The following is a 288,358-nucleotide window of genomic DNA, read 5'->3' on the forward strand; positions in this document are numbered from 1 at the left end:
GCCCTAAGACAGCAGTGCCAGGAGAGCCTATGAAGCATCACTGGATTGATGTACAAGTTACCAAGCTCCCCACAATCCCAGATCCCCATCATAGCAGTCGTCTCTTGCTCGAAGCTCCCCAGCTCCCATCTCTCCTCCCACACAGGTTTGTTCAGTTCCCAGTCCTCATCACTCCTTATATCTTCTTTCATGTCTGTTGATGTAACCCACACACCTGCAGGCTGTGGTTTACTGTTCCATGTAGTGGCAACGAGGCTCCTCTGCCTCCCTTTGCTTCCAACAGGGCTGATGTATGAGACACTGAGGAAGCTGTAAGTTGGCTTGTGGGTGGGAAGTAGGACTGAAGGGAGCAGGAATGTGGGAGCACAGAACGCCCACTTTGCTTACTTGGATGCTCAGATTCTGTGTGACGCACAGAGCAGGGGAACCAGGGAAGTGGGCTAGTAATGACAGAGACTGGAGGTAGAATCATGGAATTATAAAAATGGAAGGAACCTCAAGAGGTTATCTAGTACTGTCCCTGGTACTTATGGCAGAACCAGGCACCATCTAGACCAGTGGTTCGCAAACTTTTTGGCACCACGCCTCCCTTTTGATTTTTGAGAGCCCCTATTCCCCCCCGCCTCTTCTTTACCATCATCCAACCCCCTTTTAACAAAAAATTAAATTTGTAATTTAAAATAAACACAAAACTTGATATAAAATTTTATTTAAAATTAAGAATATGCACAAATAGTTTTTCCTGGCCCAAAAATTTAATAAAAATGTAATTTAAGATCAGGAACATCAGAAACAAAAGAAACTTAATGTGAAGGATTACGCTACATTTTCTTCACAAGTTGGGAAATCCTAGGTTTGAAAGATACAAGTGCGCAACGCAAATTGTTTGTGACATCCGATCGATTTGTTTCATTTTTAATGTGACTAAACTTTAAAAGCTTTTTTCACAGAGGTATGGTGATAAAAATGGAAGAATAATACGTAGCGCTTCTTCTCTGACTTTCAAGTACATTGGGAAATATTTTATCCAAAATTAAGCTTGAGTTTACTTCAAGTGCTTGTTCTTGCAATACTTCTGGCAATATATCGACATCATCATCGAATGGATTGCGTACTAATTTATGAATGGGTTACCAGAAAAGCTGTCTGGAAAATAGTGGATAGCAGACTCAATGGAGCCGTGCCACCCCACCCTGACCTATGTGCCAACCGCCGGAGCCTTAGTGCCCACCCCCAGCTCCAGGGCCCCCTTACCTCCGCTGGACCTTGACCCCCTGCTGGGCCGAAACCAGCCCAACTACAGGCTGCGAAGGCTGGTTCCAGCCCCATGCTGGACATGGCCCTGGACCCATGGGCACCAGCACTACCCTGAATGGGCTGCTGGTATGACCCCAGAGCTGTGGGCATGGGCATGGGCGTGGGCCTGGCCCTGGACCTGCAGAGACCAGCTGCAGCCCTGTCTGGGGTGCAGGACACTCTGCCAGCCCCATCCCAACCTGGAGGCTGACTATGGACTGGCTAGGCTAACGGTTCAGGCCCCCACTTTGTGGATGCCTGGTGCAACCCCAGCTGGCCAGCTGCCTGAGCCCCATGCTAGCCACCAGATCTGCCTGTGCCAGCCATCCACTCATCCAAGTCCTGAGATGCCAGAGTCACCCAACTGCCCATCAGCCGCTGGGGCCAGCTGCCCACTTGCCTGCCAGCCACTGGGGTCAGCTGCCTGAGCCACCCACTCAAGCTGTGGGTAAGCCGCCCGAGCCCCACACTGCTGGGCCCAGCTGCCTGCCCACCACCCCAGTCCGGGGCCGGCCACCTGAGTCCCATGCTGCTAAGGCCAGATGCCCATCTGCCAGCCCAAGCAGCCCAAGCCTGGGCCAGCCACCCAAGCCCCACTCTGCTGCGGCCAGCCACCCAAGCCCTGTGAGTTGCCCGCCCGAGCCCCTCCCATCCCCCAAAGCCAGGCACCACCAGCCCCACATCTAACCCCATCCTCCTCCTCCTCCTCCAACCCACACTCCTTTGTAGGAGGCAGCTAGCTCCATGTGGGTCTTCACCAGCTGTCTGCTTTTTATAGCAGCTGTTCTGGATTGCCCATGTAAAATGGCAGGGGCTGAAAGCTGGAAGCAAAGGCTCTTTCTTGGAGTGGGGGAAAAATGAGGGGGGGGCTGGGTCGCCTCACATGCCCACCAGTTTGGGAAACCATGATCTAGACCATTTCTGACAGGTGTTTGCCTAACATTCACTTCAGAAATCTCCAGTGATAGAAATACCATAACCTCCCTAGGCAATTTATTCCAGTGCTTAACTACCCTAACAGTTTTTCCTAATGTCCAACCTAAACCTCCCTTGCTGCAGTTTAAGCCCATTGCTTCTTGTCCTCTTGTCCAGAGGTTAAGGAGAATAATTTTTCTGTCTCCTCCTGTAACAGTGTTTTTGGGTACTTGAAAACTGTTATGTCCCCACTCAGTCATCTCTTTTCCAGATTAAGCAAATCCAGTTCTTCCAATCTGCCTTCTCATGTCATGTTTTTTGTTTTGATAGTGGATAGACTCGCATGGCTTTCTCTCTGTTACTTCTTATGTCATGTTTTCTAAACCTTTAATAATTTTTGTTCCCCTTCTCTGGACTTTTTCCACCCAGAACTGGACACAAAACTCCAGTTAGGCCAAATCAGCACAGAGTGGAAGAACAACTTCTGGTGTATTTCTCACAACATTGCTGTTAGTGCATCCCAGAATCATGTTTGCTTTTTTTTGCAACAGTGATACATTGTTGACCCATATTTAGCTCATAGTCTATTATGACTCCTATATCCCTGTCTGCAGTACTCCTTCCTAGAAAGTCATTTTCCAGTCGTGTGCAGTTGATTGTTCCTTCCTAAGTGCAGTATTTTGCATTTGTCCTTACTCAATTTCATCCTATGAAAGCTGGCATAAACTGACAACTATAGTTGTTTTTTCCTTGCAGAGATAAAATAGGCTGTGTTGAACAAGGGTAACAGCTTTCTTTATGCTCTGCTAAGTTTGAAAGCTGTCCCATACTCTGAGCTGCTATGAAAGTATGTGTGTATTTGAGAGAGATGGGCTGGGGGAGGGGAATAGAGAAAGGGGGAGAGAAGTCTGTAGGAACTGTGATTGTTACCTTGAAGAGTCAGGGTGAGGGGAAGACAATTGGAGTCTTTTTAAGAGTTCATTTGCAATTGTCTCATCTTCCACCTTGTTAAATATCTTCCTGCATCTGATTTGAATGAGAAGGGCTTTTCTGAAGGTTATTTTCATTTTACTTTCTGTTGGCTGGGGTAAATTATTACCTTCACTTGGTTATCGAAGGCTGCTGATTGGTGGCTTTTATCTATTTGTGCTTATGCTGCTGAGTTGGTTTGTAAGTTTAATTATTGTCAGGGCACTCAGAGTTTTGTATGGGCTTTCTTATTTAATGACAAACCTAAAGAAAAATATTTAATCAAGAAAATATGGTAGAGAATTCAGTTGTCCCAGGAAGACTGAATGTATTACATTTGGAAATTAAATTCAAATACTGATGTATGAAACAGAGGGATTTTAGTCCTGCTTTAAGTGCAACCGCAAATATAACTTTAACTAGGGACATACCATAATATTACCTTTTCATGTGATCATCAGTTTGGTTGCAGCAGGACAGCTGAGGGATTGAATGGTAGAATTCATTGTTCTCCATAAAAGTATTTCTAATTTAAGAAGTCATCCACAAGCAAAAATCATCAGAGAATAACTGGTCTGGCTAGAGAAAAGACATTTTACTCTGTTAAGGTGGCATATAACCAGAGGTGGGAAACGTACCCAAAAAGTTACTTGAGTACAAGTGCAGTCGCTTGCACTTCTGAATACTTGAATACAATTGTGATGTGTGGGTGGGTGTGTGTCGGTGTGGGTGTGTGTATGTACTTTTTCTCAAGTAGTTTTCGTGAGGGACACTGGTGACTTGTATTTAAGTTCTCCACCCCACTGCCAGGCCGAAAGCAGCTGTACTTTTACTCAAGTAACTGTTTGGATACTTTTTCCACTTCTGCATATAACAACCCAGAGGTTTGGACTTTTAAAAACTTAATTATTATTTGTGCCTTTTTTGTTTAAAAAAAAAAAAAGAAAGGGGAGCTGGTACTCAGATGGCTCCCTGCTCCCCACCCCCAGCCAATCCTATGGCTGGGGCCGCCAAGGTGCTGGTACTCAGTGTCAGCAAGTACCGGCACAAAAAAGCACTGATTATTTTTAACTTTTCTTACTTTTTTAAACAAAAGCATCAAAGACTATTACCTGGAAATGGCAGAGTTTACAAGATTTGTTATCACCTATTTGTATAGATATAACTAGGATTCAGCTCTTGCAAATAGTAAAAAGCTTCAAAAGGGAAGTGAAAAAGCAAATTCTGTGCTTGCAACCCTGTTCGAGTTCATAGAGGCTGCACACATGTAATCAAAGAGCAGAATCTGGCTACAAAGCTCTTCTGTTTTGCCAGCAATAGGAAATAATAAAGTGTTACATTTAGTGCACAAAAATCTAAGGGGTGCAAGGGAGTGACAAAAGGTGAGAACTCTGTTAGAGTGGAAAGCATAGTGATTCATTCTGTATTGAACAAGGACAGCAGGAAAAGATGTGAACAGTTAACATTGAGTTTAGGTTTAAATTTACCTTGTATGACACAGCAAAGAGCAATGCTGAAGTTAAGTTAGGTGACACTGATTAAAACTGTCCTAGAGGAGAATTGCAGGCTATCGCACTGCTGGAATGATACTGATTTACAGGGTTGCCAATGTTTTTTTTATTTAGAAATTCTTGAAAACAAGGATTTATGTGTTGGAAAAGATAACGTAACCCCCCTAATATTTGATAGAGAAAATCTGAGCCCTCGAGGAGCACGTTTACAGAGTAGTTTTAAAAAAGATGGAAAAGTAACTGAGATTATTTTAAGTTTGGAGGGACTAGCATGCATGTAATGTCCATAGTGTGTGTGTGTGTGTGTTTGTTTTTGCTTTTTTGGTAAATGGTGGTTGGTTGGTATGGTTTTGAAGTACAAGACACAAAGGGGAGAAAGCTGTGGGTTTTGGGCTTGCTTTTTTTAAAAGTAAGTCTGTGGTTGAAATGGTAATTAGTGTGACAGTTTAGTCTACCAGATAAATATATATTGCAAAAAACTGCAGGACTTCTCACCTGTGTAAAACTATCATGTGCCTAAGCCAGTGGTTGGCAACCAAAGTAGCAAGAAGAAATTTTTTTTCAAATTCAGTAAAAAACTCAGTAATTCAAGAGCCACAATGCGTGTGAATACAAGACAGTCCATCATAAATAATGCCAAACCATACTTTTCGTAGCCCCTATTTTAAGAACATCACGCACACAATGATTTGTAATGTGATACATGTTTAGTGCAGGATGTTCACAAACTTTTTACATATTCTGTTTCCTCACACTTTACAGATGCGTGTTTGTACCCCTATCTTCCTGACTTTTACTCCTGAACTTACTCTCTCTGGCTGTGTCTACACTACGAGAGAAATTTGAATGTATTAATATTGATTTTTTAATTCTGGAATTTATAAGTTTGAATTTGACCATCCTTACGTTCCCACATGCTCCTCACAAAGTCGACTTATTACTGTCACACTCAACTGGCAAACATCGACTGACGCAGTAGTGCATTGTGGGGAGCTATCCCACAGTTCTCTCATCCCCACAGCATTCTGGGTATGCTCACTGGTCTTTGAGATCATCTTCTCACATTGCTTTTTCCCCAGTCCCCTCCCATGGTAAGCAAATGTCCATTTTTCCCATTGGAGGGAAGGAAGAATAGGGCATCCAAAGAGATGGCAAGAAAGTTTACAGAAATGTCTGTCTTCTGTAGCTGAATTCTCAACTGGCCCACCCACCAAGTGCCCCTCCTCCTATGACTGCATCCAATCCCAGAAAATAATACAGGGACCCTGACTGTGTTCTCAGCGTTAGAAGAAAGAGGATAGAAAAGTCTAGGCACAAAATTTTGATGTCCCTCTTCATTACACGGTCATTGCCAATACGGGTGATGGCAGTGAAATATCCCTGAAAAGAATGAGAAGATAGGAAAGATTTTCAAGAAAGAGAGTTGCTGAGGGGAGAGTCTTTGGTTTTCCAGTGCACGATAAGGCTCCTGTGCAGTGACTGTGTTCTCAGCTGGCCATCCACTGAGAGTCCCACCTCCCATCATTGCATCCAATCCCTGAACATAATACAGGGGCCCAGACTGTATTCTCAAAGTTAGAAGAAAGAGGACAGAAAAGTCTAGGAAAAAAGATTTTTGACTTTCCCCTTTGCTACGCAGATATTGCCAACATGGGCGATGGCAGTGAAACATCATGCACTGAACTTACAACGGAACAGTAGTCAAAACCAGTCCCCACTGTGTTTCTGAGGAGGTCCAAGCTTGAAGACAGAGAGGAGATGTTAGCAAAAAGATTTTATATCCGAAATATAAAGCCAGCAGATGCCTGCAATGGACAGCAAGCTTCTGAAAATATTTTTGGTGGGGTGTGTGAGGGTGCTGTGGTCTGTGGCTGCAAAGCCGCTTGGCATGTTTAAGTAGCTGAAGTAGTCACCCCCCCGAGTATCTTAGCTGCTGGGGGAGACTTCCCCCCAGTGGCTGCAAGCCCCACTGGTCCCATGCTATGAGCATGGGGGAAATCAGTGGGGGACCAGTTGAATTGGTCCTCCTTGAGTATCTTAGCTACCAGGAAGACTTCCCCCCAGTGGTTGCAAGTCCCTGAATATCTTAGTCACCAGGGGAAGACTTCCCCCAGAGGCCGCAAGCCCCCGAATAGCTTTTCCACCCTTGGAGCCCTAAACATGTGCAAGCTAGGACATGGTGCTGCCTGGCCGCATGGTCAGCCCTGAACGCCGGGCACGTCCTTTCATTGCGTCAGGGGCAATCCATGTGATGTGTCTGAGTGCAGGAAAGACCCCGACAGCGTGGCGCCTGTGGGGGAGGATGGGGGGTTTTGCACACAAAGGTAAACCACTGAGAAGAAGTTTCTCAGCATCTGATACAAGCACGACCCTTACAACAGCCTTGTTGCCATGTGGTGCGGCGGGGCAGCAGCTGGTGCCAGGAAGCACGGAAAAAAATAACAAGTGTAGAGACAGAACCATGAACTCCCGGCAGGGGATATTTGTAATGGGTAGATGCGCTCACAGCACTAATTGCAAAGAAAGAAAGACATTTCTCAGGCTCTCATGCAACCATGACCCCACAGCCACAGGCTTACTGGTCCCGCTATGAAATTCATGGTCTTCCTATTACCTTATTCCAGCGTACCTGGAGAGCAGCGGCCAGAGTGGAGCACTGAGGGGCATTGTGGGTTATATATGGGACACCTCTGGAGGCTAATTAATTTGATTTTAAGACTTGGCACTTCCACACTGGCCTTCTGAATTCAAGCTTGGTGCTGTACCGTCAGGTAACAGTAATATTGTAATCTTGACATTAGTGCTCCCAAAATTGAGCTAATGGTATTTCCAGTGAAGATAGTCACGTGGTAATACTGAGCTAACTGCCTTAAATTTGAATGTATCTTGTAGTGTAGATGCAGCCTCTCTCTGGAGGATGCTAGATTCTGAAAAATTTAGATTTTGTTTTTAAAATCAGCTGCTCTGATAGTTTAATAAAGCAGTCTTTTATATATTCACCATCTGTGAATGGCTTTCCTCATTTCACAATCTCTTGTGTTGCCAGAAGACTAGCCACAGTTACGCTACTTGGTGATTTCGCCCATTTAGCGAACATGTTCTTACTTTGCTCTGCTTTACATAGAAGCTCTTCCACAGCCTTTTTCCCTGGCATCTCCAACTGGATACTGTTCAGCAAAACTAGTGTCCATTCAATTTGAAATTCTCTGTTTTTATCTTCAATTTCTTCTTTTTTTAATCCATTCCAACCCCACTTTAATGATGCCAATTTTACTTCACGTTTACTTTGTTTTCTTTCTTAAAATGTACGTTGCCCTTCACAGCAGGAATGCCACAAGTTTCCTTTTCCTTTTCAAAATCAAGACTTTATTAGCAACACAATCAAAACACAAATATGGTATCATATCCCATAATGCACTGCACATACTAAAGGGGAGTTATCCAACATTTTGAGATCACATAGGCTGTGTCTACACTACCTCCCTCCTTCTAAGGGAGGATAGGAAGTAAGGTGCTGGGAGTTACTAATGAAGTGCTGCGGTGCATATGCAGCACTTCAGTAAGCAAACTCCGCGCCGCGGCAACTTCAAAGTTGTAAACTTTGAAGTACCGGCTCGTGTCTAGCCGTGGCTCACCCGCCAGTACTTGGAAGTGCTTGGGCAACTTTGAAGTCCCTTTACTCCTCAAAAGGGAGGAGTAAAGGGGCTTTGAAGTACCCTGGGCACTTCGAAGTACCGGTGAGTGAGCTGCGGCTAGACGTGAGCCAGTACTTCAAAGTTTAAAACTTTGAAGTTGCCGCAGGGCACAGTTTGCTTAATGAAGTGCTGCATATGCACCGCAGCACTTCATTAGTAAACTCCCAACACCCTACTTACCATCCTCCCTTTGAAGGAGGGAGGTAGTGTAGACAAGCCCATGTCGTTTGCTATTTAGATCTGAATTGCTCATTATTGGGCTTTTAGATGTTCACCGTTTATTTCAAATAATGATGATTTTTTTTCTTTCTTTTTTTTTTTGTACTTTGCAGTTATAGTGTTGGGAGCCACAAAGATGTCCTTAAAGAGCCTCTTGCAGCTCTGGAGCTGCAGGTTGCAGACCCCTAGCCTAATGCTTTAGAAAATTGGGGTGACTATTGATAAGACAATAAGTCCAGGAAGGTTCAGCCCTGCATTCATACACCATGCAAACCTCCTTCTTAAGTCAGAAAAAGTCTCAATCTGGTAACACTTTTAGAATCTGGCCTTAAAAGTCCATATATGTGTTAACTGTAAACTTAAAAGGTTCTCAGAGAGGCCTGGCCACTGGCTAAGTGATGGAGCTCTTACATGACTGATGGAAAGCCAAGGCAAGAGTTCCAGTCTCTTGCTTGAGAAGCTGGCAAGAGATAGCAAGATTGCTAGGAAGTAGCCTACTCAGCCCTTGGGCATGGGAGTGTGGTCCATCACTTTACAGTGATTTCCCTAGCCAGTGAAGGATCAGCAGAAGAGGGAGCCCTGTTTAGTTTGCCTCCTCCAAAAGTGTGGTGGCTGCAAACTAATCTCTACACCGAAAACTGTTAAATGAAAACCCTTGTTCAACCCAGTTTGCAACAACAGCTTGTTAACTGCTCGTTTTTGACATTTTGTTTCCAAGTCACAGGAGGGATAGAGTACTATGTAGAGTAGAATCAGTTATTCACAGTACAATGGTGCATGCTGTCATGCTGGGCGTTCACTCTCCAGAAACACCTAAAAGAAGAAACATTACACACAAATGGTAGAAGAATGAAACATGGTGTTTGGAAAGCAGAGGCTCAGATAACCTGCGGTGACACTGCTAAATATGTATGTGTCTTAGTGAGACAGCTACATAAATATAAAACACAGGAGTGATCCAAGACCTCCAGACTTATGGGTAGTCATATTCGTAGCAGAGAGCTATAACCTTTGAGACTTCAGAGGTCCAAGGGTTAAAGGACTTCAAGGCAAGGAGCCTGAAACACTCCTTTTTTAAATTAAAGAGCAGGTTACCCTCCTGGCTATCTAGTGGCTCAACACTTTGGTTGCAAGAGCAAGGTTTTGTTTTATGTAGATTCCATGTTTAGACAGAGTTTTTAAGATGAAAGCCCAGGTCTTGGAGCAATGGAAGAGAAACACAAAAAATGTACGTCTTCTATTACACCAAGTTACACTAAGGACTCTGTGCCATGAATACCTAACGTATGCCTACTAACTCATCACCTGTGAATAGCTGTAGTTTGAGATTTGGTGTCTAAAAACTTCTGTCTCTTTAATTTAAAGTTAAAATAGTAGAGAGATTTGAGTTGTAACTGTGAGAGGCTTATACTGCTACCGGGTGAGTTCTAACGAGATTTACAGAGTGTGATATTCATCCCTTCAGCTGCTCTTTTGACAGGGAGCTGAACAGACTGTTCTGTGCAATGGCCACCCATTTGGGAGGAAGAGTTGACTGCTGGAATCAGACATTTCTATGAGAGTTAGTGCTGATGTCTGGAGGAAGAGAGCAGCAGGACACCCAGAGGAGCAGAGGAGATAGTGTGGCTGATGGAAGTCAGTAGGAATTGCAGCTAAGTATCATGGGTGAGGAGAACAGCATAGGGGGCAAGGAAGTGCAAGAGAGAAGAGTGAGGGAGGGAACCAGCATGACCAGGGAGAAAATGAGAGAAGAGGAAACAAGCTGGTTTGTTCTCCTACAATGGTGGGTGTGACCTCACCACAGTGAAATGCCCTTTGGTTGTATATTCAATTCTCTTTTCTCAGGAGGGCACATCTTTTCCTAAAATGAAAGCTGAGGTCAAAGCTCATATAGCTCTGGTTCAGGGCTGACACAGCTAATAAGTTCTCTGGGGCAGAGACTTTCTTATTTGGTGTTTGCACAGCACTTAGCACGGAGGGCCATGGCTCATGACTCGCCCTCCTAGACATTACAATACAAATAATAAATAGTACCAAGGCATGCATGGAATGTGATATGTGGGATGCCAGTCAGGATCCAAAAATGTTGCCTCTTATCTCATCCATCCAGGTGCAGATTTTTTCCATCCATGTGCAGAGTAAATTTTATGTGCACCAAGGCATGTGTTTATGTGCACCACCAGAAGAAAAAAAACATAGCTGAGTACACTCTGCTAATCAGCTGGGCGGCATTTGAATCTCTCCTGAGTGACTGCACAAGTGCACAGCTTACAGGGAACACTGCTGCAGGCCTATGAGTTTATAAAATATTTATCGTGATCCCCACCCTAACCCACTGTCTTATTACCAGAGCCAGTTACAATATATATTTGATTAGGTTAAAAACAATTTGCTTTTCTATAGCTTTTTCCTTTGACCATCTGTCATGAACAAATGCCTATAAAAGGTTAAACCCAGAGATGGTGAGTTCTCTGTTGGCAAGGACCAGATGAGCCAAGGGAAAAAGAGAGGAAGATTTCTGAAATATAGCAGGTAGCGGCTGAGAGAGTCTTTTGTGTGGCCAGAGGGGAGAGACAGAAATAGATTGTCTGAAGCCAGCTTTGGAAGATTTCAAAAATATCTAGGCCTCAAGAACAATCTTGGAATAACAGATATATGAGTAGAAAGGAAATGTTCAGTCAGAGGCAGTCAGGTTACTTTTTTACTTTGGGTTTAGTATGGGACTTCTCAGGCTGGCTTAGGTAACCCCTGTACACTGTAACTTTCTGAATCCCAGGGAAGTGATTCTGTGTTTTAATCTACCTTTTTTTTTTAATTTGTTGTTCTTTAACACCTAGCAACCAAAACAAAAAAGCAGTCATGTAGCACTTTAAAGACTACCCAAATAATTTATTAGGCGATGAGCTTTCGTGGGGCAAACCCACTTCTTCAGCTCATAGCCATACCAGAACAGACTCAATATATTAAGGACAGAGGTCCAAAAATTGTTATATTTTTCAATTCATTGCTTTATATATTGAGTCTGTTCTGGTAAGGCTATGAGCTGAAGAAGTGGGTCAGTCCCACGAAAGTTCATCACCTAGTAAGTTATTTTGTTGGTCTTTAAAGTGCTACATGACTGCTTCTTTGTTTTGATAGAATACAGACTAACAGAGCTACCTCTCTGTCACCTAGCAACTAAGTATACTTTATCAATTACATTTTTTGTTTTGTTAATAAATCACTTTTTTAAGGCAATGATTTGATTCCTGTGTCCTAGAGAAGGCTCTGCGTATGCATGCCAAAGACTGAAAGGTCAGCTGTCAGAGATTGCAGTTTATTTTTTCTCTCTCTTTGTTTTCAAGCTGTCTCCGAAGGGAGGGTTAAGAGCTTACAGTTACCCCTCCAGGAGACATCCCAAGAGTGTCTTCCTGGGTTTTAAAGTTCCCTCCCAGAGTCAGGGAATCTGTGCCCTTGGAAAGCTTTTAAGTAGAAGCCTATAGACACACGGTATTTGTGAGGTCTCTTGCAGGCCCCTGCCTTCTGCACTTGGAATGTCAGAATACGGAACAGGCTTGGCACCACCTCAAAGCTTTATAAGCATTAGGCCTCCTCACAATGCCTCTGTGTCTCTTCTCAAATCTATGCAAAAAATATCTGATAAGATCATCTTGCTTCCCTTTCACTCTCAACATGTCACCTGCCTCCACACTTCTGCTACACTATTTTTTATAGTAGATCAGGTTCAAATTGTCTTTAGGGCCCCATATAACTCTTCCTCTCCTTGCTTTACCTTAGTCCCTGTCTGTTAATTATGTCAGCTTCCTTCCTCTGTTTAACTGCTTCTCCCACAGCCTGTCTTACATGATAACCCACAAGTGGAACACAGACCCTGAACTGGTTCCAGTAAGGCACAATCCTTGCATCATTTAAATTTTTCCGGGTGACCTGTTTCTTCTACAGGGCTTCAAGAAACTGCTTCCTCTTTATCTTTATTTATCTAGTAACGTAAAAATAAATGAATGGAGAAAAACAGTTTTTTTATCCTGTGAATTAGTCTTTGCTGAGTTTCCACGTTATCCTATTGATGTTGGCTGGGTCTTTTTCTACTGTCCTCCTCTGCTGCCTACTTACACCTACCCATTTTGTCATGTCTTACAAGCTGTTTAGGGCAGGCTTCATGTCTTTTTTCTCTGTTGGGAGGTGCCCAATACAATGTTGTTAAAATGATAAATAACTTTCTGCAGATGGGGAAACTGAGGCATAGAGGCTGTATAAAGAATCTGAGGTCATACGGCAAGTCTATGGCAATCATGGCTAGAACTCAGATTGTTTGACTCCTACTAGACTTGTGTTCTAACCACTAATTCTCTCAGCTGTTTTCATCTAGTACTAAGAATGTTCTTTTTCCAAAATAATCTAATTTTCATCCAACAGAGACCTTTTGCAACAAATGCTTATGGGATATATCACAGTTCCATTGAACTGTGGTTTTTATGGTGGGCATATTTCTTGCAACCATAGTGATGATGCAATATATTTACTGTTGGAGTCAGGGAATTCTGACATTGCTTGTTGTCATGGTATTGGAGAATTTGGGATATTCATCCCTCAATTAATTCATGCAACCGTTTTCTGATATCAGACTAGGAATCTTTCAATTTGAGAACCTCCCAGGATGTATCAGACAAAACCTACCCTCACCACTTGCCTCCAGGGTTTTGGTATGAGTTTTGTGTGGCTCTATATCTTGTTTTGTGGGACTGATATACTAAAATAATTAGATATTTTCATATGGCCTCTGGCTGCAGTTCTTCCTAGTGCAATAGGTTCATATGGGGGACTGAAGAGGTGCAGCTCTAGAGGACCTTACCTGGGCATGCACCACCAATCTCCAGAGCTGATATATGAGTCTCAGCAGCTTGTGCTAAAGAGCTAAGCTCTTTGTCGAGGACCTGGATAGGTGGCACTGCATTATAGTTGGAGCAAGCCTCCTAGCCAGGTAGAAAGACTTTCACTAGCAGGACTTAAATTCATGCAGTAAAAATAGCAGAGTGATATGGCTGAGGCTGGAGTGCTGAGGCTTCCTAGTTTAGAGTTTCTGGTGGCCTTTGGAACCTGAGCTTCCTCCCAAGCTGGAACGTCTGTGTTACTATTGCTATTTTTAACGAGTTGGTCTTCCAATCCAGGTAGAACAAGCTCTCAGCTGCAGTGTAGACATACCCAAATAAATCCACATCCTCTGTGAATCAGATACAGAAGGGGATGTGTAACACGTGGACAAACAGGTTACATTGGCTTTCACCTCTAGAGTGAATTTCAAACTCCATGAAGGAGCATTTATACTGTATTCACAGAGCTTGTATACAGCACAGCATTGCTCACAACATAATCTGATCGATTTAGGGTAGGCCTGGCCTTTGCTCATGCCTTTCCAGTTCCTAGTACAATGGCGCCCTGACCTAGCTGAGGCTGCCAAGCACGGTGATATAAATATTGAATAATAAGGATGATGTCACTCTGTTTTGAATTTTGGAGCTCTGGTTATGGGAAATGTCTTTTCCAATTCTAGACAGCAGAGCTCTGTAGACTGTAAGCTTCTTTCCTAGTTTCAGGAATACATTAGGGTGCTAATGTACTACTGGTTGTATCTCCCACTCAAGAGATAAAGAGATGTAGCTTTTCTCAGCATAGGATATACTGAGTCATCTCGTACATTGTAGCTTGAATAATGTCACCAAAAATGACTGCAAATTCAGTTGATTTAAGTGGTAGGTTTCCAGTAGTTCATGCTCCTACTATGCCCTTTGTCCAAGTTCCTAAAGCCCATTGAGTCTGATTCTCAAGTCTGGTTGCGTTGAGGGACCACAGAGGAGGAAGTCAAGGTGGCTTCACACAATTCTGAATGTGGCTGGGAGTGAGTTTATACTATAATGTGTGCCTTGCCAATGCTTTTTGAGGTTCCTAAGTGCCATTCCAACAGACAAAAATAGTTGGAACATACACACACTGGCTGTGCTCCTTGTTCTGAGAGTTGCAAGGAAGGTGGCACAGGTCTGCTACACCGATCAGGATTGTTTTGTACACAGAATGAATTCCCAGGTGTCCAGATCTGCTGTCTTTGCAGCCCCTTTGTCAAAGGCTAAGCCAGTTGTGTGTTGATAAAGTGGTATAAAAGGACCACAGTAGACCTAAGAATTGGGTCCATTGTTTCCCAGTGTCCCTGAGAAAGGAGTTACATCCCCATTTTTACACCAGGACACTGAGGCTACATCTACACTAGCCCCAAACTTCAAAATGGCCATGCAAATGGCCATTTCGAAGTTTACTAATGAAGCGCTGAAATGCATATTCAGCGCTTCATTAGCATGCGGGTGGACACGGTGCTTTGAAATTGACACAGCTCACCACCGCGCGGTTCGTCCCGACGGGGCTCCTTTTTGAAAGGACCCCGCCTACTTCGAAGTCCCCTTATTCCCATCTGCTCATGGGAATAAGGGGACTTCGACGTAGGTGGGGTCCTTTTGAAAAGGAGCCCCGTCGGGACGAGCCACGCCAATTTCGAAGCACCGTGTTCGCCCGCATGCTAATGAAGTGCTGAATATGCATTTCAGCGCTTCATTAGTAAAGTTCGAAATGGCCATTTGCATGGCCATTTCGAAGTTTGGGGCTAGACACGGTCTGAGAGAGACATAAGGCTGGTCTATACTAAGTGGAAGGGTCGATCGTCTGGAGTTCGATTTTGTGTCTGGTGAATATGCGGCAAAATCGATCTCTCTGGGCTCCACAGTCAACTCTTGTACTCCATGCTATCATGTGGAGTAACGGAGGTCGATATGAGAATATAGAGGCTAGGTCTTCACAAGGGAAGTGAGTTGATTCTGATATGTCAATTCTAGCTATGCAAATGCCATAGCTAGAACTGCATATCTGAAATTGACTTATTTCCCTAGTATAGTCTTAGCCATAGAGTCTAAGTGGAAGTAGAAGTGACACATTATTCTGACATCATGTGCAATTAGATAATGGAGCACAATGGGAACAACCACAACTGGAACAAACACTTTTGGATTTTAACAGAGAGTAAGCCGTGCTAGTCTATACACTATCAAAACAAAAAGCAGTCAAGTAGCACTTTAAAGACTAGCAAAATAGTTTATTAGGTGAGCTTTTGTGGGACAGACCCACTTCTTCAGACCATATCCAGACCAGAACAGACTCAATATTTAAGACACAGAGAACCAAAACCAGTAAGCAAGGAGGACAAATCAGAAAAAGATAATCAAGGTGAGCAAATCAGAGAGTGGAGGGGTGGGGGGGGAAGATCAAGAATTAGATTGAGTCAAGTATGCAGACGAGCCCCTATAGTGACTCTGAAAGTTCCCATCACGATTTAAACCGTGTGTTAATGTTCCGAATTTGAATATAAATGTCAGTTCGTCCACTTCTCTTTCTAAAACGGAGCGATAATTTCTCTTCAGTAACACACATACCTTGAGGTCATTGGCTTTGTTGCCAGCTTTGTCCACGTATCTTCTCTGGAAATACCATCACTGGACCTAACCAGGTTACTCACAGAATCACGGGCACTTTCTCATGCTCCTCTACTAACATCATATATGCCATCATGTGCCAACAATGCCCAGATGCTTTGTATATTGGACAGACTTCTAACTCCCTTAGACAAAGGGTCAACGGGCACAAAACAGACATCAAAACACTCCAGATCCACAAACCAGTTAGTCAACATTTTAATGGAATGGGGCATTCTGTCAATGACCTCAAGGTATGTGTGTTACTGAAGAGAAATTATCGCTCCGTTTTAGAAAGAGAAGTGGACGAACTGACATTTATATTCAAATTCGGAACATTAACACACGGTTTAAATCGTGATGGGAACTTTCAGAGTCACTATAGGGGCTCGTCTGCATACTTGACTCAATCTAATTCTTGATCTTCCCCCCCCACCCCTCCACTCTCTGATTTGCTCACCTTGATTATCTTTTTCTGATTTGTCCTCCTTGCTTACTGGTTTTGGTTCTCTGTGTCTTAAATATTGAGTCTGTTCTGGTCTGGATATGGTCTGAAGAAGTGGGTCTGTCCCACAAAAGCTCACCTAATAAACTATTTTGCTAGTCTTTAAAGTGCTACTTGACTGCTTTTTGTTTTGACTTTTGGATTTTGTTTTTGTATGTTCCTGTGTCTTTGTTGTCTCACGTCTGGCATCCTAGTTATATGGAATTACCAAGGAGGGTTTCAATTTCTTTTTGTCAAGAAACCACTGAACTTTTTCAGTTGTTCGATTCTCCTCAACTCCCAGCAATTTTTTAAATGCTATATTTCCTTCTGAAGGGATGTTCTCTTGGACTTCTGATGCTAACAGTTCACACAAAGTTTTCCGTGTCTGGGCAGCTGTTGCTTGTTTTGAAATCCTGATTTTTGGATTAATTTTTTCTCTCTTCTGAGGTATTTGGTTGAGACTTTGCTTGTCTGCCATTACAGCACAACGATCTCAGCATATGGGCTGCCAATCTCTTTCCCCATCCCCTTGTTACAGATCTTTAAATCTATCTGAAAGTTTGACCATTTGGTTTTATGCAGGCTGCAGTGATCTGACTTTTGCCTTTGAGCCAGAGGCAGTGTCAGCCCCTTTCATTCAAAAAAATACATGGGAATGGGCCATAGACAAATTCTCTTCTGCAGTATCCTGTGTAGAAGGAGTTGGCAGCCATATTACAAGGTCGGTCATGGCTCCTCTGCTAACTCTGTAGAATCCAGGAAACTGAGAGCAAATTTTTTCTAAACCATGTGGATCTCTATGGCCACGTCTACACTAGTAAGTTCTTTTGGAATATCAGGCCCTTTTTCAAAAGAATACGTGGAGCGTCCATGCACAAAATGCACTCTTTCGATCTGAAACTGAAAGAATGCAGCTCTTCCGGAAGACCTCTTGCCTTCCTGGATAAGGAAGAGCACCTCCTTTTGAAAGCTTCGTTAGAAAAAAAGCATTTGTAGATACTCCATGGGCCCTTTTTTCAAAAAAGCAGTCATGATGCTGGATTTTTTGATCCCTGGCCCAGTCTTTCGAAAGAGCGGGGGTTGCGTGGATGCTCTCTATCAAAAGAGTGGATTGACCTTTCAACCCACTTTTTTGTGTGTGGGTGCACTCTTTCGAAAGAAGGTCTTCTCGAAGATCATCTTCTGAAAGATTGCTGCAGTGCAGACATGGCCTGTTTGTTCTGTGTCAGTCAGTCCATATTCCCCTGGTAGCTCTTCATAGTTTGCCTGAGCAGCTGAACATGTACCTGATATCATACCAAGTAAGTGGCTTCTAGTATGTCTGTGACAGTAGGGAGGGGATAATGCTGTGTGCATTGATACCCCTGTATTTATGATGGTTCTAGGCTTCATTTTTATTAGTCTGTGGAAGGGACGGTACTCTGTAAAAATCTGAGTCTTTCTTTGAATTATTTGCCTTGTTATATATTGCTTCCATTATTTATAGATAAATATGACAGTAATCAACTTCAGGCAGTAAATTTGTGGACAGCCATACATCAGTGTGAAATGTGCTGAATTGAAGGTAGAAACGTGGTAGAATCTCCATCAAAATTCAGATCTGAAAATGGAATTTACACACACTTATGAGAGCAAACTCAACAATGGATACATATCTCCTATGGGAGACTTCTAAGTGAAAGATCTTCAGGATAAAGTTAATTTGGGATTTGCCTCCACCCTTTAGTTACTGCCATGCAAGGCATCTAAAACCTATTGAAATCAGTGGAAAAGACTCCCATTCACTGTGATGGGGTTTTGGATCAGGTCCTGAGTTCATAATCACTGTACAGATTGTGGTGAGGCTAAGATGTGAAGCAAGTAAAGGGGAAATCTTTTAAAGGATAAGCATATTTCCAAATTAGGAGCAGAACAATAATTGTTTGAAGGTCTGTAGTGCAATTACAAAGCCAGTACAAATGAGTGCAGGTGGCATGACCTGGGCCACAGTCTGGGAAAACCCAGCAAAACTAAGGGCCTGGTTTTCAGTAGGACCTGCATAACACGTTGGCATAAAATTTCCCATTCAACTGCTTGATTTACAAGTAGTATCTGCCTAACACCGTGACCAGATAATAGGACACAGTGCTTGCTATCAGCCAATCTCAAAGGAGGTCAGTATTCATTGTCTCCATTTTGCAGATATGGAAACTGAAGCCCAGAAAGGTGAAGTGACTCACCCAAGATCATCCAGCACCCCAGTGCAGAACTGAAAATACAACATAGGTTCCCTGAGTCCCAGACCAGGGCTGTGTCCACTCAGCAACACTATTGGAGTTCAACTGGAAAGGCCCTGTGATTTTGATGCTACTGGTTCAGGAGTCTAGGCCTACTGGTGGCACACACAAAATCATTAGGTAAGTGTAAAGTTTTTGCAAGGTCCTATTGTGTTTGGTGCTGTTCATTCAGAGTTCATGCCCCTGAGAGTTGACCCCCGAGAGTTGATGGTTCAACTACACAAGACAAAGAATAAGAAAACATTTTCCCGATTTTATACATAGAGAAAACTGAAGCACAGAGAAATTGACTTTCCCAAGTCACACAGGAAGTCTGTGGCAGTGCAAATAATTTCATGTTAATGTTCTGAGACACAGTCCAGTATCATAACAAGAGCATCCTTCCTCTCAGGTTTGCTTAATGTTACCCGGTGCTTCCTTGTTGCCTCCAGAATCTGCTGCTGCCATGTTGGTTTCCCTGGTTGCTGGAACTGAGGGAAGAGGCACTAGCTTTTTCTTGCCCCTCAAATGTGAGAAACTTGTTCAGTGACAAATATTTTAGTTTACTGTAAATAAATGTATGATTTCATCCTCCCAGACAGGAGACAGACAGGAACAGAGGCAAGTCTCTTATAATAGGACTGGGAGCAAGAGACTTATGAAATGTACTTCTAGCACTGACATGAGTGTCTTGAGCAAGTCACTTATTCCTTTCATGTAGATGGGGAAACCAATGGAAAGGCTAACATCTATTTCCATAGAGGCATTGTGAGGATTAATTTTCATTTTTAATGTGATATAAAAAGTTCTACATAAATGGTCTAAGGGCTTGTCTACACTAGCTCCCTATGTAAAAGGGAGCATGGTAAATCAAGTGTTGGGAGTTTATTAGCTCGGGTGCCTGGGGTACTCTGAAGTCCCTTTACTCCTCAAAATCCTAAGTTGCCATGGGGGTGGGAATTTGCCTAATGAAGTGCTGCATATGCACGATAGCACTTCATTAATAAACTCCCAACACCCTACTTACCATCCTCCCTTCAAAGTAGGGAGCTAGTGTAGACACAGCCTAAGTGTTGTTTAGGACTGCTGGACAAGTGCTCAGGATGACTTGATTGCAAGGGTAAGACCTGGAGCAGTGATCCCTGCAAGCTGAGTACTTGGGTGGCCACCCAGGACATATTCAGGTCCTGCCTAGCTGTTTAGTAGCGCGCCCACAGCTGGCATCATGTGTTTCCACATCCACACATAGCTCATTGTGCAAAACAAAATTTATTCTGGCAATAGTTGGAAAAAAAATAGAGGAAACACTCATCAGGAGCACAGAGTGGGGACTAAAGGATTTAGCTGTCCAGTAGTCGGGAGCAAAAGGAGATTTAAATTAGAATATTTCTTCCTGAGTGATCCATCAAATGCTTTTCAAACTCTAATTGCTCATCAGATGACAAAGTTGGGCTCCTTTAATACTCAAGGGTGCGGGGTTGGTGTCTTTCAGAACTTTTGATCTTGGTGTCCTTGTCAGATAGCAACTAGCTAAGAACAAAGTATTTTATGAACCAATACAAATGTTGAGATGCAAGAAAGGTTGTTAAGAGGTAACATCTTGTTAAAAGTTAGGACAAGGGAAAGAAAAATAAGAGCTTGTCTGCATGGTGAAATGGACAAGAAAGCAAACTAAATTATTCTGGGGTAGAATATCCACATACTGCAGTTGTCATTGTGCACATGAGCTTTAAAATAGTCCATCCTCTTCAGTGGTTTCATAATTGCTAAAATTCAGAAGCCCTAATGATACTTGTACTTCTGCTGCACTGCACACATGTGACTATTGCATAAGGCTCTTGAAAATGGGGCAGCCAAGTCAGGATTTTGAATGTAACCTTGTTTGTGTGTGGGCATCATAAAAGCTTTTGAAAATGGTTCTCTTCCCTTATGATCACGACCATTAAATAATTTGCTAAACTAGGTGTAAGATATAAATACTGATGCTAAGCTAATTATGAAGAAAGTGTGTGTGAGAACTTTTATAAAACCAGTATATAGACAGGAGTAATATTTGCCAGTATTTGTCAATCAAAGCAACTTGGATTTTAAGTCCTGTGCTCCCTGCCATTAGTGTTGAACTAAATATTATCATTCAAACACATCAGACACTCAACTGAATCAAGCTAGAAACAGGGAAACTGACTGCTCTATTTAAATAATTCCAAATGTATATTTTGACATGAACATTTGACTCTATACATTATTTCTATTCAATGGAAGTGTTAATTATTTCTTTAAAGTTTGCTGACAGTACCTCTTCAGTAGTTTTTGCAAGCACTTGTTAGAAGGCAGAGTGCTAGGTAGCTTCTTTGGCTTCATTGTGGTGGCTATTCATGCTAATTAGCATTACACTGGTAATAGGTGTATGGCAGCATCAGGTTTAAACTACTGATAAGGTCAAATTTGGTGTGGGGGGGAATGCATTCACAAGGGTCCATCAGTGCAGGGCTTAATGCAGAATTGAGGCCTCAGTAACATTTTTCCCTCTCTTTGATCTAAAGCATCTAAAACTCCACAGACAAGAGGTTTTTTTGCTCCCTCTCAATTGCATTTCCTGGCCTTCCAGTATCATTAGTTGCCACTTTCATGAATAAATTCAGTACTTGCAGTAAGTTACATCTCACAGCTTTTGGTAACCTAGCTGAACACTATTATACAAATAACTACTGGAAGCAGTAAGGACTTTTTAAAGCTTTTAGAATACAAAAAATCTCCTGGCCCTGAAATACAGTATTTAGTTCAACTGCTGTGGTCATGTTAATAGGCCAGTGCACAGCTCATACCCTTCGCTTGGAGCCATGGTCTGGCTTCTTTACTACTCCAACAATGAGTGTTGAAACCAAAATGAATTCTACCATGGCAGAAAAGTTCAGTGTATTATTGGAAAAATCGGTACAATAGTCTTCTATCACCATCATCATGGTGGGCACAGCATTCTGCATCCGTGTTTTTCTGGACACTCTGGTGGCTCACATGGAAGCAGTTTGTATATATTACAAATAACATTAGTGGACAGGTCCAGAATCAGAGAGGTGTAAAGGCTGTTTAAAGATCATTGGCCCAGAATTGGGGTCAGGGTTTTATGATGTATTTTTAAAAGAGTTTGAGATGATGCTAACTTTATTATTATTAGTAGTATCTTACAAGCAAATTGAACAATTTTCCAAATTAATGCAAGTTTCCATTTTTGTGGTGGACTTTAAATGGAATGAAGTTAATTGTAAGATGTTGGGAAGTTGTATTTTTCCTTGTAAGTGCTCTAATCAATCTGCCATATCACGTCTCAGCAATTCTATTCAATATCTGGTCCCCCCAGCAGCAGCAGATCTAGAGCTGAGAGGTGGTTTTGCTGCTATAGGACACAGGTGAAATCAGTGCTGGAACAGTTTGTTCAGTTCTGGTGTCCGTATTGTAAAAGGATATTGTGAAGTTGGAAAAAGGTGCAGAAAGTCACAAATGATTTGAGGGCAAGGGAAAATGCCTTCCACTAAAGAGCATTAGAGTGGGATTTGGCTATTGAAAAGAAGATTGACAGGAGACTGAGTTTCTAAATAGCCTCAAGATGGGAAAATACCAGTTATTAGAAACTTTTTACTCTACTAGAAAGAGACATAAGCAGAGGCTGAAAGCTGAAGCCCAACATTTAAATCAAAAACTGGATGTAATATTTTTAAAATTGAGGCTAATGAACCATTGAGACAAACTATCAAGGGAAGTGATGTTTGCTATCTCTTGAGGTCTTCATTTCAAGACTGAGGCCCTTCTGGAAGGCATGCTTTAGTCAAACAACCACACAAGTTACTAGGTTCAAGACCAGGCTAATTAATGAAATGTAATGGCATCACAGAATACGTGAACTAAAAGGGACCTTGCCAGCTCATCAAGTACAGATCCCTGTACTCAGCAGCACCAAACACTAGAGAGGATAAGAAAAAACGTCTCAGAGCTTATGCACTGCCTACGGAGGTTTTAGAATGTCCAACCTAAACCTACCATGCTGTAGCTTAAGCCCATCACTTGTCTCAGAGATTAAGGAGAATAGTGTTCTCCCTCCTCCTCCTCCTCACACCTTCATGGCCCTGCCTCTTCTCTTTTCTAGAGCAAACAAACCCCATTGTTTCAGTTCTCCCTCACAGGCTACGTTTTCTAGACCTTTGATCATTCTTGGTGATCTCCTCTGGCCATCTCCAATTTCTCCACATCTCCCCTGCAATGTGGTGCCCAGAAGTGGACACAAGGCTCCAGCTGAGGCCTGATCAGCGTAAAGCAAAGAGCAAATCTTACTTCTGCGCCTTGCTCGCAACACTCCTGTCCGTGTACCCTTGCGTGCTGCTGGCCCAGAGGAACACTAAGGCCGTGAACGCGGTGAGCTGAAGGCCACCTGGAAAAGCACGTAATTCTGCAGGGACAGACAAAGCTGAGGGCCGGTCTGTATGCAGTCCCCTCAGGGGTCTGAGAGGCCACGCAGGTGGCGGCCTGAGCAAGGCGCTGGCTTTGCCACGGACACCGGGCAGAGGAGATGCCTCCTGCCTGCACCAGCGCCGTGCTGCCGGGCCAGCGCGCGGCACCGCTCTGCAGCGCGACGAGACTGTTCCAGCGTTTCCCCGCGCGCAGGCGCTGCCCCTTCCGCGGCCCAGCATCGCCCGCCCTGCCACCAAGCCCGGCCCTCACCCCGGCCACCCCCCTCCCCGCTGCGATATGCAAATGACGGTAGAATGGCCAGCCAATGGCATACGAGCTGGTCACATGGTGCCGCCGGAGGCTGAGGGGAGAGAAGTTGGGTCTCAGTGAAGCCAGGCAGCTCAAGCGGCGGCCACGGGCGGCGAGCGCTCGGGCGGCAGGGGAGGCTGAGCCGCTCCCCCCGCGGGGCGCCGCCAGGACCATGCCGATCCTCCTGTTTCTCATAGACACGTCGGCCTCCATGAACCAGCGGGCGCACCTGGGCACCAGCTACCTGGACATCGCCAAGGGCGCCGTGGAGCTCTTCATGAAGGTGAGTGCGGGCCGCCCCGCCCGCCCTGCCACGCGCCCGGCCGCTGCCGCCGCCGCCGCCTCACGCCGCTTCTCTGCTTTCTCCGCAGCTGCGGGCCCGGGACCCGGCCAGCCGCGGGGACAGGTACATGCTGGTCACCTTCGACGAGCCGCCTTACTGCATCAAGGTAAGCGCCGCCCCCGCGCGCCCGGCCCGCGGGGCGCAGCCACTGGCGGCAGCGGCAGCAGCCCGTGAAGATGGCGGACATTTTGCTTTTGTATGGAGGAGCGAGGCTGGCGGAGGGCGCTGCTGAGATGGAGGAGGGGGCGGGGCCTGATTCGCCGCCCCGGCGTGGGCGGGGCCGGCCCGCAGCCCCCGCCGCAGGGAGCCCGGCCCGCGCTGCGCGGCTCCGCCCCCGCCTCCGCCTCGCCACCGCCCTGCGCCTCGGCCCGCCCCTCGCCCGGGGCGGTGGGGCTCCACCCCTCCCCCTCCGCACTCAGGGCGGGTCCTTCACTCCCTCTTCCCCGCGGTGTCTGGGCCCTATAGGCCGGCAGGGCAGTGTGGGTCCTGCCTGTCCCTTGCCTACTGGGATCCTGTAGACCGGGGCTCCAGGACCCTGCTTCAGCCTGTGCACCACAATTCGTGGAACGGGACAGTGTGGGTCGTGCCTGTCCCGCTCCTTATTGAGGCTATAAAAGGAGACACTAGGACTAATGGAAAAAGACAGTGTGGTTCCTGCTTATCTCTCCCCCTATTGGAGATACAGGAAACAGGGCAGTCTGGGGTCTTATACACACAAACCTGACAGCATATGCCCTGCGACTACATCCACTTGGTTGTGTCACTACCCCTCTTCCAGTACTGGGCCCTGGTAGTCCAGCTCGGTATGGGTCATTGTCCCTCTCATTCTGATCACTGGGTTTCCAAGCAGTTGCGCGTTCTCTCACCGTGCCTTGTCTGCTTCTGTACAAGGATTGGAGGACGGGGTTTCTGAAGCTTCTTCCTCCTCTTTTCTCATGTTCCCCATCTCTTTCCTTTGCTGCCTCTGATTTCCATGTCCTTTAGCTGAGTTTGCTTTTGCTATCAATTCCACTGCTTATCTTTCTGTCCCATAATGGTGCCTAGTACTCAAGCATGAGGGCAAAAGGTGGCATGTCTTCCCTCTCTGTGCAGCAGCAGGAATCATGAGTATTGGAGCAGCAGCCTCAAGGCAGTTCTTTTCTCAATGCACGTGCAGTTTCTATTGTGGTGCAAAGACTGGGGCAACTGATTCTCTTCCCCACACTTGCTGCTGTTTTTCCATGCCTCAGCTTGGGATGTCTCCTTTCTTAGTGACTGAGGCCACAGACTGGGCCTGTTTCTTCCTCCTCTGCCACATCTGCTGCTACAGGTGCATCTCAGGGATCGAAGAGAGACACAACATGGTGCTGTATTACCATGTGTTGTAACTTACAGCTGTTCATGTGGGTATGAAATACAACTGTTTTGATTTGACAGTGTTACTCTGCACAGGGGCACATAATGACACAGACCAGTGCTGAATTTGGCCCAGTGTCTGTGTGCATGCATCTTTCTTTTGCCCCATTTTTGTTGTTTCTCAAGATTGAGACAAGAAGGACAGTGTCTTTGTCTTTGCATGGCTGTCGCATCTGACTACCACTTTAAAGATATTTCTGTTTGCTTCTCTGACCATGACTTCCAAGGAGTTGAGATGTCTTAATGAACATAAGTGTTTCATTAAATGCACCACAGAACTCTTCACTGAGGTTTTGGACACCCATAAAATGGATCCCCTGAAAGACACTGGACACAGGTATATTGATTTAACATGGCAGTAATTATCAGTAGTTTACCATCTGATTGGCATCGGTCCAGCATAAAGTGGGCAGATGTCCACATAATAAAGCCCCTCAGTGTTGGCAGTCCCAGCAAAGAAGCTAAGAACTTAGGGTCTCTTTAGGTTGTAGCCAGAGCATGTAGGTGGGATGTGGGTATGCTTGTGCTGCTACTGTCTGCTTTGCACAGGTTCTGTGAGACTATAAATCCATTATTTGGGACCATAAATCTTCCTCCTTTAACTAGCTCTAAATTCACACATGTGAAATTCAGTCTGCTCACTGAAGTGCAGATAACACTTGTATTAGTCCATATTTATTTTGTTTACTACCCCACGCCTTTCCTCCCCCTTCTCAGAAGCAATCATTTTGTTAGTTCTGCATTCCTGAAGATCTGTCTTGGGCTCTGGGTTAAATTCCCCCTCATGTCTGTCACAGAAATTGTAGCTGGCATGTTAGTCTGAGAGCACTGAAACATTTTCTGCAGCACATACGTATTTCCTTCCTCTTTTCCACTCAAGTCAGGTCTAAAGCAGCAATCCTAGTCCTTGTCATGGCGGATTTAGCTGTGAGAACACATCTTTGTATTTTTGTTATATTGCACATCACATGATATAGTGATAACATCTATGCAATGAGACTAGAAAAACAAAACTTGTAATTCTACAATAAAAATACTTTATAGGCTATTACCACAACATGCCAAGTCTTGTTGAAGAATATCCATTTATTTGGGGTATTGTACCAATGAGTAGTGCTTTACATACTTGTGACAATGGTACATAGCGTTTGAAATATGTGGGAGCTGGTGTGTTTTGTCCGTATTGATGTGTGGCACACAGAGCCTAATCTAAAATAAAAATAACATGAATTAAGTACTTCATGTTCAATAGTTATTTTTGGAGGCTTGGTAAGATACGTCTTTTCTTCCCTCTTAAGAGTAAAATAGGCTTAAAGTTTAAGGGCCACCTTCAGATATTTCTCACATGGTATGCATGTCCTCAAAAACGTGGAACATGATCATATCCTGTGTTTATAAATATGATCATAGCAATTAAGTGGAAAAATCTAAGGACTTAGGGGAAAATAGATTTAATCTCTCTCTGATTCAAAAGTAGCCAAGCAGATTTTTATGTGTTACAGAAACTATTTGCAAAGGAAATATTAATATCAAACTATGATGGTGGATGTACTAAGTTATCTTTTTTCTGGGTTGGGGAAGGAGAAGATAACCTTATGAACAAAAAGTAAACTTACAAAATATATTTTGATTTTTGGGCAGCAGCAGATGTAGTCCCATGGCAGCTGCTTTGCCCTCTTGTTTGTATCCTTCATTGAGTGTGAATCATGATCTTGTTTCATTGGTAACTTTAGGGAGTAATTGTATAGCTGTTTCCTTCAACTCCAGCTGATTTGACCCCACCAAGAGAGAGGGAAGATGATTGTGGAAACAGATCTTTAGATTGCGGGGGACTTTCACTTGAGTGTAACTTACAGCCCTATAATTTTACTTAAAAGTACTTTTAAAATCATCTACCTTGCTAAAAATGGGTGCCCTATATAAAAATACTTCAATGGTATGTAGTAGTTGTCCTAGCGTAGGCTTCCTGATAGGCAGAAAAGGTCTACTGATTTCAGCAGGTGAACTTATTCTGTGCCATACTCTAGGTATTGTATGGAAAGCAGTGCATAGTCAAATGATTAAAAATCATCTAAAATAGATGTAGCCATCTGTAGGGTTAAAGACCACATGTTAAATTTTATACCAAGTTTTTTGGTCTCCAGAGATGCATAGAACTCCTAAAATTTTGTCAATGGACTTTGTCCTAAGCTTACTGGAGTCTGTGGAAAAGTGCTGCTAACTACCTTTTGGATCGGGTCTTTTGTTAGGTTTTCTCTTGGCGAGGGGCAGGTTATTTATTTTAAGAACAAACTAGCAAGTTTTATTTTTAGTACTTCAAAATGTGTAATATATATTGAGAAAAGCACTCATTTCCTAGTTAAAAACCTTTAATGAGATGCTGGTGTGTTTGTGGTTTGCTAATATGCTACTAGACAAAGGCACTAGTGCAAGTTACGTTAATTCTGATTTACTTTGTCATGTCTAGTATTTGCTTACACTTAACGTGAGGTATTGCAGGACTCTCACACACCCCACACGTGCTTAATTCCTGTTCAAGAGAATGTCATGTTTGGTTGCAGCTCCCACCTGTCGATCTCCCCATTGTCCAAACCAGGCCAAACTGAGTGAAAGTCATTTTAATTATTTTTGCCTGATGGTTACTGATCTGGCAGAGCTACATGTAGAAGTAGAAATCTCTTCTGGAAGAGGATGTGGAGAGAAATTTCTTCTACACCTTCTGCAACTGTTACTCTTGCCATTTTCTATGATGGCATAGAGAAGTAAGCTGAATGTTGATCAAAAGCTAGCCAGAAGGGCCACAGATGTAGGTTCTTGAAATCACTGAGCATAAATATAGACTTGTTTCCTTTTTTAGGAAGATAGGTCAACTCTTATCTGCTGCTTTTTCACTAATAATGTAAAATCTCGTTTTGTCAATCACTCATCCTACACTTTGGGAAACAATCCTGAATTACTTCTGTGGCTTGTGCTGTGGGTAGCTATTCAGTCTCATATTCAAATACTGATAGTCTTATCCAGACTTACTGGTTTCAGATGACAATAAGCTGACCTTCCCTGGTTTCTTGGCGGTATATGATATGACTTTCCCAGAAATGGTGATTTTTGGTTTAGGTCACATGACTTCGTTTTAATATTAAACTTATCCATAAATGAACTTCTCGTGAGTCTGAATATTGGGATGACTTACAGTTGATTAATTTACTTTAAGGACTAAGGTTAGGAGCTCCATATTCCTGTTAGTATTGTCATGTATTATATTGATTTCAGAGGATAAGCCAACTGTTTGAGCTAGTAGTTGGTGTCCCAGTGCAGTAATATGTACATTTAATTTCAGAGCTGCAGGTAAACTATCTCAATTTTAACTGCAGTACATATTAATTAAGTTTACTGCCCTATAACTCTTCTACACAGTTTGTTCAATTAATATTTCTATATCAACTCCTACTGTAGAAACACATGAAATATGGGGAAGTTATGGAAGTAAGCCAAAGTTTGTGGGAGAAACAGGAAGTGGGGGTCAAGATGAGAATTGTTGGGAAGGCATGGGAACATACAGAACAGTGATAAATAGTGGGGTAAGCTGTGAAAGGCCACATAGAAGATGGAGTACATGAAGCCTGAATACGATGTTCTAAAATACAGATGTTTATGTGTGGGGAGATGAAAGGTAGGGAACAGACTGAGAGGCAAGGAAGATGACTTCTGTGTTGTGAATGGCCTGTTTGTGGCAGCGTGGAGCTACTAGGCACTAGAAAGGAGTAGTGTGCATGCAGTTGTCATGGCTGGAGATCAGTGAATAGATGTGAGTTTCAGCCACCTTGGTAGACAGAAAAAGAAGGATCTTGTGTGTGTTAGAGCTCTGGGCTATACATTTGTTGGTCACTGTCCTTGCCCTCTCTGCCTGCATTATTGCCTTTAGATGAGCTCTCCGGCCTTGGAGTCAGTGACCTCTATGATTAGACTTCCTGGGCCTGTCACTGGGTAACCTCTTCTGACTCTTTTAAAACATTGCATGAGGGTCTCTGACCTTTGTCAAGGTTGGCTGTATTTGGTGGCTGGAGCTGGTAGAAGTTTCTGGAAGGCTGCTGTGTAAGAAAAGGAAAGGAACTAAAATCTACTGAAAGGAGCTAAAATCTCTAGCGGGTTGGTTACTTTTTAGAGATGCTGTTGACACTTGATTAGTTTCACTTTTGTCAGTAAGACTTTTGGTACAAAGTCTATGTATGTAATGGCATCAGACTAATTAATAACTTTCTCTTTGTTTGCCATGAAATCAGTTATTGCATGAAGGCCGTGAGCCTACCATTATGGAAAGTAACTGAGTGTGCTCTGGTGCTTACAAAGACCTTTGTATAATTTCAGAGGCAGAGAGTTCCAGCCTTTGGGTCAGGGAACTTGCTGTGCCTCTGTTGTGAAAAGGGTTGGACCTAAAGCTGGAGAGCAGCAGAGTAGGTGTTCAGATGGCCAGTGCTGCATTGTATAAAGGCTCTTCTGTTGGCAACGGCCAGCTCATGCAGATTCAAAGGAGGCTTGCGTGGAGTGGAACAGAGATATGTAATCCATTAGGACAGGCTGTAGAAGATCCTTGGAAGTCTTTTAATTTGAGCTAATTTGAACAGGATCTTGTACAGAAAGGCGCTGTCTGAGGCTGAAAGTGAAATAGTTATACTTCTCTCTACATCTTTCTCCCTGAGCTGTGTGCTTTAAGCCCCACAGGGCTGCGCCTGGGCAAGAGATTTTTGTCAGAGCCAGCAGGGAGCTGCCCGGGTAAGCCTGAGCACCCTCCTAAACCCCAAACCCCTCATCCCAGCCCCACCCAGAGCCTGCACCCCAAGCCATATTTCTTACACCCCAATCCTCTGCCCCAGCCCCTGAGCCCCCTTCCACACTCAGAACTCCTTGCTCCCATTCCTGCCATGTAAAATTTGTTTTGTGTACAAATTTGAAGGTGATGCATCGAACACCTCCACCAATCTGGTGCACATAAGAAATGTTATTCTGTTGAGGAGGTGGAAAAACATAGAGGGAACACTGCTGTACATGTAAGAAGCCTGGCAGAAGCCTTCTGCTTACATGGGGACCTAGACCTTTGATTTAGAACCATGGAGAATGGCTAAGCAGTAGTCTAAAAAAAGAGGAGATGAAAGATGGTGATTTCAGTGGTTGAATTTGGGACAGTGGTGTGAATGGGCAGGATTGGAAAGTGATCCTAGGCAGATCAGATTAGCGAACAGAGGGAATCATGTGCATACAGTAAACTCTTTCATAGCTGTCATTCTGTTAGCCAGAACTCTCAAATAACTGGCATTTCAACCATAAGTGAATTTTAGTTATGTTTTCCTTAAGTACAGTATAGTGAACGTAAATATAGCAAATACAGTATAATTTTACAGTGCACAATACTACTGTTTGTAAATAAAGTACTTGGCATAGTTTTTTTGTTTTTCTTAATATCTAATCTTGTTTTTCTTTAGCGTTAGCCATTGCTAGGTATACATCTCTATTATCCAGAATATTTGAATATCCAGCAACCTCCCTGTCCCAGGGCTGCTGGATATGATAGAGTTTGCTGTATATCTTCAGTTTTTGCTATACAGTTGTATAAAAGGGAGAATTTAGAGACATGACTTCTGATTTGTTCCAGAAGTGAGAAGATGTCTTGTGGACATTACTGAAGCTCATTAAAAATTATCTTCCATTATGTGTAAAGCCTTCAGCCCACTCCTAAAAAACAAATCTTAAGTTCAGTGAAGAATCTTGTTCTTCCTATTTATTATGGCTTCCATTTCCCTGATATTATTTTACATAGTCTTTTTTTCCTTCATTGGTGACTTTGCGCACAAACAAATAAATAACAGTAGGTAGCTCTTACTCTGGTCCCCGAGACGCAAGACTGCAGAAGATTGCTGAGAGGGTGTATCCCAAATCACAGTGCAGATTCCACGCAGAGAGATCTACCGTTGACACGGTCTTCTCTCTGAGACAGCTGCAGAAGTGCAGGGATCAGAGGAAGCCACTCTATATTGCCTTCATCGACCTGACCAAGGCCCTCGACTTGGTCAGCAGGGATGGACTGTTCAAACTGCTCCACAAGATAGGCTGTCCACCACGGTTACTCAAGATGATCCAATCTTTCCGTGAAGACATGAGAGGAACCACCCAATATGACAGCACATTATTGGATGTTTTCAGCATCAGGAGTGGCGTCAAATAAGGATGCGTCCTTGCTCCGACATTGTTCGGGATCTTCTTCGCACTCCTCCTGAAGCACGCCTTTGGATCTTCGACAGAGGGCATCTTTTTGCACACAAGATCTGATGGGAAACTGTTTAATCTTGCAAGGCTGAAAGCTAAATCTAAGGTGCGGGAAGTCCTCGTCAGAGATATGCTGTTCTCATATGACACTGCTGCAGTGTCACACACAGAAGACCAGCTTCAGAAACTGCTGGATCAGTTTTCCAAAGCATGCTAGGACTTCGGGCTTTCCATCAGCCTCAAGAAGACAAATGTACTTGCTCAGGACGTTGCTGACCCTCCATCAATCAGCATTGACAACTATTTGTTAGAGGTCGTCCACGAGTCTGTTTACCTTGGGTCCACCATCACTGACACCCTGTCATTAGAGTCTGAGCTAAATAGGAGAATCAGAAAAGCAGCCACAACTCTGTCCAGACTCAGCGAGAGAGTGTGGAATAACATCAATTTGTACACCCACACCAAAATGCAAGTCTACAGAGCCTGCATCCGCAGCACCCTCCTTTACGGCAGTGAGTCTTGGACCCTGTACACCGCCAGGAAAAGAGGCTGAAAGTCTTCCACTTGTGCTGCCTCAGGCGCATCCTTGGAATATTGTGGAAGGACAGAGTGTCCAACACCGCCGTCCTTGAGCAATCTGGAATCCTAACCATGCACACCCTCCTCAGGCAGCGGTGGCTCCGCTGGCTTGGCCACATCCACAGGATGAATGATGGAAGGATCCCAAAAGACATCCTGTATGGCGAGCTAGCCTCTGGCAAAAGACCTCCTGGACGCCCCCAGTTGTGCTACAAGATGTTTTCAAGAGGGACCTCAGGGAGGTAGACATCGAGTCGGACAGCTGGGAGGAGTTGGCAAACGATTGCAGCAGATGGAGGCAGGGGTTACACAAGGGTCTTCAGAAGGGTGAGATGAGGATCAGACAGCTTGCAGAGGAGAAGCAAGCCCACAGAAAGCACAGTAAGGACCTGCCAGACACCCATTACACATGCAACAGGTGCAGCAAGAACTGTCACTCTTGTGTGGGCCTTCACAGTCACAGTCGACGCTGCAAATGATGATTCCAAATGGAACTACGAAGGGCGCAATCCATAGTCTACGTAGACTGTAGGATGCCTACTACTAGGTCCCCTAAATTCGTTTAACAGAAGTAATTTAGTTTGAAGGGAGATGGGGCAAATCCCTAATGACTGTTACCTTTGAGAATAAAATAGGTTTGGAATCCACTTGCTGTTACTCTTTGGAACTAATTTGTCTGCTGAAATAGTTCCCCCACAGTTAGGTGGTCCATCTCCAAGTATAACATTGAATGTATAAGAGAGGTGACCAAGAAGATACACTGTTTGATTTTTACTTTTAGTTGGATGGTCTTGGAATTGGGCAAGTAAGATCAAAGCAAAATAAGTTTGTGGTGTGTGTGGTGGGGCAAGACAGATTTGTACATTTTTTTTTTTCCCCCTGGGAGAGCACTCTTTTAAAAAGTATATACTTGTTGCTGGGTGAGCTTTTGGTCAATATTAAATCTGCTCAGGGTCTTTTTCCTTGCTGTTTTCAATGCATAGTTTTCCTTGCTACCTGCTGTCTCCACTTTCAGCAATGATTTCTAGTAAACTTCTTACGGAACCTGGAAGGTGTGCAGCTGTCAACAGTGGCAAATTAATGATATATACAGTGCTGACAATCACAAAAATTGAAAGATTTTTTTTCTTTAGTTTACAATAAGAGTAAGGGATACTCCTAGCAATATTAGATTAATTTCAGATGGAAATCTGAAAGATTTTTTTTTTCTAAATTGATGGTGCTTTCTAAATTCCAGTTCCTTTAGAAAATATGGAGTACTGCGTTTGGCAAGTAATTGAATTCTGAATGGAGAAAGCAGTGTAGAAGTGACACTGATTCCATGATGTACTTATGTCCACTCATATCCAGTCATCTGTCAAGAATGTCATTGTTCATGTATAACTGGAGAACTGTTAGTGAATACGTTTTCACAGGCTGCTTATAGGCAATGAGAAGAAGAGGCAGTGTGGATTTCTGCACTACTGTTATTTAAAGCATCTATGCAGCTCAGTGTATTTACTGAATTTACAAATTAAGGCCCTGATCCTGCATATACTTTATATGAGTTGCTGATAGTATAAAATGGCAGAATTCCTTGGAGAAGTCAGATTGACACTACTTGGTGCAGAAACTCTCTCTGTTTAACCTATATGATGTACATTATGTTGATTTGTAAATTATGGCTGTGTGTATGTATTAGCTTCCGGAATAAGTAATACTAGAAGATAGCATATACTCTTCCTTTATTCTTAATTGCTTATAATGTGATCATTCTCATTTTGGATTTTGGAAACATTTCTCCTTTAAGGGAATAGTACTATCTTTGAGCAAGAATACAAAAATGATGCTCTGAACTGTACTGTAACAAGAATATGCACAGCCTAAGGCTGCCTGTGTTTTCTTGGCATGAAAATACCCTTGGTGTGGAAAAGCTCTGTCTTTGATAAATTTGTTTCATGATTTTAGCAGATCTGTGTTCTTGAGTGAAATTAGTGCACGTCTAGTGACTTAATTGTCTAGAATTCTCTGGTTTCAGCTTTTAACTATGGAGCCATAATACATATGCATAAATGGCGATTTAGTTTGAAGAGTCTGATATGTAGATTAGTTAGAAAGAACTTGATTATATGCTGAGTCAGTGTCTTGTTATGATACTGTACAACTAGATCAACTTCTTGAGTAACTTACATTAGGAAAAGAATGGATGGGGAGGAGCAATGCCACCGTTTAAAATCAACTTTATTTTAACAGCGCTTAAAATTAACCATTTGTTTACTAGTGTGGACTGTGAGTTTGGGAACTTGCTACATTTCTCTCTTCTGACTCCCTAATATTACTGCCTTATTACTTTGTTCTCTACTCAAATATTGTGATATGTCCACCACAGAATATAGCCATTTCCAGAATCTGTAACATCACCTTATAGTGGTATGTACAGAACAGTTATTAATACTGCCACCTCTGTATCAACTGTCATTTGAATGATATAATCTGTGTTATATTGAACACCTGGAATAGAATTCGAATACTTAACTGAATTTAATATAGTTTTTCATGCATTTGGCTTAACATTTGCTGGAGACTCAACATAAAAAGTAAGGATTGTGTGGGGAGCTCTTCTAAACATAAGCAAGTTAGAGACAAGGTTTTAATGAAGCGGTTAGTTCGTGTCTAGAATATGCTTTCTAAGTGCTGCCCTTGTAACCTCATTTTGTGTGAAATTTAGCATCTGTATTTGCCCTGATACTTGTATTGATCTATCATTTTCTCCTAATTCCTTGTGGAGGTTAAGGTGCTTGCATTTTTCTGTTTAAGACATAGATATTAAAAAGACGACTGTGGGATCAGTAGTTTCAGTTTAGTTTCACACTGAGTATCTGCATTTTTCTGTCCAAGGTATTAAATGAGTTTTTAAGCTAAACAGTAATGTACAACATTTTAATACTTTGTGTTGCAGCTAATTAAAAACCAAACTACAGAGTAATAAGGTAGGCGGATTCTTATTCAGTTGCCTTGTGCTGCTCTGCTTTTAATGCTGTTTATAGGTATAGCTCTCTAATGTACGCTTTTTACAAGAAGTGATATCTGTGTTATTCATTTATAGGGTGTAAAGCAAATATCTATCTTATGCTTACTGTGAAATGTAAAGGGACTTGAAGTTAATTTTAGCAACTTTTTCAGAGGTGCTGTTAAGCTTCTAGCAATACTATGTACAGTATAAAGATTATAAGTGGCTTTATTTGTGTTCTTGTGTTTTTGTATAAGCAAAGGGCTACAGTTTAACAATATTATTATTGATTGTCAATGAAACTGACCAAAATTCATCTTGGTAATAGGGTAGAATAGTAACACCTGTGTAGTTAAGGTGAGATAGTTACTGTTTAATAGCTGACTTTTCTAAGAGCAGTGAAGTCCATATGCTTGCCCAGATTAACCTTAACATTTCTATGCTACATGAGGATCTGGGGTAGGTTTAGTGCTCAATATTTGAGGTTATTTGGGCAATGTGTTCCTGAAATACAGCCGTCTCACCCTCACCCTCCCAAATCTCCAAAATTTTCTAATAACGTGGTTTTGCACAGGAGTAAAGTTAGCAATGCAAATTAGGGTCGTTTGGGCAAGATTTTCACAATTATGGTCCCTCAGGTTCTGAACTGCTTTTAATTTTCACCGTTCTGTAAAAGTCCACATACAGAGGGACGTTGTTTTGAAAACTGGTTTCCACATAGGGGGATGAGATGACCTTTGGGAAGAGAAGTGGAGGAGGACACTTGTTCTGTGAGTGGTCATGCAGCACTCTAAAGACTAATGAAATAATTTTATTAGATGATGAGCTTTCATGGGACAGACCCACTTCTTCAGATCTGGAGATAGTGCTGTACTGGAAATGACATGACAGTTTTATCACACAGAGATGCAAAAAAATTGAAATATGAGTGGGTCACATGTCTGCAGTCTTATTCTACAAAGCAGTGTTCTGTTCTGCAGCTATGCAGGTGTGCTGCAAGTATTAGGAAAAAACACACTAGTATACATTTTCTGTTACTAAAACCAGATACAGTGTTACTTCTTCATTGCTATTATATCTGATTAAATTACTTCATTTTGGTTTTCGTGTGTATGTTGCTGTAACACTGCTATAAAGGGTTATTCAGAGCACTTTCCTCCTGCAGGAGATGCTGAAGTGGAGTATGGGTAAGGTAACCATCTGTCTGGGTTTTGGGATGCCATCGTCCCGATTTTATTTTGTCAAAGGGGCTAATTGCCCTGTATTTTCAGGCATCTTCCCCCCCCCCAAAGCTTTTCTCAGCTGGGGGAGCTGGGCCTGGCTGTGGCTACCCAACTCCCAGCTTCCCCCGGCTGAGGGAGCCAGGAGCTGGACCCGTGCAGCAGTGCATCTGCTTCCCAGGTTCCCCTGGCTCCCATGGTGCAGCTGCCCCCCAGCTTCATCCCGTTGTGGGAGCTGGGAGCAGGACCTGCGCAGCAGCGTGAATGTTACCTAGCTTCCCCCACAGCAGTGCGGCTTCCCCCCGGCTCCCCTGCTATGGCGCAGCTGCCCCACAGCTTTTCCCCACTAGGGGAGCCAGACCCAACCGCGGCTGCCCCACCCCCCAGTTAACCCCAGCTGGGATAGCCAGGAGCTCCACAGCTTCCCCCGGTTCCCCTGCCACAGAATGGCTACCCCTTCCCCAGCTTTCCTCAGCTGGGGGAGCAGGGAAGCAGACCTGCACAGCAGAGGGGCTGCCCCCCAACATCCCCCCACTGGGAGAGCTGGGAGCCAGACCTGTGCTGTGGCTGCCCCCCAAGCTTCCCTCAGCAGGGAGAGCTGGACCCTCACAGCAGCGTGGCTGCCCCCTGCTGGTGGAAGCTGAGAGCTTCACTGGGAGGGTGATAGCCTCCACAGGGCAGCCACGTCCTGACTCCCAGGTAGGGTGACCATCTGTCCCCTTTTGGCCAGGATGGCATCATTCCACTTGTCCCATATTTGGGCGGGGGGAGGTATGGTCACCCTAAGTATGGGGCTCTCCTCCATTTTCTCTTGATTCCTCACAATGAATTGGTCCCAGAAAGATTTCTCATGTGTCTGTCATGTAATCCTTACTGACACTGCTTTCTTATTTATAACCATAATTTTATAGCTAGGAAACTGACTCAGTCTTTCCATAGACAGCACAGTTTTTAGAAAACTGAGATTATTTAAAGAGTTTCCATCTCCATTTCTGAACGAGTGAGAGATGGTGAGGCAAGATGGTGAGGTGGAGTTTTTCCACTTTGGGAAAATTCAAGCTAAGTTTTTGGGTTCTTTGTCACACAAGTCAGAGTATATAAAGATGGTAGGGGAGGAGTATGAAAATGAAGAGGGGTGTTGCTGAAAGGAAGGACAGCTACCTGGGATTCTTCTAGGTGTGTGGAACTGGATGGCTGCCTCAATCTCTATTAATTGGTTACATTTTCTTGTCTGTTTTTTGGAACAGAGGGGAGAAGGAATCTTACAATTCTTAATATTAAGAGAAATATTTTCTATTAAATGAAATTGCTTTTAGCTGATAAAAAGTATCATAGGAGCGCAACAGTTATTAAAATATTTTTGTTCAAATCCTCTAATATGTTGGAATTAAAGGCAGTAACATTATGCTCTTGGGTAGGAACTCAGCTGAAAATGATCTGATTTCACTATCCCCAGCTGAGCGTCTTACGAAAAACAAGACTTGAACAGTGAAAAGCAGAATGTTAAAACTGAAGTCTTTCCCTTATCTACAAAGCTATAAAAGTAGCATACACAAACTATTTGATCTAGATGGCCCTTGGTCCTGCTATGAGGATCGACGTCTGGACTTTATGACCTCTCAAGGTTCCTTTCAGTTCTGATTCTGTTTGTTTATCTTGACTTTCTCTAAGGCAAATCTTAGAGCAAATGACTCTTCTGTAGAGGTTGTGTGTGTGTGTGTGTGTGTGTGTGTGTGTGTGTGACAGAGAGAGAGAGAGACTACTTTGTGTCATTTAAAGTAAATTATTTCAGTCTGTGAATTTACTACACTTGATGCATTAAAATTTAAACATGCAATGCTTCTAGATGGAATCTGGTGGTGGAGGAGGAGTCCTGGAAAATACCCCCTCATACTGGTTTGGTAATGGAGGTCACTACAAGTCTGCCAGAATTTTTGGAACCCACATAGCCATTTCTCTTTGGCCAGGTGTATAACTTAAAAATTTATCTAATGTGCTGAAACTGAAAAGGAGCTCTTATCTCTTGCTGCTCTTGAAGATCATTTTTAAGGCGGTGGAAGGCAACCAGTGCTAGTGAGTGGGCCACATGAGTAGCCCTCTGTCATCTCTGGGCCTCAAGATTGAAGATGCTCATTTGTACTAACCATGACCCTCAAAATAAGATTAAATACAATGGACTTGATTCTCTTGTTTATCATGACTTTTCAATGCAAAGTGATTCATTATTAGGGGCAAAGTACATTTAATGGAAAAGTAACATAAAGAAACAGGGAGCACATGGCTCTCACAGTGTTGTAATTAACATACACCTCACGTGTACCTGTGCTTTAAATGTGTGTCATTTCCCATTGTGCAAGGGGTTGCTCAACTTTTCCCTGCCTCCTCCCCTGACCATACCCTGTGCCGCTGTCTCTGCCTCCCCCTTCCCCCGAGAGAAGGGACGGGGCACAAATCATCTGACTCACTGAACTCCAGAAGTTCTGGGAGGTAGAGGGAGGTGTAGGGAAGTGCAGGGCCCCCAGCATGTGAGAAGTATTTTGCACAGGAATGGGTTTGATTTAGGTTGCAGTATTTAGGGCTGAAAATGGCTTGTTCACCATTAGCATACCAGCTTGGTGAGTGCAGCTCTTCTTAGCAGTTGAGTGTTCCAAATGCTGGCCTGTTTGAAGCACACTGTCACAATAAGAAAGTTGACAGGATGCTCAGCATCCCAAAATTAAATTATCTTAAAGAAGGTCTTTTGTGTAGAGTCAAAGAACTGATTTTGGAAATAGTCTCTGATTTGAGAGAGGACGACTGGATCCTCTAAGCAGTCCCAGTTGAAGGAAGAATATACAGTGTAGTTCTATCATGCAATTCTGTAATCTAGTGCTAATGCCTTCTTGGGTAATGTTACTTAAATGCCTAACTTTTATTTTTAGGAAGCCCCATATCTTTGGGTTGTCTAGACCAGTGTTTCCCCAAGGTGTGGTACACGTACCACTGGTGGTACACGAAAGACTTTCAAGGGGTACGCGGCAGAAAATAAATTAGGAGGTGAGCAGTAGGAGATGGAGGGATTACACCGATAAGGTTGAAGTCCCGAAAGAGGTACGCAAATTTGTTAAGTTTGGGAAATGCTGGTCTAGACCTAAAACTTAAGGTACCCAGGCTACTTTGCTCAGGGCTCTGGAAGGAGATGGAGCTGAATGCTTAAGAGTGTTTTTGTTGTATAAAAATAAATGCCTATGCTGTTTTCATGTTTTCAAATACCAGTTACCATCCTTAATACGGCTTGGCACAAATCATGAGCCGGAATTTGGTAATGTACTGAAAAGCATGTCGTTCACCATTATCTAACATACCAAATGTACAATAAACAAGACTGAAAGTACGAAATTATACAATTGTTTAAATGAACATACAGTGTGGGTACAGTGTACCCTGCTAAGTAGCAAAAAGATGTACAAAGTCTAAAATAAAGTCTCAATTTATTTGAAAATCAACATGTTTTAATGGTTATATCAACTACTAAAAGTGTGCCTTTTTGTTAGAAAATAACTGAAGTATACAAGTGGAAAAAATGATTAAAATGGGTTATTTAAATAGAGGTTTTCCACCTGATGATTTCTGTCACTTCACATCAATCTGCCCTGCTCTGTACTTAACTAAAATCCCTGGACCTTTGTTATGCTTATAAAGAGCATGGGATCTCTTTAAAGGCAATCTGCAACGTTTATTGAGAATACAGTAGAGATGCAGCTAGTATATGCTTTATAAAGACAAACATGCGTGCGGGCACGCACGCACATACACATCTTGCAGATGGTGCATACTTACCAGTCCGTGGTGGCTCAGGTCAAATCAGTGTGAAATTGGGTTTCCTGTGAGACTCGAAGGCTTGGCTTGTGGGACTGAACCCAGAGTCTCATGGCAACAGCTCCCCTTCGTTTACATTTAAGTTCCCATTTGAGTTTATGGGTTTTGCAGTGTCATGCTGCAATCATCCATCCTTCGGAGGTGTTAATCTGTGTTTTTCAGAGTTATTCTTTGACAGTGATTGTCAGGCTGTCCATTCTTGTCTCTGCCTGTTTCAAGGGTTCATCAGTGCAGCTAGTTCAATTCAGTCTTAAGACACAAGGCATGTTTTCTGTTATCTTCAAAGTTTCCACTTCTTGATCACCTGGACATCTGTGATAGCTTTCACTCACACACATCCTCCACTCACACCAAACAATTGTATAGCTTTTCAGACAAAATCGATAATTACTAGGAGACAACTTAGTTTGTGATGTAGACAAGACATACAACTTCATTGTAATGCTAACAGGGAGTAATACAGTAAGCATTAGCTAAACATGACAGACAGAGAAATAGAAGCTACAGAACTTATAAGAAAATTATTATATACCATACTTAGTCTTATAATAAATACTAACATATATATTTTTGCTACACTTTGTCTGCCTGTTATTCTGATACTGTTTCAAGAGGAGAGTGCTTTTGTCCAGACTTAAAGTGAAGACCTAGGAAAACCTGCTTTTTTTCTTTTTTGAAGTCAAACATTTCTTTGAAGCTCCCCAAGCCTCTCAACTGAACCCAGTGCAAATTACCTTTCCCAGCTACTAAAACTATTTAAACAGACTCTTAATTTCTTATCTTTGTTGTACTGCTTATTTCTGCTCCTTTACTTCTGGGCACTTACCTGGTGTGATCAAAAAGACGCTCTTTCCTTGGCAGGTCTCTCCAGCTTTTGCCTGGGAAGAGACAGGAGAGTTTGTGCAGTGTGTCCATGTCTTTGACTGAAGAATTGAATTGCACAAGAAAGATTTCGTATTTCTAGAGGATATTTGAAACCTGTGTTTATTACCACATAGAGCTGCATCCCTTTTACCTAATTATAGCTTGGGGCAGCAAGTGCATGATTTTTTTCAAATGCCCAGAAAAGCAGGTACTAGCGTAAACGTGTCATTAAACCTTCATATTCACCAGAAGGAACAGTGCCATTAAAATTGTTTTTCTAAATGGCAAAGTGACACTTCAGTTTATTTGTTAAGATTTTTAGTCCATTGTTTCTTAAACTTTTTTTTTTTAAGTACACCCAGACTTCTTTCATACCCAGGTGTACCACTGGTTGAGAATCATGGTTCTACCGTAATCTGAGGTCTTGAAACAAGTGCCATTCAACCTTTCCAGATTACTGTACCCTTTTCAAGAGTCAGTTTGTTTTGCATGCCACCAAGTTACAATTCATTTAAAAAACTACTTACTTACAAAATCGTGCAAAACTATCACAGAAGACTACTACTGAAAACTTGCTTACTTTTTACCATCTTATTCTCAAGTGAATAAATTGGCATAGAAGTACTGCAAGTGCATTTGAGTGTAAAGCATATGAAGCAGTAGAAGCAAGACATTGTCTGAATGAACTTTTAGACTGTACTAACTTTACTAGTGTTTTTATGTAGCCTGTTGTAAAACTAGGCAGATGGGTTGATGTACCCCCGGAAGACCTCGGTGTACTGCCAATGGTACGTGTACCCCTGGTGGAGAAACACTGGTATAGTCTACTCAATGTTAACAAATCCTTTGCATAAAAATGGTACAGGAGGAATTTGGTACCCCAACAGCTGGAAAATCTGAAGTTTCAGAACTAGAATGTATGTAGAAGGAGTCCAAAATATAACCTTTCTATGGCTTTGGCTTTATTCTTGTCCATTGGCATATGTTGCCTCTTTATCTCTCCTTGTTTCTATACTTGCATCTCCAAATCCCTTTCATTTTGTGGTGTTCTTACCAGTGGCTGAAAATAACTTTGCACAGGTGCAACTATTTTCCCTCACAATAGCCTCTTCCAAGGCAGCAATTTATAATCCAGATCACTTTGAAAGGCTGCTGTTGACACAAGCACAGAGATGATTACGCTGAATAATTCTGCAGGATTCTTTTAACGGTGTAGAACTCTTGTAGGGGGGAAGAGCAAGAATACAGAAATCCTTAAACCCAGGCTGAACTTTAATAACTTCTGGAGTACTTTGAATACCACTGTCATTTTTCAGTGTTACACTCTGAGGGCAAAGTCGCTGAGAGAACCTTATTCCAGAAGTGATTATTTTTTTTAATGTCCTCTAAGCAAGCTTTGCACTAACAGAAAACATGAGACATTTACTTCCACAGGAATTTATCTAAACAATACAGAGTTCAGGGGAATCCCATGTTCCCTGCCCTTACATGAAATAGTCCTGTGGAATCCCTTATTACAAAAGAAAATATGCTAGATACAAATTTAATAAAATGGAGGGAATTCAGGTGGGTTCTCAGTATCATATCTCCTGTGCGAGCATAGGATGAAACAACAAAGGAAAAGTAGGCTGCTTGGAAGACAAACAATGGAGATCCACTATTTTTCACCTACATTTGCTAAGTTATGTTGCTGAGAAGTAGCAGTGTGCAATAGAAGTAAAATCATTAAGAACCCGTGATTTCACTGGTTTCGTAGGGTAGCTTGTGAAGGTTCTCGGTGACTAAGCAATTAAACTAATATATCTCCCATTATGTACATCACTCTCTCTTGCAAACACAAAGCCTTTTCTAAAAATAAAAGCATAAAAATCATAGCCTCTATAAGTGCCATGACAAAAAAAGCAACCTTAGCTTGTTGAAATATCTTTAGAGTCCTGGATTGTGCCATTCAGCATTGTAATTAGAAAAATGCCATTTTTTATACACACTTTTCAACTGGCCACCCCATTTTGGGAAGAGAAGTCTAAGACAGTGATTTTCAACTAGGGATCTGGTGCCTTGGGGGAGGTCATGAGGTCAGGAAGTCCACCAAGCAAGGCCTGCACTAGACTTGATAGGGCGCCAGGCAGAAAGCTGAAGCCGGTCTGCAGCATGGGGCTAAAGTCAGGGCCTGGAGCCCCGTACATGTGGATGAAGCTAAGACCTGAGTAATATGCTTTGTAGGGGCCCATATTTTTTAATCAGAATTTTCCAGATCTGAAGAAATGGGTCTGTCCCACAAAAGCTTATCACCTATTAAATCATTTTGTTAGCCTTCAAAGTTCTACAGGACTGCTTTTTTGTTAAATGATGTTTACTTACCATCCAATTCAGTGGATTTAGAGACGTTTGTCATCAGATTTCATTTGGAAGTTACAATGCGAAAGAATTTTAAGTGTGTATTTTGTCACTTTCCAAATTTCTCTGTTAAAGGAATCATAGAATACCAGAACTGGAAGAAACCTCGAAAGGGCATCAGGTCCATTTCCCTGCACTTGCAGCAGGACCAAGCACCTTCTAGATTATCCTGTACAGGTGTTTGTCTACTACTACTACTTTACCCTTGTATTCTCCGTGGCGTGTAGGTCATCTGCAAGTCTCCTCCACTTCACTCTGTCATGGTTGTTTGTCTGAGCTGTTCCAAATATCTCCTGTGATGGGGATTCCACAGCATCCCTAGACAGTTTATTTCAGTGTTTAACCAATTTGACTGTTAGGTAGCTTTTCCTAATGTCCAATCAAAACCTCCCTTGCTGCAATTTAAGTCGTTTGCTTCTTGCCCTGTTGTCAGAGGTTAAGGAGAATAATTTTTCTCTCTCTTCCTTTAAAAAATCTTCAGGATCCCCTTCCATGTATAACAGCATTCTACAGAAAACACCTCTTGAACTTGGACATGATATACACCAAGAAATTTAACACATTTGGTAGACAGTCCCACCAACTGACATTTAGCAGTTGTTCTGAAGAGTTAGGAGGATGCAGAGGTCCTTTATATTTATTCAGTTAAGTCAGAAGAACATAAGAATGGCCATACTGGGTCAGACCAAAGGTCCATCCAGCCCAGTATCCCGTCTGCCGACAGTGGCCAATGCCAGGTGCCCCAGAGAAGGAGAACAGAAGACAATGATCAAGTGATTTATCTCCTGCCATCCATCTCCTGCCCTTGTACTGAAGGCTAGGGCACCATACTTTACCCCTGGCTAATAGCCATTTATGGACCTAACCTGCAAAAATTTATCGAGCTCTTTTTTAAACCCTAATAGAATCCTGGCCTTCACAGCCTCCTCCGGTAAGGAGTTCCACAGGTTGGCTGTGCGCTGTGTGAAGAAAAATTTCCTTTTATTAGTTTTGAACCTAGTACCCATCCATTTCATTTGGTGTCCCCTAATTCTTGTATTATGGGAAAAGGTAAATAATTTTTCTATATTCACTTTCTCCACACCATTCATAATTTTATATACCTCTATCATATCGCCCCTCAATCGCCTCTTTTCCAGACTGAAAGGTCCCAGTCTCTCTAGCCTCTCCCCATATGGGACCCATTCCAAACCCCTAATCATCTTAGTCGCCCTTTTCTGAACCTTTTCTCATGGCAATATATCTTTTTTTGAGGTGAAGAGACCACATCTGCACACAGTACTCAAGATGTGGGCGTACCATAGTTTTATATAGGGGAAGTATGATATCTTTTGTCTTATTATCTATCCCTTTTTTAATGATTCCTAACATCCTATTTGCTTTACTAACTGCTGCTGCACACTGCGTGGATGTCTTCAGAGAACTATCCACTATAACTCCAAGATCCCTTTCCTGATCTGTCGTAGCTAAATTTGACCCCATCATGTTGTACGTGTAATTTGGGTTATTTTTTCCAATGTGCATTACCTTACACTTACCCACATTAAATTTCATTTGCCATTTTGCTGCCCAATCACTCAGTTTGCTGAGATCTTTTTGTAGTTCTTCACAATCCCTTTTGGTTTTGACTGTCCTGAACAACTTGGTGTCATCTGCAAACTTTGCCACCTCACTGCTTACCTCATTTTCTAGATCATTGATGAGCAAGTTGAACAGGATCGGTCCCAGGACTGACCCCTGGGGAACACCACTAGTTACCCTCCTCCATTGTGAAAATTTACCAAAAAGAACTGGCACTGACCCCAAAAAACCTTTGCCAATATTCAGAGTAAAAATATATTGGACAAATAAATTGTTTAGAAGCAATAAAACAAGGGATTTTGAAACATAGTTTAACAAGCCAGCTAGGAGAATCCCCATCTTGAAATACCTGTGGGTTGGATCTTGGAATGCAGAAGGGCTGGTTGCATTGCTGAGGTTGGAAACCTGCATCGAGTCCATATTCTCCCTCCAGTTGTGATGCGCTGAATGATGTCTCTAAAGATACCAAGAAATTCAGAAGAGGTCTGAAAGCGTTTAGCCTTGATCTTTCTCTGAGTTTATTGTTGTCCTACAACTCAAAACAAATGTACTTTGAGGAGATTAGAGAACATGTATAGACCACGCTCCTACACATAAGGTTTCTAATCTAGTGCTTTAAAGCACACAATCTGGCATCCTGCCGTTGGAGATTTCTGCTTCAAAGAACAGCAGATGGGGTAATAGCATCTCTTGGGGAGTTGCCTGGCTCTTTAAGATAATTTGCAATACTTACCCTGCATCAGAACACAAACACCTTTGGGGGTCTCTGAAGTGTGGCAATGAGCCTGAAAGGATGCAATCTTCAGTTGCAGTCAGCGCTCTAAAAGGTATGGTAGCAAACCTGCTTTTTAAGACCCCTCATAATCTACACGTTTGTCTATGCATCTGGCCAGTAATAGGTCACCGATGATGTAATTTGTAGGCTTGCTAGGTAGAGTTTGGGGTGTGAAAGCTTGTCACCAAAATCAGTTATGCAAATTTGAGACACTCCACTAAGCTTCAGTGTGGTGTATTATGTGTGTTTGTGAGAATCTGCATTGTAATTTGGTTTTGGAGATTGTAGAAGTCCCAAACTTCATTTAAAAATATTGTATGGGTAGAACAAGTGAGTTTTTGGGGTTCCACACCCTGGTTTTTTTTAAAGACCAAATTAATCACTAATCCTTCAACTTCAACATTGCTTCTGTTTATTTTAGAAAAGAAGCTAGGTGAATGCGAAACAAAACACCAACTAGTATGTGTGGTTTTCAAATTTGGTTTTAAAACAAAAGCTGGCACAATATGAGATGGACTCCTGTGGATAACTTTTCTCTGCAGAGCAGGTCCATCGTGGACTGGCAGGCTTCCCTGTTTTGGCCTGTGAATGTGCTGCAGTTACTGTTCTGGGAAAGTGCTGTTAACCATTCCACAGTAGCTAAGGCTCTTTTTATGTTCAGTTCTAACCCTTTTGAGACTGAAGGCTGCAGCCATGGGGCGGACAACTGAATAGAAGTCTTAACTCATTTCATGTAGGCCTGGGGTTCTCAATCTTTTTTCTTTCTGAGTCTCCAACCCCCATGCATTATAAAAGCTCCACAGTCCACTTATGCCACAATAATTGTTTTTCTGCATATGAAAGCCAGGGCTGGTGTTGGGGTAGCAAGCAGGACAGTTGCCTGGGGCCCTGTGCTACATAGCCCACCCCCCACAAAGCTACATTGCTCAAGGTTCAGATGCAGCCTTTTGAGGTGGTGCTTTGACTTTCTGTCTTGGGCCCCAATGAGTCTAATGCTGGCCCTGCTTGGTGGACTCCTAAATCCTGCTCATGTCTCCCAGGGTCCCCCCAAACCCACTGGTTGACAGCCACTGATATACTGAGAAGCTACAGACTTAACATGGCTACCCCCCCTGAAACCACTGATACAGGCCAACCAATCGCCCTTTTATGGTATCAATTCTTGAATACTACAAAGCTGATCTGGAGTCAAATTACTGACAGAGTAAAAATAAACAATTGCCCTCAGTATAATTTGGGCTTTCTGCTCCCCTTTTCCCAATAGGGGTTTTGAATAATATTTGGATTTTGAGTTATTCAGGCCATGGAGAATTTTATGCTCATTTATTTAGGGTCATGTACACTGTCACCTCTCTTAGAAATAGTGTTTTACAAACTGTGTCCTGCATGTTGTGTAATCACTCACTTTGGTGCTATACAGGATTATTCTAAAGCAATCAGGAGGCTGGTTTTTCTTGCATTCCACAAGTTTCACCTCACTTCAAAATTTTCTTACAAAATTAAACAAATACAAAGGTGTTGCAAGACACTATTACTGAAAAATTATTAATTTTTAATTCTCATAATTGTAAAATGAATCACAATCAATCAAGACTCTCAGACTGAGAAGCTAATATAATATGTAGAGCAGCATAAACAAGCCTTTGTTTGAAATTTTAGTTTGTACCAACTTCACTAATGCTTTTCGTGTTGCCTATTGTAAAACTAGGCTAATATCTAGAGGAGCTGATGTACCCCCTAGAAGATTTCTGTACCCCACTGATATGCATATCCCTGCTCTAAATGATGTGTTAATTCACATGCAGCAGCTTAATAGACCTTGCATTTAAAGTTAAGGGCAAAACTGAATTCTTTATTCTTCCTGTTGTGGCTGTAGATATAGCAGATAAAGATCTAAGAACATGGTTACTGCTTTTAAAATACTAGCTCTAAACAGATATGGAAAATAGCCATCACTTCATTGAAAGTAGACGGAAGCAAAGAATATGTCATTGAACCCCCACAGTGAGGACTTGCTTAACACAGAATGTAAATGCCCTGGTCAGAGTTTGGCACCTACTTGGGAAGAGGAAAGATGACCAGGACTTCAGTGCTAAGTTTAATTTAAGACGATAGCTGTTTCTAAAAACTCAGTGCCTCAGCAGCATGCAGATTCGATCTGCCCGTATTAAGTTGCCAATACCTTTCCTGCAGTGTGTAGATGTTGCACCAAGATTTTCATGTATGAACTGTCCTGTCTGGACCCTGTGTTAGTGAACTGGAGCTGGTATGACTGCAGGCGTACTTGTCTTTCCTGTATTAATTGATTGCCATGATATTTCTACTCATGGGTTGATGTTAGTTTCTTTTTGGAGCATTTACATGAAAGTTAGAGGTAACTCTCTGACACAAAGAGATGGCTGTGTTAGTCTGTATCCTAGCAAAACAAAATAGCAGTCTTGTAGCACTTTAAAGACTAACAAAATGTATTAGGTGATGCACTTTCGTGGGACAGATGCACTTCTTCAGTTCTGGAGATAGAACTTTACTGGAAATGACATCATGGTTTTATAATACTCAGGGTTCTGCTAGGAATGACCTACTCTGGAATGTCCCTTCTCCCTTCCAGCTGTTGGGGAAGGAATGGGAACTTGCAACAACTTTCAGTCTTCAACTAGCAAGCGTCTGTCTGCTGAAGAGACCCATAGGTTCAGCATAATAACCTGGTAGGCACCTGTTGCTCTTTTTAGCAACGAAGACAACATGTCAGTAGAAAGCAAAGTTAGAAATTACAGGGTCAGGTGCAGAGCAACCAGGATAGGAGAAGAGTGTGTTTTTTACAATATAGAAAGTGGAGTGTGGAGGAAGAGAGTAGAGGAAAACACAAAAGAGGCATGATCTTTGTATGGGTGTGAATGGAGTGAAGGGAGAAGAGGTATAAGAAAAGAGAAATATAGTGAGTCACATTCTGCATCTCAGTTGTCTGATTATGGGGTTTATTTTGTTTTTTTAAAGTCCCCAATTTAATGGTACACAACTGACTAACCAACGTCTCTCTAGTTCTGGGACGAGCAAGCGAGCTGGGAGCAAGGATGCGGTGGCACTGGTATCTTTCATGGGTTACTAAGCTTAGTCCCTACGCATGTGTTGCATGTGCTTTTTGTAGTCCGGGATACGACTGGTTGTAGGAGGAGCTGCAGGGCACCACAAGCACAGCTCCTTCGTTCAGCACCACACCTGAAGTATTCATTTCTGATTTCTAAAAACCATTCTTTTGACAAATGTTCTGCTCCTGGAAGTACCCAAATGGTTCCGTTAGTCCAGGGGTGAGAAAAATATGGCCTGCTAAGCCTCCATGGCCGGGCTCCTTGCTTGCCTCACCCCAGTAGGCTGCTGAGTGAAGCCAGCTGTAATGGCCAGGTGCTTCTGTGAGCCCAGAAGTGGGTGCGGAGGGCAGCTTTTCTCACTGCCCCTGCCATCAGCACAATGTTGCAATAACAGCCAATGAGAGCTGCCTGTTTGCAGGATAGGCAGCACACAAAATACCCCACACTCCCACTTTGGGCTTTCAGTGTTCCGAGCAGCACAGGGTCCCTACTGGCTATTCTGAGCAGCCTGCAGGGGACATGAAAGGCAGAGGAATCTGCTTGGCAGGGTTGCTGATGGCAGATGCGTAGGTAAGCGGCTCTGGCATCCCAGCCCCACCTTCCCCCCAACCCTGTATTTCCCCCCTTGCATCCCTACTCTCTCCCAGACTCTTCTCCCCTTGACCAGATCAGAATCTGCTCCTGCACCCATACCTCCTCCCAGACCTTCCTCCCCAGGATGCTGCCCCAGGTCACAAGCCAAACCCTTGCATCCCTGCTCGAGGCCACAGCCTCCTCCTTCACCCAAACTCTCTTCCAGATCCCATTCGCCTTTCTGCATCTCAGTCCTTTACCTCAAAATTCAATCCGCACCCAGCCTCCATCCCAGGCACTGTACGTCCTCATTAATATCATGGAAGCATGTGGCCCTTGACCCTTTTGAAAATTCTTGGCGCAGTCCCCCATCAACCATTATTTACCCATCCCTGCATTAGTCACTTCTGCTGTGCTGCATCTTTCACAAAAAGAACTAAATAGACATAGTCATTGGTTCAAAAACTTCAAACTGTGTGTAGTTCATCTGTCTTATGATATGCACTTTGTATAGTGAGAGAGAGGGCCTTGTTAGTCTATATTCTAGCAAAACAAAAAAACAGTCGTGTAGCACTTTAAAGACTCACAAAATAATTTATTAGGTGATGCGCTTTCGTGAGGCAGACCCACTTCTTCAGATCATAGCCATACCAGAACAGACTCAATATGTAAAGATAACCACCCCACACCTCCCTCCTGCAGCCCCTCTGCTCTTCTGATTTGCCAGCCTTGCTAATTTTTGGACCTCTGTGCTTTATATATTGAGTCTGTTCTGGTACAGCTGTGATCGGAAGAAGTGGGTTTGTCCCACAAAAGCTCATCACGTAATAAATTATTTTGTGAGTTTTTAAAGTGGTACATGACTGCCTCTTTTTTTTTTTTAAATGTACTTTTTACTCTTTGCACATTGCAGTTGTATGGGAAGATATTTTTGTGGCTCCTCTGGATTATTTTTTTAAATGTATGCATCATACAAGCACAACATTTACCTGCTGATGAAAAATGTAATCTGCCTTTGAGAGTAAAGATAAACCCTACAGTTGATGTTTGCTGAATCCGTACTAAAATGACCAATAAATTGTTATTTGTCTCTCTGACTGCATAACAGGCTGGCTGGAAGGAAAATCATGCAACATTCATGAATGAACTGAAAAACCTGCAAGCTTCAGGATTGACTACCCTTGGGCAGGCTCTCAGATCCTCGTTTGACTTGTTAAATCTTAATAGATTAGTATCTGGAATAGACAATTATGGACAGGTAACAAACATTTGTTCTTCCTTCACATAGTATCAAATGCGCTTTGTGGATATTGTTAAATATCCAGAGGAGGAAGGGGGTGGAAAGAGTATGAGGGGGTGGCACTGAATTGGGGATAGTAAAATGGTCAGTTTATTTTAATAATAACCTAATGACTGTACTGGGTCAGAACAATAGTTCATCTGGCCCAGTATCCTGTCTGTCAAGAGTTGTCTGTGCCAGGTGCTTCACGAGGAATGGACAGAACAGATAATTATTGAGTGTTGTTCACTCCTAGCTTTTGGCAAAGTGAAGCTAGGGCCACTCGGAGCATGGGATTTCTTCCTAGAAATGGCTAATAGCCATTGATTGCCCTATCCTCCAGGAACATATTTATTTAGGTTTGGGTTTTGTTTGTTGAACTCTGTGCTATAGTTTTGCGCTTCACAACTTCCCTTGCTAATAAGTTCCACAGGTTGACAGTGCACTGGGTGATCCTTTTGTTTGTTTTAAACTTGCTGCCTGTTAATTTCATTGAGTGAGCCTTAGTTCTTGTACTTCCAGTTTCAAAAACTACAAATAGATTCTATAAGTATAGATTTAATTTTTAAAATTCTAGTTCTTATGTCTAAATAAGCATATGCAAACATCTTATGCATAGTGACAGAGAGAGAGCCATGTTAGGCTGTATTCTGTCAAAACAAAAAAGCAGTCTGTTCTGGTGTGGCAATGATCTGAAGAAGTGGGTCTGTCCCACGAAAGCTCATCACCTAATAAATTATTTAGTTAGTCTGAAAGTGATACATGACTGCTTTTTTGTTTTCTTTTTTAACCTTGTGCATATGTGTGTTTAGATTGTATGTGCTTGAACAGACACCTGGAATCTTAAAATTGTAGGCATTTGCGAAATAACTACTTTAAATTCTGCGGCTACGTCTATACTGTCCCAAAACTTCGAAATGGCCATGCAAATGGCCATTTCTAAATTTACTAATGCAGTGCTGAAATACATATTCAGCGCCTCATTAGAATGCCGGTGGCCGCAGCTCTTCAAAATTGCTGCAGCTTGCCGCCACACGGCTCATCCAGACGGGGGTCCTTTTCGAAAGGACTCCAGGAACTTCAAAATCTCCTTATTCCTAAGGGGATTTTGAAGTTGGTGGGGTCCTTTCGAAAAGGATCCCCATCTGGATGAGCCGCGTGGCAGTGAGCTGCGGCAATTTTGAAGTGCCGCAGCCACTGGCATTCTAATGAGGCACTGAATATGTGTTTCCATGCTTCATTAGTAAACTTCGAAATGGCCATTTGCATGGCCATTTCGAAGTTTTGGGATAGCGTAGACATGGCCTGCTATGTTTTTATATTTGCCTTCTTGGTATGGTATTTAAATGAACTGTGTTACCATCTGTGTTTTCCAAAAAAAAAAAGGCGGTGGGAACAAGCCACCACCAACCAGTTTGGAAGTTGATTAATTTTCCCACTGTGAAGTCTCCTGAATCTATCTTATGGTATACTGGTCTTTTTATTTTTTCCTGCAAGGAGAAATAGGTTTATTGCTGCTGTGTAGTATCAGAGGATCTATTCCCAGCACTCACCTGTTGTTTGTGATAGGAACACGTGACTTTGTGGGTGGAGATCTGGGTTCTGTCCTTTTGATCAGTCTGAAGTCTGAGTGGCTTTCATGTACAGTATCCTCAGCTCTGAGGTACTACATATCCACAGAGAAGAGGTGCTGTTGACAAGCTTTTGTAAGGACTGTTTGGCATCTTAAGTTTTCAGGGGCAGTTATTGTGTTTTATGTGTTGTAAATTGACAAGTACACTTACAGACTAACACAAGTTCAACTAAAGTATGCAATTAAATACTGTTGGTTACTGTTTTACATGTTCTTACCTTTCTCTAGGGGAGGAATCCATTCTTTTTAGAGCCATCTATTTTAATTACCATTACAGATGGAAACAAATTGACAAATACTGCTGGTGTTCAGGAAGAGGTAAGTCTGTATTTGTTTTACTTTTTAAAAGGACAATGGGGGAATATTAACTTTTGTCTTTTTAACAGTTAAAAGTATTTCAGTTTTAAAATCTTTGAACTTGCGTCTTGGCAGTGTGCTAAAAGAATTATGACTTAGATGTATATTTGTTGTTATTCAGCTTCACTCTCCAGACAGCTTCTTAAGAAAGCTTCCCCAGCTTCTCTCCCAGTGCCCCACTACCTAACTCCATGGGCCTGGAAATCCACAGACCACAGCTTGAGAACAGTGATTAATGGAGAAGAAAAATGGTCCTTCAGTTTATCCCTAATTTTGATGATGATTAGTTTGGATACATATGTTCAAGGGAGCATCTGATTCCTTAAAGCTTTCTTCTAATCTTTCTTTATCAGCTTCATCTTCCTTTGAATTCTCCTCTACCTGGAAGTGAACTGACCAAAGAACCATTTCGTTGGGATCAAAGGCTGTTTGCTCTAGTGCTGCGTTTACCTGGAGCTTCTTCTGTTGAACCAGAGCAACTAGGGAGTGTGCCCACTGATGAATCTGCAATCACACAGATGTGTGAGGTGACAGGAGGTAGCTGGATGTTGTTTTGCTTTGGTTTTAAAGTGGAATTTGCCTTCCTTTCTGAGTTGTCTTACTGGGGTGCTCTTGGGGGGATGGAGGGAGAGAAGTAATTTTGCATCTAATTTTTCTTACCTGACTCATTGACTTTCCACTGGCCATTTGAACATGACAATGTAGCACTGCTGCATTTGGATTTCTACTTTGCAAGAGAATCTGTAAATTAAATGCTATGGTATCTTTTAAATCTCGTGCAGCTTTTCATTTTTTTCACATTAAGCTTTGTAGTCCCTTCCACTTTTTTATAAAAGGCTGGTCTGCTTCGAGAAGTGACTAAAAGTGAAACTGCCCCAGTCATCAGATCTGTTCCTTATGTATTCAGTAAAATGTGCATCCTTTAATAAGTGTTTATGCTATTAATCCTCTGGTACTAACACAGCTAAAATGGGTGAATTACATGAGAATGAACAGAAGCATCATCAAAAGTATTGACCTGTGCAAACCTGTTGCCTCTGAGTCTCCACCATTGTCACTGAAGGCTTTTTGGGCTTGCAGAGCCTGCATTATTTGTGCTAATTTAGAGCCATGTTAAATTCACAGCTATGAAAAATGCATCACAGACTGTGTTCCCTATAAGCTGAGCATTTAGGTGGCTGCCCAGGAGAGATTCAGGTGCTGCCTACTGATTAGCAGAGCACCCGCAGCTGGCAGTGTGGTCTTCTATCGGTGGTGCACGTCTGCACATGCCTTGGTGCACATAACAACATTTATTCTGTCCACAGATGGAAAGAATTAGAGGGAATGTTAATCACAGACCAAAATGAAGTCTGGTCGTTTGGGTGTTTTTACCCTATATTATAGAGCAGTGGTCCCCAAACTCTTCGGCATCACACCCCTCTTGATTTTTGAGACATCCTCGTGCGCTCCCCTTCTTTACCATCATCCAACCCCCCCTTTAACAAAAAATTTGATTTGTAATTTAAAATAAACACAAAAACTTGATATAAAATGTTATTTTAAATTAAAAATAAGTACAAATAGTTTTTCTTGGCCCTTGTGGGTGCCTGGTACAACGCCAGCTGCCTGAGCCCCATGCCAGTCACCAGAGCTGCCCGCCCACCTGCCTGAGTCCTATGCTGCCAGAGCCACCTGTTCAAGCTGACCAACCCTGCACTGCTGGGGCCAGCCACCTGCCCGCCAGCCCAAACTGCCCAAGCCCTGCAGTACTGGGTCCAGCCACCCAAGCTCCCCTGCCCAAACTCCTCCCCTCCTCCAAAGTCAGGCACCCACAGTTCCCCACTCACTCTATCCCCCTCCCACAAGCCAGGCACCATCAGCCCCCATCTAACCCCATCTTTCTCCTCCCCACCCCAAACCCATACTCATACCCCTTTGCAAGAGACAGCTAGCTCCCCGTGGGTCTTTGCTGGCAGCCTGCTTTTTATAATGGCTGTACCAGGTTGCCCATGTAAAATGGCAGGAACTGAGAGCTGGAAGCAAAAGCTGGCTTTTTCTTTGGCTGGGGGGAACGGGGGGCTGGGTCACCTCGTGCCCCCCTGGAATTTCTTCACCCCCCCCCCCCCGCCTCATGCCCCCAGTTTGGGAAACCATGTTATAGAGAATTCATAGGGGGATACTAATTTTTGTTTTGTTTTTGTTTTGTTTTTTAAATTGGTGTTCTGACCAAATGGTGTTGTAGGGTTATTTTAAGATGTTGGCTGTATCGCCACCTGTACTTCTGCACCGCCTTCGGAACTGGTGGCTGCACAGCAGCAGCTATTAGATGGACAGCTGTGCTTCACGAGCAGCAGCATAAAAGTAAATGTGGCAATACAATACCATTCCACCCTTACTTTTTGCTGCTTCCTTCAGAGTTGGGTAATTGGAGAGGGGAGTTTCCGACTAGGTCCAGTTCTATAGGAGGCAGCCTAGAACTAAAATTGACAATACCATGTTGTGCCTTCTGTGCTGCTGCTGGCAGTGGCTCTGCCTTCAGATCTGGGATCCCAAAAGAGCAGCTACCACTCTCCAGCTGCCCAGCTCTGATGGCAGCACCAGCAACAGTAGAAGTAAGAATAGTAGTACTGCAACCCCTCAACACCTCCTTTTTGGGACAGGACTCCTCCAGTTACAGCACAATTAAATTTCAGATTTAAATAGATGAAATCATGAAATTTATGATTTTTTAAATGCCATGACTGTGAAATTGACTAAAATGGGCCATGAATTTGGTAGGGCCTTGATGATGCACAGGATGGAAAGAACCAACTTGGCTTTCAAAGTCTGCATTGTTTGCACTGTGGATGGATTGTGCCACTTCTGTTGATGATTTGACTTTATCACTAAAGCAACTCTGCAGTGGTGATACTGTGTAAAGTTGAAAGAACCTTGACATGGTGTGTAACTTATTTTTACAGTAAACAGTGCCCTTTACTTACACAATTAAGGCTTGCTCAGACTTTATTTTCATGTATTCACTACATTGTTCTTTGTTTACTTATAGGTCGCTCCTATTGTGTGCGGACACAAAGAATGCTGAACCAATGTTTAGAATCTCTAGTTCAAAAAGTTCAGAGTGGTGTTGTTATTAACTTTGAAAAATCAGGACCAGACCCTGCTCCCATTGGAGAAGGTGCAGTAAATATTCACTTTGATTGTTGTAGCTGTAGTCTACCTGTAAGTGTTTTTTCTTGCACTGCAAGCTCATTGTAGATCTTTATTGTGTATTGTATCTGAGATTTTTCCTTAAACTGTCTCGTCTTAGTAATGAAATGCCTGTGATGTTTGTTCTTTCGTTGAACCAGAGCTCGAAAGACAAAATGTCCAACATTATTTATTTCTTTTGTAAATAGTGGATGCAGTGTAGTTGTAACTGTGTTAGTCCCAGGATATTAGTGAGACAAAGTGAGTGAAGTAATATATTTTACTTGATAGCATCTGTTGGTGAGAGAGACAAGGTTTTGGGGCACACAGCTGAAGACGAGCTTGGTACCATATACAACAAGCTTGAAAGCCTGTCTCTCATCAACAGAAGTAAGTAGTAGAGGTATTATATTATGTTGAAATAATTGGAAAGCATCCAGGATGCATTATGCACACTAGTCTTTTGAATGCTGTGTATATTTTCACAGGAGCGTAGGGCTGAAAATATGTAAAGCTGTTTTAAATACTGCAGTCTATCTTCAGAACTTCTTTTTTTAGAATAAATTTAAGGTGTGTGTGAATTTTATTTTGGCTTTTCTTCAGTAGACTTGACCAGTCTTACCTTCAAGTGACTTGAGGTCTTCAGCATATTTGTAAAGGCTAATGTGATTTATTCTTCCCCCACCCCCATTTTTTTCTTTACCCTTGGGGTCAGGCTAGGGTAAAGAGCAAAGGATGTATCCTGAAGCAAACACTAGGGTTATGACTACACTGTAGTTGCTATTTCAGCATACACATGTATCCTGCATTCTATTTCAAGTACATGGTATTCCAGTTCCGGTACCCCTCATCATATGAGGAGTGGTGGAAACTTTGAACTAGCTGGTGGACAGCACCAAGTTCGAGACAAGTTAACTAGAAATGAGTTACGCAATTTGTGTTGTGAAAATTGCATAAGTTATTTCGAGCCATAGCTTAGAACTGTGTACACGCTACTCTTTTGAAACACATGAATTATTTAGTTAATTACCAGTCACGGAACTTATTTCAAAATGTCTTGTGTTGACAAACCCTTAACAATCTCAGGCTCCGTATGCTAGAAAGAAGGTGCATTTTAACACATGTTGCATATGTGAAAAATATGCCTTTGTTTTTTGCCTACTGTAGATAAGGCTTTTGAAAGCAAATACAAGACACTCCTGCTTTATTGATCAGCATTCAGGATTCTTCAGTGTGTTACAGGAACAGAATTTAATCAGCCTTAGCAATACTGCTTGTTTAAAATCTAGTCAATTGGGGGAGGTGTGGGAGGGGGTAGATAGAGGGCTTTAAGGCAGTGCATCTGACAACTTTTGTGGCTTTCCCATTCACATTTTCTCTCTTAATTGCTTCCTTTTCCCCACATACAGTGGGGAAAGCCACACAAACAGGAACAACTGACTATACATGTGCTCTCAAATGCACAAATTGAACAGGGAAAAGAGAAAGTTTTAATTCTATTGATTATTAGGTACTGTAGTGTGTTTTTTCTTTAAATAAATACTTCAAACATGGTTTTAAATTGATATACTGTAAGGGCGTTTTATTTTTAGCATTTTTGGCTTTGTGCTGCTTGAAGCTGATCACTCGCTGATCAGTCAAAACTTTTCTATCTGCACATGAAAAAATTACATTCAAGGACAGGAGAGTGAGAGAGCATGGGAAAAATATATTTGTTGATGATGGGGCAATTTGTTCAGAGTTGCAGAACTCCTAAAAAATTAAATACATAAAATTAAGGAGAGAAAACTGGTCTTTTGGTGTGCTTACAAAGATCCTCTTTTCCAGTAACTTAGACAGAAAATCATACACTTAAAAGGAAAGTTGAAGACTTACAATGAAACAAAAAATAACATGCTTGTATTGCTTTGGGGTACCCTCTAAGCATTCGACTGTGATCATCTTATCACCCTTACTTTCATTCTAAGATGCCTTTTCTTCCCTCCTGCCTTTCTCTCCTGCTTGCCTGCCTGCTTTCCTCATGACACCTTTTCATCTACTTGGAAGAATGTTTTAGACTTGCCTCTGGCATCCCATGCTGTCCAGATTGGCACTGAGCAAAGTCCCCAATGTCTGCTGGTCTGCACACTGGAGTCCCAAGGTTGCTTTTGTATAGAGAGGAAAGCAACTGGATGAACCTGACTTAAGTTTTTTGGGTTTTTTTGTTTTTGTGTTTAATCTGAAGCTATAGACAAGCAGAGTGTGTGCATCGGCATAGCACAGAAGTGTTCAGAGAGCTCAGACTTGGCAAGCATCAAGAAAACAAGTTAAATCTAAATCAAGAGCACAGAAGCTTTTGGTGTGGGGAAAGGGAGCAGTGTTAGTGCTCTTGAAATTGATGTGCTGCATGGCACAAAAATGGAGAAATAATTTGTAATAGAAGACCATGTTTTGTGATACCAGTCAGCCATTTCTGAAGCATAGGAAATCAGTAGTATATACCTGTGACAAACACTGGAAACTAGCCAGGCAAGCTTAGCTATATACCTGTACCTGGTAGAGCTGTGTTCCAAAACCACATCTTGGTGTTGTGATATCATCTAAGTTTAGCTTAAGTGTTGAAGTTTTAATAAATAGTGGAGGAATATATATGATGTAATATGACATAATATGCTGATAACACTTAGGAGTGAAGTAATTTACTAATAAGGCATTAGGAATTCAACAGACTGCTGAAAATTAAGACTAAATATGTTGTTACAGTGCACATTTTACACCTGTGAAAATGATGTCTTTGCTGGAAGTTTTCCCATGTAATTCCAACTAGTATGAACATTATTTTATTTACTGTAAACTGCATCACTTTCAGTAAGACTGTAAAATATCAGTGATATATTTTTCATTGCCAGGGCAGTGTTGGAGGTTCCAGAGTTGTATATTGTTTTAAAACCAGTACATAATAAATACTGAGTCTAAACAAACTTCTTCTTTTTTGTGTAGTAAGTGCTGCACTTAGTTTAATTGCTATGTAGCTGGAGTAGGATTGTAGAATGTTGGTAAACGTGTTCTTCAAGTGACTTTAAATCATGCTGTTTTACAGGCTGATATAGATGTTCAGCCTATATCTTAGGAACATATAGGTGTCTATGTAGCAAATGGAATGGGGCATTGATTATTAATAAGAACACTTCCTGGGAAACAAATGCGTGCCATGTAGCTTTTTATTTTTCATTTTATTTTATTTTATTTATTTTTGCTTTGTTTAAATTTTAGATGGACTTGTTGATTCATCCAGGCCCATCAATTCATTTGCTTCTCAACCGTGGCATAGTTGTCATAAACTCATTTATGTACGACCTAACCCTAAAACTGGTGTTCCTGTTGGGCATTGGCCAATCCCAGAGTCATTTTGGCCTGATCAGAATTCACCAACTCTGGTAAGTACAACAAGCTAAAGAAAAGGATTCCACATCTGATCTGATACAGAGCTCTTAACTGAACAGTAAATTAGGCTGTTACCCCATGCTTGCTTATGATCTGGCTTTCTCTACAAAATTAATTGACTATCCTTGATGGCGATTGGTGAAGACAAGTCTAGAAGTTGCATCCCACATCACTCTTGGATCTGGAAAATGTATTGCAGTAAATTTTTCATTCAGTTCAAATATTACATCAATCAAGTTTGAATTCAGTATTTTTACATTTTGCGACTGTGCAATGAATTTTCAAAATGTTGAGTCAATATTATACCTCAAACTAAATTATTTAAAACATTGGCCTAGAAAATAGAACCACAGAGTCTTAAACTATCTCAGCAAGGGAAGTTAGAAGATATAGTGCATTTTGATCATCCTTTTTGTGCAGTCACTCTTCCTGATACCTAGCAGCACACTAGGTATACAGTTCTTCTCTTTCTGGCAGGGAAAGGTATGTTTGGGAAGGGACCAAATACTTGCATTCTCTAGATCAGTGTTTCTTAGACTATATTCTGCAGAACACGGGTGTTGCATGAACAGCTTGCAGGTGTGCTGCAACGCGTTTTTGATATCATACACTGATGGTATATATTTTCTGTTATTAAAACCAGATACAGTGTTACTACTTCATTGCTATGATACTTGATTAAATTACTTCATTTTGTTTTTGCTATATATGGTGCTGGTTTTTTGACAATTTTTTTTTTACCTTTTAAAAAAATCTTCATAGGTGCTCCGCATTAAAAATGTTATTGTTGGTGTTTTGTGGTCTCGAAGTTTAGGAAACACAGCTCTAGATAATCATGGGAACATGCAGCGTGTGTTTGCTTTTTCTGAAACAGTTATTCATTTTATTGGTTACAGGCTTATCCTATCAGCCTTTTTTCATAGAGATATTTTAAGTGGGCATGTTATATGTTCACATTTGTGCTGTTTGCTCAAGGTGCATTTTTTCCAGGAGTTGAGGGTGAGGATAAATTAGTTTCACTAGAGAACATTTTGAGCAGTCATATTGGCCAAGTGGATACGTTTTCAAACATGGGTTTCTGTGAACAGTCGTCTGAGAGGAAAAGTTCACATTTTCTTCAAATTGTGTATTTTTACACTTTTTTGGATTGATTGGGACTTCAGATATTTTTCCCCCTTGTAGTCTACGAGGCAATTATTTGCCAGTGTTGTTTAGTGACTTTGTGTATGATTTACTTAACAGTTCGTTATCTTGATTCATCTGGATCACATCATAGGACCATAACCCTCTGCTGTTTTTAAAACTTGATGGTTAACTTGTTTGTTTTTTAAGTGTTGAAGGCTGGTGAAGAATAAAGGGTGTGTGTGGGAGGAGTTGCATTACTGCATACCTACTGCTTATTAACTAAATTATTTTATTCATCTGTGTTTAATAATGCAGCTTTATTGTTTTTCTTTAGAAAGAATGTAGTATTAAAAGTGGAACACTCTTAAAATATTACCATAGACTGGAGCTGTATTAAAGATAAGAAAAGCAAAGTTCTGGTTGGCAGTTACTAACATTAAAGAATTAACCTGATTATTTTTAATACCAGGCAGTTGATGGACTCTAAACCATGAATCTTTTCTTCTTCTTCTTAGCCGCCACGCACAGCTCATCCTGTTGTGAGGTTCTCCTGTGTAGATTGTGAGCCAATGGTAATAGACAAGCTTCCTTTTGACAAATATGAACTTGAACCTTCACCCCTAACACAGTACATCTTGGAACGAAAGTCTCCCCATGCCTGCTGGCAGGTATTTGACTTTATTTGATGATGATAAAGTTAATAGGATTCCCCAGGCAATGCTACGTTTAATCTGAGCAAATGTGCCGTTTGTCCGATACACTGTTCTGCTGAGTTGAAGAAATACGTAAAGATGTCAATTGCCTCATTTCCGACCAGATAGTTCAAGCCTTTGAAAAGATGATGCCACTACAGCTTTTATCAGTTCAATTAAGCTCTGTTTCAAAGTCATAGCATTTCACTAGCAGATGTGTCTCCAGGTTCTACTGTCAGATGAAATGTGGCTTGCCATATGTGTGTTGGAGAAGAGAGATGCTAATTTATATTAGAACTCTTAGACGTTATTTAAAGATTGTACATTCTAATGTACTGTGGTAAGTAGTGGATTTAACTTCCGGTCCAATTCATACTTCATGCTTAATGCACCAGATTGGTGCTATTCCTGGCTTTATCACAGGCTTTTTTGTGTGGTCTGGGACAAGATATGTAGGCCTAGTTTACATTTAGGGCTTGTCTACACTTATAGTGCTATACTGGGGCATCTGCATGGGTGCAGCTGTACCACTAAGTGAAGAGGCTGCCTACGCTGATGGGGAAGGCCTGTCCTATCCATGTAGCACTTTAAAGACTAACAAAATGATTTATTCGGTGATGAGCTTTCATGGGACAGACCAGCTTCATCAGATCTGATGAGCTGAGGATCTGAGGAAGTGGGTCTGTCCCTCAAAAGCTCATGACCGAATAAATCATTTTGTTAGTCTTCAAAGTGCTACATGTCTGCTGTTTTGTTGGAGTGCAGACTAACACAGCTACCTCTCTACTACTGTTTTCCATCCATGTAGGTGCTCTATCTCCCTGAAGCCCTTCAGTCAACCTAGCACAGTCTAAATTAGGAACTTATGTTGATATAACTGTCATTGAGGAGTGTGGAAAATCCATATTTCTGGGCAAAGTAGTCACATAGTTCTTAGTGCAGACCAGTCAGTGGCCAGTAAGAGAAGCAGCAAGTTGGTCTCAGGTATCTGAAAGGTTAAGAACCACTGCTAAGCCTCAGAACCCAGGCTGATGTAGCTGTGGCGCTCAGGCTCATGGAAAGGCCACACCTTGAGGGTGTAGCTATGCTGACTTTGCCTTCAGGGTAGATGCGGCTAGATCCATGGATTTATGCCTTTTGTTCACCTCTCTGCTGTTGCCCAGGAAACAACATTTATGTTAATGTAGGCTGCATCTATACTGCAGGGTTATGACACTGCAGCCCAGCGGTTCCCAGCCTTTCCACATGGGGACCCATTTTGACAATTTAGGAAGACTTTGTGACCCACGGCAATTCAAAACTGGGGGGACGAGGTTTTCCCTTGGGAAAAATGCCCCACCCCTCAGCTTAAATTACTTGCAGCCCCAAACCGTCCCCAGTTTAAATGCCTCTCAGCCCCACAGGATCCTCAGTCGGAGGGTGGGGTGGACCACCGTAGTCCCACGACTGGGAGCTGGCTAGAGCATGGCGCCCTGACCAGCTCTCAGCCCTCCTGCCCCCAATCCCCATGCTTAAACCTCTCTCAGCCACCCGTGCCACCTACCTCAAAGGGAGCTCCACACTGCCGCTGCTGACCCCCACTGCCGCCTCCTCTGCCCAGCTTCCTCCAGCCCACCTGCAGCAGAGAGCTTAAATGGGACTGAATTGGTTTCAGAGTGGGTTCCTTCCTGCCGGCTGTTAAACCCATTAAATGGAGGTCCATTTCAGCGCCGCAGGGCAAGGACCGGATGTCGGAGGAGTTAGGCAGCCGCAGCTCAGGAGCAGCAAATGGCTTCCTAAGAGCCACATGCAGCTGGGAGCTGCCCAGCCAGGCAACCCTTAGAAAATCTAATTGCAACCCATATTTGGGTCCCAACCAGTAGGTTGGGAATCCCTGCTATAGCCCCTGTACTGTAGAGAATGCCTTAATTTCTCTGTGCCTCAATTCCCCATCTGTAAATGGGGTTCTCCTCCCTTACAGGGATATGCTGCAACAATTAATTCATTTAATATATGCAAGATACTGTGGTAATTTGGAATAATTTAATTACCCAGATAGAACCTAGAAAGAATTAGGAAAAAGAATGGAAGTGCAGAAAGATGTTAAAGATTCTCACTTCTAAATTACTTTCACCATTTATTTGTAAGTGTAAACAACAAAAAAATATATAGCGTAGCTTAGGAAAAAAATGAGGGAATGCAGTCAGTTTGCAATTTGGTGAATTGCAAATAATGGCTTTAAAGAATACTTGGATATGTCACCTTTCCCTCTGTTGTTGTTATCCTCTCCCTACTCCTCCCCCACGCAAACTCCCTTCCCCACAACCTGGATAGGTTTTGTGACTGTACCTCTCTTTTATGTTAATTGCTTTTTCTTGTTCCAGTGTGTGAAAGACCTATGCACGTGAAGGAAGTTAACTCATTACAGTGGAAAATAACAAACTCTGTTCCCTAGTGCTGTCAGATGCCCAAAAGTTTAAAAAAAAAAAAAAAAAGATAAACCTGGAACAATAGTGGAGTAGTTTTTCTTTCATTTACAACAGCAGTTCCCAACCTTTGCCAGACTGGGACCTATTTTGACAATTCAGGAAGATTTGGTGATCCAAGGCAATTCAAAACCCAGCTGGGGGGAGGGCAAGGAGGAGCAGTGCCATAACTAGGTAATTTGCACCTGAGGCAAGAATATAAAATTGCACTCCCTCATGTTTCTATATTCATAGTAGTTATTTCATAGAAAAAGGGAAAATTCATTAATAATAATAATAGAATAACAACACTAAGTGTGTTGTAGTTTATTATTTTATTATTATAGTTGATCTGAATTGTGGTGGGGTAAAGACCCTCATCCCCAAACTGCTGTCCCCCCACCTCCCTGCTCCCACAGCTTAAACCCCATGCTTAGGGCCTGGGAAGAGTCACACTCAGGGACTGGGAGAGATACAAACAAAAAAATGAAAACTGACAAATCAGCTACATAGAACGTAAGAGGGTAAAGGAGGAGCTGGGATGAAAATTACTTGCAACAGTCTATTAAGTGGCTTGCCTGGGATGGCTATGAATATCAAAGGTGGAGAAGCTGTCCTTGTAATGCATAATTGCTTCTCTGTTGATAAAGAGAGCTGCTGGATGCAGCCTGACCCATAGGTTGGGAATCCCTGATTTACAACAATATTTTTTTAGTAACATTGGTAGACCAGTAATCTGCAGATAAAAGTAATTTTTGTTGACTGTGTGACAGTCATTTCTAAATGGAGCTTGCTTATACTGCTGTGTATTGTCACTAATACTTTAGCTGCCAAATACAGAACACTTGATTCTCAAACTTAGTAGAGACTGAACCTCTCTAATCTGGAATGCTCTCGTTCAGTAACATCCATAATCTGGCATGATGTCAGTTAGCTGAATGACCATTTTTCAGGGGTCTGGCCAAGTTTCCTGAGGTCCCAGAAAGTTTCTTTTCAGCCATCAGTCCTGGCTGTCAGTGTTCTGTGCTGTTATTTAGCTGTAATTTACCCCTAAATGTCTTCTAAGAGCCCAGCAAGCAGTGGAAGTGTTGGTAATGTGCTAGACAATATCGACCGCCTGTGGTCCAGGAAATTCTCTCATCCGGCACCAGTCAGATCCTGAGAGTAGTGTGTGAGAGAGGTTCAACTTGTATTCCACTTCATCATTGTAAGTTTAACCTATTGGCATTTCCCAAATTTAAGAGAAGTATGACTCTCAATAATCAGTCTTCTGAGGATTTCTGCTGTGTTTAACTTGCATATTTACAAATAGGCAGGATCTCCTTAATTTGGGAGTTTGAGTGAGTGTATTGAAGAATGAAAAATCAGGCTTGTTATCAAATGTACATGTTTTTAGGGAGATAATTTGACTTAAGAAGTTATTAGAAAAATCTGCCTGCAACACACATCAGGTATAGCCTGTTAAACTGTGTCAAGCAATGGAGCTTCCATCACTTCCCTTGAGAGCCGTTAAATATAGTGTCTATAAAACACTAGAAAATATGCTCTGGAGAGCAATCCCACCCTGGCGGGGGCTGGACTAAATCACTAAGTATCTTTGCATCTCTGATACATATAATTTACAAGTCTAAGTGCATGTCCACTTGTATGTATACCTTTTAAAGTGAAACTCAGCAGTTTTTTCATAATTCTCCTTTTCTGCCCCTTTAAAGAGTCAAAAATCATATTGCAGTTACTCTGATAAATGTGCAACTTTTAAAACATTTTTTTAAATATAACAGTGTCTCTTGTGGTTTTTTTTTTAGGTATTTGTGAGTAGCAGTGGAAAATACAGTGAACTTGGACATCCATTTGGTTATTTAAAAGCAAGCACTACTTTAACGTGTGTAAACCTCTTTGTGATGCCTTACAACTATCCTGTTTTACTTCCTCTGCTAGGTAGGTAATACAGTACATTGTAATACTTACCAGCATAAAAATAAGGATAGCTAATGTGCTGCCTAAATTTATCAGTTAAAGTAATGGAGATCAGAGAGTAAAGAATGTTGCAAACTCTTAAATATAATTTGGGAGGAGAGGATTTTCATACCCCCTCTCCCTTTTTTTTCTCTCCAGCAGAGGAGGAGAGCTACCTGCTTCCAGTGCATGTTTGATGCTGTTCACCTCCTAGACACGTAGCCTCTTCCTTAACCTGGAGTAAGCTTCAACCTCCATTCTTTTCCCTCATGTAGGATGTGGTATCTCCATTTTTTGCAGTTGCTGTTGTGGCATCCTACTTTTAGCTGGAAGGTCAGGTGCAGGACTTCTTAGAGGTGTTGGGGAGAGAAAAGGCAACTACTACAATTTAGAGTAGCAACCAACAAGCAGGTGTAGAGCAACAAAGTAGCCAGGCTTTTCCTTTGAGGACCAAATGTTTCATTTTCATGAGGAACTTGCTTTCCAGAGGTGAGATGATATGAGAGAAGTGGTGCCAGAATAGGTAAAGACTTTGGTTCCCATGGCAAAATGCAAATGGCAGAGGGAATTGCTTCCCAGGTGCTATTGTTTTTGATTTATAGAGCCGGCGTGTTTTAAAAATTACACAAAATAACAATGAAAATTTAAGATAAGGAAATACTGAACTTTTAAAACGTTTCTCATACTCTGTGGAACAGTTGCATACACTCTTCTGGCAAGAAAAAAGGTGCAAGAATGTTTATATTTCTAATACATCTTATCACCTCATCATAAACTGTCAGGAGTCAGCACTTCTCTTAGCTGAAAACATTAACTCATGACTTATATGTCAGCCTGATAATTATTGCAGCATCTTCTGGGACTGGGAGTTCAGTCTAAAAGCGCCTTTTTTCTGAGAGCTGGTGGCTAACAATTCAGATGAACCGTCACTTCTGTTGCAGATCTGCTAGTCCAGCCTAGGCCATCACTGGATACAAATAAATTTGATGTAGTACTTTTTATCTGCCTTCCATCTATGCAGTTGCTGCTCTGCCACTTCTTCCTCCATCCTATTTTGAGAAGTGAGAACTCTTTCTATATGGAGAAAACAGGAATGTGAGAGAGGTGCCTCTGCAACATGTGCAGTGCTGTTCTGCTGTTCGCTTCTCAAGCACACACTGCGCCGTGTCTTAAACTACACAGTGCTGGTTAAATAGCAGGGTGGAGCTGTTCAGTGGCATGAATTGTGGAGAGGATGTTTTCCATGACAGTGTATCCTAAGCAGTTTCTTATCAATGTTTTGAACACTTCCATTGGCGGAATGGGAGGCCTGGTGAAATTAAGTTCAGAGGCTATTCTGGATGAATCTAAAAATCAAGGCTGCTTTGCTGAATTTGTATCTTTGGATCAGTAGGAGAAATTGACAGGTACTTAGCAACTGACAGTACACGCTTCAGTCTTTCCAAAGACACTTGTAACAATACTTGATAATCTTCGATATTGGGACTTTTCATATTTAAAAAAGGCAAGAAGGCTTGTTTGATTTGCACAAATCAGTCTTTCCTTGTTCTGATCAACAACGGTTTGATATTCTGCAGGGGAGAAGGAAGAGTAACTTGCTCTGTTCGCAAAATCTGTCTTGTTCCTCTATGAGCTGTGTTAATGTTTCCGGTGTCCACCATTCTATTGGAAAGGCTCTGCATATGGGGAGTGAGACAAAGACTGGTGCTCAGGGTGGAATGCAGATTAACACCCTTCCTGCCCGCCGTCCCCCCCCCCCCCCCGCTTTGTTTTCCCATGATGTGGAAGAAAAAAATGTACTGTACAGGAAGATATATTTTATTTGAACCTCTCATCTAATGTGTTGATCCCTCACTATCTGTCAAGGCATTTTCAGAAGCATGTTTTTAAATGTTGCAAGCTGATGACGAGACTTTTCTCCTGCATTCACGTATTCCCACTGTTCCATTGGTCAGTAAGGGAAGGTATTAATTTGACAGCCTGGAACATAGTGGACAGGCCTGGAAATGAGGTAGAGCAGGCGTGGCAGAGGAAGCACCAGGACACCAGTGTTGAGACTGCCAAAGAAGATGAAAGATTTTGTCAAGTTGGTGAAGTCAGTTGCTGGGACCAATGAGTAGAACAAGTAAAGTCAAACCACAGAGACTTGACCACTTACTGTTTCTGCTTTTCAAGGAACAGAAATGTGGATGCTATATCAGGCCCCCAGTTTAGAGAGTGTGCTTGCTTCAGGTGCACCTGACGATGGCCAGTATAGGGGCTTCTTCATGGCAAGGGTAAATTTAAGACAAACTCAGCCATCTGAAGCTTTGCAGGAAAATCAGTGAGTGCAGTTGACAGGTGCAGCCCTTCATGCAGTAGTAGAGCCAGTGTGATGGTCTAATCTAAGCAAGTTTACAGGTGTCTGGCTGACAGAATTCTGGTCTGCGGTTCAGAAAGGAATACCTTTGCTTTTACAAAGCCAAAGACTGATAATGAGGATGTACTAGTGCATCTAGCACATGCATACTTCACCTCCTGCTGCTTGTACTGAATGCCAGAGAACCATAGTGTTGTAACTTATCAGGCAGTCCACTCTGAAGACCGGAAGAACACCAGAATCGTAAGCACAATCCTTTCTGTTGCTTTTCCAAGTTCCTCTGAACAATGAAATACAAAGATTTGTCTCTGAGGGTACTTCAGCACCTGGATAGGTCTCTGGCGTACCATGGTATTAAACGTATTGGGACCAGGAATGGAATTCTCATGTTTTCTAATAGAACTTGAATCTTACAACTGACCTGTGCTTAGCAACTATTTCTATAGGTAATTGCAGTTTCCAGTGTCTTCTAACAAAGAAACAACACCACTGAAATGGAGTCATCAAGGCCATTGCCAATGCATCTCAATAAAACTAAAATGCACCAAAGGTCAAGGATATTGCTGAAATCTAGGGTTTTATCTTGGCTGAGGAATTTACATAAGTCTTTCCTGACTGATCCAGGTCGCTGAGGCATTAATGTGGAATGCTAGCTTTGATGAGAGACTGGAGTATGGGATATTCTTTGGAAGAGTCACTGGAAGTGATGGAGGAATAGATGATAGGAAAATGTCAGAAGGAAATCAATTCAGTCGCCACATTGGTACTGGCCTGCACTTGAAACTAGGTGTTTTGGAATGTGTACATTTTCTGCAAAGAGCCAGTGACTTTGGACAGTACAACTGTGGTGCTCTCACAGATTTCTTGAGGTGATCTTTTTTTTTTTTTTTTTAAAATACCTGAAAATCCAAAAGTTGCCTTTTACTACCCCTGTGGAGTAAATGAACTTTTTTTGCACAGTATCAGACAGCCAAATGCTGCTTTTACACTATAGGAATAGGAAGTACCTCTAAGGTGGATTATTCCATACTTGCGTAACAGTGCCCTTGACTGGTCTATTTATGGTGATAGTCGTGCTGCGATCTTTGACTTTAAAATCATGACCTTGGCTGCTTAACCTGAAGGAACATTTCCATTAGCTCAAAAGCAGTAGAAAGCTCATACATGTCTACATGTAGACTATCCACTAGAGGGGGACAAAGTCACGCTTGCAGATGTATGATGGAACAGAACCAAACACAGTAATAATTGATGCACTCTTCTTCCTTTTACCATTATCTGTTGAAGCATTTTTATATTTACTTTACATTATGCAAACTTGTTATCATTACAAATTTGCTGTTATACAGGCTGCCCAGATAATTGAGGTCCTATTGTATAATTAAAACAGTGTTGACCTTTTTTTTGGCCATGTTCTTGAGTTAAAAGTAAGCCAGAATGTTTAAAAGCTCTGATTTTGCCATTCACTGGTTTTGGTGGGGGAGGGAGGGAGGGTGGTTCTGTGCCTAAAACAAGGAAACAGATTGGTCAGTTTTATCTATGTTAGCACTCAGGCCCGAGTCACACTTGGATCTCTTGAATTTTTACAGTATTAGTTTGTAAACATGTGAACCCAGCCTGAGGGTTATAAGCCTGTCTTGTAGAATACTAAGTGCTCTCAGCTCCCATTAATTTTAGTGAAAACAGAGGGCATTTAACACTCTGCAGGTTCTGGCCCATTGTCTGCAGCACTATAGCTGAAGACAAATGTGACATCTTTAAAGCAAATACCATGAACGGGGTTGTCTTAAAACCTTTTGATTGATAATAAATCTTAAACTGTGGCCCTTACATGCTTGACAGTACCCTTTGATGGGAGGAATGGTGAAACTGTATTGAGAAGTTTCTTTATAAGGAGACTGGCATACTGTCCTTCCTGAGCACTGTGGCAAAGTACATTTCAGTGGTTTAAAAGCTGTAACTACTGGCTTCAAACATGAGCATATAGAAATTCAGATAATTTCATGCCCCTCTTACAAAATTATCATGAATTTTGAGCAGCCTAGGGCTTACTGCTTCCCATATCACAGTTAGGAACAAATAAATTATATAGAAACACTTCTTGCTTTAAATTTATCTGAGATAAGGACCCAAACTATTAATTTCACCCAGTTTTTGGAAATTTCTCTTGTAACCCATTTACCCTGCTCTCTTTGTCTTTGAAGTGTGAGAGTGGCAGGGATAGAGACCAATTCTTATGTCCTGCCTGAAACATGTAGCCATTTATTTCTCATTTGGAGGACAGGAATTATTACTCTGGGTGTCCACTCTACACTGTTGGCAACCCCAAATGCAACAGCATGAAGGTTCTGCCATGACTCGTGCCTGTCTGTGTCAAAACTCTGTTTTTCACATAATCTTGTTGAAACACCATTTTACAACTTTAATATCCAAACATCCAAATTCTCAGATGGCAAACATTCTGCAGTATGGATTCTGTTCAATAGCTGAGCCAGAGCATATTGTAAATATTAATTGTACTATTTATGAATGGTACATTATCAAACTATATGTACTTTATATTCTAGAATAGCCTTCTTAGAGATGACAAGATTCTTCACAGGGCCCTGGGGAGGAAGGTGACTATGGAACCTCTGGAAGTGACTGGGCCTTGGGCAGAAGAGGCTCTTTAAAGGGCCTGGGGCTGCAGCTGCTGTCGCTGCCCTTTTAAATTGCTTGGCCCCAGGGGGGGTGTGTGCATGCACACACCCACCCCCAGAGATCCCGGTCCCTCTCAATGGGAAGGAACGAAACCATTATCATTGGTGCTTTGTGGCTGATGGCTCACGCTACAGCATGAATGTTGTGATACTGAACGTTTTTCAGTTGTTTGTCTCTGAATTGATTTAACTAGGTATGTGCATATGCAGTGAAATATTTAGTGATGTCTGTGTCTATACTGCAGATAGCAACTTCCTAAAGAGTCTCTTGTTTTCATAGCTTGCAGACCACCAGGACATTGGGTTCACAAATATGGATGATACGGTTAAGTTTATTCGAAATGCCACCATACCGCCATGAAATAATTTAAGTACATATAAACATATTAACAGGCTTCTTTATAATATATTGTATTTTCAATAAACCAGGAGTATCCAGACATAGGAAGTTCTCACAGATCTAATTAAGAAATATTTCCAATTATGAAACATATTCAGATTAAAAGGGAGCTTTAACTCCTTGGAAACATTTGTGCTATTTCCTTCAGGCTAGAACACAGCGTAATTGGAGCAACTGTAGTGGTGTATTTTTGTTTGCTTGATAGAGAATTCATTTAGATTGGAAAATACTTATAGTAAAGATGGACTTGCATGTGAGAAGATAGAAGATATGTGCAACATCTGCTTCATTTATGCAGATCAATGAGCAAGTAAAATCTGCCTCTTCAGGTAGATCCTTCAGCAAGGTGAAAACACTTTCTCTGCAGTGTCTTTTCTACAACTTCCTGCTGTGTCTCTGTCCCCTGTAGCCCTGCCCAACCTTCTACTGGATGTCAGTTCCCTGTGTTCTCCAACACTCTTCAGAACTGCTAGGTAGAGATTATGAAATTTTTAGTGAAGAAAGTGGCAGAGCAGGGAATGATAGTGGAGCATATGGACTAATCCAGCACAGCACAAAGATTTTGAAAACACTATATATCTTCAGTAGTAAACGTTTGGAGATTGTGATTACAAATTATAGCCTGTGCAGCAGTACAGCAAATAAATGTGGTATGGCGCTTGCTCCTGCTTTGATATGCAGCCACAATTCCATATCTTTCAGTTTATCTCCAACCAGGATTGAACTTTAGTATAGGTCAGACACACGCATTCTGATAAAGGGCGTAAGGAAGGTAAAACTGCTCTGATACATATATTCTCTCTCTTTCTCCAGATGATAGGTATGTGCACTATTTAGGCAGTCCTGTGTACTTTGCTTGCGAGATCATGTAGGCAACATCTGCCGTAAGGTTGCTGTAATAAAATCAGGCATGGTTTCTGGTGTCAAAACAGTAGCTACTATGGGGGATGCAAACCCTTTGAATCTAAGATTAAGAACAGTTGTTGTGAGGAAGCCCCCTGGAAAAATAACAGACTCAGGAAAATAACTTACTGCAGTATTGTTCAAAAGTTAGCTTTGGGGCTATGTAATCAAATCTTATTTTCTCTGTTGCAGATGACTTATTTAAGGTTCACAAGCTTAAGCCAAATCTGAAGTGGCGGCAGGCTTTTGACAGCTACTTAAAAACAATGCCTCCTTACTACTTACTGGTATGTACTTTTCCATATTTTACTGGAGAAATAATGATGGCTGGTAACAAGATTCTTATGTCCCTTTTTTCTGAAATTTTGTGTTAACTATGACGTTGTAGCTGGTAAGCCTTTTGTGTTTGTTTTATGTGTGGCAAGGGTAGTAATTTAAAATATTGTTCCTATACAGCAGTAAACATTTTAAGATTAATTTTAAATCTCTAATATAAAAGTTTTGCCCATCTGAAAATGTACTTTTGATTGAATTGCTTTCTCAAAATGAATTTTAGACTTTACCTTTGTCATTTGGTAAAGAGTGTTAAGATTACTGCTCACAGTTTCTAATGTGCGTGAGTTCCTAGTCCGCAGGAAACTGATTCTAACAGAACTGGCTCAACCAGGCAGATGAGGGTGGGCATAATATAAGCTTTTGTACGTAGCTTGGGCAATGCACCTCTGTGTGGACTTGCATCATCCCGGCTATTCTAGTACTGAGCCTTTGAGTGAAAATTGCCAGTGGTGCCAGATTGCCTCGTATGCTGGTAATGTGGCCTAAAGCCCACTGCAAGCTAGCTAGACTGCCAAACTCATTATACATGTTACCTAATAGACTTGAACTCTAGTTTCCAAAAGCAAAAAGCTAGAGCACTAAACCATGTGCTCTAGTTTCCTATAATTGATCTTTTAAAACTTTTTTAAAGATTTATTCTCTTACTGTTGTGTATTTTGTTTTCCTTATAGCCATTAAAGAAAGCCCTAAGGATGATGGGAGCTCCAAATCTGATATCAGATAATTTAGATTGTGGACTTAGTTACAGTGTTATCTCTTACCTTAAAAAACTCAGCCAACAGGTAGTATTGATACAATCTTTGCAATTAGAAGTGCACTGATGATTATTTAGTTTGTGTTCAGATTATAAGTACATTAATCCCTGTGGGGTTTTCCACTATGGTATCATACTTTCCTCATAGCTGTATGGATGAACCTCCAGAACCATTTTGGAGACCATCACTGTGACTTCTGTCTTTGGTAGAGGGGGATGGGAAAGAGAGTTTTTTTATTTTGTTTTCTGGCCACCCTTTTAAGCATCTGTTGGAGTTTTACTATAAAGACTGTTGCCAACTAGATTTGGTTTTTTTACCACAGTACTAGTATTCATTCTAGCTTAAATCTGTTGCTTGCTTTGAGCCACTTTAAGCTGTGTCTCCATTAGTTACTGAGGCAAAAGGTTCTATTCCGGATGTGCAGTACTAAAATGTCTGTAGCTTGGCCATAAAGAATAGAACTCTTGTCTGTAAATTTGACATTAAAAGAAAAAGTTTACATGAGGCGGGGTCATCTAGCTTCTCCACATTCAGATCTGTTACCTTCCCATTGTGTGGGCAGGGTGTTTGAGCAAGAGAGTGAGAACCTGACAGAACACTAACCAAATCCAGATCTGTATCTTCAGTTCTTTCCTGAAAGTTCAGCATGAAGAAGTAATTTTCACTGTGATGTGTAGACCCTCTAGCCCCCTTATCTGTGAGGCTCTTTAGCTTCCCATATTGCCAAAAGAGTGAGCTGTTTTGCAACATCTTTTGATATTATTTTAATAGCATCAGGTTGTTGTAGAAATAAGTAATTTTAAAAACCTGTGGCCCACGTTGGGGAAGAAAAAGGGTTTTAAATGTAACAAAAAACACTTCACCTCAAAAAAAAAAAATCATGTTTTGAAGCAGGCTTCTGACATGATTGAACATCCACTAGATGTAAATCACCTGTGGATTTTTGATGACCGTATGTATTCTCATTGGCTATGTCTGAACTAGCATTCCTCTTTCAAAAGATACATGCAAATGAGGGAAATTGAATATGTGAATGAAGCACAGATTCACATATCGGGCACCATTTGCATATTCTTCTTTCAAAAGAAGAAAAGCAGTATAGATGCGGCTCTTTTGAAAATAAAGCCCATCTTTGAAACAACCATTCTTCCTAGAAAAAATAGGAAGAGGGGTTCTTTCGAAGATGGGGATTACTTTTGAAAGAGCCGCATCTACACTGCTTTTCTTCTTTCGAAAGAAGAATATGCAAATATTGTGAGATGTAAATATGTGCCTCATTTGCATTTTGATTTCTCATTTGCATTCCTCTTTCAAAAGAGGAATGCTTGTGTAGACTTAGCCATTATGTTCGGTACATAGGATCAGCGTGGCTTGTGGTCACTATTGTGAAGTTCACAGAAATCTACACCAGATGACTCAGATGAAAGTGTCTCTATTACATAGATACCTGCATAAGGAAGTGTCCGAAATTCTGCGTACTTGCTTTGCTCTTTAAAATTAAGAAAGAATGCTTAATATATTATTAGGGAACCATCCTGTTAAAAAAAAAAAAAAAAAAAAAAAAAGAAGTTTCTTTGGGAGAACAAATTGTTACGTCCACTTTCATGAGATTTATAAAGTATTTGTACTCTTGGAAAAAGGAAAAAAAATGCTTAATGTAGACATCAAAGTCAGACCACACATAATTCAGTAAAATCACTTCGTAAATTTCTGAGTAAATAGCAGAAGTAATTTGCTTTTCTTTACTGACTAGCTTTCAGTAAGGAAGCAACTTGAATGCCGATTTTTACCTTTTTTTTTTTTTTTTTAAGCGTTGTCACTGAATTTTACCTACACTAACTTGTCAAGCAACTCCAAAATCTGAAACCATGTAGGTTTTTGTGGTGGGATAACTCTCCTGTCTTAAATATGGTCTGACTTCAACTCAGATGTTTTCCTTAAGAAAAAATACCTCTGACTTCTTTTTTATTGCTGCTGGACTTTCAGCAAGACTAGTAGTGTTCTAACGCCTCTAACACTGTATCAGAAATGCAGAAACTTTGTGTGTTTGGCATAGGGTAGGCGTAATTCCTTGGAAACTGACTCTCTCTTGACCTTTAATTCTGAATTTCTTGAACAGTTGGGAGTCAAACTGTAGCGCTGTTGACCTCTGAAAGTAATTGAGTTTCATACTTATTGATTCTCTCTCTAACACCATGCAATTCTGTTTTAGACAAAAATTGAGTCGGAGCGAATAATAGGTTCAGTGGGTAAGAAAGTTCCACAAGAAACTGGAATTAAAGTGAAAAATCACTCCAGTGGCCTCTCCCTGGTTCATAGCAGGGATTTTAAGCAGCTCCTGCATGGGATCACTGGTGACTCTCCATTGAGACTGGCTGAAATGAATGTTAAAGAATTTGGTGGCTTCCACATAGGGCTCTTAAACAAGGTATGCATTATATTGTCGTTGTGCATGACTGTTGTATCCTCGTGTTTGTCTCTCACATAGTGTAATTGTTCTTAAAAATTTTTTTGCGTAGTAAAAGAAATTAAAGTTACTGGTATCACAGTTGAGGCATACATATGGATAAAAAGAGAGACATTTTTCTGTAGATGCTTTGAGGATCTGTTGGAAAGCATAAACAAAGACAAATTTTAGAATGCTAGTCTTCTCAGAAAGATACCTTTTTGGAGGTTGTTCAGAGGAGCTGAATATAATAGTCTGAAATCTGTAGAAATTGCTGAAGTGAATAGTGTATGAGGGAGTACATTCTGTCACCAAATGGAGAACTCATGGTTCATATAATATTTAAACATGTTAAGATCCTCTGATGTAGGTTATCTCTGTAGATGAAAATGGTTGGCTTAATTGAAATGTCTATGTTTTGTTTAAAACTAGGATTTGAAGCCACAGGCATTCAGAAATGCTTATGATATTCCTCGTCGCAGCCTTCTAGATCAGCTAACTAGAATGAGAACCAATCTGCTGAAAACACACAAGCATGTCCTTGGACAGGATGAAGGTAAATAGCCACCTTTCCCTAGCTGTTAACAGTGAACAGCTATACTGGGGTTATACTGGAGTGAGATGTTATCCTCCAGGGTTTTTTTGCGTAGTGGTCTGGGTTACTCAGATGCTGTTTGGAATACCCATTTTCTTTCTGGGGATTGGATTCAGCTTCTGTTTTGGAGAACTTAATGTTTACTTCAAAATTTTAAACACAGGCTTCAGGGAAAGCTGTACTGTCCAATCACCTGTAGCAGAAAAGTGTTTGGTGTTTTTGCTTCTTCTTCGAGTGTCCCCGTGGGTGCTCCACAATAGGTGTCGGGCTTGCCTGGCGCCGCAGATCGGATCTTCCAAGCAGTTTCTGCCGGACCGCGCATGCGCCGGCGCGCGCCGCTCCCTTGTGCGCTCCTGGCCATGTGCGCGATCCGGTCCCCGCCAGTTCCTCTTAACCGCCGTCGGCTGCAGACGGAATCCGAACTAGGCTAAGGCCAAGTAGCGTATTCAATGACTTTAACTGTTTTTCTTTAAAGTTTTTCAAGTACTTAGGCTACTGCAAGTTAGCCGGTTGTTATTTTTGCAAAAAAAAAAAAAAACAAAAAAACAAAAGCAACAAACAAACTACAAGTGGGACAGCTTCAATCCAGTCCCAGTAACAAGCGCCGGAGGCCAGAAGCATAGGGCCATCAGCCCTCCTGCTGCGGCAGGCCATCGGAAGGGGAAAACAGCACAGAGAAGGTGCTAAGTACCCGTTTAACAACCGAAAGACTCACCAACAATGTCCTCTTCAGGATTTAAAATATGTGAGTCCTGCCGAGAGGCGATGCCAGCGTCCGATGGGCACAGTCTATGCATAAGGTGCCTTGGGGAGTCCCATGTTGCACAGAAATGCTCCTTCTGTGCTAAATTAACAGCCAGAGCAAGGAGAGACAGGGAGATGCGGCTTAAAATGCTGCTTTTTGATAAGGCCCTCCAGCCAGACGTGTCGGAGCGGCTGCAGCAGGAGGGACCCTCCGGGGCCCATAAAAGGAAAGCTGCCTCCCTCACCCCATCAGCGCAAAAACGGAGGAAAGCCTCCCCAGCCCGATCCCTGCCGGCAGCAACAGCGAGCGGGACGGGAGGAGCGAGCAGCCCCCAGCCGCAGCAACAGCTGATCAGCGGCAGCACGGAGAGCCACGTGGAAGCGGCTCAGCCTCCGATAATCAGCCAGTCGCCCCGCCCCGCAGGCAGGGCGGCGGCTAAACAAGCGCCGGTACCGGCGGCACCGCAGGCAGCGGCACCGACCCCCGGGGAACCGGCGGTGCAGAGCGCGCAGGCACGCAGCCTGCAGGCACTGAAGGACACCACACGTGTGGCACCGCCTTCGAGCGTGCCTAGCACGGTGCGGACGGGGCCGGGATCCCCTGTGCGTCAGGGGGCGGAGTTACCTCCTCCAGGGAGGGGGAAGGCTGCACACAAGAGGAGGCATTGCAGCCCCTCTCCGGACAGGGCTGTGGAGTTGCTTCTCACAGCCCTCCGCTTATGTTGCAGACTCCAACCAGAAGGCAGGGGTCCCCCCTAGCCTACCCGGAGCCCCCTTCTCCGTTTTTGCAACCAGCCTCACCCTGGCTGGGACCACCTTCACCCTTCCTGGGGTTTGAACCGCTGGACTATTATGCAAAATCGCTCTCTCCAGTGTCTCGACGATCTCCCTCCCCCAGACGCAGAGTGTATGCACCAATGGAGTGGTCTAGGTCACCTTCCCAAGAACAGTGCCTATACTGCCATGGTCGCCCCTACCACGCGGGGCATAGACACCATCGGCAATCTACTAGGGAAAGATCCCCACAGACGATCTCGTACCCCCGAGGGCAATTGCGACCGGGGACAGAGACTCAAGCATCTCAGGGGGGACTGGTTATGGAACCCTGAGATTTTCCCTCGCAAACCTCTAGCGAGAGGGTGTACCATCACCAGCAGGAACCGGAAGGGTCCAGAGAGACGTACCCCAGCGGTTCCTCGCTCTCCTCCCTGGACGAGGCTACGGCCCCGGGGGACGTCCATCCTCCGGACGATCTCAAACAGTTTCAAGAGCTGTTTAAGAGGGTGGCCTTCACGCAAGGCATCCAGACAGCAGAGGTGCAAGAGAAACACCATAAGCTCCTCAAAAATTTGAGACCTCCGGCCTCCTCCAGAGTAGCAATACCGCTTGATGAAGCGATCTTAGAGTCCGCCACTACGATACGGCAGACCCCTGCGACTATTCCGCCTGTCCAAAAGAGAGCGGATAAGAAATACTTCGTGCCGGCGAAGGGCATGGAGTTCCTGTTCAGCCACCCACAGCCAAATTCCTTGGTGGTGGAGTCCTCGCAACAAAGATCAAAGACATCTCAATTCAGGACAGGGGGAACAGACAAAGATGCCAAGAAGCTAGAGCTGTTCGGCAGAAAGGTCTACTCCTCCTCCACTTTAACGTTGCGAATGGCAAATTACGCAGCGCACGTAGCGAACCATAATTTCGACAACTCTTCCAGGTTAACCTCCCTCATGGACTCGCTTCCAGAGGACAAAAAGCCGGTGCTCAAGGCCATAGTGCAAGAAGGCTACGCGGCCTCGAGGATGGGATTTCAGATCGCCCTGGACGTTGTGGACACAGCAGCACATTCCACAGCAACGGCAGTGGTGATGCGAAGGGAGTCCTGGCTCCAGACTTCGGGTATACCGAGGGATCTGCAGGCGAAGATAGTTGACCTTCCCTTCGACTCGCAGAAGCTGTTTGCTGAATCAACTGACTCGGTCCTTCATTCCAGTAAAGATTCAAGAGCCACACTCAGGACCCTGGGGATTTACACCCCTCCATACACAAAGAAAAGGTACTACCCTCAACAAAGACGGTACCAGTACCAGCAACCGCGCCCCCAGTACCACAGGGGTTACGAGCAAGGGCGACATCAACAGCACCAGCAGTACAGAACTCCCAGGCGACGTTCACAACAGAGCCGTGCGTCCTCGGGGCGGGGCCAAAGGCCACAAGTTTGACATACAGATCCAGGGCTGCGCCATCACTACCATCGCACAAGGTCATCCGAAGCGGCTATTTCACCATCGCCTCCGACCATTCTACGACCAGTGGCAAAGGATCACCACAGACAAATGGGTGCTGGAGATCATAGCCACGGGGTACGCCATCCCCTTCCAGTTGCTCCCACCGTCTCGACCTCCACCCAAGCCCCACCTCCAGGAGGCCTCCCATGTAGCGAGGCTCAGGCAGGAGGTGGACCATCTCATGCTCATAGGGGCAGTGGAAAGAGTGCCGGAGCAACTGCAAGGGAAAGGGTTCTACTTCAGGTACTTCCTCACGGAGAAAAAGACAGGAGGCTGGAGGCCCATCTTAGACCTTTGCGGCCTCAACAGGTACCTGCGCAAGCAACGTTTTCAGATGACCACAATCGCCTCCATCCTTACAGCACTGGACGATGGAGACTGGTTCGCAGCCCTCGATTTACAAGACGCGTACTTCCACATAACTATCCATCCGGCTCACCGGCGATTCCTCCGGTTCATGGTAGGCAACGAACACTTCCAATACAAGGTCCTACCGTTTGGCCTCTCCTCGGCCCCCAGAGTCTTCACCAAGACCTTGGCAGTGGTGTCAGCCTACCTGCACAGACAGGGGGTATTTATTTTCCCGTATCTGGACGACTGCCTGCTCAAAGGGGCCTCGAAGGGGGAGGTTCTGCGCATGATACGCGTCACAGCAAACACGTTCTCTTCACTCGGCCTGGTTATCAATCTGGCAAAATCAAAAATAGACCCCACACAGGACATAGAGTTCACAGGGGCTCGCATAAACTCGGTTACAGCGAGAGTATATCTACCAGAGGCTCGCTTTCGGGCCATCGGTTCCCTCGTGCAGGTCATCACGTTCAGCCCTACGGTGCTGGTCTTGACGTGCTTGCAGCTGCTGGGCCACATGGCAGCGGCGACGTTCGTAGTACAGAACGCCAGGTTACACATGCGCAGCATGCAGCACTGGCTGGTGAGTGTATACAAACCGGCAGTACACACCGTTCACAGGGTGGTGTCGCCCACAGCCAGGGTGCACAAATCCCTACAATGGTGGGTAAACCCCAGGAACCTGCTAACAGGGGTACCCTTCCACCAGCCGCAAATATCGGTTTTTCTCACTACAGATGCCTCCCTCATAGGGTGGGGAGCGCACATGGGCGAAGAGGTGACTCAAGGACTGTGGTCACCCACGGAACAGTCACTACACATAAATATACTGGAGCTCAGAGCAGTGTTCAACGCCTGCAGACACTTTCGAGACCACATACAAGGCAAAGTCGTCGGGATCAGTACAGACAATACCTCCACCATGTTTTATATAAACAGGCAAGGAGGAGCTCGATCCCATGCCTTATGCGCGGAAGCAATCCGCTTATGGAACTGGTGCATCGCCAACAATATAATCTTGAAAGCCTCATACTTGCCGGGTGCGCACAATGTGAAGGCAGACCAGCTGAGCAGGCGTTTTGCACTCACACACGAGTGGCAGATCCGTCCCGATCTGCTACGGCCGATTTTCCACGCATGGGGTTTTCCCCAAATAGACCTGTTTGCCACTCAGCACAACAAGAAGTGCCCACGATTCTGCTCCAGGGCAGGACTGGGATGGGGGTCCCTGGGGGACGCGTTCGTGATCCCGTGGAGGGGCCCCCTGCTTTATGCGTTTCCTCCCACAGTGCTGATCCACAAAGTCTTGCAGAAAGCCAGGAGGGAAAAGGCCCGGATGATCCTGATAGTCCCAACGTGGGATCGACAACAATGGTTCCCCCTACTCCTGCGCATGTCGGACCGTCCACCGATGCCTCTTCCGGTGGCGCCGGATCTGCTCACGCAAGCCCAGGGGTCCATAGTGCACCCGCACCCCCAAAGCCTGCGACTGCAAGCGTGGTTAATCCATGGCTCAGCTCCCTAGAGAGCACATGCACAGTGGAAGTACAGCAAGTCCTAGAAAGTAGCAGGAGGACTTCCACCAGGAAGACCTACAAGCAAAAATGGACTCGCTTCACGGCTTGGTGTTCTACCAAACAGCTGGCCCCCCTTTTGGTGCCTATACCTACAATACTAGAGTATTTACTGGACCTCAAGAGAGGAGGACTCTCGCTATCCTCGTTGAAGGTCCACCTTGCCGCCATCTCGGCATTCAGACATGAGGAGGAAGGGCACACGGTGTTCGCCCACCCTATGGTTACCAGGTTCCTCAAAGGGTTGGTAAACCTATACCCGCCTCGGAAACCGATTCCACCTTCGTGGAACTTGGACCTGGTGCTTACCACGCTAATGGGACCACCGTTCGAGCCCTTGGCCACGGTTCCCCTCCGCCTCCTTACAATAAAGACGACCTTTCTTCTTGCAATTACGTCAGCTCGTAGGGTGAGCGAGCTCGCGGCAGTCATGGCAACGCCACCCTGCACTGTTTTTTTCCAAGGAGGCGGTAACCATACGGCTGGATCCAGCCTTTGTTCCCAAAGTTTCTTCCGAGTTTCACATTAACGAACCTATTGTTCTACCCTCGTTTTATCCAAAGCCTCATAACTCCAACGAAGAGGCGCGCCTACACCTCCTGGATGTGAGGAGGGCGCTAGCCTTCTACGTAGACAGGACCAAGTCCTTCCGGAAAACGGATAGACTCCTAGTCTCCCTCGCTCCCAAATCGAAAGGAGAAGGTCTCTCCTCGCAGAGAATCTCAAAGCACATTGTATCCTGCATAAAAATGTGCTACGAGCTCAAAAAGACTCCTTTATCGGCCACTCCCAGGGCTCATTCCACTAGGGCGGTGGCGGCATCAACAGCCTTTTTCAAGGGCGTTGCGTTAAAAGACATTTGCAGAGCGGCGACCTGGTCATCCTACGACACCTTCGCCAAACATGACGCCCTTCACAGGGTATTCCAAGAGGATACCCGTCTCTCTGCAGCGGTCCTCTTGGGGACAAGCTGCACATAATCCGATAACCCACCTCCTATCTTGGGTTACTGCTGGGTAGTCACCTATTGTGGAGCACCCACGGGGACACTCGAAGAAGAAAGAAAAGTTACTCACCGTAGTAACGGTGGTTCTTCGAGATGTGTCCCCGTGGGTGCTCCACTACCCGCCCATCCTCCCCGCTTCGGATCTCTGTTAGTGTTTTGCAGGGGCACCCGAGGCGGTTGGTCGAGGAACTGGCGGGGACCGGAGCGCGCACATGGCCAGGAGCGCGCAAGGGAGCGGCGCGCGCCGGCGCATGCGCGGTCCGGCAGAAACTGCTTGGAAGATCCGATCTGCGGCGCCGGGCAAGCCCGACACCTATTGTGGAGCACCCACGGGGACACATCTCGAAGAACCACCGTTACTACGGTGAGTAACTTTTCTTTTTTTGGTGATGCTGCCTGAGGCTGGCCTGGGAACACTATTTCCAGTTTGTCTAAAGCTGCCTTACTTAACACTGGTGCTCGTGGGCACTTCATAAATAAGGTTTGAAGATAGGCTGAAAGTTATTTGAATGATTTCTCTGGCCCCTCTTTGTCCAAGTCCAGTAATGAATGTAACTCTTTGACGGCTTTCTCACCCTCAGTGCGACAGATCAGTCATCAGTGGCATGCAGGAATAGTTAAGAACTTAAGGTTTAACCAGCTAACAATTTAAAAAGTGTATGTTCTTTACATCTCCTGGGTTTTAAAATAGACTGAGTAAAGGTATCCTGTTCCCCTGCAGACTGCCTCCACAGTGTTCCTGTTGCGCAGATGGGAAATTACCAGGAATACCTGAAGATGATGCCTTCGCCCCTTCGGGAGATTGATCCAGACCAACCAAAAAGGCTTCATACATTTGGCAACCCTTTCAAGCAGGATAAGAAGGTAGGAGGAATGACATTCCTGCTGTACTCCTATTTTTTCATGAGTACTTTATATAGCAGGCTCCACAACATTTTCAGACAGGTCAGTGGAGAGTGGAGTTATTTCTCCAACCTCCGAAAGTTCTTCATTCTCATATTCTAAGTGTGTTGTCTAAGATGCAACATACTTAGAGAATGCAAGGTTTTGTTTTGCTTTTAAGTCCTTTTCCTTCTAAGCTGGTCTGTGTTTGAAATATTGCACCTTATATCAGGCACACCTGCACTGTAGTTTCAGATAGCTATAAGAAGTAGTAAAAGCCCGCTGAGTTGAGGAGGCTTACTCTAGTTAAATCAGTGGAAGATCTGTTTCAAATCAAGCTTGCTGTTCTGTTTTCAGGGTATGATGATTGATGAAGCAGATGAATTTGTTGCTGGGCCTCAGAACAAAATTAAGCGACCAGGAGAACCCAACACTCCAGCATCACTAAAGAGAAGACGTAGTATGTCACCACTGTTGAGACGACCACAGTCACCACCAGTTATATCTAATCATGTTGGTGGGAAAGGACCACCCAATACTTCAGGATCACTGTCTTACCCTAACCTCAAAGCAATCCCAGCTCACAAAGGTATGCTAAACTGTAGCTCAGAAAGCTGCCTGGATTACCAATGATGGTAGCAGTGCAAGAAACCATTGCCTACTTGGAATGAGTTTGTCAAAGGGTCATGTAACTGTTTTTATAAGAGTTTTAATTTCAGTGAGGAGATTGTAGTTTCTTCTTATTGATTCCAGTTAAGCATATGCGCTTTGTGTGCTCTCCTTCCGCTCCCCCTTATGAGGACTGACCCAGGCTGTGCTGCACCTACCTTCTCCCCACGAAAATTCTTCCGCCCTGTGCACAGTTGCGGGGGAGAGGGGACCACTGCTTTAGAGTGAAGATTTGTGTGCATCTACAGGGGTGAATCAAAGTGCAGTGTATAACTAAAGTGTTTAAATTGCAGGGTTCATGCAGCTATCCAGTGTGTTCATACATTCGTACTGCTTTCCTCACCATAACTGGCGATATAGACAAACTACAAGTCTTTTAGAAGTAGTCTTGGGACAGTGCTGCACTGTGAAGGAAATCGGTCTAGGTGACCAAAGACGTCGTTTCCATTTCTTGTTTTTTTGTGCTCTCTCCTGTAGATGCTTTTAATACTAGACTTGTAGATTGATTATGATGTATAATTTAACTTACAGATGCCAACAACAGTGTTGTTCAAGATGGTAACGGAGAGAAGAAGGCTGAAAATTATCAGTCCCTAGACAAACAAATTGATGGATTGTCTACACAAATGGTTCCATTAGTCCCTGCTGCTTTGGTAGATGATGATCTGCTACCAAATGACTTGGACTCTTTGCCTGATGAATTCAATTGCTTAAGTGAAGATGGATTGGATCATAAAGCTGCTACCCATGCACTTGTTAGAGGACCTCTAAATTACAGTGTGCCTATTGATGACCAAAAAATAGTGGTGGAATCCACTTCTGGGGCTGTGCCAAACTCATTACAAATAACATCTACTATGTTAGAAGGAAACAATGCTGATATCAAAATAAAAGTGATGAAAGAGGTTCGCAAACCTGGAAGGAGTAAGTATCAAATGTGGCATAGCAGGAAAATAGAATTCATTACTTTAGAGTACTTACAGTTTTTTAGACTTGGACTTGCTTCCAGTTGCTACATTTAGGGTGATATCTTGGGGCTTTCTTGGATTGTTGGGTAAATGAATTGGGGTATAAGGGAGGTAGTAGTGCAGAGAAAACTTCCTAACAGTGGTGGACATTGATTGTAATTTAATGGGAGCAGAACACTTAAGGTGAAGTACCTTTTAAACCCAACTATTTGAGACTGGGAAATTCCAGAAGACTGGAAAAGGGCAAATACAGTACCCATCTATAAAAAGGAGAGTAAGAGCAAGCCAGGGAATTAGAGACAAGTCATTTTAACTTCTGTGCCTGGAAATATAATGGAGCAAGTAATTAAGGAATTCATCTGCAAACATCTGGAAGAAAATAAGGGGATAGGTAACAGCCAGTATGGATTTGTAAAGAACAAATCATGCCAAACCAAAAGGACAACTTTCTTTGATAGGATAACAAGTCTTGAGATAAGGGGAGAAGCGGTGGATGTGGTATATCTAGACTTTAGTAAGGCATTTGATATGGTCTTGCATAATCTTCCTGTCAGTAAACTGGGCAAATACAATGTAGATGGGGCGACTATAAGTTGGGGGCATAACTGGCTGGATGACCATTCTCATGGGGTAGTCATTAACAGTTTGCAATGATGCTGGAAGGGCATAACAAGTAGGGTTCTGCAGAGGGTCTATTTTGGGACCAGTTCTGTTCAATACAGTAGACCCCTGATGTGTGCAGCAGTTGCGTTCTCGCAACCCACTCGTAAGTCAAATTTCCCTGCGCAAGCCGGGGAGCCAGGAAACTGACCAGGGCTCCAGGGAATGGAGGGGAGCTGAGGACCAGGTGCAGCCTGGCTCCTGGTTCTCCTCCGCTTATAGAGACAGGAAACTGAGCAGGACAGTTGCTCTCATCAGTTTCCCTGCTCCTGGGTGGCAGCTGAGAGCCTGACTAGGCTGCTGCCCCTGACAGGAGCTGGGATACTGACCGACGCTACTGTGCTGGTCAGTTTTCTCGCCACTCAGAGTCATGTTAACCCAAGATATGTGCAACTCACGTGCATGTACCTAATGTGCCTACTGTACTTTCCTTAACTATTTAGATATTGGCATAGAGAGTATGCTTAATAAATTTGCAGATGATATCAAGGTGGGAGGGTTGCAACTGCTTTGGAGGATAGGGTCATAATTTTAAAATGATCTAGACAAACTGGAGAAATTGTCTGAGGTAATTAGGATGAAGTTTAATAAGGACAAATGCAAAGTACTCCGCTTAGGAAGGAATAATCAGTTTCACACAGACAGAATAGGAAGGGAGTGTCTAGCAAGGAGACGGTCGAGATCCCCTACAAAGGGATCTAGGAGTCATAGTGGACCACAAGCAAAATACGAGTCAACAGTGTGATGCTGTTGTGAAAAAAGCAAACGTGATTCTGGGATGAATTATCAGGAGTGTCGCGAGCAAGACGCACAAAGTAATTCTTCCTCTTTACTCTGTGCTGATTAGGCCTCAATTGGAGTATTGTATTCAGTTCTGGGCACCACATTTCAAGAGGGATGTGGAGAAATTGGAGAAGGTCCAGAGAAGAGCAGCAAGGTCTAGAGAACATGAACAATGGGGAAAGATTGAAAGAACTGGGCTTGTTTAGTTTAGAAAAGAGATGACTGAGAGGGGACATGACAGCAGCATACAAGTACCTAAAAGGTTGGTACAAGGAGGGGGGGAAAATTTTTTTCTTAGCCTCTGAGGATAGGACAAGAAGCAGTGGGCTCAAACTGCAGCAAGGAAGGTTTAGATTGGATATTAGGAAAAATGTACTAACTTTCAGGGTGGCTAAACATTGGAATAAATTGCCTAGGGAGGTTGTGGAATCCCCATCCCTGGAGATATTTAAGAGCATTTTAGACAGACATCTATCGGGGATGATCTAGAAGGCAGGGGACTGGACTCGATGACCTCTTGAGGTCCCTTCCAGTTCTAATGTTCTGTGATTCTATGTTATCTAGCACTGATTGTTTTTGAAACTACATAATTCCAAATCTGAAGCATGCTTGAAAAAAGGACAGTTGATTTGTTTGATTTGTTTGACTATATGAATTCAGATATTTCACAGTGCTGTTCTATGCTGTGTGTATGTACGATGCACTTTTGCTGTAATACATCCTATATCCTTCAAGCCCCTGTCCTGAAGGGAAAGGCACACGTAACCAGCGTATGTTTTGGAATGTTGCATAATTGTTAATGATGAAGTGAAAGCTTTTTTTATTAAACGTGAAAAGACTGTAAGACTGAGCACACGGATAGATTTAAAAAGTAGTAATTTGAGTTTTACAAGTTCACAGTTTGGTTTCCATGTAAAATTTAATATTCCCAGCACCAAAACTCTGTGAGGAAAAGCAGTGCTAGTCTGTGCTTTTGATGTTTGTAGTTATGCCATCTTTGCTGAACAAAACTGCTCCAGCTTAAACGCTGGAGGTAAGAACACTGGAACAGTATATTTAAAGTTAACAGTAGACTGATCTGCATCTGTTATTAGTGTGTGTGACTCATACTTTTCCCATTTCTCAAAGATTGAATAGCAGCATGCTGCTGTAATTGTCTAAGAGTTAATTATGGTACTTCTCCAAATTATGCTAGCGAACCTTTTACTCAGATGTTGTGAATTATGATATTTAAAATATCAAAGTGAATTTAAAATAACAAAGTATTCTTGGGTTCTGGCGATTTGTTCACTTACTGATTCCCTTATTTTTCAGTGGTTGGGTCTTGTGACATATGCGGATTAATGAGGTGTCTGAAACACAAAAAGTTGCTCTTATTCTGTTAATGATGTCAGATCTTAACCAACCTATTTTTTTTAAAAAACATTTAAGTCCATCTTTAACGTATTCAGTTGTACTTGAGTAGCTGAGTCAGGCACTTTCTTTTCTACCTGTTTTGTAGAGTGTACCAGTCTAATCGTATTGTTATCAAATCTGCATACAGTAAGTGTTGACATAAATTAAAACCTAACGTTAATATATGATGAGAGCTTCTTTTGGTGCTTCTTAATTTGAACATTTGTAGTCTTCATGGAAGTGAAAAGACTAGTAGAAATAGTTTAAACCAATCATGGTTCAGGTTGGTAGGCTGTAGAAGTCTGTTTACTTGTGACTTTGTCAATGGTCCCAGTTTGTTAATCCTCTGCTGGACTACTAGTACTGTATCTGTTAATCATGTAATATGGCTAAATAGCAGGGAAGATAAGAGCATTGCCTTTGGTTTCACTTCTCATTTAATTCAACTTTTGCACATTTCTGCCATGTGATCTTCATGCAACAGCTAAGTGGCAAATGCTTCATAAATAGAGAACCTCCTGAAGGAAGACCCTTAACTAGCCATCACAAATCTAATCTTAAACATACTCCCAGAGCTCTCCATGCCAGCTCAGAATTGAGTTTCATTGGCTGTTTGGCATATATACAAAATTTGTGGTGGATAAACTTGAGACTAGCCTAGTTTACCAGGGAATCCTATTTTTTTTAGTAGCAGCTAATAGAATTCAGCTTTTTACATGCAACACTTGAAGTCACTGAGTACTTTAGAAACTTTGAAATTCTTGCTGTCAGACACTTTCTACACATAAAATAGTGTTCTTCAAGTGCTTGATCAGACCTTTTGAAGTAAGATGTGCTGATGCTGCATGCACAACTATCAGAAAGTTTTACCCTAGCTGCTACCCATTGGGTCAGCTTTGGAGCCCCCTCGAGTGGTGCCAGTGTGGAGCCCTATATTTGACCGTGTCAACTCAACCACCCCTTAGTTCCTTCTTACTCCCAGAGCAGATGTTAGTTCTGTGGTTGGACACTTGCAGCTGCGCAATGGCTTTCTAGCTGTTTACCATGTAAATAGCTGTGTATAGTTCTTTTAGCATAGTCCATTGTACTTTAGTTAGTGTTAGTCAGCAGGTAGAGAAGGGTTTCCCTTCTCTCCCTGTTGCTGAGGATTGGAGCATGAAAAAGCCCAAGGGCTTTAAGTAGTATCTCTCCTGCTTGAAGTCTATGCCAATGCGCAACCCTCATGACTCCTGCCTTCATTGTTTGGGAGGTCATCAGGCTGATAAGTGCTGAGTTTGCAAGACTTTTAAGCCCTGGGCTTGCAAGTGGAATGATTTTCATCTCCACCAGCTCCTCATTGAGTCAGCACATCAACCACTGAGGCAGGAGCCCACAGCAGGTTCTTTGGTGTGCATTGCGCTGTCTTTGATCCTGGGCTCAATGCTGAAGAAAGACTTCTCAACAGCATTGGTCCCTGTAGCCTCCAGCGGGAGTCTTTGAAGGCTTCCAGGTCATTGGCACCGGCTCAGTCAGTCTCGAGGCTCTCAATGCAGGTGGCACCTGAGAGTTCCATGACCCGTGATTCTGCTCTCTCAGCTTCCCGTCCATCAAGCTTAACTCTCCTTGATTCACCTAGAGGACAACTGGTGCCAGTCGGCCCTGTTGTGTGTCCATTTGTTCTTTGTCAACCTGGACCTAACCACGTTAATTACAGAATCATGGCACATTCTCCTGTTCCTCAACTAAAATCACATATGCCATCATGTGTCAGCAGTGCCCACACACCATGTATATAGGACAGACTCTTTGACACAGAATGAATGTACATCAAAAATCTCCAAATATACAAACCTGTCAGCCAACACTTTAATGGAGTGGGCCATTCTGTTAAAGACCTGAAAGTTTGTGTTCTACAGAAAAGGGACTTTAACAGCCATCTACAGAGGCAGTGCTCAGAACTAAAATTCATATTCAAATTTAACACATGGCTTGAACAGGGACAGCAATTACCTGACCCATAATAAGGACTCTCTTACGTACTTTGATGTTTTATCTAACTCAGCTTCCCCCCCATCTCACCCCACCCCACCTCAGTGTCCCTCTGCTTTTCTGATTTGCCAACCTCGATAACAATTTTTCTGATTTGTCAACCTTGATGACAATTTTGGACCTCTGTGCTTTATATATTGAGTCTGTTCTGGTATGGTTATCATCTGAAGAAGTGGGTCTCTCCCATGAAAGCTCATCACCTATTAAATTAGTTTGTTAGTCTTTAAAGTGCTGCATGACTGCTTTTTTGTTTTGATCTAATTTTGGATATGAGTAAGCACTCAAAGAAAAAAGGGTTACCTTTGTAAGTGTTGTTCTTCGAGATTTGTGTTGTGTATATCTATTTGATACCCACCCTCCTTCCCCACTGTTGAAGTAGCCGGCAAGAAGGAACTTTAGGGGTGTTCTGGTTGGTGGGGTCATATATGTAGCTCTGCACCAGTGCCAATCAAGAGGGCTCCACAGCTGACCCAATGGGTAGCAACTAGGGTGAAACTTTCCAATAGTTGTGCACGTAGCGTGCGCACAGTTAACTTGAATAGATATGAGCAAGCATACGTTCTCAGACACAGCAGAAGTGTGAAGTTCTGAGCTTCATTTCTTTTATCGGCTCTTCGGTGAAGCCACCCTTGAAAGATTGGGGTGGGGGGGTTGTTGTTTTTTTAATCTCCACTATTGACTGACACAATTGTTTGGATTTTTTAGATTATGAAAAAATCTTCTCTCTTCTTGAAGAAGTACAAGGACCTATGGCAATTCAGAAATATTTCATTGAATTTGCTATCAAGGAAGCAGCAAGGTTTGTAGAGGCTGAAAATGATTAATTTTATATGGCAATTTTGAAAACAGGAGTAAAATCAACTTTTCCAGGAGTATTTGCTTTTTTTAGTCTATTGCAAAATATTAGACATTTTGTGAACTCTAATTTAAAATATTGTAATAAAGTTAGAAGTATACAATAAATTGCTGACTGAAGATGGAGATGTGATTTATATGTTGAATGGGTGACTAATGTGAAAGTTGCTATATTTTTGGAAGGAAAAATATTAATGAGCTAAACCAACATTAAATTACTTCCCTCTCTTCTTTAGGTTTAAAAAACGGGTCTTAATACAACACTTAGAGAGAATACTAGAGGAAATAGAGTTCAGCAGTCTACCCAACAGAGTTAATCATGTCAACAGTAGATAACAGTGTACCAACAAGACAGACGCGGATCAGGGATGTTGCTGTGCCACAGAAGAACGAAGGAAGACATGGCTGATGCCCTCACCATCTTGGCAGTCAAGTGGTTTTACTGTCAGAGTCTGAGAAGAAGCAGTGGAGCTTTAACTTTAAGAACATCTGTTGGCAGAAGATGGGCTATAACCTTTAGGATTTGTTATGAAAGGTGTGGCTTTTTTCCTGTGGAGGGTGCTATTCGCTCAACAGGCTGAAGAAAATAACCATTGCTGCCCCTCCTGCAGGTGATGAGAATTTACTCATTTGAACATTGTCCTTATAGACATTTACGTGATGTAGGCAGCAGGTTGCATTGAAAATGGGGCCTGTCAAACACGCACACTGTCTGCACTCTTTGGAATGATCCTGTGTGTTCAAAAAACCTCCCAAAAACACCCATGTGGTAATGTTGCATGTTGCCACCAGAGAGACAAGGGCCATGTTCCCAGGAACTCATAGCCATGCCTATAAACTTGAGTTTCAGTGTAGATTGAATCAGAGTAAACAAACTGCTATTCTGTTTTAATGAAAGCTAAAGACAGCCCTGTGACTGTTACCACCTGATGGTCACTAAACAATCTACCTCAGACTCTCTTCTGTTTTGTCTACAGACATTATGAAAGTGCACCTGAGGCTTCCCAGGTCCCCGACTTCAGTTCTCTTTCATCCTGTGAGGAGGACGGAGACTCTTCAGGTGGCCTTGGCACACGCTGTGCTTTGGAAGCACTAAAAGGAAACGCTTTTAAAATGTGTATTTTAATGTTCATACTAAAGAGATTATTTTGAACAGTATTGTTACCAGATCGCTAATTTGATATTTTAACTGTATAAAAAGAATTTTTGGAACACGTGTATATATTATCAAATAAACAATTTATTAATTTTTAATTGCACAATCTGAATGAGGAGTCTTTAGCGAGAAGTGGTTGTTTCTCTGATTGACTGGTACGAACAGAAACACAGTAATGCGTCAACAGATTGTTGTGATTGAGCGAATAAGAATTGAATCAGATAGCACAGCAACACTAACCATAGACTTTTTCTCCCCCAAGTCACAGATCAGGGAAATAGCTGCAGCATTTGTGTATACCTCATAAGAGTTTCAAGGAATTTTCCGTACAATCCAATTAGAATCAGCAAAATCTGTGTATGAAAAAATTGCTTATCCAGTGAAAGGTTGTTTCCTTTGAGTGTACTAAATGCATTAAGAAGTCAGCTGTTTATCCAAAATCTCACTTACCAAAATTAGTATCTTCCCATTTGTAAATGGCTGTGCTGTAAATTGACTATCAAGCTTTAAAGAATGGATTTAGATGAAAGAACATCACTTGTTCATGAGCACAAAAATGGACCAAGGTGACTGCAACTCCTGCAATCAAGTAGGCTTACAAAAAAGAGCGTGCCAATTATGACAATAGTAGGTGGCTTTTAAAACAAAGAACATAAAAAATGTGTGATTATATTGTAAAGTAGGAACCCACTAACTTCCAGCAATCCCACCTACAAATCGTTTTGAAAAAGGGACTGAAGAAGATGAGGTCCTCTTAAGTATCCACAGACTTTTATCTTGCAATAGAAGTATACTTGGGAATCTGGCCATCCAGGCCAATTGTGAAGGAAAATGGATTTCAGCTGGCAAGGTGATACTTGACAACAAGCAACTCTTCCTTTGACTCTCCATCTCCACCCCTTTACCAGAGCTAGTCTTCCCTCATCTTTCTCTCCACTCTGAAACATGAAAGTTTGTCGTCAGACCCAGCCACTTAAATTATCAACAATGAAACAGTTCCACCAGCAGCAAGTTCCACAACAGTATAAGATATTAAAGGACTTATCCTCACACAGACCCCATGATAACAGTAACCTAACGTATGCGTAAATGCTGCTTCATGTCTCTCACAGTAGTGCATCTTTTAAGGATTTGTTACGGAAGGTTGTCAGTTTTTCTGTTAGGATTTCAGTTCTCAGTATCTTGCTCTGCTCAAAAATACGATGAAGTTCCTGGATTAAAATACTTGTTTAAAGAAAATACCCATCGGGTTAGTTGTTAAGAGCACGTCTTCCTCTGTGGACCTTTTAGTCAGACAAAGGGAAAGGCATCCAGAATATTGATATATGTTGCTCTAATTACTGTCCAGAATTTTATGTTTATCATGACAAGGGGTGGCCACATTAAGCTGGTCTTTTTGCTTTTTAACTTGTTTAGACTGTTTTGGAATCTCCCTCCTGAGCAAGTGCACAATATTTTTTTTTCCTTTCCAACTAGATTAGTAAGTGGTAAATGCAGGCAGAGGAGAACACTTTTTACATGTCAGGTTGATATGGATGAAAGGTTAAAGAGAAGAGCTCATGTCTGATTTTAACAAGAACTTTCCAAGACACAAGTGGGACACAGAAGTTTCAAAAATAAACCCAGCTAATGGGACTTGTAGCCTACTGTTAAAGGAACCATGCATCCAGAATACACATGGCCTCAATTATGGTGTGAACTAAGTGTAACTCTAGGACAACCAACTGGATGAATGTCAGAGTGTTTAAGAGAAATAAAATGTAGTGCTTACCAAGAAGCCCAGTCTGCCCGATGTCAGCCATGAAGATGTTGCAACGTGTGGGGAAAATACTAGCGGAACAACTAAGGGAGAAGAAATAACATTGCAGGGTACTGAAAGTAGATTGACAAGACAAATAGGACCACATTAAGGTGATTCTAGTCTCATCCCATTCATTCTGAGTACACATCCCCAAAAGCAGCAACTGCATCCTAGAGAAAGCAATAATTTGCTTGCCTATGTAGACATGAATTTCCATGCAACACTGAGATTCTCCAAAGAAGGAATTGTGATGCTGCTCTGGACTGCTAACTTTTAATGAAATACTAAGATTGCATTGCTAAAGTAAAATGTACTGGAGAAATGAAGTTCTGCTAACTTTGCCACATTGTTAAAAACACACATCTTGAAACATGAGAGCCAAATTTTGCCTGTGTAGCTTACTGTTTCTAAATGTATAGCAATGGGCTGTTCTGTGTTTGAGCTTTCTTTTCTGCATGTACCTTCTTTGTATTCCCTGACTCTCTTTGCTTTAACGTGCACTTTTAGTGGCATAGTAACTTTTTAAAATCCTTTAGCGCCTATGATTTTTTTTCCTCTGACAGAGCTGAGCAAAAAAGTCTTCAGTTCTGATTACAGGGACACACTCACCCATCACCGCTGTTCATAATCTGGACACTTACAGACAAGCCTCATTAGCACACTATGCATTTGTGAAATTAGAATTTGTCTGTGTCCAGATGGCATTTGCAAATGTCCAGAACCATGTATTAAAAGAGAAGAGTATTATGCCTAGCAAAGGTCTTGCGTCTCATCTGTGGGACTCTACCTACATGTTGAGATTGATCTCTCAAAAATCCAGCATCAGTGAGCTTCTTTGCATTTTGGGGCAGTGAGGTGGAAATAGCATGTTCCTCCCTTCCCCAACCCTAGTCTGGATTGCAGAACAGCTGATGGGAACGGCTCCTGTATTTAATAAATAATTCCTTGGAAAGCTTCAGTTCAGAAGAGGACTCTGCCAAATTATGAACATGTGAAACAGAATGGAAACCAAATGGTAAATTTAACTATCATTTACTAGCAGCAAACAGAATGGCAGCACCTTAGGGAAAAATGTTTGGCAAATAGAAAATCCTTATTATGAAGAGCCTCCTCGTCCAGCTCTGCTAATGACAACACACCACCACACCAAAGGAAGGCTTACAGATGGAAATAGGAAAGAGGCATATAGGCAGGCTTTGTAAAAGGAGGGAGTGGATGGAAATGTTCATCCCACCAATCTAGAACAATTCTAATTCAGTGCCTGTAAGAAAGGACTTCATTCTAACTGAAATGGAGAAAGGCAGCATTCTCATCCTACATCCATTGTCCGTAGGACCAAAGCAGAGGGAGTTTTGAGCCTGGGTCCACTCTACTGTCTTGTACAATTTCATTACACCTGTCCTCCATTGCAGGAAAAGAAGGAAGGATGTGATGTTTCGAACATGTTCAGACTAACAATGAAGCCTTGATAAAGAACAGCAAAGGGCACGTGCAGTTTTCTCATTTAGTGGAAGAAAAAAATTGTTTCATTTTTACCACAAAACCTTCCACTTATAGTCTTTGTACTGATATTTCTGCCACTTCTTAGTAGGTACAACAGTGCTGCTACTCTTGTTGGGTCCTTGGGTAAAACCCTTAAGAGAAGCAGCTGTTCTAAAACTTTTTCCAGCTTACAGTGCTCTGGCATTTTTAGAATGTTTAAAAATAAAACATGTTAGCTAATTCTTGGATCTCAGTGTATGAATGTGATGCCTGCAGCAGCAAGTAGTTAAGAAAAGGAATGTGTTCAGAACAGAGTTCTCATGGACCTGTTACTGCTTCCTAGTTATAATCTTGTTTTGAGACAACTTTCCTACATGGCTAAGTTGTGGTTATGGTTGGAGTATTGTGTGCTTAGCAGCAAGTTGGCACCATACAGCAGACTTAGAAGGAGTGGTGACCTAGAGCACAGTTTAAAAAACAAATCTGTCTAAGATGGATTAGGAAACCATACAAACAGACTGTTGGGAATTGGTTGCAAGGCACAGCTCTGTCCAAATCATGCTAGTTGTTAACGTTGCTGCAGGTGCCAATTTATCTGTAAACTTACAGCTGAGCTTAATCAAGAGCGGCTTGATCTAGGGCAAATCTGCGCATGAAGTGGGGAGAGCACAAATAATTTAGCAATCGTGTGTGACTCTTTCTGAATGCTACTTTGTGTTGTCTTGGACAAGTCACTTCACCTCTTGTTCTGTCAGTGCTAGGAAATACTTATGAAGTTCTTCCTATAGTTACTACTGATTCCGCTCCAATAGGGATGGTCATGACAAGGCGCCATGTAGCAGGCTGGCATTTTAATTGTCATGTTAGCCTATGCTCGTCCTCCCATTAGTAGAGCCAAAAGTGGGAAGGGATTGCAAAATCAAAGAATGTCGAAAGATCAGCCAGTGCAGACCCTTGAACTGAGGCAGGACCAAGTAAACCAGAACCACCACTGACGGGTGTTTGTCCGAGCTGTTCTTATAAACCTCCAATGACAGAGATTTCACAACTTCCCTAGCTAACCTATCCCAGTGTTTAACTATCAACAGAGGTAGACTTTTTTCCCCAATATCTGACCTCAATCTTGTACTGCAAATGGAGCCAATTGCTATTTGTTTTACACCGAACAGAGATAAATAACTGATTACAGTTCTCTTTGTAACAGTCTTTTACATATTTGAAGACGTATAATTCCTCCTTCAGTCCTCTGTAGACTAAACTTTCAACTTTTCTTCATAAATAATGTTTTCCAAACCTCTTGTTGCTGCCCTCTAGAGCAGTGGCTCCCAATCTTTTCAGTTACACGACACACCCACTTTTTTCAGCTGAACTGAATGCACACAAACATCGCATCTACTTAAATTTACAATGGTAATGGTCTCACTGGAGAGGTTTTGCAATGGAGTAGTGCATACAACAACCTAAAAAACATCAAAAGGGATGTTGAATAATTGTGTAACTGCTGAAAGTTTCAGTGGTCACTCAGTTACTCGTGGCAGATGGAGGGAAGACAGCTCCAGAGAGCAGCCCTCCCCGTCCCCAGCACCAGGCCATTGCAGCTGGATGTGGTATTTAAACTATGTCCCAGCTTCAACAGGCTTCCCTCCACCTTGCCACAGAAGGGAGGATGGCGTGCTCCTGTACAGCTCATTCGGGCGGGGAAGAGCAGCCTCCCAGTGTGAACAGGCTCCTGTGGGGTTGGTATTTTCCCTGCAGTGGGTCTGCAAAGAGCTGCAGTGAAGGGAAACTGACAACAGTTCAGGGCACACCAGGGTGAGGGCACACTGGATAAAAACCCACTGCTCTGGAGTCCCTCTCTCCACCTTGCTCTTCTGCAGTATTGCTGTCTGGATAGTTGTGTTGTTGGGCTTTGGAGTTTTCCTTGGGAAGTGAATTATTTCGCATTTGTCATTTGGATTTCGTCTTGCTGATTTCAACCCAATGCTCGAGTTTATCGGGATCACTGAATTCTAATCCTCTGCTCTGAGGTGCTTGCGGTGGGGCTGGCTGCAGATTTTGTGTGTATACTCTCCATTCCATCATTCCCCGCTGTTAATTAACTTGAGTAGTATCAGATTCCACACAGATGCTTGTGAGACCGCACTTGCTATATTCTCCCAGTTAAAGAGTGAAGCATTGATAACTACTTTTCAATCATTTGTGCAACCACCCTCCAGTAGTTTTATCTAAGGCAGGGGGTCGGCAACCTTTTGGAGGCGGAGTGCTGAAATTTGACCTTTTGACCGCTCTGTAGAGTCCGAGTGCCGGTGGTACTTTTTAAAGTCACTAATAGTCCTGCTTACAACAGTTCCATTAACAAATGAATTCAGATGCAGAGTTTTACCATGTAGATGGTGGTTGTAGCATTAGCGGCTCTTTTGTTAATCTACAGGCGGCATAGCTTTGAGCAAGCTCCTGGCTACATGGGGGAGGCAGGGCAGGGCTCAGCTCCTGCCTTGCAGGCTGGTGAAAATCTCCTCGTGTTCCACTCTTGGTCCCCGTGCAGGGGGTTGCTGATCCATGATCTAGACTGTTTTCACAGGTCATTTACAATGTAAAACTATAAATAACCCACAATACTCCATGTATCCCCTGTGGGCAAGATAAGTTCAGGGACAGCACCTTAACTTTGATACTAAGTAGTCAGATGAATATGCTGGCCTAGTACATGCAATCATGTCTCCTCCAGCAGCCGGTCCCAGTGACTATACAACATATCTCAGGTCTTGTGGTTAGCAAGGGTTTATTTCTTTCCATGAATGCAAATAACAAGCCAGTGGCTTTAGTGCTGAAGGTCCCAAGTTTGACTGACTGCCTGTCTTCTCCAAGCTTTCTTGGAAATAAGTGCACTTACTGAGTCTGAGTTCGACAAGCTTCCCCCAGCGGTGACTCATTTGTTTCATTGGTGCCTCGGCGAGCATTAGACATGCAGAGAGATCTGGTCGTGGAGCTGTCTGATTTTATGCTGAGAGGGTGTGTCACAGCAGGGAAGTGCTTGTCAGGCTGGAGCTAGCTTTCGGTAAGACTTGGGAAAGACCTTTTCATCTCAGTAGTTAAGTGGTTTCTAATGTCTGAGGGTAATGGTAAAGTTTGGGGTGGTTGGTTGTTTTTACATTTGGTTTCAGACTGTGTTGTGTGTGGTTATGTTGATCACCATTTACGATGTTGTCTAACTCTGCCTGACACGTGCCAGACTGTTAGTCTGTCCAGTGGAGCGCCTTAGGATAAGGAGATGCATTCAGAAATGGTGGCATAGGTTTATTTAAGACCCAGGATTAAAAGGGATGAAAATATTCTGCTGCCTGGGAGTATTACAGTGCAGCTGCACGACAGCGCGATCCCTGCTATGGATCAAAAATGTTCTTCACAGGATATTTTCCTCCATATACAGCTAATTGTTTTAAAGTGACTTATCTAACGGCAGTGTGGCTCTTGAGCTGTTTGTGGAATAAATGGGGGGGTGGGGAGGCCCCATTTCTCTCCTGTCAGTTCTTTTTTGATAGCCTCATGGCACCCTATGAGATGGACAGGGACTTGCCCAGGGCCGTGCAACATTCCATCATCTTCTATAGCCACTGTTATCTCCGCTCTTGTGTAATGATGTCATCCAGGAGACAGTGACAGCTGTGTCCTGTAATGGACTTTGACAAGAGTGTATCTCTAACTAGCCATGTGTGTTTTCCCTTGAGTGCACTGCTGAGCCCCCTCAGCTGAGTAAGGTGCAACCAAGAAAATAAAAGCGCAATATGGAGATCTGGGCAAACACATTGTCCAGTTCTGCTGATGCATGACTCCTCCAGAAGGGAATGGCAGGTCTGCCATGGCCTCCCAGCAGACCTGCTGCTTGGCTGATGCACCCAGGAAACGTACGCTGAAGTTAGGCTTGTCTGGTGAGCAGTAATGAAAATCTGTCAGGACTGGCTTGGTTTTTGCTTCGTGCTCGGTAGGATTATTCCTAGCCTTGGAGCTGGTTTTTCCTATCTGGTGTTAGGAAGAAGGGCTTTCGAAAACTGGGGGGGTCCTTTTGGAAGGTCCCGTCTCCATGGGCGGCGCGCGATGTGAAAAGCCGCAGTATCGAATCACCGTGGCCGCCATTATGCTAATGAGGTGCTGCATATTCATTAGCATCTTTCAAACCTGCTCATTAACATGCCCCTTTCGAAAGGAAGGGACACGTGTAGACCCAGCCTAACATTTTTGTTTATTAGATATACTTTAAAGTGCTACAGGACTGCTTGTTCCGAACTTTTGCACAGGTGGTAACTTACACCAGTAGCCAGAGGTTTGTAGTAATGTAGTTACATCTAGCATATACCAGGTCTGGGATGCAGAACAGCACCGATTAGCAAGGGAAAGGTGGGGAGGGTTCAGAGCACTGTTCCCTGTAAACTGCGTACTTGTGCAGCCTCTCAGGAAAAATTCAAACGCAGCTCAGTTGATTAGCAGAGGGCCCATTGATTGGTTTGGTGTTTCTGTTTGTGCACATAGAAGTATTTATTCTGCACAGGGGTGGAAAAGAGCAGAAGCAGCATTCTTTCAGAGATGGGCAGGAAGCCCAAATGAACTTTGAGCCTTTGGGGCACCAGCCAGTCACTGCCCAAAAACACATGACAATCCTCAGCCGTGGCAAATTGGTATGAAGAGTCGTGTGAATAAACTGTTAGCCTGGTGGCTTTTGGTTTTGCATTAAAAGCATTTGCTGTCAAAAGCAAGTGTTTGCCTGCAAGCTGCTGTCTGAAACATAAACTCCAAACTAGTGCTGCTGGCACTGTTCAAACAGATGGAACGTGTAAACAGGTTCTACCCAAACAGTACAAGAGCACCCTAACCTAGCACACAATGAAATAGTTTCACAAGTGAGACGAATAGTATTTTGTCTGAAACATCAGTTGTGAAAAGCACAAGTGGTAAATAAAAATGCTTTGAAAAGAAGTGCTTCATTTACAGCAAACCTAGCTTGGGTGCCTTCCTACCTAATCTGATTCTGTGGCCCCTGGGGGTTCTCTAGCTGTCTACTGTATGGGCTGTTTGCACAGAGGTAGTACAGTAGACGGGAAGCACAGGCACACAGCCAATGGGTCATCACTGGACAGAGTACGATATAGGTCAGGATCCCACTCAGTAATCTCTTGTTTCAATTCTAAATGCTCTGGGAGAGGGGTTTAAACTGACTGGGATGTAGAAAAGGGGGAAAAACACCCATTCTATTTCCGGTTTGTTTGCTGCCATAGTGATGGCAGTACCTGTGCCCTCAGACTAAACGCGCAGTGGGTTCTCTCTACCCAGTCTACAGCCCTAAAAGCAGCAGTCCAGGTACCGACCCACCATGCTACAAACAATATTTGCAAGGTATATTGTTTTGATATCCTGGGTGGCAGCCCATGGGAAGTGCCTGAGCTATTGCCAAGGAGGAAGGGCAGGTTACTTGTGACCCACAAACACTTCATCAGCTGGGTGTGCCTGCTGAGCGGCACGCTTACCCATTACTGCCAACTCTCCAACCTTCCTGCAGGAGAATTCTGTCCTAAGGCAGGCGTGGGGAACCTTTTCTGGGTTGGGGGTCCAAACACAAGTGAGAAGCAACCAAAAAAAGCCCTCACAGATGTGCCCCCCTGCCCCCCGAGAAGCAGGAAGAAAAGATTCACCTCACTACCATCAAGTTCCACCCCAGAACCTATGGGAACCAGGGCTGTTGGAGCTCTGGGATGGAACCAAAAATGGGTTCAGAGCATGGGTGGGAGCTGCTGGGGTGGGGATGTGGGTGGATGCAGGAGCAGCCACACAGGGAGGCGCAGGGCACCTACCTTGTGCAGCTTGGGGTGGAAGCCCACACCTGGCTCTACAGGTTCAACGGAAGTGCCTGCTGGAGGCACCATCCCATCCCCTAGCTGCTCCCGTTGGCCACCATTTGACCAAAGGAGGCAATGCCTGTGCAGAGTGTTTTCCGCATAGAGCAGCTTCTCCCTCCCACCACCAGTTCGTGACATCTACTGAACAATGGAGAGGAGTTCATGCCAATGTCACTTGATCTTCCAGTAAATGGCCAGGCGCTTTCCTGGCCTTGTGGAACCTGGGCAGGAACCAGGAGGCAGTGACTGATGGACCCTTCCCCTCCGAGCAGTGGCCAAAGAGCAGGCTCCAGCTCATGCGCTCTTGTTTAGCAGGTCTGGGCTGGGCTGAAAGAGGTGGTTTGATGATGGGATGCTCTGCAGGCATGAAGGGGAATTCCGGTGAGTTCAGAAAACTAAAGTTCAGGGTGTATGGGTACATGCCCTTCCGTTTTACTTCAGGGTTCAGAAAAGATCGGGGCAGGTTCATGGAGGAGGGGTCTGTCCGTGGCTGTTACCCAGGGGGCAGGGAGGGTGTCTCTAGCCTCTGTTTGCCACAAACTGGCAATGGGCAACATGCTGGATTATTGGATGATACCTGTTCTGTTCATTCTCTCTGGGGCTCCTGGCATTGGCTACCGTGGGAAGACACAATATTGGGCTAGATGGACCCTTGGTCTCACCCTGTCTGGCTGTTCTTATGTACCCCATTTGACTCATCTTTCTCCTGCCTGGACATGGTGACAGAACTGCCAAGCAATGTAATCTGTGAATTGAGCCCCCTTCAGAGAGCGGAGCGCTGCCAGGCTTAGCTTGCCGGAGAGGAGCTGAGACCGTTGTAGTGATGTGCTGATTAACACTCAGTACCCTGCTGCTCTTTCTACAGACGAGACTGACTGAAGGCAGCAGAGGGCCTGAAGCATTGCAACTCCAGTGGTTTTAATCTCTGGCACAGACACTTGAGCATGCTCACTAACCCTTCTCCAACTCTCTCCTCCAGCTGTATCAGGGGACTGATCTTTGCAATTGCCCTGGTAGGGCCCTGGCTCTGCGCTCGCTCCTGAGGTTCAGATCAATTGAAAAAGGCATCTGGGAAACTCCAGGCCATCAGCCCAGGAGTAGACTTGCTGTGGAGGTAAAACTTGTGGTGTTCTCTCTGGGGCGGGGGGCTCGAGTCATTTCTGTGCCTTGCCAGGGATGGCTGCTATGATGGAGGTGGTTGGCTAGTGGCCTGTGGTGTGCCTGCTGCCTGTGTGCGCTCCCACAGTGCTTGCTGCATTTTCACCAGCAGGAGAGCTTGAGTAACGCATTGCTCATTCAGAGGTGAGTCCTACTGGGAGTGGGGGGAGTCTCCACAATGCACACCAGCCCTTACAAAAAGGTGACCCTAGGAGGGGGTCCAGCTGAATCAATAACCTACTTTAAGATACTTGTGTTGCAATTACCCCTTCTCTTATGTCACCATTTCAGTCAGCAGACCAGGATGGGGACCCTTTTTTGGGTCAGTGTCACTGACCCCCAGAAAATCGGTCAGGGGCCACACAAGTGAGAAGCAAACTCCACCCCCAAGGAACAAACCCCCCAACTCACTGAGGCAGTCAGTGTGGGAAGTGTTGCCAGGAAGGGGGCTTAGAGCACAGGGGCTGAGTGAGGTGGGGGTACAGGAGTGGGCGGGTGCTTCTTGGAGGGAGGTAGGGTGCAAGGAACAAGCTGGGGGTGAAGGGTGTGGGTGACAGGGAGGCATTTATCTACTTCCCCCCGACTGCTGCCAGGCACTACTCACCAGCATTGCCCCCTCACTGCTCTGATTGGCTGGAGTTGCAGCCAATCAGAGGAGCAGGGGAAAAGCCTGTCTGGGTAGTGCTGCCGGAGGGGGGGGAGCTGGAGGAGGAATAACAAGGGTGTGTGGCGCTCCCCCCCCACAGCAAGCCCCAACCCGGCAGAGCCAATGGGCCTGACTCCAGCCCATGAGGTGCCGGGCTCCACCCCAACCTACAGCGAGCCAGATGCTGGGTGGGGAGAGCCCCAGGCCTCGGAGCTGGAGCTGGATCACCCACTCCCCACCCCTGCACTAGACAATTCCCAATTTACAGCACATGTGAAGCTGGCCGTAGGGACCTCTAGAAAACTCCACGCAGTAAGTCAGGGCTGAGCAAACAGCTGATTTCTGCCTAACTTGTTCTGCATCTTACCACGCCGAGTTCCACGGTGACAGCACAAACCCCAAGCTGCGAGCACAAGCCAAACCAACTCAGTTTGGAGGTAGGATGAGCAGGTGCCTTGGGACAATCCCCTTTAGCTTTCTGATCAGCATAGCCAGAACCACCCGAGCAAAGCATCTCCTTACAGGATCCAGCCCAGATCCACTGCAAGCCAGCCCGAAGCTCTGGGGGCTGGATTTTCCTCGTGTGGTGGTGTGTACACCAGCAGGAAGTGAAGGAACGATTACTAGGCTGAGCTGTACCGCCCACATTGTACTGTAACCAAACAGCCTAAACAGCCAGGGCCAATCCGGCCACAGATTGTTAGTGCCCATAGGACCAGTGTGCAGAGCTTAGGAGCAGCAAAGCTCTTATCCAATGGTCACTCACATTTTTTCCATCCATGTGCAGAATGAGTTTTGTGATGAAACACGTGACCAGCTGTGGGCACTCTGGTAGTCAGCTGGGTGGCACCTGACACTTGCCTGGGTGTCCACCCAAGTGTTCAGCTTACAGGGAAGTGTCTTTGTCTGTTTTTGGTACTAAGCCTCTTTGAGTTAAGGAACTCCCAATAAATCCAGCACCCACCTCAGCAGAGACTCACCCCTACACACAGCTCTGTCATATGAGCTGAAAGGGCGCTGCTTTTGGCAGAGGCACAGAGTTGTGCGTGGCTGGAATGGGCTCTTTGCATTGCTTCACTGGTTGTTGTGTAAGCCTGGGAGTTACCCAACTTTCTGTGGCTATTTCAAAATTCCAGTTAACACCCCTTTCATTGTGTCTGTCTGTGCAGATCACAAAGGGTGGCTCTGGGGCGTGGGGTCAGCTGGTAAACACCAGAAGTTGGATCTATGGGGCCAGTTCTGATATAGTAAGGCACAGTGCTTCTTCAGTGCCGGTACTGAGTACCAGCACCTCAGCAGCCCCAGCCATACTATTGGCTGGGGGCCAGGGCAGGGAGCCAGCTGAGTACCACCTCCTCCTTTTTTTTTCCCCCCTTTTCTTTAAATAAAAAGACACTGGTAAGGCAAAAAGCCTGGCTAGGACTAATGAATTTCAACCTGGCCCAATGGAAAATTTCCAAGCACTGCGCCTTCCCGATGGGGATTGCTAGAGAACACTTCCAAGTCCTTTTCAAATCCCGCTTTGAATCAGAGAGGTGGAGCAGGTGGGCTATATGAAGATTGCTGGCACTGTAGCATGATCTGCTATGATCAGGCTGCTGTTGAAGTGAGTCATATAAGCTAAACTCTCTTGTGCTGTTAAGGTCAGGGATGGACATCTCAGACTACATTGAGATGTGGAGAATTCTTCTTTCCCTATGGTTTTAACACAGTCCTCATAGTCCTTTGATAAGCAATTGTGCCGCACCCAACCTGCGACCATGCTGCTGCCATGCTTAAGAGAAGACAGGTGGACTTTAGCCCTTCTACTCCCCTGGATAGTTAATTTGAAAATTTTCATTTTTCTTTGTCTTTCTTTCCAAGGCAGGAAAATGAATTAACTTACTGTGACTTTAGGGATTTCATGTTTGTTTCCTTCCAGCTTTTTAAAACTGACACATCCACAAATAAAACAATGTAGAAGTGAACCAGCCTCGAGCCATGTTTAATGATTCAGGACTAGACTTTTTTTTTTTTTTTTTAAATCCCCTTCTCCTCTCGTTCTCCTGGGTGATTTGAGGCTTCAGTGTGAACTGCAAGGTAAAGTGACTCCTGCCCTCAGGGTGCATGGTCTTGCAGGGAGCAGGTACAGGTTTTCTGCTTGTTTTAACAGTCAAAATCTCACCGCCACCTTCCCTACACCTCCTCTGGGATTTCTAGAGGTGCTGACTATTGATGAGTAGGCAGCTGTAACCTGAGTGGCAGCTCTCCCTGCCTCTTTGGAACAGGAGGAAGCTGACTCTCGGGGCACATTTATAGTACAAAAACATGTGCCTGTATTCCAGCAATGGTGGAGCTGTACTAGGTTGGCAGGACTCAGGCATTCTTAGCTGCTGGTGTCTGGGGCTCAAGTGCCCTGAATGGATTGATGCCAAAAAGGGCAAAGAAATTTCCTGCAGGGTAAAAGCCCAGTGAGACTAAACTCCTGCAGAAGTTTGGAGTTGCTGCGTCACAGCTGCAGATGGTTGACAGATTCCTGCTTAAAGTACTAGTTCAGAGTCATGGATGATAGGATCTCCTTCTCTCATGGCTATGGAGAAGAGGCAGTAAAATCAGTGCTGGGATGGGCTGAATTTGAATGGCCCTTCCACGAGGCACAAGGAAGTAAAAATTAAAACAGTACAGGAGCACTTCAGATAGTTGTTTCTTTGCCGGTTTGCAGGTCAGCAGTCACTTACTCTGCATCCGATCTTGGCTGTAAAATTGGTGGTAGATTCTTACAGATCAAAAGTGTGGCTTTAGGAAAGCAGAATGCAGCTGAAGGGAGGAAGAAGCATGTACCAAGTACTATAAATAAAGTTACACTAATTAATCTCAACTTGTCTTTTGTTTTCCTCTACTAAAGAGATGTTTCCAGCTCTGTTACACTACAAATTTCTCCAGAGACTATAACTGGAGTCTGTTATGACTATCAGAGGGGGAACCCAAAGTAGTATAATTAGTGGCTATTTTAGAGACACATAAGAGTTCAGGCCTATTTGACCTATCTTTGAGAAAAGAAGTTTAACAGCTGCAGTCCCAGGAAGAACATACCCCCAACAGATTAACGGGGGTATGAACCCCAGAGTGTTTTTTCCCCACAGTATTTGATGGAACAGCTGATTAACAGCAGCACATTTTTATCCAAAATCACCTGTGGACTTACATTAAATAGTGAGAAGGAAAGATGATGTAGCAGCACAAATGCTAATATGCTAATCTGTATGCAAAATGCAACCAGCAGAAAAGAAATTCTGATTAGTAGCACATTTGTAAGGGATTCAGCCTTTGTGGTATTTAACAGAACATGCTGCTTGAGCAGAAACATGGCATGTACGTTAGCCAAGGAGATACAAAGACTAAAGGCACAGAAAGTACTTGGGGGAACTGAGGAACTATTTCCATTTGGCCCACGCCAAGCTGTCAATTGTGCATGAGATTTTTGCTTCCTTGCTACTTTGAGAACACTAAATGGTCTACAGCAGCTTACATGTGTGCATGTCTTAGCAAGAAGTCCAGCAGGGCTGCTTTTCAGAGCAAGTCTGCAGAAATGCAGTGCTCCTTCTTAGGGATTAAGGACTGTGTTTGTACCTAAAGTGCTGAACATAGAAGTGGAAAGGAGTCCAGTAAACAAAAATGATCTGTGATCTCTTGCAACAGTGTTTAAAGCTGCAGTTAAACAAACTGGAATTTATTTTGGTTAATTTCATAGCCTCCCGCTAGCTATTGAACATGACGAGTTAGATGTCATTACTCAGTTCTGACCAGTGTTTATCTCTGAGCTTAGGCAGCAAGCGTGGGACTTACCCAACTACTCAAACACCAAGAAGACAAGATCTTGCGTACATGCCTACCAATGAGCCTCCTCATTTAAAGAGAGCATTACTTCACATGGGAAGAGACTTTACTCCATAATAAATACCTACGACTCAGGCTATTGAGATACAGACAAGGAATGTTTAAGGCAGCCAGACAATGCAGGCCAAGGATTTAGCCATCCTAAAAGCCTGTTTGACCACTTGGTCATTTTGTTGGTCTGATTCCCCTTTTATGTATCTGACACAGTAATAGACAAGTGGATGCAAGAACCTCACTGCAGAGATGCTACAGGCAAAGTAAGGTTGTTAATTGATTTACAATTACCAGCTGGACGATTTCCATGCAGCCCTCAATGATGTTGCTATGAGAGGGTACAAGAAAATTAGCAGAAAAACCCCACCACCGAAAGTTTTGTAAGGATATCCGTTCTTTATTGGACATTGCAAGTTAGGAAAAATAATTTGTACAGCTCTGTGATATAACCATTGTTGCTAGAGGAAGGCTGCTCCTTGTGATGAACAACCCAGATGCAGCCAGCGAAGTGCTCTGCAGCTCTCAAACTGTGCAACATCGAGGGGTTGAGAAACAAACATTTTGCTCCGACCAGGACTCCAGACATCCTGCTGCACCGCCTTTTGCACCGTGTGGGTCTATACAGCCTTCCAGTAATATGACCGCCACCCCTGTGCTACGAAAGGGGAGCAGCCCCACTCTAAAAGGCATTTTCCAAATGGTACACTGCCAAACAAATGAAACACCAGCCTGCGAGGCTGGTTACATACAGACATGCCTTCTTGCTTCACTTCTTCTACCATTTAATCCAATGGAAAGAACTTCAGTCCATCTCCCATGTTGCTTTTGCTCCTCCATAGCTAGCAAGAGTCTCAATGGTACAGGCAAAAGTTTACATCTCTTTCCTCCGTGTCCTTTGCCTGAACGAAAAACAATCCTTTCTCTGTACACCAGCTGTGTACTGGAAAATGAAGTTTACGTTAAAAGGGACAAGGTGAGGCTTTAATGGCATCAGTTATCTGAGCTTGTCTGACTCTCAGAAAAGGAGACCAATGCACTTTGGGAAACAGCTCAGTGGATTAGAGATTAGCATTTGAATCATCAAAATATTTAACCACCCCAAAGAACCTTCTATTGAAATTCTTCAACTACTCTCCACAACTGTCCCTCTCAGAGAGGCCTGGGCCCTAGGATGGACCAGCGGAAGGTGCTTAGTTTTCCTGCACTTTTTACCTTTGAACTTTGATTGCTGGGTTGAATAAAGTAAGTTTTTAAAAAATATATTGTAGACTAAAAAAGCTGACTTCTTCACGCTGAGGTGAGAGATCTTCATGGGGAAATACATGGCAATTTAGGTGGACCTGTAAAGCAATGCAAAGGGTCTTACCTATGTCATAGAAGCAGAAGAGAAACTTTCAGTTACCAGTTGGAAATGCCACAGCGGGACAAAGTTTAACAGTAAAACCAGCCTCTAAACGAATTAGATAGTAAAGGTTAAAGGCGGTGCAATGTTTTAAGAACAGGTGCCCTCAGAAAAGTCCTCAGGTCAGCTAATGGCTCAGGGGTAACAGCTTCATTTGCTTAATTTGATGCTCCAGGGCTAACGACACCATGCACATTTAGCACTCTTTCCTGTGCTAATCTCTATAGCATCTTATTATTGGAAAACATGCACAAGGTGGTAGAATGTATATTTGTCTTAATACTTATGTCAACTGCGTCTTAGAATGTATAAAAGATGATGAACTTATTTCTGGTGTAATTTATGGCGCTGAACACTACTCAGCCCTTTCATGAATGTTCCCACCTACCCACACAGAGCTCAACACAAATAAACAAGATGAATGTATTAGATTACCCAAAAAGAAGCCAACCAGTCTCCCCTGTACATACAGCAGCTGCAGAGTCCTGGACAAATTTGGGAGAAATAGGAAAGAATCTGTTTTTAAACAGGAGGATAAATAAAGAAAAATAACTACAGAGTGCGGCTAGACTTAACCGCTTTTTTTCTAGCATTGTGAGAATGAAAGGATTCTTTTGGGTTTCACAAACATACCTTTCTAGAAACAGGAGACAGCTTCCTTTCCTCTATCTTTTAATGTTGCTAAGTGTTGCAATGAATCAACTGTTTCTGAAGGAGTTCCACAAAGGGCAATGCAAGCAAACCAAGAAAATAAATAGCACTAAAGCATTCCCTCTTTTCAAAGAATATTCATTGCAATAAAAACGTATTTGCCTTAAGGACAGGAATGATTTTAACTGAAAATAAGCCAACCGCAACATTGTTTAGTATATGAAAGTTCAAAGATGTGTTTCACAGCATAATTGTAGCAATAACTTACACTCCACTGCCAACTCACAATTCAGTCATTTTCATAAATGGTGTACAAAGAAGGTCCTTAGTTTTTTATATATATATATATATATATATAGATATATATATATATATAGATATATATATATCTATTTTATAAAGTCTGGAAGATCAATATAAATACTGCTCCAGAAATTAAAAAAGTGTTTACATCCCCAACTCCAATATTACATCGCAGTGTCCTGTTCTATTATAATCTGTAAAAACCTTAACGGCGCAGAGGTTCAAGTTTTCGTAACTTCAGTGACGCGTTGGATGATAAAGCATCTTGGTTTGAAGAAGAATTCGCTATATCTGGAGACTGGAACAATACTCTACCACGATGGTTAAATACGTAAAAAGATGGATGGTTCCTTAATGTGTCAAATGTCCTTTAAATAAATATGAAAAATGAAATTAATGTGGCTTTAGACTCATCATTTGACAAAAGTCACTCCTGGTAATACCAGATTTTTTACAAACAAAAATAAGGACGCGCTATTATGGAAGGACAGGAGTGCCAAGCCGCTGGCTCTTACCCACGTTTTCTGTGCCATAACTAACGTTAAGAATGTTCAAGTCAAGATGCTACTGTGACAGAGATATAAATGATGCTGATTGCTCAGGAAACAGAAAACATCCACATTAATAAATTTTACTCTCCCTTCTATGGCTTCCTTATGTAGAAGTATTGTGGGTGTATATTCACCCTCCCTTTGACCTTGCGTCTGCTCTAATAATGCTGAGCACCTTCATTCTCTCTCACTTCTTCACATTCAGGCCCCCTGTACCACCATCCTTCACAGATTTACTTATGTTCTGTATTATTCCTACTGCTCACTAGGGCTGTGTCTACACGTGCCCCAAACTTCGAAATGGCCATGCAAATGGCCATTTCGAAGTTTACTAATGAAGCGCTGAAATGCATATTCAGCGCTTCATTAGCATGCGGGCGGCAGCCGCGCTTCGAAATTGACGCTCCTTGCCGCCGCGCGGCGCGTCCAGATGGGGCTCCTTTTCGAAAGGATGCCGCCTACTTCGAAGTCCCCTTATTCCCTTGAGCTCATGCTCAATATGCATTTCAGCGCTTCATTAGTAAACTTCGAAATGGCCATTTGCATGGCCATTTCGAAGTTTGGGGCACGTGTAGACGTAGCCTAGAGGAGCAGGCTTTTTGTCCATCTTGCTTCTTATTAAACTCAAAATTCAATTCAACAGCTTTCTGATTTACACAATTCTAGCTATAACAACTCAATAATAGCATGTAACTAATTTGTCATCACCACTCTTATGAGGGGGTAGGTATTACCCCTGTTCACTGATATGCAAATTGAAGCAAAGATGGCTGGAGGTAAAAGCTGTTGCCTCTCAGCGCCCTGTTGAGACCACTGCATGGAAGCAATCCTTTAACCATCTTATTCCTCACCTGTTCACTCCACCACTTCTAACTCCACAAGGTGGGTTTTTAGAAGGGCTAAGGGGAGGGCAGCAAGGAAAGGCAGAAAGTGCCGCAGACATGCCTATAGCCTCATCACACCTTACAGCCACATATGTGGTGGTTTCCTGGCTCTGCCTGTCCTCCCCCAGCATCACATCTACAGCATGTAGTCAAGCAGGAGTGAGCTACAAAGCAGAACATTTCTGGTGCTGCTGTTGCACAGGATGTGCAGGTTTATTTAAAGAGCAACAGGAAAATGTGTATTAACGAACAGAAAAAGATCCCAACATACTTATTTTTTAGTTCTGAAGTGGCATCCATGTCTTTAAATTCTCCTGCAATATGTACTATTCCATAACACGTAACTGCAAAGGCCAACAGTGTTTGAAGAACTATCTGCAACAGAGAGAGATACAATACACCACACAGAGGTTGCTAAACAATGACAAATTGTACAAAATTCTCATCTCTTATTCTGTTTTGCTCTAAGTTGTTTTACACAAGCCCCCACATTTTTCTGCCAGTAACAAATGACACTGGGCAAATAACTTTTCCCCCATTTTAGTGGGGGAAGAGAAGACTTGGGCACTAGGATTAAGTAGCTTGCTAAGGGCAGCACTGCAAGTCAATATCAGAAGCAGGAACGGAATGGGAATTTTTTGCACCTACCCTGCACCCCAGAACTAGATCACTGCCATGCACAATTCTTCAGGCAGATTCTGTATTCCCCAGAGCAGTTACGATCACTACTCTGTGCACTCAGATTACTGATTTAAAAGACTCTAGTACTGAGACAAATTATGGAACCTCCATAACTCTGTCAACAAGAATGACATTTGGTCACCACCTTTCAACTCCACTGCAAGTCATTTTTGTATTTGTCAAGAAGAAAGAAAATCAGAAGTAAGAAAATTGAAGTACATGAAGCAAGTTTATGCTGGGTTAACAGCAGGGCACAATAGTACTGAATAAACAAATGTCGCTCAACAAAAGCCAGTGGGAGGCAGATGTTTATATTGCGGAGTACCGGGGACTTACGTGAGAACTTTCCAAGTTCTACCAACAGAAGCCAGGAAATTCCCATTTCACCCTCAGTTTTAAAGGAGAAGGAAATCAAACTCAGGTCTCAATCATCTGCAAACGCCTTTCTAAGTACTGTAATGCGTTACAGGGCATTAGGGCCTGTAGTTGAAATGTTCTCAGACAGAGTAAGAACTCGAAGGACTGTATGATTATTATTCAAACAAAAACAGGAACAAAAGCAAGACACCAAGCTATAGTAATTAGTCTTAAATCTTCAAACACAATACAAATATATAACTTACATCTATTGGTAATGTTTCATCTTCCTTTTCTGTTAATCTCATATAGGAACGGTCTATAAAGTAAAGATATATGGGTAAGTTAGTTTTCAAAATTAAGGCAAACCAATATAAATTCCAGGAGTGTTTGTGTTTCTGTGTGTTAGAGCATTAACTCCCAGTCACTCTGCCATGTTCAATATTGTTTCCACATTTGCTTCCTCAGGCACCATATTTGATCTTTCAAACCTGCTTTAATAAATAATTACAGGGATAATTATATCTCCTTTCTGCATAATAGAAGAATGTGGAAAAGGACTGTTGATAGGGTGCACACTTGTGCTACAATTCTCTATGAATCCCAGGTATAGCGAGTCAAATAGTATAGCTAGCACTGGAGGTTTCTTCCTCCACCACAAAGCAATTTCAGCAGAAGTCACTATATGATTATTTTATTACAACATATATAGCCACTGTTCCCTGTTGAACTTGTCTAAATTGGTCCTCACTACTAGTAAACCAAAGAGCATGTTTCTGCAGAAGACAATCTACACTTGCTTTTACCTTCAGTAGCAGACTATTAAACTTAATAAATTGATTGCTTCTTGTACACTCTTAGGGCACTGTATATAATGCTTACAGGAATATTGCCCACAAAGCACAAATTTCTTACAGAGTTCTTCAAGGTTTTGGCTACCCTTTGTGGATGGGTTGGCTAGAATCCATTAAAGTACTGGGACTGTATGTAAAGAAGAATCACAGAGAAACTATTTGTAAGTGCTATGCTTGCCAAGGTAATCCCACTGCAATCCACTAAATCACAACGGGCAGAAATTTAGCTCATTACTCAACCTTTAAATCATGTTATATAATAAATGACATATTCCCTTACTGCCCCACCTCAGTCCTAACATAATTTTAGTATTTGGTTCTCAAAAACTCTCTAGCATGGAAACACGGTATTTAAAACAAGTGAAAGCTTCTAACGTCAGTGAGGATGACTAGTAATCACAAACATGTAATATTTAGGTTTGACATCTGCCACAACTGGAAACATTTTGATGGATCTGTGTAAATGTTTTCAGGAATTAGCACAGGTAACCAGATCATTGAACGAATAAGCAAGCATTTTTGGAGAAACTATACGATTTTGCTTTAAAACATATTTATGACATTTATTAAACAACCACATATCTAAGATTTGTAAATTAATTTGTGCTAAAAAGAGACTAGCTACATTTCACAAATCCTTTTCTTACACCAAATACATTAAAAATGGACTCTGACCTGTTAGCACAGTTTCGTGCTGTATCCCCTCTCCCACCCTTCTTCCCTTGCCCAAACCCACAGCTCGCTGCTGGAAATGCCTCTCCAAATCACCCACTAAGCAAACGACCTGTGATTTAGGAGTTTCTCAAGAATAACCAGGCCCACTATTGCCCTCCAGAACATCTCTCCTGCCTTGATCTAACTCTGCCCCATCCCAGCATTTAAAACAAAAAAAGTCACGTAGCACTTTAAAGACTAACAAAAAACGTATTCGGCGACGCGCTTTCGTGGGGCAGACCCCCTTTTTCAGGCCAGGAAATAGTGCTGCACTGGAAACGCTGCTGGAAGCGAACTGGCATGACGGCTTTGCCACAGAGAGACAAAAAAAAATCGTACCCCCGCATGTCACTGTGACTCCCGCTATCGCCCAAGCCCAGCTCCTGCGCGCCCCATATCGCCCCACCTGCTCGATCCCGGACACACTTGTGCACCCAGATTTCCCCCTGCCGCCCCCAAGGCCCCCTGCTCCGCCCGTCCCCGAGCCGCCTCCTCTCGCTGCGGCCCGTGCACGGGGAGGGGACACGGAGACCAAGGGCGGCTATGACGGATACGTCCCCGCTCCCCGGCTCGGGCCTCAGCCCCTCACCACCCCAGGGCCCCTTCCGGCCGCCCCCGGCCCCGCTCACTCACGCTGCGCGGCGGAGAAGGCGGCGTGGGCCAAGGCGAAGAGTCCGATCCCCACCAACCCCTTCCAGAGCGAGGCCGCCGCCATCGTCCCCGGCCGGCCACGGGCGCCCTCCCTCAGTCGGGCCGGCCTGCGCCAGGGGGGCGCCTGCAACACGACCGGCGCACGGAGATGACGTCACTACCGCGCAGGGCCCAAAGGAAGACGAGCGGGCGGGGCACGCAAGAGCACAGCGATGGGAGCGATAGGTCGACGGGCGCGGCCTAAGGGGATGCGCGTTTGGCTGCGCCTTCGGGGTTCAGTGTCCCCTTAACTCGGCCTCTCGGCGTCACGTGCGTGGCCTCCCTCTCCTGCTTGCGGCGAGACGGGGAGGGTTAGTGCAGTCGGCTCGTGCTGTGGCACCCCTGGGTCTGCATTGCCCCCTCAGCCTCTAGCCGCTTCTCTTCTGCCTGGCAGCGGGCTGGGCCCGCGGGCCTCCCCGGGCGCTCTCAGTACGCCCAGCAGCCCCACCTGAGGAAAAATGGAGGCTCGGGGAAACATGTATTTTGGCCCACGCACACCTGCCCCCCGCCCCATTGCTTTTGGCCCTCTTGGGCGCCGCAGCTCTGCAGCCTGCGCTGTGCCCCTTTCCTTAATCTGCGTTCCTGCCTCCACCTGGGGAAACCGACCTGACTGCATGGATTTGCTGGTCAAGGGACTCACTTCTTCCTCTGCCTTGCACACATCGCCAGGAGGCTGGGGAGCAAAGAGCAACGTTTCAGCTCCATGCACCATCTTCCCCCTGTGGACTGCCGAGGGAGTGGGCAGGACAGTAGCATCTTCTGTTGCTCACCTCACAGTACGGCCAACCCAGCTGGGGAAAGGGGGCTGGAGGCACAGAGCAGCGGGTTTGCTCTTCCCTTCCTCTACAGCCCTGTAGAGGGGCCCAGAGCAAGGTTTTGGGAAGGGGAAGAGCAGTATCCCAATTGCCCTCCCACCATGTTCTTCCTCTGCGAGGAATCTAAGTAGCCCCCTCTCAGGAGCAGTTTCTGACTCTACATATCAAAACAAAAAGCAGTCAAGTAGCACTTTAAAGACTAGCAAAATAGTTTATTAGGTGAGCTTTCGTGGGACAGACCCACTTCTTCAGACCATAGCCAGACCAGAACAGACCCGATATTTAAGACACAGAGAACCAAAAACAGTAAGCAAGGAGGACAAATCAGAAAAAGATAATCAAGGTGAGCAAATCAGAGAGTGGAGGGGTGGGGGGGAAGATCAAGAATTAGATTGAGTCAAGTATGCAGACGAGCCCCTATAGCGACTCAGAAAGTTCCCATCACGATTTAAACCATGTGTTAATGTGCCGAATTTGAATATAAAGGTCAGTTCAGATGTTTCTCTTTGTTGCCAGCTTTGTCCACATATCTTCTCTGGAAATACCATCACTGGACCTAACCAGGTTACTCACAGAATCACGGGCACTTTCTCATGCTCGTCTACTAACGTCATATATGCCATCATGTGCCAACAAGGCCCAGAGGCTTTGTATATTGGACAGACTTCTGACTCCCTTAGACCAAAGGGTCAACAGGCACAAAACAGACATCAAAACACTCCGGATCCACAAACCAGTTAGTCAACATTTTAATGGAATGGGGCATTCTGTCAATGACCTCCAGGTAGGTGTGTTACTGAAGAGAAATTATCGCTCCGTTTTAGAAAGAGAAGTGGACGAACTGACATTTATATTCAAATTCGGCACATTAACACATGGTTTAAATCATGATGGGAACTTTCTGAGTCGCTATAGGGGCTCGTCTGCATACTTGACTCAATCTAATTCTTGATCTTCCCCCCCACCCCTCCACTCTCTGATTTGCTCACCTTGATTATCTTTTTCTGATTTGTTCTCCTTGCTTACTGTTTTTGGTTCTCTGTGTCTTAAATATCGGGTCTGTTCTGGTCTGGCTATGGTCTGAAGAAGTGGGTCTGTCCCACGAAAGCTCACCTAATAAACTATTTTGCTAGTCTTTAAAGTGCTACTTGACTGCTTTTTGTTTTGATAGTGTATAGACTAGCAGAGTTTACTCTCTGACTCTACATATGTTGCATTTTGAAGCTGTGCAAAGTATGTAAAAGAGCCCTTATAATGAGCTTGAAAATTGCCATCCCGGTTCAAACCACTTGTTAATGTATCGAATTTCAATATAAAAGAGTTCAGCAGCCTCTCTTTTCAAACGGCTGTGAAAGTTCCTTTTCATTAAAACAGACTTTCACAGCCATTTGGAATGAGAGGTTACTGACCTCTTTTATATTCAAATTCGACACATTAACAAGTGGTTTGAACAGGGATGGCAATTTTCCAGCTCATTATAGGGGTTCTTTTACATACTTTGCTTTATCTAATTCTTGACTCCCCCGCCCTTCTGCCCCTGTGCTCGCTGATTTGCTCACCTTGATAATAATTTTTCTGATTTGTCAACCTTAATTACCATTTTTGGTTCTCGGTGCCTTAAATATTGGGTCTGTTCTGGTATGGCGACGGTCTGAAGAAGTGGGTCTGTCCCACAAAAGTTCATCACCTAATAAATTATTTTGTTAGCCTTTAAAGTGCTACACGACTATTTTTTGGTTTAGAGACCAAGGTACACGAGGCCATTCGTGGTACAAGACTCCTCGTTTGTTTAAACGTTTTATAGTAAAGAACCACGTCTATTTGTAACTCCGCGGCCTACGGGGCTCTCCAGTGGGAGGCCCGGGTCCGGGTTCTCAGGCAAGCCTAGAAAGGTGCTAGGAGAATGTGCTTTCCTCCTGGCACTTAGCTAGACACCCTCACAATCCGGCGGCCTCCAGCTCGCGCCGGGTGATGATTCCGGTGTGATTGGGCGAGCGAGGCTGGGCGATTACCAACGCGCTTTGCACAGCACACAGGGAACTTGCCCGGCCGGTGACACCCCTCGGGGCCTGCCTGTTCCCCCTCCCCGCAGTACTAAGGGCAGGGTGCAGGTACCCCGCCTCTCTCGGGCCGGGGCTTTGCGCCTCGCCGCACCCTGCGCCCCTACGCACCACCCCATACGGGCCGCGGCCCCGCCCTACGTCCCGCTCCGGCGCCTGCGCCGAGCTCTGTCGCCGCTCCGCTGCCAGCCGGGCCCTGCGGACGGACCCGGAGCCAGAGCCATGGCCATGGCGCTGCCCGCGCGGGCGCTGCTGCTCCTTCTGGCGGCGAGGGCCGAGGCGGCGCGCGGGGAGGTGGCGGCCCGGCCCGTGGCCCTGGAAGAGGAGATCGTGTCCGAGAAGGCGGCGGAGGAGAGTCACCGGCAGGACAGCGCCAACCTCCTCATCTTCATCCTGCTGCTCACCCTCACCATCCTCACCATCTGGCTCTTCAAGCACCGCCGGGCGCGCTTCCTGCACGAGACCGGCCTGGCCATGATCTACGGTGAGGGGCGCCCGCCGCCGGCCCCGCCCCCGGCTGCTGCCTAGCGACCGGCCCGCACCTCCCGAGCTGCCCCCAGACGCCACCCCCGGCTGCTGCCTAGCGACCGCCCCGCACCTCCCGAGCTGCCCCCAGACGCCACCCCCGGCTGCTGCCTAGCGACCGGCCCGCACCACCCGAGCTGCCCCCAGACGCCACCCCCGGCTGCTGCCTAGCGACCGGCCCGCACCACCCGAGCTGCCCCCAGACGCCACCCCCGGCTGCTGCCTAGCGACCGGCCCGCACCACCCGAGCTGCCCCCAGACGCCACCCCCGGCTGCTGCCTAGCGACCGGCCCGCACCACCCGAGCTGCCCCCAGACGCCACCCCCGGCTGCTGCCTAGCGACCGGCCCGCACCACCCGAGCTGCCCCCAGACGCCACCCCCGGCTGCTGCCTAGCGACGCCCCCCCCCCCGGCAACTTGCCTCCTAGACTTTGCCCCTGGCTGTTGCCTAGCGACCGCCCCCCACAAGTTGCCCCCTAGACTCCGCCCCCGGCTGGTGCCCAGCAACAGCCCCCCTCCCTGAGTTGCCCCCACACTCTGCCCCCGGCTGCTGCCTAGCGACTGGCCCCCAACCCCCCACCCCAGATTGCCCCCAGACCTTGGCCCCAGCTGCTGCCTACCGATGGACTCCCACTCCCACCCGAGTTGCTCCCATACCCTGCTCCCTGGCTGCTGCCTAGTGACCTGCCAACACCCCCCCGCAGCTGCCCCTCCCACCCCGGGTGCTACCTAATGACTGGCCCCCACTTCTGAACTGCTCCCCCCACATCCTCAACCCCCTGCCCCAGCTGTTGCCTAGTGTCTGTCTCCTGCCTCTGAGCTGCACCCCCAAACCTGGCTGTTAGTCTCTGAGCCCCCACACCCAAGTGCTGCCGAGCAACTGACTCTCAGTCCCTGAGCTGCCCCCCAGCCCTTGGCACTCTCGTCTATCACCCATTCAGTAGCCAACCATCAGCCCCACCCACTGAACTGTCACAGGAGTTTCTCACTTGCTACCCAGCAGCCAGTTGATAGCAGCCACCCTCCAGGTACATTTCCTGCATCAAGCCATCTTGGCCATGGCCACAGTGCCCTCTGCCCCACCTCCCTCTGCAGCCACTGGGCTGCCACATAACACCCAGCCAGTCAGGCCCAGGCGTGGAGCTGGCATGCAACACCCAACACTTACACCACCCATCTGGCACCTACTCCTGGGCTTGTTTACCATACAAGGTCTGCCTGGCTAGAGACTCACTCAGGACCCAGCTATGTTTTGAGCCACCCAGCAAACCACCCTTTCTCCCACTCATTGAGTCAGACCCATTCCAAGGCACACAACCTGTGTGAAATCAGCCAGGACACAAGTCCCTCTATGTGTCCTGCGCCCAACATCCAGCACTCATCATCTAGCACCCACCCTGCAACCCTATCACACCAGGTGCTGCACTGGTCAGGCCGCTAGCTACAAGTGATGTACTTTCTGTGTGAGACGGGACCGCATCTATGGAGAGATCTACCAGGAAGATGCCGATCTGGGGTCTCCCTCAGTGAGCCACCAGCTTGGTATCCATTGGTGCTGAGCCTAATTCCTGCATAATAAAGGTCTGGTCCTGAGGGATTGACCTAACCATAACCCAGGGAATCTTGAAAGGCTTATATAGATGCAGAGGTGTATGACTTTAAAGGTTGCAAGAAATTGTTTTTTGTCTAAGCGGTCTTGGGAATATTAAAAGTGGTCTTTCGAGGTGGGGCAACCTGTTAAAAATGTTCCTGAGTGCAAAGACAACTGATTTCTTATGGTTCTGACAACTGAGGAAGGAAAGTGTAGCAGGCTTAAAAATATATTGCATCATATCAAGTCTAGAGATCTTGTGTCTAATGTGCAGAAGGGAGCATGCTAAAATGTTTATATAATTCCCAATCACCTGGCAGTTGTGGCCAAGAGGTTACATATATACATCCTAACCCTGCAGTTTGTCTGGTGGATGTGCAAAGCTCTGCCTGCATGAATCTCAGAGGTCATAGAGCTTCTCATCAATAAAAGTGAGCGGCTGTGGACCCAAGATTTAACAAAGTGATTAGTGACTTTGGGTGTCCAACTTGGGGCACCAGAGTAGGTTCTCAGTGTCAGCACTGGGCACCCTCCTGCTTGAAAATTAGCTTCCATAGTCTATCTCAATTTGGGCACCCAAAATGCTAGTCAGATTTTAAAATTTTAGCTTGGAGTGTTAGTCGTGTTCTACTAGAAAACTAAGCTGTACAAAGCGCAGGAGGATTGGAGTTTTTTACCTTCACTAAGCCCAGGTCTATACTATGGGGAAGAATTGATTTTATGATATGCAACTCCAGCTACATGAATTATGTAGCTGGAGCTGACATATCCTAAATCCATTTTTTCCTGCCATCCCTAGACTCTTTTTTTTTTTTTTTTTTGGTCCTTTATACTTCACTATAATATACTATGTCAGCCATTGTCAAATACAATATGTGCCTCTTGGTTGGCTGCTCCATCTCTTGCTCTGGGATGGCCAAAGGAAAGCTTGTTTAGGTAGACTATTACCGGGCCTTCTTAAAATATGACTTGCTTTTTTTTTGTCCTCCTTTTGTTGTTGTAGGTGGTTTTGCTGTGCGAAGATCTCCTCATTACTTTTTTTGTCAGTCCATTTTATTTCAATATTCTGTGCAGACACCTGCACTGAAAGCTGTTTGGTTTGTTGTTACAGTTGCCATTGAAAGGAAACTTGTGAACAAGTAGTCTTGTGGAATGGATTGTCAAGAAGATTCAGTCCATCCCTTTTAAATAGCTGGAACATAATAGAAAAGAGGTTGTGGTCTGTGCGTGAGCTGATGTAGAAATTGCTCTCAGGGCTTGTCTTGTGTTGCAGTTCTATAAAGTGAGGCTACATTGGGGGTTGCGGAAATCGCAGATGGGGGCAGACATTTGAACTGGTGCTTTAAAAAGCACACAAGGAATTCAGGAGTGCAGATCACATTGGTTTAAGGATGGGTGATTGGGAGTTTGAGGGCCATGGTTTCCTAAATCTCTTGGTCGTTTCTGAAAATTCCTGAATAGTGTTTGTCTTCAAGCAGATGAAACTGTTCTAGCTCACTTGTTACGAGCGCTTGCCATCCAGGTTGTAGTTCCACCAGTAAATAATTCTCTACAATGAAGCGATCAAGTAGGAAATAGGCATAATTACTTGGTGTAAGATGGCCTTTATAGAAGCAGCTCTGTGCAGGAAAATATCCTTTACAGCTTCTAATAACATAGTTGTATGGGTTGCAAAAAGTGTGATTTCTACAAGGGTATATCACATGCTTTCATCATGTGTTTTGGTTTTTTTTTAAGTGGAGTGCCATTTGGAACTGAACATTTCTAATCCATAATTGACTCAACTGTATTTGTGATCTCTGCAAAGTATGAACTGTTTATTTGGCTTCTAGTGGATAGGTAAGGTAAAGACAATGGATTACAGGGCTTAGCTGAGTGATTTAAACTGTGCCATTCCAGGCCTCGTTTAGATTAGAGTTAACTCATTTGTTCTTGAGGTCTTTATTAAAGCTAATCTGATGGACTGCACCCATCCACTATTGGTATGCCTTTGTGTAGGATTTGTGCACTGTCCTAGTGTCTATATTGTCATAGCATTCAACCAGGTTAAACACAATGTTTTCTAGCAAACATCCCTGAATTCCTGGATCCAACTAATTTTGCACAGCTTTGTGGAATAGCTTGTCTTTCAGATGGGGATTCTGAATGGGAAGTCACTTGAACGAAGATTCTCACAGTCCCTCTCTCTGTCGGCATCTTGTTTCTCGACTTGTTAATTTCATTCCGCCTGTGTTGGTTGGCTGTTTTTGAGCCTGGAGTCCTGGGCTGACCTGCGGCAAGAGGTGGTATCACACTTCCTGCAGCTAATGAGTGTTACCAGAGTAAGATGCACACTGTGGATGTAGGTATTTCAGGAACCAGAAGCTGACTGATGCAGTGGAGAGAGGAGAGAGGGCTGATAGGTGACCTTGTGTACTGAGTAGTAACGTTGGCAGGTTGCTTTCAATCAGCACTGGAATCTTGCCTTACTGTGGAGTTTCATGGGTATTAACATAATTGAGATGACATGATTGAAACCAATGCATTGAGGTGCTTAGGAGTACAGACAAAGACTTAAAGGTGAGGTAGAAGGAACAGTCAAGTTATAACTTAACCACAAATTTTAGTCTACACAAGCCCTTACTAAATATATATTTAAGATCAAAAAGTAGCCTCCAGCACTGAATATTATAACTAGCATTCAATGTCTCTTATTTCGGTTGTTATTTCTAATTGGCATTGCTTAATTAGGTGCTTGGAACTGAGCTCTTCAAGCTGATAGCTATGGTATTGCAAATGTCCTCAACAAAAACAAGTGGAAAACCCTGTCCAAAGTTTGTGATATTTGCCTTCCATTTCTTAAGCGTTGGTGTTCTGTTTCCTCAGTAATTTTGAAACAAAATGAATAAGGTTGTTTTCATCAATATGCAAAATATACTGTAATCCACTGATGTGTATGTTATGGGGCTCCTTGATTCACAGAGGACAGGAGTTGATTCTCTAACCCTACATAAAGACTCGGGCTACATCTACAGTACCAAATAAATTCAAATTTAAGTCAGCTAGCTCGGTTGCACCATGTGACCGTCTTCACTGAAAATATCATTGGCTCAATTTAGGGGTACTAATATCGATATAATATTGTTGAATCCAGCTGGGTGTAGTGTCAAGTTTGAATTTAAAAGTTCGAGTGAAGGCTGGTGTGGAAGCACCATGTCTTTCAATCAAATTCATTAGCCTCCAGAGGCTGACTGGCACTGCTGCGACTGACTCCCAGCTCCGGTGAGCCAGGCACAGCAGTGCCGGTCAGTTTCCTGGCTCCCTCAAGCAGTGGGGACCCAGGAACCAGGCAGCAGGGTGAACGCTGCTGGCGGGAGGCGTGCAGCAGGGCCAGGGGTGGAGGCACAGAATGTGGGGCTGTGGGATAGGTTCCCACAATGCACTTCTGCAACAGTCAAAGTTTGGCCATTCATTGCGGCTGCACTAACTTGATTTAGTGTGGAATTTGTGGGGATACTCAAAAACAAATTTATAAAACCCAGTGTTATAAAATCAAATGTAGCTGGTAGTGTATACGTAGCTTTACTTACTGTAGTAGACTTGTGCTTCTGTTTCTGGAGATCCATGGTGTGTCAGTGAAGATGGCAATTACACCATTTTTTTCAAAACTTCTTGACACCACTTCTGTCTTGAGGTTGTCATCTTTGTCCGACCATTACCCTTACCCCATCCTAGTGTTGTTCTCCCTTCATTGCCGGGGGTGAGTCAAGTAATTTGTATCAAAGACTAATTTGTAATGTGCTTTTTTCCGTCAGTGCTTTCCTAAATGGAATTTAGAGAATCCATAGGAGTATGAATAACACCAAATATATAGTATCAGAGGGGTAGCCGTGTTAGTCTGGATCTGTAACAGCAATGAAGGGTCCTGTGGCACCTTACAGACGAACAGAAAAGTTTTGAGCGTCAGCTTTCGTGAGCAAAGACGCACTTCATCTGACCAGCATCTGATGAAGTGAGTCTTTGCTCATGAAAGCTCATGCTCAAAACTTTTCTGTTCGTCTATAAGGTGCCACAGGACCCTTCGTTACCAAATATATACTTGTTCAGTGGCCAGAAATCCTAGGCCATTCTCTGCCTGTTTGGCTTTGGGGAAAATGTAGGAAATTTGCCTCCTTTCAGATTGAGCACAAGTGTGAGTTTAGGAAGAATGAAATCTAATCTCCTGAGGTTTTGTAGAGATTGTTTGGAGTATGGTTGCTCAATGGCGGCTAGCTAAAAACTTCCCAGAGTAGATTACTGAAGATTCATCTTTGCCTGGAAATCCTCAGACCCCCCAAGTATCTTGGACTCAGTATTTCTGATCCATCAGAATTTGAATTTGAGTACTGTAAAGCTACTAAATAAGTTCAGAAAATGACCACACAGGTGGAGCATATGTTGAGGTTTGCTCAGAATTAGCTAATTCTTCTTTGAGTAGCGTCCTCATGGATGCTCCACTCTGGGTGTCAGTGCGCCCTCGTGCCCATGCTTGGAGATTCTTCCATAGCTGTGGTTTCCTGCGCATGTGCAGAAGCTCCACCTCATGCTCTCTGGCGTGTGCACGGTGTGGTCTCCTCAGTTCCTTCTCTACTGTCCTCGGCTGCAGACAGAGCCTTGCTACTCTGTGCAAAAGAGTTTGAAGATTAGTTAATTATTTGTTCGTTGGTTAGCCATTTCACTAGTCCAAGTTTTTCACCCTGCTCTACTTGTTGCATTAAAAATATATATTTAAAAGTTTGTAGTTAGGTAAGTTGAATTACTGCTGTGTCACCACTACGCTGGGCTCCCCAGTATTTAAGAGGTGCACCACCTGCAAAGATGCCATGCCTGCCTTGGATGCCCATGCGTCTTGCATCAAGTGCCTCAAGGAAGGCCACCAAATGCAGCTTTGCATGCACCAGTCAAGACTGACTGCAAGAGCCCACAAGGATCGGGCTGATAGTCTCAAGATTTTCTTGTACAAGAAGTCTTTACAGCCACTGACCCCGGATGTGCCAGTGGCTAAACCTGTGCTCACGGATGAGGGCTCCAGGCATTCCCTGGCCCCTAGAGGGTCTCCTGTTGCTGATCCAGGTCCCTGTTCTGCTCATTCCTGGCCTCTGGCACCATCTGTCTGGGATGCGCCAAAAGAGGGCACCGTGTTTGCCGGCAGCATCGAAAAAGGCGCATTCAGTGCCAAAATGTAAACATGCAGCATTGACTTCGTTGGCACCAGTGACACCCTCGTCCACTGCTGGCGTCTGCTCCTCCTACCCACACCTGCCAGAAAACGACACCACTGGTGGTCTCCACATCCAAGTACTTCATGCAAGTCTAGGGCAGACATCCCTCCCTATTCTCGATCACCAGGGGAGGTGGCATGGCACCACCACAGGCACAGGGTGTTGTACCCTTCTGCACTGCAAAGATGGTCACCAATGGACTTAGCGCTGGTGTCAGTACCAACTAGCCAGCTACCCGATACGGCACCATCTGACTGGCACCACTCATCACCTTGGCTGTTGGCTTCCCCGTGCCAATCCCACAACTTGGCATCATCATTGACCTCTCAGGCTCGATCCCTGACACCCAGCACCAGATCTGATGGTGCCAGCATGTTCTCTTTGCAACACTTGAGCCCTGTGCATCCCTGGCAGGATCCCCCACTGGTTCTGGCCACTGTGCAGTATCATCCTCCACCTCCGCCATGGTTTGCTCACCATCATTCCCAGCTGGAACAACAGTGGTCATTATGGCCTGAACCAACATGGCACCGGCACACTCAGGTGGCACTGTCCTTGGTGTCAGAACCACACCACCTTGACCACACCTATCTACAGCACAGTTTCCTCCATCTGTGTGTCCCAGCATGGAGGGGTCCTTCTTGAAAGGTGAAGGGCCCTCCCCTCTGCACCCATTCTCCTCATTGCTGAATGTTATGGTGCTCTCTCTGTCAGCTGCTTCCACTGATGACGCCCAGTCTTCCCAGGACTTCTTCCACCACATGGTGCAGTCCTTGTACAAGGACACTCAGGAGGTCCTGGTAAAGCAGTACAGAGTACTTCGTACAGTGCAACCTCTGCCATCTTCCTTGGTGCCATTACCTATGGATGAGGCCATCATGGACTCAGCCACAACACTGTGGTACCTTCCACTGTCCACTGCCCCCACCGGCAAATGTGCAGACAAGAAATACTTCGTAGCACCCAAGGACGCCAAGTTCTTCTTCACTCACCCGTCCCCTAATTACTTAATAAGACAAAATCGTTCAGATCCATACCCCAAGATAAAAACAGCAAAAAATGGGACATTATGGGCCGGAAAGTATATTTCTCCAGCACCCTTCTCCTCTGTACCACCAATTATATGACCATGCTGGCAGATTATGATTTCCAGAACCATTCCAAATTACAGGAACTTGTCCCGGCGCTACCAGAACATCAGTGCCACACGCTGTCCAGTATCACCAAGGAGGGCCACACCATCGCCAGCATGGCTGTGCAATCGGCCATGGATATAGCCGACATGGTGGCACACATCACCACCTCAGTGGTAGTCATATGCCCTACCTCCTGGCTTATCCCCTTGGAGGTGCTGAAGGAACTCCAGCATAAGGTCAAAGATCTTCCATTTGACCACCAACATCTGTTTGCTGACAAAACTGATGAGCTCCCTCATTCTATGAAGTGTTCTGAGACAACACTGTGTACCTTAGGGATGTACATGGCCCTGGCCAAACATGCCTGGTACTCTCCATTCCAACGTCCTTGGGACCAATACCAACAGCCCCAGTAACAACCCCAGTTCCAGCAGCAACATCCCAGGCACAGGCCACAGTGCTGTCTTTCAGGCAGTCAACATCAAAGCCAACAGCCCTCAGTGTCCCACACTCAGCCCTTGAAAGAGCAGTTTTGAGAATTTGGTCCAGGGTCTGATCCATCACTTCCAATGGCACCGTTCAACTGTTCCACCACCATCTTGGCCCGTTCCTGTGTCAATGGTCTACCATCACCACAGACAAATGGGTTTTGGGAGTGGTGGAAAAAGGATACTCCACCCCCTTCACCTCTGCCTCCCCAACCTGTCTCCCAACGCTGTCCTTCTTCAGGGACCCTTCTCACGAAAATCTCAACAAGGAGGTCCAACACCACCTCATTTTGGGGACGGTCGAGCCTGTTCCTGAGGAATTCTGGGGCAGAGGGTTTTATTCCTCTTACTTCCTCACTCAGAAGAAGAGCTGGGGATGGAGACTGATTTTGGATCTCAGATGATCAACAAGTATGTCCTTTACAAACGTTTCAGGATGGTGACTTTTGCTACCATTATTCCGGCCCTGGTCAAGAACAGTTGACTCTCAGCCCTCGACCTACAGGAGTCCATTAGAAAGCACTGGTATTTGATCTCTTTCAAGTGCATCTCTTGTCAATAAAACACAGAGCTAGGGGTCAGCTTGTTCATACTTTCACCATAAGATATAATCTCTCTCTCCCAGTGGATTTGTATCTCTTACAAACTGTGCTGTAGGCCAAAGTCTGCCTGCAATAAGAGACCTAGGTACAGCAGCAAATTTTCATCAGGTTGTAAGGTAGCATTTTGATGGTCTTTGTACTTCACGCAGATATTTAAAAGTAAGTTGTCACAACCAGGCATGATAAAATTTAAGAGTATTAAAGCTGTTGTGTTCGTAGAAAATACACAATCTTAATTTTAAACCCTATCTCAGAAATATTCAGGAACACCTAAAAAGCATACAGGCCTCTCCACTGTTAGTTGGAAAGGTAAATGTGAAAAAACAGTTAGCTTTAGCATCTTGTTTCAACATACTCTAGCATCCACACCTTTAAACTTTCCATGCCCTTGCTTCTCTGCATCAGCAGGCTCCTCACCATCAATCTCCAGGTCTGATTCAGAGTGAGGTTTTTATAGTTTTTATTGAACTAAAACATTAAGCCTGTTCAATTTTTGGCATCACCAGAGTAATTCACCAGTCACCAGAAGAATGGAGCGCTAAGACACCAGTCTGTGCCTGAGATTTGATACTATTCTCTGCGATGATAAGAACTAGTAACACATATACGAGGTATGGAAAGTGAGAGCTCTAGGTGTCTCAAAAGCTTGTCTCTCTTATATAAAATGATGGGATCTGAATTTGTCTGTGACCAATCAAGAAAGAGATCTTGGTATCATTGTATGTATTTCTCTGAAAACATCCAATCAGTGTGCAGCAGCAGTCAAAAAAGTGAGCAGGGTGTTGGAAATTATTTGGAAAGGAGTAGAAAATATCATAGTGCCTCTGTTTAAATCTGTGGTGTGTCCTCATTTTGAATACTGTGTACAGATATGGTTGCGGCCACTCAAAAGAGAGATTTTGGAATTGGGAAGCATTCAGGAAGGTCAACAAAAATGAGTAGGGGTATGGAATAGCTTCTGTATGAGGAGAGAGATTAAGACTGAGATTTTTCATCTTGGAAGAGAGAGAACTAAGGGGGAGAGGGATATGACAGAGGTCTATAAAATCATGATGGTGAGAAAAAAAATGAGTGAGTATTTACTCCTTCACATAACACAAGAACTATGGGGTTACCAAATGAAAGTAAAGGACATCAGGCTTGAAACAAAAGGAAGCCTTTTTGTCACCCAATGCACAGTCAACCTGTGGAACTCCTTGCCAGAGGATGTTGCGAAGGTCAAGATCATAACAGGGTTCAAAAAAGAACTAGATAAGTTTGTGGAGGATAGTTTCCATTAATGACTGTTTACCAGCCCTGCCCATCTTGACTGTGGTCCTAGCCTCTCCTTTTTCGAGAAGTTGGGGCTGGGTGACAGTTGATGATTGCTTGTTTTGTTCATTTCCTCTGGTACACCTGGCAAGTTGATGGTTATTCCTACAGTTTCAAAAATTCATGACAGTCTTCAAATTATCTCTTTCCAAGAAAATACATCAATTGTGCTAACTTACCAAGACAGGTTAACATTCCATACATCAATGCTATCTGATTTTTCTTTGGTTACTAGCTCTTGAGTACATTTTAAAAATCTGGGCCAGGGCAAAAACTTAACAAGAACTTCTTTAGGCTGGGGACCCTTCTCCTTAAATCTCAATCCCTTTGCTTCTTTGGCTTAAGCTAGACATTTCAGTGTAACTTCAACACTGGTGAGTTTGTGCAAGAAGCAGCTCTTTAAGATCACCCTTACACAAAGGGAAAAAGTTGAAGACTCTTGAGTTCTTTGGGTGTTACATAAAAGGTGAGTGTCCTCCGTATGAAAGGAAGCAGGGCACACTGCTTATTCTTTGGGAGATGTGCCCCATCTGCCTCTGTGGACCTGCTGAGTGAGTAAGAGCTTGGGAGCTGGTAACAGCAGTGTGCTACGTGTTTTCTGATCAGCTAGTCTGCCGTTCTGTGGTTCTAGTGTGTGGGAATGCCCTTTTTTTGCAATACAGTAGACTGGCCAAGCAAAGGGAGTCTTAAACTCAACTCAGAAGCATTCCAGTTCCACATTTCCAGGTGTTATTTGGCACTAAACACCTTCCTAAGCCCTTTGCAGGACTGGTTTCCACCTAGAATTCTAGTCATGATACTGCCCTTTTTGATCAACCTGAAAGAGAGCTTTTATCCTGATGAGAAATCTTGCAATTCTTTGAAGTTTTTATACTGCCCTAACACTATTGTAGGTATGTGTTCCTCATATTGTAAAAGGAATTCACAATGATTTCTGTGTATTTTCCCTCACTAGTGTATTTTATTCTCTTTTTATATAAATGTTTGTAGTTTGTGAATGCACCATGGGAAACAGTATATACATGGGAGCTTCTGTGTATGATCTGCTATTTATACATGAAAGTTTCCAGTCATTGAGAGAGGGATGGTTTTTCTGCCCATACCTCAAGTGTGTTTCCTGAACAGAATCATAGAACACTAGAACTGGAAGGCACCTCAAGAGGTTATTGAGTTCAGGCCCCAACCTTTACGGCAGGATCAAGCTCCCTCTAGACAATCCCTGATAGATGTCTACCTGACCTGCTCTTAAGCATCTCCAGTGGTTCCACAACCTCCCTAGGCAATTTATTCTAGCGTTTAACCACTCTGTCAATTAGGAAGTTTTCCTAATGTCCAACCTAAACATCCCTTGCTGCAGTTAAACCTATTGCTTCTTGTCCTATACTGAGAGTCCAAAGAGGACAATTTTTCTCCCTCCTCCTTGTGACTCTCTTTTAGGTATTGAAAACTGCTGTCTTGTCCACTCTGTCTTCTCTTTTCTGAGCTAAGCAATGTATGTATGTAGCTGCATCCTCAGAAATGCTAATTCGAGCCACCCCCAAGAAGCAATATGCTACCAATATGGACATTCTGTGGGTCAGTACTTCAGGAAGCCTTTCTGATGTATTTTTTTTCTCTTAAAAGAGGTTGGGGTTTCACAACTCTGAGATGCTAGCAAGGCACAAGCATAAATTTAGAGTGTATCTTCCACATACCCAGGTGGAATTTAAATGGTTAATATTTACAGATGCTGCATGACTAATGGTGTGTCCTTATTTCCAGGTGTTCTGATGGGTGTCCTCCTTCGATATGGAATTCACGTTCCCAGTGACGTTAATAATGTGACCCTAAGTTGTCAAGTGCAAACCAGTCCAGCTACTTTGTTAGTAAATGTCAGTGGGAAATATTATGAATATACCCTGAAGGGGGAAATCAGTCCTCATGAGCTTAATAATGTTCAAGATAATGAAATGCTGAGAAAGGTGAGCTCCTTAATGTTTGGAAACTTTGTATGGCATAGTTCCTGGCAGTGGTCCAATAGAGGATTTGCTAAACAGGGCCAGTACTGTTCCCTTTGCAATTTGTAGTTTTCTCAGCTGCAGTGGGGGAAGGATTGTGCCCAAACTGTAAACCAGTATATTTATTATATAGTTACTGCAGTAGTTCATTTTATCATAAAAGGTACAAATTGATTGCACTTCATTTTATTCTTCTTAGTCATGTAGTTTTCATGCCCAACTGTCTCGTCTGGCTATATATAAAATATGCAACATATTCTGATGACTGTAATCTTTTTTGTCTCATAAAGTCTTAACTTCAACAGATTTTATTCTTTTTAAATAGGTGACTTTTGATCCTGAAGTGTTTTTCAATATTCTTCTCCCTCCGATTATTTTTTATGCAGGATACAGCTTAAAAAGGGTATGTCTCATTGCATTTCATTGTGTTTGAAGGTTGTTAGTATTTAAAATGCTTGCAGCTCGGGAAGTACAGTAATACAGAACAAAGGTCAGCAGGCCTCATTTGTAGCGCACAGTCCTACATGCTGTTTTAATTATTTCTAGAGTGTTCATTGCCATAATGACTAAGTAGAAGGATTGTCATGCTGCCCTATACATTGGTGTATATACACAAAAAAAGAGAATATAATATAAAATATTTATATTAAAAATATAAATGTGGCTTATATAATCTTTGTCTGAAGTCTCCACTTCTTCAGATTTGCACTCATGTGTGAGAGTGTTTCAATGCCTGATCGACTGTAAAATTTTTGTCCCTATCCCATCCTGAAAGTCACAAGCCTAAAGGGTCAGTTATGTGAATTTCTGCTTTTAAAAAAAAAAAAAAAATCTGGGAAAATGGAAATTCTAGCCATGTCAGTGTCTTGTATTCAGTGCATGTTGTCATATTGTGTATGGGTCAGAGCTTCGTCTTGGGCATCACTCAGCAAAGTAACTTTTATCAAGGTTTACAAAAAGCAGAGGTAGGGGAACTTGTTTTTTTTGGCATGGGTCACCAAGGAGAACATAAACTTCCTCTGGAGTTCCCCAGGAAGCAGCTGTTACAAACCATTTTTAAGCACTTAAATCATATTAGGTTGTGCAAAGCCTTTTGCAGGTTTGAAATGAACAACAGTTCACTCCTTGTCCTAGCCAGATCTCCAAAGTACTAAAGTATAAGGAAGGAAACATGAGCCCTATTTGGCTCCTGTAAAAGGAAACAATCATTTCAGGCTTGGAAATCCCCCAGGCCCTGCAGTCTACTAAGTAAGCTTCTAAAAGAAAACAATTTATTAGTAGTAGTAGTATTAGTATTGCGGTAGCATGTAGGGGCCACGGATCAAGGCCCTACTGTGGACGGTGCTGTATAAACACAGTTTTATTGCTGAGGAGAACATACAATCAAAGTTTGAGAAGAAATGTTGATAACACTATCTTAATATATGTTGTAAGAGAAACATAAAACCGGTCTGAAAACAAAGTATTAGTAAGGCTGTAATGCAGCGTGTTTCGTTTCTTGTCTAGAGGCATTTCTTCCGAAACCTGGGCTCAATCCTAGCGTACGCTTTTCTTGGAACAGCTATCTCCTGTTTTGTGATAGGGTGAGTATTTGAAGTCCATCCACAGGTTTTGGTAATATGGATAGAGCCCTGTGCCAATACCAAATTGGTATCCGCATCTGCAAAAATTATCCACAGATATCCACCTCCATAGATATAAAGCAAATAGCTGAAAATGTGCAGGGTTCTAGATGCAAAGTTCATATCCCCTTCAATGAGCCACAGATATCCACATCCACAACCCTATACCTGTGGGTATAAAGTGGATATTGGAGGATTCGCCGAGCTGTAAATATGGATGGCTTGTACTGTGTTTGCTCATTTATGCCAACATTGGCTAGATTAAAAGTAGCATGGAGATACTTACCCATTCTGTGATCACATATTCACTTGCATTGTAGACATGTCCTCAGTGTGGAGTAAGATGGCTCTGTGCACAGAGCTTAGAGCTAGGATTCCTGAGTTCTAACCTCCCAGTCTCAGTTACTTTAAAGGAGGCATTAATATTACAGGTTGCACCTTCCTCATCTGGCACCCTCAGGACTTGACTGGTCCCAAATGAGAGAGGTCCCCTGCCTCCAGCCCCCCAGACTTCTGCCCTGTGCTGCTACCAGCTCCACTTCCTCCCTGCTGGCCTCCATGCCTCTGCGCCCTCCACCCCCCAACTCCACCCCAAGCAGCCCCCTTAACTTTGACCAGGCTCCTGGACATGGCCTCAGCTGCTGGCCCCCATGGAGACTGGTGCCAGCTCCAGCCCCAGCTGGAATGCCGAATGCCTGGCTTCAGCCATGGCTGGACATCTGGCCATGGCCCAGCATTGCTGGCTCTGACCATGACGAGGCTGACAGACTCTGCAGGAGCTCAGAGGATACTTGCTCCAGCTGTGGGTGGAAGTGGTCCTGACCCTGGCCCTGGGGGCATTGGCTTCAGTGCTTCCTGGGCTGCCAAAACAGGCCCAACTGGGCTCCTGGTGCAGCCCCAGCTCCGGGGACAAAGGCCCCATGGGGCTTCCCTGCACAGGCCCACCACCTCCCTGTAGCTGGGCTTCTGCCCAGCATGGCTCCCAGTCACCAGCCAAACAGCCTTCCAGCCTGGGGCTCTCTGGTCAAGTAACATCCATGGTCCTCCTGGACCATATATGTTGCCAGACCAGAGAACCCCAGTTTTGGGGTGTCCAACGTGTGGTTTCCTACCTTTCAGAAGAATTAAAGATCAGTAAGGGTCTGACAAATATTATACTGGTTTTTTTTGGTTTCTAGTTATTACTGTACTGCAATAAATAGAATGTAGTATTTTATATCAATATTGGCTTTAAAAGATTTCCAGACATTTTCACAGGTCTTTAAATAGCAGGTGTTACTTATGAAACTGAATTGGTGAAAGAATTGTTAGATCTAAGTAACTAATGATGGACTAGTATGAAATATGGAGTGCCACGCAAACTGCATGGTGGTTTTTAAAAAAAGCCCAAACATCTGAACTATAACAGCGTCTAACCTGAAAACTTGGCCTAAGAATAGGCATTTCAATAAGCGTCGATTTAGAGTTGACCTTATCAAAAACTCCCAAAGAGATTAATGGCTTTGGAAGTTGCTTCAGGAGCAGAACATAAACTCTGCTGTACTTTCTCATTCGTGGTAAGGCACGATGCTAAGTAAGAGCCCAGAGAAAGGCAACACAAACCTACAAGGTGATGTTCAATTTTAAAAATATAATTATCAGTTTTAATTTTTTTTTTTTGTTGCCAGAGAGATACAAAAGTTCCTCGGGGGTAGAAGGTGTTACTCTAAATAACAGGAAAAGGTATTAAAATCATCAGTAGATTTTTCTCATCTTTCCGGGAAAACAACTATTTCATGCCTTTTCGTTCCCCCACACATGCTGTGTTTGATCTAACCAGTGATTAGAGATGCCCTTTAACTACTAGGACACAATATGTGCATATGTAGCAGTAGCTGAAACAAATTCATCTTTGAAAATGTCTCAGCATATTGCAGGAAAATTACTGCTATGTGTTAAACTGGCAAGTTGGCGGGGCTTTGGTTTCCTCCTGGATGCTGCTGGTCATGCCCCGCTGTGATTTTATGTAGTATTCTTGATTTGTACAGCCAGAGGGAACTGATTCTGATTCTAAGTAGTAAAATGTGAGAGTTGCATAGGGTGCTTTTGAGAAAAGATTGTGGAAGATAAAAGCAAGTTCAGCCTACATATAGATTTGTCTTTAAAAAAAAAAAAAAAAAGAGGTTTGTTCCAAAGTCAGTGAAAGATCGTTACACTGACGCCTCATATAAAACTTTGTAGAAATTAAACTGTTTCCGAGATGGTGGAGGAGAGACGGTGTGTGTTGTGCGTTCCACAAGCTGCTGACACATTTATCCCGTTAACCTGCAGGTATTAAGTAGCTTTATGCACACAGTAATTCAAATATTAAATCCATTTGCTGCTAACCACACACAGCAACATGTGGGGATTAAATCGGAGTTTAGGGCTCTTAACAGTTTGCAGACTTGCCACTATCTATAATCACAGCCAACCCTGTCAAACTCCGTGGTTCTTGTTTAACATAAATATTAAAAACAGTATTGCATATTGAGGCCACTTTACCTGTTAAACTTGACAATTCAAGGGAATCACTTTGTTAAAACCATATGCACCCGCATTTCAAATATCCAGTCATGTCTCTGCTTATTCAACAGGTCAATCATGTACGGCTGCGTAGCGTTGATGAAAGTAACCGGGCAACTTGGTGGAGATTTTTACTTTACAGACTGTCTGTTGTTTGGTGCCATAGTATCAGCTACTGACCCAGGTACATTGTGATCATTATTTTCCCTCACATATTACCAAATTACTGCTCTGTATTAGATTGGGGGAAGAGAGAGATGTGGCTTATGTCACCTTTCCCTGAGTTTTGGAGTTTAAACACATTATGACTCATTTTTAGGGGTAAAATTGGTCTCCGTCAAGAAGAAGAATAATACTTCAATTATGTATGAAAGCTGCCCGCTTCCAAAGCTTTGTCCTCAACTGACATGGGGAAGCTTGCTGTTGATTTTACTGGGGTTTACCTCAGGCCCATAGTAAGCATGGCAAATGGAAGCCTCTAGCACCATTTGCACATAGTCAGTCCTGCTCAAAGTGTGTGAATTCACGGTGTTTGCTAGACAATCTCTAGCCTCAAAGTTTTGGGGAGATAGATGTTTTTCCCTCTGAATCTAAAACATGAACTCATGCTCAGCATAACAAAAACAATGGTGGTTAATTAAAAAAGATCATATTCAAGTTTGCTGAGCCCTTTAGCTTTGCAAAGTGCCAAACAAATGCTAAGGGTTGGTATGCTTGATTTCAACAAGATATTTTTAATTGTTAATGGTCTTCATCACATTTGTACTGATCAGAGTAATCTAATCTAAGAACACTGAGCAAAAAATTAGCCCTTTTTTAATGAAAGAACAGAACTCAAATTTCTTCCATTGGTGCCTTACGCCTTCAGAGATCTGAGATGCTGCAGCCTAGCACTGCTTCCAAAGTTATAGCAGCCCTTATGGTGTGTCTACATAGCAGCTGCGAGAGCACTTCTCTGTGGGTAGACAGACATGCATTGGCTCTGCTCTAGTTTGCATGCTAAAAATAACCATATGGGCCACAGCAGCACAGGGGGGCTTGTTTGGACCAGCCACCTGAGAATGTAAGTCGGGGAGCAGATGTGATTGCATTTAGGTGTGTAATAATGTTCCCTGTAATTTGCATCCAGGAGCAGAATATTTTTTCCTTATTCACCGAGGCACGTGCGAACATGCACCACCTAGAAACAAAATTCTGCTGATCGCTTGGGAGGCACATGTTATAGGAAGCGCTTTTGTAGCCTGTGCTGTTATGGCCATGCAGCTGTTTTTAGCAAGCTTAGCTGGAGCTCATCCTACCAGTGCTTAGAAGTGCCCTCCCAGACATCCGACCCGTTGACTTGTTTAAAAGCTGAGATTTGCATCACATACTGCACACACGGGACATATTTTGTGCATGTGCAATGCCTGTGTTCTTTTTCTAAACTTGGGCAATAAAATGAATGCCCATGGTTATTCTTGCTAGTTGGAGTTTGATTCCTTTCACGTGATCTCACCCATCAATTCGTTTGTGTCATTTTAAAAAATACAGATAACCTTGATTTCCTACGACGATAGTCCAAAACGTAACCCCTTAGCACAGAGTAAGAGCATTGTTTTGGATTATTACTGTAAAAGTTATGCACGTCCAGTTAATACAGTCAAATGACACTGACAGTTGCCCTTAATAGAACACGTTAACATATGAACTTACATCCCTTTCGTAGCTTCTCCCGTTGTGTGTTGTGTTGTCCATTTGTTGAGACTGTTAAGTCTTCTGGGCAGGGATGTTTTGTTCTGTCTGTCCTGCAGTGCCAAGCATGCAGTTAGTGCTTAATAAATGATTCTTTTTAAGGCCACCTTTGCAGAATGCAGTTAACAATTGACTTCAGTGGGAGTTACTTCTTTTTAAGCATGTTTAGCTTAATTTTAATGACTTTCTGGAATGGGCGTGTTTTCTTGAACTGACTTGTTTCTGATCATAGTGTCCTCTGCAGCTTCAGCCTGAATAAAGTATTACATTGATATTAATCTGTCAATCAGCAAATGCCCTTTTTGTGTCTAAGTGGGTTAAAGCCCCTTAGATATGCATATCTGAGCTTTTTGCCTCTCATATGGTAATTATTTTAAAAGGGCTTTTAGGGCAGTCACATTACATTAGTTCAAGCCTGTATGAGAGATGCTTCCACGTGACATTGCATGATACAAGAGCAAGGGTTACAGTGTGTAGATCTTGCTTACTGTAGACATTCTTACAGTGCCCATGAGACTGATCTTAAACTTGTGAGTCAAACAGTTGCAGAAAGAATAGATCAAATTCTGATCTCTGTTGCACTTCTGTAAAACCTATGCAACTGAAGACAGACTTTGGCCCATTCTTTTGTTGTTTCCAGATAACCTCAAAATTCAAGGAAGGCGCCAGCATGCATTAGATGTTGGTCCATATCAATGTTCATCAGCACTTCTGGGATCTTACAATAAAATCAGGGCTCTTCCGAGGTTAAGGGAGAATTTAAAAAGGCCTCCAAAGGGCAATAACTCTGTGTTATATAGGGGGGAAGCGCATCCTCATTCTGTATGTAAAACAGACATAAAATATAGAAAACGCAATATTGAGGAGGCATAGGAAACAGCAGCAAAGATTTTCACATGAATTCCTACACAGCCTAGTAAAATACAAAGGAAGGCAGAATTCTAAAAAGGACAAGTTTTTGCTTTAATGGATATATAAAAAAGTAATGACACCTTTCCAATGTCTCTCTATTTTTCTGTTTGTCAGTGACTGTTCTTGCCATATTCCATGAGCTTCAGGTTGATGTTGAGCTGTATGCCCTTCTCTTTGGCGAAAGCGTCCTCAATGATGCCGTTGCCATAGTGCTGTCTTCGTAAGTCTGTTCTGTTTTTTTTTTTAATTGTTATGTATGTCATGTGTTGGACATTAAAAACCACCTGGTGTTAGCATCAGTGAAAATAGCAATATCAGTATTTATTATAATCAGAACTCGTACTAATCCTCCCAATACAATCTTCCGTATTAATCACCCTTAAATTAGCCTCTCAAGGAGAGACTGCTGCTGGAATTGAAAGCAACACTGAGACCCCAGTTATAGCCATTACAATGCATGATTTTGTTTTGTTTTGTTTTTTGGGGTTTTTTGCCTATTGACTCAGTCAAGAGGGAATCTTAACACCTGCCTGTAATGTCAAAAAGGAACAATGTCTGCTCTTTTGCTGCGGGATCTTGCTAATGCTACTCATGGATGAGATCATTCTCAAATAATTCTCCACCCACACACTTGCTTTTCCTCTCATGGAAATACTAGAGAAAGCAGAAAGCTTCTTATGCCTTCCACTGCATTGAAAAGACCGTTGCTGCTACTGTAGTAAATACCCTGGGCTGAGAGCACCAGTGCCGGAAATTCAGCATCTCCCTTAATCAAGTGGATGCTTTCAAACTTTTCTGAATCTGTAACACATTTACCAGTGTGTTTGTTATCATGGAAGTATTGTTTTCATATATATGATATTTGTGATCACAGCAGATTCATTTATGGTTAAAATGGACACAGAAACTAATTTAGATATTCTGAAGTATTTGAGAACCCAGACGGATGATTGTCTACATTTTAATTGCAATGTGTGGACCAATCCTGCATCTCATGTCTGAGAAGTACTTACTAAATAGAATACCCCATTGAAGTCTCTGCAACTATTTGTATTAATTAATCTCTTTGTCTTTATACTGGGGCTGTCACCAGAGTATTTAAGATGTGTCCCAGCATAGAACCTGCTATGAAGTGTGTGTGTTGCAAGGGGTTACGTGTGTTGCATATCGCAGCAATGAAATTCAGAGCTTCTCTACCTACCCACTTGCCTGTGTGAACCTAACTAACAAAATCCATTGTAATTCAGCCTTTTGTTGCTTTGGTGCAAGTTCTACATGTGGAAACTCAAGTTTCAGATTCTGAAGATCCTCTTCTGAGTAAGTTAAATCAAAATAGAACACTCTAGTTTGATCTGAAGAAGTGGGTCTGTCCCACGAAAGCTCATCACCTAATAAATGATTTTGTTTTGTCTTTAAAGTGCTGCTGGACTGCTTTTTTTGTTTTGATAGTATATAGACTAGCACAGCTCCCTCCCTGTTACTACTCTAATTTGGGAATAAGAGCACCCACCGTGTAACTTGCACCATAAAAAATGGCGTGAGCTACAACCTATTGAGTTATTTTGATACAAGTTTGTCTGTAGTCCTCTCCTCAAAATGGAGAGGGGGTACAAAGGTAGAAGTGCTCTCAGTGACCTGCTCACATCCCTTTGTAATGGTCCTGTGATTGTCCCTAGCATACGGGCACACTTTAAAAAATGTACCCAACGTTTGTAAGTGTACATTATGTTACTGTAATTAGCTGATGACCTCGAAGACCTAAAGATATAATCCATCTTTATATGGATTCGATGCGTATCAGAGCCTATTAACCAGGGTTACCCTCTGAGGTAAGTTAGTAACAGTAATTTCTTCCTTGACACAGAAAAACAAATTAATGTTTAAGTGTGATATGGGCCTGCAGTTGGATGTATTTACTGTGATAGGAGGTTGGTGCTCTGATTTGTCTCACTTTTACTAGAGTAGTTCTTGAATATTTAACAAATAAAAGTCAAGACTTCAGAGACTGGTTAGATAAAATTCTGGGATTGCATGGCATTGTTAGCGTCTCCCTGACCCAGTGTCTCCAGGACAGGGCCACCCCGCCTCCTCAGATTTGTCTGTACAGATTGAACCTCTCTGGTCTGACACCCCCTGGACTGGATTGGTGCTGGGAAAGAGAACTTGCTGGCCCACAGGAGGTCAATATTGTCTAGCAGCATTACCACCACTTCCACTGCTTACTAGGCTCTTAGGAGACAGCTAGGGGTAATTTAAAGCTAAATGACAGCACAGAACATGGAGAGCCAGGCTAGTGGGTGTAAACAAATTTTATGGGACCACAGGGAACTTGGTCATGCCCATGGTAAGTGGTAATCTGGCTAATTAAAATCGTGCCAGATTACTGATGTTGCTGGATGAGTGATTTCCTGATTAGAGAGGTTCAGTTGTACTACAAGCAGCACAGTGGCATAGTTACAATGCTGCAGTTGTGTTCCTATAGTATAGCATGGGCGCTTCCTACAGCAATGTTAAGGGCTTTCCCGTTGGGGTAATAAATCCAGCTGTTCGTGAGGCAGTAGCTTTATTGATGAAAGAATTCTTCAGTTGGCTTAGTAGCTTCTCTCCGGGGGTTTAGTTGGTTTAAGTTTGTTACTCAGGTATGTGAATTTTCGAGCCCCCTGAGTGATGGCACTAGGTTGACCTGAATTTTAAGTGTAGTAAAATAATTTCCAATCTTCCTTCAGTGTTAAGGTGGGGAATGAGTTGAACAGCTAGCAATGTGTTCCCATTACCTACCTCAGTTTCAGTCATTTCTTGCTCGAGAAGTGCTTTGTAAAGCAAATTCCATTCTGCTTTCACCATCGTACTATAAAAAGGGGGGAAACTGCATGTGTAGTTGTTGGGTTTTTTAAACACAGAAGTATTTTGCTATTGTGGCTTGGGTAAGAAATAGTGAAAAATTAACAGTAGACTAAGGTGCTGCAGCATGTATTTTAAAAGCCTTTGATTCCTGATAAGAGTCGATCGAGTAATAACACAGATCAGTTGAAGGGGTGAGTCAGGAGAAAACCACAAACTGCAGTATAGCTAAAGTTTTAACCTGGACAGAAAGGTAGGGCATTTACATTGCTAAACCACTGTTGTTATACTTGTTGCTGTCAGACTGAAGCTGTCTATCACTTAGCTACCTGAGCACCTTCCATAGAAAATCAGTGGTGGGCTCATGGAGTCTCTGGTACATCTCCCTTTACGGGGGCAGGTTTTGAATTCTGGTGGTTTTTTGGGGGGTGGGTTGGGATTGGGAAGGCTTTAGTAATAAAAATTGTGTCGCTTTTGGTGGAAGGGCTTTCTGAAAGAGAGGCTTTGTGAAGTTTCCTAAAGATGGTCAGTTTCTGCAATCACTTTGGGTTGCCACAATAGTCCTTAAAGAGACACCATAGCGGGTCTTTGCCCATGACAGCTTATGCTCCAAAATATCTGTTAGTCTATAAGGCGCCACAGGACGACTTCTTGTTTTTGAAGATACAGACTAACTCATCTACCTCTTTGATACATAGACAAAGGGTGGCAGTGAACTACTGGATTGTGATGGGAAAGGAGGCATTTCCTCCTTTCCCATTTTACCCTCTTTGTGTCGTCACCTCTTCCCTTTCCTGGACAGGCTGTGATTGTGGGTAGTTTGTGGAGCTGAGAGGGGTTGGTGCCAGGAGGGGGACTGCATAGCCAACAAGGTGGAGTGAGTCCTTTTGGTTCTCTAGGTCTGGGGAAGTTGGAGAGCGAGACACAGAAGCAGAAAACAAAACAAAAAATGGTAGTAAAGTTGTGAAGATGCTTGTAAGGGCTGCCTGCTGGGCTTGTGGCTGTGCCAAAGCCCCCATTATGCTATAGCTCTAACTCTGTATCAGACTTAATCTTGGCAGATGGGGAAACGACCACAAAAGTAAAATTAGTAGTTGTTTAGGTGCATGACTTGATTACATTTATGTGGAAACAGAATAACATCTAAACCAGTAATATATGTAGCCAGTCCTTTAAAAGGACACATCCAAAAAGCTGAAAGCAATTTTGAGACAAATCATCAGGGAAAAGGAATTTTTAAGCAGAAAAGTATGAATGCTAATTGGAAGTTGTTAAAGAACATTTTACGAGGTGCTACAAGAGAGGCAGAAAGCTGTGCTGACTTTTTTTTAAAAACAGTCTGCCTTACAGGGGAAGTGGAAGTGTCTATAAATAAAACAAATGGGAAAAAAGGGGAAGTTGATTTAATTAATATAAATTAAAAGTTAAAAATTGTAGGAAATTGATAAGAGAAGCAAGAAAACACAAGGAGAAAGCAATGGCTTGCAGGGTCAAAGACGACAAGGTGTTAAATATATCTAGAAGGAGAAGAATCCTAATAATGTTATTGGTTCATTACTGGCTGGAAATTGTAGAACGGTCAGTAATAATGCAGGCAAAAATATATTCTGTATTTGGGAAAAACTACAGGATTAGTCATATCCTGTTACACTGATGAAATACTTCCTATTCCAACAGTAACTCAGGAGCAGCAGTCACTCAAGTTAGACATTTTTAAATCATCCAGTCTGGGTAGCTTGTAGACAAGAATTTTGGAATAGCTGATGGAGATGCTCTCAGATGCTTAATGCTCATTTTTAATATGTTGTAGAATATTGCGTAAGTTCCAAAGGACTGGAAGAAAGCTGATGTTTTGTCAATATTTAAAAAGGGTAAATGGGCTGATCTCAGTAGCTACGGGCCTGTCAGCCTGCTATTGATCCCAGGCAAATCAATGGAATTGATTAATAGAGCATTAAAGGTGGGTACTATAATGAATAGCAGTCAATATAGGTTTATGGGAACTATATCTTGTCAAACTCACTTGCCCTGTTTAAATGAAATTATAGGTTTGGTTGCTAAAGATAATAGCATTGATGAAATATACCTAGATTTCTCTAAGGTATTTGACTTGGTACTGCACAGCATTTTGATTCAGGAACTGGTACTCTGCAAAAGCAGCACAGCATTCAGTAATGGATTAAAGGCTGGCTAAAAGATGGGCCTCAAAACATAATTGTAAAAGGAAAATGAATGTGTGCTGTTGTGTCTGCAGTGGGAACCCCTGGGGATCCAGTCCTTAGCTATACTCTATTCAGCATTTTTATCAATGACCTGGAAGAAGACATAAAATCACTACAGGTAGAGTCTGCTAATAACATGAAGATTGGGTAGTAGTAAGTAATACATAGTGATCTAGACCACTTGGTAATCTGGATGCAAGCAAGCAATACATGTAGCCAAATATAAGATCATACATGTAGGAGCAAAGAATGTAGAGACACTATGATGGGAAGCAGTGACTCTGGGGAAAAAAATGTGGGTGTCATGGGACATAATCAGATGAACATGGGCTCCCAGTGTGATGCCGTAACCAAAAGGGACAGAGCAGTCCTCAGATGCATAAACAGGGAACACTGAGCAGGAGGTGAGAAGTTATATTATCTCTATGTTTGGCACTGGTAGATTCACTGCTGGGATACTGTGCCAGTTTTGGTGTTACCAATTCAAAGGGATCTGAAAAGTTGGAGAGGGCTGAGCAGGGGTCGGCAACCAAAATAGGAAGAAGAGCCATTTTTTCCAATTTGGTAAAACACTCAGTAATTCAAGAGCTGCAATGCATGTGAATGAGACGGTCCTTAAATAACAAACCATACGTTTTGTAAACCCTAGTTTAAGAACAGCGCACACAAGGATTTGTAATGCGACACGTTTACTTCAGGATGTTCACAAACTTTTTACATATTACGTTTCCTTACATTTTACATGTGTGTTTGTACCACTGCCTTCCTGAATTTCACTCCCAAACCTTCTCTGTCTCTGGAGGACACTAGGGTGAGTTACCCATAGTTTTGAGATCACACATAATTTGCTATTTAGATACGAGCTGTTCATTTTTGGGCTTTTAGATGTTCACCGTTTATCAAAAATAATTAGGAGGGGTTTGGTTTGGTTTGGTTTTTTGTTTTTTAACTGTGCAATTTTAGTGTCAGGAGCCACAAAGAAGTCCTTACATTGCTGCATGCGGCTCCGGAGCTGCAGGTTGCACACCCCTCGGGCTGAGAGAAAATCCATGAGAATGATGAAAGGATTGAAAAACATGCCTTGTAGTGAGTGAGAGGGGTGATTTGATCAGTCAATAAGAAACTACCAGGGGAACAAAACTTTGATAATAAAGGGCTCCTCAGTCTAACAGACAAATAAGATCCAGTGGCTAGAAGTTGAAACTAGACACATTCAGATTAGAAATAAGGAGCAAATTTTAATAGTGAAAGTAGTTAGGCACTGACATAACTTAGCAAGAATGGTAGTGAATTCTCCATCCCTGGACATGTTAAAATCCAGGATGGATGCTTAAGAAAAGCTCTGTGGTAGTCTAGCCTTAGCTACTGGACTGGAAGCAAGAATCAGTTCAGGGACGTCCTATGGCCAGTGTTATGTACAAGGTTAGATTTGGTAAACTGACCTTAAAATCCTTCCGGGACAGTAAATGACTGGAGGGGTGGCATGTTTGACTTGTATGTGCCCATGTTATCTGAGCGTCTTTGGTAGGTGGAAGATCCTGCTAAGTTACAATTCACACAGGGGCATCACAAGCAGCCCTTCTCCGTGTACCTCCCCCCCCATCCCACCAAATAGCTGTAAACGAACTAGCAAATATCCACAGCTTAATGTCCAAAAAGGTGCCTTGTGCCAGCTGGGGTTGGAGGTAAGGGTGAGTGGTAATTTCATATCATCGGGAGGAGCAAGTTTCACAGTTGAGGAGTCTCCCTGGAAATGCCTCACCACCAGTCCCTAAAAGTGAACCTCTGGGCTTGTTGTTAAATGTGCCTCGGCTGTTCCCAGTCATCATGGTGCTCTTTGTGGGCCAAGTGAGGGTGGTTCAAATGGGGCATTATAGTTCAGAATTAGTACCTTGAATTGCAGCCAAAACAGATGGGGAACTAGCATAGTACACAGGTTTAATATGCTCTTGCTACCGACTCTGGGAAGCAGGTGGGATGTTATGTTCTGGGTTGTGCTGAATTACCAGCATGGTTTTTAAGGGTGGCCCCAAGCAGAGCATATTTGAGCCGTGCAACATGGACATGTCAAAAGCATTGTGGCTGAGGGGTCAGTCTCTTCCTGGAATAGCTCCTGCCTCTTGGCTACCTGCAGGCAACAACCCATAGAATAAACCTCCTCAAAACCCAGTAGTAAGGAGGGGGCAGGGAAGTGTCCAAAAATACCTGTTACAATAGGAGCTTGATTTGATTTCTCAAGCTGGGGTGATGTGTGCTGAGAATTCAGGTGCAGTCCCAGCATGGCATCAGCACACTGATGTCTCCTTTTCTGCCCTGCATCCAATGTGTCTATCTTTTCAAGATTGTGATCAGCAGAAGTTGTGGCAACAACCATCATCTTGACATTGTATCCCCAAGGCTTGCTTTCGTTCCAGACTAAGGAGTGTTCATTTCTTGCAGTTCAATCGTAGCGTACCAGCCAGCAGGTGACAACAGCCACACGTTTGATGTCACAGCAATGTTTAAGTCCATTGGCATCTTCCTCGGCATATTCAGTGGCTCGTTTGCAATGGGCGCTGCTACCGGAGTAGTCACTGCTTTAATATCCTTCCGTGGTATTTCAGAACATGTATTCCATGTTATTAGAATGTGTTTCAGATGAGCCTAAGCTTTTAAGATTTTTCTGTTCTAGTTTAATGAAAGCAGATAAAGTGATTAGAGGGAAGCCGTGCAATGTTACCGATGTATTTCAAATGTGGTCTGATTTCCTTACAATGCACAATTTCTTTCTGCATCACAAACTTAATACCATTGGGACAGTTAACATAGATCATTTGAAGATTTCAGATACTACCTTTTGTTCATAAATTGTTGCTTAGTTTGTCTAAGTCTTGCCCTTGTTATATAGCTCTACAAAAGGTTTATTGGGAGTTAAATTCAGTGTGACTCCCTGTCAAAGTTAGGAAAGCAGGCTCTGACCTAATTATATATACCAGGCACAATTAACATTTTAAAGGGAAGATGGTTTCAGATATACCTGAAATATGAATGCCCCTGTGTATTACCAAGTTGGGGATAGTAAGTTGTGAAGAATGTAATTCTTGAAAGCAAAACTTTATTTTACAACTCCCTGTTTGGATTCAGGATTATGTAGGTTAATTGTCAAAGGACTGATCCAGCAGGTCTTAGAGTCGATGGATAAACTCCCCCACTAACTCAGTGTAACTATATAATGGGCTTATCACCACATCCTTGCCTTGCCACTGTCTTGCTTTCATTATGGGTGCTCTCTGCCTCTCACCTTGCTATTTGGAAATGTGTCCTGACAGGTTTGCGCTCTGCCATCATAGAAACGTCTGATAATCGGAAGATAAATTATAGCGTGAGTCTTCCTGTTTATCCATTGAATGTAGGGTAGCTAACCATCTGCTAAGTTAACATATTCTCCTTAACAGTCTGCAACGTCACCAAGTTCACCAAACTTCGTGAGTTCCCTTTGCTGGAAACTGGTTTGTTTTTCTTGATGTCATGGAGTACATTCTTGCTGGCTGAAGCATGTGGTTTTACAGGTAGGATACAGCATTTTAGCTGCTATATTAGGGTAGGAGAGTAAGGGACTCATTGCTGAGGGACACATCAGCACACATGTATTAAGCATAGGGAAGCTGTTTAGTAGTTCACATGCATTAGTTGCAGTTGCCAATCTCCCTCTGCATCAAGTAATTTAAACTACAGCACAAAACTTATGGATAAGAGGGGAATTTCAAATTTAAATTTTGTAAATTTTATGTGTGTTTTGGGAGAGAAGACTAGGAAAAAAAAGAATACGAAAGTTATAGTTGTTTCAATATTTTACTGTTGCATGAAAACCAGTACCATATAAATAAGTAGCTCTGTTTCCCATTTTGTGTACAAAAGTTGTAAGTGTGCCATTCTGCTCCCTAGGTGTGGTAGCAGTGTTGTTCTGTGGGATCACCCAGGCCCACTATACATATAACAACTTGTCTACAGAGTCTCAGCATAGAACTAAACAGGTAAAAACTGCTCAACTCCTGTGAATATCAAATTCACTTTTCTCTCTCTCTCTTGTAAGAACTGATTGGGTTTTGTGAATGTGCCTGGGTTTTGTGAAAAAAATCACTTTGTGAGTGTGTGTGCGCGCGTGCGTGTGCGTGTATTTTACAGGCGGGAGAGCACCTTTGTCTTATTGCAAGACATGTAACTAACTTTTTTTTTTCCTTTTAGTTGTTTGAGCTTCTGAATTTCTTGGCAGAAAATTTCATCTTCTCCTACATGGGACTCACACTGTTCACCTTCCAGAACCACAACTTCAACCCTACTTTTATAGTGGGAGCCTTTGTATCCTTTGAAGCAAACCATTTTAGTGCATGTTTCCGTCAGGAGTAGGTCAGCGTGCATTGGAGAGCATTTGGTGTAGGGCATCGTGGTTCACACAGCCAGTTAGCGTAGAGCAGGTGAGTGTGCTGTAGCCATACACCTCAGCTTCCTTCACACTGCCTCTCTCTGCTTTTGCCACTTTTTTCTGTTTGTTACTTTATTCCTTGTCAGTGGATATTACAACCCTGCCTAGCCCGAAACTCTACACTGAATATGAATGTGCTGCTTAGGAACTACAGGCTATCTGGTGTTCGTGTGGTAATAAACAAGACCATTGTGGTTTTGCAAAGTGGAACAGATCTTGGAAGAACAAGACATTGTAGCCAACATTCTCTGCTGATCGGGAGCAACTCTTAAACCTGGCTGATACCTAAAAAATTGCTCTCAAATCAGCAGTGTGAATGCCTGAGCTGGTGCCTACAAGTAACGTGATGAAGGCTTTGCTGTTCTGGATGGGCTAGTGTGAATGCAGGCCCAGGGCTTGCGCTCACACAAATAAAAGGGAATCTGGTGTCTCAGAACAAAGGCTGTGAGGAATTCAGTTTGAAAGTGAAGGTAAGGCAGGACAGCCTGGCAAAATTGGCTTCTCCCATTTACCTGGGTTGAATAAGATGTTTTTGATGGGTGAGTAAAATATCATTAGCTTTTTCTTTGTCAGGGTTGGCAAATGGATATTGTGGTGGGAGAGGTAAGTTGTGATTTTTCTGCAAGGTTGTGCTAATGTGCTAAGGGGCTGGAGAGCAAGGAAGTTCCGTGTGGGGAAGGAGACTGGAGTATATTGTGCTTCTGCACTGGAAACCAGCTTAGGGAGTGGAGACATTTGCAAGCAGTGTGAGAAAAATGTCTCGGTTCATGAAATTTGTGAAAGAAAATAAAAGCTGGAAGAAATTTTTCATGTTGTTCCAGGCAGAACTGAACCTGGCTTCAAGGTTATTGTTACTGTGTGTGGACTGACAGCATTACAAGTACAGTTTAAAAGGGGAAGGCATTGGCTCTCCAAGGCTGTGTGAGAGTATTTACTGCTGGCTGGACTCTTATAGCTTTTATCTCCCAGGGAAATTTGTAGGACCAGGCCCTTCCTTAGCACGCCTCTTCCAAACTCCAGAAAAGCTTACAAGTGCTTGGGAATCTGGTACCCTTGGGAATGTGACTTGAGCAGAAGGAGGGATGTGGTTACGACAGCTTCACCTTCAGAAAGCCCTTGAGGATAATAAAGTACCTGAAACTGTTGCTTGTGGACACACATGCAGCTAAGAGTTTTTGAGGTTAAACGTGAGCTGGGCAGGGCTGCAGGTGGAACAGAGAACTAGCGATATTTTTTTTCATTTCCCCACTACATAATTTACACCGGATTCTTTTTCCCACGTCTTTTGTTTATACTTGTCTCTTTATGATTATTTTGAACTGCACTCCTGGATTCTGCCTAGATAGTTTGCTTCTCCCTGGGCTATCAGACCACCTGAAACTGGGTTACTATCCATTAATTGCATTGGATGGGACACATTTCAAATTTCCAAAGAATCCTGATCTGAATCTAAGAATCTAAATGCAGCTGTCGGAATGAACTGCAGGAGAAATGTCCTTAACGTGTGTACTAATGCAGCTTGCCATCTTCCTGGGAAGAGCTGCTAATATTTATCCCCTGTCCTTTTTACTTAATTTGGGTAGAAGAAACAAGATTGGAACAAATCTCCAGCACATGATGATGTTTGCCGGTATGTGACCCCTGTCCCTGTGACTCTGTTTTCCCTGACAGTCCCTCTCCTGAATGCACAAGTAGCCACCCCTTTGAGCAACCTGGAATATTCTTCCATCAGCTTTAAGCTCATCTGGGCAATGTGTGAAACAGCAGCCTCGCATTAGATATCCACGTCCGAGTTATTATAAGTGTGTTCATTTTGAGAGCAGCTCTTCTGTCGCACGCAAACTGTAGTGCTTGAGGGGTCAGAATATGTTCTCAGCTCTGCCATGGACCAGCTGCAACCTCAGGCAAAACAGTTGACTTCTTACTGCCTGCTTTCGTCGTCTTTAAAATGGAGATTGTAGTGCTGGCTCCACTCAGCTACTCAGGGCATCTTGAGATTCTTGGAATGCAGGTGCTCTAGAAATGCACTGGAGGATCACACCTCGAGTGCAGGCAGAACAGCTGTGGTTAGGCTAGGGAGAGGAGTGTAGGATGCCAATAGTCCACCTCCCAGATTCAATAAGCCGATTGGGGAATTGTAGCAACATGGAGACAGACAGTGGTAGCTAATATGGATTGCAGATTTAATCAGACTAGGGGCATTCACCTCTTTGCCTTTCCTCACAGGGTTGCGAGGTGCCATGGCCTTTGCCCTGGCCATTCGAGATACAGCCACCTATGCTAGACAGATGATGTTCAGCACGACACTCCTCATTGTGTTCTTCACAGTCTGGGTTTTTGGCGGTGGTACTACAGCCATGTTATCTTGCCTGCATATCCGGTGAGTGATATCTGTGTCCCCCATCCTTTCTTTGCCTAGAATTCAGAGATCCCCCGGCATCCTGTGCAGCATTATAGCAGGACACAGGGCTATTTGGTTCCATCCAAGGTGCGAGTCTCTGATTTCCCCCACTTGGGATTCTCAGTGTCGGGTCATAGAACAGAAACAATCTTTTCTGATTCATTTGACCTATTATGTCAGTATGACACCTGTTACCATGGAGGCAGCCACTTTCCGCCGTGTAATTCAAGCGGTTTGCTGCCTGAGCCTCAGCAGTCAGTGCTGGTTAAGCGTTGAGGCCCTCTAGCCTGTAAGAGGGTCCTGTAAGAATTTTTCACAGGTGTGGAGACTGGAGAAACCAAAGAAACTCATCTCCTTTATTCCACTCTACCACGCTTCTGCCAGCCGGCAGCATTTAGAATTTTAGCAAGGGTCTGTGCTTCCTTCTGGGATGCCCAGTATATGCGTACACACTCTTTGGCCATGTGTAGATATGGCCAAAATTTCGAAAGGGCCATTCTAATTGCCAAATCGGAGAATACTTCGAAAGTGCCACGTTTCTATCGCGTGCAGCTCGTCTGCATGGGGCCCTTTTCAAAAGGACCCTGCAAATGTCGAAATCCCCTTATTCCGTATCAGCTGATCACTTAAGTGCCATGGCTGACAGCATGCTAATGAGGTGTTAATAGTCATTTCAGCACCTCATTAATATTCTCCGATTTGTCCATTAGCATGGCCCTTTTGAAATTTTGGCCAACTGTAGACGTGGCCTTTGTGTCCAATGTCTCCTCAGCAAGTGAGACACTAGAAATATTTGGGGTGCTTTGAATATACACATTGGGTGCCTCCTAGCAGAGCAACTAAATCTAAAGGGCTGAGTGAGTGTGCAGAGAGGCTCTTAATGCTCTGGAGTGTTTGACATCATTCCAGCCTTTTCAGAGGAGAATATGGAAGGCTGAATGAAGCCTGGAATCCTGTGTGTGTTTACTTCCAGGCTAAATCAGAACAGTTCAGTCCTTGTGTGATCTCTGGTTTGTAGGGAAGACGTTGTTATACAAATGAAACGAAACCTCTTCACCACTGGGTGTCACTGTCGCTACATTATCTGTTAACTGGCAAATATTCAGTAGCAAAGTGGAAGCAGTAGGTAGCTTGGGTTCCGGAGTAACGTGTTCCTCATGGTGGTTATGCCTGGGCATTAGTGCTCAGGTTTGTTTTCACAAACCCTTCCTGCAATTAAGGCCAGTCCAGATGGAGTCATTGAAACACCTCAGTTCATTTATCTTGAGCATCTCCCATGTATCCTCCCCCACCTGCCACTGCATGGAACACTAGAAGTTCTGTACCTTTTGAGTTTTTCAAAACAGCCAAACATCAACTTGCAAAAGTTCGTCAATTCTGCAGCTGGTGTTACTGCACGGTCTGGCCGGCCAATGTCACTAATGCTCCCTGGAGAGCTCACTTCACCCTCCCCTTCCAGTGTTCCTCTGCCCGGTGGCTGAGTTCAACCCTTTGTGAGAGCGAAAAACAAGTGAGTTCACTGGTCAGCTTTTTTCAGCTTCTCATTCATGGTTATTGGCATCCCCATTTGTTCAGTGTGTTGTAACCGAGGGCACTGAATGCATTTATTTGTAGTTAGACAGCCCTGTTAGTGGGGAGAGGGCTGAGCTTTGAATCCTGTGAGGGAGGTGTGTTATCACACCCTGGAACTGTGCTCTTTTGGCACACATCTGACCAGTTCCTCACACGGCTCTGGCCCTGGTTCATGTGGCATGGGGTCCTCTAAGTCTTAAGAGGGTTTCAGTGGTCTTCTGAATAGAGACATTGACGGACATCAGCACGGAGCTGACATGCTGACATAGTTGGTGCTAATCCAGGTCTGAGGCAGTGCCTGAACAAAGTGTAGAAACTGGAAGTTCTGAGATGCACATCACAGACTATGGACAGAACTCAGCAGAAGCCCATCTCCTGTTTCACTGAAGCCAATCTGATCCTACCCCCTCCTAGGAAAAGCTGATGACTAAACTTACCTGGCTATGAATCCAAGCCTAAAAGAGAACCCCCTGTAAAAACATGTCACATGGTTGTTTATGCTCGTACTAACCATTTCCTTTTGTTCTTCTCAGGGTCGGTGTGGATTCGGATCAAGAACATTTGGTACATATTGTTCTTTACCTGCTTTCCTGGTAGCATTTATGTAGGGGCTTGCCCCACATGCCCAGTGGCAGAAAGTTAAATAGAACCACGTGAGTGGTTTGCACGTACACCAGATTGCTCACTCTCTTTCACTCCAGCCCTCTGGTAGTTGGAGGGGGTTTTTGTGCCATTGTGTGAAAATGTGAAAGAAGGGACATGCCTAGGATGAGTAAACCTGAAAGGTAACAGAGAGTAAGCCGTGCTAGTCTATATACTATCAAAACAAACAAGCAGTCAAGTAGCACTTCAAAGACTGACAAAATAATTTATTAGGTGAGCATTCGTGGGACAGACCCCACTTCTTCAGACCATAGGAATGGGCCATTCTGTTAATGAGTTAAAAGTTTGCATCTCACTGAAGAGGAGTTTTCACAACAGTCTGGAAAGAGAGCTGAACTCTCTTCTGTATTCAAATTTGACACATTAACACGTGGTTTGAATCGGGATGGGAATTTTCTGGATCGTTATAGGGGCTCTTTTGCATAGGGTCTGGTGGAGGGCAACCAAAATAATTAGGGGGCTGGAGCATATGACTTATGAAGAAAGGTTGAGGAAATTGGGACTGTTTAGTCAGGGGACTTGATAACAGCCTTCAACTTACTGAAGGGAGGCTGCAAAGAGGCTGGAGGGAGGCTGTTCACAGTGGTCACGGATGGCAGAACACAGAACAATGGTCTGAAGTTGCAGTTGGGAAGGTCCAGGTTGAACATTAGGAAAAACTTTTTCACTAGGAGGGTGGTGAAGCATTGGAATGGTCTACCCAGGGAAGTAGTGGAGTCTCCATCCCTGGAGGTGTTTAAGTCTCGGCTCGACAAAGCCCTGGCAGGGATGATCTGATGGGTTTGGTCCTGCTTAGAGCAGGGGGCTGGACTTGATGGCTTTTTTTAGGTCTCTTCCAGCTCTATTGTTCTATAATTCTATGATACTTGGCTTAATCTAATTCTGATCTCCCCCTGCCACCCCCTTCTGCCCCTCTACTCTGATTTGCTCACCTTGATCATCTTTTTCTGATCTGTCAACCTTGATTACTATTTTTGGTTCTCTGTGCCTTAATTATTGAGTCTGTTCTGGTATGGCTATGGTCTGAAGAAGGGGGTCTGTCCCACGAAAGCTCACCTAATAAATTATTTTGTTAAAGTGCTACTTGACTGCTTTTTTGTTTTAAACCTGAAAAAAGATAGTGGGAAAATCATCCCTGTATTCTGTATCTTGTCAGTTCCATCTGTTCCGCGGTACAATCCCTCTCTGGAAAAAAGCCTTGGGAGCCAAAAACCTCTGTGTTTTTTATTTTTAATTTCAAGACATGTTGTATACACACGGTGGAGTGGGGCTGGGTTTTAACACCAGAACTGTCATTTTCCTGCTTCTGTGGTATTTGATTTTTAATTATATTTAAACCTTTCCTCTCTTTCATCCTAACATGTAACACTGCAGCAGCTTCCTTGAATGTTATCTTTTTTGGGCATCTATGATGCTATTCTGAACCCTCAGGTTGTCACAGGCTGCTGTTCGTTCACACCTGTGTTGCATTACTACATTTGTTTATTTTATAGAAACAGAAAATGCTTACAGCTCTAAGACAAAGACTCATGCTGAGTTGTGGAAAAACAAAAAGCAGTCAAGTAGCACATTAAAGACTAGCAAAATGGTTTATTAGGTGAGCTTTCGTGGGACAGACCCACTTCTTCAGGCCATAGCCAGACCAGAACAGACTCAATATTTAAGGCACAGAGAACCAAAACCAGTAAGCAAGGAGGACAAATCAGAAAAAGATAATCAAGGTGAGCAAATCAGAGAGTGGAGGGGTGGGGGGGAAGGTCAAGAATTAGATTGAGTCAAGTATGCAGACAAGCCCCTATAGTGACTCAGAAAGTTCCCATCACGATTTAAACCATGTGTTAATGTGCCGAATTTGAATATAAAAGCCAGTTCAGATGTTTCTCTTTCCAAAATGGAGTGATAATTCTTTTTCAGTAACACACATACCTTTAGGTCATTGACAGAGTGCCCTATTCCATTGAAATGTTGACTAACTGGTTTGTGGATCTGGAGTGTTTTGATGTCTGTTTTGTGCCCATTGACCCTTTGTCTAAGGGAGTTAGAAGTCTGTCCAATATACAAAGCACCTGGGCATTGTTGGCACATGATGGCGTATATGATGTTAGTAGAGGAGCATGAGAAAGTGCCCAAGTGCTGCTTGACTGCTTTTCGTTTTGATAGTGTATAGACTAGCACAGCTTCCTCTGAGTTGTGGAAGTGCGCTTTGATAAAATAGCATACAGCTGTTCCCTTATTGGGACTGACACTTGCCCGATTAGGGCCTGAGCTGCTCTGTATTTGGAGCTCTCACTGAAATCACTGAGGTACTTGTGATGATCCTGTCCATAATAAGGCCTTTCAGAGGGACTTTGCTTTCTGTGATCCTCAAGCTATTATTGGAAGAGTCCAGACCCATCAGTCTGCCAGGCTAACTTCAGTGGAACATTTGATTGAAGAAGCAAAATCTGAATGCCAGAAGCCATCCATTGCTAAAGTCGTGAATTCGATAGATTTTAGTTCAAGTGTCAAAAACAGGGAATCTGCATTTGGCATCTAGTACATATAAAAATCTTGTCTTTAAGAAATGACATCACGTGAGTAGCAAACCACGCAGTGGATCAGATGTTTTCTGTGTGCAGCTTCTGGATTCTCAAAAACAGCCCACTCTGCGCTGGTGGGCATTAAAAGACACGGCTTCTTCCCCAGCAAGTTGGCTCTGTTATGAGTGCAGCATGGGAACAAATGGCATTAGAGAAGGTGGTGGGAGAACAAGAGATATCTCCACTTCTTCTGTGGGTCATGATGTGTAATTCCTCTTTAAGCTGTCTCGAGTACTAGAAAGCCATAGAAGGAAATGGGTTCTGAGGAGTAGCAGTACAAACACCTGTAATGCAGAGGCTTTTTGGCTGGTCACGTGATGCAGGCTGTACCTTATTTTTACTTGTTAAACTGTGTTAAAGGAAACTCCATGTGAAATATTTCACTGGTATTCTATTGTCATGCAAGGAATTGCTGAAGGCACCTCAAGGATGTTACATGACTGCAAAAAAGGAGATGGGTGTGTCGGTGAATAGTGAATGAAAGATACTGTGTAAACCCTAGAGCACCCCTCTTCCTCACCTTACACATGTAACTCAGAACAGTGCGTTTTCATGCTGATCCAGTTCCTAGAGAGAGAATTGCTTTATCTGGTTGTTATTGAATTTGTCAACTCTGTTGCAGGGTGTCCCGGAAAGTGAAAGGAGGAGTACAAAAGCAGAAAGTGCCTGGTTGTTCAGACTGTGGTACAACTTCGATCACAAGTATCCTTTACGGAAATAGAGCCAAAATCTGGGTCTCTGAATAACGCTGTTACCTCATGGAACATCTATACTTATGTGAAGATTAATGCTCTGGAAGCCGATCTTTTGGAGCATGTTTAATAGGGAAACGCTAAATTGAACATTTAGGGCATGCCCATTGACTCGGTACGCCTTGCAGTCATGAGGACTAAGGGAAGGAAACGGGAGAGTTTCCCCGGTTGACCTCCCTCAGGGGGACCACACCAGAAATTCAGCTTAAGGTACGTTGGCTCCAGCTATGCAGTTCTTACAGCTGGAGTTGCATATCTGAAGTCGAATTTTTTTTGGAGTGTATACCAGCCTCAGACCATGATTTGTCCCCTGGTAGCAAAGTAGCTAATGTTATCTGGTCCATTGTTCTTTCCTACTCATATTGTCTGCGCCTGTGAGACTGTATCCAGTTCTTTCCAACCATAGGTTTGAGTATGTATGGCTCAGATCCAGGTATGCAACAGGCTTCACAATATGGAATTATTAGAAGATTTACTTGTTGTTGCTCAGGTCCTTAATTCAAATACGTTTTTTGTTTTTCTGCAGCAGAGGCGGCTCCCTGCCCTGCCACTGCTGAAATAGTGGAACTAGTTTTAATTAGTTTAATGGTCAGATCCCTCCCTCTGCACTGCTGGCCCTTAGTCCCAATTGACTTTAGTTCCATAAGTTCAACAGTGGCAGGGCAAGGAGCTGCAAGAGGAGTCAGCTGTGGCAGCACCGGGAGCCGCAACCGACTCCTTAAAGAGCCGCAGGTTACCCTCCCCTTGCCATAGTCATTTTGCAGAAGAGCTGTCCCCCTTACCAGGCTCCTCCCTTTCCATTTTACGAGGAACAATCAAATTCCAGGCACATCCCCTTGTCCTGGCACAACCAAACCCCAACCTTGCTTTAAGTTACAGAAAGAGGAAGCTGCATATCCAATTTGGAGGTCCCAGCTCCGACCATTTAGGAGGAGGAGTTGAACAAACTCACAGACAGATGGACAGACACACACACAGTGTGTTTCTAAAGTAGATAATGGGTTTAAGTTCCATATACATGTGGTTCTTGTGGCAGAAGTGCAGGAATAAGTTCAGAGGCACTTACTTTGCTCCTCGGATAGCCCTTTCCCATCTCGTTAAAGCATTCTGCATTTGTGCTATGCCGGTCTCCTTTGTCGTAACACGGCACAGGGAATTAATAGTGACGTGATTTGCCAAGCTCTGGCAAAAGGGGCTGTCTGCTGGAAAAGTGGTGGTGGGTGCTTCCCTTTTTAGAAAACGGTTTAACTGGGACTGTGTTCTGATATGCTCATTGCACTCATTTTCCGATTCATTTGGTTGCAGTCGTATTACCTCGTATCTGTCATTTGCATGGTCCCAGATATCTAGGTTTTCTTTACAAATTATGTCTGGAATTCTTTGCTATATTTTAATTGAAATACTTGTAAAATGCTCTACGTGCTTTAGTTGTGGAAGTAGGAAGAAAGCGTTTTTTTAAATAAAGAGGATCCATCAACTTCTCAGAAGCAATATGGTTTCAACATTGAGGTTGTTTTTCTGACCATTAGCAGGTCTCTGGGGTGCATATGCCAATAGCAGCTGCAGCTTTTTGTTCGGGGAAAATTACTGACTAACACTTAGAAAGGAAACAGATGCACCACGCTAAGGCAACCAGCTGGACCCATGCTCCAGCACGTAGGTGCAGAGTTAGATTTGGAACATTCATGGTTTGTCTGTTCAACACTTTTGTTAACACAGTGATGGAATTTTCCAAAGTAACTTAGGAGCACAAGTCACTGGGACTGAAAATCACATGGGGCATTTCTTTGTTAGGAAATAAAGAAAAAGTGTTCTTGCCTTGTGTTAGTTAACATGCTGTAACTGGATAGAGGTGAGATCCTAGTGAAAACAAGGCTGTTCATAGTTTGCACAAGAGTTAGCAGGCTGAGGAGACTGATAAACCACACATGGAACTTAAATGAGTAAGTCCAGTGTGTTGGGGTTTTTCCATCAGTTATCTGAAATTATATAATGTAGGAAGAATGTTTAATCAGCTGCTTCTTTACTTTTGACAGCATGTTGCTAATGCATGAGATAGTGTTGGGAAGTATCTTGGGATACCTGCTCTGTGAAACAGCTGAAGCTAGGATCTGCATGGCAAGTCAGATGCTTGGAGAGCCTAGGGTGCACACCTGGCTGCAAACTGCTATCTTGTCTTCACTGTTTTCTCTCTTTTTAGTTCTGTGGACTAGCTAAGACAGTGAAAGACACCCCTCCTTCCCTGAAGAAGGCAGTGCCTTCGGGACTCCTGTGAATCTCACCCCAAACCTTTGTCGTTTGCCATTACACATGCACAGAAAATAAAATGACATTTTGCCCCCAGACAGTCTGTAGGAGGCACTTCCCAAAGAACAGGTAAAACACGTGGGAAGGGATGTGCATAGCAAGTAGAATCAGCAGCTTTGCAGTGTGGTGTCCCCTGCAAAGAATCTGGCACAGACTCGGCTGATTCCTTGCCTCAGCTCCTTGGTGTTGTGTTCTCGTCCGGCTTTTGCCTTGGTCCCTCCATTTTGTTATCAACAGAAATGTTTAAATCTTGGGCTGTCTCTGCTTTGTATTTCTGCCCCGCACCATTGTGCCCTTTGACTTATGAATTCAGCCGTACTCCATCTCTTCCTTAACACACTCCACAGCTACCTGAAGCCTCTGTTGACACATAGTGGTCCTCCTCTCACAACGACACTTCCTAGTTGCTGCGGGCCTGTTGCCAGATGCTTGACAAGTCCTCAGGCTTATGAAGTAAGTCTAGTACTAGTCTGACAAATGTGACCTTCCTACCCCTGTGTTCTCTGAATTGGATGTATTTATCTTTCTGTCCACATTGTGGAGGGTGCACACTGGTAAGTCCAGGGCTTTGGGGATCTTCATCTGTTATCTGAAGCTATAGAATATAGTAAAAGTTCATGCATCATCAGCTTCACTTCAACAGTGTGTTGCCAACACATGAGTCGCTGTTGGGGCCTATCTTGTGACAGCTGCTCTATGAAACAGCTGATGCTGGGAGTTTTATGGAAAGACACATGCTTAGTTTGGCTGATGAGGTACCTTCCATGTGCATTTTGCCTTCGCAGCTGAAAATAATTGGCCACAAAGTGACAGTGCCCTTTGGAGGTGGTTGTCTTCCATACCACAGAGTGATCCTGGCACTTGTCATTGCAGAAGCAATGAATTAGAAACCAGAAAACTGTCAGTCTGGATCAAACTAGAATCCTGACACCAGCTGTTCTTAGTGTCAATAATAAATAAATATAAACGTGTGGAGATACACATCTCAGAGAACTGGAAGGGACCTCGGAAGGTCATCGAGTCCAGTCCTTTGCCTTCTTGGCAGGACCATGCGCCATCCCTGACAGATGCATCTGGTCACTTGTGAACTGTTGTGCCTGATGGCTTCTTTTGCTGGACTTTGTCCATAGCAAGAGTTCAGTGAGAAGTGAGTCTACAGCCACGGTCCCACAGAAAATTGAGCCATTCAGGGTCGATCTTCTGTGGTTTTGTTTCATGCATAAGCGAAATGGTGCTTTCCGGGGTCAGAGTTGACCCCAGAACACCTCGTGAGAAACGAAGATTAAGAAAGGTCAACGGGAAGAACACTGCTGTCGACCTTCTTCTGTGCAGACAGCCAGAGCAGTCGACTGCTGATAAGTCAATTTTTAGCTGCGCAGTTAGCCATATAGACGCGTTCTGAGAAAGCTCAGAAGAAACACTGATGTGAAATCCATGTTATACCTTATGGCTGTGTCTTTGGATCAAGGAAGTATTTTTAAGGGCACCACTTAGTAGTCAGAGATGTGATGGACTCGCCTTCACTGGATACTGCCTCTAATCTGTTGTTATCTCCTTGTTCTCAGAATGTGGTGTGTATAAGAAATTAGTAAGAAAATAAAATTGTGATTTTTATTATTCAGAATCAAGAGCAGCTGAAGGACGATGATTCTGACCTTATTTTGAACGATGGAGACATCAGTCTGACATATGGGGATTCTACTGTGAACGCTGATTCTGTCACCTCTGGTGGTACATCTAGGAAGATTGCGGGAAACAGTTCAGAAGATGCATTGGATCGGGAGCTGGCATTTGGAGACCATGAACTTGTAATACGGGGAACACGCCTGGTCCTTCCCATGGATGATTCTGAGCCTCCCTCAAGTTTGGTAGATAGTGCAAGACATGGCCCAGCGTAAGATTTATGTTGTCTGATTTAATTGACAATATCCGCATATGTCATCATGAAGAAATATGTACTACCTAAAATCTAATGCATGTCTCAGAATGTCTAAGCTGTATAAATATTGTTCATATGGTGTCAGAAGAATATGAATATTCTCTACAAGATGGCTTGTGAAGAGCAAGCTGCAGTTTAAGTTGAAAACCGTGTTGACTGCACTGTATAGAGGGAAGCTGGGTTGTAGCATATTAATCTTTTGCACATGGTGGACTTCTTTTTAAGTGGTGTGACGTATGGCCTTTGGTCCCAGCTAGGTAGGGAAAGTGGCTGACTTCTCTTTTGTTAGCATTCAGAATTCAGCTTGACACAAACCAGAATGACACAAGAAATGTTTCCTTTGCTTTGCCCTATCTAGAGGAGTTGGGGGGAGGTGTTAGCTAAAGATGTAAATTGATTATTAGTCACATGACGACTGCTTTGGTCCCTCTTATCGCTGATTATCAAATACTCACAGTATAGTACTGGGCAAACGCTCTGCTCAGAAATTGTCTGATGGTTTAGCAGCCGGTCATACTCTGGACTGTGGTATTGGGCTTTGAGCTGGGGTCTCCATTTATCTGGGCCAGTACAAAGAGAACACATTGTTGTCACAGCATGCGTAGCACCTGGGAAGGAAAGGGAGGATTTTGCTCTGAAGTGACTCACCCACACTACTAAGCCACTGCTTGGAGAGATAATGCCAGCCATCTGGAGAAGTTGTTCTGAGCCCTCCTTTGGTCCCAGGTGGGTCACTTTTCTTATTGGGGCCCAGAGCTTCAGGAAAGAATTGATCGCAAAAAAAGCTGCATTGGCCTTACTGCACAGGCTTTGGAGTTGGTGAGTTTGCATTTCAGGTGCTGCTTACGCAGCTTTTCTAGCGAGAACAGGTTTGTAACGTGATTGAGTTCAGAATTTTGGGATGGGGCCTTGTCTCGTGATTGAAATTCTTTTACTAGTTAAGCATTGAGGAAACGAAATCACTGTACAAGCCAACTGCAGTTCCATTCTAAACCTCGGAGTCACACCTGTCCAAACAGGAAATGCAAAGGTTGTAGATTGAAACAGTACATGCAGATTTCTTAAGAGGTATTTTGAAAATGAGGTGGTACTGAAAGGGAGTCGTCTGTCCTCCTGTCTAGTTGAAATTGTTGCACTTTGTTTGATACACTGCATGCTGAGGAGTTACTATAATCTCCTCCCTGATTCATTTTCATGTTTTACTGTTTATAATAAATGGTTGTGAGCTGCCCTGGTTTTACATTTTTCCAAGAAAGAGCACAGAACAATTTGCTATTTCACATTTGTGTACTAGGATTTATTCTGCAGTGATGGGAATGGCTAAAGGTGCAGTGAAAATTTGAGAAGCTGAGAACTTTAATTTCTTCCTTTCCCCAAGAGAAACATTGCAGCCTGGAACTTGTGTGTATAATTTTAATTTATTTTTAGCCACACAATCAACCAGTCCGTCTACAGTCCCAAATACACACAAGGCTGATTTCTGAATTAGCATTCATTCTGTTAAAAGAAGAGCGCTTTTCCTCAAGATAGTTCTGGGCCTCAGGCTGAAAGTAGCCTGAGTACTTACAACTCCTGCTGAGTTTGCGTGGAATTGTGAGTACTGTGTGCCTCTCAGCTCAGGACATGACTTCTATTTTCTTTGGATGTTTACCCACCACTGCTGTGGAGTGGGACATTCATGCAAAGGGGAGGAGAAACAAGGACATATTTAGACTTTCGCTGCGTGTGTATTTATAGTTCAGAGAACAAAAGTACATTTTTTTCATTTTCTCAGGTCTAAATAATACTGCCTTAAAATTACCGAAGTAGAATTAATTTTTTGCAGTAAAATTATCCCCAAGAAATGCTGCTTTTCCTTTTTAAGCAAAATGTATTGGTTTTTCTATAGGACTCCCCTGTAACTGTGTACATTCTGCATTTATATGTAAAGAAATAAGAATCTTCATTGCACCTAGGAAATGGCACTTCTAGCTATTGACATAGCCATTTGTTTAATGCTAGCTGGTTTGTTTCCTGCTATGCAGGATTTCCATTCAAAGTACATTTTATATTATGTCTGTATTGTAACTTCATGTGTTTAAAAAAGAAGAAAAAGTGTTGAGTTTTGGTTGCTGCCTCATTACGTACTTTTTGTTTTGCTTTTTTAAAAAGAGAGACATTAAATAACAACCTCTTGGTTTTTCCTCTGTAAGCTGGTGACTGTGAATTTAGTTTACAAAGATCCACGTTGATACCATTGAACGTGGAAAATACAGCTGTTTAGAGATGCCTGGGATAAGAGCGCGTCATCTGATTTCTTTCAGTACGAGATACTCGGCACAGTTTGAAGTTGATTTTCAATCTCTCCCTGGGAGGCTCCACTGCTGTCAGAGCGCTGCAGGCCTCTGCTTTGTCCACCTCATAGTTTTAGTGAAGAAATACCCGATCCTTGCGATCCCAGTGAGAACCCTACACAGTGACTGCAAGAGTGCTTCCCAAACGCAGACATATGCTAAAAACAGCAGTAGGGCTGCGATGCTTCAGGTAGCTGTCTCAGTCTGATTCAGCCTGGCCCCTTCAGAAATAGCAGTTTGTGCCGCTGTAACATTGCTGCTGTTTTTAGTGAGCTGATGTGAGCCTGTCTACTTGTGCTGGGAAGCATTCCTAAGAGACACTTCCTCAAAATTGTTCGCAGTGTTGTAGCTATGTTGCATATGCGAGAGAGAGAGAGGAGAGAGAGTAGGTAAGGTAATATCTATGATTGGATCAGCTTCTCTGGTGAAAGAGAAGCTTTTGAGATTTCACAGGTCTCAAGAGGTCCATGTAAGTGTGAAAGCTCTCTCCCCACTAACAGAAGTTACTCCAGAACGAGATATTACTTCACCCAGCTTGCAACTGAGTCATCTGAAGTGCCCTTAGCAGCTAGGGCCTCATCCAGTACATACTAGAAGCAGCAGTAAACCCTCATTGGCCTTGTCTAACCTAGGATGAAAGGTGCAGTGTTAAGAATGTGTTTGCACAAGCTTTTGTGTGTGGAACTGGTCAGGTCCAAACCTAGGCAGTGCTCAGTTTTTAAAATGTGTTAGCTAGAAGGTGTTAGTTGTCCAGGGTTTAAAGTGGGACAAGGCCTTTGATTTTGGAGCTAGGTCTCTGTAGCCTTAAAAATCCTCTGAGAAATCAAGATTCACTTGGCAGTGCCAAATACCATCAAAATGCCAGAATTTACTCCTGTCTTGTTAATGTGTTTCTCTCTCAAGCTTTAGCTACCATATATGAATTGCCAATACATTACTACAGTCTAGGTTTTAATGTTAATTAACATTTAATTGATTATTGAAGTACTTAGAGAAATATTTGAGAGTTTGTTTTTGTGTAGTCAGGAACTCTATTGTGTGTTAAACATAATATAAGGACTGCTTTAAAGATCAAAACGGAATGAGTAAATCAATCAAAGCTGAGAGTCAGAAGTAGCTCAGTAGAAACGGCTTACAAGAGCAGGAAACTATTTCCTTTATTCCAGTGTAGTGGAGAATACAGAGGGCTTGCTCTTCAGTGGCATTGAGAACCTACCGTTTCCACTCACTTCAAAGGCTCGGTGAATGCTTGCCACCCTGGCGTTGAGGCTGTCAGTCTTTTGCCAAATATGTAATATGGCCTCAGATGTACAATTCTGCAATTTTCTTATAAACGTTTAGCACTGTCGTCCCTTTGAACTCCTCTTGTCTGTAAATTAACTTGGGTTTTGCACATGAAAAAGCACTGTAGATTGAGTTTTGATTTCTGTTAGTATTGTTGAATTTTGTCCAGTAATGGCATTAACCTCAGTAGTTGTGGTGTTTTGTGCAACTGGCTTGTGATAGTTGATGACCATTATTGCACCTTCTGTTTACACTGACTAAATCTTTTACTGTTGCATTGTACTGTGAAAGAAGGATCCTTGGCCCATAAAATGTTTTTTTTCTTGACTAAGTCTGTCGTGTTTCTTTAATACGTGGGGTAATAAACTGTAACAGAGACAGGACACTTCTGTCTTGTTAAAAGAAATTTCTACAGCCATGTGACCAATGGAGAAGCTATGGGTCACTGATGGAAATGACTGACACTGCATAGCACGTGGTTTCTTCCAGCTAGACCTCTTCTGTTTGGAGCAGGGGGTTGGAGTGTTAAAAGATGTTCACAACGCATCTCTCACAACATCAAAACAACTCTGGAGTGTGGAAGGTAAGCAGGGTGGAGAATGGCTGGTGGTGTTACTGCTTATAATTCTTGCAGTAGCATCTTGGTCCATGACCACGGCTTCTTTGTGTTGGGTGCTGCACAAACCTAAACTAGAAAACCCATCTTTGCCTGGAAGACTTGCCAATCCATGATCAACGCAGTAGTTGAATACAACAGACAGCATAAGGGAACAATAGGACAATTCTGGTCATGTGGTAAGTGGCTGTCGCCAAGCTCAATAACAGCTGGAAGTTGTGATGATGTCGTTAGGGCTATTCTGTAGATCGCACTGAATCCAGTCAGTGTCCCATCATAGAGGTAGTGGTCATGGTGCACTCCTTGCCGCACATGTCCTGGAAAAGCACTTCATGAACTCCCTTGCTATGGGTGAGTATATGTGAAGCATTCTCTGTTGGAGATATGCAAGGCTGATAAATCCACCCCAGCAGCACAGTCTCACTTCCTGTGAAGACGTTAAAGCAGTTGTTCTGTTGCGTAGGCAGAACAGTGGACCTGCTCTCTTAAGTAACTCAACTGTTCCGTAAATCTCTAGCCCTGACAGTCTGAGGACAGTAAATGAATCTGTGTATCATTGTCCATGTGTAAAAAGCATGACTTAAGCTACATCTTTTTAAACTGTGGCTGTAGAATAGTCAAACAGCACAGAGACAATGGAAACAATAGCCTGGCTCTTTTCCCTTTTGCCCTGCACTCAGCAAAGGAAGAGGGGATAGTCTGAACTGAATCAAAAAGGGTATTGGAGGGGCAGCTGGAACCAGACACACTGAGGGTAGTTACTCCTTTCTTAACTTCTAACTCCTCAGTGGATCCTGACTTCCACCAGAACATACTGGTAACATAAACTACAAGTGCAAAGCCGCATGCTCCACATCACCTGGGAGACTGCAGTCTCATAATCACACTTCTGACCCCATGGGCAGCAACATTTATTGCTTGCTCCTGTGTGCCGCCTGGTGTCCCCTGGTCTCTTAACTCTCTTGAATACTTCACTGCCCAGATCACCAGTCCGCAGATGAAATTGACAAAGGACTAAGTGGAGCGACACCTCGTATTTATTTGTGAGCTTCTCTAATCACAAAAGCCACGAGTTTGACTCCATAATGATTTGAGTCTCTTGTGTAAGTGGATAGGGTAGTAATTAGTGTAACTCCTCGATTCTTGTCCACTTCCTGTTGCCACATTCAACATTCCCTTCACCGGCTGTGTGCTCAAAATCTGTAGGTACCTTGAATGCGTTTGGTCGGATTCAGTCAGTGACCAGGTGCCATCACCGAGGATTTGGAAAGGTTTATCGACGAGGCACTTTGTACAACTCGCCTGCCTCTGTGTGGTCTTAGCAAAGCCACGGACAGCAAGAGAAGATCCGTCCCTGACTCCTTCCATTTGTTGGAAAGTGGGATTGTTCTCATGCCGTGACTGAGCCAACGATAACTCATATAGTATGCAGGAGGCAGAAAGATGCACCCATAGCCACCACAGCACTGTGTGCGGTGGTGTAGAAATAGGAGTTGACACGTGGCAGATAGCCCATGGACCATCATGTGGAAATTACAGCCTGCTTCCCCCAAAGGAAGCACTTTAGCAGTTGGACTCCTGGTTCATTAGGTGTTCTTATTCTTGCAGGTCCTGCACGGGTGTACGAGGTGTCTCTTACGTGGTCATTTCAACTCAGCAGAGCTTGATTTTAACTGTGTATCACAAACCTCTTCACACTGTCAAGACTAGTCAGACTGAAGTCCGACATCAGCAGTGGGGGAGCACACAGCAGTTCCTGTTCATAGTGCTCTGTCCTTCCACACTCGGTGCTGCTCTGGAGAACAGAGGCTGTAATGAAATCTACAAAGCTGCTGATTCATGAATCAAAGTTAGTGTCTAGTTCAGTACCTGATCTGCTTACAGAAGCAGGACAGCTAGACAGCAGGGACCGGTGGTGTAATACTGTGCAGACTTAACCTTGGGGATTTGTAAAACGGGCCGCATCTTATTTGTTGCAGCATTAGATGGGGAAAATTTGAAGGTAGAATAAGTTATTGTGCTTTTCCTAGGTCCATCTCCTGGGAATTTGTAGTAACCTGAGGTATTCTCAGAGCTTATCTATAGCCCTCGGCTTGGGAGAGAAGAGTAAATGAGTTGGGTTTGTCTTGTTTGGAAAAGAGCAGGTTATTGTTACTGAGCCATTCAACTACCATCATCTCTTGCAACAAACCCTGTGCTCCCCTTCAGACTAAGTCAAGCGTGGCCTCTCCCCTTTCTTGCAGGGATCAGCAGCAGTAAAATTTTTGAGGTCTGTGGTAATTTTAAAAAAATCAGTTGCTTCGGTGGCATACCTCCCCACCAACATCTGTCACTGAGGGCCCATCCATTGTCCACCCTGCAATATGGTGGCATTAACCCCTGCCTTTGTGTATTGGTTCTCTTTCTTTTTGTTGCTTCCCCTCATCTCACTCAGCTTTTGGACAACACAGTGTTTGACCCAGAGGCGAGGAACATTTTGGAGGAAACATCTCGACAGTGTCTCTCTAACAGCAGTTGAGGGAAATGAGACCTTCTCAGATTTGTAAGGAGCTGAGCGGGTTTGTATAGGAATTGTAGGAACATCTAGCTTCATCTGTCGGGCATCAGGAAATAATTGGAACATGAAATGATGGGAGGAAAAGGAAGAGAGGCTGAATTCTTGCTGACTGTTGTAATAAAATCCGTCAAGCGAGTGAGATAGGGCAGATACCCTGGGAACTGAGTATTCTGTGTGTCCAGTGCTGACACAGCAACAGTCCGTAGCAACTGGCCTATATTCAGTTAGACCTGGAGAGACCACATTTCCCAGATGTGCAGACTGACCATTATTTCACAGGATTCCTTCAGCTTCCTCTGTGAGCCCTGAAAAGCCCAGTGACCGCAAGCCTAGTACCTCTCAGCTGAGGAGCTCAAACTGCCTGACAAACATCAAGTAATTGGGCCCCCGGGTGCCGCAGGTGGGTAAGGACAGGTGGCATGAAGGCTAGGGGACTTGCTCAAGGTCATTGAGCAACTTGGTGGCAAAGTTAGGAAAGTCCTAATCTAAGCAGTAAGAGAATCTGCAAGAAGAATTTTCCCTTTGACTCTTCTCCATTACAGGGCATCAATCCTGGTTTGCTTAGGGCAAAAAATAAGCAGTACAGTGGTGCTGTTCATTTCTGCCGTCTGGAAAGTCCCTCCCACCTCAGAAGAGCCTGGTGAGAATTGAGATAAGCTCTCAGCAACCTGGGCTTCAAAGAGATGAAATCCCATAAGTAAATCTAAACCACGATATCTTTCAGTGGGTTGAGAGGGAACGAGCGAAAGCCTTGGAGACAAATCTGAGCGTGTTCCTGCTCAAATGGCACAAGATTAGCATCAAATTGATTCCCTGGTTCTTTCCAGATCTAGCTCCGAATACCTTCTCATCTGCACAGAAGAGTTTGAGGAGGTGGCTGCACTGCGGGCTAAGTTCTGCCTGTCAGTGGAGGTTCAGAAGTGTAACTGAGGCCCACAGTTTGATAGGTGAACACCCCCAGGAATGAGAACAATTCAATATGTTAACTTGTCCTAGAGTTTTAGTAAATCTTGGGCATTCAGGGCAGGATCCTCGGATCGGCTAAATATCTGCCATTCTCAGTAACATTTCTGGAAGAATCTCTCAGGCGGAGGAGGCCTTTGAGGAGGTCCAGTCTTTTTTAATGCATCATCAGATTTAGACAGACACTTATACAGGGAATTTTGTAAGAAATTCCACTAGCTTCTTCTGTTACCAGAGAGAGAGAGAGAGAGAGAGCCAGCCAACAATCTGGAGCGCCATATATGGGCGTAATCCTCTCACCAGGGGTGTCTCGGGGAATCGTGTGGTCACATCCACTTTTAAGGTTGTGCTTGAACTTTTCTTCCCTTTGTCTGCATAAGCACTTGGGAATGTAGAATCCAAAATATTAAAATATATAAATTTAAAGTTGTCCTCTTTGTACAACAGCTCAGCTTTATTAATGGCTGTGACTAGGTTCTTTATTCCTTGCTGTTACTAAGTATTACACCCAACTGGAAGTGCTTGAGATAATATGTCAGTGTCACGAAAAAGAAAAAATATCAGCCTGCTCTGACTGGTGAATTGGGTTAGAATAGAAATGGGGCCCAATCTTAGATAGTGGAAGACACTAATAATTGTGGTGGAATTCCCTCTTTCCCACTTCCCCCAGCTAATACTGTATGAGGCTGACAGTTTGCTAGCTCTGCTTGCCCCGCTGCTCTGGTGAGCATGGGTGAGCCAGAACCCTGCTGCAGATGCTGGCCCTCTACCGGCTGCTGGCCAGACCCTTGCTGCTCTAGCCCATGGCATGTGGGACATGTGTTCCCTCAGCCCCTACCCCCGCCCTGTGTTGCCCCATGAGAAGGTCATGTGAGACTGTATCAGAAACTTTACCAAAGTCAAGATATACCACATCTACTGCTACCCCTAATCTATGAGGCTTGTTACTTTGTCAAGGAAACTATTAGGTTGGTTTGACATGGTTGGTTCTCCACAAATTCATGCTGTCCCATACTGTCTCCTAGGTGTCTGCAAACTGATTGCTTAGTTATTTGCCCTGTTATTTTCCCAGGTGCAGACGTTGTGCTGACTGGTCTGTAATTCCCTGGGTTGTCTTTATTTTCCTTTTCCAAGATGAGCAATGTATCAGCCCTTGTCCAGTCCTCCGGAATCTCTCCTGTCTCCAGGGACTTCTCAGTCGCTAACAGCTCAGACATGTCCTCAGTCAGAAGGCACTCACTGGCTTCCGGATCACCCTGCCTCCACCCTTCCCCTGCCGAGACCCACTCTCGCCAGACCCACCCACACACAGCAAGGGCAGAAGCACATTCTGCTGCAGCTAATACTTCACCTTTTGGCTTTACTCATTCCCAACAGACAATCATTTTTCGTAATCAGACCAGACCATACATAGCTCCCACATTCTTCTGAAGGTCTCCAGCCTTCACTGCCAATCTACTTTTTCCCACTGTCGGTTCTGTTGTTTCCTCTCTGCCAACATTCCTAGTGTGGGACCGTCTGAGGGAAATAACAATTGTCTATTTTTATCAGGGACTTTTCTCCATGGCCTGGAGAGGTGTCCTCTGTATCTACAGCTAGAGATGAGGCCAATCTCTTTGGCCTTGTCTATATACAGAAGTTGCGTCAGTTTAACTTCAAATGATTTTTAAATTGGTTCGTCTCAGACAGTATAAATAATCGAGTGAACCCCCTTTTGTCCCTTCCAGAGCTTCTTATTTCAGGAGAGTTTGTTTATTCCCCAGATAGGCCTGGATTAAACCAGGGTAAGGATGTCCACTTAGCTTTTTGCTTCATTTAAATGAAATCAATGTAAAACCACACACCTGAAGTTAAATCAGAGCGACTGTTGCATGTGGGCAAGCTCTTACACAAGATCCTGTAGTATGGTTAAAATCCTATCAGTTAAGCAGGGCTGCATTGCAACTAGCTTCAGAGCCTATTGTTACAGCAGCAAGAGAGCTTAGCCAGGAGATTGCATTCCTAATTTCTTTTGTGCCAAACCGTCTCTAGTTTTCTCATGGCTCTTTATTTTTTGGATGTGAAATAATGCCTGTGAAAAGCAAAACCAGGTTTAGTTTCTGCATAACTACGAAACTAAAATCAATCACCTGGCTTGAAGGGACATTGCCTGGTAGATGTTTTTAATTAAATCCAGTTTCCAGTTATGGCTTCTGTAAATAATTTATATTGTGTCATTTGAGTTATTTACAGGAGGTGTAATCAGAGACTTGATATTTTTTGCAATCCATCCGTTCTTACGAGTACAATGACATTTTCAATAAGGGCTTTTCTGAGCAAGGAAGGTGCTGACTCCTGGAGCAAGTGAAAAGGAGCACAAGATGCTGTCCAATGCAAGAAGTAAACAAAAGACTCAGGCTTTTCTCTCATGTGGATCGGCAGTAGGGTTTGCGCTGAGTAGCAGGCATAGCTGTACGCAGAAAGGGGATTTTATTTTTCAAGACAATGATGTTGACTGTGAGGAAGACTCTGACTTCAGCTCAAGAGCTGAGAGGTTCTTCCAGGTAGAGGCACCTCCCATGCAATGATTGAAAGAACCTGAAATGAGGGGCAAAACATTTCAAACCATGTCAGTGCTGCAGCCTTTCTGATGCAGGGACAGTTGAGCCTATTTCCTCAAGGCACATGTCTCATAAAGCAGCATTTAAAGCCAAACCACCTCTCAGGGACTAGTGACCTTGGTTAATGCAGGCGGATGCCTTATGTCTTGCATAGCACAGTTCTGAGGTGGAGAGCATGGACTGTGAAGAGTGGCATACAAGTTATCCTCTTTATTATCATTTTAATGACAAAGTCCTTGGGGCTGTTGATGCGATTTAGCAAAAGGCAGTGTGGTCTAGTGGGTAGGGAGATGGCCTGGGAGTCAGGAGACCTAAGCTGTGTTCCTGATGCTTGTGTGACCCTGAACAAGTCCTGTCACTTCTCTGGATCTCCTCTTCTCTTGCCATGATGGTAATGTGGGCCGTGCTTGTACTATAGACAGGTACTGAAGTGCATGGCCAAATTTAATCAGGCATCTTACCTGCCTCACTATACCTGGACACTAGCACTTTGGATTACCGAGCATGGTAACATATGATTTGCAGGCTGCGTGTGATGCATTAGCTTGGGACACCTTGGAAAACAGTGTCCTTGTGTTTTTAAACTCAGTAGAAAAAGTGTTACGCCACTGGCGCTTTAACCATGCGGCCGTAAAACCTAGCTACCCCACCCTTGGTCCCTGGAGACATGACTCTGAAATGTTCCCTTTCAGCTTTTCCTGAAATTGCTTGCTTGGTTAATTTTGCTAATGACCCGAAAGGTGATCAGGTTTTCTCCTGTGTAGATGTTTCCATGGCAGTGTGATTTAGTCCACAGGTGTTGTCATATTGGCTATCCTCCTCTTTCTACAATGGAAGGGTACTTAAAAGTTTCATGGATTTTTATTCCAATTGCCTCCAGAGCCTGGTAGGTGTGTGATCCTGACTGTGCCAAGGGAAGGAGCCAATGTGGGTTTGTCCTGGATAGGTTTGGTGTTATAGGTAGGGTGTCCTGAAGGCGAAGGTGAAAAATTGGGCAGCTTTTTCTTTAGGGTGGGATGAGGAGAGTCGCACGTGACTGTAAACGTTTAGGGGAATAAGGGTTGTGATGTGCCAGCCTGGAGCCTGAGTCTGATGAGGCGTCAGAGGCGGCTACCTGCAGGTCTCATGATAGGCTCTGCGCCATTCAACCAGGGTTCAGTCCGTCCACAGGTGAGGAGATACCCAGACCAGCGGTGTGGGCTCTCCATCTGCTCAGTGTCACTGCCTGACTGGGAGCACTCCTGTTGCCTACTAGCTCTGACAGACTGCCTGGCGCCTGCTCTAGGCCAGGAGATGGTAAGATGTGGCCTATGGGCCAAATCTGGCCCAACAAGCCTTTAATCCGGCCTGCAGCCTGCCCCTGCGGCTCCCTGTGGTGTGGGGGAGGAGGGCTTTGCTCTGTCGCTGCCCCCAGAAAAATCTCTCGGCTCCTATTGGCCAGAAACCAGCCAATAGGATCTGACAGATTTTGCTGAAGCGGAGGGGCAGCATGCAAAGCCATCTCCCCCTGCAGGGAGCAGCCGACATGGCTCTGTGCCACAGGGGTGGGCTGGGTTAAAAGGTTGGGTGGGCTGGATCTGGCCCACGAGCCAGGTCTGTACCATCTCTGTTCTAAAGTGACCCGCCTGCTTCCCAGAGAGTGCTGTTGGCCAGGCACTGCTTAGACAAGTGCCTCCTGGACAGAGCCTGCCTCTGGCACCTCAACCCTCCTAAGCCAGAATCCCTTCCTGCATCCACACCCCCTCCTGGCCCCTGCGCCCCAATCCCCTGTGGCCCTCCTTGTCATCGTTCCAAGCTCCAGGGCTTCCAAATAGAGTTCATCTGCCGTCAGCTCCTCCATGACTCAAACCTCCAAGCTGGCGTCAAGGCACCGGGCTCATAGCTCATTCTTGTTTGGCTCACAAGTCACGGATGCATTTGTTTTCCTTTTTCTTATGTTTGCCAAATATCTGTACACACAACGCATGATTACGCTTCGGCAAGCAAGCGCCGTCGCACCAGAGTGACTCAGAGCTGGCTTAAGACATCTGAAATGTATGTGCAGATTTTATTCTTTATGCTTGTCGAGTATAGTTCAGAGGTTTCTGTGGCATCACTGTGTATGTGACACTGTGATAGGAAAATATTTCCAATTTAAAATTAAAAGACGATTCACCTAGTGCCTTTACTTTATTTTAACTCTTTGCTGTCCCTCGCCAAATACATTCAAGTCTTTTCAAGTAGCAAATTAAGATCACAGTCAGGGTTCCCGCTAGATTTTTCCATCCATGGGCGGAATAAATTTTGTTATGGGCACCAAGGCCGGGGTGGATGGGCACCGCCAATAGAAACACACGCTGCCCCCTGAGGTGACAGTGGGTGCTCTGCTTATCAGTGAGGGGCACCTGAATCTCTCCTGGGCAGCTGCCCAAGCACTCATCTTACAGAGAACCCTGATCACAGTAATAGGTGAGTTTATAGTAACAAATTATTTGTTAGTCTTTAAAGTGCTACTGAACTGCTTTTTTGTTTAGGTGAGTTTATAGTATGAGTGCTTAAATATTTCCTCTTGTCAAATCTTTCAGTTACTGCAACTTACAGATCAAGGGCCAGACCCTGCAAACCTTCACTTACCATCATGATTTGTCTAGGACTGGATCTGTGGACCTTACAAATGCTTCAGTGAAATCAGTGGCAATGGATGTGAGCATCCGAATCCACCCATGTGCCCCTGATTTCTGGATCAGGGCCTTCAACATAAATCTGTGAAGAAAAACGAATAAATAAAAAGTAACATTTCAATCAGATGGAATCCTTGGCAAGCTGCAATAATGACATCTAGTACATTACATAGACCCACTAAATAGCTATCGGTGATCCCACTACTCCACTAAACATGATTCTCCCTTAAACAGCTGAGAGTGCAGGGAAGTTCTGCTCTGATTTTGGATTTAAAGCCTGACTCTTACTTCTCTAAAGCTGCAAATCTGATCTCTAATACTCTGAACACAGGGAAGAGCCCATGAACAGCCCAGCTATGCACCCCGCAGTTGCAGCAGTAGCTCTAAATATGTTGCAAGCATGCTGAAGATAGCTGCTGTGCAGCTGGGTAGTGTTATGAGTAGAATTGTCTACAGCTTAGCAGTTACAATCTAACCTTACCAGCCAAGGGTGATGGAGGGTAGAGGGACTGGAAGGATATTGTGAACTGAGATGTGTGGTTACATAAGTTTTTACACTGCACTCATGACTGTAGTGTCTGAGTGCCTTTCGTTCATGCATTGAGCAAAGTCATTGACCTCTGCTCACTATTTGTGCCCACATCCTTTCCCCAGTGCAGGACACAGATGGGGTGGAGTGCCTGGGTCTTGTGGGTGTGTTTTTTAAATGTACCTCTGGCTGTATATTTATGTTAGAGAAGATAAAGTCGAAGCAAGGTGCCTTGAACTTGGAGTGGAAGGGGGTGAAGCTCGTGAGGCTCTTTCATTCCTGGAGGAGCTCGTTCTGGTCTTGGACCAGCCCTCGGGAAATATGTCACCCACACAGACAAGCTCTACTTTGGCAGTGATGAGTTCCGTGGTGGTGCCTGCTGATGGGAACAGTTCACTCAAGTTGTCATGCCAGAGAGCCAGTTGATCATTCAGATAGCCTTGGCCCAGGTCCTTGAGTGACTTGAAGATAAGGACTGAGCCCTTGAAGTCATTGGCTAGGCTATGGGACACTATCAGAAAGAGCAAAGAGCTGCGTGCCTGTAAGGACTCTTGGCACATCCCTACCCAAGTGGGCTAAATTGCCCAAGTGGGCACGTATCCTCAACCAAAGGAGACTGCATAATGGGGCGCAAGACTCTTCAAAATGCTTTCTTTGTCCTCAGGCTTGGCTGGTTCAGCCATAGCTGGCTGTTCTTCATCCAGAAGCTGATGTCCTGCAAGCCCTGGGACATTTGTGCTGTATTGATACAGCTGTAGGTGCCGAGGGATAGGTAGACACAGGATTCAGTGTTGTCAGCATATTGCTAGACCTGGAGACCTTGTTGTCTGAACTGTTCAGCTATGGTTGTAAGCAGATATTGTGAAAGAGAGGGAGAGATGATTGATTCTTATGACTCCATCCAGTTGTGGATGTGCATTTCTCATCAAAGTTCAGTGGGTGCCTCCTCTCAGGTTCCCACACATTAACACCAAGTCTAGACAAGCCTCGCAGCTAGGATTCTCTTAGTGGTAGAAGAGGTTCAAATAGCTTTGATGGCATTTTGTTTAAACATAGTGGTTTTGACAAATTTGCCCGTGTACATTGGATAAACAGAACAATCAGTTTGCCAAAGAATGAATGGACACAAATCAGACATTAGGAATCTGAATATACACAAGCCCCTAAGTGAGCATTACTTGGGTTGCAAGCCTGGCATTACACCCCAGTCTAAGAGAATTTTTTCTTCATCTTTTGGGTTTGTTTTGACTTCTCGTCTGCCACTAACCCTTGAGAAAAGTCATCCGCTGTCTACCCCTTTCTTTTGTTCTGCTTGAATTATCTCCACATGTTGCAAGTTGAAATACACATTTTTGACCCCCTAGAATGTTAAATGTCAACTACTCTACAGTCAGAGAAACACTGGCATTTCAAACCCTCATATTGTGTATATATGTGTGACAAATGCTGTTCTCAACAATGATCATTTGGGCCTTGAACCATCAATCATCACAACTAATGCAAGTTCTCTAACATGCTAGGAATCCTAGTAAAACGAGGTTATGGGGATATGTGAGGTTATGCTAAGAAAGTCCCCTGCTTTTATGAAGAAAAAATAGTAAAATAAAGACGTGCTCAGAAAGTGCAAATGCTACTACCAGGTGTGCATTTTGACAGTAGGGCAATGTTTCAATTTTCTTTTACTGGATGAGCAAACATCCTTCCAGGCCAACCTGGGCCCTGATCCTTCAATAGACCCCACCCCAGCCAACAGGTCCTTCTGCTATCATCTTGATTGCCTGAAGACCCAGGACGCTGTGGGGCGCTGAAAAAGCTTTTCTGGAAGAAGAGATCCCTAAGTCCTATGTATGCTGCCCATCTCCCTTCCAAGGTACTCACGGAACCCTGCCACCCAGCAAAATTTGATCCACAAGTAGAAATCAAACAGATTAACAAATGTCAGGGTTTTCAGATGTGACGATCAAAGGTAGTGTCAGTAACGAGATTGGTTTAAAGTAACTGTCGTGCCTTTTTAAGCCAGACGCTGTCTCTCTTGATGAGCAAATATCATTTGAAATCATTTCCTTTCTTCTCGGAGTTTTGTTTATGCTGTGCTCTCCTTAGTTGGATTTACTCATGCCCTACAGGCTTCTACTAGTTAAACAACAGGTATTTCTCTGTACTGAAAACTGAATACAAATACAAGGATGAAACATAATGAACCAGCAGCAAAAACATTAGCGTGGGTGGAGGCTGATGTCTGAGTCGGATGAATTCCCCTCAGACAGGGCATGTGCTGTTGTTTGCACTTTCTCTCCTTGCAAAACAGTGCTAGGGAAACGGGTAATTGGGACCAGAAGAAATGTTGTGTATTCTGGGTTTAGGGGGAGGCAGGGGGTTGACTCCTACCGTAACTGCATTAGCTGCATTGTCCCCTGCGTTATGGCTCCTGCGCCTCTACCTTGCTACAGAACCACCTCCAGTCGTGCATCTGGGATGTGAGACGCTGTTGTATACAGGGAATCCGTAGTGATACCTAAGGCTGGTCAGGGCATCCCTGGCAGACAAACGCAGGGGGAGGTGCCCTGACAAGCAGGTACCAGCAGTGCCTGGGGATGCGCTGGGCTCGGGGCTGCAGGGTGAGGGGTCGGCCAGCCCCGTGTGAGTGGGGGCCCTGTGACTGGATCGGGGACAGAAGCAGGGTCCGCCCGTGTCAGGCGCTGTACAGAGCAGCCTTAGCCTGCCTCCCAGCCACCTGCCCCTGCAAGCTGCTCCGCCTGCGCGCCCTTGGAGCCCGGGGGCTGCCCCAGCTCCCCCCACCCTCTGGCCTCCCAGTAGGGGGCGCCCTCCTCGCCCCCAGCTGCAGCCCGGCCCCCGCATGCAGCCAGCCCGCCCACGTGCACCCCCCCGGGCTCCCCCTGCTGCAGCCGCCGCCGGGGAGGAGGTGCCTGGGTCTCGCCGCTGCATCCCGGCGGGGAGGCGGGGGCAAAGGGGGGGGGGGGTCCCTCTGTTCCCGGGGCGGGGCCGGGGCGGGGCTTTTCCAGGGCCGCTTCGCCCTGCCACTGCGAGGGGCAGTTGGGAAAAGTTTGTCCGCGTCTGTGTCCCGCCCCCCACATCCCGGTGCTGCGGGGTCGGTGTTCACGCGTGGCCGGGAGCTGCGGCGACTCTGGGGCGTGGGGTCTGCAAACGCACAGGCGAGTAACTTGGCTACGTGGGGTGGGGTGTGTGTGTGTGTCTGTTTCTACCCGGGAGCCCTGTGGCACCCTACAGTAGCAGCTCTATCTGGGGCCCAGCCTGGGGCGCACTTTGCCGGGTGCATGGGAAGTGGGGCTGGGCGCCACTGCGAGGGACAGTTAACCGCGCCTGGACTTTTACAATGGTGGCAGTCACTGTCACCCTGGCCCCACTGGTCCCCAGAGAGCAGCTGTCTCATTTTGACTTCAGTGGGATTACTCTCCCCTGGGAAAACTTCTTCACTGGCCTATGCCCAGGATTGGGGCCTCTAGTGCCAGTCTGGGGGCTGGCAAAAGCGGTGTTAAGGAACCTCATTTCTGGCTTGTTCCCACTTTCTAGCTGCAGCAGCATGTTTTGCTCTGCCATGAGGTTACAGTCTGGACATTGCTTATTCAGTCATGTTAATGCATCGCCGGCTTCATCTGAATTCATCAGCCCCCTGCCTGTAGCAGTAACAAGTCGGGCTAAAGTGGTTTGTTCACCATCTATTTCCCCCTCCTTGTTCTGTAAAGAGGTGGATCTGTGTTGGACAGAAGAGGAAATTGATTAGATTGTTAAACCATTAGAAGTGCAAAGCACCTCAGAGTAAATAGATGAGGCATGCAATCAAATACAGTTTAGGAATGTACAACTTCCAAGTGGCTTTGTAAAGAAGCAAGACAAATGCCTTTTTAAATGAGTATCGGGGGGGTCGCTGTGTTAGTCTGTATCTGCAAAAACAACAAAAAGTTCTGGGGCACCTTAGAGACTCACCGATATTTTGGAGCATAAGCTTTCATGGGCAAAACCCGCTTCTTATGGTCTTTTCCCACAAAAGCTTAAGCTCCAAAATATGGGTGAGATTATAAGATGCCCCAGGACTTTTTGATTTTTAAATGAAGCGATGAATTCCTGGATGCAGCCCGGTTCTTCATTTCTGCTCAAAGGCTTCAGCAAATACAACTTCAATCTTCTGCAGAAATGGCTAGAGAAATGCTGAGAGGGGTTTCTAGCGCTAACATCCCACCTGCAAAACCAAAGTGCCAGTGGAACCGAAGAACGACTTGCTTGGGTGTTAGCATGAAGCTATTTTGGTGTATGTGCCAGGTACTAATCAGAGGCTTGGTGTAAGGTTAAAGGCTGAGGACAACAGTCAATGCTTTGTTAACATACAGCAAAGGTAAAGGCCTCAAGCCTGAACAACAGTTGGTTAAACCAAAAACTGGGCTAGGTAGATTCTGCTCACAGAAACGCAGCAAGAGACAAAACTGATAAGTCACAGGGTCTAAAAGCACCCAGAGCCAGGCACTTAGTGATACACATAAACACGTCCTGCTTAGTACCACACACTCCCCAGACACTCCCCATAGATAATAGCTTAGCACCAGCTACATTCCGACCCACGTTCAGGAACAGGTCGTAATCACAGCATGATGGATAGCGTTGTTTTGATGGTACCACCGTTATCCCCCAAGTTAATGGGTAGATCTAGTTCCATTAAAGGGGTGTCAGTGTATTACAATGAGGGGGGTTGTACCTGGATATGTAACTTGTTTATACCTGCTTATAAAAGTGTGTGTAACGGGGTCTGTGTCGAGCAACCTAGGGAATGATGGAGCCCCCTTGCTGTCAAATGAGTCATGTCCATCGTCTGGGCATATGCATGTACCAATGTAAACTGTTGGGTGATACTGGAGACTCATGAGGGTGTTGGAGACCAGATGTCAATAACAATAAACCTGGCTCCAGCACCTTCGTACCTCGCTTGATCTGTGGTTCTTGGGGGCTCTCGGAGGTCTGCAGTGTTGGCTAACTGCGGAGTCTGCACTGCTGTCCAAAGAGAGCCCATGCACGCGGCCGAAGTGCGTGGAAGGGAGCAGACTGGGTGTCCGAGCACCGTTTCGGTAGAGATGCCGGACGGACTACGTGCCAGTTGTGGCTTGGTGCAGTCCCTCTGTTAGCCGCTGTACCAGTGATGTCATTGGGAGATTCGCCTGAGCAAGGACTGCGAGATCCCTCCCGTGACCTGTTTCTATCAAAAATGCTGCGTTTGGAATTACTAACCCTCCAGATAGGCTGATGTGCAGTTCTCCCTCTGAGAATAGAGACTGGCTGTCCTCCAGGAAAGAGAGGCTGCATTGGGTTTTCACGCCTTGCAAATAAACGCTCAAATCTCTCATTTATTTGGGGCACAGTGTCTTAGTTAAACCGACCCCACATCCATTACCCAGGTGGATGGCCTGAACAAGCTCCGGAGATGTTTTATGAGGTTGTCAGGCGCAGCCCTGAACAGCTTGATACTGTAGTGACAGGCCTACCTGGGACTGGTGATCTGAATGCTAAGCCATGAGCCAGTCCTGACAGACCAAGACCCATTGCATCAGTGTGTGCGCAAAGCTATAACCAATGGAGGCTTTTTACAAACTCCCTCTCTTTCGGAAAAACTGCTCCAAATGTGCCCATCCTAGAAGGGAGTTATTCCGTGTCGGCGTGCACAACGTGCATTGCTGTCTCTGAGCGATTTTCTTTCAGCAAAAGCAACGAAGAGGCCTGTGGCATCTTAAAGACGAGCACATTTATTTGGGCATTAGCTTTTCAAGGGCTGGAACCAGCATTCCCTCAAATTTTTAACGCCCTTGGGCAGAATAAATGTTGTTATGTGCACCCAGGCGTGTGTACATGTGCCTCACCAATAGAAACACACACTGCCGGCTGTGTGTGTTTGTGGGTGCTCTGCTAATCAGCTGCGTGGTACCTGAACCTCGCCTGGGCGGCTGCCCCAGCACTCAGCTTACAGGGGACACAGGCTGGAACCTTAATAATACATTTGTAAGGTGCCACAGGACACCTCAACGCCGTTGCTATTGCTGTGTCACACGTGACTCACCGAGACTTCGGGGCTGTGAAGGGTGGGGACACCCTTCGCCTGGAGAAAAGCGGAAACAATCATTATGGGTTCTGCTAATGAGCGGTGTGTGTGACTTGGGCTGCTGAGCGGGGACTGTGGAGTCAAGGCTGCACTGCAATAGAATCACTAATGCTGCAGACTGGAGTTTGCCTTGGTGCCCAGCCTGTATCTTTCTAGCAGCCATAACTTAGGCTACTAATGCCCTCTTCCGCCGGGATTTTCAAAGGTGTTTCCATGGAATTTAGGTGCTTCACACTTAACTTCCTTTGAAAATTCCAGTCTCAATCACTTAAGTTATCGTCTTTGGCCATGTCTACCTTACCTGGAAGATCGACCTGCTCAGGGTCGATCTTCCAGGGTTTGATTTCGTGCTCCTGGTAGGGACACATGAAATCGAACAATCACGAGTTGGCAGTCAACCCCCGTGCTCCTCAGGCCTGGTCTGTACTAGGGATCAAAGTCAATCCCAGATACACATATCAGGATCGACTTTGTTCCCTGGTGTAGGTCAGGGTTCTTTGGGCTCATGTTGGTGTGGAGTACCAGGGTCGATGGCCGAGCCCAGAGCGATCAATTTTGCCTCATCTTCACACACGTGACAAAGTCACTCCCCAGAAGATCAATTGTGATGCACTGACTGCCCAGCCCCTGTAACTGCAGACATACCCTCAGTGAGGACAGCCAGGTAAGCCAATTTCAGATAAGTTGATTCCAGCTGTGAAGTTGCCGTAGCTAGAATTGCATGTCCGAAATCGACTTATTTTCCTAGTGTACACCAAGCCTTTTAATATCTGGAGCGGTAACTAGTCACTCAGGACTATCCACTAGAGCACAGTGGGACTGAGATCCTGCAGTAGCTGCTGCCATTATTGTGGAGTATTGGGGCAGGAGGTGGGGTCTCAGGGCTGGAGGAGCAGGGTATAGGAATCTGGGCAGGGGACTGGAAGGTGTTTGGGGCTCAGGGTAGCCCCCAGCCAGCTGCTCTTTTACTGGTGTACCCACCACTCCATGGTGACTCTGCAGTTTAACTGTTCCCCATGCTTGCTGCTCCCCTGTGGCCATTGTGGAGCATAAAATCACTGAAGACGAGAACTAGAAGGGACGTCAAGAGGTCATCAGGTCCAGTCCCCTGCCCTTAGTACGGGTCCAGAGCCTTTAGACCATCCCTGCCAGGTGTCCATCTAACCTGCTCTTAAATCTGTCCGCTGATGGAGAGTCCACAATCTCCCCAGCATCACTGTCCCTACTATCAGCCCCTTGCCCTGTGATGCAAAACAATCCAGTTCCAGGCACATCCCATTGTCCTGGCACAACCAAACCCCGGCCTTGCTTTAAATGATGATAAGCGGAAGCTGCATACCGAATTTGAACCAAACAGACTCACGGACAGGTGGATGGACAGACACACACACCACATTTCTAAAATATAAAGTAGACGATGCCTTAATGAACCTTTTTAAAAAAAAGAAGCATGGGGGGATGTGTGTCTCTTGCGGGATTTGTGGGAGGCAAGTTTTTTGCAGGTGGAAGTGGGATAAAAATGCAAGAAACAATGCAGGAGCAGGGGGGCATGGGTGCTTCGGAGTGGGATTTAAAAGTAGCCCTGCAATGGTTCTACTTTCCACTCTCAGTGCTGTGCATGCAGGGAACTCACAACAGGGTGAATATTATCATGCACATTTCATACGTGGAGAAATTGAGTCTAAGACAACATAACGAGGCCATATGGAGTTGGCATTAATTGAGACTTTGTTGCTGCTTGAGTTGAGCTGAAGGGAACTAAGTAGGTAGTTTGTATCCGGACGCAGGGTAGATCTGTGGCTCTGGACCTTATATGTCACAGGAGTTCTGGGGAACAGGATTTGTATCGCACCATGATACTACAAAGCTACCATGTGGTGTCCTGCTGAGATGCAAACTTTGCAGCATTGTACCCTGTCCTGTTTAAGGTGACCCTGAGTTAGTGCATTTGCAGCTTTGAAAGCATATTTAACACCTCATATCTCCTCATGCACCTAAGCCGCAGACTTCTCCAGAACTACTTGTATATAGCACTTAAAAGCAGTGATGTTTGCTTTGTGTAACTCTAAGCTGGCTTGATGTAACTTTTGGATTCATGGCAGCATTTTTGTTTGCAAAGGTAATGGAAGCACTTTCGTTTTTGTAAACGTTACCAAATTGGGGCTTGCAATTTTGCAAAAGAAGACATTTTATGCTTTGCAAACTAAACTGTTTCGGTCACGTTACTGATGCGTTACATCTTGTTATAAAAGAAGGGGCCAGAGAAACCACAACAGGCAAGTCTAAGTTCAGTCATTCCCCTGGTGATTTTGGCAGAGTGAGCGTGGGAGGATGGAGCACATTTCGATTACTTTGATTTGAGAGGGAGTTTTAACCAGGTGGCTCGGGGGATGCCAGGGCTCTGAAGGATCGCATGCTAAGATAAAATGCATGGTTCCATTTCCACATGTTTCCAGCGGGCGGTACAGTATCCTGGCCTTGGGCCAATTGTCTGTGCGTCGACAAATTCCTTCTGAAGCCCCTAGATGCTTTGTGCAACTAAGGGCTGGGCTGTCACCCCTCTGCCCCCCACACAGATCATAACTCCTTGATCAGTATCAGAGGGGTAGCCGAGTTAGTCTGCATCTTCAAAAACAAGAAGTCCTGTGGCACCTTATAGACTAACAGATATTTTGGAGCATAAGCTTTCGTGGGCAAAGACCTGCTTCATCAGATGCCTGATTGGGGATCGGGGTGGGTAGTTCAGAGGTGGGTTTAAAGAGAGAGTCTCAGTCAAGAGGACACCCAGAGTTGACAAGATCAGTTCAGTCAGGGAGGATGTGGCCCATTATCGGCAGTTAAAGTGGAGCTGTGAACACCGAGAGAGAAGAAATCAAGTCAGTTCAGTCAGGGAGGATGTGGCCCAGTATCAGTTGCTAATGTGGAGGTGTGAACATCAGGAGCGGATCAGTGTTCAAGTGATGTTCCTGCAAAATGCTACTTCAAATTAAATGAAGGCAGCTGAATCCAATTTCCTCCAATAATAAATGTAAAGGGGAGGGTTTAGGTTGCAGGGATTTTTTCCTGCAGCCAGAAGACTGCACACGCGCATACAGTACGCAGTTAAAACAGTGTAATGCTGCACACAGCAATGACTGAGAAGCGTGGTGAGGTGGTGGAGTGACCCAGGGAATGGCTGGCTACTCCATAATGGACTAGCACCCGGCCAGACCTTCAGGAGTTAACCCATTGCTGTTAGCGGGCTCTCCCGCGTACAAGGCACCACAGACTGGGCCATGCAGGAGCTGAAGATGAGGAACTCACGCTCTCCCGCGTACAAGGCACCATTTCTCCTCCAGAGAGCGTGTACGTGCCTGCCCAGTGCCCAGGGCTGTGAGTGTGTGTGAGGCAGAGTGCACCACCCGCACTCTGTGTGTGTGTGTGTGTGTGTGTGTGTGTGTGTGTGTGTGTGTGTGTGTGGCAGAGACGCACATTACCGCTGCAAGTACCTGACCCCGTTTAAGGCCACTGCAGCGCTGTAGAGTGGCAAGTTCATAGAATCAGCGAACACTAGGACTGGAAGGGACCTCGAGAGGCCATCGAGTCCTGCGTCCTGCCCCAATGGCAGGACCAGGCAGTGTCTAGACCAGGGATTCCCAACCTATGGGTCGGGGCTCAAGCATGGGTCACCATTAGCTTTGCTAAGAGTCACCAGCAGGTTGGCTGCGGGTTGCATGTGGCTCTTCAGTTCAGACTCAAGACTGTCACTGTTTATAACCCGCGTTGTGGAGCTGGGGACAGAGTGGGGGCTCGATCGGGGAGACGAGGGAGATGCTGACATGAACACACACACTCCCCCCACCCCTCAGTGAGCAGGAGGCTCCCAGGAAGCGCTCCAAGGCAGAGTGCAGGAGCAGCATGGCAGCGGGCAGATCTGAACACCTTCCCAGGAACTTAGGGGAAGTGATGGGGAACTTAGGGGAACCTCAATCCACCCCCTGCCCCCAGGACAGGCTGCATGTCCAGGAAATCCTGCAAGCAGTGGTCAAAGCAGGAGGCCAAAGAGCGCTCTAGAGGAGCCCTGAACGATCTTAAACAACCGTGTTCAGCGAAGCAAAGTAACAACAAAGCCAGCTTAGGTTCGGCATCCCCTCGACCGAAATCCCACCATTGCCAGCCCAGTGGGAGCGAGATGTGATTCCACCCAGCGGTAGGGCTCGCAAAAGTCACCTTGTGGGGGGGCAGGGGAGAGGAAATGTTGCCTGTTGGTTATGGTGCTACCCCAGGGCTTCGGGGACCTGAGCAGGAGTCTGTTCCACTGAATGGTGATAAGTATTGGAGAGGGGGAGGAGCCGGGTTAGTCTGTATCTTCAAAAACAACAAGAAGTCCTGGGGCATCTTAGAAACTCATATATTTTGGAGCATAAGTTTTCGTGGGCAAAGACCCGCTTCATCAGATACATCTGTGTTTGGAACGAGGTGGGCCTGTGCCCACGAAAGCTGGTGCTCCAAAATGTCAGTGCGGCTCTAAGGTGCCCCAGGACGGCTTTGTTGTGTTTGTCATTCTGTGAGTCTGTGGTTTGAGCGTTGACCAGCTCAACCCAGGGTTGTGAGCTCAATCCTTGAGAGCGCCATTTAGAGACTCGGGCAAATAGATTTAAAGAAAAAGGGGGGATGGTGCTTAGTCCTGCCAAGAGGGCAGGGGACTGGACTCAATGACCTCCCAAGGTCCCTTCCAGCTCTGTGAGACGTGTATCTGTCTATACAAAACCTTGAGCAAGCTGTGTAGCTGCTCTGGGCGCTCAGCTCCTGCTGGACCTCACTGTTGCCAGGGTGGTGAGGGGAAATGAGAGAATTGGGGGTTTTCGGGTGTAATGGGGCTGAGGGACCTGATCAGTGGCTAAGAGAGGTAGGTTCTGCCAAGGCTTGCATGCCCCTGCTGGAATGGGTTACCTTTGTTGCTTGTAAAGGACACAGAGATGCCCAGCAGGTGGGGACTGCAGATTCCTTAGGGCAGGGGCAGGCCATCATTTTTCATAGGGGAGGGGCCCCTCCAAGAATTCGGTAAGTGGTCAAGGGCCGCACTCTTCCATGATGTTGCTGGAGGACATGCAGAACCTGGGATGGAGGTTGGGTGGGGAGGGAGCTTGCAGTAGGGGGCTGAGACGCAGGAGGGAGTGTGGGATCCGGGAGGGCCTTTGGGTGAAGGGGGGGGTTATGATCTGGGGCAGGAGACTAGGGAGCAGGGTCTGGGAAGGAGGAGGGGTGCAGAAGAGGATTCTGACCTGGAGGAAGGGTGCAGGAGGGGATGCAAGGTCTGGGAGGGATTTGTCACCTGGGTATGGGTGCGGGAGGTGGGGCAGGGGTTTGAGTTGTGACATGGGACAGAGGTTGGGGTGCAGAAGAGGATTCTGACCTGGAGGAGGGATGCAGGGTCTGGGCAGGAGGAGGGGTGCAGGAGGGGAGCAGAGGGTCGTGAGGGGAGGGGCTGGGGTGCTGGAGGCGGGCTCTGGCTGGGAGGTGCTTACCTGGGCAACCCCCAGCCAGCAGCCCAGCAGGGTCCTTAGCCAGGCTCCCTGCCTTCCACGCCCTGCTCTGAACACTGCCAGCCGGGGGGAGAGGGGGACGGGCACTTTGCGTGCTGCCTGTCTGGAAACTGGCCAATGGGAGTTGTGTGATTGTGCTGTGGGCGGGAGCAGTGTGCAAAGGCTCCTCCCCCTCCCACCTGGCGCGCAGAAGCACAGGGCCATCACAGCTGGCTTCTCCGAGCAGCGTGCGGGGTGAGGCAGGCAGGGAGCCTCGGTGGGGCTCCTGCTACACCCCGCGTGGATCTAGCAGCTTGGGCTGGATCCTGCCCTCAGCCCATTTTGCCAGCTCCTGCCCGAAGGCCCTAAACCTGCAAAGACTTATGCCTGTGCTTAACTTTCCACGCCATGCATTGGCTCATTAAGCACATGCTGCAGCCTGGGCCTGAACCTGCCAGGCTCTGAAGAACTTGAATTAGCTCATGGGATAAATTTCCAAGTTAGAGGAAAGTAAACACTTGGCTGTTCTCAGGAAAGTATCTGCCTTGCCAAACGTTAGCACAGAAACCTTGGCAGCTTCTCGGTTTGCTTTGCACCCTGCGCCATCTGGGCGAGCGCCAGGCGGTCCGTGAGCTTTGCCATCAGCTCTCTGGTGAGCAACTTATTGCAAGACTTTCCTTCCTAATGGACATTTGCCCCCAGAGGCCTGTGTGCAGAGAGCTGCTGTGGCACTCGACAGTTTGACTCCCTGAATTGTGCTTTCCAGGTGTTTTCACCTCTCCTGGGCTCCTACTGCTGTTTTCAAGCACTGAACGATTTTGCCAGCTTGTTGTGTCCCAGGATCTAAATAAACCAGGCTAGCTCCTTACAGAGAAGAGTGAGCCCACCCAGCTGCCATCCATTGCAACCACCTTCCTCACCCAGTCTCCTGCATAGAATCATAGAATCCTCAGGCTGGAAGAGGCTCAGAAGGTCAAGTCCAACCCCCTGCTCAAAGCTGGACCAACCCCAACTAAATCATCCCAGCCAGGACTTTGTCAGGCTGGGACTTAAAAACCTCTAGGGATGGAGGTTGCACCCCCACCCCCCTCCAGCTAAGATCTGCTGGCAATGTTCCTCCACAGGCTCCTCGGTTGTGTGTAAGCTGCTCTGTTATTGGAGGGTTGCTGGCTGCTTTGTACCACTGGGCAGTGGTTCCCAAATGTGACTAGTATGGACCCCCCAGTTGCCCCCAGAAACCATTCACGGACCCCCATGAAAGCCAGTTCTAGGCGCCGTGTGCACTTCAGCAAATGAAAAAGGACCCCACAACATTGATTTTTGGACAGCTATTCACAACATCATTGGAAGAGATTTAATTTAATAATAATAATTGATTGTAACTTTGCAATTCACTTAGAACTCATTTTCTATGATCAGTTTTATTTGTCTTTTATTTTTTTCAGGCCCCCTTGTACAGGGGTCTGCCTGAGATCCAGAGAGCTCTCCTCCTGTTGCAGAGAGAGCTCATGCAAAGCCCCTGAAGGAGGGGTTGAAGCGCAGGGGCGGGTGGGCAGTTAGCGCGCGCTGCAGCAGGCCAGCACAGGGTGCATCACACATCAGCTTGCCGGCAGTCTGCCAAGCGAGACAGCTGCCTGGCCCAGCGTGGCCGCTGGGTGAGTGACTCGTTTGTGCACCTGGTTCTTCTGCTGCTTTTTGCACCAAATGGAACACACAGAGCTGAGCACTGGCCTTGCTCTTTGCAGGAGGAAATCCTATCTCGCGCCTCTCCCCTTGAAACTGAGCCACACACGGCAAAGACAGAAGCACCAGGCCCCTGGGATGGAGGGAGCAGTGCTCCCTGCAGGGCAACGACAGGTCAGCTTTTTCTGCCCTCTTTGGCCGAGTGGTCGTCTCCTCTGACTTGACGGCCGCTCACGTGTGTGATCTGCAAGAGCTTCATTTGCACTTTGGGGGCTGCAGGGGGGAGGGCTGGAGTTGAAAACGTTGCTTCCTCTCCTTCCAAGGCAATGCTGAGAGTCTCACGACGGCTGTAGCAACAGCAGTGGGTTTCCCGGGCTTGGCAGTTCGCCTGTGGCGGGCAGAGGTGGCCGTTCTTTTTTGGTTGGGAGCTGGTGGGGGGAAGAGGAAGAATGAAACGTTTTAGGAGCAAATGCTCTAAAATGAAATAGGAAACTAAAACCGTGACTTGGGCTGGAGTGAGGCGAAGGCACTTTGCAACCTCTGTGGAGGGCCTGTTTGCTGGGTTAATGTCTGCACGGTGAAGGCGGCAAAACACTTCTCTTGTTTTGGCATCAAGATTGAGGTAGTGCACTGATCTGAGGGGGCAAGTGACCTGTAGCAGTAAACCGGACTCTGGCACTCTGGAGCCCTGCCATCTACGCCGCAGCCTAGCCAACGCAGAGCTAGCTGCAATTTCCAAAAACGCGTGCGTGCTGCAGCCAGGTAAACCCTCTATTCCAAAGTGATGAAGTCCGTATGAGCCGAAATCTTATTGAAAGGTAGGCTGCTAAGGGTGCAAGCAGATTTTGAGAATGGCTCCTAAATCACTTTAGCACCTTTGAAATACTGTCCCCTTATTTCTACTAAAAGCGCACATGCATGTTAATACCTTTATGGGAAATTTAACCTTCAGCAGCTTCCCTCCCTTGGCATCGTGCAGTACCCTTGGGCAAACCATAAACAAGCTGTCGTCTCATTAGAGGCAGAAAGCGTGCATCAAGCTGGGGTATTTTCCTTAGCCACACACATACATTTATCTTCACTTACCTCACTTTATTATGTGTTTGCTTCGGCAGTTGCTTTTCCTGCAATGCAAGGAACGGACAAATATTTTTTCTATATGCTAGATCCAGGGTCAACAACCTGTCCAAGGCAGAGTACTGAAATTTGACCTTTTGACCTCAATGTGCAGTCCGAGTGCCAGTGATACTTTTTAAAGTCACTAGTGGTCCTACGCACAACAGCGTCATTAATAAACCAATTAAAATGCATAGCTTTGCCATTTAGGTGGTGGTTGGTGTACTAATGAGAGGGTTGGTGTAAGGCTAAAGGCTGAGGACAACACGCAATGCTTTATTAACATACAGCAAAGCAAAAAGCCTCAAGCCTGAACAACAGTTGGTTAAAGCAAAAACTGGGCTAGGTAGATTCTGCCCACAGAAACGCAGCAAGAGACAGAGCTGATAAGTCACAGAGCCTAAAAGCACCCAGAGCCAGGCACTTAGTGATACACATAAACACATCCTGCTTAGTACCACACACTCCCCAGACACTCCCCATAGATAATAGCTTAGCACCAGCTACATTCCGACCCACGTTCAGGAACAGGTCGTAATCACAGCATGATGGATAGCGTTGTTTTGTTGGTACCACCGTTATTCCCCAAGTCAATGGGTAGATCTAGTTCCATTAAGTGGTGTCAGTGTATTACAATGAGGGGGTTGTACCTGGATATGTAACTTGTTTATACCCGTGTATACAAGTGTGTGTGTAACAGGGGCTGTGTTGAGCGACCTAGGGGATGATGGAACCCCCTTGCCGTCAACTGAGTCTTCTCCATTGTCCCGGCGTATGCATGTACCAATGTAAACTGTTGAGTCACACTGGAGACTCATGAGGGTGTTGGAGACCAGACGTCAATGACAATAAACGTGGCTCCAGCGCCTTCGTACCTCGCTTGATCTGTGGTTCTTGGGGGCTCTCGGAGGTCTGCAGTGTTGGCTAACTGCGGAGTCTGCACTGCTGTCCGAAGAGAGCCCACGCACGCGGCCGAAGTGCTTGACCTCAAAGGGAGCAGAATGGACATTTGAGCACCATTCTGGTAGAATGCCTGACTGCAGTTGGTAGCATTCGCTGGGTCTGTCATTAATTCACAGGCATGGCTTGGAGCAAGCTCCCGGCTGTAGGGGAGAAGAGTCGGTGGGGATGAGCTCCCGTCTCGGATGCCGATGGAAATCTGCTCATGTGCTGCGCTTGGCACCTGTGCCTGGGGTTGCTGACCTCTTTGCTAGAGAAATAATAACACAAACACTTGTGCCACTAGACGGGCAGGGGCGGGAGGTAATTGGAATCGGCAGTGCCATGTTTGTTTAAAAAAAAAAGAACAAGAAAAAGATAGAGGCGCTTCAGCTGGCTCCTCAGCTGCTGCCTAGGTGCCAATACTCAGTACCAGCAAGTACCAACACAAAAAAAACCACTGGGCATTGGTATAAGACAAGCTCCAAATATCAGGACTGCCCTATAAAATCAGGACATCTGGTTGCCTTCAGCGTGGGACATGACCTTTGAGAAGGTTACAGTAGCCGGGCTCTGGAAGTCACAGAACAGCTGTCTGTCTGGGTTTCTCCCTGTAGCTAACAGTTGCCAAGCGTCACCCTTTGGGAAGATTGTGTTTCCGATTTCACGTGTCCTTTTCATTCAGGTCCCCGTGTGCATATGTTGTGTGTTTAGGGGTTCGTTTTTTCACTTGTAAGCACGGGGGGTGGGGGGGTGTCTAAAAGCAGGTGAGCCTCTATATAAACCGCCATACAAGGGAAAAGTTGTCCAGGGGATGCGAGCTGGCACGAGATGATAGGAAAGCATGAGCATCACTAGGGAAAACGGTATGTAGCTGGACTGTGAGACCTTTCAAAAGGTTGCAGCCTGTGGCAGGAAGCCCAGCTGGGCAGTCTGTCGCTCCTGCCAGCACACTTCAGCAGGATGGAGAGGTTTACAGCCCAGGCTGGCGACGGTACGGCCTCCTCTGTGACGGCCTCCTCTGTGACTGGGCATGAGAACTTTGCCAAGCTGCCGTGCTGTTTGTTGTGCCATGGGGAGGAAAACAAAATTGAGTTCCTTGTAAAAGCTGCTCCTCTTCTGAACTCAGCGAGCCAGGAAATGAGTCTGCCCCAGGGTGCAAATTGGCTTTTCACCCACGAGCTGGCTTGCTGTACCAGCCTTTCTCCACATAAAAGTCCCGAAGGGGAATGAGCCTCCTTTACCTTCTGTCGTTGGAGGGGTGGGAATGCTGGTCGGAATTCTCCCGTCCCTACCTCCTGGCTAGAGGAACTGAACACAGACAATGCTCTCTGACTTGCCCGCTGTGTGTCCTGCTCACCCTCCTGCCTGAAGTGAGGCTGGATTTCCCTCCAGGCTCCTCCCTCACCTGACTCCTCCCATTTTGGCTCATTCTCAGTCCTTGTTGGGCCACTTGTTCCCCTGGGGAATGGGTCTAGAGCTAACGCCCTTTGGCACCTCACCTCACCACCCGGGGTGGGTGCCGGACTGCAGAGCCTGCATGGGGGTGTGTGGTGCTGCTGCTGCTAGCCACACAAGCAGCGTTTCCTGTAAGGTGAGCACTTGGGTGGCCAGTCAGGAGAGAGTCAGGTGCCAACCAGCTGATTAGCAAAGCGCCCGCATGCATCAGCCTGTGTTTCTCCTGGTGGTGCACATCTGCACGTAACAAAATTTAGTCTGCCCCAAATGGAGAACATTAGCGGGAACCTGGGTGACAAGGCACTGGCAACTTATTTTGCTGGGGAGTTTTCAGGGGGTATTGTGAAAGAGAACAAGAACAGGAGAATGGCCGAGCCGTATTGCTGCCCCAGGGTACGCACACACCCCTGGGCCAGCCAGCACTGTCCCTAGCGCTTTTGCATGGCTCTCAAGCTTTCTCAGGGATGGCCCCCCTCTTGTAAGAGAATTCATGACTCCTACAGGCCACCTCTCTGCCCACTCAGGATGACACGGGCTAGCTCCTGTCCGGGCGACTGTTCAGTAACACCCCACTGGCACCCACAACCCTTGCTCACATAGTGGAGGGATGCCAGGGAAATGGTCATGTGTATGTAGCTCCTTGAATGGCCACTCAGTGTGAGCCGAAATGAGGAGGAACCAACAACGGGTCTCTGTGGATCCAGACTACAGCTGGCGTCTGCTGGCTCTGGTGCTGCCAGCCTAAAGGAAGCATCTCCAGGCTGCATGTATGATTAGGTGACTTGTATTCCCCCTAACGTCTAGGATCCCTTGCATAGGCCAGGCCCTCATTGTCCTAGGCACTCTTCAAACCCAGAACAAGAGACTGGCCCCTGCTTCAAGTAAAAGATGAGACAAGAGCTGGGCACAGACAGATCAGGGGTGCAAGCACGCAATATTGGTCAGCAGAATAGGAGATGTGACAGCACACCAGTGGCTTCCCTGTTAGCCAGTGTTTGAGGGCGTCCTGGCTCACTTTCCCTGCTACCGGAATCTTTGCACAGCACTAGCGTAGAACATGGTGTTCTGCTGAGTGGAGATAAGCTTTTGTGGGTCACAGCTGTGAAAGACACCGTTCACCTGAAACTCGACACGGCGCCCAGGTGAAGAGGAAAGGGGCTGTGACCCACAGTCCGGTGTGCAAGTTTTGAGGTACATTTTCAGTATTCGTGAACACATCACACGCGAGGAAGTTTTATGGAGAGTTAGCTGTGGCTAGAAGACCTGTTAATGGGGTGGAGGTTGGCCCTCAGCCCATCAGTCTTTGGGACAGTCTGTCTGTTGGAGAATACACTCTGCCAAGGAAACCTTTGGGCTACTTTCCTGACAGTGTTCCTCCTCGGCTCATCCCTCTCTCAGCATGTAACAAAAGACTGAATTAGCTTGGCTAAGGAGCTTAGCAAGCACTGCTGATCAGTGCGAAGATGCCAGAGCTGTCTGTAGAATGACTTTAGTGAGTGATAAAGAGGTATTCATGAAAACGAAACACACGGCGCTTCAGGAGGCTCTAACCCTGGCAGAAATAGCCACTGGCATGTCAGTTTAATTACTGTGTTTGGCCAGCAGCAAGGCAGGTGGGAATTGATATTTGAGCTTGTTCTGTGTGCGCCCCGTTACCATCATAACACCATGGAAATTAAGCCTCTGCGCTGGCTGCCTGACAAAGGGTGTCGGCCACGTCTTCAAGTTGTTACTAAATATTGGCCTGTCCTTTGGAGGGAGAAACGGAGCCTGCCTTGTTCATGTCCAAACACATGCTGCTAAAGTTAGGAATAAAGGCAGCCATTCCAGTGCCGGCTGCGACCTCTGCGGCTAATCCAGCACACCGGATCCCACTAAGGTGGGCTTTGCAGCTCCGTTTCTTCCCTGAAAAGAATGCAGGACATATGTGCTAACCATTATTTAGGGCAACCAGAAATACACTGTCAACCCTGCTGACTGATCCCTTTTGACCGTTGGAGCAACGACAGGCAGAGATATGTATTCTGAGGCTTTGGGGCTGGTTATTTTTAAGGTGGGCACATCACATCCCATCACCACCGCTGCTACCTAACAATTGAAAATACAATTATCAGAGTGCTAGTTCCCTTGTCTTGCTGGTTCCACTGAGCCAGGCCAGGCCGGCAGACCTCAAGTGCTGCTCTGGTAAAGACAGTGGTGTGGGACCTACTTGTGCCAGATCTGAACAACAATCCTTTGTTGTTTGTCTGATGGTGCAAGCCATGATTTTAGATCAGAGTCCCAGGCTGCGGACACAACACCAAGTTATTTCAGGATAAGAGCTCTTATTTCGAAATAACTTTGTGAGTGTCTATCCAATGCACACGCTATGTTGAAAGAAAATTGAAAGACTGGGTGCATTATTTCAAATCGGTAAACTCATTGAGGACGGGATAGCGCCTATTTCAAATTGGGTGCTGTTAAGACACAGGATAGCACTTATTTTGAAATAGCTATTTTGGAATAAGCTCTATTCCCTGTGGTTACAGCTACACTGTAGCTGTAATGCAAACTAACTTACGCAACTTGTGCAATGCAAACTGCGTAAATTCAGCATAATGGACGTTTCGAATAGCAGAGGCGGACCCCACAGAGAATGGGTGGATGATATAGTAGGTAGGTGCGGAGCTAGTCTACGGAAACTAAGCCACTTTACACTGGATAGGGAAAGATGGAAGAAAATAGTGAGGGAGGCATCGGACACCCACGGGCGCTGAACCATGGTTAGTGTTGACGATGATGATGGTGATGATGATGATGAAATTGCATTAAGTTATTTTGAGGTGACTTATTTCAAACTTGGTGCTGTCCAAACGGCACCAGAGTTCGAAATAAGGGCCTATTTCGAAGTTCCTGCAACCCCTCTCGTGACACTCTGCAGTTCTGAGCATGGTGTTTAGCTGTGGGGTTGCTATTTTAGAATCCATTTGTATCCCGTAATAGCAACTACAGTCTAGCCATAGCTTGTCTTAGCACCTATTTTGAAAGCGTTATTTCGAAATAGGCGCTAGGTGTGCAGACTGCGTATTTCGAAATACACTTGTGGGTGGAGCAGCCTTGTTTCGGAACAGCTTATTTCCAGGTAGGGCTGCTGTGTGGCCATAGCCCCGGAGTTCAGGACAGTGGACAATCATGGAACATAAGGAGAGCTCCTGCCTAGCAATACCTCGCAGAAGCCAGCTGGATTCAGAGCTGCGTGGTTAAGTAATTTGTTAAGTTGTAACTGTACAGGATAAGCATAATGAAGTACAAGAGGGTGTGCTGTGGGTGGCAGGAGGGTGGCAGCTGCTGCATTTCACAGATGTCCCAGGCACATGATCCAGTGCTGAATTCCATGGGGCTATGTGAGACGAGAATCATGTTAGGGGGTGATGGCTTTTCCAGCTTGCAACTCAAAGGCCAGTTCTGTGAGCCAGAGCAGGGCCCTAGATCTGTGACATGCATGGGACAGATGCAACCAGCGGGCGAGCCCGCAGGGCCCTTGCTCAGCGCATGACGGTGGCAGAGAACAAGCTCCACAGCAGGAACACTGCTGCGGGCGCAAGGGCAGGCCCTCAAAAATTAGCCGGTGCCAGAAGTAAGGTTGTCCGTGCAATCCCTCCACAGGACCCCATGAGACCCCACCCTCTTGCAGGATGGGTGGTGCTCAGGGTCAGGGCCGGACTGACTCTTCGGGTGGTTCAGGGCTACTAGATTTTGTGGGGGGCCCATGTGCTCTGGGGTGGGGACAAAAATTAGGGGATCGGTGTGCTGGAGTGGGGTGGAGGCAGGAGAGCGGCTGTGGGGTGGGAGGGGATGAGGGCAGCTACTGGGGGTGGAGGCTCTGCGGCGGGGCTGGGGAGAAATCTGCAGCGAGTTACTGTTTGCTGCATCTGGGTGGCATGCAGGCACCTGGCCTGCCTGGGCACTGGCTGGCAACGTGTGTCGGGAGGTGCAGCCCCTCCCGCAGCTACCCAGGGCTCAGAGGGAGCCTGCAGCTCCAGCCCCGGCATGTGTTCAGCCCGTGCCCCCAGTGAGCCCTGCCAGCTCCACGGGGTAATGGAGCTGTAGTTCTGCGGGGTTGTAGCCACTGGGGGACAGGAAGCCTGGGAAGGGAGGACTCCTTTTACCTGGCTCTCCCCTCTCACCGTCGGCAGGGGGATTTCTCAGTGGTCAGAGCGTTGGCCTTGTAAACCCCACGTTGAGCGTTTAATCCTTGAGAGGCCTTTCAAGGAAGTTAAATTAAAAAAAAAAGAAAAATCTGTGCGGGATGGTGTTCGGTCCTGCAGTGAGGGCAGGGGCCTGGACTCGGTGACCTCTTGAGGTCCCGTCCGGTTCAGGTGGGTAGCACAGAAGGAGAGGGGAAAGAAAATTAGTTTCTCCAAGTGTCTCTTAGGTTAAGTGGGTTGCCTGGGATCACGACAAATACTAAAGATGGGGAAACTGTCCTTGTAATGCACAAGGTAGTTCACATCTTTGTTGAGTTTGAGATGTCCTCTCTCCCCCTTCTCCTGCTGTCCTGCCTGGCTGATTCCTCAGCTCTTATTTCTTTTTTCTTCTAGCTTCAGTGCTCTTTGTCTCTGTTATCAGTTGTCATGCGCCAGGATTTCCCAGAGCTGAGAAAGTGGGTCTGTCCCACCACAGCTCATCAACTAAAAAATCACTTTGTTAGTCTTTAAAGTGCTACAAGATTGCTGGCATTGGCTACTGTTGGCAGACAGGGTTCTGGGCTAGATGGACCTTTGGTCTGACCCAGTATGTCTGTTCTTATGTTCTTATGGTTTGTTTGGGGAGTGTTCTCAGTAACTAGAAATCTCCTGGTTCAGAGGATTTGCAGTCAGGGGTCGCTGTAAGCTGAATGCTTGCGGGGGCACCCAGGAGAGATTTAGGTGCCACCCAGTTGATAAGCAGAGTGCCCACAGCTGGCGGCGTACACGCATAGCAAAATTTATTCCGCCCATGGATGGAAACAATTCAAAGGACGCCGTTCGCAGCCACGCTTCCCTCTGTCCCACACATGTTCTCCTTTATCTGGCAGGGAGCTTTCCTGGCTTGGGTTCTCTTCTCCAAGCCCAAAATAGACCAGAGGGATTGAACAAAAACTTGGATGTGCAAAGCAGCTTCTGATTTATAGCCCCCTCCTCCCCCGAATCTCCCTGTCAGTTGGCTATCAGCAGCCAGTCAAAGATTTGCAATGTCACAACAGGTGGAGCCAGTGGCTGCTGGGTGGAATGCATGCTTGGAGGCAGGGTGGGAATGGAGCAGGTGTTGGCGTGGAAGTAAAATGGGATGGTCTCCGCTGGCTGAGAGGCAGAATCTGGTCAGTCCGCCAGCGGACAGATGCTCCCAGTTCTCCCTCTTTCCATTTGTGCTGGTTTCCTTCCTTCCCCTTCTCTTCACTGCCGTTGTCTCCTTGGCCCATGCCATCCTTTTGCTAGTCTCTGCCCATCCCAGTTTGGCTTCCCTTCCTATTCCTTTGTTTTTATGGTTCTACTCTCCCCTTGCCCCCAGGCGTCAAGTGGGCTGAAAAAAGTAGGCGGGAGGACTGCCATAATCTGGGAACAGCAGATTGCTGGTGGCACGGGGGTTAAAGGGATCCCTCAGCAGTCCAGCTCAATTACTTTATTTCTTTTATTGGGTCTGTGGCCCTGCGCAGCTCCTTCTGCACCGTTCTCTTTAAGTACTATCCTTCACATTCTTATCTAGGGCCTGGGGTGGCATCTGGCCGTAGATTGTCTTTGCGGTATATGCACACCAACGAATTTAGCGTCCTCATCCTCTCCCCGATCTGGTTCTAAAAGCATCCTGTGACTGTCTCAGCTGCCCTCTGGATGACTTCCCACAGGCAGCCGCACTCTGAGTCTAGCCCCCACGGTGGGGTTGGAGGCCTGGGAAGTGTCACAGGCCGATCATCACCTTGTGCGAGGTGAGCAGGAGCGCACCTGTCCTGCAGATGTGAAGGAGCTGTAGCAAAGGGAAGATGCCATAGGCGGAGGGGGGTGTGAGGGCTTCCAGATGGCTCGGAGGAAGAACGTGGCTTTGCAGATAGCTCCGCTGATGGTTTGGTACAGCCGTACAAACCTCTGTGCAGCACCTGGCGTTGCTCCCAGGGGTCACCGTGGCTCCTGTGCGAAAGGCAATGGCTGGGGTACCCCAGGGTGGATGTCTAGAGCTGAATCAGATTGAGTACAGCACATCCAAGCTTTATAGGGCGCTGCGGCCAGGGAAGCGGCAAAGACATGCAGTTTTGCCTTTGCTGCACCATCCACAAGGTCTGTGGATGAACTGAAGAGAGCCATCGACAGCATTGCAGCAGGAAAGGCCCCAGGCCAGGATGGTAAACCACCAGAGGTGATCAAGTGTGCCGCGGACACACTCCTGGAACCTCTACATGAGCTACTGCGCCTGTGCTGGAAAGAGGGTGAGGTTCCACAGGATATGCGCGACGCCAACATTGTAACGTTGTATAAGAACAAAGGAGACAGAAGCAACTGCAACAACTACCGTGGAATCTCCCTCCTAAGCGTCACTGGTAAACTGTTCACTTGCATCATCCTTGGCAGACTCCAGAAGATTGGTGAGAGGGTGTACCCCGAATCGCAGTGCGGATTCTGCGCAGAGAGGTCTACCGTTGACATGGTCTTCTCTCTAAGGCAGCTGCAGGAGAAGTGCAGGGAACAGAGGAAGCCACTCTACATAGCCTTCATCGACCTGACCAAGGCCTTTGATTTGGTCAGCGGGGATGGTCTGTTCAAACTGCTCCACAAGATAGGCTGTCCTCCACAGTTACTCAAGATGATCCAGACGTTCAACGAAGACATGAGAGGAACCATCCAAGATGACGGCTCATTATCGGATGCTTTCAGAATCAGGAGCGGCGTCAAACAAGGATGCGTGCTTGCTCCGACATTGTTCGGGATCTTCTTTGCACTCCTCCTGAAGCATGCCTTTGGATCTTCAACAGAGGGCATCTTGCTGCACACAGGATCTGATGGAAAACTGTTTAACCTTGCAAGGCTGAAAGCTAAGTCTAAGGTGCGGGAAGTCCTCATCAGAGACATGCTGTTCGCAGATGATGCTGCTGTACTGTCTCACACAGAAGACCAGCTTCAGAAACTGCTGGATCAGTTCTCCAAAGCGTGCAAGGACTTTGGGCTTACCAGCAGTCTAAAGAAGACAAACGTACTTGGTCAGGATGTTGCTGAATCCCCATCAATCAGCATTGACAACTATACGTTAGAGGTCATCAACGAGTTCATTTACCTCGGGTCCACCATCACTGACACCCTGTCGTTGGATGCTGAGCTAAATAGGAGGATTGGAAAAATGGCCACAACTTTGTGGCATTGGCAATTTGAATAAAAGCAGAGTGTTAAATTCTGTGTGTAGGTTTTGGGAGGCACCACACCCTGTGTGTGGGCCTCAGAGCAAGTGGCTAAAGGTTAAGCCCTAAACGCCCTCTTGAATGTCCACTGCCTGCAATGACAGCCCTCCAGCATCCTTCATGCACCTGTGCTCTGCTGTCACCCTGCTTCCAAATTGGGGCCGAATTCCAAAATCTGCCCAGAGGGAAGAGAAACACTTCAGGGCAATCAGAGGAACCTCAGTTTGTCCCCGGGTCCATGTCATCAGTGTAGCCCGTTATCGGCCACCTCACCGTCCTGCGCGTAGCACAGTTAACATACACGGGGCTTTAAAGTAAAGCTTTCCTCTGAAATGTAGGCATGATGTTCTGCCACCTCTCTATATTTACGGCTCCTCAGTTGTCTCTGGTGCTGGTGACTAATAGTTCATCAATGCCTGGCTATCTCCTGTCTCTATTTAAGTGGCTGTTTCTGTCCCGTCGAGTGACAGATGGACATGTGAGACAGCTGAAGCTGCCCAGGCCTTTTCTGGCAGGATGGTTCAGGTCAAGAAGATACTGTGGAAAATACAATGTTGAATCACTTTTTATTCAGGTACATGACACGGTGCCTTAATCATGCTGCCTGCTCAACCAGTCAGCACACTCACAGGAAGTTCTCTTTGGGAGAAAGTCTCTGTGGATAATTCCTGCCTTAGCTGAAAAATAAATCTAGGACTAAACGTCCAGTGTTAAAAATGCCACAGGTGCAGCTTGCAACCGTCATTCTTGCGCCAGCAGTCCCGTTCCTAGTGCTACAGTTTTTCAACTCTCCCTGAATTCAGCAGAGACGGGATTAATCCACAGAAGGAGGAAGACGTGAATGGGGCTGACGGAGAACTCGGAGCTCTGGTACCATGAATTCTGGCTCCTGATTGTTTAGAGTGGAAGGACCGAGTTGCTCCCTTGAAATTCTGCTGGTACTTGCTTCTTCTGGCTGGACTGATAGGGAATTCCAGCTGGGCACGTTTCTCCATTTCTCAGTGTAAACCCCAGCATCTCCCCGGAGCTTGTTACAATGTGGCCTTCTGGGCTCTATCATAATATACCCAGTACCACTACTGCTACCAGCAAGAACCAGAATAGCAGTAAATGAAGTGGAAAGGAGCCTGGTGATCCTTAGGGTGAATCACTGGTCTGGAATGAAGTACAAAGTTGCTTAAGGTGATTGAATCATAGAATTAGAAGAGCCCACAAGGATCATCTGCTCTAACCCGCTGCCAGGAGATATGGCTGGACCACCATCGTCTGCAAACCTCCAGTGAAGGACCCTCCCCAGGCTCCTGAGGCAGTGCTGTTCTTACAGCCAGGAAGCTTTCCCCTGAGATTTCATCTAAATCAGTTGTGCTGTGGGTTAACCCTCTTGCCTCTTGTCTGCGGCATGAGAGAGCAACTTTTCTCCATATTTTGATGGAAGCCTTTCAGGTAGCTGGAGATGGCTCTCATGTCCCCCTCCAGGTCTCCTCATTTCCAAGCAAAACACATCTGGTTCCTTCAGCCTTTGCTCCTGGGGATATATTCTGTCCCTGTGATTATCTTTGTTGCCCACCTCTGGCCAGGTTCTCCTCATCCTTTCTATACATTGGTGGCCCAAACAGGACACAGTGCTCTAGGCTGAGCCTAAATGGCACCGAGCAGCGTGATGCTTTGCTTGCTGTGCCTCTGTGAAGGCAACCCTAAAACTGCATTTGCTTTATTTTTGCCATAGCATGGCAGTGCTGGCTCACGCTGAGGTGTGATCCATCGCTACCATGCTTTCCTCAGCAGTGCTGCTGCTAAGCCAGTACCGCCCCCCAACCCCCGTGCTGTACTTGTGCATTGGGATTTTCTTCCCTAACGCTTGTCTTTGCTGAATTTCATGGCACTGCCAATAGCTCTGGGACTCCGACCTGGAGCGCGGGAGCTGTGATCCAGACTTCATTGACCTCTATTGTGCCACATCAGAGGTGAGGCACCTGCGATGTGTGTAGGGTCACACAGCGCGCCCCCCGCCCCCGATTTCCTGCTTGGCTTGGACGGAGCATGTGCTCCCTCCCGTCCCTTCCCTCCCCCCTCAGTATCAGCAGGCACAGTTGTCTCTGTGCCACATGGTGATCATTACAGCCCTGGGGGTGAAATCCTATGGCCTGTTGAAATGAATGCCAAAGCTCCCATTGACTTCAGTGGGGACAGGATTCCACCCATCCTGTTCTCCAGCCCTCTGCCTGTCCCCTTCTCCCTGTTTCTCCTCTTCTCCTGCTCTACTGCGCGCATCTCTGTTTGCAAAATACACTCTCATTCCATCACAGCCTCAGGCATACCAACAGAACATCCCCATGGTTACAGAATGCCTGTCCCATTCCGTTCACGAACCGCTTCAGTCCCACGGAAGTGCGGCCATGTCTGGGGTGGAACATGATAGCTGGTTAACATCGCACAGGAATGTTACACAGCTCTGTAGGCCGGGAAGGGAAGAATACCAAATATGTGTGAAATTTCAGAGGATATTTTAGAGAGGCTGAAAATAATTAACCAGGTTGGAAGGTGGTGAGAACACCAGTGCTCACTTACCATGGGGGAGCCATATGTCAGAGTTACTGAAACTATAACACGAATAGTTATCCATGCAAACACCACACTCACTGTCCAAACAATTTGCCTGCTGGCTGCTCTTCCTATGGAAGGAAACTGGCTCAGTAAAAATGCCCATTATTCCGATTCCTGCAGTCTGGTGAGCCACACGAACAATTTGCTGGGGCTGGGCACTTTGGCTGGGAGAGTTTCTTAGCCAAAACATTTCAGCTGCTGAATAAAGGGGTTGACTTTTCCTACCATTCTGGCTGTGAGTGATTTCACGTTGTCCTCTCAAATTGCCCTGGGACACTTTTAGGTCTCATGACCACTGTGAAGGAGGCTGGTAACGATACTGTACCTTTGCAGTGGGGAGGTTCCCAGCAGAGGAGAGCTGCCTGGTGTGCCTATTCTATACATCACTGTGGTCCTTGGCCAACTGTCCTGTGGTTAAAACAGGAGGCTTTTCAAATATTTGCAGCACATCCAACAATACCCACCATGATACCTAGCACGTTGCATTCCACTTGCTGTGGGAAGTGCAGGTGTCACGTAGATGAGCCCTGTTGAAAACAATTGCAACATTAGCTCACTAATCCTCACAGCTCCCTCTGCCTCGGTGAGAGGAGACAGTTGAGCTCGAGAGGTTAACGGACTTTCCCACGGCCCCAGAGTCAGTCAGTGTCAAAAACAGGAGCTCCCTGCATCCAGCCCAGATCTCAGCCCCCTGCTCACACTGTCTGCCTTGCCTGGAAACAAACAGCTGTTCCTGTGCTTTTCGGCCCTCTGCTAACGTACCTTCCTGCTGTAAACTAGTGGGTGATACTTGAGAAAGGCAGCTTATTATAAAGACAGTAGCAGTCTGGCTTCAGCTGTGGGTGTGAAAATGAATTGCATTAAGTGATGCAGGCTTTTAAGTACCAGAAGTAAATGTTCAGTGTATATAAATTCCCCCAATCTGTGACTAGCCATTGCTAAGGGGCCTTAGGTTCTAGCAGGCCTGACTGGTTTCCCCCTGCACCCATCAGAGCTGATGAGGAGCTGAGAATGGTATTTCTAACTCACTCACTGGACAGTCAGCAGTCAGCCTTGTTAAAGTAAAGAACAGCTCAGAACTTGTATAATTGAGACAGCTCTGCCCCACACCATGTGGGTCTGTACATTAGGTTAACATGTGGTAACAGTTGTAAGCTATTTCTAAAGCCAAGGCCAAATTGTACTTTAGCAGAGAGGTCAAGTTTTTACAGTGCCTCTCTGCCTTTAAAACTAATTTGGATGCTGAAGTAGCTGTGCAGGTATTTATATGTTGCTGGTGGTACTTTCACCAGCTCCTATTCTTCTCCCTGGGATCACCTAAAATGGTAAGAATTTTGGAGTGGGATTACTGCTGTGATCTCTGGGGAGGGGACAACTGTGAGCGGGTCTTTCTGTATTAATAGCCTCCCCTTAAATGTATGTTATCAAATGAGCCATGTTCTGATCAGCTGAGAAACTCTGAACTCCGTTGTCTAAAGGGTTGCCTGCAAATTTGTTCCTGTGATAATGGCTTACCACAGGCATTCAGGTAAAATGGAAGTATCATAGACTATTTAATAAGTGCCAGGCCTTAAAATACCTCAATATTGTGCAACTTGTTTTGGCAGCAGGATATTGTGTCATAAAAGTGATTATTTATCTAGTGCCGTCTTAGTGGTTTGAACAATTGGCAAACTGTAATTAAGGATAGCCATTGTGGGATTGCAACAATAGAAGTTGTTACACTGTGTAGCCAAAGATCTTGTTGATTAAGCGCTTTTGAAAGGATTTTCAATAGCAAAGGCTTTTGCTATCCAGTGCAGCCAGAAGCCTGCGGTTGTACTGTGATTTTAGTAAAGTTGTTAAATGATCCCCAAAGTTGGGGTGGGAAGGTGTGGGGTGGGTTGGGGATATTTGCTGTGGAATGTGCTGTCTTTAGCATTATCTTTGGTAGGAGGGGGAATGCACAGCAAAGGAGAATGGAAGGCGATAAAAATATAAACACCAAAAATATATGTGTTTTAGAAGAAGGATTTTGGCTACTTTGAATTCCTTCTCTGTGTTCCAGTGATAGCTCCCTCCATCGAACAGACAGACCCTCTGCCCTAGCAAGGAAGGGTAGGGGTCTCTCCAGGGACCTTGATGGAGTTAAGCAGGCATGTTAGTGTGTACTGCTTCGCAGACACACATTTTGTGGCTTGCACTCTGATGTGTGAAGCCACTGAAAATGCCCTGCATAACCCGACTGACCTCTGGGTGGGATATTGATTGGTGTTCAACATTTTAACACTGGATCCACTTCCTTGAGTTTATTGATAGTTTTAAATGGCCCAGTGCATTCTTACACCGCTAACGGAAGACGACCACTGCTTTAACAGTCCGACTCTCCTCACAGGGGCTCAGGATCCAGCAATCTGCTCTGGGAATATGTTGCATTCTTCGTGTGTAGCATGACTCCGGTTAACACTAAGCTTGAGCGGCAGGCGTGGAACCACTCCTTTCATTTAGATGTTAGTAAGGCATTATCTTTTGTTAACTAGCAATTGATTATTAAAACACACACTCAGTAGTAAACATGGCCCCCAGGGAAGCAACACGTGTTACTGGCTATATGGTGGTTTCTTCTTCTCGGTTGTGGCTGAGATCCACTGGCGTGGCACTCGAGATCTGGCTTCAGTGTTCTGCTCCACCACCGATTCCCTGCGTGACTGGGAGCAAGGGGCGTAGGCCCTGATCCTGTAGCTGCTTGTGCATGTCAGGCGCCCCCGTGAACTTTAGTGGGGCTTCTCACGCATCAAAGAGTTTGCAGGATTGTGGTCTCAACCACTCTGCCTCTGATCCCCATCTGCAAACCTGGGGTTCCAGCACTTCTCCACCTGTGAGGTGCTCGGGTCTGTGGGGACGGGGCAGTAGCAAGTGTCTCAATAAAAGCACTTCTGGTTTATCAGCATAGTAGCTTGTGGGCTGTGCTAGGTGAGAGCACACACAGGCACTAAAGCCCTGAAATGGAAGAACACTACTCTCAGCTAATCTCTTTGCATAACTTACCTTTAAGTGCTTCTTCGCTCCCTCTTTCTGATTTGCCCGGGGTCCGTGCCACCAGCCCCCAACTCCCTTTGGCGAGAGGAGCTACTAATAACCTGCCTCATCAGGAATGAAGGGATTCAGAAACCAGAAACGGAGATTCTACCCATGTGGGCCAGATCCTCAGGGGCCATATGGCAGCCTAGCTCCATCACAGCTGCATTGATTTACACCAGCTGAGGCTGTTTTCTTTGCATGCTAACTGAGGGGGCTGGCTGCAGTGTTGTTAGACCTAAAGAATGTATCAGTATCCGTTTAATAGCTGCAGGTAACGACAGCTGATATCCACTGCTCGTTTTGGCGGATACAGGTGAGGATACCAGTTTTGCATCCATCCAGGGCTCTAGTTAGAGCTGTGTTGGCCCCAGGCTATGAGGCACAAGACAGGCGAGGTCATATCTTTTATAAGACCATCCTCTGTTGGTGGAAGTTTTTGAGTTTCATAGAGCTCTTTGTCAGGCTCCTTTGAGAGCTTCAAGTAGGAACAGGACTTCAGGGTATCCAATAACATTTGTAACCCCTTTTTTTTCCTCTCCCAAGAGCTCAGACTTCATTGGGAGCAGCAGCATCTGTTTTCCTAAAGCAGCTCCAGAACCTAACTCCCTCTTGAGCTAGGTATTCTGTTCCCAGCAATTCTGGCAATGCAGTGCCCAGACCTAACTCCTTGGGGAGCTTGGCCACTTTTAGGGTAATCTGTATTAGGGAAATTAGTCGATTTCAGACACTCAATTTCAGCCAGGACGTTTGTGTAGCTAGAATCGATGTATCGGAATCTACTTACTTCCCTAGTGAAGACTGAGCCTCCACTACTCTCTCACGCTGACGTCCCCAACTGGAATACAGGGGTCGACGGCTGAGCCCAGAGAGGTCGATTTTGCCATGTCTTCACCAGCTGTGCAAAATCGAACTCCAGAATATCAACCACCACCATGTCGATTTTCTGGTGAGTACAGACAAGGCCTTGCAGAAGAGCTCTGTAAAGCCTGAAGGCTTGTCTCATCTAGCAACACAAATTGGCAATAAAAGAACCGAGACTATATCTGTAATGTATCAACATAACACTCAAAAGCTACTCGGCTATGGTCTCATCTTCCTTCCTAAGTGGCTGTAAGGTTATTAAAGTTTAAGCATCGTTGCCCTGTTCATTTTGACAGCCCAAATTCTGAGTTCCTGTATAAAGATTTATCATGTGTACATGCTCCCTGGAGACATCAACACTCCACGTCCTGTACTAAGTGCTCTGCTTATCGGTTATGCGTAAGTTTTGCTTGTTAAATGTGTTCTGCAAGTCATTGCTATGATGTGTTGCTTTATATAGCACAGCTGAGTTCCAGGTAACCGGGTTGGAGGTACAACAGCCAAAAAAATAAACAAGCGTTCTTCTGTTAGGAGGGGGGTAGGGGGGGCTTGCAGAAAAGTTAGAAATTAATGTTCAGAGAGAGTTGGATATTCAGCCCAGGATATTGTGCATTGCTTGCAGATAGAGCTTGAGTAAGTGAATCATTCTCAGCAGCGTTCAGTCGTAAGAATGCAACCAGCTTTGCACCCAATTTCAAGCTACATTCGCAGTAATGCTTTTTTGGCTTTTAGGCCTTTGGAGAAAACTTGCTAAGAAACACAGAGTTGTTTACAGTGTTGTAGAATTAGTCCTGCTGATGAAGCCAAACAGGAAGCTCATGGGGGAATTTGAAAAGCCTCAGAGGGGTAAATGTGTGTGTCTGTAAAAACAATGAGGAGTCCTGGAGCATCTTAAACACTAAGGCTGTGTGTACACTTGCATTCCTCTTTCGAAAGAGGCATGCAAACGAGGCAATCAACATTGCAAATGAGATGCAGATTTACATATCTGGCACCTCATTTGCATATTATTCTTTTGAAAGCCCAAAAGCAATGTGGACGTGGCTCTTTTGAAAGTAAGCCCCATCTTCGAACGAACCCTTCTTCTCATTTCTTATGGGAAGAAGGGTTCTTTCGAAGATGGGGTTTACTTTTGAAAGAGCTACATCTGTACTGCTTTTCTGCTTCCGAAAGGAGCTCTTTTGAAAGAAGAATATGCAAATTAGGCATCAGATATGTAAATCTGAACCTCATTTGCATTTCCAATTTCCTCATTTGCATGTCTCTTTCAAAAGATGAATGCAAGTGTAGACACAGCCTAATGGATGTATTAGGGCATAAGCTTTCGTAGGTAAAACCCAATTCATCAGATGGCATGGAGTGGAAATACAAAGGAAGATATGAAGAAAAGAAAATTGTATAATTATGAATTTTAAGAATATATAAGACAGTTACTGTCAAAATTACTGCACTGGGTAGTAACTTTTTTTGCAGTAATTCACTTACATATATACCTGCCTTTGTACTTTCACGTCATTCGATCTGATGAAGTGGGTATTATCCACAAACGCTTATGCCTTAATCAATCTATTAGGCCGTGTCTACACAGGCAGCTTCTGTCGACAAAATTGGGCTTTTGTCAACAAAACTTGCTGAGTGTCTACACTGTTAAAGCGCTCTGTCGAGCGTTTGTTGAGAAAACTCAATTGTTCAGCCGGCAGCGTTATCCCTCTTCCCGATCAGATGTAGCGCCTCTGTTGACAGTGTTTTGTCAACACTTCTGTCACCATCAGGGCTTCCAGCTCCCCAGGCAGCCCTGTTTGGAGACCTTCCAGTCAGCTGTTCTCTCTCAAGAGGTCAGGGCAGATTGCTCTTTTCATCTGTTTTTATGTGTAGACACCATCTGTCGACAGACGTTTTGCCGGGGTTTGTTGCCCTCTGTCAACAGAAGCTGCCCATGTAGATGTAGCCTCAGTCTCTAAGGTTATGTCTACACAGCAGCATTCTTTTGAAATAATCTGTTCCAGAAGAAATTTTCCAGAATATCTTATTTTGAAATAATGCGTCCACACACAAAATGCTGGTCGAAATAGTGCTCAGCTATTTGAAAATAGAGCTTCTCCACTGACTGGCCAGGAGGGCACCTTGGGCAGGGCTGGAGGCCCCTTATTTTGAAGTAGCCCTTATTCCTTGTCTATACAGCCCCTATTCTGAAATAGCTATTTCAGCATATGCACTATTCCTTATAGAATAAAATTCCCAGAACTCGAAACAAGACGCCCACTATTTCAAAATAGCAGGTTTGCTGTGTAGACGGATGCAAAGTTATTTCAGAGTAGTGGTAGTTATTCTGAAATAACTTTGCTGTGCAGACATGCCCGAAGGGATGACAGGACTCACCGTTGTTTTTTCTGGCCGTTGAGGCATGCTTCGCAGATGCCCTAGACATTCTAGAGGATGAAAAGGATTGGTGAGTCTGAACTGACAGGCGGGGTTAGGAAAAGAGCAGTTGCTCCTTCTGCACCTTCAGCTAATTGGCATCTTTTTGGTCAATTAGATTTACAGCTGAATTGTGAGCTGTTTTCACGCTAATGTGCTGATACATGATAAGGTCACTGGCAAGGCCTGCTGCCCTGCAATGGTGGTCCAGCGCTGCAGGGAGTTATGTCTAGGCGCTGCATTGCCAGAGCTTCTGGGAAATGAATACCCAGCTTAAGCAGGAGTTAGGTTCTGGAGCTGTTTTAGAAAAATGGGAGCTGCTGCGCCTGGTGAAGCCTGAGCTCTTGGAAGAGAAACAGTAAGAGCTAGTGTCAGGGGATAACCTGGACTCTTGTTATTACTTGAGGCTCTCAAGAGAGTTTGAGGCATTGGCACATAATGCAGCAAATCCTTCTCTGGTGGTTCACATCCCCCTACATGTCGCTTTTCCTGCACCTCTTGGAGATCAGCCAAGCTGGGAAAGTCATTCAAGGCTGCTTGTTGCTTGTGCCCATTTCTGTAGTTTCCCAATGGGTATTTTCTTGCCTTAGTGAGTGGTTTATCTGTACAGCTGAAAGAAAATATGGATCACAATATATTCTGGTGATGCATGCATGATCCATCCGAAGTCAGACAATGCTGCACAAACTCCCTTCAACTAGACCTGGTCAGAAGGAGTTAGCTCGTAGAAAAGTGACATCTGAGGAAGACACATTCAAGCTAGAACACATGCACCGTACTCTCATGCTCTTGAAGTATGTGCTGTACCCGTAACCTATGTGTATTCCTTGGTTAGCACTTGCTTTGACATGTGGTAAACTACTTTACATTGCTGTAGACTCTGCATTGCCCTGGCATTGGTCCATACTGTACACTGGACAGCTGCTGAACATGTTGTCTAATGCAACCCTGTAAAGCTACACTCTGAAATAAAGATGGGTGGAGGAAGAAAGAGACAACGAGAGAGGAGAAACCATGGTATTTCCGTGGATCCCCTGCTATGGCTATCCATGACACAGAATTACTTTCCAGACAGCAGAGGGAGGTCGGGGCTGAAGTATCTGGAAGTCTGGGGAAATTCAGTGGTGAGGACAAATGACTAAAGGGATACAAATCTCTCTGCTCCAAAATAATGACCCTGGGCTGTGTCTTCAGTCGCGTAAAGGGTGGGAGTGGGAAGCAGGGACGGTGGTGCAGTTCACGTTACCTTGTCAGAAAAGTCTGATGGGCTGAAGAGCTTCGTCCATAGTTCACGGGTGGCTCTTAGCCTGTGGGAAGTGCCAGGCTGTGGGTCTGGCCCCAATGTCCGCGTTGATCCCACCAGAGAGTGTGGCCGTCACTTAGATGTGCTCCTGCCACATTAAGGTTGCGGCATGATGGCTGTTTGGAGTAGGCTGCCTTTGTTGGGGCATTACAGCCTGGATGAAAGCCAGCCTTCAGCAAACAGAACACCTTTCATCCATGCTAAGGGCCTGGATTTGCTTTCTCACTCTGGTTTTACACCTCAGTCATGTCCATGGACTCACTTCTGATGCTTGCTGAGAGGTCAGAAACGTGCCTCTCCCCTCCTACCCAAAGCTCCCGGGAGAACATCCCACATGGCCCTGTCATTCCCACTCTGAAGAAGGTTGCAGAGCTCAGCCCAGGGTCTGGTGGAGCCTCAGGAGGCCTGGCCATCCATGCTTTGCATCCATCAGGAACCCACTGGCTCCATGACAACCATGGAACCATGCTGCTGAGGACTGTTGGACTGCAATGGCTCCTGGGAGCTGGGATGCTGTGGAAGAGATCTGCAGCCTCAGGATTGGCCCACTGCTACACCACCAGGGGGCTTGGCTGGCTCCATGGCAGTGCCTCACCCCCTGCCAAATGCTGTCATCATCTTCCCTTTGCAGGGATAGTGGGTGGAACATGCCCTCCCCAGTCGTCACTCCATCCCCAGTGTACTTGGGCTCCATGGAGATGCCTGTGAGGCCTTTGGAGAGGAAGGGGTGGCTCTGCGGAGGTGTCTGGGTTCCTTTCTCTGTGCCTATGCATGCATGGGAGGTTTGCTCCATACATGGTCGGGGCATGGTTGGGAATGAGCCAGGTCCCTCTATTTACAAAAGAAATGACCCCTCTGGTAGGTAGGGTCTGGCAAGCAGCTGGGTGCTGGCTGCCTTGCTTTGTGTGCCAGGAGTAGCTGCAGCTGGGTTGCTCCTCTGCAGGCCCTGAGGCTGGACTGGCAGCCTTGGCGTCACTGCATGATGCGTTAAAGTTCAGTGAGCCAGTTGCAAGGAAGGGCCGTAGGGTCGTTGTGATGTGGGCTGGCTCAGGGGGATCATAAAACTAAGATCAAGAACTGCTCTTACACTGGCTGCTGTAGGCTGCACCGAATTCAGCTGCTTTAAAATAAGCCCCATTCAAGTGACCTGGCTGTGTTTATTTGGCCACTGTCAACATAGTTTCCATATTTCTCATCTGTTCACTTGTTTGGGAAGTGATCCCACTGTGGCTCTTGGCTCAGTTTCACACTGCAGAGTGGGTTCGACGCTGCGTAGTCGGCAAGCGATGGCTGTCTTGCTGACATTGGCAGTGTTTCCAGATAGGAAAACTGGCATTGGTCCCAAGAGAACATGGTGGTAGAAACCTCTCCACCCAGCTGTGTGGGCCTTCTATGATCCCAGTTTCAAGAGACCTGAGAGGGTGGACGCTACCTTCAGATCTCTGCCCCGACTAACTGCCCAACGGCTGCCTCTGTGTGTGTGTGTCCGCTTGCCTCCCCTCCAAACTGAGGACCGAGGACTCGGACCCTGTGCATGGGTCACTTGGTTCCACATTGGTCAGGGGGGTTGTGCAGATGTGGCTGGAAGTAGATTGGTACCCAAAGCTGGAGAAACCCACAAACTAAAAAGGTTTCTCCCTCTTGCAAATGTAGGCAGCAGTGGTGGGTGCAACCCACTTCCCGCCACCTCGTTGGCTATATTTTGATTTGTGAATAACACCAGAGGAAATCAAATCCCGTGCATCCTGATGGCTGCACAGGATGTGCTGCAACTTACATGAACATGTTGCTCATGTGAGCAGGAAGGAGACAGCAGGTTCACCTCCAAAGTTGGGGGTCTCTGGAGCCTGGCAGGTGAGGTGTGTTCCTTTCAGCACCCGTTTGTTTCCTTGGGGATGAAAGTAATTTTTTATGCCACTTGATTTCTAGTTAATGAGACGCAGCAGGAAAACCAGTCTGTTGGTGTTAACTCGATGGGTAAGGCCACATTAGCTACGTCTACACGTGAAGCCTACATCGAAGTAGCTTATTTCGATGTAGCGACATCGAAATAGGCCATTTCGATGAATAACGTCTACATGTCCTCCAGGGCTGGCAACGTCGACGTTCAACATCGACATTGCGCAGCACCACATCGAAATAGGCACTGCGAGGGAACATCTACACGCCAAAGTAGCACTCATCGAAATAAGGGTGCCAGGCACAGCTGCAGACAGGGTCACAGGGCGGACTCAACAGCAAGCTGCTCCCTTAAAGGGCCCCTCCCAGACACAGTTGCACTAAACAATGCAAGATCCACAGAGCCGACAGCTGGTTGCAGACCCTGTGTATGCAGCATGGATCCCCAGCTGCCACAGCAGCAGCCAGAAGCCCTGGGCTAAGGGCTGCTGCACAGGGTGACCATAGACCCCCGCAGGGGCTGGAGAGAGCGTCTCTCAACCCCTCAGCTGATGGCCACCATGGCGGACTCCGCTATTTCGATGTTGCGGGACACGGATCGTCTACACGTGCCCTACTTCGATGTTCAACTTCGAAGTAGGGCGCTATTCCCATCCCCTCATGGGGTTAGCGACTTCAACATCTCGCCGCCTAACGTCGATTTCAACTTCAAAATAGCGCCCAACATGTGTAGCCGTGACGGGCGCTATTTCGAAGTTAGTGCCGCTACTTTGAAGTAGCGTGCACGTGTAGACACAGCTATTCTGCCCTCTCACAGAAACCAAAAGCAATGCTCCCATTGACCTCAGGAGACCATTATTCAAGCCCTTAGCTTGTCATTTTTGATGGGGCACTTAGTGGAAATTTACCAATCCCTTGGGCCTGGCATGCAGCCAAAGAGAATGGAGCCTAAACAAGTCCCCTTGCTGTCAGAGGCTTGTGGTCGGCTGCCAGGAGAGAACTTCAGCAGTAAATAACAAGGGTTAAAGGGACTCCTGTTGTTTGCAGTGCTGTGGAAATGCCACTGCCTTGAAGGCTGTGCACCAGTCAGAGAGGGGTTGCCTACATCTTCTGCACTCACCTAGTCCTGCCCCACTACCAGTGACCTTCTCCAGAAGAGGAGCAAAGAACCCAAAAGAGAAGCTGAGTCTGTCCCAGTTCCTGCGTATGGCACCGAGTTAACTCCAGGTGTATTTCATGAGGCACGGGCATAAGTCAGGGTGCTCATAAAACAAAAAGAAAAGCCATTAAGAGCCCACTCTGTTTTTTCAGTAGGCACCTGAGGGTAGGATGCTGTGTCACTACACCACAAACATAGCATTCACTGCATTGCCTAGGCCCTGCAGAGAGTATTTTAATGAATGCACAATATGTAGCCACATCCACGTTGGCTTGGTTCGTAGATTACGTGGAGCAGAATTGGCGTTGGGAGCGCTAATGCAAACTTAGAGTGCTGGGCATTTTGTTCTCCAAATTAGGCTCAAATCTTTCAGCTCTGTCGGTCGTTTTGATGGTTTCTCTGGTGCCCATCTCCATCATCTGTGAGGGCTTCCCAGGCAGAGGAGAGATTCACAGCAGGGCCCAAAGAATATGTCTACACTGCATATGGGCATCTCTCTCCCTGCCCAGACTCACGGATGTGGTCTAGTGGGGATCAGGCTTATGTGCTGTAGATGTTGCCTAGGGCTTGGCGCTCAGAGGCCACCCAGACCTGAGAGCTTCCGCTCCACTCCTATAGTCAGCTCAGCTGTTTTCAGTGTGCAGTGCAAGTCCTGCTAGCACCAATCGGCTGCCTCATTCCTAGCTGTGGTGTCCATGTTCCATAATGGGCTTCATGGAGTGTCTCTTCCCTGTGAGGACTCTCAGAATAGCCAGGCAGACTTAGACATGAGGACCATCTAGTAGTTTACCACCTTCTCCAGCAGGAAGGGGCTGCTGCCAAAGAAGCTGGAGACAAAAGACCATTTACGTGCCATTTACCCTACTTGGCTGTCACGTTTTGGGGCTCAGTCCAGCAGCTGCCTGACCTTGTGGCTCTGCTCCAGCAAAGCCCTTGCTTTACTGCTGCGGGGAGCATGTGCCAGCGTGAGCAGCATGCTTCAGGATCAAGCCAAGAACCAAGCAGGCTGCTGAGGTTTCCCACCAGGAGGCCAAGGAGGAGAAGCAGCTGCCATTGACGGACCCTGGGAGGGGAATGAAGCTGTGAACCAGTGCAGTTTTTGAAGTCTTGCCTTCTTGCAGGGAGGCTCCAGGGCTTTGTTCAGGTTTCATGCAAGCTGGCTGCTCTTCAGTCAGATGCTTGCAGGCATCATGATGGTTGGTGGCAGCTGAGGAAAGGCGAGAGGCATCTGGGTGCTCTTGGCAGTGCACAGGGCAGGGCACAAGACAGGTTCCTTGATGCTCAGCAGGAGGCTTCTTCCTTGCAGGGAGAGGTGCAGCTGTCCCTCTCCCTGGGCTGGGCTCTGATGCAGAGGAACAGTGCGCCCTCTTTTGCACCAGTGATTGTATATTACAGGTGTCTACAGAGGCCTGAATTGAGCCAAGGCCCATTGTACACATAGAGTAAGTCCCTGCCCCAAAGAGTTGCTACAGACGGACGACGGGAAGGGACACAGGCAGGTGAAATGACTCGTAGCCAAGTGTTGTCAGATGTTGGCACAGAATACAGGTCTCCTAAGCCCTAGCCTGGGGCCCTGTCCCTTGGCCCGTGCCAGCCCTACCACACCTGTGGAAAACTCAGCAGTAAGTTCAAGCAAGGTGAGCCGCCCTGGCCTCCATCATTGCCAAGAGAAGCTTATTGCTTAGTGCCCTAGGGCTGGCCCCAGGCAATGCAAGTTCACGAGCATCCCCTGTTCCGGCTGTGAGCTTGGCTGGGAACAGTAGGGTGGAGATGGGTGTCTGCAGAGAGTTCTCTGCCCCGTTGCAGCTGTTCCTGGATAGGAGGCAAGTGGCTGGGATTTTCATGGCATTTGGAATGCTCCCAGAGGCACTGGCTATTGTTTTTCATCAGTTGCCACCTCCCAGGAGAGGTACTGCTCTGTCTGACGTGGCACGGCGAGAACGTTCCTCGCTTGCTCTCTCTCTCTCTCTCTCTCTCTCTCAGGTACTTGAATGGGCCCTCATTTCCATAAGGTCTAAGCACTGCACCCCCCCCACAGGTCTTTGCCTTTGCCTGTGTAACACGCAGGGCAGTCCTGGCAGTAACACAGCACAGGCAGGCAGGAACATCTCCGAGGTCAAGGCGGGAGGCTGGGGCTGAGCTGGGCATTGCACCAGCATCCCACGCTAGGGCCTCACCCCTCAGCTTCTGGAGCCCCAGTCCGAGACATATGGCTGAACTTGGGGCGCCAAGGGCTTGGACATGGCATTTTTCGCTGTGTATTTTCCCCAGTAAAATGCTCTTCATTGTCCCTGCAAAAACCAGGACTGGAGGACCTGAGGTGCAAGCACCACCGTGAGGCAGAGAGAACAGACTTCAGTGGCCAACAACAGCAGGAACTGTTTGTGTTGCCTAATCTAATTCTGTGTTCTCAATGCCCCCGTCTTTAAGGCTGGCCAGAGCCAATAACTAAATTTCCTCTTGGCCTTTGCTGGTGACAGGCCTCAGCTTCATGTGTCTGGCCGGGAAACTGAAAAAAACTGCTTGAGGGAAATAGCTCATCAGACTGTTTTACATCCCCGCAGCCAGAGATGTAATTGTTTTGGGAAGAATTCTCACATGCGCTCCTGCTGACCCTGGACACATGACTGCCGGGAATTGTGTCTCACTGCAGATGTTTATCCACCCTCTGGGGCTAGTGCTAAGGAATGGGAACAGAGGTTGTCCCTGGGTTACTGAGCAGAGATGTCAGCCAGTATTGGATGTTTATGGTCCAACCATCTTTCAGGAAAGATGTGGAGAAATTGGAAAGAGCCCAGAGAAGAGCAACTCAGTGAAATACCACCTCTGAGAGAAGATTAAAAGAAGGGTTGGTTTAGTCTGGAAGAGAGAGGGCTGAGTTGAGAATGTGGCAGCGGCTTTCAAGTACAAAGAGGAGGGAGAAAAATTATTCTCCTTAGCCTCCGAAAATAGGACAAGAAGCAATGGGCTTTAATTGAAACAAGGGAGGTTTCGATTGGACATCAGGAAAAATTTTCTGTCAGAATGTTTAATTACTGGAATAAATTGTCTAGGATGGTTGTAGAATCTCCATCACTGGAGCTATTTGAGGACAGGTTGGATGAATATCTAACAGGGGTGGCATAGATGGTGCTTGATCTTGCTGTGAGGGCAGGGGGCTGGACTTGATGACCTCTGGAGGTCCCTTCCAGTTGTAATGTTTGACGGTGGATGATCTCTGCGCTCCCAGCCAAGGTGCAACTCGATGTTACTTCCCATGGAAAATTATACGGTGTCATGAGGGAATCACATCACCTCCTCCAAGGCTGCGGCCAAGTCCAAAATATAAGCAGGAAGCCAGATTTCTACAGCCGGACGTCAGTAGAGCTAGAAAGGCAGCTCTTACATGTCAGCAGAGGCCGGTTTGCCAGGTTTCTTTTAATTTAGGACATTTCTCTCTCACTTTTTCCCCATGTTAAACCTAAGACTAGTACAGGCTGCAACTGGAAACATACTGAAGTACCCAACACAGAAGTCCCTGACAGCACAGCTGCAGGCTGAAATCATGAAACCTTCAAATTCTCAGTTTTGTTTGGATTTTGACTATTTCTGGCAATGCATATGTTTGGTCCCTCTGTGTCACCTTTCATTCAAGGGTGCTCTGTAACTAGGAATTAATTTGCCTGGTAAGGTGATTATAATTACTCCAGCTTGACATGAAACAAGCCTTCTCATGTGAGACAAAAACACATCTACTCGCTCTCGTTATTCAGCATGATCAGGGGAAAAAAAAACGCCTAATGTGGGCCTCATCACTAGGTCTGCTTTCCCTGAGAAATGCGATGAGAAGACTTTTGCCAGGCTATATTAGTCTCATTTTACAGATGGCGAAACTGAGGCACAGAAAGACAAAAGTTTCCACATTTTTTTTCTGGCCTGAGGTCTGCCTGCTGTCCCCATTTGTGGGCCCAAATTTTGTGCTCGTGTATGATTGCTGCAAGTGCAAACATTTTAGCTGCTCCTGGCTTTCCAGCCTTTGTAATGGTCCCCCTTGCTCATGGCCTCACTGAAATCAACAACAGAGACAGGAATTACCTCAGGTCCTCTACCCTCAGCTCGTGTCTTTGTGTCAGGCCAGCCGGCCTCCCATGCATCTATCCAGCCCCTGGAGCGTGGTATAAAATGTAGGCCTGGGGTAGTTTGGGGGTTGGGGGTGGGGGGCGGAACAAGGTTTTATTTCTCTCGCTGTTCACTGTTAAATTGGCCAGCACACCTTAAATGCCCCGGTACAATCTGCAGTACTCAGAATTTGTCTCTCCAGATCCCTGTGAGTGAAGGACCCTTATAGGCCAAGACTGCTCGGCAGGCAAAGCTGCTCTGCACTTTCTTTCATTAGCTGAGCCCTATGTCTTGCGTGCCCCACCCCCACCCCCAAAAGCTCTAATATTGAACTGAAATTTAAACACAGTTTGTGGATTCTGTTCCCACTGACAAATTTAAATGGGGGCGGGGTGCAAGTAGTGGTGGATTAGCCATGGGGCTCCTGGGAGTGGGAACATGACAGGGGAAGCCCCCACAGAGCACCCCACCCTTCTTGTGAGACAGAGGAACCCCCCCCCCATTGCCCCTCCCAGCTGCCACCCTCTGCTCGACAGAACATCCCCCCGGCCCGGGCCAGCAGCTCTCCCCAGCTTGGCAGAAGGTGAAGGGCAGTTTCTGCCAGAGTAAGGGGGAGCCCCAGTTGATCCTCCTGAACCCTGTCTCTGGCAGAGGAAGCCCCCAGTGCCCTGACCCTGCTCAGTCGCAGAAGTGCTGGTGGGGTGGTAGGGGGAACCCGGTACCTGGGCCCAGGGGCACTTCCCGCCATGGGTGTGGAGACCAAACTGCTCCACTCTTGGGGGTCCCAGGGAGTGTGGGGGGGCGGAAACGAGGAAAGGGGCTGTGGGGTGAGCCGAATGGGGGACGGGAGCCCCAGGTGGAACAGGGAGGAGGCACCAAGGAAGGGGCAGAAAGCAGGGGAGGCAGTAGGTGGGGGGCCACCGGCGAAGGAGGCCAGACTGCAGGTGAAGGGTTGGGGAGCCCCCCCCCCTTGCTGTGGGCCAGGGCCCCTGGAAATCGTAAGCTGCCTCCAGGTGCAAGTTCCTCGTTAACAACAGAACACGTCAGTGGCCCTGACAGGAGTCTGAGCTGTGCCTGGGCCCCCCCCACCCCGGGGCAGGCTGCTAGCACAGCAAGGCGCGCACGCCCCTGGGCCCCCTTTGGCGCTGGCATTAATTTCTCCTGCTCCCACGGGGGCTCCCCCCGCTGCCTTCCACAGCGGCCGCGACAAGCCGCACGCCCCCTGGGCTGGGGTGGTGACGCCCTCTGGTGGCAGCAAAGGGTAACAGCGGGAATGGTCCCTCGGCACCCCTGGAGCTTTGACTAAAGATTGCCCGTGTGTGTGTGTGTGTGTGTGTGTGTGTGTGTGTGTGTGTGTGTGTGTGTGTGTGTGTGTGTGTGTGTGTGTGTGTGTGTGTGTGTGTGTGTGTGTGTGTGTGTGTGAGAGAGAGCGAGAGAGATGTTCCGGGGGGGGGGGGCGTGCACGCGCTCTTACCACAACCACGTTGAGACACATGCACACCCCTACACAATCATAAACCTTGCCAGCACCAGGGAGGTCGATGACATGCGGCCCTCAGGGCCGGGTGAGGCGCTAGCTACAGCGATGGCTCCGAGTAGGCAGCGTCCAGCATATGTGAAGCTGCCAGCGCCGCCTTTGCAAAGCTCATGGCTGTTAGCAACCCCACCCCGCCCCCTCTCCCTCCCCAGCCCCAGCCGCATAGGCGATACCTAACGATTTCCTTTCCATACCACACCCAGGCCGGCCTGCGCCCACGGTGCTCCTGCTGCATGGACAGAACCATCTGCTCGTAGCGCTGGCGGGTTTTGTGCCAAATGACGGCGGCGTTTGATGCCTTTGGTGCGGTGCTGTGCTGTCCACCCACGCCTGTAAAATGGCGCTGTGGGGGGCAGCCAGGGCTGTGAGCCGCGCACAAGGCCCAGCAGGGCCCCTCTGCCAGAGGAAGGCGCTCCCAAACTGTGGATAGCGCTGGCGGTTTGGTGCATTGTAGGGCCGGTTGTACTGAGAGCAGCTGGCGTCCAACAGCACAGTGCTGGCCCAGTCCCTTAAGGAACGGCACCCCCGGCGCAAGGGCTGCAGCTGAGCACCCCTTTGGCCTGGCTTAGCATTGCTGGCAGGTGCCCCCCTGGCAAGGCCCGCCTGCTGTCACCTGCAGGAGCGTCAGCTGCGTGGCAAAAGGGCTGTGTGACTCCCCTCCCGCCCCTTCACAGGGCCCAGCAGCTACACCGTGGGCACCATGTCGGAGCGCTTCGATTGCCACTACTGCCGGGACCCGCTGCATGGGAAGAAGTACGTGCAGAAGGAGGGCCGCCACTGCTGTGTGAAGTGCTTCGAGAAATTCTGCGCCAACACCTGCATCGAGTGCAAGAAACCCATTGGGGCTGACGCCAAGGTACGGAGGCTGTCGGCTTCCAGCTGGATGGTGGGTGGGCGGCAGTCACTGACCCTCAGACACCTGGCAGGCGATTGATCTGCAGTTTACTTTTCTTCCCTCCCTTTTTTTTGACCCTTTAAAATAAAGTGGGGGAAGGATGTTTGGAAGCAGGGGCTCGCCAGGGGTCAGGCGATGGTGGGCTGCACAGGAATGCTCCCAGAGGGGATGTACTGAAGCTTTGGGAAGGTGTGTGGAGATTAATACCTGTGAGCCTGTTCCCAGCACAGTGAAGGGACCAGCCTGGGAATGCACAAAAGGAGCAGCAGGGAAGGAACATTGAAGGGCAGACTCAATACAGCCTTTTGGAGAGAGCAGAGTGCAGGGAGGGATGCTGGATAAAACGCCTCAAATGCGAGCGGAACTGGCGACAGAGGGTGTGTCTACACAGCAAAGTTGTACTAGCAGCCGCTATTTCAAAATAACCAGCCAAGCGTCTACACAATGCACCCACTATTTCAAAATAACAGCGGCTTTATTTCAAAACTGTTTAACTTCATTGCACAAGGATTTCAAAACAAGGGAATGGAGCCTATTTTGAAATAGTGCGGCCAATGGCTCTGTTTTGACATAGGCTCTTTTGTGTGTAGATGCTGAGGGCCGTTTCAAAAATGCATTTTGTGTGTCGTTGTGCTATTTTGGAATAAGCTATTGTGGAACACCTCTTCTGGAATAGATTATTCCGAAATAATGCTTTTGTGTAGACATAGCCAGAGGGTCAGGCTTAGAATCATAGAATCCTAGGTCTGGAAGGGACCTCAGGAGGTCATCGAGTCCAGCCCCCTGCTCAAAGCAGGACCAAATCTAAGTCATTCCAGCCATGACTAAGTCAAGCTGGGACTTAAAAACCTCCAGGGATGGAGATGTCACCACCTCTCATGGGAACACATTTCAGCGCTTCACCACCCTCCTGGGCAAATACTTTTTCCTAACATCCAACCTCTCCCTCTGTAACTTCAGACCATTGCCCCTTGTTCTGAAGGGGTGATACATAACACATCGTCCAGCCTTTGGTTTGACATCAGGCTCACAGTCCATTCCCCAGCCACCACGTTCAGTTGTCGTTTTCGTGTTCTTACATGAAACTTTTATTTGAAAAATAGAGTTCCGTGCAGTATATCATGCCATCTGTGTGCTTGAGTCAAATGCTGCCAGTGTCTACCAGTGGTGAACATTTGCACTTGCCTCAGTGCACACAGATATTTATTCTGCACATGAATGGAAAAGATTAGGTTGCACATCCAATGGTGGGGGAGGGGGCACATGTCCTGCATGGGCCCATCAGCTCTGGCTTCCTGCTGCCACTGGTGGAAGCGTGCTGTGAAATCCAAGGTTCTGGGGAGATAGGCAGGGGCCTGGGTCGCGCTTTTCACCAGGCACCACAAATGTGTGAGGTAAATATGGCACAGCAGACATGTTCCCCGCATAGAGCCCAGGCAAAACATCACCACTTGGCCAGCAAAAAGCAGGTCTGGGGCTTGCCCTGAATGATCTTGTTAGCAAGGAAGCTTAGCTGCCTGCTTGCCTTTGTAAGGCTGTGGCACTAAATCAACTATTTCTCTGTTGTTGCGGCCTAGTTTAGAATCTGAGTCAAGATGAAAGTCCAGAATCACAGGGCGGGAAGGGACCTCAGGAGGTCATCTAGTCCAGCCCCCTGCTCCAAGCAGGATCAACCCCCCCCGATCCAGACTAACACGGCTACCCCTCCGATACTTGACACCATGCAATGCACTGCATTTAGCCATATGGAATGGAAATCTATCAACCTCACAAGGAAGCTTGCACAAACTCAGACAGACATCATTTTTCTCTTCAAATGCAAACGAATGGACATCATACCAAATGGCCTAAAGGTGAAAAATCCTTTGCAATCTACATACTGCACAGACTACAGTGAGAGATTATGCCATACACTCTTGGAGAAACTGAGGAACCACCTAATCAGCATCCTGTACAACAAACAGGAGAACATCAAAAAAGAGTTCTCAAATCTGGAGTCTTTCATAAAAAAAACCAACCTTCAACACAAACTTCCACACCGCTGAACTTTACTAAAATAAGACAGGAGATTTACATCAGACACTTCACTACTCTACAGAGGAAAAAGGACTGCAAGCTGTCTAAACTCCTGCCTGCCACACAGAGCCACAGCAGTGGTACCACTAACTCAGCCAGCAATATCGTCAATCTGTCCAGCTACACACTCAGCTCAGCAGAAGAGTCTGCTCTTTCTCGGGGACTCTCTTTTTGCCCCACCACCCGCACAAACATAATACAGTTCTGCGGTGATCTGGAAGCCTACTTTCGCCGTCTCAGACTCAAAGAATACTTTCAACACAACACTGACCAACACACCGTTACACAGACACCCTCCCAGCAGCACAAGAAGAATAACTCCACGTGGACTCCTCCTGAGGGTAGAAATAACAGTCTGGACCTATATATAGAATGCTTTCGCCGATGCGCACAGGCAGAAACTGTGGAGAGACAGCATCGTTTGCCTCACAACCTCAGTCGTGCGGAACGCAATGCCATCCACAGCCTCAGAAACAACCCTGACATTATAATCAAAGAGGCAGATAAAGGAGGAGCTACTGTCATCATGAACAGGTCTGACTACCAGAAGGAGGCTTCCAGACAACTCTCCAATACCAAATTTTACAGGCTACTTTCCTCAGATCCCACCGAGGAATACACTAAGAAACTTCACCATCTGCTCAGGACACTCCCTACACAAGCACAAGAACAGATTTATACCAACACACCTCTAGAGCCTCGTCCGGGGCTATTCTACCTACTACCCAAGATCCACAAACCTGGACATCCTGGACACCCCATCATCTCAGGCATTGGCACTCTCACTGAAGGACTGTCTGGTTATGTGGACTCTGTCCTCAGACCTTATGCCACCAGCACTCCCAGCTATCTCCGAGACACCACTGACTCCCTGAGAAAACTGCGAGACATTGATGACCTACCAGAAAACACTACCCTAGCCACCATGGATGTAGAGGCTCTCTATACCAACATCCCACACAATGATGGAATAAATGCTGTCCGGAACAGTATCCCTGATGATGCTACAGCACATCTGATGGCTGAGCTCTGTAACTTTATCCTCACACACAACTATTTCAGATTTGGCAACGATATATACCTTCAAATCAGCGGCACAGCTATGGGTACCCGCATGGCCCCTCAATATGCCAATATTTTCATGGCTGACCTGGAACAGCGCTTCCTTAGCTCTCGTCCACTAACACTCCGTCTCTATTTACGCTACATTGATGATCTCTTCATCATATGGACCCATGGGAAAGAGACTCTGGAGGAATTCCACTGGGACTTCAACAACTTTCACCCCAACATCAACCTCAGCCTGGAACAGTCCACACAGGAGATCCACTTCCTGGACACCATGGTGCTAATACACGATGGCCACATCAATACCACCCTGTACTGTAAACCTACTGACCGCTATGCCTACCTTCATGCCTCCAGCTTCCATCCCAGACACACCACACGATCCATTGTCTACAGCCAAGCACTAAGATATAACCGCATTTGCTCCAACCCCTCCGACAGAGACAAACACCTACAGGATCTTTACCAAGCATTCTTGAAACTGCAATACCCACCTGAGGAAGTGAAAAAATAGATCAACAGAGCCAGACATGTGCCATGAAGCCTCTTACTACAGGACAAGCCCAAGAGAGAAACCAACAGAACACCACTAGCCATCACCTACAGTCCTCAGCTAAAACCTCTACAGCGCATCATCAGGGATTTACAACCCATCCTGGACAATGATCCCCCACTTTCACAGGCCTTGGGAGGCAGACCAGTCCTTGCACACAGACAACCTGCCAACCTGAAGCAAATCCTAACCAGCAACTATACACCGGACCACAGTCACTCTAACTCAGGGACCCATCCATGCAACAAACCTCGTTGCCAACTCTGCCCACATATCTACACAAGCAGCACCATTACAGGACCTAACCAGATCAGCCACACCATCGTGGGTTCATTCAGCTGCACATCTAGCAATATAATTTATGCCATCATGTGCCAGCAATGCCCCTCTGCTATATACAATCGGACAAACTGGACAGTCTCTACGTAAAAGAATAAACGCATACAAATCAGACATCAGAAATGGCAATATACAAAAATGCATAGGAGAGCACTTCAATCTCCCAGGCCACACAGTAGCAGATTTAAAAGTAGCTATCCTACAGCAAAGAAATTTCAGGACCAGACTCCAAACAGAAATTTCTGAGCTACAATTCATCTGCAAATTCGATGCCTTCAGCTCTGCTTAAACAAAGACTGCGAATGGCTGGCTAAATACAGAAGCAGCTTCCCCTCCCTTGGTGTTCACACCGCCAGATCAACTGCTGGTAGTAAGCCTCATCCTTCCTGACTGAGCTAACCTTGTTATCCCCAGCCTTGCTCTGGCTTATTTATACCTGGCCCTGCAGATTTCCAAGACCAGCATCTGATGAAGTGAGTCTGTGCTCACGAAAGCTCATGCTCAAAATTTTCTGTTAGTCTATAAGATGCCACAGGACCCTTCGCTGCTGTCCCCCCCACCCCACTAAGTCATCCCAGCCACGACCTTGTCCAGCCGGGACTTAAAAACCTCAAGGGATGGACAATCCACCACCTCTCTAGGCAACGCATTCTAATGCTTCACCACCCTCCTGGTGAAGTAGTTTTTCCTCATATCAAGTACCAGCGCCCCTCTCCCGACCTTGGCGGCATGGTGACAACAAATGCGCAAGGAACCACTCCCTCCAAGGGCTTGCCAAGCATGCCACGCCCACTGCGGCGCTTCAGCGTGCAATAAGTTATCGCCCATGCAATCTACCCCATTGTGGGCCTTTCCAAGGGGATCTTAAAAAAACAATCCCCTGTAGCTCACGATGGCTATGAAAGAACCCAGTGTTCTCATAGTGTCCCTGGCCAATATGTTCTGTTCTTCCGCTGGTGTTCGGTGGCTGTCTGGCTGCTGCCCTCCACCCCAGAACTGGCTGCAGTCTGTCACGGTAGGTGTGTGCCAGTCGCTAACGAGGCAACATAGGTGGCATGAAAAGGGGCACCAGAATGGTGAAAGCTTGTTGGTGTTGGAGGAGCTGCGGCGGGAGTTAATGGCGTTGCACCCTGGTTTATTTTTGGTCTTGTCCTTCCAGGAGCTGCATTTCAAAAACCGTTACTGGCACGATACCTGCTTCCGCTGCTTTAAGTGCTACGCGTCTCTGGTTACTGAGCCCTTCATGCTAAAGGAAAACAATAAAGTTTGGTGCAGCAACTGCGGTGCCGCTGAAGGTGCAAACAAGTGCAAAGGCTGCTTCAAAGCCATAGTTGCAGGTACGGCTGCTGGGAGACTCGCCAGCAAAGGGGTGGTTTGAAGCGCCACTCTCCACTGTGGGCTGGCCAGCGCTAAGGACTGACAGCCCTAGGCCCAGCACCTTCCCTCTTGCCCGGCCCTTTTGGGGGCTTGGAGATGGGTCCCCCCCTCCCACCTTGCCCTGTGGCAGTTGTTGGCCCCCCGGCTGCTGGTTTCCCAGCTCAGGGTATAGCCCAACTCTAGGGTGAGGAGAGGGTCTGATTTTTTATAGACAGACCTGATGCCTGGGGTATTGGCTTATAGCAGAATCCATTACTTTGCCTCCTGGCCTCATTTGTCACACTGGGCCCCGAGCTGGCTGACTGACTAGGTGGCTCCCATCCAGCACATCCACCACTCCCAGGCATCAGACTGACCTGCCCAGGAAGAAGATGGGCCTGAGAACCTAGAGAACCAGGCTGGGCGTAACCCCTCAGACAGGAGCTAGGCAAGCCTGAGACTAGCCCCTACCACCTTTGGCTGACACCTTATACTAGCACTTGTTTTTTTAATCCTGGTCCCTTAAAAATACCAGGGAGGAGAGCCAGGGGCTTGACGATTGCTTAGCTGCCAGCTAGGGAGCAGAACCAGAGCCCATTTTGGCAAAAGAGCCGAGCCTGGTCAGTGTGGCACATTGGCAGCCCTGTGTGGCCCAATGGGCACAGCTGGGTGCTTTGGAAAAGAGTGGACAACATAGAGCCCAAGCTCTGCTGGAAATCTGGCCCTGTATGGGCCCGGGCTTTATCTTAGCACGCTTGGCATTTTGTGCCTGTGGTCAGTCAGGGTGTAGCCAGGACAAACCCACCGGGGCACTAGGAGGGGGTTGTTCAAACATAAGAGAGGCCACTCTGGGTCAGACCAAAGATCCACCTCGTCCAGTATCCTGTCTGCCGAGAGTGGCCAATGCAGGTGTCCCGAAGGGTGTGCGCAGAACAGTTAGTAAGTGCTCATTCCCAGCTTCTGGAGAACTGAGGCTAGGCACGCCACCTCAGCCCATCCTGGGTACCAGCCACTGCTGCATTCATCCGGCACGATTTGTGTAACTCTCTTCTGCATCCTGCGATAGTCATGGCCTTCACCGCCTCTGGCAAGGAACACAACACGTTGACTGTGCATCGTATGCAGACCTAACTCCCTTTGGTTTCAAACCAGCTGTCCATTAATTATATGTGGTGACCCCTAGATCTTATGGGATGAGTAACCAACACTTATTATTCTCTTCTCCCGAGTCATGATTTCATAGAACGCCATCATATTGCCCCTTTGCCATCTCTTTCCTAAGCTGAAAAGTTCCAGGTTTCATAACCTCCCCTCCTAGAGATGGGCCATGCCCCTAAAATTTTTGTTGCCCCTTTCTATATCTTTTCCAATTCCGATGTGACTTTTTAAGATGGGGCAACCACATCTACATGCTGTATTCAAGTTGTGTGTGTGTGTGGGGCGGGGGGGGGGCAGGAGGGTACCAGGAACTCATATAGCAGCAAGATGACATTTTCTGTTTTCTTATCCATCTCTTGCTTATCGATTCCTGCTGTTTAGTTAGTTGTATCACCGGTCACGCATCCAGGGCCCTGAAAGCATTAATAGGGAGCCACATGGACCAAGCAAAATCCTGTACCTGCAACCTGTTGCTCTCTCTTGCAGGTGACCAAAACGTTGAATACAAGAAGTCTTTCTGGCACAAGGAATGCTTCACCTGCAGCCAGTGCAAGCAAGTGATAGGAACAGGCAGCTTCTTCCCCAAAGGAGAGGACATCTACTGTGTCTCGTGCCATGAACATAAGTTTGCCAAGCTGTGTGTTAAGTGCAAGAATGTAAGTCGCTGAGCCATTGTTGGGTTGGAAGGGGCCCTTTACTTATGGGAGCATCGCTCTGATCAGACATGCAAAACAAGCTGGATTAACCTGGCCCTTTTTAACTGAAATCTTAGTTTTTCAATTAAACCCACAAACACTCATGACCTCAGAAATTTGTAGTTTCTAAGGTGCCACAGGACTGATTTTTGCTGAAGTTACAGAGCAACATGGCTGCCCTGCTGAGCCAAACAGCTCAGACATTTTCCTGGGAGCTCCCACAGAGACACTCAACCAGCTTTGTGCTGTATCTTTTAATCAAAACGGCTCAAGAGAAGGGACACCCTCCAGCACCAACCTCGCCCAAAGCTTAACCCAGCAGTCCTACCAGTAATGCTTTGCCCTGTTGGTTGCAGCAATAATGCTTCCTTTACCATCTTCTCCGCCCTAGGCCATCACGTCCGGAGGAATCACTTACCAGGAGCAGCCTTGGCATTCAGAGTGTTTCGTCTGCAGTGGCTGCTCCAAGCAGATCGGTGGGAAGCGTTTCACTGCTGTGGAGGATAAGTTCTACTGCGTTGATTGCTACAAGGCATTTGTGGCCAAGAAGTGCGTTGGCTGCAACAGCCCCATTACAGGTAGGTTGAGACAAGCTAAGGAGGCGTGTCTTATCCGGCCTTTCTTCCGTCTTAAGGAGCTGTCCATGTTCTTTCTCGTTCCTTTGCCCTGACCATGCCCCAAGCAGTCTCTTGAAGACTAGTCCACTGGTTCTGAACCTGGCGTCCGTGACGGTACTGCAGGGGCCCATGGGACAAAAAAAGAACTAAAAACCATTGTAGAAAATACTTTAAATAAATTGCAAAGTTACAATTGTTTTTAAATTAAATTTCTGCCAATGATGCTGTTGACTGCTGTCTGAAAATCTATGCTGTGATTTCCTTTTTAACGAAGTGTACCTAGCGACTAGAATTAGCTTTGATGGGGGAGGGGGTCCATAAATGGTTTGGGTGTGTGTGTGGGGGCTACACTAGGGAAAAGTTGGGACCTACTGGACTAGGCTAAAACTAGACAAACGGGTGACCTTCATTGGGGCTAAAAAAAATGTAGCAAATTATAGTAAGCAAGCAGGAGGCAGTGAGGCGGATATAGTTTAGTTTCTTACTGATGTTCAGCGTCACACACATTGTAATCCATTTTAAGTAGCAACTAATAGCCTAGACCCACCGAATGGAGCGTGATGCTAGTTTGCGTCCTAGTGGCTGATTTGATACAGGAGCAAAGTGGACCGCAGAGGATGATTGCTTTCATTCCAAAACCCCGTACAAAAACATTGTACAGCAGAGACTCCACAACCCAACCTGAGAATGGCTTTTGGACCCATCACAGCGTTCCTAGAGCAGGTATAGGGCTTCCCAGGCCACAGAGTTAGAACATCTGTCAAAAGAAACAGAACTTAGTAGAACATCTCATATTTGCCTAAAGCCACCAACTTAGTTTTCACAGGCAGCTGCTGTGTCTGGTCACTTGTGAACTCTCTGGGGGCAGGAGCTGTCTGGGTTACATTGAACACCACCTAGCACGAGGCGGGGGGATCCAGGCTGGCGGAGCCCTTCAAACATGGTCAAGCTGACACCAGGGCATTAACTGCAGCTTAATCCACTTCCATCCTGAGTTCCCAGCTGCCTCAGCAGGATAATTAATTGTGATGCCTGAGTATGGGAAGGTGGATTAAATACTAAGCCAGTTGAGGGGGATCACAGGTGAGGTCCCCAAAACTCTGACATTGAAATGAAGCAGGGGGCAAGTTGACTGCACCTATATTGACAGCTGTTTTACTGAGGTTGGAAAGAGCTGGAGTAAAGCTAGAGTTAGAGCAGCTGTTCTCAAGTAGAGGTCCAGGCCTCCTGGCAGCGCAAGCAGGTTCTGGGGGGCTCCACCAAGCAGGGCCAGTATTCAATTCACTGGGGCTCAGGACAGAACACCAAAGCCTTTCTGGATGGGGCTGGAGCCCTGAGTCTGCCCCCAAGGCTGAAGGCAAAGCTTGAGCAACTTAGCTGTTGCAGGGTCCCGTGCTGTGGAATACCCAGACGTTGTCCTGTTTGCTAACAGTGGCCCTGCCTTTTCTATGCAGAAAACCAGTTAGTGGCACAGGTGACCTGGGGGGATTTTATAGCACATAGAAGGGGGACTCAAAGAAAAAGGGCTCAGGGCCCCTGGTTGAGAGGGCACAACGTGCAGAAGGAAAAGCTTTTCACTGCAGGGTTGGCAAAACTGCAGGCAGGTGAGAGGTAGAGGTGGTGGGTGTAAGCCACTCAGTCTGATTCCGATCTTGCCACAAGTGGAGTCCTAGCAGGCTCTGAGTGGTCTGGGGAACCTCTCAGGGGGTGACGCTTTTTTTTTTTTTTTTTTTTTTTAATAACTCTGAAACAAACCAGATTTAAAAGTGGACACTGTCAGGCCAAAGGAAGGAGCGAGGTGTTGCTGAAATGTAAGGGAGCCTGAAAGGCCCGACAGAGCTGCCATCTAACTGCTAGGGTCTTCACAGTTTCTTTACCAGCAGCCTTTGAAATGGCTTGCTGGGGTAGACAAGGCAGAATAGAGCATAAGGAACCAAGTCCAGCTCTTGCTAGGGTGGATTTTAGACTGGTGAAGGAACACTGGTCTTTCTAAGAAAGCACTCAGCCCCTCTCTTCTTTCTGCAAGTCAATAGAATTTAGCAAAGAACAAGATACTTTCTATTGAAAGGAAGGTTACTAATTATCATCTAATAACTCCCTGTCTTTCTAAATAGGATTTGGAAGAGGATCCACTGTGGTCAGCCACGAAGGTCAATCCTGGCATGATTATTGTTTCAAGTGTACCAAGTGTGCCCGTCCTTTGGCTAACAGGCGCTTTGTCTATCATAATGAGCAAATTTACTGTGCTGACTGTCCCCATAGACTGTAAGGAGCAGCCTCGGCCGTTGCTGTAAAATGGACTGGCACCTTGCTCTTGGGTGCGCGCTGGTTCAGAAAGGCCTGCTACATGAGCAGGAGCGCAATATGAAACCTTGCCTTTGTCCATTTTACAGCCTGGAGCTGATCGCCAGCCCCCACCTCTTTCACTTGTTTGATTTTAAACTTCTGCAGTAACACAACTTACGCAACACCAAAACTAACTTTGCTTTCATGACAGCCATTAAGATAAAAGCTTGAGATGCCAGTATGCTATGTATAGCCTTCAATATCCAAGTATCGCCTGTTCTGCATGACAATTAGCACCAGGTAAAACAAAAGCTGATTTTGTAAGTTGAAATCTGACACAAATGGTTTGACAAGGAACATACGAATCTCCACTCACTGAAACCAAAAAAGTCCATTGGTAAGGAGATGCAACGATCACACCCAGGATCGAAGATATGGTGCTGCATAATTATGCATTCATGAGTACTTTGTACAGACAGGCAGTCATTAGCAGCTGAATATTAAATGCCTGTGCTTATACTACCCCTTAAAGCCAGTGTATGGTATGGCTTTTTCATGTGTAATTAATGTTTTACTCTTATGAGTTGAGCTAGGAGGAACGCTAAAATAGATTTATGGCAATTTCAACTTAAGGTTTAGCCCTGCTTTTAAATTGGCTTGTCAGAGGGTTTTGCTTTCCAGCTTTTACTTTAATTATGCCATTTATGCCTGGTTTATTAATTTACCACTCTCAAGAAGTTATTCTGATGCATCACATACAATGAATGTATATGCAATTTTAAAACACTATAGGCTAGCTCTTCTTAAAACAACATGTTGGCACAGTAGATCAGCTAATAAAGTTTGGATTTATGTCTAGAAGATTGTGTTTATTCATTAGTTTTCACAGAAAACAAGCGTTCAAGGACTGTGTGTCCAAGTCAGACACTCCCACAGCCCCCCAGCTTACTGTACTGTAAAAACTGCCATCTCACAGATAATCATCATTGAGGCATTACTGAGCTTGTTTTCAGGGGTCACTGCTTGTCCCTCACTGCAGACAAACACTGAGCGCCAGCATCTTCACTGACAAGAGTACGTCAATTGCCAACACAGTATGGGAAAATTAACCTGTAGTGGGTGTCTGTCCACCTGAAGAACTGAGCAACAATAAAGCCACTGCAACTCCCTGACTTCCCATTCTGAGTCTGGGCAGGGATGGGCCATAGGAGTTGTACAACCCACACGAGGTTTTGAGGGTGACAGATACAGTGGGGAGATGGGAGGAGCCGTGTAGTGCCTCAAACATACAGGGATGGGGCGATGACTCTCCTCTGCTAAACCAGAATTCAAAATTCTACACAGTTATTCTCACTGTGCTCTGCTACAGGCGCTCAAACCATTGACCTTTAGTGAGCAAAGTAATCAAACTTGGCAGAGGCAACAGCACTAAATCCGGCCTTCCTCCAATGGCAGCTCATGGCACCAAAGTCGTATAGCATATAAGCAACATTTTTTTTTCTTCCAAACTCATTTCTGTTGCAAGTGGAACTGCATTTTTAAAGCCCAATCAGTGGCCTGCTTCCTACTTTAGGAATTCTCTGAGAAAACAGAACAGCTGAAGAAGCACAATTATGTATTTCTTCACACCTCCAAAAACATTGGGACATTAGAGCAAGTTATTTTTATGGCACCTTCTGATCTTTGAACAAAACCAAAGACCTGTGGCCCTGAAACACTTCTCAATTTCTTGCACCTTTTTCCAATTTCAAAGCAGTGATCAGGCTCACTGAGCTTTACCTTTAATCATAACTCAGATTTTAAATTCTGACCCCCTCAGTCTGTTAACAGCCCAAAGGAAATAAGCTATTCTGTACTAATAAACTGACTCTAAACAAGACTGAAAATGGGTTTTTATGACAGGATTTATACTTGCATAAAGGAAATGTCAAGTTTCACAGTGCCAAGGCACTAATATATGCCTTCCAAATCCTGTGGTTTGGCACTTCATTAAAAGAAGCCATTTACCCTCTGGGTAATTAAGCTCATGCTAGATTTGTCAGATGCGGCTATTCATTTATGAAATGATCAGTGGACCTCAGACAGACTAATAATAGTTTTGGGTAAAGCGGTTGTGGATCATCATCTGCCTATCAAGCTTTTAGTCTGTCGATGTTGGTTTCTACTTAAATTTGCAGAAAAACCTAAATGGCAGGACCATCACCTTGTATACAATAATTCTACTTTGCAATATAATTGCTCCAGCCACAAGAACCATCAAGTAAAAATATTCAGTTCAAACAACTGGTTTTCTTTAATGATTTATGTGCAACACACACTTGAGTTGAATGTATTAATAGGAAGCACGTGACAGTACAGTTACCCCTAGGGCATCGCATCTTTCAACCGTCCTACAAACTCAGAATTCTTATAGACTGTTGAAGAAATGACAATGCTCACTGGAACTAAGTCGCTTTGGCAAGTTCTTTTGTTTTCCCTTATAGCAGTGGTCCCCAAGCTTTACCTTGCACCCCAGTCACTTCCATGTGCCACCCCCTCTCCAAGCCAGGGCTGAGAGCCAACAGACACAGAGACAGAAGGGGACTGGGACCACATCCACCCCAGTTTGGAAATCTCTGCCTTATGGAGTGGATACCAGCTACAAATAAATATACTAAAAAGTTGTCAGGCTTAGAGGGGTATTTAAGATCAGTGAGTATAACTGTAGTGAAGACTGTGGCTCTGATGCAATTAAAAAAAAAATAAAATCAAGCACACAAGGCTACTTGCACCACTGTGCGTATATCATATCACAGCACCTAAATCCACTTGAAACGACCCTTTGGAAAAGCAAGATGCATAGTCCAGTAACATTCCCAGCAGTCACTGCTTTCCTGTACTGAGTATAAAGTGTTGGAAAAATGAAAATCAGAATGTAAGTCACTGGTTTGTGAACTTTTTTTTTCCCCTTCTCAAAACATTAACAGTTTTGTACATGTGCTTATACAGCACCTCGGATAACAGGGGCCCTTGGACGACCACAATACAATTAAGAGTCTAGCCACATCAGATTTTATTTCAAAAGCAGCAGTTAGTTTATGGAGTCTACTGTATAGCAGAAACGTCGTTTCCATCAACAGCTGACTGCATCTCCAGGCAAACCAGTGGGGGAAAGTTCTGAGAACCCTAGTAACCTAATGTTCAGCATTTCAAAACCCAATGCATTGTTCAACTGCAAATTTATTTAACTGTGCACACATATTTACATACAGCTGTAACAGAGCATTCAACAAATAACATCCGCACAGAAAAAAAAAACAGCATCTTGTTTGTTAGAATGATTGTCTCTGCCAGAAACAGCTATTATACAAAAATACATTTTTCTTTTTAACCTAAGGCACTGCTCTAAGTCTAAAATAGTTCTATCTCTGGAATAGCAAAGGATTGAGAAAGTAGGAACAAAGAGGGTTTCCTGTTTTAACTGTGGTGTCAAGTAAGGAGCACATTTAGCTTCAGCAAGAATATTTGCATTTAAACACTGAAAACTCAGCTGCCATTCAGGTCATTGTTACTGAAATGTCAGCTAAAGGATTTAAGCAGGGTTTGAAAAAAAAAAAAAGGCAAATTTTTAAGGAAATCACTAATCCAGTCTCTCTTGCAGAGGCATAAAAAAAGGACTGCATTTACACTTTTTGTAGCAGTCATTTGCAAAAGATAGTTAATCTGTTCATGCTGTAAAAAGCAAGTAATTGTAGATTAAATTACTTAATGCAGCTTATAGGCAAGGGAATGCATACACTATTTGCCGTCATTGTTATGAAGCTAGCACAGAGACATGTAGAATAATTAACATGAACAAAACCCATGACTTGGATGGCTTAATACTGTTATGTACACAACATAATACTTACATGAGTGTAGATAAATATGTAATTCCAACGAAACATTTTAAAAAGCAAGACAAATGTTAAACTGCACTATAACAAACATGTTTAGGTACTTCACCTTTTCGCAGAATATTAGCGCATACATACTCACATATATTGTAAAATTTTAGGACATTCCAGTAACATTAAAACATAAAGGGTTATACAATACTGCATTTTGACTACCAATATTTTTGTATTACAAATAATCCAAAACAGTTTCTTAACTCAGTGTTGGATCAAAGAGATAACTGACCAATTTAGTTTCTCTTAAATAGCCTGTTAATATCAACAACTGTACAGCGATGCTACAGGAAATTAACAGAAGTGGGATTTAGTTTTAGTATGCATGGAATGCATAATTTTTTATTTTAAATTTGCAAACTGCCTCTTCATAAATATGCAAAAATATTTGTCAGTGGCCAGCTGGTACATTTCCAGTTGCATACAGGGACTGCACGCACATCACATGAACATGAAAAGACAAAAAGCCAGAGACAGGCTAGTGGAGATTTTGTAAAAGGAGAACAAGTGATATATTTAACAAAGAAAGCTTGTCACACACAGTCTGCAAAACAAACGAAAGAGGAACAGCAGCAAGGAAGTCTCCCTGAAAGTTTTCAAGGTGCAAATTCAGAAGTTTATTATCCCTTCCCTGCTGGTCTTCTTTGCAAGCTTGAAGACAGGTAAAGGTTAACAAGCAGCTTCTCAAAACAAGGCCTTCGGAACTTGATAAAACACTGGATTACTGAAGTGCAATCAGGTTATTTCCAGCACTCTAGTGTTCACAGTTCTGTCCAAGGAGCAAAGAAAAGGTAGTTAATGTTCTCATGCTGTGCAATATGAACTGTATACAAAACACCAGGTACATCTGCAATCGGTGTCGGGCCACATCTAACCTAACCACTGGCAGATCTGCATCTTACCTGTTTCATCAACTAGCAAAAACTGTGGTTTTTGTTTCCAGATAACAGCTGGTTAGTGTGTACTTGGATGTATGTAATCAAACCTAGCATTTTTTTCTGATATAAGTATGTAAATATATTGGATTGTAGAACTATATATGCATCTGCTATTTCACATTACCTCAAAAATATATCTAGCTGGACAAGGCCCAAAACCAAGCCTAGAACTTACGGTTTCTCTAACAAAATACACTCATCTTCTGTTTAACCATTTAAGAGATCTAAGACCAAAAAAATGTAATAGAAAAGTTTTAGTCTGCAGATTCATAGGCTGCATCTCCACTACAGGGTTTTGACGACAAAACCCAGGGAGGCATCCAGATTCCCAAGGCATTCCATCAACAGTAAATTGAAGGAACACAGCACTTTTGACGACACTCCTGTCGTGTTCCCCATGAAGAATAGCGCCTCTGTTGACAGAGAGCTGGTCTGGACATTCCGGGGGCCCTATGTCAACAAACTGGCATTCTGGGACACTGGGCAGCCCTGTCTGCTATGCTTCCGGTTGGCTGCTTTTCCAGGTAGAGCAGCTTGGCAGTCCAGACGCTCTCTGATGACAGAGCGGACTGCTTGCTATCTGTTGATACAAGTTTTGTTGGAAAATATCTCCTGACAAAAACTTCTTGACAAATCGCTGTAATCTAGAGACAGACACAGTGACTGAGCTGTACTTTAGAAAGAGCATTCACCAGGTGTGTTAACTTGCTATAATAATTATATCCCTTCAAAAATCATCAGCTAGTTGCTCCTCTGACAAAAATGGAAGTAAGCACAATAGTAAGAGCCCACAGCTGGTTTAGAAAATGAGACACCTCCGCCCAAAGAAAAGCACAAAAATACAAATATTTAACAAAGTAACATTACTTTAGCATGAGTAGGCGGTAGACAGGAAGTCAGCAGACATTACCTGATGTGGTCTCTATAGTTTTGGTCAAGGAATTCACTGTGCCATCATCCTCAAATGCTAACTTAGGACTCGAGGGAATTGTAGCAACATCATTCAAGTTTTGATTACAGTCGTCAGCAGTGATGCTGTCTGAACTCAGTCTGGTTGACTTGGAATGCACTCCAAGATCAATAATTTCTTCAAAAGTCCATGCATTAGATTTTCCATTGAGATTCTGTATAAGTGCAATTGTATGATCAGCTTCGTTAACGTGCAATATTTCTGAGTTCTGGATAACCATTTCTTTTGCTGAAGGACTGGAGAAGGAATATTTATTAGAAATGCTGGACATCTTACTTTTACTTATGGATAAAAAAAGCAGATTGGCCAATTAGAAACACTTGTACTTGCCCTCATGAATATTCTTCAAGGTAAACTGCCTTACCTGCCACGTGATTGTTATAGAGTTAGATCAGAAGGAACAACTACATCAATATCCACTCAGTCATTTCTACACCAGTAACCATAAGATAAGTGCACAGTTCCAAAATGGTGGTATAAAAAAAAAAAAAAAAAAAAAAAAAAAAAAAAACACAAAAACCAGGTCCCAGCTTTAATAAAGTGTGCTTCTGCTGTGTTTTCAGATTAATTTTTGATCAACATGCATGTACTGAGTCTCAGGCTATTCTGTGAAAATGTTAATATTCAAACCAGCAGGTTCAATTCATTCTTAAACTTAAGTCATGAAACACTTTTACTTTGTATTTCATCACTAGACACATATGGCAAGAATAGGAAGGCCTGGAAATTCTCTCTCTCTCAAAAAAAAAAAAAAAAGATGAAACAAATGTATTGTTTAAACATTACTGGTGGGAATTTTAGTATTAGTTTTTAGCATTATTTCAGGTGAACTGGAAGTGTCTCTGAGAATCCTGTAGCTACAGTCCCTTTTCTCATTGGATTAATTAGTAACAAAACTGACATCCAACTTCAGAGAAATCGGGGGGGGGGGGGCCCTGTTCAAATTGTTGCCTTTGTTTAAAAGCAACGTAAGCATGTTTCTCTTTGCATGGCAACATCTCCTAGTCCATTTACCTCACCTGAAATCTGATAACAATGGGGGTATCTCCACTGACCTCACTAGCATCACCCCAAACTCACATAGGTTGAGAGGGATCACAATCAGGCGCAACATACAACAATGTGTAATTATACACATATGAACAATAATTAAATATTACATTGATTTTTATACTTACAGTGGCATCTCTCACTTTTTAAGCACTAACTTCAAGTTTTGCCTAGAGAAGTCGTGCGCAACCTGTGGAGCTCCACATCTGCCCCACCTCGGTAAGGAACTAATGAACACCCACCCTTCCAGCACTTTTGCAGGAGATGCAAATTGCCAAATACATGTTCCCACGCTTCCCCCTCCCAGAGCGTGGAGCATGAATCAGGCGAGTCACAGCTCCTCCAAAAGCGCTGGGGAGAGGAAGGAGCACATGAGGAGAGGCACATGAGGGAGGAGAGGGGGCAGAGAGGGGTGTCACAGGTAGAACCCCAGTGGGACATGGCCTGCTACGGCCCACTGAGGTGAAGGAGGGCCATTCCTGCAGCCCATGCACCATTCGCAGCTGCTCACCCATGGCCTAGAGTAAAGCAGCTGGTTTTGGATGATGACGACAATAAAACCAGACAGACAGTCTAAAACTAAATTTTTTGTGAGTACTACACACAAATCGCTACATGAAGTATATTTAAGGATGTACTGTGTAAATTATGATTAGGACACCAACACAGCTCACCTGTAACCCTTCAGCTGCGTAACATGCAATGATGCCTCATTATTCTTCCTCTGATAAATGTCTTGCTCATCTCCATTTGTCAGTACGTCATCCGCCTCCATGTTTGACGCATCATACACTGAAGATTCTTTAGAAGTCAAACCACACGCAAACTCAGAACTACATTCCGTCTGCAGCTTCATTTCTTGAGACAGATCAATACCATTAATCTTTTCTGAAAGAAAAAGAGAGCTGCAATATATTAGGGTAGCTATTCCAAATAAACACCACACAAATAAATGCCTACCTGCTCTCTCTCTTAGCTAGAACGTCTTGAACATACAGTCTTATGATATGAACCTCTCTAATGAGAAACTGGCTATACTGATATGGAAAAATAACTGAAATGCTACAATGACTCAAACATTGTTACTATAGTATAGTCATTCTCAAATCATACATTTTTGTTGACAATTTTGCCTGTCTTCTGCACTATGAAATAAATAATCTATTGTTATTTTAAATCACACCACATTCATGGAAATGGTGTTCTCAAAATCAGCACACGTCATTATGAGAATTAACATCCAGCTAATATTGACAACTGCTGAAAATGGAGTAAGGCCTGTTTCCCTTACCCTCTGACAACCAAATCCTTTGTGCATTAGGGAGTCTAGATCCCCCTGGAGCAAATGACTGCCCCGCTTTAGAGTTTAAGCGATTTTAACTCTTTTGGACCCATTTAACCAAATATTGCTTACCTGGCTGATGTGATTTTTCAAGGCTCATCTCTTCCTCCTCCTCAACATCCTCCTCCTCCTCAGCCTCTGTAGCAGATTTCTCTTCATTCTGTAACAGAAATCTATATTACTGCTTGTTTAAACTGTTGTAAGCAACACAGTATTTATGGTGAACCATCTACATACCATCACCACACAGGCCATAATTCAGTATATTTTAAAAGATGTACATCCAGTTTCATGCTGCAGAGATGTTCAGGAGCATTTAATGATTGCTCTGAGTACACTGTTACTATTGGTCATTGCACAGGATCAGTGCCATTTCATTTCAGTGGAACAGAACATAAAGATGCAAGCTATTCTTCCGAAAGTGAAGCATTTAACGGAAAAGATTTTGAAAGTGAAATGTGAGAACTCCTTGAAGCTCTACAGCATCACAAATTAACATGTACCTTGGCTTCATTCTGTTCTGACTTCCGAGTTCTTTTCATTATTTCTTCAATTCTCTGTTAAAGCAAATGAAAGTGAATTAGTCATGACACTGAAAAGGCTGAACTTTCATAATCTGGCACTTTATCAATGTCTGCATTTGAAGGGTTTAAAAATTCATTATTCTACTTAGCATTTTAAAAGTTCATTTTTCAGATTAGAAACCAAAATATGCACTTGCAAATGCTCTTTGATTTATTCAGGTGACTGTTCCCAACACAGACTGTTTACTTAACTTTATTCACAAAACTGCTTTAAACACTAGATTAGCACCTCGATACACTGTTGGCTCATTTAAGGCTGGAAAGTAAGAACTATGCACCTTTTTCCTTTCAAGTCTCTCCTGCATATTTTGCTGTATAATTCGCTCTCGCTCCTGCCGTTGTCTTTCAGCTTCTTCTTGGGCTTTTGCTTCTGCTTCCTCTCTCTAAAATTGAGGCAGAAAATGTCATCCACACACATAATTCAACCTCAAAGTGTCAAGAGAGCTATTTCATCATGAGCTATTTTGTAGGTGAGATAAATGGTTCCTAGCACCACTAAAGCACTTAGTGTGCTGTATAGTAAATACTTATCTAATCCAACAAAAATCTGGATTACCAGATTTGCCAAGTGATTCTTTTAAATTCACAGAAAATATATTTAAATTATCCAATTTCTTCAGCTGCCCCAGATTTATTTCAATAGTTCAGGCTTAACCTGCACTAGAGTGAAGGCCCAGGTAAGGAAGATACTTTGGAAACCATGAGGAAAGCAGTTAAATGGCAAATAAAGCAAAAATTATTTGAAGACATTTACAGTCTGATGTTTGTATTTAAGATAGCTAGCACTGAAGAACACCATAGTGCTCTGATTATAAGAGGAACTATTTTTTCCACTATGATTGCAATTCTTGACATGGAGTTAAAAGGATTCTTGATACTAGCTTATTTTTATAACAATGGTTCAGAACAGTTAAGTATGACAGAGATTGAGAATGAAAAGTTTATATAAAGACAATATACCACAGATACATAAAGTTGTTAGAAATTCTTCAGACATGGACCAAGTCCCACATAGCACGAAAAATGTAATTCCTGTCAGTCACTAGGGCTATGTCTACACGGGCAGCCTGGGGTGCCAAAACTAGGTTTTTGTTGATAAAACTTGCCTAGTGTCTACTGTTGCAGCGCTCTGTCGAGAGTTTACTCAACAAAACTCAGCTGTTCAGCCGGCAGTGTTATACCTCTCCCGGATCAGGTATAGAGCCTCTGTCAACAGTGTTTTGTCACAGAGTGCCTGTGTAGACACTTCTGTTGACAGAGAGGGCTTCCGGTTCCCCAGGCAGCCCTGTTTGCAAAGCTTCTGGTCAGCCGTTCTGTCGACAGATGGAAGGGCAGTCTGGCTGCTCTCTGTCGACAGAGTGGCTTGCTCTTCCGAGCCACTTTTATGCATGGATGCAATCTGTCAGAGGTACTGCCAAGATTTCTCCTTCGACAGAGGCTGCCCATGTAGATGTAGCCTAGGAGGATACTTTCTCATGTTATATAGGTATTAAATTAGCCGTGAAAGGTGATATTTGGCATTTTTAAGTCTCATCAGTTCTAGTATGGAGGAGAAGGGGAGGGAGCGCTATGGGTCAGCATTCCTGACACTGCAAATCAGCACCTTGCCCTGGCTCATTAGCTTGCCTAACAGCAGAACAAATTTGTACTGAATCCTGGTCACGTGCCACCAGAGATATCCTGTACATACGTCAAGAATTTTCAAAGATGTCTTCAGTCTCTTAGCTAACATTTTTACAGAGCTGTTAAATTATACCACATGCCCACACTCCTCTGATCTTTTAATAGGAAGCTCCGAAAGTGGCCACAATAAGATTGTGAAGCTCTACTGGATTTTGGCTTTTACAGAGTTCCTTGCATCTTACCACCACCAATGCACAGCACATGACTAAAATGGTTATGAAATATCTGCTTCTTGCCCAGATGCTTGTTACATTACGCAGTCAGGGTCGATCTTCCGTGGTTTGATTTTGCATGCCTGGTAGGGACCCGTGAAATCGAACCACTTGGGGTCAGCAGTCGACCCCTGTACTCCTCAATATTGTGTGGAGTAAGGGAGGTTGACAGGAGAGTTTCTCCTGTCAACCTACCTCTGTGAGAACAGCCATGTAAGTCAATTGTAGATAAACTGATTCTAGCCACAATTGCCATAGCTAGAATTGTGACTCTGCGATCGATTTTAATGACTAGTATAGACCAGGCCTTAGTCTGTACCTGCAAAAACAATGGATAAGTTGTACAGAACCCTGGGCATAAGCTTCCATGAGTAAAAACCTCTTTGGGTACGTCTACACTTACCAGGTTGATGGGTCGATTTCCCCGAGTTCGATTTTGCATGTCTGCTTAAAGACGTGCAAAATTGATCTCTCTGGGGTCCAGAGTCAACTCCCTCTAATCTTGCTCTCCTGAGGAGTAAGGAAGGTCGAGAGGAGAAATGTTCCTGTCGACCTTCCTCCTTGAGGACAGACGTTCCAGTTGACTGCAGATATGTCGATTCTAGCTGTGCAAGTGCCATAGCTAGAATTCCATATCTGCAGTTGATTGTAAGGTCTAGTGCAGACCAAGCCTTTGTCAGATGCATAGATTGGCCACAAAAGCTCATGCCAAATAAAAATCTGTTGTTCTTTAAGGTGCCACAGGACTCCTCATTCCTCTTTGAGTGGGCATTTTTCAACATGAACTAACCCAAGATCTAAAAAAGAATGACTTGACAGCCTTTTCAAGGAACAGAGTTGTATTCTGTATGCAGCAAATAAACCTGTTGCTGAAGCTCTGCTAGTTTTTCCCGCTCCTCCTGTTCTTTGCGAACTCTCTCCTCTTCAGCTTGTCTTTGCAGCTCTTCATCCTCAAGTCTTTTTGCTTCCGCCAATTTGTGGAGCTCCTCCTCCTTTTGTGCTTTATCTTCTATCATTTTCTTGACCATTTCTTCTTCTTTGCTCCTAGTGTTGCCAAGAAGTGGATTACTGACGAGGTGTAATTTAATTGCAAGAGTGCGCATTTAAACCTTGTGAATGATGCTGGGACATGCTAACATAGCAGCAGACACATTGCCATGGGACAAATCATACAACCTTGGACCTGGGGATGAGCTGGGCTTGTACTTGTGCAGCTAGCAGTGCCACAACATCCACACTGCTATTTTTACTGCACTAATTTGAGTGCAGCCAGACCACCTGTCTACCTGGGCTTGGAGGCACACTCCCACCTGCAGTGTACACATACCCAACTCAGTTCTGCAGACCAAAGTCTGCTACAGCAGTGCTTCATAAACTTTGAGATCACTTAAGAACCTAACAATAATATTAAAAAGTTGTAGTCAGACCAAAAAGAAACCCAAACAGCAACATATACAGCCAAAACAAAACGAAATAATTGAATCGGGTATCACAGCAATTAGTAGTAACATTGTATCTGGTTTTTAACAGCAGAAAATATCCAGCATCAGTGTAGGATATCAAAGCAGCATCAGATGTTTGTGGCATGTAAGTTGTTCATGGAACATAGTTCAAGAAGCACTGTACCACGTTGGATTTAACTTGTTGCTGGCAATGAAGAGGTTACCGTCATCTGGAAAATGCCCATAAGCTGAATGCAGGTTTGTGGGGCTGCTGCCAGAGAGGAAATACTGGGACATGTCTTGCCACCTGACTGCGAGCAGGGCAGCAGACGTGAGGGCAGTTGCAGCCCAAATGCCAAGGCTTTACACGGGGAAGGGAAGCCATGGGCAAGGCAGTAGCAGGGAGTGGTACTGTGCAACTCCATGAGCTTCCAGTGCCCCCCACTCTCCATGAAAAGCCCTGGCATCCAGGCTGCAGCCACCTCCCATTGTCCTGCTGAAGTCCTCCTGCTTAACACCCTCAGCAATTAATATGGCTACTCCAGCAGAACTCTTCTGTTGGGTGGAGATGCAGCAGCCTCTGCAGTCCAGTGCTGTACACAGGTTTGTGAGGCTGCAGCAGGCAATGTTGGGATGACCTAAGATCCAGCTGCAGGCAGGTTTTCAAGGCTGCAGGCAGGGAAGACCTGCCCAGTGTTTCCTTGCTGGCAGCCGGGGGCCTTTCTTCCAGAAAGAAGCTCTCCATGAAGGACTTAGGAGCTGCCAATATCTGAGTTCCGTTTACTTAAGGTCAACAGGACAGGAATTGGTTCCTGGTTAAATGCTGCTATCAACAACCCTGGTATTAACTTCTGGTTAAGTGGTAGCCACTGGTTAGCTATAGAACAGATAAACAAAAAGCTGCAAACGTAACACTTTACAAACTAGCATCCCACAAGTGTCTGTTTCAACTGTGATCTGGAGGAAAGAAAGGTAATCCATCCTTCATGGACAATTAATGCATTGCAAGTACATTATTTACCATCTATCATGTGGCACCTCTGTCAGCCTTCTTACATTCACAAGAGATGGATTTCCAGCAAACTCTGACATTATACACTACTCTATGAACCTGCCTCTCTATAGATTTACACATGTTGCTAAAATACAGGCCAGCCAGGTTTACAGGGCAATCAGAAACTACTGTTTTCCAGTATTTAAAAAGTTACCTTTCCAACTCTTCTCTCTGAATTCTTTCCTGGTCTTCACGCTCTCTTTGTTCCCGGGCAAGGCGTCTTTTCTCTGCTAAGATTTTAGCAGCTTCTTCAGCTGTTGTGGTTCCCAGAATAGTTTTGCTACTGGTTTCTGTAATTTGAAAGAACGTGCTTGTTATATCTTCTCCATTTGAAAACATACCTTCACCACCGTGATAGGAGAGGTGAGTGACACTGCTTTATCCATCTGCCCTACCATCATTAACAAATATTCAGATCCCTCTGTTCAATACACAGTGAGGCCGGGAGAAAGCCCTAAACTAAAAAAAACCAACAGCAGGAGCACGGTACCTTATTCATACTGCAGATTTGTAATGTATAATTTATATATTCATCATGTATATTTATACATTAACACATTTCACAACCTCTTTGGCTGTTTTCAGACGGTATAATTACTGAAAGTGCACTTTTGTTTTCAAATAATTTGAAGACTACTCAGGTTTAAATGCAAACAAAACCTTTATTCCAGGGTATCTTCCTGGCATCTCCTCCGCATTTCTTTTCCTCAAGCTCTCTACTGTGCCCCCCCACCCCACCTTCACCTCCTGGATCTACTTCCTGGTTCTTGAAGCCACACCTCACAAGCAGTTATTTCAAAATATTACATGAACCTCTGCTACAAGTAAGGTTGTAATAATCGTAAAAATGACAAGGGTAATTCCAAAAACTAAAATAAGCATGTCCTCTTCAAAGACTATTTTATTAGCACTTTTTTAAAAAATCCAGAGAAATATTACTATATGAATAATGCGCTTATAATTGTCCTTTATAAACAAATAGCACAGAGATATTCTGGAACAAAAAAGTACTAATTAAAAAAAAAGTAAATCTAGATTTTCCAAAATCAGTAATGCTTTTCTAATGTTAGCAGCCATGCTTTTGTAAGATCAGTAAGCATCAACCAGAGGACAATGCTCTAATATCTCAAGTCATATCTACACATAGTGACCTTGTTACCTTCTCACTTTACATGGAGCTCAAAGCAGCTCTAACTGCTCTTTTTTGTAATATCCAAAGATATATTATAGGGCTTAAGGGCACAGCCAGACTCAATTTTTATGTATAGATACCCTCCCAACACAAACACACACAGGGTATGTCTACCAAAGTTATTTCAGGAGGAATAGTGCCTATTTCGGCATGTAGGCCAGGAGCAGGGGCTATTTTGAAATTTCCAGAATAGCTTATTTCGAAATAAAGCTGCTGTGTAGACATAGTATTTTAGATTAGACCACGGGAATGAGGGCTTTCAGGGGCTCTAATTCAAAATAGGCTTTATTGTGTGTGGACAATGACCTTCTCCGCAGAGAAGTGCTGGGAAACCTCATCAGCATCAAGAGACAATGGGCAACACTACCACACACAGGAGAATGAAGGAGACTAACTGCTCCCAGCTTGGAATTGAATCTCCTGATCCCATTCATTGTGCCAAATGAGCACATCCTCTACCCCTCCAACTAGGAAGAATGCTCTCTGCAATCTCAACCAGCGTCTGGGAAAGACTTCTGATGAGGTATCCCAGACAAGTGGATCACGTTGCGGTGCCTACCTTCTTTGGTTTTTGTGGCAATCGCAGTGGTTTCCTTCTCAGAGATTGGAGAACTGCTATGTTCTTGTCCTGTTTCTTCTTCACACTTGTCCTTTGGCTTGCACTCCACGTCAGGTTTCTTTTTGGTAATATTTATAACATTTGGTGTGAGAGGCAGGCGTTGAATAGGTGCTGGTTTACAGACTGTAGTTGGGGAGGCTGGCCTTTGTTTCAATACACTAGGTGAAGGTGGACGGGCCTTTTGATTTTGTCTGCAGAGAAAGGAACACTTACCAAGGATTCATGAAAGCCTGAAGTATGTAACTGATTTTATACACATAGTAACAATATGCATCTTCTGCACTCATGCTGGGTAATATCAGGACACACACCCTGTGGAACAGCCAGTAGTGTTCATTTTATTTAAAACATGGTTTAGGATGAACACAGATTTAAACATACCTAGCTGTAGAGGGAGATGAAGGACGTTTTGCCAGATTAGCTGGGGACGGAGATCTTCTACGAGCTGTCACGGATGGTGACGGAGGGCGCCTCCCAGCAGGACCTGGGGACTGCTTTTCTGTCTCTGATCTCTGATCAGATACATAAATAGTGGTAATGTACAACTTCTAAAAAATATTTAAGACATTGGAGAAATGCAGAAAGGCTGGCACCACAATAGTCACTAGTCGCACTGAGATACCCTTGAAGGTTCCTATGTCTTCTTGAACACTGCTGTAGCGATGTTCTATTTAAGAGGCTTTAGGATTTATGACCAATAGCATGCACCGAAATCAAAGAAGGGCTCAGTTCACAAAATTCCCCATCTGGTTTTCAAACACTCCAATGTCTCAGCATGTTTGAATCAGATGTTTTGGGTAAGTAGATTGTAAAGATAAACGCACGATCTAGATCCAGGCTGATTTAGGTCTGTCTTTAAACACCCACAAATTTGGGTGCGCTTGAAATTTTGGTTTGGAGACACTCCAAAATAAAGTTCTCTCTTTCAAAAAGAGAAATGACTCTAGTGTACAGTAGTGCCTTGATTTACGCCAAGGTTGTGTTCCCATGCACCCTCACATAACTCACATTTCACATAAGTAGGGACGCGACCTTTTTTCCCCCCGGCAGAACACACCACCGGAGAAACAGCAGGAGCACCTGGAGCTCCTTTTAAAAGCTAAGTCGCGGGTTGGGGAGGGTTAAGCTTGGTGGTGGGCTGGGGCTGTGGGAGGTGGGCAGAGGGGTGGTGAGCGATAGATGTACATGGGGGTGCTCAGCTGGAGCTGTGCTCGGGTGGTTTGAACCGGGGCAGGGGCTGAACTGGAGCCATGAATAGGGGTGGTGAGCTGGTGGGCGGTTTGAACCGGGGCTGTGTGTTGGGGTGGTGAGCCAGGGGGCTTGAACCAGGGTGGGGGGATTGAACTGAAACCATGAGTGAGAGTGGTGAGCTGGTGGGGGGTTTGAAACAGGGGGGTGAGGTGGCGAGAGAGAGTGATGGTGGCTGTGGGTGTTTTGAGCCGGAGCCGTGCACAGGGGGTGAGCGGACCTGGCTGTGGTGTTTGAAATGGGGGTGAGCGGGGACAGGAGCATGTGTGCACATGCGCACAAAGGACCGAGGTGGAGGAGAGATTTTCATTTGCACTTAACTCACATAAATGCGAGTACCAACTCTTCCACTTGGAATCATTTGTGTAATTAGTAATCAAGATAATTAAAACTTTAAAAAGAAACACCAATGCCATTACAATAGTATTTTGAGATATTTTCCACTTATTTACATTGCAAAATAAAGTGATTTAACTAACATGTAGCTATTATGGATTTAATAAGCAGCGCTGCTGACTAGGATTGCAAACTGCTATACATACCCCAAGCCTGACCTGTCCAAAAAAAGAAAATCAAAGCCTTTTGCAAAAGCAACTTTTCAACATACCTGTGCAGATTCTGGAGACCTGGTGTCAGATGAAGATAAAGTGGTCTTCAATCTGTCGATGCTACGGCTGCGCACAGGCACTTTAGCGGTCTGGATTGGAGAACTGATGGAACTGGCTGAAGCTGAACGAGGACAGAGGTGAGATTCTATAAAGTTAGGAATTTGACAAGACAAAACAGAGAACCAAGTGCACAGCATCAGAACAGGGAAAAAAGAGAGAAAAGAAAGATTGTGCGTGTTAGAACTCATATAGAGAAAACACCACCAGCAGTGCACATTGCAACAGGTCATGGACACAATACACCATCACCACACACTTAGTAGTTTGGAAGCCACAGCACCAAGGATGAAACCATTCCAAAAGCAAGAGTTGAGTGTAGATTAAAAAAAATAAAGTGCTTTTCCAAACAGTCTACATCAAAAGCTTTCTGTACCAAAATGCAGGTTCCAGTTTATTCAAACTGCATCTCGACCTGATTGCTTCTAGACTAACAAAACTCTGACAGACAATTCCTCATGCAGGGCAAAAAAGCACATCTCAGATATGGGCCGATAATGCCGCTATTAGAAAATATTTTCTTTCATTCAAACCACAGGGAATGATTTCTCATAAAAAAACAGCTAAGCTTACTTTATGCATGTCTTTATTACATCAGCTGCGATATCATGATATTGCATATTTCAACTTCCCTCCTCCCCACATGCACACTTTCTCCACATTAACAAACCAAAATTAAATTGTATGAAGAAACTAAGTATGCTGATGGATTAATAGTCAACTGTAATTTACCACTTCCAAAACTGTCAACCTCTTCACATATAGTAAGATGTGATGAGAAAATATCACTACTATGTTGGATCCTTCACTAAACACAGGAGTACATACAGAATATACAAGTCACGTCTGAAGTAGATACATTAATCTAAATTGAGATATTTGCAAATAAATTAAAGCTAACAAATTAAGATTTTAGAATATCTACAGGTACAAAAGCTAAAATGACAGATGCTAGCTCCTAATCACTGTACTCTTATGGATAAAACATTTCATTTTAATATCTACAAATTTCTAGTACAAAGGCCTGCACACTTGTGAGCAAGAATTTAAGCTAGAACAGAGCAATGAAAATATTATTGAAATGCAGCGTTAATGCTATTGAAAGTACCATAAAGCTTTCCAACAGCTAAAGCACAAGTTTTGAACCTTTGTATAAATAACACTGGGTTAGAGCCACATCTTGGCTGTTAGTACAAAAGACATTTCCCTTACATGAAGCAAAGTAAAACATTTTACAGCAAAATAAAATGGGACACAAATAACTATGCAATAACATGATCGTGAATTTTGACTCAGCAAAAGCAAGGATTGATTACAGTCAGGTCAGTGTATAAGCTGTCACTAAGATGGAGGACTGTTAATGGCTTAAGTTACATTAAAAATAAAGATGGAGGAATGCATTTGAAAGAAAAAAAGCAAAACAACGTTGATGGTGAGTTGAAAGATTAAAAAAGAGAACAGAGGAATGAACTTTAGGTTGGATCTGGGTATACCTTACTTAGACTATAGTACTTCCATGGATTCAGTAAAAGTCAGGGGTAATCTACTCTTCTTGTTCTAGTAACTTTTTCTGCTGAAAGATTTGTCCTCCCTCAAATAAGGAAGTCAATCTGTGCCTCCATGCTTACTAGTCTCTGAGGCCTCCTTTGAAATGTTTCCAGTTCCTTCTCCTAAACCTCTCAAGCCCAGCACCCTCAGGCCTGGACTGGTGCCGGACGAGGGAATTTGCCAGACTACGGATGGTCAATATTGTCTAGTAGCATTACCAACACTTCCACGGCTTACTGGGTTCTTAGAAGACATTCAGGGGTAAATATTACAGCTAAATAACAGCACAGAATGCTGAGAGCCAGGGCTGAAGGCTGTAAACAAACTTCATGGGACTGCAAGAAATTTGGCCATACCCATGACAAGTGGCCATCTAGCTAATTAAAATCATGCCTGATTACAGATATAGCTGGACTAGAGAGTGCTGGACTAGAGAGGTTCAACCTGTGTACTGTTTTCTGCAGAATGAATGCATTGGTATTGCAATTTAAAAACAAGTACTATCCTATTATTTTATCAAAGTAAATGTTAGGCATGAAGTATCACACATAGTGATTTGGTGACTAAATGTTTGAGTTGTGCTGAAGTGGGTAATACAGGTAGCAATTTTCATGTCAACTACTGCTATCAGTTTCAGGCTTTTACTGTACCCCTGTTACCTGAGGGATCTTGTCCATCAGCCGATAATGTAGCAGCACTTTTACTCCTAGCTAAGGAGGCCTGTGTGGGGGCGAGGAGGCGGCTGATTACGTTACTCTCCAGAGGACTGATCTGGGAGCGACGAGCTGAATGATGGGAACAAATCAAAAAGGATTCAACATGAAGTCATACAGTGAAGAAAATAAGCATCAAACAGAAAAGGAGCTGTGGGAGGGCTATTGTAAATCTTAACATTTTTCAGTAGAAAATATTAAAGCAATGGGTTAGGAAATTCATAATAGTAGTATAGAGAGATTAAATATTGCAATCAGGTATGGCTGAATTTGTTGTCCTTGACTTATTACATGCAGAGAATGATATGTAGAGAAATATAAAACACAGATGGAGTGCTGAAATAAATCAAACTATGGAAAGCTTTGGGTTCAGCTTTTGCAGAGGTTCTCTTCTTTGGAAGTTAGGAAGCACCAGAGGATATTACAACAGATGAGTGCTACAAACCAGAGGGGAAAAACCCTGCAAATAATGGCCAACAGTTGTTAGTTAAGTCTAATTGCGCACCAAAGCTCACATATATAGTAACCACTGTCAACTCAGTATGAAAAAAGGTTCCAAGCATTCTATTGTAGTTTCTTATCAAGGCAAGAGCTGCTAAGAAGGAAAATTTGAAGTGTGTTAATTGAAAGGGAGATTGTTAAAACAGCTGGCATCCATTAGCTTCATGTAGAAAATAGTTATTAGAATGCAGTTCTTAATAAGGAGGTGTCATGTACTTTAAAGATGGGCGTAAAGACAAGCAGCGATACAGACGAGAACTGATTTCACTCCTAGCTTGGAGGGCACTAAACTTAGTCCAGCAGCAGGAAGAGAGCAGTTGCTTGTAAACTGAAAAAACAACAGAACTTTTAAAGACAAAAGGGAGTAAGACACAGGAAAAAAATATTAATGGTTAAAGTGAAATGATTTCTTTTTCCAAGCTTTAGTTCTTTGACATTTATAATTGTTTTGCTCACCTACTTCTAGCATAGTGAAGTAAAATTACCAAAAACCCTGAAAGGAGTTTACCAGAGGCGAGAAATTCGAAGAGTTTAATCTTTACCACTAAGTAACTAGAATTCTCATTAAGTTTCCAGATGTACAGGAAACAGAAGAAACAACTCAAAGTAACATAATCCTATCCAATTTTACTGTGCATTGCTTTAAACAGCAAGATTAGGATTTAGTTTTATAAATAGCTAACCACCTGGTCTTTCTTCTTTATTTGCTTTCTCTAGTTCAACAGAAGAATGAGGTTTATTACTCATTCTATTCAAAGACGTGCTCCTCTTCTTTTCTGTTCCCCCTAGAGACCAAGTGCAAAGGATTATTATTTTTAATAAGAGATTTTCATAAATTGATTTTATGAATCGCCCACCCCTTCTTTAAAAAATTATATTTTGCCAAGAATACCTATAAACCAGAATCAATAATCTTTATGCAATACTGTGGCCACACAAGTTGTACGTATTTGTTTACTTCTCACCCTCCCAATGTACAGCTTTGCAGAAAGTACTTGCATATAAAAACAGCAGAATTCTGCATGTTTGCTATCGCTAGTACATGTGTAGTGATAGAGTCCAAATGTTCACATTATATACACAATAGCCCATGCTGTTCAGAGTAGGTGACCATCAGTCCTGTTTTGGAGGGGGCAGCCCCACATTTCAGGTGCCATCCTGGCGTCCTGATTTTGCCAAAGGGGCTAATTGCCCCGTACTCCACTTTTTTACTAGATGCCCAACTTCCCCCGACTGAGGGAGAGCTGGAGCTGGACCTGTGCAGTGGCTTGGCTGCTGCCCAACTTTCCCTGGCTGCGGAGGAGCGAGACCCACGAAGCATCGCAGCTGCTGCCTGACTTCCCCCATCTGGGGCGGGGAGCCAGGAGCTTCACCCGCAGGGTGGCAGCCTAGTTCCCAGTGCCCCAAGTCATGGGCCAGCTGCAAACTGCAGCTGCCTCCCCCACCCCTCTCCCAGCAAGGTGGCACCCCCATAGGGCAGCCACTGCCTGATTCCCAGGTAGGGTGGCCATCCATCCCATTTTGGCCAGGACAGCATCATTTTCCCCATGTCCCATATTTGGCCTGGGGAGATACTTTCATTCTGAACTAGGGTGACCATATTTCCAAACAACGTTTGGACATTTCAGTTTTAATTAGAATTTAAATTATTTAAAGATATTCCATTTCCTATTTAAAAAAACATCTGTTTCCTGCACCTTTATGTTCCACCTGGGAACCTTTTGGTGGTGGCTGCTCAGACTGCAGAGAAATTTTGTTACTCAATCTGTTTAAGGAAGCACTTCTCTTTGTGGTACCTGTAAGTGAAAGCGCAGATTATGTGATTACATTTTATGTAGAAATTGAAAGTGTTCTTTTAACCACTTACCCCTTGATTTTATGTACAGCATAAGCCACAGCAGCGTAATCAAACTGAATTGATTTATGAACCACACAGAACCACCTTGTGTCAAGAAATAGAAAGCATACCCTCAAATAATTTGAGAGAACAAATAACTATTCTGATTCCTTAAAATGACAATCTGTACAAGAAGTTGTTGTTTTAAAAAGAGAGAGACATGAATCCATCAAGACTGAATGAAGTAGTATGTGATAAGGGTCCAGATGAACTGAAGAAAAATGTGTTTAACTTGTTTTTAAATAAGGGCAGTTAGAGAGTATAAAATATCTTATTCAGCCAATATTATCAGGAATATAAACATTTAAGCATACTTAAAACAGAAGTTCCACATAAACAGTGCTCATAAAGACATAAAACAAGGCTAATCTGAACTGTATTATTAAACAGACAGTACCATTTTGAAAGTACATCCCAGCATGCAAAGTGGTTATTATATTTTGGTAGCTGGGATCTAGTGGTGGGAGGAACTTGAAACCTTGGGCAGGTTGAACCATTCTTGTCCGGCACCCTACAGACCTGACGGGTGCCAGATGAGAGAATTTGCTGGACCATGGGAGGTCAATATTGTCTAGCACATTACCAACACTTTCACTGCTTGCTGGGCTCTTAGAAGACACTTACGGGTAAAATTACAGCTAAATAACAGCATACAACACTGAGAGGCAGGACTGGTGGCTGTAAACAAACTTCATGGGACCAGGGGAAACTTGGCCACGCCCACGATAAGTGGTTGCCCAGCTAACTAAAATCATGCTGGATTATCCATGTTGCCAGATGAGAGTGTTACGGACTACACAGGTTCAATCATCATTTCTTTGTTTTCCTAAGGCAGCAATGGGCAACCAAGACTAGAGAGGGGGTGCATGGGCCATAGGTGAAACCCTGAAGGGCTGTATGCGGCCTGCAGGTTGCCTAAGGTATGTGCCTCCTGGACAGATCCTGCAGCTCATACCCACTCCCTTCCATACCCCAAACTCCCTGCCTGAGGTCACAAACCAAATCTCTGCACCCCCAGCCCAGGTAACAACCCCACCCCATTCCCTATCCCAGATCACAACCCAAACCCTCTGGTACCTCCAACTCTCACACCCCATTTCCCAATCCTCTGCCCCAGGTCTCAACCCAAACCCCTACATTCCCCTTCTGTACCCCGCCCCTGGTCATAACCCCCTTCCCAGCGCCTGCCTGCCTTCCTAACATGCCTCCTCCAGGTCAGAATGCTCTCATACACCCATATCCCCTCCCAGACCCTGCACCCCAATACCCTGCCCCAAGTGACAACCCCCTTCCTTACCCAACCTCCTTCACAGACCCCACAACCCACTCCTGGAGCCCACTCACATACCCTGAGCTCCCTTCTGCACCCAACCTCCTTCACAGACCCCACACCTCCTCCACTAACATCATGGAAGAGCATGGCACTTGGCCACTTACCAAATTCTTGGAGTGACCCTCTCATCAAAAATTACTGCCCATCCCTGGGTTAGTCCTTCAAAACTGATAACTGAAATTTCCCTGTGGTTACAAGTTCATCCACCTTAGATCCACAACCTGAACAAAGGCCTTGAATCATTTTAAGCCCAAGCCTATTTATCCAAAAGGCCTTCCTTTGGCTGATGTCTCTGTAGAATCCAGGAACCACACTGTGCAAGCATCCCTCGGACACGGTACCTCTCTGGAAGTTATAACCTGAGTGATTTGCTATAATTATGCCCTCCTACAGCTGTGGTCCTTCATTTGGGAAGGAAAAAGTCAAATGCACAACTACAGATTAGGGAATAACTGTTTAGGTGGTAGTGCTGCTGAAAAGGATCTGGGGGTTCTGGTGGACCACAAACTCAGTATGAGTCATTAATGTGATGCAGCTGCAAAACAGGCAAGTAGAATTCCAAGAATATTAATGGGAGTGTTGTATGTGTGACCCAGCAGGTAATTGTCCTGCTCTTCTCAACACTGGTGAGTCCCCAGCTGGAGTACTGTGCTCAATTCTGGACACCTCAGTTTAGAAAACATGGACAAATTGAAGGAGAGCAACATAGATGATAAAACGGTTAAAAAACCTGACCTATGAGGAAAGACTAAAAAAACTGGGCCTGTTTAGTTTTGAAAAAAGACAACAAAGGAGCAACTTTCTCATAGCCATCCAATATGTTATGATAAAGAGGATGGTGATCAATTGTTCTCCAAGTCCCCGAAGGAAGAACAAGTAGTAATGGGGTTCAGTTGCAACTTCCCAACTATTAGAGTAGTTAAGCTCTGGAACAGGCTTCCAAGAGAGACCGTAGAGTCGCTGTCATTCTCTAACCTGCTCTGAAAGCTTGCCGAACACCTGTCAGATAGCTTAGAAGGGAGAGATGGCTCAGTGGTTTCGGCATTAGCCTGCTACAGCCACAGTTGTGAGCTCAATCCTTGAGAGGGCCACTTAGGGATCTGAGGCAAACGGATAAAAAATGGGATGGTGCCTGGTCCTGTCAAAAGGGCAGGGGACTGGGCTCGATGACCCCCCCCAACTCCAAGGACCCTTCCAGTTCTATGAGATGTGTATTTTTTTTTTTTTTTTAAAAGATTTACTTGGTCCTGATACACAGAAAAGAACTGACTTGATGACTTTGAGCTTCACATTTCTAGGATGCTAAGATACACTATTTATCTCAAGCCACTTAATATAACAGGATTTCCCCAAAACACTGGAGCAAGTTGCCCTGTAAGAGTTTCTGTTACAGAAAGCCAGTAGGTTTCCTAGTGAGTATGCAACCAAAAGATTGAAAGCTATTTAATGCATGAAAATAGTTGTCTTCTGTGCATTTAAAAATATGTTTAGCATACTCTAAAATTAAGTGTGATTTAAGGCAGCATTTAGCATGAAATGGTTAATCCATAAATCAATCACCAAGATTTGGATTTAATAAAACTGAATCCTAGAAATATAAGAAGAGATCTTTATTATTACTCTTCTGCTCTAATACAGTCATCACAACCAAGGATTGGGTCAAAGACACGCACAGCTCGCTGGGTTAACAAATTGGGTAAAATGCCTTTAAGATCACATGAGAAATGAATTAACAAATAGGTTGGAGGCACAATACACTCATTATCTACTCCCCAGAAAACCAAGTAACATCCCCCCAAAGCACAACTACTTACTCCGATCAGGAGAGTTTAGGAGTGCTGCAGACGATGACAAACGTTTGCTGATGGCAGCTTCTGTTTGTTTGAGGTTTGCTGTGGATATCGAACGTTTGCTGGCTGCAGAAGGAAACCTTTATTTTAGTATTTATCTTCACACCAGAAAAAGTGTTTCTCTGGGTATAAATCTGGAAGTGTAAGTATTAACGCCCCAAAGCCATTTTCAATTCTGCTCTGATTGTTTTACATACTACTTCCCACTCAGGGATCTTAAAGCACTTCAGAAATAGTTCAGAAATCACAAAAGCCTCTGAGGTAGTAAGTATTTCCTGGTTGTGCATGCTAGAAGTAACAAACTATAATGGTAAAAACAAAAAATCCTGCACATTATGTCGCATGCATAGCAAATGTTGATGGCAAAGCTGGTTAGCTCAGGAGCAAAAAAAGCCTGATAAAGGAGGGTTAGAATAACTTTGGAAGGAGTCTCTTTTCCCTTTCCAAAATGCTCCCTAACATGCTATGGCAGTTTCCTTTAGAAGCTGTCAAACGAGGATCTGACTGGATTGGCCTGCCTATATGACATACTTAATACTACATATGTATCCATACAAAACCCAGAACTGCTGCATTTGCAAACCTCCCTGATACACCAAGAAACTGTCAAGTGCTAAGCAGGTGCAGGAGGACAGAAAAGCAAGCACAGATTGAGAATGAAGACAAACTCCCTTTTAGGGCATTCCGCTCCCACAGCACACTCTGAAAGGTCTAATGTACAGCACCTGAATAGTTAATGCAGAAATGGACATTTAAGTTTGGGACACTTTTTCTAAGGCAGACACAGATTATTTTATCAGGGAAGATACCAGAGGATAAGGATAGCTGCAACAGTGTTTGCACAAACTTCTGGAATTTTCTAAGGAAACCTGCTCACACTAATGGTCATTTCCCATCACTTCCTTGTTAACTCTCTTTTTTCTAACCAAACAAAAAAAAACAAAAACAAAAACAAAAACAAAAACAAAAAAAAAAAAAAAAACACACAGGATGTGCAGCTGAGATGGAATTTTTTGATTAACTGACTCCAAGTATGAGTGACGTATAACATTGTAAAACTAAGCCTGAGTGCTTTGCTTGCTTGCAATTAGACTTCAAAATTTGCATGAAAGTTGGGGATTAGGCTGTGATATGCTACTATGCTGGAATGCAAAGGGAGCATAAATGTTTCTTAGGAGATGATGATCTCCTTATTCACTCATTCTGCTAAGCCATGCTAATTATAGTTCAGTAGGTATACAGGTTCTCAGAGTCCCCCTTTACATCTGCTCGATGATACCACAGATGGAGCTCAAGGATGGGGCTCTAAATAGCAGATGTGAAAGGACGGGGCTCAAATCTCAACATTCTGTGCATCTGCACCTGTACAAACCCCAGAACTGCTACATTGCTACCTGCCCCAATACATGTTCGCCCAACTAGGCACTGTGCAGCAAGCTGGTGTATAAATCCACAGCTCAAGTGTGCCACACACTAACTGTCCCTGTGGGCCTTGCTGCTGCACACTAGAAGTTCTCTAGTGAGCTTTCATGAATGGCTGTTCAACAGTAGATTACCTCAGGCATGGTGTACATACACAACTGCACTGTTTTAAATAGTTATTTTACACTGGTTTAGTTGAACTGATGCAGAAGGTTGTACTGGCACTGCGGTTAAAACAGACAACCTTGCTTCATTCAAATCAATTACAAACGGGTTTAAGCTAAACCAAGTAAGTATCTTCAAGTGAAATAACGTTCACACAGGGGTTTAGACTGGTTTAACTAAACTCACTCTTAAAATCATTAGGGCTTGTATATATACAGAAGTTATATCAGTTTAGCTAAAAACTGGTTGAATATCACCTCTTAAATGAAAATGCTGCAACTCTGTATGGGGACACTTACATAGGCTAACATTCTTCTAATTTAAAAAGAGGAAACAAAAGACGTAAGGCAGTTTAAACCTACGTGTGTGTCCACATGCAAAGTTTAATATCACAACTTTAGTTACAATAGTGCAACTCTGTGCAGGTCAAGCCTGATCACCCAGCACGATCTCATTGCTTAGGCAAGTCCTTACTGGCTTCTGATCTCTATTAAAAAGATGGGGTAGTAGGGGTGGGGGGTGAGAAATCACTGACAAGTAAATACACTGATCCAACTCTTAGGGTAAAAAGATTTAATAAGTAGGCCACTATGAGGAAACAAGAGACATGTAGGTGGTATTTGCATTTCCATTTGAAAGAAATTAAGTTACACCCACTGTTCAGGATCCTAACAAACCCTACTTAACCTGTACGGCTAATGCTGTTTTAATGACTTGAGAGATGGCTTCAATTTTTCCTCTAGTCTGGATGTAAGGAGGAAGAATGGCTTCTGAAGTCCTAGGGTCTTACCTGAGAAAACTGCGTTCACCTCTTAAAATAAAGAGGATTTTCTTGAGCAAAATTTTCATTGCATGACATCAGTGATTTCTTAATTATTGGTATTTGTTCTATGTAGGATTTTCTTTGGAAAAAGGTATAAATCGTTTTTATATGAAAAATGCAAGAATTGGAACAAGTGTGCAACAAATCCAAGGTAATTTTTCAATGTGCACACAGGGCTTACATTGATGCTACATTTCAGCACCTAACTCCACACCTTAAGACCTTCATATCTTTTAACGGCATGCAACTTCACCTTCTTGTTTTTCTTATCGGGAGCTCTTCTCAATTTCTGGAATTTTGCTTTCAAGATCTCTATGTATTTTATAATACATTACCATTTCTCGCAGGCTTCTTGACAGAGTTTAACTTGCATTTGTTAGTTATAACCGCTTACTGCTTAATACCATGCTAAAATGCTTGACAGAGTTCTGGATTTCTGTATTATTTGTAACTATCAATGGGGAATAATCCCAAATTATGTGTATTATTTTCAATGTACGTTTCCTATACATAGGATTTGATTTTCTGGATGTTCTTGCAACATCTGATTATGCTGATTTACTTTCTGTATACCTGTGAATCCAATTAACTCAGATGATTCTTGGTCAAGCTTTCTAAATATTTATATTCCCATAAAAGTGGTTTTGATCATGAGAGAATACACCTAGAAAGACAGATTGTTGTGACTACATTTTTGCAGAGTACAAATTACTAGATGGGAAAGGCATTTCTGAAGTATCTGCAATACTTTCAGTATCTCAGTATATTTAAAAATGAGATACCTCTTCCAATGTGCCACATGAACAGACATTCAGAAGAGAATATTGTAAAATGTTTTGTAACTCTCTTCTAGTGATGCTGTTACAGCAACCACAATATTATTGACAAAAATCATGATAGGCATTTTTCCAGACAATGAAAAAGGGATGATCCCCATCGCCATGTAGTCCATGAACTGACAGATGTGAAGATGTTAGAAAAAGAGGAACACGTAGATTTTCTACAAATCAGTCTGATTTAGGGTAAGCAACAGCGTAAAGGGGCATATTATTTATACTGCACTGATACATTAGAACAGGGCTGGGGAAGCTTTTTTGGGTCAGGATCACTGATCCACAGAAGAATCAGTTGGGGGTCACAATAAAGTGAGAAGCAACACCCCCCTCGCCACAAAACCCTCACTGGTGTAGTCCCTGAGACACCTCACTCCCCAGCGCCAAGGGCAGGATGGTGGAGAAGGGAAGAATAAGGTTCAGGGCTCCCCCCATGCCAGATTAACTCTCCTGGGGACACAGGGGAGACCAAAACTGGGGGGTTCAGGGTTTAGTGTGCAGGAGGGGGCTCCTGGGGAGCAGGTGTGGGGTCTGGGACTGGGTGGGTAGGAGAGTGCAGGAGTGGGCTGAGGGATCTAGGTGGGAGGTAAGGTGCATTAAGTGGTCTGGGGGCAGCACCGGGGAGAGTTCAGGAATGGGCTGGAGGTGAGGGGTCTAGGCAGGAACTGAATGGGGAGTGCTTATCTCCAGGTACTGGCGCTCCATCCCCCAGCTGAGGAAATGAGGGCAGCAAAGAAAAGCCTCTCTAGGGAATTCTCCCTCACCACTGCCAGGCACTGTGCCCCCCATGATGCTCTGACCGGAATTCCAATGGCAGCAAAGGAAGCCTGTTTGCAGGCAGTGCTGCGTTGCCATTCCCCAGGCAGTGGAGGGAGAGGAGGAGTGGTGGCAGCGCCGTTTCCTGCCCACACCACATTCCCCTCCCCAAACCCTGGAAGAGCCCATGGTTTGGATCCAGCCCTGGCCTGTGAGGCTTGGAGCAACCCCACTCCTCACCCCGCCCCAGCCTGGATGCTGCAGGGGAGCCCTGAGCCTTGGGGGGTCCAGATTCAGGAAAGCTCGGGTCCAGATACAGACTGCGGGTTCGGCACCCCCTGTATCACAGCCTGAAGTCAGAGGCTACAGGCAACCTTTGAGATGGGGGAAAGGAGAAGATTGATTCAAGGGTTGATTTTATACAATACTGCTGGGTGAGGCGCCTCTACAGCTGAAAACTCATTTTGAAGATTATTGATTCAAAATGCTAAGAGGGCAATTGCACATAGTTCTGGAAAAGCATTCAGCATCTCTCTCTGCATCTACATTCTGAGTCCTGATGTGAAGTTACAATTAACTGACTTCAGCAGAGCAGAACCAGGGAAAATCTGCACTTTCCTTCCTTATTAGGCACACGGAGACTTGTGGAGTACTGACCATGACAAGAGTGCAGAAATGTGTTTCAACTTCAAGCAATATTAAAAATTAATTCAACACAAATTTTGTCTCCAGAGTAAAATACAGATAGACGTGACTGTCCAAGTCTGTCCCTCAGTGTGAACTGAATCTTTCAGCACCAATGCCTGTAATGTCTGCTTTACTTTCAACCAAATCACCACACCCTGTCGAAAACAAATAAAATGAAGATGCTTAGAGAGATTTTAAGCTAAGATTACTCAACAGACAAACCAGCCCTATGCAAAGCCCATAAGGCTGAACTGTGAGACATAAAAGGGTGCATGCGTCCCTTACTGAAAATTGATGACTTAACACAACAAACTTTGAGGTTGTGTGTATACATCAGAAAAAAGAAATCTGACTTTTTGTTGGAGGACTCTGGCAACTTTTGATGGACTGCATAGTGACATCTGGAACAAGCAGGTCACGACTTATGTACTTCCATCTCACTCCTGAAGGAAAGGATTTTTATTAGTGTAAAATAAAGTTGAGGCCATCTTTAAATGGTGAGCAGTACAGAACACATTTTGTTTTTGAGGTCATTTAGAAACAGGGAGAACAAGACAGCAGAGATAGACACTACTTACAGAAACAAAGCAGAACTTGATACTCTAATCTGGCTTTCAAGAGAAATTAGACAGGCTAGTGGGAAAACAACTGGAATTAACACGTATACCTCAGGATCCCATTTTTAACAGAGGTGAACCAAACCAGTCAAACTGGTTCATTCTGAAGAAGACTGCCAATCCATGCTGAAAGGAGTAGGAGAACAGGGAAAAATGTTCACTTCTGCTATTATTGCTAGAATAAGCAAGGAAATCATGCTCAGTTAAACTTCCACTGACTTTTCAAGCTTCATACTATCAGTATTATGAAACAGCTGGACTAGATTAATAGCAGTAGAAGCATGCAGACTTTTCAGTACTCATGCTTAGCTGGGTCTCAAGTGAGGGGAGGCTTTTGTTTTAGCCCTCAGTTACAAAAATTAAAATTTCCTTGATTACACGTTAGTCAAGTCTACACCAGAAACTTTGGCTGACACAGCTATGATGATCAGGGGCATGAAGACGCATGAACCTTGCCCTGACGGACATGGCTGTGCTGTCAAGAGCATCTAATGTAGATGGAGTTATGCCAGGTAATGATTTTGCTGGAATAAACTATACCAGCAAAAAAAAAGTTTGGCTGGTATAAATGGTGTCCACGTGGAAAGTGTTTTTGCCATTTTATACAACACTAAAGTGCTTCACATGTAGATCTGGGCCTAGAAACCATTTGTACAGCTTACAAATAGTCTGAGTGTGTCTCAGCCTCTTCACAAGAAGTACTAGAAAGTCAACAGAAAAATTTTAAAAGCTTGGCATCACAGTCACTCATTGGAACCATCATCACTCTTTTTTTGCAAAACACTTCCATAGAAATTAAATTTAGTTAAAGGAAAAGACCTGTTCCACATATTTGTTGGTAATGTATTTTATTAATAGAGTACCACTTGTGAAATGTACCCAACTTGTGCAAGGCAGAGTCTTCCCAGCTACTGTTTAAACTGTCTGCAAAATAAAGCATCAGTTTACAAAATCCTGTTTACAGACTAATATATGTTCAGGATTCACCCAGAACCATGTCTCTGACAGCGTCAGAAAGACTCATTTTTTCCATTTTTTAATTCCCTCATTCTTGAGGCACTAAACTGCAGATAATATCCTGTCTCAGATTCCCTTATGATCTCATCAATGGAAAGTCCTATTTTAATTGGCTGGGATGGATTATTAAAGATATAGAATACTCCCTCCACATAGGACTAACTGTGCTGCTTCTTCAGTGCTCTGAGCCTCCGCTTGCCCAAATCCAGTAAAGGAGCTATGTAAAGGTAACTCCAATCAGTGACCGTGAGAATGCCCATTCAAAAGGTTAGTGGTTAGTATAAACTAATAGCAAAAGGCTATTTTGGAATTCAATACTACCATCTTCTCCTTCATCTGCAGTCTGTGGCTCTGTAAAAGAACAAGGTTTGTAAGATACATCTCAAGGCTGAACAGTACTTAATACAACAGAAAAATGGGGAAATGTAGGGTGACCGTCCATTCCACATCAGGCGGGATGATCTCTTATTTGGGACACTAAAAAGGCATCTAGTCTTATTTTTTAGAAGTGACTAATTTTCCTGTATTTGGGACCTTTCCCGCCAGTAGCCAAACAGGAGCAGCTGCTGAAGGGAGTCACTTTCTCGAGCCTTGGGGAAGCAGGGGCGCATGGGTGGCTGCTGCATCCCTGCCACTTCCCCTGGGCTCCCGAGAAGCACAGGAGGCTGCAAGCCTCTTTCCCAGCTCCCCATATTTGGGACAGAGAGATATGGTTGCCCTAGGAAAGTGGAAAGAAAACTTTTAATTAAGGTAATTATTTCAACAAACAATTTGCAAGGCATAAGCTCTAGGTCTATCGAGGTGGAACTAATTGCGACATTGGCTGTTTTGTGACACAAATCCAGCAAGACTGAGAAAACAAAAGTGAACTTGGCTATGGTTTTTATTTCTCTGTAGTTACTTTTAAAATTCCCATTGACTTGCATGTATCACTGTCCTTAGAGCCTTCCTCACATCAGCTGGAATCCTAGAAGTTAATAACAGCTGACTACTGCCGTTTTGATTTTCCCTTAAAATATTTCCATTGCTCAGGAAAGCGAGGGTCTGATCATGATTAGAACCATGCATTGTGAAGACCACCTTTCAGTTCCCCTTATTTTCAAAGCATGTCAGTCATAGATTCCAAGGCCAGAAGGGACCGTTGTGATAATTTAGCCTGGCACCCCATATAACCAAGCCATAGGACTGCCCCAAACTAATTCCTAGAGAAGCTCTCTCAAACACCTAATCCTGAATTTAAAATAGTCAGTGATGGAGACTTGACTGCAACGCCGGGTAAATTACTTCAATGTCTAATCACTCTCTGTGTACAAATTTCCCTTATTCTTGGTCTGAATTTGCCCAGCTTTAAAGTCCAGCCACTCAATTGTTTTAGACCTATCCCTGCTAGACTGATTAGCAAACTATTAAATACTCACTTCCCATGTAGAAAAAGCAACCCGTAACCTCTCTTTAATAAGCAAGAGACCAAGTTCCTCGAATCTATCGCTATAAGGATTGTTCTCTAATCTTTATTCTCACGGGTCTTCTCTGAACAATCCCCAATTTATCAATCTCCCTCTTGAATTGTAGGCATCAGAACTGGACACAGTATTCCACTAGAAGTCACCAGATTGAGAGGTACACCTCTCTAGACCTTCCCGAAACCCCTGTTTATGTATCTCAGGACTGCACTAGCTCTTTAGCATACCATCACACTACAAGCTCTTGTTCAACTGATCATCTGACATGAATCCCCAAATCTTTTTCAGAGTCACTGTTTGCCAGGTCTTCATCCTATAGAAATATTCTCGTTCCTTGACTTAGTCATTAGCCACATTAAACATAGAGATCACGTCTACACTAGTGAGCTCTCTCAAAAAGGCTGGGGCTCTTTTGAAAAATCCCATAGAACTTCTACACACAAAATACGTTCTTTTGATATTAAAATCAGAAGAAGGAACACTTTTTCCAGAGGCCCTCCTCCTCTCCCTCTGGCCCATTCTTTCAAAAGAGTGGGGGCTCTGTGGATGCCAGCAAAAGATCAGATAGATTTTTTCAAAAGAAGTTTTTTCAGAAGAGACCTTCCAGGTGAAATTCTTTCGAAGGATTGTTGTAGTGTAGACATAGCCTCTAAATCAGTGACTGTTTTTTGTCATTATTTACCACTCTTCCAAGTATAGAAAAAATACGTATTGAATATTTCTGCCTTTTCTGCATTATTATTAAGACCACAAGTTCCTTTGTCAGGATTCTTTTTGTTCCCAATTACTTGAACAACTCATTATTATTAACTTTGCTGGCCACAGAATCAATTCGTGTTCCTCCACTTCAATTTTCTACAATTCCAAACTTCTGGTTTATATGCATTACTATCAATTTCACCTTTGTTTAATTTGTTCTATTTTTAATTCTTAATACCTGTCTTCACTTCCCTTTTAAATGGGCGTGGTTAACAAACAGCCATCTTTGTGTCCTCTATTACATGGACGTGTGTGTTCTTAAATATTTCCTGTTACCATTCAAAGTTTCCAGAGCAAATTCTCCTTCTTTGCTGACCTGGCTCAGTTATTTTCAAGCTTTGTGAAACTAGACCTACTAAAGGGACCAAGTATATATACACTACTGGCCTGGACTTGATTTTCCTTGTATATTATACATGCGATCTAGCCATCCACACTTGTATCCAAACAGCCAATAATTGTTTACTTCTGTGATCAGATCACTTTCCTCTGCTTGGACAAGGTCTAAAAGAATTCCCCTGTATTAGACACAACACTTTTTAAGTTAGGAAATTTTCATCCAGAATGTACTGAAATTCCAGGCATGTTTCAGTATGGCCAGCATGAGACCTCAGGCACGTGTCACTCAAACTCAATTCCCCTCTGACCATGCAGTTTCTCACATGGACAACTGATTAGTGATTAAAGTAGAATAGGGTGACCTGCCTATTTTAATGCTGAGCTTCCGATAAGCAGAAATTGCCAATTATGTCAAATTACATGATGGTTTAATAGGTTCCTATCTGAGACAAAGTACATTTAAAAATGTGGAGCCTAAGGTGGGATTCATCATTGACGTCAGAGCCAAAAAGGTTGAGTTTTAACCCTTCTGCCATCTTACCCACTGAAAATTCTATTTAAAATATGGGACAATTAGTATTTGAAGCAAGTCTATTAAAGGATGTGTTTTCAAGGCATTTTACATGTCATAGCTACATATCCATTGAACAATTAACAGTATTAAATAGAAATAGTTAAAACAGCATTATAAAACACTACTTTTGAATTATTTAGGTATCAGTTATAAATGCAACACTCTAAATCAACACAAAGCATTCAATTTTAACTACACTTACCAGACTTGTTGTCTGAATTTGCTGTTACAGTCCCTCCCCACGACCACCTCTTCTGTCGTGTTTCCAGACGTTGGCTCCGCTCCAAGGTACGATGCACAACTGCTTCATATCGTTCCTATTACCAAATAGCAGCTCTGTAAGGCTACATAACCATTATTAAGCACAACTATGTTCAACACAAAACAGTTTTTCTTCCCTGAAAAGCTTGAAACCTAGCAAAAACATATATTCTACCTTCACTATGTGATCACACCCAATTCTAAAATAAATTCAACGTGCAAAAAGATTGAAGATGCCAACTAAGCATTTTAATATATCACACAAATATTCTGCTAGCACGAAAGCAATGTATAATATATTCTTATCGACACCAGTAGCTGGGTAGATTATATTGTGAATAACCACATTTGATGGATTAGCAAATACGTGGCTCCTCTTGCTTTGCACTCTAGTGCTCCAGTAATCATGAATATTTTCACACAGCAACGTGCTAAACTGAAGTGAAATTAGACTTGGAGGGTTAACAATTCAATCTAATCAAGAATCTGATGAAACTACTAAGTATCAGTTCTGACACAATATACGCAACATTTCATCCTGGACCAACCACCAGCAGCACAGGCCAAACATTTTTGTTTGTTTTTCTGCAATGTAAATTATTTCTGCAGCTGTTAAACTGAAACACCTAGGACTTAACTATCTTAAAAAAAAAAAAAAAAAAAAAAAAAAGGATGAGCGTAACAGCATTCAAGTGGAAGAGCTGCACACAGGACATGCTCAAGAGGAACACAGGGTAACTGAAAATGACACAAAACACAGGTGCAGCCAGCATAGGATAATGCTTCTAAGAGAGCCCTCCCTCTGACTGAACATGGGCAAAGTGACAGTCATAAAAGGATGGCTAATCCATAGTGCAAAGTAGCAAAGGATAACTACATAAGGCAGAAAGAGTAGCCAAATCAGCAGCATAAAAGAAGGCATCGTGAGTAGTTACACAGGAGAACTGAGGAGGTGGAAGCACATGGAAAATACATCAAGTTATGTAACCATATTACTTTACTAGAAACACAACAAAACTGGTATACAAAATAAAAGTTAAAATGTTAGAGATATTTTCATAAACTTAAGTAAGTTAAAAACCATAAAAACAAATCAAGATAACTAACATTTCCTTCGGTAGAGGGAGAGCTAGGACTGACTACAACTAAATGTCTCAGAGGAGTAGTCACATTAATCTGCAGCTACAAAAACAAGGAGCCCTGTGGCACTTTAAAGACTTACAGATTTATTTGGGCACGATTTATTTTACCCACAAAAGCTTATGTCCAAATAATCGTTAGTCTTTAAGGTGTCACAGGACTCCTCTTTTTCAAAACTTAACTGTAACTAAATAGAAGGACCATCAAAGGAAAAAGTAACGTATGTTTTTAATGCCAGAGTAGGAATTCCAATAACTTTCAAAAGAACAACTGATCAATATACTCTTCCTTTCTGTAAATAATCTATTTCATGATAAGGATATAATTTGGACAGTTTTCACACTGTTACATAGTAGCATATGACAACTTTGAAGAGCAGCGACGCATGCGCCTCACTGATGCTCGTGAGAGGACGAAAGCAACAGCAGCAGCCACACCAACAGAGACAGCACAATTCCCTTGTCCCCACTGTGAATGCCCATGCCATTCAAAGCTTGTACTCCTCAGCCACATGCGAGTCCCCAACAGATGAACCTGTGCAAGCTCAGGACATCATCATCGGACACAAGGGACTATCTAAATATACATAGTAGCCATGAACAGTACCTTTTCTGCCTCTATTTTTTGTTTTCTTTTTTCTTCTACTGCAGCTCTTCTCTGCTCTTCTTTCTGTTTCTGTTCTCTCAATTTTCTCTGCCTTTCTTCCATCTGTTTTTCATACTGCAGTTTTGCTTTTTTTTCTTTTTCAAATATCTGTGTTTCTTTGGCAGCTGTCCATGTTAAAAAGGGTTAAATTTAAAAATCAAACTTTAAAAATTATTCACAAATACAATTGACAAAAGGTGAAAAGCCTATCAGCCCACCTCTGTTACATAACACTCTAGCTGATCTAATTCAGATGTGTGGTTAACCAATAATACTGAATGTAATATAACTTTTATTCCATTTTGTCTCCAGCTCTGAGAACAGACTAGAACATTTTCTGACATTTTACAATTTATGATCTGCACGTAAGCTCTTCAGGGTAAAGAACACACCTTAAGCGATACAAAAAAAAAAAAAAAAGCCCTAGTAGGAAGCTGGACATCAGAGGAGAAAACTTAAGACTTCTGTGTCACATTTCTCACCCATTTATAAGCAATAAAAACAAAAATCTAAATGATTGAACAAGAAAGGAGAAAACATGGCAGCTAACACATCTGAGCTCAGGCCACGCATACTCTCTCAAAAGTTCAGCATCTTCCACAACATACTTCTGGAAATTACTATACACTTTCATGCATGCCCACAAGTAATGAAACAAATGAACCAGAAACTGAACACAATGGCAGAAAAGCCTGAGGCCAGCAGGAAGAAGTTAACTAAATGGGCAAGTCATTGTACTAATGTGCAGACAGACTCTGAGCATCATGTATAAATGCGGGCCATTCATCTACACAATTTTTTTCTGGCTGAGACCCTGGATTCATATCTAAAATGAAATGCAGTATAAATTCATTTGATAAGGACTCACTCCAGGAGAGTTTTATTCTTTCTAGAATCCTAAAAAGATGTTGAAGAAAATCAAGCAGTTCAGATGGCCATACATTCTAGGATCATTAATACTGGCTGAATGGTTCTACATACCCACTATAAGCACAGAAAGCTGTCACGGGTCTTTTGTCTACCCTGCCACTTTTCCCACAATTTTACACTTATCAATACCATGGCATTTCATGGGTTGTGATAGTGGGGACTGGTGCTTGTAAAGATTGGCCACTAACATTTTACCACTATATAATCTACCCCACCTAGTTTGGAAGTGGAAGTTTAGTAAGACTGGCAGGGTACATGAGGCCAAGAAGGTTTTGGGAAAGAACTGATGCATGGCATTGTAGGTAACTCTTATGCCACATTATACATTTTATTTTAAATATGGTTAAATGTGAATATACCATTTTGCTTTTCCCGCTCTTCTCTTCGTTCCCGGGCTAGTCTCTGTCTTTCTTCTGTTCTCAGGGTGGAACCATCTATCACTGTGAAAAAATGGGTTTACAATCAGTCATATAGAATGCAGATTTAAAAAGAAACTAGGTTTTTTAAATAGAAACTACTGAAATGATTATTGAATCCATTTTGGTGAATGGATGCCTTCCTCATGATACCATGTATTTGAGAGGTTCCCACGCTTTTCACTAGTGTGGACTCTCAATCACCCCTCCCCAAACTGTTCATAGACCCTCCTCAAAGCCAATTCTAGCTGCTATGTACACATCATGAAATGAAAAAGGATACCAAAACAAAGAGTTTTTGGATAGCCATTAACAACATTATTGGAAGATATTTAAAAGTAATTGATTGTAAATTTGCAATTTATTTAAAATTTATTTTCTATGATCACTTTTAGTTCTTTAAGTGACCCCCTGCAATACCCTTGTAAACACCCAGGGGTCCGCAAATGTCATATTGGGAACCACTGATTTACTTCGTACAGGTTAGAAATATACCAACAATCTTCTCCCCCAGTACATGAAGCACATACTCTAGAAACTCCAACCCAGCTCCATTCCCCGCCTCCCCCACCCAGGTAAGATTAAATGTTCCAAGAAGCCTTAACATTAATAGGAATCCTAAACAAAGAGGTGGGTCCTGAATTATGCCCTAACCACAGCCTGTATTTCTGACAGGTGCAAATTCCAGAGGTGAGAGGCTGTGACCAAGACTGACCTGTCTCTGGTTCCCACAAAGGTTATCAGGAGTACAATTAGCCACAGTGCTACAGTTATAAAAAACACACTGTGAAAACACCAGGGGAAAGGGGCCTTTTAGTTAAGTGAAGCCCAAACCATTTAGATCTTTGTAGACAGTACCCAAAGCATTAACTGCACCCAGAACTCATCTGTCCACAAAAGCAGACTACAGAGCACATAAACGCATTTGTCTTCACTGAACCACACTAACTAAATCCTGGGAAGAACAAGAATGTAAGCCTGACTGGTAGCCTACAGGTACTGGACCAGCTGCCCAATGCTGTGTTCTCTAAAAGGAGAGAGCAAAGCCACTTCAGAACACTTTCATCCAACTCTGTCAACTTCCACTGGCGAGTTAATGGCACTTTCAAGATTAGCAGTAGTCAGAGATTATACCAGGTTTAGTGGCTGTCTTTATGTTTATTGCAGTTTGGACTGGAACAGGGCTAATACCACTTTGGTTTCTTCTTTCTTCTGCTATTGCTTGGGCTGCAGCAACTATAAAAAAATTGAGAGAGACGATTGTCATCAGAGGGGCTCATCTATTCATTTAATTCTTGAAATCTCAAGTCAGGTTTCCCTTCCCATCACTTGCATGTGTTTCCTGAACTACAATGTCATCTTAGATAAACTTGTCACCCTGTTTTTCCCACTAGAATGAAGCAACTGTGAGTGGGAAAGCAATTGCAGGGTGAGAAATACTCAAGGCAAAGGACATACAACCCAGCCCCCTACACAACTACGAGGGAGGCACCCCCTCCATAAGTGATGTGAACAATGCTCACTTTCCTTCTTTCCTCTCATAACTGGAAACATGAACATGGAACTGGAAATCCATTTGTATTTTTTTTTAAATGATGACGATCTCAAGAGCCACCACCAAGAAACCAGACAAACCCAGACTTAATGTACCCCCGAGTAGACCCCTGAGTTATGCATAGATTGCATTCCAGGGCAACCATGTGTAAGTCAAATTTTGCCCAAGTAAGGAGTAGCTGGGAAACTGACCAGTACTGCTGTGCTGGTCAGTTTCCCTGAAGTGGCAAGGAGCCAGGAACCCGCTGCCCTCTACTGGCTGGATCCAGGAAACCAACCAGTGCAACCGCGCTGGTCAGTTTCCCTGCTGGTGTGAGTGGTGGGGAGCTAGTGCCTGGCTCTGGGCTCCCACGAGTGGCGGGCAGCCCAGAGCCAGAGGCCAGCTCCCTGCCAATCAGAGTCACGTTAACCCGAGATACGTCCAACTTGCGTGCGCATATCTCGGGGGTCTACTGTATACCAAAATATTAACAAGACCCATTTGTAGCAAAAGTTATCCAAGGCGATTGATTTAAAATTTATAATTAAGAATGGATTATTAAATTTAATATCTTATGCCCTTTAACTGGAGGTCTACAGGACACAAAGGAGGGAAGGAAGAACATTTCCTTTCTCCACGACAACTAGTTCTATCACGGGAATAATCCTCCCTAAGGCTGTGTCCTGGAACATTCACCTCCACATGTGTAATCCCTTGTAAAAATCAATGATGAATGCTAATTACAATACTTACTCAGCAACTCTAAATTGTCACCAAGAGCTGTTGCCATGTCTTGAATTAATATCTCACTGCAGCACCAAACAAAAGCCTTCTTAATTCCTACCTATGTTTTCTATTACATCTTCAAGAGTTGTTTCATATAAATAAGCAATATCACATACTGCAATATGATACTTTGACCAGTTGGCAAAGTATAAAACTGGGTACATTGCAATTTAAGTACACTAATGATTTAAAATTTAAAGAAAGCTAATTTTGTACACTGTGGCATTAGTCATGCCAACAATATTAATGCACTCAAAGCAGTGAGCAGAGAACACAATTCTTCCAATCACACAATGAGAAAGAACAACAACATACAGGCTACAGTTCTTACTGCACCAAGGAAAACAATCAAAGAGCCTTCCACGAATAAGAGTCATACCAAGATCTTTCTCATCTCTCACAGAGATAGATGACGGGGTCTGAGGATTTGTATGAGATAGAGCAAGACAATTCAAACTAGTACATATTGGAAATAAATGCTGCAGACCAAATTCAAACCTAACACAAACAGGTTAAACATCCTATAAATTCAATCACACCAGATTACTTATACCACGACTGGTATTTCTATCTCAAAACTCTTATACAATCATTCTGCTGTGTTTTGTAACAGAACACTTCTTGCATGAAATGAGTTGTAATTTAAACCAGGATACAATTTTGATGGAGTTAAATATATGCAAATACTGCAGTACTTCTAGTCATGGCTTGTTGATTTACAATACATGTGAAATTAACTATCATCTTTGATTTCAAAACCTAATTAAAGATACGTCTTAAATGCCAAGTATTTTTCACAAAATCTGTTTGTATACTCAATTTAACTTATGAAGCTGAAGTAAATGTAGGAGAAAAAAAGCTGGTAAAACTGCAACTACATAAATGTCACAGATCTGAGTTCTATCTTCTCTAACATATTTGCATTTTTAAAGTGAATTGTGTCAAAAATCTCTGGAGATAGTATTCCCGCCCCCCCCGCCATATGTGACATAGAATTGCCATTTTCATTTTTAAAGAGTAATATTTGGGGTATAACCACAGTAACAACATAACCTATCCTCTCAACCAGTTTATTTCCATGGGATTTTTGGAGAATGTGAGGAAAGGAGGTGATGATGACTCATAGGTTTGTGCATTCTCTTTTAGATTATTCTTCTGGTTAGTTAACACTGGTTAAGTAGATGCAGCGAAGCTACTGCATTTGAGAGACAGATTAGCATGTAGGTTTAAAGGTTTGGCTAGGTCATACAGAACAAAGGATAAGCACTTTTATTCTTATATAAAATCGAGTTAAATAATGTACTCCCTACATGGTCATTTTTAAACAAGCAACTGTAATTGTTTAATTTTTACATTAATTAATCCTACTATTTTCCCACTTTTCCTATCAACGGTATTCTAAGTATATTTTAGCCACTGCAAACCACTACCCAAGATTATCCTCTTTCTTCTTTGCATAAAAGGTAAGACTCCCTCATAATGAAGGAATTAGAGACCGTGACAGACCTAAAGCAGTGGGCTGCAGGAGCCTAATGGAGGATGGATACACAGGGAGGGGGTTCCTGGCAGCCTGCATACAAGGCACCTGAGACTCATTAAGAGCTGGCTTGTAGCAGCAGGCTAACTAGACACCTGCAGCCAGTTAAGGCCAGGAAGCTCACCTTAAAAGGGTTCCCCCAGGTAATAGGAAGGGGTAGGGGGTGGGGAAGAAGAGCAGATCAGGAGTGGAGGTTTGGCCAGGCCCAACCAGGTACCTAAGTGGGTGTAAAAGTAGTCCAGAGAAAATGCTGCTGCAATAGGGACAAAGGAGAAAACCCATCAGCTGCCTCTATTCAGGATCCCTGGGCTAGAGCCCAGAGCAGTGGGTGGGCCTGGGCTCCAAACCACCTCTTCCCATGCCCTAAGGGGGAAGTCCTGGCAGGAATAAGGAGGAGCAAGAACTGCTGGTGGAAAGAGTTTTCCCCAGGCTAAGACCTGCCTGTGATGAGAATGCTTGTAAGATGAGTCCCTTGCCTCTGGAAAGGCAGGAGGCAGTGTGAGGGTCACCATGGGCCTCTGAAGCACACTAAAAGGCTACCAGGGAGCATAGGACCCCGAGTGAATGACTGGAGTTCTACCACAAGGCATAATTTCTTCTCTCACATGTACAAATTCATAATAAAAAAGAGAAACTCTTGACCAGTTTTCCTTAGTGCTAAATAAACAAACAGCTCCAAAACTCCAAACATTCCCCAAGTATCTCTGAAGTTTCAATTTCCAGTAATTTATTTTTAGAAATGTGCATTTTAACTTAATGCTGCTAAAAGCACCTGGGAATAAAGCCCTCTAATGCACACAACTTCCTTACACTGCACCACCAATATGCCTCATAATCATAATCTGTACCTACCCCTTCATATCCATTCATCTTTGAACGGTCTCAACAAAACTGTCCAACCAAGATGCCAGGTAGCATCAGTGCACTGATACTGGAGTGTCTGACAAGGGAAAGGGCCGCGTGCAATAATCTAAACAATCTGAGATAACAGCAGGAATTGGTGTTAAGATTTGTCTCAGAGAAAGAGGTACAGCTTACGCCTCGAAACAAAGGAGTCATCCTGCTCAACACTGTTATGACTAACATAGGAGTTCTCCAAATGGGGGTCATGACCCCTTAGTGTGTTGTAAGATTTTTATGCGCAGGGTTGCAAACTGTCAGTCTCCATCCCCAAACCCTGCTTCCTCCAGCATCTACAGTAGTCTTCAATATAAAAGTGCAAGGAGAAGAAAGTTAAATTAGAGATTTAAATCTCACCTGAGTGTGAAATTATTTTTAGTATTGGAGAGGCTGTGTATGTATTCAGATTCCCTTATTACAAACTCGTAGAGATGTTTCAGGCTCCTAATTCTATTCTCTTTTCAACAGTATTTCTTTTGCGCATTTCTTACAGTTTGCTGCACTGAAGACAAGCTCATTCTCTCTGTATTTACACTAAAATTAACTCCGAGTTAGGCCAAGTGAGAGCAGTCACACTGCAAAACAACACCTGAGCCACACAGAGTGATCCGATTAGCAGCAAACAGTAGCCTGAATCTCTATTGCATTACTAGCTCAATTGTCAGCAGCACGCAACCCACACCCGGAAATGTCAGCTAGCTCCAGTTCAAAGAAACACTGAACTCAACACAAAAGATTTACATACAGCTGGAAGCCAGACTGGAGAGAGAGAGACAAGTTGTACCCTAAGCAAACAGTGCAGCGGACAAGCCCCTTTTGCCCTCCCTTTCATATCTGTTTTTCCTTTGTAACATCCATTTACATTTTTCCCCCATAGCATTATCTTCAGCACCTCTCTTGTTCTGCGCATCCCCTTCTAAACGTTGTTTGTCCTCGTTTGCTTGCTAGCTATTGTTTAATATATCAGAACTCAAACAAGCAGCCATCTGTGCAACAACAGAGCCTGGCACAGCAAATCACAAGTGACAAGTCAAATTGTGTGAAAGCCCAACTTTGAGCTCTCCTGAAGAGAAAATAATGGCTCCATTATGTGAGATAGGCTGGACCTCCCTGGTCTGGCACCCTCTGGACCTGACCATTCCTGAAGGAGGAAATAGAGGGGAGGTCCCCTGTCTCCAGTTCCCTCAGCCGGCTGTCCCTTCCTGCTGCCAGCTCTGCTTCCACCCTGGCCGCCGGCCGCCACTGGACCAAAGAGTCCTGGATTTGGGAAGTGCAACGTGTGTAAGGGAAGACAACTAGTACATTTGTTAACCTTCATCCTTTCTCCTCCTCCCTTAATAGGGTGACTACGCTACCTGTTAATGTTATTTCTGCTTCTCAGCATATGAGCACAAGGTGCTACACAAGCAACGCACTTAAGATATAGAAGAGGCCAGATGTCAACACTGATCTCCAATCACCGCACCTGTAGTAGCCATGGGCTCAAACCCAATCATGCATCAATATGTCCTCAGTACTTTCCATTATCTTTTTATAGTCGTTTAGACTGTTCTTTTGCAACAGCAGAATAAAGCATTTGTGGTTCATCACCTTTTACAGAAGACAATGCTGTGAAATTTTAAGAATTAAACTCCAACATTTATTAAAACTGACTGCACCCAAAAATCTTTAAGGTACAGTGTTATGTTGCAGTCACACATTATGTATAATACAGTTTTACCTAAAGACTCCAAGCATGTAATGAAGAGATGGTCTCTACCCTAGAGAGTTTATTGTCTGGATGTATGAAAAGATAATGGGAAAGTGAAGAGCAGAGTAAAGGCAGGAGAAGAGAAGGTAACTTGGAAAAAAAAGTATGTTTTTAATAATATACCAAAGTCTCAGTTCCCCTTGACTATACATTGTCAAATAGAAGAGGTGAATCTGAAGAAGAATAAGGGTATATCTATACTTACTGGAAGACCGACAGAGTCAATCTTACAGGGTTCGATTCTGCATGCGTAGTGGGGACACACTAAATTGAACCATCATGGCTTGACAGTCCACTGTGGTACTCCTCATTCTCAGTTTCTCCAGTCAATCTCTGTGTTTAAGGCCTGATATATCGATCTTACGTACATTGCTTACAGATACACAATTGTGCTAGTTAGAACTGCTTACCTAAAATCAACTTTCAGGTCTAGTGTAGACCGGCCCTAAGACGATTACTCACCAGTTTGGTCAGGGGACTGATGATCAAGGCGTGTGATGTCTAGACCATATTATGGATCAATTATCTGTAATCTAAGCCATAGCATTACCTTTTTTTTTTTTTTTCTCCAAACAAACTTAAAGCTAAATGAAAGCTGAAAATTTTCAATTATAACAGCAATCTGTTCAATTCCTGGTTTCTACAGATATATACATCTCTGTAGATTCCAACTCTTGAGTCTGATTCCTGTGCAAATTAAGTCAGTGGCTTGCATAATTTTAAATTTCAGAGCCTGTGAGGCACCTTAGACAGAGACTGTAATTCTAGGGCTACTGCAAGGGTAGCTCATTTCAGTACCAAAAGGTAATATGCTCAAATTAAAGTCAGGTAAAAAGTAGTAGGAGCAAGTATTTTCCAAGTTCTCTCCAAACTCTGAAAGGAGGAAAGTGGAAAAGTAGTATGGGGATCGGGAATCTTCTAGGAAAAAGTACTGGTAGAAAACTATTTAGAAAGATAATATCCAAGAGAGGAATCTACAGAAAGGGTTAACAATTCATGGAATATTTAAAAAAAAATAAACTTCAACAGAAAACTGACGCCATGCAAACAGAAGGCTAACTTGCTTTAAAGAGAAAATAAATACAAATCATCAATTACACTAACATGTATACCACACTGATGACATTTATCTTGAATAACCAAGACATTATTACTGGTACTTCCAATGCCAACTAAATTATTACAACTTTCAAATAAAAATATATTGAGTGATTTTTATTTATGGACAACTGTGGTCACACTCATCCTTAGTGTTCTGACATACAGAACTGATATCACTACAAAAGGTCTGTGTTATTGTATAGCTACCAAATGCTAACCACAAACTAAGAATTTTTCTCTGCTTTCTGGTTTGAAGTTTTTGCTGATATAATCTGGGAAACATGTATACATGCATCTTTTTTATATTTAGATTTCCTCATGAATGTACTTTTTTTTTTTTTATAAGAACAATCCAAATGAAACACGACGTTGTATCATACGAAATCTCATGGTTTGCAAGTTTCACGTTTTAATAAGTGCTGAACTATACCACGAAAACATAACAGGGCATTTCCACTCTCTCCCCCCTGCCCTCCACAATTTAACTTTATGTTTTTTTAAAATTGGAGAAGTATTTTCATTCCTTTTAGGTAATGACTTCAGGTAAACAAGATCTTATTATTGCATGTCACAAACACAACCCCCGGCAATGTTCAATATAGAGCCTAGTTTACTTACATGGGTATCATTAGCAACTGCATAAAATACTGATGCTACTGATAAAACAGGTTAAAAAACTAGCAGTAGCTGTGTGGTAAGTAAGGCAACTCCTGAACTTTATGTAAATATCAGTAATTGGTTATTAAAAGTTCTAATTAAATGTTTACAATAGAAGCATTAATGAAGTGAACTCAGAGTCCAGGACACATTAAGAACCACCTAGCAATTAATCTTTACATGATGTTCTCAAGTGCATAAAGCTACTGACTCGCTTGAACAGTACTTCCCTGCCACTTGCCTCCTCACTTTTAGTTGGGCTTAGAAAGGCAGTTAAAGCTCATGATTGTGTTTAATAAAGGGTAGTACCCCAACAGATTTGCAAATTGGAATAAAACCAGATATATTTTTAAATGCCAACCAGCCCAGCTTTCTGTGGTATTTTTCCTCACAACTGCAGCAGCTTTTGAACTCCCATCAACCAAAATGCAATAAATTGGGAGGATAAAATGCCTCTCAAATGCTGTGAGGTTTTTAGATAGTAAAATGATAGGCATGAGAAGCAGTTGAAAACACTGGAACACACAACCAATTTAGGCCTTGTTTACCCTAAGCTATTTTGGACCCATAATTCCCAATACCAACAGAGCCAGAGTTCCACCAATGACAGCACCAGTAGAATGTATAGGGTAGACAAGATGGGACCAGAGTTTTGTCTACACTAATATTTCATCTAGTAATATTACCAAAGGACACACTGGAAATTATGGAGCTGAAAATTCTAGTACACGTGATTCATGTGAAGGCAGAATGGTTTTGAGAAGGCCAGTTAAAGAACAAAATTAAGATTTAAATGTTACTATTTTTAGTTCTATCACTGAAGAGCTATTTTAAGCCTTTATTTTTATTTGTCCTCAGCTATGGTGGAATGTTATGAATTCTATCACTTTGCAACTATTTTCAGGCAAAATAAATGACCTTTCATAATTTGGAGCAACTGAGTGAAAAAACTGCCTTTGCCTTCTAAATATGCCCTATTTACAAAGATAGTTAAGTGATCTAAGCACTGGATAGACATTGCTAAATTCTACCCTGTGCATTTCTGAATCTTCCATTCAGTTAAGCAATTAACGGGCTTAGAGCAATTCAAGCACAGTATGCAAGCTGCTGGTGTCTTCTGGGAGGTAGAGGAGTACAGGTTTCCAGATCTGCAATATACTAATACTCTTACAAAAGTGGATGGGGTATGGCTTGCAAGGTGCAGATTTACCTACACAAGCTAAGTCTGCGTGTAGCTCTCTCAGCAGTAAATGGAAGAACCGAGCCATCAATAGATCAAGAGGAGCTAAATTATAGAAAAACCAGACACAGGTTATATTAAACTGACTCAGTTTCCCAAGTGCTTCTGGACCCAATTCCTAAGAAACACTTTATAAATTTTTACCTTAGATGGAACAACTTGTATTTGACTTGCATTCTCAGTATTTTACCCAACAGGAATTATTTCACGTTTCTGACCTTTCTGATTAATCAATGCCAATTAAAAAAATTAAAGCAACCAGGGATATCTGTAATATTGACCACAAAGGGATAATTACTGTACATATATATCCTAGAATTTAATATTCAAGTTCTCAGATCCCACTGATGAACACTTGCTCTCTATCACGTTGTTGCACAATCTGTATTTCAAAGATGGGTGTGCTAAGGAGGAAGACGATGTACATACAGTCACGCCACCAGAGAGCAGAAGTAAAAAGATGAGACACAAATACATTTCTAGTCCTGTGTTTTTGCCACATGACAAACAAGACCAGTGATCTAACACAGAGGTCTACTGATGTTACCTTTAGTACTGATCCCATACTCACCATTTTCTAACAGAACAAACCAGCAGTCACGTAGCACTTTAGAGATGAACAAGATAATTTTATTAGGTGATGAGCTTTCGTGGGGCAGGCCCACGTCCTCAGATCTGGAGATATATGGAAGCAGGTATGCCCCACGAAAGCTCACCACCTAATAAAATTATCTTTTCGTCTCTAAAGTACTACATGACTGCTGGTTTTTGTTAGAATACACACTAACACGGCTACCTCTGTTACCATTTTCTTTTTCTGTAACTTTCAGGAGGACACAAAATACAAGAACATGCATCAGAATGAAAACTCTCCTGTAGCACTTTATACAAGCATACTGCTCAGGTATATGCAATTGTATTTTGTATTTACAGGCAGGACTCAAAGAAAGACCAACTTTCCTAATCAGGCTCAGAAAACGTCTGCAGTAGTTTTCATTAAAAAAAGATTTCTAACCTGTACAAATGAAGATAGACTTCCAAATGTGGACAAAGATATGTAGCGTTATCTTCCTAATTCTACATGTAATCAGCACCAGTCTCTCTACTACTGCTTATAATCTTGCCAAACAACAGAAGAATTAAATTTGCTGTTAGGCCTGGTCTAGGCTACAGAGTTGGATCAACATAAGGAAGTTTGTAAGCCTGTAAACATCTACACTATGATGTAGATTCCCACCAATATAAATCACCCACCACAGCAATTTAGTAACTCCATTTCTGCAAAAGGTGTAGTCCTTAGGCTGAAATAGTTAGGGTGATGCTGTGTCCATGCAGACACTGCGTTACTTACACTGCTAGTTGACCGTCAGCCCTAGGGCAAGAGGAAGGGGATTTCAGCTCAACAATACACCATGCAGTTAAGTTGGCGGATGAGTAACTGGTGAGGGCATGCACTGACAATCGAAGGAGCAAACTGTGGACATGGAATTCTGGTTTAATTACCGAGATGACTGTACACTGATTTCATTGTCTTAATTCTGTCACCCAGACATGCTCTTAATCTGTTACTGCTATGCAGAACGGTGGGCAGCAATATCAATTTCATGCACTCGCTTGGAAAATTATCTAAGGAAATGTTTCTCAATCTTACTGATATTAGGGACCAGCCTGATCACAGAATCATAGAATTCTATGGCTGAAAGGGACCTCAGGAGGTCATCTAGTTCAGCCCCCTGCCTAAAGCAGGATCAACCCCATCTACATCACCCCAGCCATGACTATGTCAAGTTAGGACTTAAAAACTGCAAAGGATGGAGATTCTACCACCTCTCTTGGTAATGCATTCCAGTCCTTCACCTCCCTCCTGGTGAATAGTGTTTCCTAATATCCAGCCTACACCTTTCCCTCTGTAACTTCAGACCATTGCTCCTTGTTCTGTCACCACCATCTGATGCCTTCCTAAACTGTGTCAGGGAGATCTCAAGGACCAATGACAGTTCATGGACGGGTCATTAGGAAATACTGACTTAAGGTATTTGTAAGATTCCCATGAACATGAAACATGAATATAAAAATATGCAACTATGAAGCACTCATAAAATCATCCAAGGTACAAAAGAGCTAGTATTCTCATTTTAAGATAGGGAACCAAGGCATACAGCTATAAAGTGACTTATCCCTAGGTCACATCAGAAGTCTGGTGGCAAAGCAGGGCCCTGACCTTCTGCGTTCCAAGCTAGTGCTCTAATCCCTGGACCATCACTGCTCCATGAGCAGAGACAGGCACTGGAGTTAGTCAACCCTCCCCACCATTCCCTCATTGGAGGCATGAATATCAAAGATGTTTTTACTCTGATTCTCACAACAGCAGGAGGCTGGGAGATTCATTCTGGGTTAGACACAAACCCATCATTCTGTGCTTCCAAAATACATTCTTCTATGAAAAAAGGATAATGTAAAAGTGACATTGTGAAGCTTAATATTAATGTCTCAGTGACTCCTAAGTTTGTTCAAAAAGAGTTTTTTGTAAACTAAACATACTGCAAACTAAACCTAAGATCAAAGTCAGAACGGGTGTCTTCTTTCTCACCCATATACAATAGTACAGCTTGAACCTCTCTAACCTGGCAACATTGTTAGCTGACCAGTGCCATACAAGAGAATTTACCAGACCACAGGAGGTCAATTTGTCTAGCACATTATCAACACTTCTACTGCTTACTGGGCTCATATAGAAGACATTTGTGGTAAATTACTCTCAAATAACAGCACAGAACAGCCAGACCCAGAACTAGTGGCTGTAGGCAAACTTTATGGGGACACAAAAAGTGGTCATCCAGCTTACTCAAGTCATTCTGGATTACAGATGGTGCCAGACAAGAAAATTCCAGATTAGAGAGGTTCGGCCTGTACTGAAGACATGTTGGTTAAGTGGCGCTAAGAAGGAGTAGCTACTTCCCTTTAGTGGGAATGCACAGATATTTTGATTTGCAATTTGAACACAAGCCTGTAAAGTGTTTCACACTGATCTACCATCTATTCTACTGATTTCCACGGTTAATCCACTCATGAAGAACTATCTGCTAGATCCAGACCCTAGTTAGGAATTCTGTTGATATATGAGAAGCAACAGAAGCCAGATGATTCTCTGATTCTTAAGTCATAACTGCAGCAGGGTAGGGGTGCAAACAAACTTATTTGTGTCACTAGCATGAAAAGAACTGAACACACAAATTGAGTATATTTGTTAAATAAGATGTTGTTTTAATCAAATCACTTTTCTGGTTAGAACCTCAAACTTTATTAGTGATCTACATGAGGAAAATTCATGGATTAAATAATGAACTGCCTCTCACAAAATGAACTCATTTTTAACCAACCCCAGAACCCGGGGGGGGTCCCCACAACATCTACTAGCCCCAAACCTACAGAAGAATTAATCTAGCCTTGGGGGAAGCCCAGAACTTTGGCACCTCCCCATGGGGCTGGTGTGCAAAGGGAATCCTTGTACTCCAAGTTACATGAGTGAGGTGAGCAGGGACTCCTTTTTGGCTTATTAGGTGGGGACATGTCTGGGAAATATTTTTTGCCTTCTCACTTCCGTGTGCCCATCAACTGATTTTTCTGTGGGTCAGTGGCTCCTGACCCAATAAAAGGTCCCTCACCCTGGTGCGCGGGCTCAAGAATGCTTAGAGAATTAAAAATATCAGTAAAACATTTTAGACCCCATAAAACGCTGTAACTCAAAATGTCCAGTGATCAGACCATGGAGTTTGATGGTGCCATTTATATGTTGTTGTTTAAGAATATAAAATCATATTTTAGATCAAGGTTTAATACGTTTCCTGATCATGTTATCCAAATTTTCTGGACAGGACCCAATTCTGCTCTCATGCCCTCTGGCTGAAGGCAGTAAGATTGGACAGATGAAAAAATGTGAACAAAATGGAACTGCAGAACTGTCGCTTAGGGCATGATTTGGCCTGCACTCTTTATTAGAGGTGACGCATAATGTAAAAGCGCCCTTTCCCTCAGACTGAGCAAGGCTAGCTGAGAATGAGAAAAATCTCCCTCTATTTTAAATGTAGCAAATATGAAAAGGAAGCTAAAGAAATAATAAGAGAAGAACCCCAGATGCCAGTTTTCAGGGCTTGAAACAGTGCCCAGACACCTGCCAGCCAGAGGACTAAGCCCGCTTCCAGGGGTTGCCACAAAAGCCTGGAGGCATGAAAGGGGAAGGTAAAAGGTGCAGGTCATATGTTCTGCAAGTAAGACAGGCCCCCTCCATGCCCAGTTTCTAGGTCTTTGGTTTGTTGGCAGGCTGCTGGCCATACTGCACATCATCATCTGTCTACCAGGTATCTGATAAGTCTGTAGCTCCCCCATCTTACCTCAACCCTCTCTCTGTTGGAGGGCAGAAAGTTACATCCCTTCATCCTCCTCCCCAATCAACAATCCTCTTGAAGTCTTCTTTATTGCTGTACAAATGGTGGCACTGGTAGTGAAGATAGGGCAGAAGGGTCTTCATTATGCTATTGTTCCTACAGTCTCTTTTTTTCAGTTCTCATCTGCAAATAACTGTGTTTAACTTGGCCTCAGCCAGGACTTGGGAGAGACAGAAAGGCCAACCGCCCCAGGTCCCCGTGATTCAAAAGTGCCCAGGGGCCCTGGCTGCTGCTGCTACAGCAGCAATTGCAGGGGCCAGAGCCCTGCACCCTTTAAATCACTGACAGAGCCCTAACAGCCCTGAAGGGCTGGCTGGGGGAGGCTAGCCCCAGCTCAGATGCCCCCTCACCCACTCTGCCGAGGGCCTGGTGAAGTCTGCTAACCACTCTAGATGCAGTTCACAATTTTGTCAAACAGCAGAACTAAAGTGACATGGTTCCTGTCAATTTCATTGCTTCAGGTAGGATCTTGGATATAGGCTCTGAAACTTGGCAATATCACTCTTTGGCCCCTTGGAAAAAGCCATACTAGTATGGTTTGTTTGCAGACTCAAAAACCCAGCACTACATTAATTCATGTTATCTTTGTATCCACAGTACTTCACTATGTTTTAAAATTCAGATTCTGCTCCATCACTTTTCACCTGCTAAGGCAAAAGGAAGGAAGAGGATTTTTCAAGCTCTATTATTTTTAGTTTCACTTTTTTATTTTGTTTTTAAATTCTCTCTACTTTAGGAGATGGGGATGGATGGCTCCAGGAACCTTTCCTTTCTAGTTACCTGTACAAACTGAGGCCAAGGCAGCTGTTAACAAGAGTGAATGCCATCTGCTTGGTGGTCTATGGAAAGATTTGATGGTTTCCAGCAAGGGCAGGCAAACGATGGCCTGCAAACTGCCTCCAGCCTGTCTGCCATTCTAATGCTCCTTTTGAGCTCTTGATGGAGGTCAGGGGCTTGTTCTGCTCTGTGCATGCTGTGGCTCCGCATGGCTCCCAGAAGCAGCAACACGTTCCCCATACAGGTACCACCTCTATGGGCAACCGGGGGTTTGGTGTGCTGACCACACCCCAAGCACTGCCCCTGCAGCTCCCATTGGCTGAGAACTGCCGCCAACGAAAGCTGCTAGACTGGGGCCTGCAAATTGGGCTTTGCACAAAGCCCCCTGTCAGAGTCACCGCCATGTAGGAGCTGTGGGGGAGGGAATATGCAACTGCTTTGGGGATCTGCTTGAGGTAAGCACCATCCTTGAGCCTCCACCCCACACCCCTGCCCTAGCCTCGACCCCCTCCTACCTCCAAACCCCTCTGTTCCAGCCCATAACACCCACCTCAACCCTAAACCTCTGACCCCAACCCCTGAGCCTCCACCCCACAGACAGAATTCATCCCTCTAACCCCACCCCCACACTACAATCACAGTTTTGTGAGCATTCATAACCCTCCCATACAAGTCTCATACCCTGACGTGGGCCTCCCCCACTCTCCAGTGTAGTTTTCATCAGACAAATGTCTATCTCAAAAAGCACCATAAAAATTAGTGCTTTCAGTGGAGAAGACAAGAAAGAGACACAAAAAAACAAATCATCTTTTTACTCTTAGTTAAGGTCTCCATGTCAGGACCATGTTATATTGATGAAACTGCACTGCAGTTACCTGTGCTCTTTGTTGTCAGTGGACAAACCGGTCTAAAGTTTCATGTCCCTTGTCAAATCAACATCTTTCACAAGCACTAAATTAGTCTTTAAAAAGCAGGAGGGGGAACCCACACATACACAGATACTCCCTATCTGATTTTTGCACCAGAAGAGGAAGAGAGCCTTCCAGATCTGAGCTGAAGACTCAAGATCTTAAGACTGATTTGTAAGAATCACCAGAACACTTACATCTGTAATTACGCTGTTAAATAAAGAAATCTCAGTCACAGAGGCAGACTGATAAGCTTTAAGCATTGGCAAAATATGTTTGCACACAAATCTAGGATAATTAGTTTTTGCATCAAGCCTACAAATTAGATATAGTTCTTTCCTCTAATCACTTCATTATGCTTAGTCTGGAATAATAAAAATGTTTTCATCTGTACTGACTCACTCCCAAATCTACACTGTGCACCCATAAACTTGGACCTGCATAAACTCACACTACCCAGGACACAAATTAACAAGGATCCCATTATACACAATATCAAACAAGAAAGAACAAACTAAATTTAGTTTGTTAGAAACCACTTTAAATATCTTTATACCTATTACTGGTATCTTAATTCCAAAAAACCCCATCATTAAGAGTTTGATTGGGAAGGAAGATTTCAGCGTTTAGGCTATCCCTTCATCCTTTGCAAGATATGACCAGCATCTGCTGCTGTAACAAATAAGATGAGCTGTCTGCAAACCCAGCCTAGAAAATTGAGACAAGACTCATTAAAGAAATATAACGGTTTGGACTTTCAAGGAGCCACGAAAGACAGACAACTCATTTTAAGATGAAGCCCTCCAGTGGCACTCACTCCTGTGTATGTATTGCAGACATCTCAAATCAGCAGCTCAAGTCGTGTAGGAAAGTTACGTGCTGTCGTTTAATAGGCAAATCAGGGCGAGTGGGTGGGTGAAAGGCAGAGTAGGATGGGGGTTTTGTTGTAATGTAAGTCGGACCCTGCATACGAATGCAACATCTAGGGATTGGCCAGAGGGGGAGGGTAAGAGACTTCTGTTTCAAATTCCACACGAGAAATATTCTGAAGCGAAAGCCCAGGCGTAGGAAGACCTGGGATTGCAGAGCTGGGAGCCGCCGCAGAAGCCCCAGATTTCCTTTCTAGGAGCCCGCTCCCGTTGCAAAGGCAGCCCCGCGGGGGGAGGGGGGTGGGGATCAGAGGCGGCGCAGACAAGCCGGACGGGGGAAGCGGGTGGGAGGAGGGGTGGCAGGCGGGGAGCAGGGAGCGGAAGAGGGGGGCAGGCGCGATCCTGCCGACGACCGCCGCCCCCCATTCATCCCTGGGCCCAGCGGGGGAGCTGGATCGCAGCCCCGGCCCTCCGCGGGGAGGGACTAGCCGGCCCCGCCACCCTGGCCTAGCCTCAGCCCGGCCCCGCAGCGTACAGGGCGGCGTCCTCTCCTCCCCGCGCCCCTCAGCCTTGCCGGGTCCGGGTCCGGGTCCGGGTCCGGGTCCGGGTCCAGCCAGCGCCGCCCGGCCGCCTCTCACCCATCTGCTCCCGCAGCCCCTTCAGCGACGAGCCGCCGCCCTCCGCCATCTTCAGCCTGGGGAAGGAGCCGCTCGCTGCCGGCCGGGCCGGGCAGAGCCACGGGAGAGCGGGAGACGCAGTGCGCAGGCTCCAGCCCGGCAGCGCCGCCGCGAGGGAAGGAAACAGCGCCCGCACTGCGGGCAGCTCCGCCCCTCTCAGCCCCGCCCTCTTCCCGCCTCAGCGCCTCTCGGCCCCGCTACTCCCGGCTTCTGCCCCGCCCACTATCTCAGCCCCGCCCCGCTGCTCCTGCCCCAACCCACCCACCCAGCCCGTTCCCGCCGCGCCTCTCAGCCCCGCCCACCCAGCTCCCTCCCCACCTCATAGCCCCTCAGCCCCGCCCCCGTCCCTGCCTCTCAGGCCTTCGCTTTCCCGCCCCCTCTTCACACGCCAGCCCCTCCCCCTTCGCCCCCCGAGACCGCGCCCCGCGCTTGGGGAGCCCTTGGCGGGAGCTGCGGAGACCGTCACTGATCTGCTGTCCTCGCCCGGGGTCCCCGAAGCACGAGACCGGCTTAAACCCTGTTCCGGTGCCGGCTGGTTTCCGCGCCTGTGGGTGCGAGCGCTGCCTGGGCTGCCTCTCCCCCGCCGCCCGCGGCCGCCAGCAGTCGCGGGAGCCCCCCGATCAGGCGGTGTAGTGAAATCCGGGGCGCTGCCGCCCCACGCCGCGTGCCAGTGCCACCGTGTCCCCGGTGCAGCGGGCACCGCTGCAGGGTGCGGGGAGCCTCGGCGAGTCCCCAGCACGCGGCTCCGCCTTGGCTTTAACAAGGAGTAAAACAAAACATACGGACTTTGGGGAAAGAGTTGTGTAATTAGGGGCCTGGTCCCTAAGTCCCAGTAAAGTCACCGGTCAACCCCTGTGATAATAGTGCCCCATGGACAATTTCAGCACCATTCAATGGCTGCAGTGAACTTGGAGTCAAAGGTAAGCAGTCGTGTCCATAGAGTCATAGAACACTAGGACTGGAAGGGACCTGGAGAGCCCATCAAGTCCAGCCCCCTGCCCCAATGGCAGGACCAAGTACTGACTAGACCATCCCTGATAGACATTTATCTAACCTGCTCTTAAATATCTCCAGCGATGGAGATTCCACAACCTCCCTTGGCAATTTATTCCACTGTTTGACCGCCCTGACAGTTAGGAACTTTTTCCTAATGTCCAACCTAAACCTCCCTTGCTGCAGCTTAAGTCCATTGCCTCTTGTTCTATCCTCAGAGGCCAAAAAGAACAAGTTTTCTCCCTCCTCCTTATGACTCCCTTTTAGATACCTGAAAACCTCTATCATGTCGCCCCTCAGTCTTCTCTTTTCCAAACTAAACAAGCCCAATTCTTTCAGCCTTTCTTCACAGGTCACATTCTCTAGACCTTTAGTCATTCTTGTCGCTCTTTTCTGGACCCTCTCATTTCTCCACATCTTTCTTGGACTGCAGTGCCCAGAACTGGACACAATACTCCAGCTGAGGCCTAACCAGCGCAGAGTAGAGCAGAAGAATGACTTCGCTTGTCTTGTTCACAACACACCTGTTAATGCATCCCAGAATCATGTTTGCTTTTTTTTTTTTTTACAACAGCATCACACTGTTGACTCAAATTTAGCTTGTGGTCCACTATAACCCCTAGATCCCTTTCTGCTGTAGTCCTTCCTGGACAGTCTCTCCCTATTCTGTATGTGTGAAACTGATTTTTCCTTCCCAGGTGGAGCACTTTGCATTTGTCCTAATTAAACTTCATCCTGTTTACCTCAGGCCGTTTCTGCAATTTATCCAGATCATTTTGAATTATGACCCTATCCTCCAAAGCAGTTGCAACCCCTCGCAGCCTGATATCATCTGGAAACATAATAAGTGTACTTTCTATGCCAGTATCTAAATCTTGGTGGTTAGGTTCTGCTACACTAAGAATACCCTAGGACGCAATTCAACAAGAAATCCCATGACATTTTATAGACGAGTTATGAAAAATGTGGCTCCCATGTCTGTTGCTGTGATTTGAAGCACTACATTCCTCAGGTGAATGATTATCATAAGGAGACTTAATTGTCTGAGGATGCAAATCCCATCACCCTAAATTACTATGCAAATTTTGTATTTGAATACTTGCTTTTCATCAACAAGCTCCTTCTAGCATTTGTTTGCTCTGCACTGCAGTTTTACTGTTTTTAAAATCATTGCTAAATTATCCGTAATTTTGATGTGGTACTTTGCCTGTGGCATCGACTGATAAGAGTTTGACAATGTAAACTGTGATGTGGTAATCTTATCAACCTTAGCTCCAGACATTTTAATCTTATCAGCGTGTTCTGATGAGATAAAATATTCCAGCAGTGATATTTTATGAATGTTATATTTCTTCACCTGGTATTGTGATGAGATCCCATTATGTAAAATTGCAGGATTACGTTAGCAATGCTGTGCCTCTGATTGAGAGGGTATTTTCTTTTGAAGAGTCCATCTTTGTTAACTGATACATTTCCTCAGACCTGCTTAATGGGTTGAAAATGCTTGTTCTCAATTTTCAGACTGCAAAGTAATTTTTCGGTTACCTGAGCATGAAAACAACATTTCTTCTATCGAAGATTGTTCAGATTTTTCCCCTCTGTAAATAACTCAAGGAAAGCTTCATTTTAAGGGCCATATTTCAAAGGGGCCTCAGAAGTTGAACAAGAACGGGCAATTGTACAAATCAATGCCTGTCTGCATGCACAAATGCATCACAGGGTGGATTGATTTAAACCAAGGAGATTTAAATCATTGATTTAAGTCAAATTACTAAAAAAGCTAAGACCGACAGTGCTCAGAGTGCACTTAATTTTGAAGTAAGTCCCATTGAATTCGCTGGCACTTCTGTTTTTTGAGAAAACAGTTATACAATGGGATTCCTTTGGAAAGGCTGCATTATAGGGAATAGACATATGGCATCAACATTATCATCTGTAACCATGACGTCAAAGTAAGGGGCATGTATTTATTATGTCTTTCTATATATAACATTTTTTGACTCCTGGGCAAAAGAATGATGTCATCATACAAATACATCCATCTGATGCCTGGAAAGGCTTGGGGGAGATTGCTGTGAGTGGCCCCAGTGGGGAAGTAAGGGAGGTGGGACAGAGCTGGGAGCAGCTGCTGCTGCTGCCACCAGGCCGTGGAGGGAAGGGAAGGTGCTGCTCAGAGCTGATCTTCGGCTGCCACTGTTGACTCCCCGGCCCCCAGGTCAGACAACAGGAGGAAGCTCCACTGTCAGTATAGACAGCCAGAGGCTGGCTCTGAGCTGTGCCTTCCCTCCCTGACAGAGGAGGAGATACCAATACTCCTGCTTTGAGGTCTCCACTCTCACCCTCCACTCTGACCTGCTCCTCACACTTACACAGAACCTGGTAAGCCAACAGCTCAAGCAAACAAAAGTGAGAACACAGAGAAAATTGATGAATTGCTCTCAGACTCTGATTACAACAAGCTTCTTTTTTCCTTCACTTTCCAAAAATACAGTAAATTTGCTAGTATAAAATGAGAAAACAACACTTGGTGGCAGCTGGCAACTCTATATTCTCTTACTGCAGCTTTTTGTACTGTATGCTGGGGTGATAGATTCTAAACTTTGTTAACTAATTGAACAAGCCATAAGGGTTAGCGAAGCTAAACTATTTTTTTCTATCAAAACAAAAAAAGCAGTAAAGTAGCACTTTAAAGCCTAACAAAATAATTTATTAGGTGAGCTTTCGTGTGACAGACCCACTTCTTCAGACCATAGCCATACCAGAACAGACTCGATATTTAAGGCACAGAGAAATAAAAATAGTAATCAAGGTTGATCAATCAGAAAAAAAATTGTCAAGGTGAGCAAATCAGAGAGTAGAGGGGCGGGTTGGGGGGGAGTCAAGAATAGGTATAATTGTATTTGCTCTGATCCCACCGACAGAGACCAGAAACTACAAGATCTTTACCAAAGATTCATAAACCTGAATGACCCACCAGGAGAAATAAAAAAACAAATCGACAGGGCCAGATGAATACTCAGAGACCAGCTACTCCAAGATAGGCCCAAAAAAGCCAAGAACAGAACACCACTGGTCATTACCTACAGCCCCCAACTCAAACCACTGCAATGCATTATTAAAGACTTATAACCTATCCTTAATCAGGATGCCACACTCCAGAAGGCCCTAGGTAACAGGCCTGTTCTCTCCTACAGACAACCTCTCAACCTTATGAGGATTCTCACCAACAGCCACAGTCTATACTGCAGGAACCCCAGTCCTGGAACTTTTCCTTGCAACAAAGCCTGCTGGCAGCTTTGTCCACTTATCTATTCTGGAGATACCATCACTGGACCTAACCAGGTTATTCACAGAATCATAGGCACATTCTCATGTTCCTCAACTAACATCATATATGCCATCATGTGCTTAGACAAAGAATTAATGGGCACAAAACAGACATAAAAACACTCCAGATCCACAAACTGGTCAGCCAACATTTTAATGGAGTGGGCCATTCTGTTAATGACTTAAAAGTCTGTGTCTTACTGAAGAGGAATTTTCACAACAGTCTTGAAAGAGAGGCTGCTGAACTCTCCTTTATATTCAAATTCAACACATTAACATGTGGTTTGAACCGGGATGCGAATTTTCTGGGTCATTATGGCAGTGTCTACACGTGCCCCAAACTTCGAAATGGCCATGCAAATGGCCATTTCGAAGTTTACTAATGAAGCGCTGAAATGCATATTCAGCGCTTCATTAGCATGCGGGCGGCAGCGGCGCTTCGAAATTGACGAGCCTTGCAGCCGCGCGCGTCCAGACGGGGCTCCTTTTCGAAAGGGCCCCGCCTACTTCGAAGTCCCCTTATTCCCATGAGCTCATGGGAATAAGGGGACTTCGAAGAAGGTGGCGTCCTTTCGAAAAGGAGCCCCGTCTGGACGCGCCGCGCGGCGGCAAGGCTCGTCAATTTCGAAGCGCCGCTGCCGCCCGCATGCTAATGAAGTGCTGAATATGCATTTCAGCGCTTCATTAGTAAACTTCGAAATGGCCATTTGCATGGCCATTTCGAAGTTTGGGGCACGTGTAGACACAGCCAATAGGGGTTCTTTTGCATACTTGGCTTAATCTAATGCTTTACTCCCCGCCCCCGGCCCCTCTACTTTCTGATGTGCTCACCTTGATAATTTTTTTTTCTGATTTGTCAACCTTGATTACTATTTTTGGTTCTCTGTGCCTTAAATATTGAGTCTATTCTGGTATGGCTATGGTCTGAAGAAGTGGGTCTGAAGAAGCTCACCTAATAAATTATTTTTTTAGTATTTATAGTGCTACTTTGCTGCTTTTTTGTTTTGATAGTATATAGACTAGCACAGCTTTCTCTCTGTTACTGTTTTTTTCTAGTAGCATCCAACATAGCAAACAGCTTGGGAATTTACTTGTCAAATCACACTCGTACTAAAAGGCATAGAGAGAGCCTTGGAGGACGATGCATTGCCAAGTGAATTATTTAAGTTACTAACCAGTTGATCCACATTGTTCTTCAGACATATCCACATCTTCATCCACATCATTTTCTCCCAATGAGCAGTTTTCCTGATGATGTTTCAGTCTTGCAAATAGCCCCTGCATCTTCTTCTGGCATTTCTTACACTTGACACTTTTTCCGTTGTTATCCAGGGAACAAATTTCTTTAAAATATTCCCAGATCGGTTCTCTCTTAGGCCCAGAAACTGTGGCAGTTTTCTATGGCAAAAGTGGGGGGCGGGATCTCGGAAACTGTGTATTCTGAATAATGTCTTCCCTTTTTCCCCCAGTCCACTCCTCTGTTCCTTTGTATGTTGCCTCCATCCTTTCCTATATCGTCTCTCTGTCTTAAGACAATGTCTTAATTAAGTCCTCTGCCTTGGTTAAGGGCCATCACCACATGAGCACAGAACAAAAACAATCTTATGAAGCTTGTGTCTTTGCACACGTTAATCTGCCGGGAATTTGAAAGCCCAGACCTTTGACGAAGAAAGGGCTAGTACTTAGTTTGGACAGACTAGAGCCATTAATTCAATTTTATGAGACTGTAAGTGTATGTGTAGCATGTTTGTGATGAGATGTAATTGTGTTATTTTTGTGAGAAATTCAGTATTTATGGATAATATTATAAAAATTGAATTAAAAATCCAATTTAAATAAAACAATCCAATTTTTATTTAAAAAAAATCATTTTAAAACTCTACAAATCTCATAGTGCAGTTAAGAAGATTTCCTGGTAGTCATGTAACACTTCCCTGTTACTCTTTGAAAAGTGGCAAACACCCCAGACCTTAATGTCCAGAAGCAGGTGGGACTGATGCTGTGGCTGGCATCTGCATCCTCTGGAGCTATTTGATGAGGGTGGCCTGGAAACCTCTGACAAAGACTCCCAAAACTGGCTTGTCAGGAATAACTTCTGATTGCCAAGATCCATGCAAGCTCTTTGCCTCACACCTGCTGCCCCTGGCTTTCCCTGATTTTCTTGGCAGTGCCGCACTTATTAACCTCGTTGCATTATCTTCATTCTCTGTATGCAGCTTCAGTATATTCAGTGCAAAGCCTTGTGCCTGGGAGTTCCCATGCCAAAAGGAAGGAAGACTCCAGCCAAAGAGAAAGGCATTTCTCTTTTCAGTGAGCATCATAACTTGTTCACAAGAATACTAACTATTTCCACAAAGTCAGGAGTTATTTTCATCTTGTTTTACCATATTTGAACTTCCTAAAAGGAGGATGCCCCTGAGAAGGGGTAGTACATTAACACAATGAGAGCTGCTAGATACTTATGCAGATACACTCCCTCTCAGTGGACTTTTTTGAAAGTTCAAATACGGTAACTCTGTTTAATCTTTGTTTCAACTCTCCTAAATATTTTGGGAGTTGCCTACGTGAGCGGCTACCTCTCTCTCCATGCTGTATTATTCCAGTAGCAATGAGTGGAGCTGCTCAGATACAAACTTGTGAGGGGGATGTCCCCTCAACTTTGCAACTTCTATTTCTTGGTTTGCCAAAGCCCACGCAAACCTGTAGAGGGCACCTTTTCTTGCAAACATCTGGGAGCCAAGGGGCTGATGAACTCATTGTGGGAGTTAGTTAATAAGCCTGTTCAGTGATGATGTTTCTTGTTCGAATGTAGAGACCTGAACAGAGCTGTAAAATGTCTGAGTTTAACACTATTTTTGCTACACAAACACATAATGAATGTTGCTGGCAAAGACAGGTATCTGCTATACTCAGAATGAGCCAAATTCACTAGTAATGTCAGCAGGTACATCTCCATTATTTTCAGGGGAACTACAATCTGCTTTCTTTCATGGTGAGTTTGAGGTACTCCATTCAACTAGCCCACACCAATCAGATTTAGTTGAAATGGCGTTTGGGAATGCAACCTAGATCTTGGCAGGATGTACTGGGAAATAAAAGCTGTTTTGTCTCGGGTGGGTGGGCGTGGTGTGTGGTTCAGATGACTGATTTCATTTAAACACCTTGTCAAAGAGGGGACTATTTGTAAAAAATATATTTAAAGCAAAGGCCTCAGCATTACAATTGTTACTTTTACATACAACCTTCCTTCCTGTTTGGGTTTGAAGGTCACTGCTTTGGCAATTCCCTTATGGTTTGGAAAAACCCTTATTTTGCAAGCTGCTCTTCCATAGACCCTACCTTGTGCTGTCGTGAAATGGGCTCTCTGCTCCTGAGCAGCTGAGGCAGATTGGAGCCGGATCCTGCAGATGAACTCAGCAGGGGTAAAATGGGGCCTCTCCAGTATTTTATACTGAAATACTATGAAGGTCTTGTCCTCCAGAATAAAAAGATGGCAAGTAGATAAATGACTCCAGTGTTTGTGTTTTTCATTTTACTTAAAGAAGCTTCTTTTTGTTAGCGTGTTCCACACAATTATCCTGCTTTCAATGGAAAATGGATCCCTTGTGTCTGAATTTAAATCCCAACATGCAATTTTTTCAAAAGCTTAAAAATACTTTAGGGCCATTAATTAACAGATTTTATTACTGTATTCAAATATTCCTGCCAGCTCCTTGCTCCCACATACCTCCACACCAGAAGGATAAGTAGAGGTCCTGATTCTGATCTGACATGGACCAGTTTTACTAGAATTATTCC

General features: G+C 44.5%; 5 protein-coding genes and 2 long non-coding RNA genes across 18 annotated transcripts; 3 read left to right on the forward strand and 4 right to left on the reverse strand.

The window, feature by feature from the left end:
- Nucleotides 1-23,672: 23,672 nt before the first annotated feature.
- Nucleotides 23,673-91,525, forward strand: LOC142019986 (integrator complex subunit 6-like). Of its 4 annotated transcripts, XM_075007462.1 has the most exons (19): nucleotides 23,673-23,893; nucleotides 23,982-24,059; nucleotides 50,637-50,786; nucleotides 52,669-52,758; nucleotides 53,151-53,334; nucleotides 55,826-55,954; nucleotides 59,218-59,381; nucleotides 61,029-61,181; nucleotides 65,455-65,587; nucleotides 72,159-72,253; nucleotides 72,974-73,084; nucleotides 75,270-75,485; nucleotides 75,936-76,059; nucleotides 82,777-82,919; nucleotides 83,295-83,526; nucleotides 84,138-84,530; nucleotides 90,146-90,239; nucleotides 90,532-90,906; nucleotides 91,273-91,525. In XM_075007462.1, exons 1-18 carry the CDS (start codon nucleotides 23,783-23,785, stop codon nucleotides 90,629-90,631), a joined length of 2,700 nt encoding a protein of 899 aa, XP_074863563.1. In that variant the 5' UTR covers nucleotides 23,673-23,782; the 3' UTR covers nucleotides 90,632-90,906; nucleotides 91,273-91,525. The 4 variants fall into 4 exon arrangements, with proteins under 4 accessions (XP_074863563.1, XP_074863564.1, XP_074863565.1 ...); XM_075007463.1 differs by lacking the exon at nucleotides 72,974-73,084; XM_075007464.1 differs by lacking the exons at nucleotides 72,974-73,084; nucleotides 75,270-75,485; nucleotides 75,936-76,059; ... (4 more) ...; nucleotides 90,532-90,906; nucleotides 91,273-91,525 and adding an exon at nucleotides 65,765-65,845.
- LOC142020065 (uncharacterized) lies at nucleotides 40,304-45,479 on the reverse strand. The gene is made up of 4 exons (XR_012647267.1): nucleotides 45,444-45,479; nucleotides 43,717-43,831; nucleotides 41,079-41,130; nucleotides 40,304-40,596 (listed from the first exon to the last, which is right to left on the reverse strand). It is a non-coding gene; the product is annotated as an uncharacterized LOC142020065 (long non-coding RNA).
- A 15,147-nt stretch (nucleotides 91,526-106,672) lies between the features above and the next one.
- On the reverse strand, nucleotides 106,673-113,482 carry MMGT1 (membrane magnesium transporter 1). The gene is made up of 4 exons (XM_075007604.1): nucleotides 113,327-113,482; nucleotides 111,392-111,444; nucleotides 110,359-110,462; nucleotides 106,673-109,020 (listed from the first exon to the last, which is right to left on the reverse strand). Exons 1-4 carry the CDS (start codon nucleotides 113,406-113,408, stop codon nucleotides 108,858-108,860), a joined length of 402 nt encoding a protein of 133 aa, XP_074863705.1. The 5' UTR covers nucleotides 113,409-113,482; the 3' UTR covers nucleotides 106,673-108,857.
- Nucleotides 113,483-116,385: 2,903 nt separating this feature from the next.
- SLC9A6 (solute carrier family 9 member A6) lies at nucleotides 116,386-161,633 on the forward strand. The gene is made up of 16 exons (XM_075007720.1): nucleotides 116,386-116,742; nucleotides 128,913-129,112; nucleotides 129,474-129,551; nucleotides 130,655-130,731; nucleotides 133,386-133,498; nucleotides 136,072-136,177; nucleotides 143,460-143,601; nucleotides 144,463-144,568; nucleotides 144,945-145,033; nucleotides 145,245-145,358; nucleotides 147,001-147,112; nucleotides 147,709-147,862; nucleotides 149,989-150,019; nucleotides 153,320-153,399; nucleotides 156,104-156,209; nucleotides 157,379-161,633. Exons 1-16 carry the CDS (start codon nucleotides 116,481-116,483, stop codon nucleotides 157,652-157,654), a joined length of 2,046 nt encoding a protein of 681 aa, XP_074863821.1. The 5' UTR covers nucleotides 116,386-116,480; the 3' UTR covers nucleotides 157,655-161,633.
- A 12,646-nt stretch (nucleotides 161,634-174,279) lies between these two features.
- FHL1 (four and a half LIM domains 1) lies at nucleotides 174,280-226,303 on the forward strand. Of its 3 annotated transcripts, none has more exons than XM_075008146.1 (6): nucleotides 174,280-174,410; nucleotides 215,074-215,255; nucleotides 220,490-220,667; nucleotides 222,331-222,500; nucleotides 222,931-223,117; nucleotides 225,271-226,303. In XM_075008146.1, exons 2-6 carry the CDS (start codon nucleotides 215,100-215,102, stop codon nucleotides 225,423-225,425), a joined length of 846 nt encoding a protein of 281 aa, XP_074864247.1. In that variant the 5' UTR covers nucleotides 174,280-174,410; nucleotides 215,074-215,099; the 3' UTR covers nucleotides 225,426-226,303. The 3 variants fall into 3 exon arrangements, with proteins under 3 accessions (XP_074864247.1, XP_074864248.1, XP_074864246.1); XM_075008147.1 differs by lacking the exon at nucleotides 174,280-174,410 and adding an exon at nucleotides 199,369-199,389; XM_075008145.1 differs by lacking the exon at nucleotides 174,280-174,410 and adding an exon at nucleotides 199,440-199,592.
- Nucleotides 183,841-198,724, reverse strand: LOC142020390 (uncharacterized). Its single transcript, XR_012647379.1, has 3 exons — nucleotides 198,390-198,724; nucleotides 185,632-185,669; nucleotides 183,841-184,973 (listed from the first exon to the last, which is right to left on the reverse strand). It is a non-coding gene; the product is annotated as an uncharacterized LOC142020390 (long non-coding RNA).
- A 2,340-nt stretch (nucleotides 226,304-228,643) lies between the features above and the next one.
- On the reverse strand, nucleotides 228,644-280,344 carry MAP7D3 (MAP7 domain containing 3). Of its 7 annotated transcripts, none has more exons than XM_075007754.1 (21): nucleotides 280,202-280,344; nucleotides 264,194-264,295; nucleotides 263,003-263,083; nucleotides 261,675-261,838; nucleotides 259,870-259,984; nucleotides 256,854-256,883; nucleotides 250,177-250,278; nucleotides 246,830-246,928; nucleotides 245,819-245,917; nucleotides 244,578-244,703; nucleotides 242,313-242,434; nucleotides 240,839-240,969; nucleotides 240,398-240,648; nucleotides 238,801-238,936; nucleotides 237,014-237,194; nucleotides 234,534-234,638; nucleotides 234,175-234,228; nucleotides 233,744-233,831; nucleotides 233,004-233,217; nucleotides 231,220-231,515; nucleotides 228,644-230,140 (listed from the first exon to the last, which is right to left on the reverse strand). In XM_075007754.1, the coding sequence occupies exons 1-21, from the start codon at nucleotides 280,248-280,250 to the stop codon at nucleotides 230,133-230,135; spliced, it is 2,553 nt and encodes an 850-aa protein (XP_074863855.1). In that variant the 5' UTR covers nucleotides 280,251-280,344; the 3' UTR covers nucleotides 228,644-230,132. The 7 variants fall into 7 exon arrangements, with proteins under 7 accessions (XP_074863855.1, XP_074863854.1, XP_074863857.1 ...); XM_075007753.1 differs by having other exon boundaries at nucleotides 242,313-242,458; XM_075007756.1 differs by lacking the exon at nucleotides 244,578-244,703.
- Nucleotides 280,345-288,358: the final 8,014 nt, after the last annotated feature.

Source organism: Carettochelys insculpta, chromosome 13 (assembly GCF_033958435.1).
Source record: "Carettochelys insculpta isolate YL-2023 chromosome 13, ASM3395843v1, whole genome shotgun sequence".
NCBI lineage: Eukaryota > Metazoa > Chordata > Testudines > Carettochelyidae > Carettochelys > Carettochelys insculpta.

What these genes read in the sequence shown, in the direction of transcription:
- MMGT1 (XM_075007604.1), bottom strand. Translation starts at nt 113,408, where the DNA reads ATGGCGGCGGCCTCGCTCTGGAAGGGGTTGGTGGGGATCGGACTCTTC. An exon ending in ATGAAACATTACCAATAGAT is followed by an intron (nt 110,463 to 111,391) that starts GTAAGTTATATA and finishes TCTCTGTTGCAG; the next exon opens with ATAGTTCTTCAAACACTGTT. An exon ending in ACTTCAGAACTAAAAAATAA is followed by an intron (nt 109,021 to 110,358) that starts GTATGTTGGGAT and finishes ATTTATTTAAAG; the next exon opens with GACATTTGACACATTAAGGA.
- FHL1 (XM_075008145.1), top strand. Translation starts at nt 199,571, where the DNA reads ATGGCTTACCACAGGCATTCAG. An exon ending in GGCTTACCACAGGCATTCAG is followed by an intron (nt 199,593 to 215,073) that starts GTAAAATGGAAG and finishes GCCCCTTCACAG; the next exon opens with GGCCCAGCAGCTACACCGTG. An exon ending in TGTGTGTTAAGTGCAAGAAT is followed by an intron (nt 222,501 to 222,930) that starts GTAAGTCGCTGA and finishes TCTCCGCCCTAG; the next exon opens with GCCATCACGTCCGGAGGAAT.
- MAP7D3 (XM_075007753.1), bottom strand. Translation starts at nt 280,250, where the DNA reads ATGGCGGAGGGCGGCGGCTCGTCGCTGAAGGGGCTGCGGGAGCAGATG. An exon ending in GGGGCTGCGGGAGCAGATGG is followed by an intron (nt 264,296 to 280,201) that starts GTGAGAGGCGGC and finishes ATTTTTTTATAG; the next exon opens with TTGCTGCAGCCCAAGCAATA. An exon ending in AAATTCAGACAACAAGTCTG is followed by an intron (nt 256,884 to 259,869) that starts GTAAGTGTAGTT and finishes GTTCTTTTACAG; the next exon opens with AGCCACAGACTGCAGATGAA.
- LOC142019986 (XM_075007462.1), top strand. Translation starts at nt 23,783, where the DNA reads ATGCCGATCCTCCTGTTTCTCATAGACACGTCGGCCTCCATGAACCAG. An exon ending in AGCCGCCTTACTGCATCAAG is followed by an intron (nt 24,060 to 50,636) that starts GTAAGCGCCGCC and finishes ACTGCATAACAG; the next exon opens with GCTGGCTGGAAGGAAAATCA. An exon ending in CTTTCAAGCAGGATAAGAAG is followed by an intron (nt 82,920 to 83,294) that starts GTAGGAGGAATG and finishes TTCTGTTTTCAG; the next exon opens with GGTATGATGATTGATGAAGC.
- SLC9A6 (XM_075007720.1), top strand. Translation starts at nt 116,481, where the DNA reads ATGGCCATGGCGCTGCCCGCGCGGGCGCTGCTGCTCCTTCTGGCGGCG. An exon ending in CGGCCTGGCCATGATCTACG is followed by an intron (nt 116,743 to 128,912) that starts GTGAGGGGCGCC and finishes CCTTATTTCCAG; the next exon opens with GTGTTCTGATGGGTGTCCTC. An exon ending in CAAGTCCTCAGGCTTATGAA is followed by an intron (nt 156,210 to 157,378) that starts GTAAGTCTAGTA and finishes TTTATTATTCAG; the next exon opens with AATCAAGAGCAGCTGAAGGA.